At 37.2% G+C, this 269,370-nt stretch overlaps 9 protein-coding genes across 11 annotated transcripts; 7 read left to right on the top strand and 2 right to left on the bottom strand.

The window, feature by feature from the left end:
* Positions 1–15,866: 15,866 nt before the first annotated feature.
* LOC139690915 (pyruvate kinase-like) lies at positions 15,867–26,629 on the top strand. Of its 2 annotated transcripts, none has more exons than XM_071588539.1 (10): positions 15,867–15,999; positions 17,064–17,202; positions 18,729–18,952; positions 19,093–19,279; positions 20,542–20,801; positions 22,355–22,486; positions 22,820–23,065; positions 24,743–24,965; positions 25,231–25,387; positions 26,238–26,629. In XM_071588539.1, the coding sequence occupies exons 2-10, from the start codon at positions 17,064–17,066 to the stop codon at positions 26,254–26,256; spliced, it is 1,587 nt and encodes a 528-aa protein (XP_071444640.1). In that variant the 5' UTR covers positions 15,867–15,999; the 3' UTR covers positions 26,257–26,629. The 2 variants fall into 2 exon arrangements, with proteins under 2 accessions (XP_071444640.1, XP_071444639.1); XM_071588538.1 differs by lacking the exon at positions 15,867–15,999 and adding an exon at positions 16,777–16,946.
* Positions 26,630–28,821: 2,192 nt separating this feature from the next.
* Positions 28,822–30,828, bottom strand: Lamtor2 (Late endosomal/lysosomal adaptor, MAPK and MTOR activator 2). Its single transcript, XM_071587572.1, has 3 exons — positions 30,603–30,828; positions 30,370–30,532; positions 28,822–29,527 (listed from the first exon to the last, which is right to left on the bottom strand). The coding sequence occupies exons 1-3, from the start codon at positions 30,668–30,670 to the stop codon at positions 29,378–29,380; spliced, it is 381 nt and encodes a 126-aa protein (XP_071443673.1). The 5' UTR covers positions 30,671–30,828; the 3' UTR covers positions 28,822–29,377.
* A 68-nt stretch (positions 30,829–30,896) lies between these two features.
* Positions 30,897–47,987, top strand: Dbp73D (putative ATP-dependent RNA helicase Dbp73D). The gene is made up of 11 exons (XM_071587571.1): positions 30,897–31,066; positions 31,143–31,662; positions 32,246–32,399; positions 32,852–32,982; positions 35,789–35,972; positions 37,288–37,521; positions 38,823–39,011; positions 41,083–41,404; positions 42,825–42,990; positions 44,123–44,260; positions 47,870–47,987. The coding sequence occupies exons 1-11, from the start codon at positions 31,044–31,046 to the stop codon at positions 47,957–47,959; spliced, it is 2,151 nt and encodes a 716-aa protein (XP_071443672.1). The 5' UTR covers positions 30,897–31,043; the 3' UTR covers positions 47,960–47,987.
* Positions 47,988–75,258: 27,271 nt separating this feature from the next.
* stet (stem cell tumor) lies at positions 75,259–97,053 on the top strand. 2 transcript variants are annotated; one of them, XM_071587681.1, is made up of 8 exons: positions 75,259–75,368; positions 83,519–83,631; positions 87,121–87,238; positions 88,864–89,006; positions 93,004–93,116; positions 95,052–95,152; positions 96,022–96,076; positions 96,377–97,053. In XM_071587681.1, the coding sequence occupies exons 2-8, from the start codon at positions 83,519–83,521 to the stop codon at positions 96,610–96,612; spliced, it is 879 nt and encodes a 292-aa protein (XP_071443782.1). In that variant the 5' UTR covers positions 75,259–75,368; the 3' UTR covers positions 96,613–97,053. The 2 variants fall into 2 exon arrangements, with proteins under 2 accessions (XP_071443782.1, XP_071443783.1); XM_071587682.1 differs by lacking the exon at positions 75,259–75,368 and adding an exon at positions 82,204–82,235.
* A 3,748-nt stretch (positions 97,054–100,801) lies between these two features.
* LOC139690861 (sodium-independent sulfate anion transporter-like) lies at positions 100,802–120,891 on the top strand. Its single transcript, XM_071588470.1, has 12 exons — positions 100,802–100,857; positions 105,744–105,998; positions 107,872–108,067; positions 109,624–109,844; positions 111,147–111,309; positions 111,547–111,711; positions 113,378–113,539; positions 113,920–114,060; positions 114,171–114,316; positions 115,112–115,312; positions 116,762–116,915; positions 117,509–120,891. The coding sequence occupies exons 2-12, from the start codon at positions 105,762–105,764 to the stop codon at positions 117,604–117,606; spliced, it is 1,884 nt and encodes a 627-aa protein (XP_071444571.1). The 5' UTR covers positions 100,802–100,857; positions 105,744–105,761; the 3' UTR covers positions 117,607–120,891.
* A 1,698-nt stretch (positions 120,892–122,589) lies between these two features.
* Smu1 (Smu1 spliceosomal factor) lies at positions 122,590–142,592 on the top strand. The gene is made up of 11 exons (XM_071588196.1): positions 122,590–122,704; positions 123,231–123,297; positions 123,387–123,530; positions 123,646–123,760; positions 123,850–124,085; positions 125,637–125,819; positions 126,160–126,383; positions 128,250–128,351; positions 130,100–130,298; positions 135,517–135,669; positions 139,913–142,592. Exons 1-11 carry the CDS (start codon positions 122,679–122,681, stop codon positions 140,009–140,011), a joined length of 1,548 nt encoding a protein of 515 aa, XP_071444297.1. The 5' UTR covers positions 122,590–122,678; the 3' UTR covers positions 140,012–142,592.
* A 1,786-nt stretch (positions 142,593–144,378) lies between these two features.
* Positions 144,379–168,422, top strand: gb (solute carrier family 7 member genderblind). The gene is made up of 13 exons (XM_071588401.1): positions 144,379–144,750; positions 144,922–145,074; positions 145,184–145,406; positions 150,086–150,201; positions 155,490–155,615; positions 155,701–155,800; positions 156,907–156,951; positions 158,145–158,268; positions 159,471–159,574; positions 159,700–159,796; positions 162,755–162,904; positions 165,895–166,072; positions 168,104–168,422. The coding sequence occupies exons 2-13, from the start codon at positions 144,933–144,935 to the stop codon at positions 168,154–168,156; spliced, it is 1,458 nt and encodes a 485-aa protein (XP_071444502.1). The 5' UTR covers positions 144,379–144,750; positions 144,922–144,932; the 3' UTR covers positions 168,157–168,422.
* A 16,689-nt stretch (positions 168,423–185,111) lies between these two features.
* Vps60 (vacuolar protein sorting 60) lies at positions 185,112–193,508 on the top strand. Its single transcript, XM_071587811.1, has 5 exons — positions 185,112–185,315; positions 185,409–185,560; positions 187,687–187,852; positions 188,584–188,811; positions 191,274–193,508. Exons 1-5 carry the CDS (start codon positions 185,247–185,249, stop codon positions 191,322–191,324), a joined length of 666 nt encoding a protein of 221 aa, XP_071443912.1. The 5' UTR covers positions 185,112–185,246; the 3' UTR covers positions 191,325–193,508.
* Positions 193,509–196,886: 3,378 nt separating this feature from the next.
* LOC139689993 (uncharacterized) lies at positions 196,887–252,391 on the bottom strand. Its single transcript, XM_071587158.1, has 25 exons — positions 252,143–252,391; positions 242,326–242,373; positions 241,896–242,068; positions 241,571–241,804; positions 239,210–239,436; positions 238,431–238,711; positions 233,558–233,834; positions 232,624–232,789; positions 231,481–231,900; positions 229,946–230,180; positions 228,614–228,985; positions 226,336–227,877; positions 224,184–224,464; positions 223,497–223,718; positions 221,505–222,155; positions 220,005–220,231; positions 219,559–219,742; positions 207,637–218,408; positions 207,061–207,521; positions 204,580–204,721; positions 204,018–204,177; positions 201,904–203,317; positions 200,925–201,294; positions 199,613–200,264; positions 196,887–197,666 (listed from the first exon to the last, which is right to left on the bottom strand). Exons 1-25 carry the CDS (start codon positions 252,225–252,227, stop codon positions 197,592–197,594), a joined length of 19,671 nt encoding a protein of 6,556 aa, XP_071443259.1. The 5' UTR covers positions 252,228–252,391; the 3' UTR covers positions 196,887–197,591.
* Between the last annotated feature and the right edge of the window lie 16,979 nt (positions 252,392–269,370).

The following is a 269,370-nucleotide window of genomic DNA, read 5'->3' on the forward strand; positions in this document are numbered from 1 at the left end:
TTTTTACTTTAGTCAACTAAAGAGCAAGAACCTCGCCTTATTGTCTCATTGAGTTACACTAGAAGGCTTTAGTTTATGTAGGAATTAAGCCCTTCTTTGCTAAAGGAGCGAGATTAATGTATACATTCATGTAATTTGGCTAGCCTCAAGACTTATAAAAGTGTACAGTTTTGCTGAATCCTTCAATTTATTTGTTGGTTTCAGTAGACAGTTCTTTTCAATCCTATGAACTCTGCATAAATCCGAAAACTATGCACAACTTGGGAATCAATTATAAATGTAATATGAATTATTCTAACCAATGGGTTCTCTGAATAGTAGACTTGTTTAATAAGTTTTGAAACATATTTACTTCCATCGGCAGGTCCTGCAAGTGAACTACGAGGAGTCCTAATTGACTTGTAACTTTGAGAAACGGACCCTGATTTTTCCTGTCCCCGAAGTACCGGAGAGAGCTGTCAAGACCATCCTTAGAGGGTGGCCCATCTATTTCCTACTCCTGTGTATGCGCACCCAAGGCCACAGCCCTATATGTGAGCGCCAAGACAATCACAGGTACTGAAATTAATTTTTTCAGTATCCCCGCTGAGACATTTTGATAGTACGTGTATGAAAGAATGAAATGGTTTATCCGAAGATGAACGTGAAAAATTTGCCTTTTTAAACTGGTAAAACATTAATTTTCTTCATATTACCAGTAAAGTGTGATTTATTCAACCATAGTAAATGCTTGATGTGACAAGCCATTATGGTATGAGTAAGCTCAATCTACGTCTGATGAATCAATATCCATTTGAGCGCATAGGTTTTGAAAAATACTTATAGTTAGCATCCGCACAATGATAACTTTGCGTTTAGGGTTAACTGGATCTTTTGTTGTTGAGCTATTTAATTGGGGAAATGCATGAACTCACCTTCTTCATTATTCGATATGTCTGTGACTGATATTGCATAGAAATAGCCTTTCCTAAGCTCACTGACTGCATTTTCATTATGAAATCAATTTTATAATGAGCATTAAATAGCATGACTCGCATATCCTACGTTACGTTCGAAAGTAAAATTTTATGATTGGGCAGAGCGTTCGCTGCTGACTGGATTGATATAAAAGATGTAATGTGATTAATCAATTTCGTTTCCTGCTTCGGACATCGTACAATAACAGGTCCAATGCGGACATTGATGTACGCTTAAATCATGTTTATTCTTTGTTCTCATTTTTGTTCATCCATTATCTAAATTTATATCCTACTATACATCATGCCTTCATCAAATTTGATATCTCACCGCCTTAGCTCAATTTACTAGAGCCTGGCCAGTGGAGGAAGCAGTGGGGACGAGACAATATCCCCCCTTTCCCTTCGAAATACCTTCCACGCTGTATTTCCTATATTCGATTCTAATAATTTCTAAAAAATTGACAAATGCCAAACAACCGAATTAATATGATTTTAAGAAAAATGTCACATAAAAAATATTATAGCTTTCAGTATTTTCCTACGCTCAACATTGTCATCAGCCTCCCCCCCATTCTCCCGGTAAGTCAACCCAGGGTCCACCCCGACGCCACCCAGACGCCACCGCCGACGGTATGGTAAATTGCCGCGGACGCTTGTCATTAATCGGTATGGAAAAAAACTCCATACGTTTTCAGGAACTAACACATTTCCGTAAGACAGAGTCAACAAGCAAGAGTAATCGTAGATTATTGAGGGTTGTTTTTTGAGTCTCTACAACATAGCATGAGAGTGTTTAGTACATTCTGGGGAATTGATGCCTCCAAGTCTATTTGTTGCATAGATGCAGATATGATCTAAATACAACCTTTACCATTCCTTGGTCTGCCAGCATCTTATAATGCCGAGGAAAGCAATGCATAACTCTACGAGCACTCTGAAAATCAATATTCTTCTTTTTGTGCATTGCGTACTGCCACACATGTATTCGTCAATATATTGGAAATTACTATCCTTTCAATTTCCCCCTTAAAATCTGATCTTATGCTTCGGGATTTCATACGTGTCTCTTATGTTCGACATGACGCAGCTTCCGTGGCTCTAAAGCCAAACTATTAACCAAGAAGTAACAATATACAATTGTGCTTTCGTGCAAATATGAGCTTAGCGCAAAATAAAAAAATATAAACGTCTGTTTACGAGAAAAATATAAAATTGGAATTTATAATCTTATTCTAAATTTTCAGGCTATGCTCTCGTATTTGGGGGACGATCGAGCATTTAATTTGGGTTTTCTATGCCCTTACACTTGTACTTATGTCTTTGGCACCCTGTGGAAACTAATCGTAATGCTTATGCATACCATAAGTGATATTCCTTTCGATTTAATGAGATTGTCTAATATAGTGAAGACTAAACTTAATACTGCGCCACTTCTGACCTAAGGAAATAGAGCCATCTATTAATATGATACCTATTCGGCAAAAACGTATTGATTTTCCATGGCCCTTAGCGTGCTTTTTGAGGTAATAATAAATAAATATCGGTCCCAAATGCTTGACAGAAAGTCACGCACAGGCAATGTATTGGTTGTACTATAAGTCCTGTTTTCATTGCATGGTCTTTATTTCCGTAAATAGTGGGAAGTCTAGCAGTCTAGTCTAATCAGTGGGCAGTCCAGTAAACAGTGAGCGGACTAATTTAGAGGAATGATAGTAGACCTTATTGCATGGAATGATTATTTCTTACCAATTAAGCTGCAGTAATATTAGTTATCTGAATCACCTGAATAGCTTCGGAATTAACTTTACGAGTAAGGTCATTGCCGTTTCTTTTTTATGTGTTCCAACGACGAACGTTCTTGACCTAGAGACTCAAAAATACTCGATTACCGACTCAGAAATAAAAAATCCTCTTATTTCTTCCGTCTGCGGATGAGAGAGGGAGGGCTAACAAAACCCAATGCTTCGTTGCAGACTTTAATGTGTATGTGCTCGGCGTACTCATTTGTCTCGCTTAAGTCCCTCATAGACCCAACCTGGACGGAGAGGCCGCAGTCGCCCTCTTTCACACTACCATCGAAACAAAAAGTAGCCCAAATAAAAACTATAGCCGTTATGAAAACCATTAAATCTCCGCTGCATAACGCTTCATCTTCTCATCTTCCTTACAACACAGAACAACAGCCTTTATCCCTCCTACACTTTACCGCGAGTTTCTTGAGTGTCACATTGACATTTTATGCCCTGAGGAACAGCTGCAACTCTCTATTCCGGTTCTTGACTATTATCATCCGGTCTAGCAAGGCCAAGATCTTAAATCTCGTCTATTTTCGGAAGGTCGGTCCTCCAGTGACGATTTAAAGCATAAGTATGGCTACCCGTGAGACTGAGTGAGTTGATTAGGAAGCGCGACTTACCGTAGTAACCTCAAAATTCGTGAATGGATTGAATTCCTACATTTCATGGTTAATCCTAGTGATCAGCAATTTTCAGCCTGGATCGCCGACAAAGTGACCTTATATTTTGCACAACAGGCGCGCTATTTTAGTGAGACATACAGTCCTTGTCACTATATTATATTTGGCGAGAGCTCGCCTGAATTTTCTTGTCGTGCCCCCCATGAACGGGGGTTATAGCACATGCTTTAACTTTAATGGTTTTTCGATATTTTATCATGAGGTATTTTTAATTTATCTTCTATTTTTCGTGTATGACGGAGGATCAACTGCCGGTGGTAGCCATTGTCTCAGAACAACTACCCCGATTTTTTTCCCTAGAGTCGATTGAAACGCCGTTCGACACGTAAAACGCAGTATGAAATAATATGGGCTTCTGCTGAGGGCGCTGATATGAATGCACATGCAAATAACGGTATGTGTCTTATTTCTAAATATCGAATGGCCCAATCTCCTTCCGTCTTCTCTCTGAGCGTCACTTTGTGTACATCGTAGGAAAGGCTGAGCATTTAGCTATTTTTATGCATAGTCGACTAGACGATCAATCGCTTTTTTGCATCGTTGTAACCAGCCTTTCAATACCAGCGTCGTACCTTTCTCCGGGCGCGTCACGAAGCCAACTGACGACTGCGTCTTGCACTTCCTCGTCTGTCTTGAATTTCTGTCCTCCAAGGTGTTTTTTGAGAGCGGGAAACAAGTGGTAGACGCTGGGGGCAACGTCCGGGCTGTAAGGAGGTTGATCGATGATATCTCAGCCGAATTCATTGAGTAGGGTGGTCGTTTGATGTGACACATGTGGACGTGCATTGTCATGATGGAAACACACTCCTTTGGTGAGACACCTTGTTGTAACCGAGGACCTCCGACACAATATTCTGCACGGAGAAGTAGCCACTCTCTTCATTAAAGCCATTCTTTATCTCACGAAAGGTAATTCCCTGGTTATTGCGCATCATCTCGTCAATTGGAGCCACCGTTGATCCCGGCAAACTAGGCCGCCCCGGCCGCTGTTCATCGTGCACGTTTTCCCGGCCATCAAAAAACTCCCTGCACCACGTCCGCATGTTTTTACGTCCATACACTTCTCACTGTTCACTTCGACTAAATGGCGATGAATTTGTATCGGAGAAGTAGTCATCTGTTGGCTTCACGACGCGGCGGGAGAAAGGTACGACGCCGGTATTAAAAAGCTGCTTACAAGGATGCAAAAAGTGGTTGATCATCAAGGCAACTATGTAGAAAAATAGCCTAATGCTCAACCTTTCCAACAATGTACGCAAAGTTGAGAATAAATTTGATTTTTCAGGAAAATAAATAGGAGACCTTACTTTTCGAATCACCCTCGTATATTGGAATGTAAAAAATATACATCTACGAGGTCTGTTCAAAAAGTATCGCGAATTTTGAATTTCCGCGGGTTACATTTATTTGATTTTCGATTTTTGTGTGGCGTTATGTTGGTAATTATGACTCTCCCTCATGCCAAAAGTTCGGCCATTTTGAATGTTCAGTTTATTATTGGCAGCTGTTTTGCTTGGACGTGTTTTAGCTTGTCTTCGATTTTTGCCTGTTCCACAAAATGGATCAAAAGCCCTGTATCAAATTTTGTGTGAAAGACGAAATTAAGCGCTCGGACGCATTCCGAATGTTAACTATGGCTTATGGAGAAGCTACCTTAGACTGAAGCAACGTTTATCGGTGGTATAAAATGCTCTCAGAGTGCCGAGAAGATGTGAACGACGAAGAGCGTGCCGGACTCCCGAGCACGTCAAAACAGACGAAAACATTGACGAAGTGAAGAAAATAGTATTGGCCAATCGTCGAATCACCGTTAGAGAAGTTGCTGAGGACCTAAAAATATCGATTGGCACTTGCCATTCGATTTTTACCAATAATTTGGACATGACACCGGTCGCCGTGAAATTCGTAACAAAATTGCTCAATTTCGACCAAAAACAGCAACGCATTTACATTGCTAATGTGGTGTTGGACTCTGTCCGAGACGACCCAAATTTGCTCCAGGGGGTCATGATGAACTGGTAACGAATCATGGTTTTATGATTATGACGCGGAAGCTAAAGCTCAATCATCCCAATGGAAGCTGCAGCACGAACCAAGACCGAAAACATCGCGTCAAGTTTGGTCGAATGTGAAAGTTTTGCTTACAGTTTTCTTAAATTGCAGGGTCGTGGTGCATCATGAGTCCTTGACACAAGATAGAACGGTAATTAAGTAATATTACCTGCAAGTTATGTGCAATTTGCGCCAAGCAATCTACCACAAACCCGGGCCCGGAGTTGTGGCAGAACAAAAATTGGCATTTGCACCATGACAACGCCTCTACTCACACATCGTTATTTGTGCGCGAATTTTTGGCCAAAAACAACACACGAATGATGCCACAGCCACAGTATCCCCCAGCACTGCCCCCAGTGACTTCTCTTGCTTCCGAAACTGAAGAGGCCCATGAACTGACGACGCTACGCTACGATTGAGGAGATAAAGATTGCATCGAATTAGGAGCTGGACAAGATCACAAAAAATGATTATTTGAAGTGCTTCGAGGATTGGAAAAAATGTTAGCACAATGTATAATATCTAATGGGGATTACTTTGAAAGGGACAAAATAGATATTCATGAATAAATAAATAATTTTTGAAAAAACACAGAAGTCACGATACTTTTTGAACAGACCTCGTATATTATATATATATACACACACACACACAATACACATACATATTTAAGTGCGTAAATAAATGAAACTAAAATGTCAAGTTACTCTACTATAAAACGTGAGGAAACCTTAGAATGAAGATTTATGAATTTGCTCATGACGATCTCAAAATGGGAGGTATGGGAGCCAAATTGTTGGGAAACGAGGAAACTTAGTACTCGGCCAATAAATTTGAGATTAAATCAAGTGAAATGTTAATTTGTTCTCATCGTGTTGTATAACTAACTAAAAAATATATGAAATTAGAAGAACATTCTTTTAATCTTTATGTTTTTCGATTAGTTCTCTTTTTTTGGATAAACGTCACTACTTCATAATATGTGATCACATGTAAAGTCCATCAATCTTTCGAAAAACGAAATGTATCGGGGATTGTGGTTTATTCCGGGAAAACAGTTATGTGTATGCACATGCCAGTGTAGATAATTTTCCAAGAACCGATGAGAGCAAATTCAGCTATGTTAATCTTAAAAAAATCTATAAAAAATTAGTTAACTATATCCTGTAGTCTTCTTACTGTAACGGAACATATTGGTTGTCTCTAGGATTGAAAATTCTTTTTTCCTACTCTTTTAGAGAGTTGAACGACTCCAGCTGCAATTTCCGCACGTGATCATCGTTCCGCAGGAAGGAAGGAGGTGCTGGCGATAAAGACTACTCTTCTACGGCTTGCGCAATATTTATCTATGCTTTGCCAACGCGTGCTGGCTGGTGTGGCAAAAAATTTCGCGTGGTCGAGTCCTCCGTATGCGAGGAGTTTGTTGACTGTTTTATTAAGATATAATTTGTTTGCGCTGTGTTAGTCATTAATATTGTACATGCTCCTGAAGAAGGAATTCTTTTCATCTGATTCTCCTCATTCTTTTCATGACTCCACTCGATCAATCACAACAATGGTCATGAGTAATTTTCATGCCAAAAATAAAAACAGGTGTGTAACTCGCAATCATTCTAAATACGTTTCGATTTCATTTGGTACTGAAAATTAGTACAATACGCTCCTAACAAGTCTAACTAACGCTTCAAGTTTCACTAGCTCATCTCTTAGGTAAAAAGCCTTCAATAAAGAATGATCATACATTTTATTGTATTATTTATTTTGCAAATTGCATATTATATTTTCATTTCAATGTGCTATGTTTATATTATGCCAGTTTCATCGATTTTACCCCAATATTGCGTCAGCGGTAGTCGTTACAAGTTAAATTAAGTTCATTTCGCCTACATCTGCTTCTGATGATGAAAAACGGTTTCCGCGACGGTAATTATTTTCATTGAGGAATAGGAAATAGTCATGTCGGGCTGTCTGAACTATTACTTTTAAGAATAAAACATTTAATTAACAGTTATCGAATTTTCCACTCTAAATATCCTCCTAGTTTGACTGTGGATGCGTGTAGCCTAGGGATATACGTAGTCTTAAGAGGTCGCAGCCAGTGTGAGCAGAGCGTAGGGCTCCTAACTTGAGAGGCCGGACTCATTCCGAGGGATGATTTTGCAACCTCAGTTTCACCCATTGTAGTGAGTTTTCGGTAGCCAAAACTTCGTGGGAAACGCAGGAGATAAAGAGATTCTACTTACTGCCTCCCCGTCACCTGAATGTGCGAATTTCACACGTCGTTGGGCTTAGTATTAGGTGGACCTATCTGCCTTCACCTGTGAAATGAAGATTAGCGATGGTTAGGTTTTTGATAGCTCAAAAAACGAGTGGTTGATTTTTTAAATTTTGTTGAAAGACACCTGACGTGTATAAAGACTTCAAAATGACAAAATAAAGAGAGCAATTCATGAGATAATTGCAAAATATACATGTACTTCTAGTTAAATTTATAATATCATATTTTCACTCAATCAAGTTCGTTTATTCCATGGCCTCCGTTGACTTATCAAACTGAAAGAAATGGAAAGTAATTAGTTTTAAATAAAGGCTCTAACGATGGTATAAAAAGTATTTCTTCCACTTAGACACGTTTACTGTCGGTGTCATAATTAAATGTTACCGCAAAGAAACCAATCTTTAAGCTTTATCTGTATTTACATGATTTCCAGGAAAATCCAAGCGTTTGTGGAATGTTAGTGCAAGCTTCAAGTATTTTTTCTTACCCTTTAGTTTGTAACGTTTTTTCTATTTGTCACACACCCTACTTGTATTCGGATACCTTGTGTTTGCAAAGAAGTGTGAATGGTGCATAGTGAGCACTATGGATAAAAAATTAAAGCAAACAAAAATGAAGGGAATTGGAGATTATTGTGGGCATAGTCAAATATTGTGCAAGTCCTATGATTCATTTTATATTCATTTACTTTTTCTAAATATATGCACTTACCTTTTCCCATGTATTAGAAGTTACATTTTAATAATATTAAATTAGCTTTCATTTGACATTTACCGAATAAAAGTGACGAGTACACGTTATTACTTGGAATTATCGACGAATTTCAGTGAAATAGCAACAATGTAGCTTTTTTAGACAATTTTTGGGGAAATTTTACTGCAGATTTTTTACTCTTACATTTTATTCCGTCCTTTGCAAAGAAATGTTTTAAATACTTCTTTCGACATCATTTCTATGGAGAAGTAAATTTTGGTTGTTGGTATTTGTAAAATTTTATGGGAAATCAGAAATTGTGAAAATTCCTGTAATTCCATTTTTGCCATCCCGCAATTAGTCAGTTCGTAGTCAGCGACAGAGGGTCAACTTCAGTTTCAATCTTGTACAATCTTCCTGTCTTAGTCAAATAGCAATACCATTTTACGTGATCCATAGAACCACAGAAAAGTCCGATTGACTCTGCCAAAAAGCTCTGAGTAGAATCTTTTAGTACTTATAAATCGATTCACTGACCCTCACTCAGTCGAAGGAGTTTTCAATTTATGCCTTCATGAGTCGAGATAAAGGAGAGAGAGAGAGCGTGAAATAAAGCGATCGCAATTGAAAATCGCTGACTAAATGAATTAGCTAATTTAATGATTGAATCACGTTTGGCCTCATCTTAACATTCTCCTGAGAGTGTTGATTGAGTATGTTCGTTCGGATCTTACCTTCCGCATATGCCACGTCTTTCTTTCCGGGTGAAGTCTTATCAGTATTTCCGACAGATTCATTTTCTACACTATCGGCCGATAATGGAAAACCGGACCTGGTGGGAAAGTCGTGAAAAATTCACCTAAAATGTCGGTTAAGTGGTCTTTCGTCGTTCAATTTTTACATTTTCCTTACTTACGATAAAAAATATATGCTTCAAAATGCGATATTGAATGCACACACTCAATTAGAATGATTGTGAAAAGGTCAACATGATTTGTGGAATATTTACATTTTGGTGGGCCTTAAAACCGCATTTTTCCATCGATTTTATGCTTTCACATCTTACGTATTGAATGCATGAAGGTCGTGAATGGCAATTAGTATTATTAAAAAAAATTGGAAAACGAAAGAAATGTATTTGCAATCAAATCGGCGGGATTAGCCTTCCTGAGCTAACTAAACGAGAAAAACCACTAAATTACAGGGAGAAGAACATAACGCGATTTTTCCCCCCGCCTCAAAAAATAAATGGAAAGCTGCCAGCCTACTTCACTATCTGTTCGTAATTGTCCATAGGTTTTATATTTTCCCAGTTTTCGACCATGCGCCTTCAAGCGCCTTTCCATCCACACCTTATTTTCTTTCTTATCTCGATCCTATTTATAGCGCTAGTTCCCAATCCTGTTGGTTTTCGCTCTTTTATTAGTGCTCCCATCATCTCTTCTTTCGCTCAAGCGTGCCAGGATTCGGAATGAGTTACAAGCAGGCCTGCTAAATGTAATATAATTGTAACCAGACATAGATAATAGATTCAAAATGTATTTGTATAGAGTAATATAAAATTGCCCGCCTCGGTGGCGGCAGCCAGATGTCGTGGGTTCGATTCCCACTTGGGTGAATTTTCCTCTAGGACATGGGTGAATTTTCCACTAGGACTGGTTAATTTGTGTTGGTTCATGTTTTTTGCGGTAAACATTTCTCATCTGTTTTCGGATTACATATTAATGAATAACGTTCCCTCAAACATAATTACGTCGGCAAAAAATAATATTACAATTGTCCATCTCATTAGGTGTTCTACAAACGGAAATGCTGTTATCATAGCATATAATGTAAGATATTTATAAGGAATTTAAGAAGGATTAGCATCATTTGTTCCGTAACGAAAAGATAATGCAGAAATTGTTAATAAATTACGTCGTATATTTTTTAGCATATCCCTGGTTCGGCATTTTTTTTATTGGTGAGATTCATATACCAACTTTATGGACCATATTGTAACAAACTACTTTTAATGCTGTTCTATGTTATTACCTTGATACGGCCGTACATTATCATGGAGGATTTCTAACTGCAAACAAACATTACTTAATCAGCATCAATGCATCCATTTTCATCTTTCCCACATTTCAATTGATCAATTCGCAAAATACTGGTGCGCTCTTAGCCGTTTTCCAACAAACTTTGAATGGTCTGTATTCAGTTTATTTTCAAGGTATATTACGTAAATTCAATTTACTATCTTTCTCATGCTTTAATCACTAAAATGCTATATTCAGATTGACTTCAGCAAACAGTCACTAATTTTTTCATTAATTTGTCAATTTTAGTTTTTCTCCGTTTTAGTGAAATTCGACCTTCGAGACTGTCACACTTATTGTTTTGCTTTGGTAAATTTCGCATGAACGCCAGTTTGTAGTTTATTCTTCGAGTTAATATACCTCGTATGCCAACAACCTCAGCCGCTCAGCAAAAAAATTTTAGAGGTTAAATATCATATAATATTGTGTCTTTGTCTTCTTTTAACATTGCTCATTTTCATTTGAAAGTTTGACGGGAAGAAGGAATGGTTCGACAACAAACGATTGTCACACCATCCCCCTCTCCAAATTACCTGGCTTTTCAATCCTTCCAGATTGAATCCATCGCGCAGAAGTCTGGTGTTTTCTGAATATTTAATTCTTTCTCGTCGGAGACCTCGGGCGTTTCGAGGTGTGAACGTGGCATGGCAAAAGCTATATTTACGCGATAACACGGGTAAACTTGGCCGCGAAATACCTCCATCGGTGACGTCCTTTCCCACAGCAGTTGTGCTGTTCATGTACGTAATGGAGTTCACCCCACACTCAACACCCAACTCCGTCAGATGAAGTCATCCATCCCTTTCTCCCATTTCCCAGTGAGAACTCTTAACACCAAATTGAATCAAAAACGTTGTTAATTTTATCTGATAATTCTCAAATTAATACTCATAGAAAGAAAGACTAGATATGTAGTGCAAATATTCGATACTAGTTGTATCGCAAACAACTGGAAATGTAACAAAAATTAAAGCGCACTTGAAGTATTATACTTGGAGTAGCTATTGCGGAAGGGACCAGCAACTGAGGTCATTTGGGCCATCAACTATTGGACGGAAATGTGGAGTGAGGAAGGATTTAATTAGTGGAATTGATTGGAGCAGTGTCTGCTAACTTCTCACACCAAAGTTTTGGGCGAGAATCCCTGCAGTACCCTCGGAGACGATTAAATGCTATCCTTTATATAATTATTCTAATACAACTTGTTCAAACACTTCATGGCATTGCATTCAAGACATTCTTATCTAATAAAGACTTACGTTATTTTGGGTAGTCCCTTACGACTATTTACTTCTACGCATCCCGCGAACTTACCCTTGTTTGGCTTGATTACCTATTTCTTTCTTCATTACTTCGTAACGTCCCCCTACCTTCACGCCGTCTATAAGGCATACTCTTTTCTTTCCTCCACCTCGCTGAGCCAACATTCTTTTATCACAGCCTTCAACATCCCACTACATTTCCGTATTTCTTCCACCCATTTTCAATACCTTTTTAGATACACCCCAACAGATTCCCCTCTTTGACCTACCTCTTAAAAACGTCAGCTGTCTTCATCTCTGTCCAACATAATATTTGCTAAATTTTGCGCCACTTCCACAGTTCAAATACCTTCAATATATGCTCATCCTCATGCACTATAGACCAGGTTTAACATCCATAAAACGCTAAGCCCCACATTGAAGTCTTTACTAATATTTCCTTCACAACTTTACTTAGTATACTGTCGTCAGTTATCTTATTCTCGTAAATGCTTCTTTGGCTAGTGCTATTCTTATCCTGATTACTTCGCCTACGTTCCCATAAAATACTCTCCAATTACATGAAATCCTGTAACTACTCTAGTTTTTTCCATCCTGATTTAATGTTTAACTCACTTTTTCTACTCCTCGATAACCTAAACACTTTTGTTTTATTGTGGTTAATCTTACCTATCGTATTCTTCCTTTGAAACACTCAATAATAACTGCAATCCCTTGGCTGTCTGACTCTATTTCTTGAGCATCTGCAAACCTAATTGACTGAATCATCTCGCCGCCCACCCTTTCCCCTAGGTCAAACCGTTCCCATGCTACCCTAAGCATTTCTTCAGCATTTATTCTGAAAAGTATCGGGATAACGGTCAACCTTATCTCAAACACCAGACTATTACTGCAAATCCCGATTTTCCCTCTGCCATCATTAAACTAATGGTCCATGAGGCCTTAATCGAGAGTTGCGTATCTAAGATCGCTTCCCCTTTTATATGCCGTGATCGAGCCTAATTGCCAATCTGAGTGGAAAAGGCATCGCATTCAAAGACTCCTTTCGTTTGCGCCTTCGGAACGAAGATGCCTATCGAAACTAAGGCTGCCACTTTTATTTTAAAGCCTCTCTTTGTTCACTAAGTCTTCCCCTTTTATCTATTACAAGATTAAATATTAAGGAAATTAATAACATTCACGTGTTTAATCATTAATATACTCATTATATTTTCCACGATCAGTACAATTTATCTCCCTAGCGATATACATTGGATTCGCAAAACCCCACATAATGTTATTCGGAAAGTGATTCTTCAAAAGATATCGGGGATCGGGTTGGTGCGGAGGCTAGCGTACTGACTTCCCACCCTGAGGGCCCAGATTCGAATCCTGGAGGCGACAGATCTTTTTCAGAGGTATCCCAATCCCTACTTGAAGTGCTGTGGATGGTACTTTGAGTAAGTACGCCGTCCGTCAGATAGGGCGTTAAACTACAGACCTCTTGGCGCCTTTCGTAAAGAGTAGGCTAATGCCGACGCCGGGTTTCTCTCCAACTTTCTACCTTTTCCAACCCTATTGGCGCAAATTACCTAAGCTGTCGGTCGCCTCCCCTAAAACTACTACTTCTACACAAAAGATATCGTTTTTCGAAATGTTAATCGACAGAAATGCGTACACTCAGCCAGTCTGGAAGTCCCAAATCTCCGATCCATGGTGAGCTGTCAGGGAAAACAAAAGTTAATTTTCGAGATTTTATTTTGCTTTTTCCCTGTATTCAATGAGAATGCAATCTATTCTTGTAGTAATTGAAAATTGGATAACATTTAAAAATTAAATTGTTAAATGCCCTCGTATTCTAATGTGATGAGCCGGTCATTGATACTCAAGAAAAACTGCTAGTCTGCTAATTTAAAGTTTGAGGGATTATCATATATTTTTACTTATCGCCCCTCTATTCCTTACAACCGCGATGTTTGGTCGAAATCCTCCGACGAATAAAAGGCTTTGTTCCTGCTATATTGCTATACCTGCAAATGAACAAAGAATACGGAGTGTGAAATTGAGACTCATAAATCATCAGCTGTCTTTCAAAGTGGCGAAATGCGGATGAGAAATGACTGTTGGAACATCGGCACGTGCTTGTGACCCTGGGGTTAGGAAATACGCAGCAACAGCAGAACTTCAAGCATATAATTGTTATCATCATAGAGGCAAAAAATATGCGAAGTAATTTAATCTATTTAGAAATATCGAAAGCAATCAATGAAAGCGGATGGAAGACGTGCCACACGCTGGGCAGACTCGGCCATAAGGGAGAATTGGGGGATTGCCCAGCATGCAAACTTCAAGTCCAAGCTCTGTCGATGGACGTTATGTCGCCGTTAAACGGGAGGATGAAAGTGTAAAAAGGCCTTTTTAGACTTACATCAATTTTCATGAATCCTCTGTATCAGCTGCTCACACTTAACTTTCTTCTTCTGCTTTAAAAAAATCTATACCTTCTTGCCGAGGGCCTTTCTTATTGCTCACTTATTGTTATCTTGGCTTATCATCTTGTCTAGTAAGAATTCGTGAGCTTTTCATAGCTAAAAAATTAGGCCTTGACCATTGAATAATTTCGAGGTTAATTTGAATTTTCTCACTATATTTCGAAATATATTGATGCTAACGTAATAAAAGAGAATACTATTAAATTTAAGAATTATGCACTTGTATATTGAAAATTAGTAAAATCGATATTTTGATAGACCCCGACAATTAAATAATGCTTCGCATCGATTTAATCATGATTGAAAATTGGTAAAGGTTGGGTTTTTTTATTGATGACGATACTCATTTAAGATAGCCTGCACCAAATGTTTCTTTAAAATTCTTGTATATCAGCAACGCGGTCACATGGATACCGTAGTATCGTTGAGGAAAGTAAAAATTAAAATAAAATAGGGATAGATCAATTTTCGGATTTGCTGTTTAAAATCAAGTGCGTCTATTACATAGTGCACGTATTATACCTCCCTTTGATTTTCTTTTATAAATACTACTTGCAGATAATATTCTCCGCAGGAGCGGATGCCGGATCGACTTTTGGTGAGGGGGAAGGGAAGGGACCTCTTGACAAATATGCTGACCGGTAGAGACGAGTGACATCTGTAAGATTAGCTGTCAACTTTTTAAATAAATTAATTCATGAACTACGTCATTAATAGCAAGAAACTATGATGCATATAAATGGCCGACTCTAAGTATGGCTCTTTATTTTTTTCCTGAGTTACCTATTCTGTAAAAAAATATTTTTCTCCCACTTCCGGCAATTTTTTTCATTTCTCGACCCCTGGACTTTCTTGCTTTCCATGAATATGTTTGTTAAAATAACTGCAATGTAAAAAATATCATTTACCCAGCACCCAAAACAAAATAGTTTTCAAATGTCATTGCATCTCATCAGTTTTATAAGCGCATTTGGTATCGTTTTATGGGCAAATCTTGAGGAAAGCGCTTGGAAACGTATTAATACCAATCAATCAATATTGGACTACGCTGCCAGTGCTATACCTCATCTAGAATCATATAACTACCTACTTCTTCACACCTTAACTGCGTGGTCTGTAATGAAATATATGGCACCAATGAAGCTTTAGGATAAATTGTTTATATGTAGTGCTTTTTCCACCAAAGGAAATCCAACGCTCCTTTATTTTTGCTGAAAAATATTTCCATATGTTACCCACGGAAATATTTCACTGTTAAAAATCCTAACATGCACTGCATCTGGAGGCCAAGCCGTTCAAAAAAATCATCATTCTGGATTTATATATTAAATGAATGTTTATTCGAGATAAATATAAATCAGTGCCTCTCACTTTGAGGGTCAATGACCTAAAAGATTTTAGACACATAAAAAGAAGTTCCCGTCTTTTCAAATTAATCATCATGCCTAAAAGTAAGCTTTAAACTTAAAAGAGTTAGCTCATGAACTTTACATGTCATTCGCATAACCGCCATGCCTCATTTTCGCTTCTTGCCGCTTGATGTCGTTATTCTCCTTTTCTTCGCTGGTGAAGGTCAAAGAAACCTTATACAAAGACTGATTGGGGTACCGGTGACCGGTGTGACCTTCCGTGCCCTTCCTTATAAATTGGCAGACATCACGCAGGGTATCAGTCCTACCTCGTTATTCCAGAGGAACAGAATTGTTTTTTCCATCCATCACAACGTAAGTGTGGGAATAATGTTTTTCGTGTTTGGTCTTGAATATGTTAAGGGTAAATATCATGAGTTTTATAGAACGCACAGGTATTTTCAAGAGTGCAATGGCTGCATTGCTGTGTAAACGTTTGTATGTTCGTGATGCACTGAAAGGGTTAGGTTAAAATATCCTGGCTTAATTCAACCTCATTTAAACGTATTCGACAGTGTTCAGGAAGTCTGTGTCAAAAATTAGTTTTTTCTTCATGTCTCTAAAATAATTTTCGTTGGGAAAATTATTTTGTCAATTACCATATGTTTAATAGTTAACCGAAAAGTATGTCATTATGTTACATGTTGTAGCTTCAGAGTGGAGATTTCCCGAAAAAGTGAACATCTATGCACGACAACCTATCACCCACTATTTGCGGAATTATCAGAAATTTTGTGTATGCGTTATTCTTTGAGAGGCCGCTACCCAAATATTTCCTTCTAAATACGGTAGGTGAAATGGCATTTCGTTTCAAATGTAAAATATGTCCCTACACTGAAGACGAATCGCAATTTGCTGGAATTAATTAATCATGAGCGACTGCTGTCAGCATAGCGATTAGACCATAGTATCCATGGGGATATTATCGAGAATAAAGGTTTTCTTTTTAGCGCTTCGTAAAGTTTTAAAATCTTACCTGCAGACACTGCCGTTGTTAATGGCCTACTGAACGTAATGAAATCAGTTCTCTATTCCACCGGCGCAGTTTATTTTTAACTATCCTGGGTATTCGTTTGGCAGAGTTGCCTTCACTCAATAGTCAACCGTCCTGAAGTGAACGTTTTGCTCTCCATCTCATTACATATTCAGCGATTTTCAGTCGTATCATAAAGGCCTCATTTGGCCGATTGAACTATGTAAATTCGTTGCAACCAGCCAAAAGAATGGTTTGGTTTACTTGGCTAGATGGGTCTGCTCCTGAGGTGGTTAATAATATTCTCATTAATTAATTCTCGCGAAAAAAGTTTCTTGTATCCAGATGTATCTTTACATTAATGTTTTACGGTATTGGTTAATTTATTGGTCCAAACTTTCTGCAGATGGCTTCTCCAGACAGCAGCGTCCCAAATATGCAGCTACAAGCTGCTGATGCTGCATCACATCTAGAACATATTTGTGCCCTTGATATAGATTCAAAAGCATCTTATGTTCGACTCTCTGGAATCATATGCACAATTGGTGAGTGATGTTGTGAATTGTACTTAATGTTGCACCTGGTTATGTTTGCTGAACTTAGTTTTTAAATGCATCACCAAATTTTACAGCAATGGAATTTCTCTATAATTCTTTCTTTTTCCACTATTGTAAAATATTGTTTGCATGAATGGTTTAAATCATTTAAGGAGTATTACTTTCCTGAATCTTAACACATACTCTGGTGCAGGTTGTGTATCCAGTGTTGGTGTTTATTGTATTAGTAGTTACTTTGTACAGTACTGTGAGAGTTTTCATGTTACTATTCACTCTAAATTTCTATGGAGTGAATAGTAAGCATAAATTTTTGAAAAGTACTGATGTTATATCCAAACTCATAGCCATTAAGTTAAGGTAAAAGTTGAAATGCTTGGATACTACACTTCTTGAAGTTCTTGGTCCCCAGAGAGTAAGGCAACACCTAATACCCTTGCAATTTTTCTTCCTCATGTTTCTCCTCCTGCAAGTTTACCTTAATGGTTCGTTAAATTCTAAATGGATGAGAAAGTGTCTTGTCCAGTTTCCACAGTAGCTTAGTGTTTATCCAGAACTTAATGCATTCCATGTACACACTCAGTTACTGGTCAGAATGACCTATAAATTAGAAGCCCTCTTGAAATAGGCCTGTTATAATCCATATTCTCAGTACTTATTCACAATACTGCAAAACATATGTTTTTTTATTAATCTTAACCATTTTCCTAGTGCCAGACCAATTTACTGGTGTAAATAATATTATATTATGTATCAAATAAAAATGTTTATATTTAATTATAGAATAATTAACCCATATAGTAATAATTGAATTAATTGCATCATAAAGCATTAATATGAAACTGTGTTAAAATGTAAATCCCACTTGTACTTTTTCATGTACATTCTTAAGTTCTGTTTTTCATAGTTACAAAGAAATGGTAAAAACATTGTTATTGCCCATTTTCATAATTTGATTTTAAATGGCATTTAATTCATCTGTTTCAGGCTTAAATGTGTTGAAGTTCATTTTCATGAAATAAGGAACTCACTGGATTTGTCTCCTGAATTTTATTTACAAAAAACTAGTTTTAATACATTAGCAGAATCAGACACCCGATGATGATGATGCTGAAGTGTTGAAACCAGTTGTCCCAAATAAAATTCAGTGGAAAAATACAGTGTGCTTCTTTTTTCGTGCTCATTTTCCATAACTACCTTGATATTGATTGATTAATATTGATCTAATGACTGTAGGGTCCAGGTTGGATTCCCAGAGACCCCTGTGGGCACCAAAGCTGCATCATTTTTTTTTGGTACCAGATCGGGAAACCATAGATAGTACAATGAATGGAACTGACCCCCATACTCTGATGTGTAAATTTTATATACTTTTTGACCTAGTACTAGGTGTTCTCGACCCTCTTCTATCAAACTAACCTTGGAGTTGATGGCTCTGATATAGGTGTTGTCCTAATTTTTGTGCAATCAGTTCAATACCATTGAGTATATGGCACATTGAAAAATTATTTTAATAGGGCCTGCATCACGTGACCCTGCTGTCCTTGAGAAAATGATGGGGATGGGCATGAATATTGCTAGACTGAATTTTTCACATGGATCTCATGAGTATCATGCTGAAACCATCAAGAACATAAGAGAAGCCGTGGCCTCAGTCAGTCAGAAGCTGGGAATTCAATATCCATTAGCAATTGCTCTTGACACCAAGGGACCTGAGATCCGTACAGGATTACTTGAAGGAGTACGTACATTTCTAATGAATACCTTAAGGTTGTTTGGTTGTGTTATGAATTTTTAATATTTTATAAAGAGTCATGTGTCTTATTTTCTTTTTTATCTGGTTGAATAAAGTCTCCAATTATTCTTGCCTTAATATTTTAGGGTGGCTCAGCTGAAGTTGAGTTGGTGAAAGGAAAAAAAATCAAGCTGACCACTGACAAGGCCTTCATGGAAAAGGGGAATGATTCTGTTGTGTTTGTGGATTATGAAAATATTACCAAGGTAGTTGCCATTGGCAATCGAATTTTTGTAGATGATGGCCTAATTTCACTCATTGCTAAGGAAATAGGTATGTTATCTTTTTGTTATAGTATAATTTATTTTTATAATATATTCTGTTTGGTTGTACTTAATATTAGGCTGATGGCCCATGCTTCACTTGGCATTGTTACTGTGTGGTGCTGGTAAGTGGTTAAAATTTGCCAATATGCAGTGCAAGGCATGGAGTTTATCTACATGCAGCCCCTGATGGCAGGAAATAACCATTGTGAAAGTCTGAAGCTCTTAAAATTTTTATTAGACTTTTAATTGGAATGCATGTTAAGGAGAGGATCACCGCTGAACCAGTGCCACACAATGGTATGCTGTATCTTTTAAGAATAAGGCCCTATACCTAGGGCCTTATTCTTAAAAGATAGTCATTATTTTTACTGATTGATTACATAATATTCACCTTAGAGCAGTCTCATCTATCTGCAAGGGTCTAATTTTTTTTCAAATGCATAATCTATTTTACATTTAATATATCTACACAAAATGGAAGAAAAACAGTGATTTCCATTAGTAATGGATATTTCCTCACCGCTTCAGAGATTAAACAGCAAAATTATATAAATAATACCAATAGCAGGGATGCAAAAAGTGTTTGCAAAAACTTCTGCTTACTTTATAAATCTTTGGTGAAAAATCAAAGACTAGAGCTGAAAATTTTGAATTGTGACCAATGTCTTCTAAATTTTGAGGTAACCCACTATTGTTTTCTTTAATTTATAGTACATTGAAAGGACCAACATCTCTTTTTGGCTCAAACTAAGACATTTTTTATTGTTAATTTGAAAGTTCAAATCCAGTGGACTGCTGGGTTTAGGAATTGAGAAGGGTCCAAAAGTATTAGGAGAATTTAAGCTATCTGAGAGCATTGAGAAATGGTTAGGTTCCATAATCCCCTCTAACAATTTTAGACTATGTCAGTGCATCATTGAATGTGGACACTGACTATGATGCCTCGCGCACAACCTTGGATGTGAAATAATATTTTTGTGTGGAAATATTTAGTATTTCTGTTTATCCAAGAACCTATTCCCCCTGAAACTTGGGTTTTAATAGCCATAGCATAATGAATATCATTAGCCCTATCTTTTAAGCTATATTTTATTAGAAGATATTTAACTTTAAAATATAATTTATAATATTTCATATGTGATGTGCCATTTTTTTTTAAATTTTATGCTGTAAGTACCAGAAATTTAAAACAATTTTGGTACATTTAATGATGGTATCATCAAAATAAATTCAGATCTCTTGTAATAATTTAAATTTTAAAATTTCCAGGAAGTGACTTCATCATTTGTGAAATAGAAAATGGAGGGTTATTAGGTAGTCGTAAAGGTGTGAATCTTCCTGGTTTACCTGTGGACTTGCCTGCTGTGTCTGAGAAGGACAAAGCTGACCTACGCTTTGGTGTAGAACAAGGGGTGGATATCATATTTGCATCATTCATACGAAATGCTGCTGCATTAACAGAGATTCGTTCAATTCTTGGAGAAGATGGCAAGAAGATAAGAGTTGTGTCAAAAATTGAAAATCATCAGGTAAATTTTTTTCCTTTAATGATTTGCTTGTATGTATATAATCATCATAATAAGCTGATTTTTATGCCCCAAATATTCAAAGGAATAAGTGTAATGCCAAATTAACTTAACGAAATTGAATTTAAAATAAGAGAAGCAATTTATACGCACAGAAATTATGAGTAAAGGATAATTCCTGCATAGTTGGCCTATCAACTTAAAGCTTAGTAAATGAATCTTTTACAAATAATGAAGTTACAAAAGTACATGGTTTCTATAAAAAGTGTCGGGAAAAGTTGTAGGAAAATAGATTTATTTCAGAAATTGGTATAATGCCTCAAAATATTTCCTAGCACATCCCTTGAGCATCAACACATTTTTGTTGGTGACTTTTTGATGACTCATATGCTCCCTGGTAGGCAGAGTCCGGAAGGTGTTTCAGGGTGCACGTGTAAGTTTCTTTGACAGCACTTATGATGGTGTCCTTTGAGAGAGGATTTCACTTTTGGGAATAGGATATCATCTGCTGGTGCCAAGTCAGGAATGTAAGGGTGTTAGGGAATCGTCATGTTGCCATTGGAGGTCTTCACTAGCATACATTCGACTCTGTTTTTGGTCGTCCATCAAGACTTTCAGGACAAGTTTAGCGCAGACCTTTTGCATCACCAAGTTTTGAGTGAAAATGGTGTCCATTTCATTTTATCATCGCCAATACAATCTGCGATCATTTGCACACTTAACTGACAGTCTGAATTTAGCACTTAATGCACACATCAGGAAAAATTGTTACTGATACTTTTATACAAACCTTGTACTTGATCACCTAGAAATGCTTTCATGCTCACTACCAGCTGTTTTCAATTTTACTTATTCTTATCCTCTTCCCTTGGCATTAGAGATGACATTACCTTTATTAAATGGAGTCCTAATTTATATTTGTCATCTATCTATAATGGACCTCCTATTATCTTATTCCGAATTTCTCTTTCCTTCCCGAGACCCTCACAACTCTAGAGGTGCTGAATCACCTTTACGATTTGATGTATAAATGTCAGAATATTTTGAAGCGTTCACTTTCCAGTGCCTTGTATGAAATATCCTTGAATGTAAATCTTTTATTGGAGATTGCAAGTATCTTTATGCTTCAAATGGAAACATTTCATTTATCTACACTATTAAAGCTGTTCTTTGTCACAAGCAAAGCTCTCCTTATTAAAAAATAATAGCTTTTGAACTTGGAATGATTTGTCATTATGGTGAAAAATGTGACGTGTGGGTTGAGTAAAAGAATATTAAATCTTTGACTCTTGATCTGGTGGCTATTCGAAAGGTTCATGCTAGAGAAAAACACTATATTTGGGTGCAATGAGCAATTCTTAATTTTTTAACTTTGCATGTTAGAAATTTTATGCATGTACATGTATTTCTCTCAAAATTTGAATGGGTGATTACTATGTTTCAGATAAAACAAGTCTCTTTAGTTTCTTCATCCATTTATGTGAAGTTCAGATAACTTTGCATGATTAATTTTAATACAGAATTATGTCGTTCAAAGAAACAATACTTTTTTTTAGGGGGTGAAATACTTAGATGAAATAATAGAAGCTTCTGATGGTATAATGGTTGCACGTGGTGACTTGGGAATTGAAATCCCTCCTGAAAAGGTCTTCCTGGCACAAAAAGCAATGATATCTAAGTGTAATAAAGTAAGTATACTGTGTTATTATGACAACAATTAAGAATACCATGTAGAAGTTTGCTGTTGAAAATTTTGTGTATTCAGTTTTTCACTTAAGGCTTTGAAGCACATGATATTATCAACTCCCTAGTCTTGGTTTATATTGAAGGAGATCCATCCTATGAATAATTTACCTCCAAATCCAATGTAACAGAGAAGCAGCTACACACTCCATAATATGCCAAAACTTGGGCACCCACTCTTATAAAATATTTCTCTTGCTGCTTTTTAAAATAAATATTACCTATTAACTTGCATTAGCATTAAGTTGTTTTCATTTCCTATCTAATTATTTGTATAGGTTGGGAAACCTGTCATCTGTGCGACTCAAATGCTTGAGTCTATGGTAAAGAAACCACGACCAACACGTGCTGAAACTTCTGATGTGGCTAATGCAATACTTGATGGTGCAGATTGCGTCATGCTTTCTGGTGAAACTGCAAAGGGTGATTATCCCTTAGAGTGTGTCCTTACCATGGCTAATATCTGCAAGGAAGCAGAGGCAGCTCTCTGGCACAAACAGCTCTTTGTGGACCTGGCAAGCATGGTGAGTAATAATGCCAAGCAGTTCTTTAATGTGTATAAGTTACATTTATGTATGGGCTTAGTTTTCCTCAAATCGACGCGGAAAACTTTTTAATATTTGACATTTTTTGTTTTCCCCTAAAGACATGAATCAAAACTATGACGTGCTGGATGGTACAATTTAGTCTAGAAAGTTGGGATAATTTAACAAGGAATTTATGTAGTTTAACTTACATTGGAAATGGTTAGTATTCAATAGTAATGCTAAAAATCTTCACTTTATTTATTAAAACTAGGGAATTGTAGTCTAAATATAATCCAATGCTGAATCCAGTTGATAGAACTTCCAAATATTAATCGGTTTCCTTAGCAGTATTTAATTAAACATGCACAGTTGATGTTCAAATTTCCATTATGGTTACTACTGATGTTAATTATTGAATATTGAGTGGTTATATTTACTCATCACTACACGTTGTGTAAACAGACATGGATTTTAAAAATATTGAAATAATATGTTAAAGTCCTCTTTAAGTTTATTATATAAATTTGAATTTCTTATTTTAATTGAGAGGTAGCAAACAAATTTTTACAGAAGCCTAAATGGTGAAAAATGCATAGATGGTAGTAATCAGGGGTGGTGGCCGACAGCACGTCATTTGTACAATTCCGTTGGTTCCACTCCTGATACAGGCATTCCTAATATCAAGTTTGTAGTGATATTTCAGAATAACCTTCAAAATTACTATAATATGAATTACATTGCTCTACTATAACAATGAATTAAAAACAAGTCAATTCCTTAAATTATGTAATCACATGTCATATTGTTGTGTCACATGTATGTATGGTGCACCTGTATTATAAGTATGTACATTGCACAGCTTAACAACTTTTCAAGCAAATCAACGCATTTTATTCGTAAAAGTTGAATAAAGTATCAAACTTACAGATAATAAAATGTGCAATCTTAAAAGTAGTTTACTGTATACTACATTGTTTCACTTTGAATGATGGCTAGCAGCAGTGCACACTTTAAATATGCAATTTGGCTGTTATATAGTTTCTTTGAATGTAACTTCTCCTTGGAGAATTGCAGTTTTGCTATTTGTGTAGACGATGGAGGGTTGGGGTGATATAAACTTCATTTTCATTCATTGTTGGCAAAACAGCAGGTCTAAGATGCAGACAGATGATATTTAGCGTGTTATTTGCACTATACTACTAGTTCTGTCTCTTGTGTTATCTTCAGGTCTCACTCCCATCACAAAGAGTCAAAACCCAGGTCATTTGAGTAAAAATAGAATAGTAGAAATCACAAGTATTAAATAGCATCGCTCTCCAATGTGGAAAGTTTCTACAAGTTAAGCATGAGACTATAAGACCCAAGAGTGATAATTGCATAACCAATGCTCATGGTTCATGTTGTGGTCTCATCTGCCTCGGACATCCGAGCCTTATGTCTTGTCATCTATGGCATAGACGCAACTATATCATTTTACAAACCATGACAGGTTTGCATAAAAGTGAGATAAAAAAATTTTTCTTCCAAAAGCTTAGGTTCAAATCGGAGTTGATGTATTATAAATTGTTTAATGTATTGCTTTACTCCATTTCAAGTAATACACCCTAATTATTAAGTGAATGTTTTCTCTATTTTATAACAGGAAATATTTTACAAAAATGATCTTCTTTTAAGGCTAAACCACCTCTGGATTCAGCACACACTATTGCCATTGCAAGTGTAGAAGCATCCACAAAATGTGTAGCTTCTGCAATTATTGTCATTACCACAAGTGGACGATCTGCACACCTTACCTCCAAATACCGACCAAGATGTCCAATTATTGCTGTCACACGCTATGCCCAAGTGGCTAGACAATGCCATTTGTGGCGTGGAATCCTTCCACTCCATTATACAGGTTTGTCTTAGGTTCTACTGTTGGCATGAAATGATGTAATTGTTTAATAGATTAATATAATCAGCTTGTATTATTTATTCATCATGATTTTGTTTCCCATTTATCCATGATGGAGACCAATAAAACCTGTTTGTATCATTTAAATAAATCTTTAGAAAAACGTTTTTAATTGTCTAATATAAATTTTACTCTGGAGTCTGGACTATGGATTTATGGAGTTAATTTTGTACTTTTGTGTTTAATGTAAACCTTTTACTTTTTGCAGTGGAACCACTCCCTGACTGGCTGAAAGATGTAGATGCACGGGTGCAGTTTGGTATTTCCTTTGGAAAAGGAAGGGGCTTCATCAAGCCTGGGGATGCTGTTGTTGTGGTGACCGGATGGCGCCAGGGTTCTGGGTTCACCAACACAATGCGTGTGGTGTATGTATAGGCACAATGGCCGAAGAATAAATAGTGTGCCCTACCCTTCCTGGTCATAGATGGCCCTCCCTTGATAGAGGAAGTGGTGAGAGGGTGTCTAAGGGTAGCCTCCATTCTGAAATCAGGCAATGCATTGGGAGAAGTGGGTGTTCAAAAGCTTCCTGGATGGTCCTACTTCTAGTCACCATGAAAGTGCTGTTGTTGGTGGGCAGTTCAGTCCATTCACCGTCAGGGGAAGAATCTTTCTTTTGTAACTTCTACTTTTGCACAGATTGTTTTAATACTCCTTTCACTTTGGGAAATGGTGCTGACGTAGTCTTTTTCTGTTCTAGTAAATTATTTTAATTTATTTCTTTGGACCACAGCAGTATTTTTTTATATTTCCTTATGTTCATCTTTAACTAGTCAATCACTTGGTTCCTTTATCTTGTGTCCTACCATTCATTTTTATTCAATCTGCTCGAATCTCACTCAAATGCACCACTTATCATATATTTGAAGCATTTGAAACCCAAATTTCTTTTGTAAGATCTTGGAATACCTTAAAAGTTCAAGCGAACTGTGCTCCAACTTACCTGTTTCATTCATGCTTGAATGAGTAGATAAATATAAATTAAAACTTATGTTGAACAATTTTCCATGCTCTTACCTCATTACAAATTTAATTCAATCCAATTTTTGTGCATTTAGCATTGCTTGTCTTGCTTTAGCATGTCATTAGCTATGAATTTAATGCATGTTTTAGTTTTGAGTGCATTTTTTATTTGGTAAAACATAGCCCCTTCTTATTATATCCTTTTGCACTTGTTTATGGTATTAGTTATATTATCTACCCATTTTCCCTTTTCAGTATTGTTGGTAGCGAGTGAGCAGGGACTACCTGTTGTGACCTGTAAGGAACTGGCTTCTCACAATTGTCAAATAGCTAATCCTTAAATGTATGGTATAGGTAAAGCCTCTTATCAAGAGTAGTGTTGCAGTATTAAAGCTCACATAATGGTTATGGCAAAGCGTATTATATTGTCTCAGTATAGATTCTATATGGAATCATTAAAATTATTTATTGGTGTGTACATTATGAAATCATCTATGTGCACTCAGTCATACATTTTAAAGATGATATTTATGTATTGAAGGAATTACTGTAATTTATTGGCTTCTAAAGCATTTTGAAGTGATATGGAGTGTATACAATCTGAAATTACAAAAAGTTGAATGTTGAATAAAACTGTTGTCTACATACTCAAGTTATTTCAATCTTTTGCTGCATATTTTTCATTCATTCATGCCTATCTGTAATGAAGAAAAGAAAAATTAGTTTTGGGAAGGGAAATAACATTACTGAGCCACTGCTGTGAAGCTGGGGGAAAGAATGATGAGAAGTAACTGCGGAATAACAACTAATTTTTAAAATCTCCAGCCTTTAATAATCTTTTTGTATTTTGAAATCTACTAGGGTTTAAAATGCAGAAAGATTATTGAAATCACTTCAGTCCTTCATGATGAAAAATGTTTTACATTACTATTCTGTTGAGAATTTATTAATGTCATTTCCACTAGTGTTCAAATTGGACTGTAATGTATGTTCCATGAATAGAGATCTAGGTTGTACCACAAGGAAAGATGCAGAAAATTAAATAGCCGTAATGGATCAGTTATCCATGTTTTACTGTCATTCTGGCATGTAAAAATTTGAGATTTCCCAGTAGAGGTGCTTTGATGATAATGTTCCTTGATAATTTTTCTGATTTAGGCAAAATCAATTAACTATGCTATAATTTGACATCTAATTGTGCTTTAAACGACTAATTTGGTATTAATTAAATGACATCAATTCATATAATCATTCACCATTAATTATCGCTGTATACTTTAAATCAAAATATTTTTCAAATTAGATATATATGGAAAATTTGTATGTTAGATATATATGGAAAATTAATTGTATGTTAGGCAAATGTAATAATGGCTTAACATTATTTTTACTATTATTGTGGTTATGCTGAATATCAACACTCAGAGAAGATGGAAAATTTTCCATGTATGTGAGGCAATTTAAACTTGCTTGAAGCATTGTCATTATAAATTAAAACTATAGTAAACAGATAATATTCTTCGTCCCAGATTTGTCAATTTAGGGTGCATAAATAACCAATCATTATTGTAAAAATACTGCTTTAGCATTCACAATGTTATGCATTAGCATGTGGTGGCACAAAGCATAAAACTGTTTTGCTATTTGTTAAATATAGAATTTTAACTGAAATACCTGTGCAATGTACAAGGATTTATAGTGTGTCCTGTGACATTTTTCCAACCATATCAATCTCAATTCCTGGAATTTTCAGTGAAATCTTATAGCATGCGAGTTTTTAATGGAACTTGGGTGCAAAAGTGACTGATTACAACTGTATTTTCCATACCGCTGAAATTCACATGTCTTTCAATTGGTGTGAAAACGAGGAAGGCTGGGAAGGTTCACCCATTGATAGCATTATAGCGATAATCTGAGTATTTCATAATCCTAATTCTTGATACTCTGAAAACTGATTTTGATTTTTTTCACAATGCTTGAAAATGACAAAAAATATTAAAACAAAAGTTCTTCAAGTATAAAATACAAATAGTTGCTCCTTTCATAATGTACAATAGAAACCAGAAGGGTTAAACCCAACTTCTACCTCACATAAGGAGCATTGATATCTTGCTTCATTTCAATAAAAGTTCACCCCACATTTTGTAAATCTTGGAATTCCACTAACTTCCAATGTGACTAGCAATCAATCTTTGTGATTAAAACTTTAAATAACATTTTTTCAGGAAAAAGATTCTTGAATATTTCATCCAAAAATTCATTTGGAGTTAAAAACACTGAATTATATCATTAGCCATTCAATTGAATACAAAATTAGGGAGTCATAGTTTGATACACGTCAATGTCTACAGAAAAGTCAAATCAAGGTTTTAATAGATTTTTCTTCTCTTGCCACACCCTCTACCACACAAAATTCCAGGTATTTCTCTTGACCAGGGTAATTAACGGATTTCATTACCCTCCTGCTTCAAGAAGCACCATCAGTTTGCTATTCCCAACACAAGCTTATGTAACTAAGTTTCCAGAAAGCCATATAGTGTCCTAAAACCGAGAAAGTCCTCTCAACCCACAACGAGGATAATGATTGTTACCCATAGTGGAATGTCTTCTGATGATGTTCTTCTCTGCTGAATAAATTTTATCTCGTGACATAAATATATGCAGTTGATAAAGGCAAGAAGAAATACAAGATTCTAATTTTAAAACAGCACACTGAAGGCTTTGGAACTTCCATTTTGAATGAAGTTTCAGCAAAGTTTTCAGTTCAGTTTTATTGTTTATGAAGAATTATTTCAGAACTATTATTCAGTGCAATCAAAAATAATAAAAAACTTCCCCATAGGTTAAAACATTACTCAGTTTATTGGTCATATAATTAATGATAGGTGCATTATTAATTATTAGCATTGATGAAATGATGAGCTTAACATTTTTTTACACTCTATAACTCTGATCCGCCATAGTTGAAACAGGATTTTTGCTCAGAAAGGAAATATAAAGATTACTTACATTAAGTTTCTTTTTCTTTCAATTTCATGTGTGCCATACACTTGGAGAGTTGTCAACAATGACAGTACTACCACACCACCAAAAAAACTAATTTATAAGAATTTAAAAGATAATCAATAATCGCTACTTTTTAATACCACATGTGGAGAGTAAATTTCAAAATTAACAAATATGTCATAGTTTTTCTGAGAAACTGCTATGATGATCACATAACAACTCAGATGAGTATGATGAAGGACCCAATTCTCAGATTCATCAGAGCCTCCTAAGCAGAAAAATATGTACAAGAAATACACAGAAAAACCTGTACAAGAAATAGCATAAAAAAGTTGAGGAAGATAACTTCATTTTTTCACATTCTTCTAAGTGGTTTGATGCAGAAAATTTCAGTATGAGCTGGCAACTTGCAATAATGGTCCTTCTAAATATTCGGAGAGGGCTTTAGCTTTGGCCCTGAGGAGTCCAAATCCCACAACATCCTTGGCATACAAGCACAGAAGTACATTTGCTACTTGAGTAATGGCCACTTTTCCTTCCTAAAATAAAATGATGCCATATAATAATTACTATAAAAGCAAATCATTTAATTTAAAATTCATTCCTAAGATCACATATTGAATAAAACTGTCGATTAATTTGAAGTCTGTTTTGGAACATTAAACATTCTGTGGGCTGAAGTTAGTTTCTTTCATTTATATACTACACCATATGCTATGCCTGTCCCATTTCCCCTAACTTTTTACAATGGAGTTCGGAAAATGCCAAGAGTTTTTTTTGGAAGGAAAGGAGTGAAGAATTTGAAAAAAGCTTTCTATTATTCTTTTTTCTGACAATTAACAAACTTAAAATTTCTTCCTTAGAATATTATACCTACTTTAGCCACCTAAGAATATAGGAAAACGCTGACATTGCGCATTTAGAAACTGGCACTGGGAGCTAATCAACTCTCATTCAATTTTTGACTTTAGGGTTCTGTTGGCCAAAAAAATAAAAAGAAGTATGCCCTATCCAATTTAGAAATAAGCCCATCTTTTTCATAAGCTGACATAGTTTTCATTTCATAACGCCATTCCGCGTCACATTTACACAGACATTCTTTGAGTTGAGGCGGAATTTGGGTTGCCCAAACTGAGGTGGCAGACGTATCAAAGGCAACATGGCAGTGCCAATTCCACGGCCACTAGGAAAATTTATTTTGGTTTAAGATATTATGAACTAAAGCAGAAGATTCGTTATACTTGTAATGCTTCCTTTTTTCCAGTTTAACATTATACTTACAGGGAACTAGGGGAGTAATAGCGCCAGTGCCCTACTAACATAATATGTTACTCTCGACTACACACCCTAAATTGTATTTAAAAATTATACAGCCTATTACCATACAGTCCATCAAAACGAGCTGCAATTTATCCTCTTTGAATGCATTTCTGCCATTTTTTTCGTAGGCAGACCAAATGTTGCTAGCGATTGCTGCCGTAACTCTTGCATCCTTATCTCCATAGCCGCTGTATGCCAGGAGTGCTCCTTCATGGTTGAGTAGACTGTAATAACATACTTAAGATTAATATTATGATAGCACAAAATGACGCATGTCATAAAAAACTTACGTACAGTGTATTTTCCACACCCCCTGTATTGGCCTGACTCAAGACTTGAGTTAAAGCTTTGGGCTTCAGCATTTTTCTGAACTTTAATTATATAAAGAAACAGAATGCGTGTTGTGAATGAAAGAATTTCCTAATATTCAACAAACTAATGCGAACTTTCCAAAATCCTGTGGGTAGAACTAATGAAATTTAATCGAGCACGAAGGCTTCATATACTTCATGTGTGAGCTACAGCTGTCACGAGATTCAAACAAACGAATGACGAAATTACTAGATTGTTTAGATCGCAATTTTGTGTTTGGACGAAATGGACCGATTTGTCCTGAGAGACGACCTGAAACGAATGGATTCTCCTTTTGGATTTGGGAACGAACTCGTTGGACTACCGGCTCTCTTAAAATGTGTTCGTAGAGAGAGAAGTCAATGTGTTGTATAGTTTGTCGAAATGGAGTTATTTGTCATAAATAGGTAATAATTACTCCTTATTTATTTTTTGTTTTCAATGAATTGCCATGTTTATTGAGTATCTTTTTTATACTTCTAGATATTGGGGGGAGAATAATAATGGGCAGAATGAAACTACTGAGCCTAAATTGAAGATGAAAAAGCTCCTTCAAAGGATAGAAGAAAGGAAAAACTTAAAAGAACACCACAAACATGATGCGGAAATCAAAGAAGAACTTAGTCCCGATGTTAAAATCAAAAGGGTTGAGGAATCATCTAAGCCTCCAAAGAAAAAAGTTAAAAAGAGAAAACTCAGTGAGCATGTTATTGATAATGAATCTAAAATTAAGTGCAAACGGGAGTCGGACGACGAAGAATCTGGTGCTTTGTCTTCGCCAGAAAATTCTGAAGTAAATGAGGCATGTGAACGTGATGAAGAACAATTAGTGGATTCCCATTTTGAGTCCCAGACAGATTGCGTTATCGATTATTCTGTAAATGAAATAGGGCAAGAATCATTAAACGACGAGAAAAGTTTTGGTAAAATGCGTCGGAATAATGTGTCGTCAGTTGAAAATTTCACCGTTATCGGCACAGAGTCCTTTAAAGGCCTAGTAAAGGTAATTATAAAGGTATTCCTTCGAACGTCAAAGATGGGGCTTTGTGATTCTTAAAGTGGTATCGTTATATTTATAATCATAATATTATACGGTTTTTTATTTTAGTGTAACATGTTACTGAGATATATTTCCAGATAGTTTGAGGCAATTTCACGCACGGCAGTAGTGTGTTCACCTCATTTGCCCTTTGGCTGTCAATGTCAATTACGTTAAGTGTGATACGATTATTCATTATATGACTTTGTTCGTCATTTAATTATTAATATAATGTCACGTGAAGTAATTGTGTGTTATCCAATTATCCTGCCTTCACCTGACTGAGTTAACTCCTGGAATCTTAGTTTATCTATTCTGTAATAATATAATAAAACCAATTAAAACTTAAAAGGTAAAATTTAAGGAATTACTTTTTTACCTATTAATAAATTTCTATCTCGTCTTTTGGCGGTTCAACGCTGGTTCTAATATTCAATATCTGATTCAAGATTGCCCTATTTTCCAGGAGGCATTAATATTAGTTGGTGCGAACATTTTTCCCCTCCTTGCAGTTTTGAATTTATATTCTGTGTATTTAATGACACAGGCCAGCCAAAAGTTGCCGCCTTGGCTTCAAAATCCAGTTGCCATCCCCGTGGACTTAGAGAACTTTAAAGATCCGTTAAGTAACTACGAAGGTATGCTGGACCAGAAACTCATTAAGACATTAAGAAAAAATGGAATAACGCACTTCTTTCCAGGTATTTAATGCCACATTTTCTAATGATTTTTACGTAATACTCAGTTAATGAAAAACTAATTACAGTTAAGCAATAATGATATATTTAGTTTAAATTGTAATAGTGTATATTCTGAAAGAGAATTCTTTTTATTTAGAGCAAATATTCGACCTTTTATTGGTGGAAATTTGTTACATTAGTTAGAAATAACCATGCATTATTCATTTATACCAATTTTTCTATTCTCACTGCGGAATTCAATGTTTAAATCTTGATGAATTACTTGAAGTGATATTTATATGTTGAAATCACCAAAACTGTAGTATGAATAGAAAGTATATAGTAATTTTGACCTAGTCTTTATTTACCACGTCCTGTTTAATTATAATTTTATCTAGTGTAGAATTTTCAGAAGAATTCAATCTTAATAGCCGGAAAAATTAATAGTAAGAATGTATTTTTCATCATTTCAGTTCAGGCAAAAGTTATACCATGGCTATTGGAGAATAATTTAAGGTGCCGCTATCATTGGCCGAGAGATTTGTGTGTTTCTGCTCCTACTGGCAGTGGAAAAACTTTGGCTTTTGTATTGCCAGTTGTTCAGGTAATGGGCATAACCATTTATTTCCAGGGAATGAAATAAAAAATTAACAGCAGTTTCTAATGTGGCAGAATGCTTTGTATCATTTCGGCATCTGAATTCCTAGAATATAACCAATGTGACAAAGAAAATGATATCTTGAATTGAACTGACAATGCAAATGGCATAATAATACTCCTGTATTCAAATAATATTTCTTTGAATTCTACTTTGGTATTTACAAAGTGAAACAAAACCAATCCCCTAATTTGCGTATTCAACAATTTTGGGGTTTTACTGAGTTCACTATTTGTTTGTATGGAGGAATTTCTTTTCAACTTTTTAAAATTCAATGTTATATTCAGCATTAAAAATCTTACAGCCATTTCAAGTATTATGCATAGTGTAACTGGTTTTAACATTTAATTATCATCATTGATGCTACCACTTTTGAAATTCACGAGTCCAATTATATACACATACTTGCAAGAAGGTGTGGGTGGGTGCAGGAAAGTTGGAGTGACTGGCTATTGGCTTGTGGCTATTGGTCATGTGGCAGATTTGGGGATTATTTGGTATCTGGGGGATGGGGAGGAGAAAAAAATACACTTGGAGTGCAGAGTTATTAGTAGGGTAGGAAGAGGGAAGTTAGGGTGGCACAATGGAATTGTCATCGACAAACAGCTATCCTCCATTCCCACATCAGCCCACACTGAACATACCCACTGTCTTTCCTTACAACAGTTTATTCTCCTCTTCCCACCTAACCATCAATTCCATAAGGGACAATCAATCTTAACTCCAGATAGCACTCCACCCACCCTCTCCTATAAATGAACTTGGATATATCAAAAACTGCATCTAATGATGACACTTAGGCATCTAAACCAGTTGTAGCATGGTTAAATTCAATGAAATTAATGAGTGCTTTTCCATGATTTCCTACTAGTTAGGGGGATAATCCCAAGAGTACCTGACCTAACCAAGAAAACACAAAAATTTTGGAAAAAAATGCATTTATGTTTCAACATAATCTCCTTTCAGCTCTATACACATTTCCCAGTGATGTTTAATAAGTTCGATACCCTCTTTATAATAAGAACTGCCTTGCTCTTCAAAATAGCCGTTAACTGCCGAGATCACTTCTTCATGGTTAGATAATCTTTGACCACCGAGCCATTTCCTTCAAGTATGTGAACAGAAAATAATCCAAGGGGGATAAATCTGGCGAATAAGGTGCATGAGGTAGCAATAAAAACTTTAATTCATGAATTTCGACATTGTGATAACAGATTTGTGAGCTGGTTGAAACAACACTTTCTTCTTAGCCAAATGCCTAAAATATGTATTTATTTTTCAACACAATCTCCTTACGAATTTATGAGCTGGTGTGTTGTCTTGATGATACAACACTTTCTTCTTAGCCAAATGCTGCTGATTTTGCTTGATTTATTTGCTACAATATTGCAATAAGTTCGCAAAATACTCCCCATTGATAGTTTTTCCTTTTTCAAGTTAGTCAATGAAAATTATCCTATACGCATACCAAAAAACCAATGCCATGACCTTGCCTAGAGATGAAATGGTCTTCACCTTATTTGGAGCCGGTTTTCCCTTCCCTTCAATCCATTGTTTTGGATGTTCTTTTGTCTCGGGTGTGAAGTAATGGACCCATATTTCATCCATGGACATGAAACTGTGTGCAAATTCTTTACTTTTCGCACTTTATTGCTGCGAAACTTTACTAAACACTCAATTGAAACATCTTCACGATATTGGTTTTGCTCGAGTGTGAGCAAACGCGGCACCCATCTTGCACTCAGCTTTCCCATGTCCAAATTTTCAGTTAATATGCGATGTACTTCACTTTTTGAAATGTCTACTATGTCTGCTAGCTCGCGCACTTTCAGTCGACAATCAACCAGTATCACGTTGTAGATTTTCTTCACAGTTTCTGGAGTCATCACCTTATTTGGTTGACCAATGGGATGGTCATCTTGACAGCTCGTACGACCTTCTTTAAACCTTCTTACCCAATATTTTACTGTTGTAAACAAAAGAGCAGACTCACCTAGAGTAGAATCCAGTTCAGCTTTTATATTGGTTGGGCTTTCAAATGAAAGTATTGTATCACATAACGATGACCAATTTTCTCCATTTTCACAAATTCACTGAAAACATTCACTATTGGCGGCTGCCGAACAAATATTAAACAACAGGGTATCTTCAAATGTGAAGTATATGTTCTAAAGATTGCATACTTTCTATTACAATGATTTTTCAAACAACTACCGCCATCTTGAGGTCAGGTTGGGTACTTATGGGACCACCCTCGTATTTATTTTTTATGTGCCTAAGATTCTGCAAAAGTTCATGCTTAACATTAGGAATTGTATTTGACAGTAAGATGTATGTATTAATTGAAAGTATATTTGGTCAAGAAGTAAGTATTTCTAAATCTGTCAAAGCAGGCCTTGTGATCTTAGTATGTTTGCATTCAAAGTTGGGCCCCTTAAATGAACCTACAAGTAATGCTTTTATTCATTCATTCTATGCTCAATAATAAATTGCACTTGCAAGATTTTTTTAAAATGAATCAATCAAAATTAGCTGGGTTTATTTGTTAGCTAGATACATAGTATTTGCATAGTGCTTACATAGTATTTACATGATACAGTTTTTTTCAGATAACAGTTCACTCTAAATTGGTATTTTTGCAATTATCTTTCTCAATGAATTATATTCCTAATTTTTTTCCTGCACTCTTCAAGAAATACAGATACTCTTCTCTGAATATATATTTTCTTTATTCTACTCTCTCTCTCTGTAGGCCTTGATGGATCGACTGATCCCAGAGATTAGGGTGCTTGTTGTACTACCAGTGGTTGAATTGGCCAAACAAGTTGGGAGTGTTTTCCGGCAATATTGTGCTGGGACTGGTTTGCAGGTCACAGTCGCTGTTGGTGGTGGAAAATCCTTTGCTGCTGAACACAGCCTGCTTGTAAACCAAGGAGGTTTGTGAGGAGCTTATTGACAATCATTTGATATACCATGGGTGCTTATTTAAACTAATCAACTTATACATTATATACCTCCTCTACTGATTACAGATATTTGACTTCCAATTTTCTTTTGATTTTTTCCTTATTAGTATTAGACAATTGATGGTTTGTCAGAGGCAAATCATTTTAAGTTCATACATCATGTCTACAACTACCCCATATATTCCTATATTAAAATAAAAAGTTTAAGTAACAGGGGGTGGAATATATTCAACCCAGTCTCTTACTGGGGTCAATGGCAAGACCATCAGAGTAGTGCCTGCAGATTTAAAGGGTCTAGGTGAGGCGTATGTTGATAGGCTCTCACTTCAACTTGTGTTGTCATGATGATTCACCTTCAGTACACTGAAATGGGTTACTTTGTGGCTGAAATACGTGTATTACCAGTCATCTTTCTCATCCCTTTCCGTTTTTACCCTTCACCCCTTTCTTTGATTTGTGATGTTAGCCGACTAACCTCATTTGTACTTTGTTTTGAAAGGTAAACTGTTTACGGCTATTCATTTATTCAATTCATATTCTTGCCATTATTTGTTTTGTTATTCCATTGTATATCTTTGTTAGTTTTCCTAACAACGCTTTATTTGGAAGATTCCGAAATAGCTGTGCTACATCTTATAAAAGATTTAGCATAGGCTAAGCATGTATTAATGTGAATAGGCAGTAACTATTTTATGTAACATCTGAAAAGTGCAGCTTTTTATTTTCTTGCAGATGCTATTTATGGTGATAATCTTTTTTTTAAAGAAAAATGCTTATCTAAAAGTAAATCAAGATATTAAAGGATTTTGACTTAATTAATATGTTGAGGCCAATTGTTCTGCTTTTATTTAAATTCTGGAGGGATGTGACCTTATTTCTTTGCGAAATGAAACTTTGTGGTTTGGATTTTGTGTACAACTTAGCCTTGTTTTTAATTTCTGAATATAGAGAGGTTAATCTGGGATGTTTAAAAAAGAAAAGATATTTTTCTTTTTTATTTTTATTTTTCAAATTGATGTGTGTAAATATCCTGAATCTCCTGTGTAATCATAATCATAAAATTGTTTTTTCTACATTTTTTACAGCTTATCTGGATCACCTAAGAAATCAGGGCAGACTGCTTTCTTTATATAGCATCCAGAATCATCTTTTCTTTAGATTTTATCTGCTTTTATGTATTCTACTTCCATAGTAACTTTGGGAAGTTGATGTGCCACCGTGTATTGTTGAAAATCTTCAGTACGCTGAGGTATTCATTTTGTATTTCTTTCGTTCTTGTTTACAGAGTTATTAGGTTGCCAGACAGATATATTTGTGACAACACCAGGTAGGCTAGTCGCTCACCTTCGGGCAGATTCTAAATTATCTAATGACTCAACCTTGATGTCTTCAGCAACTGGAAAAATATCATTGAAACAGCTTCAGTTCTTAGTGATAGATGAAGCAGACAGAGTAGCTGAAGGAGGTCAGAATGATTGGCTCTCCCATTTAGTACACCATCTTGAGCATAATGGAAGATGTGAGTATCTTATTTTATATCGTATTTTAAGTTAATTTGAAAGCATTGGCTCAAATCAGTAATGCTTGGTAGTATTTTTCATCTCCAAAAATTAAAATAAATTCATTCACTAATGAGTGCCTCATTAATGTGGGTTAATAATTTATCAATTTCACCGTTAGATCTCCCATCTCAAAAGCCAAATTGTACAAATGTAGTGATTTAATTGATTTCTGGTCAATTTTGGTGTAATTGGTTTGGTCAATTTTTCATAACTGTTTCTATTGTCTTTCAAAAAATGGGGATATGAAAGATTAGGTTGTATAGTTCTTAATACAATTCTTGTAACTATTTTGAAAAACTGGAATAGATTTATAGAGATCTTACAGAGTGTATACTTGTAAGAAAAGATGAAAGGAATAAATGTAATAATTTGATTGATGTGTGGTGTATTGTATTACATGTTACAGCTTAATTTTTTTTATTCATCTTTTTTTTTCTTGCTGATTGATGGATGTAAATGAGATGGGGATTCTCTTGTTTTGTTAAAAAGATTTGTGTTTGGAAGTTTCCTTTAAGTTTAAGATCTTCAATTTACTTAGGAATCAAAGCAGACTTGTCCATTATGAGTATTCCAGATGAAATCTCCCGATTTTAACTTGAATTATTCCTCAACTGTCTAATTTTTTAATGGGTTCACCATAGATTCCCTTAATATAGCCTTGGTCGAAGTCTGTATTTTTGTTTCTTTTTTAACCTTATTTACAGTAAAAGAAAGACTGGGTTAGAAGTACTTCTTGGTAGTTTTTCCACCAAACTTGTAACATTTTCAAAAAATATGAATTTCAAGGGCAAGCATCTCAAAGGAGCAACCTGCAACAAATGTTGAAATTTTGCCCTTGGGTAATCTTTGTAGAACTTATAAAACACAAAAACTAATGCAGGGTGGCTCAGGCATACTAGATTAATTTGTTAATAATGGATAGTATAAACATTCTCATTGTTTTTCATGGTATCTTTGACGGTCTATGATACGCATGCCAGTGTGAACCATAAGTTTTAAACTTATATGTATGTCTCATTTTCATATAACATATGTATTTTTAGTTACCCAATTTTACTGCTCTAAACTATAAAAACCGTAATTTCTTATTTTTACTTCATCATTTTGTTTTATCAAAGGTAATGCTAATATTTCTAATTTCTGTGGATAAAATTATTTTCATAATTAATTGTGAGCAATAAAATGGTGAATTCAGATAAAATTGAGAATGTGGTGCGTGGCATGATTTATAGAAATTATCTCTTTCTATTTCTTGCAGTGGTGACAAGATCGCTTCCTCCATCAGTGTCAACTTTCCGGAATTCTTTACTCAATCCTTGCAAACCACCTCAAAAACTCCTCTTTTCGGCTACCTTATCTCATGATCCAGAAAAGCTGTCTGCTCTTTCCTTGTTTCAGCCTAAATTATTTTTGAGTGTATCAACTAAGTCAGAGGAAGGAGATAAATGTAAGTGTTTATCACTACTCAGTTTGTTGATTGAATTGCATTAACTTTGTTTTTCATTTCAAGTTATTCTACCTACTAAAGGGAGTTTTTGGATGGCCCCTAATGCATTATAATCCACTAGAGTAATTACAACGTAACAATTTAAGAGTGTAAATATCATTCCCCTTGACTGGGAATCGAACCCAGATCCCTCGATGTCTGGGCAAAAGCTTTAGCCAGTTAAGCTATCAAGGTGTCCTCTTACACACCAAAATTTAAGGGGATGCCTCAATAACTTAACTGACTAAAGCTTTTGGCCAGACATCAAGGGATCTGGGTTCAAATCCCAGCCAAGGCGAATGATTTTCACACTCTGAAATTGTTGCATTGTAATGCATATTAGCTGATGTCTCCTCAAAAAAAAGTTGCTGTTGCAGCATCACCAGCAGTTTTTTGGAATTTGTACGAGAGTGATCCCAAAAATGAGGTCTCCTACTCTTTTAGAACACAAAAAAAATGTTCATTTTCCACTAATGGAATGCCACCAATTGCATGATTGTTGTTTGGTCTCTGGTGTTGTGGAGTGGAGCACCCAGGTTTCGTCACCTATGACAACATTTTTGACATTCATGGGTACCTCTTCATACACTTATACATCACAATCGGTGATGAATATAAGTCAGTTCAATGCCTTTTGTGTTCATAAATCGAATAACTGTGCAAACTTTGCGCTTAGTGGTAGCCTCAAATGGATGCTCCATTCTTAACGGCTGCCATGCCAAGACGGAGCATCCCAGGGAGGTGCGCATATGCTTTTTTGGGAGTTTGGGAAACAGCAATGACAAAAATATAGCCAACAGCCACACAAATCATTTCTCTCCATTCCCAAGGATTAGTGGACCCTACTTTTAGGATTACTCTCCTACTTATCTTGAGAACTTCCTCTTATTTTTCAATCTTTCTTCAGTTCTTTATACCGTCTACCTGTCTCTATGTTGTCTAAAAAGCCTCTTCCTTCCTTTGCCATGCTTATCATACATTCTCTCTTCTATTATGGATTTCAATATTTCTTCCACATACTTTTACTGCCTTTTTCAGATTTCCCCTGTCAACTTCCTATCTTCACCTACAACATTCAAAATTTATGTTCATTGTTAGTCTTCCTGCCTGTTAAATTTATGTTTTTCTTCCATCCCAGTTATCACATCTCAAAATCCTCTCTATCTTGCCTCAAAGACTGGGTTACAGATCCATTATACTCCATATGTCTTCACCAAAAAGAATTGACATTCCTCTCTAATGCCACGACTGCTCTGACTATTTTCCTAACAAACTGTTGTGTGTCATCCATAATGACAGAATGAACAACTTACCTTTTCACATTGCAATTTTGTAGAAAATATGTTGTTCCTTTTGATATTATGGACAAGTTTTTTGTTATTTCAAACCCTTTCTCTTGCAGAACTTGATTACTTTATTTCTGCAACTATACCAATTTATGATTCCTAAACTGTACCCTCCCATCTCTTTCTTTGCTGCCCATTGCATTCCAATTCCCCGTCAATATTGCTTCCTTTCTGAAATATTGTTTGTGATTTCCTCTAATTTATCATACAGACTGTTGACTTATTCTTCCCAGTGACAGCTTCCGTAACTTTAACATCATTCTAACAATACTAACTGTTGGGTTCATCTTCTAAATCTTATTTTCTAATGGTCTCAGCTTGTATTTGTAAGGATTTCAAGTGATGACTATCGTAGAGGCCCTGCCCTCACTACCATTTGCAAACCCAAGCACAGTGGACTGAGTCTTGTAGTTGCTACTGAATTCATTATCTGTTTGTTACCAGTATATATTCATGGAGAATAATTTTAAAATTTCATAGGATCCATGTGATTTAATGAAGCACATTTCTGTATGAATCTTCTAAATGTTGTAAAAGTCTGTAACAGCTGTTCATCCCAATATTCACGTGCATCATTACTAATGAATAAGCTAAAATATACATTGGTTGTGCCAGGCGTAACCCCCAACTATCAGGGTTGTCACCTGTATATCTAATTACTTTATGTCATTTTTTTAAATTAACAGCAGCCACCTCGGATCAACAGTTAAGCTACACTACACCAAAAGAACTCTCAGAAGAATATGTGGTAGTTGATAATGGTGAATCAGAAAAGCCACTGGTTTTGTTGTGGATTCTTCAGCAGCGGATGGTGCTGTATTCCAATACACCTAGGGTCCTCATCTTTGTAGGAACACGAAAGACTTCCATGCGCCTAGCCTTGCTACTTTCCCTAGTGACATGGGATGGTAACATGAGCACCATCACTTCCTCTCACCTTTCATCTGATTTGTCAGTACAAAGTCGAGAGAAAGTACTTCAGGACTTCATAAAGGGGAGAACAAACATGTGAGTAAATTGATTAAATGTATTTTATTTTCTTATGTTGGGGATTATGGAAGGTTTGCTACAATTCTTGGAAAGTCTTGAATTAGGAGGAGTCCATTTAATAATGTACAGTAGCATATATCCTGAGATTTTTTCTTGGAAGGACACATGAAAACCGACCATAAAATTCATCATCATTTTTATTTAATGGATGCCAAATGCTATTACTTTTATTATTTTTAATCAGATATTTGTAGCCTGTGGCCATGCAAGATGCAATATTCTTTTGGTGTTTCAATGCACCACAGTGGAATGTTATCTTAATCTGAATGTTACTTAAGAGGGTGTGCATTGTCTTGATGAAAGATGACTTTCTTCCTTGCCAAACCTGGCCTTTTTTAATATACCTTTTGCTGTAGTTGGTCCAGAAAGTTAGCATAGAATTGTCCAGTAAATTGTTTGACCAGCGGGAAGATAAGCTATCTGCAGAATCCCTTTCGCACCCCAGCAAACTGAAACATCACCTTTCCAGCCGGCCGCATTGCCTTTGGTTTAGTTGTTGGTGGTGAATGAACATGTTTCCACTGCACTGATTGCTGTTTGGCTTCTGGGGTATAGCAGTGGACCCAAGTTTCATCTGTAGTCACAAACCGGCACAAATCTTGTTTGTTGCTCTTGAAACAGGTCAAACATTGTTAGGATATTTCCATTCCGATATGTTTGTAATCCTGCATCAAGAGTCGCAGAATCCATCTAGCTGATAATTTTATAATATCCAATTCCACTGTTAAAACATGATTTGCTCGCTCAGAGGACCACCCCAAGGCTTCAACAATGTCTTGCACTTTTAGTCGACGATCCTCCATGACCATTGTATGCACTTTTGAAATAATTTCTTTGTAGCACATTTTGGCCGACCACAATGTGGATCATCATCTAGGCTGTCCCAACCAAATTTAAACTTGTTTTCCCTCTTGGCAACAGTTGAATATGAAGGAGCACAGTCCCCCAGTGTGTTCTGAAATTCAGCATGAATTTCCTTCGCTTTCATAACTTTCTTTATGAAGTATTGAATCATTGCTTGAATCTAAATTTGTTTCACCTTCACAAATCACTACACAGGAACAACAACAGAGAGGCATTCACTCTATAGGTCTCTTCCCAGAGCAATAACACATAATGTGTTTAATCAAAAATGATGACCTGTTACTATGTGGGTAACTCTTGGCACTAGTGCTGACTTCAGTCAGTGTTTCCGAGAACGTTTCAAGGTACCCTTGTGTTAGAGCATTGCACTGCAATTTTTCACTTTGCTAAGGAATGGATTAAATATCAATTGAGAAGTTTGTAAATACAAAATGTAGCACTACTAATTATGTCTAATTAATTTGAAATTATTTGATACCCTAGTTGTTAATGTTAAATAAAATTATTCTTCCAGCCTTGTGTGTTCTGATGCTCTTGCCCGAGGAGTTGATGTGCCTTCAGTAGACTTGGTAATCAGTTATGATCCTCCTCGTTTCGCAAAGAACCATATTCATCGAATAGGACGAACAGGAAGAGCAGGACATCTTGGGTGTGCCATTACAATTTTAACTCCAAATCAGGTATGAAAACGTTTTTCATGGTACATTTTTGTCACCTCTACCCAATAAGCAGCAGTCGGTTGATATGTCAGGTCTTACTATATGAGCAAGAAATACCGTTGGTCGATTAATTTGCCACATTTCAACCAAGTTTTATTGCCAAAATGATAATTAATTGAAAAAAATATTCCTTTTTTTATATTAAAGGAACGATCTAAATCAGAATCCTTTTTATGAATTATTTTGTTCTAGTAGAAGTAATTTAAGTAACTCATGGTGAACATTAATGCATGTGATTATATTCCTGAATTATCTTTCAAACCATAGAAGAAATTCGCAATAATTTGATTGCACTTCATTTTTTATCATTTTAAATTCTTTATTGTAAATGTATAATATTTAATTACATCTTATAGATACACCTGGAATGTTAATTCCCCCACAAATATCATATAATGTTAAATGGGTGATTGTTTTGGCTTATAGCCAGTCCTAATTTCAGAAATTGGATGAATATGTTTGAAATTGAATTCATGGTACATTCATTGCATGTATGTGAAATTTAATGCATGCCTTAACATTAACTGTATGTTATCACCAGACAAACATTCAACTTGTAACAATTTTCTTCAATAATCATTCTATCTCATGTGTGGATTTTCTTTTGCATCTAAGTGATGTTAAATATTTAAAATAACTTTTCATAGGTGAAAATAAAATTTTGAGATCTTCATTTTTGTATTTTTAGTGCCATATTTGCAGTGTAAAAGAACATACGAGGGATTAATGAGAATACAGCCTTTTAATTCATTGTAACTCAGGAATGACATTTGGATCTTTTCAAATTGAACCATTGCAATAATGACTTGGAAATGAAAATAATTAATGTCTTTATAATTCTAGCTAATTTCTTTTTCTACTGGTTGAACTTAGGCTTAAAAAATCTTAAATTTCCAACTGTCCTTTTATCAGTCTTGGGTATTGAACTATATTTTTCTTGGTCATATCCATGTTACTTATATTTCTATAATATCCATGATTATTTTCAAATGTTTATTTAAACGATGCATGTATTGGAGTGCACATATGCTGACTTATGTTATAGTTAATACATGTTTTAGAAAAATCCATTAATATATTGTTCCTTTCGCAGCTAACTCCATTTGCTTGCATGGTTTCTGGAGGACCAGCAATGGGAGATAGAAAAAAAATTGAAATTAGTGAAGATTCTTTATCTGACCTGAATGAAAAATTTGTGGCGGCTCTTGCATCTATGGAAGATATTCTTCAGGTAAATTCCTTCATGTCTTCTCAGATTGCTGAACATTTTGATGTTGTACTTCCTTTTTTTGATGAATATTTCTGGTATATTTATATCTTAAGTTCATCAATGATATTTAGTTCCAGTATTCAAGTAGCTGCAGAACTTTTATAATTAAATAGTCATTTGAGTGTCATAATTGGTTGCCATTTTATAAGTCAAATGTATTGAGTGGCATAGAGAATTAATTATTTTACTTGGGTGATTTCAAATCGGTTATTTTACAGATTTATTGCAATATGAGATATTTCACGAACAAATATACGGCACACTGCTCTAGTACTCGACTATTGAGTGAAATAAGGGGGATTGAGATGGTGCATGTATTGGAGTGCACATATGCTGACTTATGTTATAGTTAATACATGTTTTAGATAAATTATGTTTTTCTAACATACTGGCTTCCCACCCAGAGGGCCCGGGTTCAAACCCCGGTGGTGTTGAATATTTTTCAGAGTATCTTGATGCCTACATGAGGTGCTTTGTGGAGGGCACTTTGTGTGAGTACGCTGTCCGTCGGATGGGACATTACACTGCGGACCCCTTGGCACCTTTTGTTAAGAGTAGGCTAATGTCGACGCCAGGTTTCTCTCCACCCTTCATCCTTTCCTGTTCATCCCCTATGGCGCAAATGACCTCAGCTGTTGTTCGGCTCTCGTTAATACTACTACTACTAGAGTGAAATACTGTTTACAAGTAAACACAGCTAAAACCGCAGTTATCAGCAAGCAGGAAGTTTTGATGGGTGACAGTAGAGCTAAGCTGTTTCAATCAAATATTCTCTGAACGACAAAATGTCAGCAAGTTCTTATATATTATTCTCTACAGTCACATTACTTTGTTGCCTGTTCAAGTCATAAAGGATGTTAAATATAAAGTATAATGAAATTACATTCAGGATTGTTATTTACGAAACTAGGAAGCTAAATTTTACTTAAGTGGGATAGCCATTATACGAGGGTAGTTTGAAAGATTCTTGGAATCACCACCAGAGGTCAGGGGCTAGCGTAAAGAGTTTTCCACTTAGTAATAGGTCATCCTGTAGCAGTAAAAATGTAACACATCAGTGCTCTGGAAAGAGATCTATGGTGCGGATGCCTCTTTGTTGGTGTTCCCAATAATGTTATTATTATTAGTAAACATCAAAATACAAATATACTTCATACTTTCAGGCCTTACTTCATGAAATTGATTGATGTCCATATTAAAAGAGTTAATAATTTTCTGTGAAAAATTACAAACATATTCAATATAGATATCAAAATATAAGGTTGGAATAAAATGCAGCTTATTTCTTAATGAAAAACACACTAATGGAATAAGTTATTTGAGAGTAAAAGCAGAGATGTCAGTGGAAAGAAAGAGGTGGAAAAACCATCACTGCCCTGTGTTGTAATTAAATGGTAAATTATGTATTTTATTGCATCTTACAAGGTATGTTTTTTATGTTGAAGTATGGATTCCTGTCGGCGCAACTGTCAACTTTCACATGTAAAATAACCTATTGAAAAAATTAAAGTACAGCGTGTAATAACTTTTAGCATCCAAAAGCCCCAAATAATTAATCAACTTATGCAAAATCTGAAAAGTTTTCAAAGCTGTATGCATGATGCTGAAGTAATTTTAATGAGTCGTGATCTTGGTATGTAAAGGGATAGTAACTAGTTTATAAAGTTTCATACATATGATCAGGAGTGGCAAAAAAGAATAAAGTTACACCAAAGATTCGTTCAATATAGTTCAGTGGCTGAATTACACTTTTTCTGAATGCAAGTATAACCACCCCACTTTAGCTCAGTATATAGATCAAAAAATTTAGGAATGTCAGGTATATGTATGGGACACAGTCTTCCAGGGATTAGAGGGCTGGGCTCGATTCCCAGTGATGCCTCTGGACACCTTCAGCTTCACCCAAGTTGGGTGACTTTGCTGAGAAACCCCAGGTGGCACAGGGAAAGGAATAATCCCCTTTGCCTAGATGTTTGAATTTGACATGACATTGGCCTTGATGTCAGTGAGCTCAACCTTCGCCTATCAAAGCAACCTTAAGGGTTATTCCTGTGGTAGTTTACACACATTTAGGCTCCAAAAATAAGCAATCAAAACTATGAAAACCAGCTGAGAATTCAAGTGATGCTAAGTTCTCACATGATTTCAGTATTTTGTGGGTGATTAGGTGGCACAAAGTTATCAAAATTTGATAATTTATATTTATTCTGTGGAGCTACTCTTGCATGCACTTTGTAGATGCCCAAAATGTTTTTTTAAGAGCCTAATAAGGCATCAACATTATTTTTATTTTGTGTTGTGGTGATATTTTATCATTTTATGATCTTAAAATTGAGTAAATGTTTATAGATAATGTTGATTGTAATTAATTTTTTATAATTGTGCCCACAGAACCTCCCAAGCATTATTGATCATATAAGATATTGTGTAAGCATAAAAATTTTAAGATTATTTCATTTCATACTGTGATATATTTTTCCTTGGGAACTTCATTCACTAATTTTGTGAAGTCTATTGAATTCGTGTTTCAATATATGGAAATCAACTCAAAGAGTACTGAGTTTTTTCGATGCTTAATAATCTCTGCTGTCAACCATTCCAGTTGATATAAGTATCTTTTCGAGAGCTAAACAATCCAGTTAGATGTTTTTGTAAAAATAAAATCATCAAAATTGTAGTAGTTTATTTATTTCTATGAAGATTATGCATTGAAACAGATACTGATGAATGTGGTTTTCCTTTTATTGGACTATGATAGTCTATTTGGAATTTTAAATGTAAGGTGGTTTTGTCATTCAAACTTCTTCCAAAACTGAATTTTCAGAAATAGGAACTATATTAAGTGTACAATATGTATGTTGGATGGCAATAACATGGTATCTATCTTTTGTAACATTTATACGAGGCTATTTTCAAAATGGCTTATGACTTTGATGGGATTTGTTAAGGATGCTTTACTACTTAACAAAATTTCATTTATCAGCGACTTTTTATCAACATGGATCAGCTTTAATGAATATGGATCCTTTCAGTTTAGCTTGACCTTTTTTACCTTTTTCCTGCTACTTATCATTTATGCTGATTGCCGTCAATAAAATGAAGAGGAGTGTTTCCTTGCAGTGCTATGAGCTGTTTAATTTAAGTGCATACAGCTATAGTAAAATTATTTTCTGTCGTTCCGGAAATATTTTTTGTATCGAAGCAGAAGATTTTGTGCTTAAAAACTAGGGATGAAGAAATATCTAATTTGCGGTCCTCCTCAATCCCCTCCTCTTAATCTCTCTCTCTCTTTCTCCCTAACTTATTATTACTCACAGTGGTGGATGTATTGCTTCTTTTTTCCTTTCTTGCTCGACTCAAGTTCTTTCCACCTGTTCATCTGACTCTGTTTTTGTTGCATCTCCCTCCCTACCCTTCCTTTCCTGACCCCACATCATCCACCTCCCTACAAGGAGTGACACCACACCACTAACTATGGGAATGAGCACCAGTCATTTTGTTGTAAATAATACAAGTTTTCAGTATCCAAATTTCATTATCACTTAATTGTTATTTTCCATTTTTCTTCAGAATGAACATCAGAATATTACTGAGACAAAGAAGAAGAGGAAAAGAAAGACAAAGAAGAGCCATCCAAATGAGGACTCAAAGAAAAAGTAACTTTCTTATTGTTAATAATAAAAGTGATTTATTCAAGTTAAAATTGTTTTAATATTCTCCAACGCACTGTCTTTTTTCTGAGGTGGTCGAGGATCTTATTCAAATTATTGCTTTTGTGAAGAGTCCCTTCTTAATTGGCATGCAGCCTTAATGTGGAATTGAACTTGATGTTTGCCCTTTTTTCTCCTATTTCCTTATTGAGTAATGAATGTGGGAAGCATTTTGAAAGTAACAAGTATGCTGATAAATTTTGATTTTATTTTAATCCTTCTTTTAAATTTTTGCTCCAGTAACGTTTAAGATATTCCGAACAAATGAGAATGCCTACTCTTCTAGATATCGAACTTATTCTCAATGCATTGTTAGTTTTGCACATGTTGCTTCAAGTTCAATGAAAGCATTTCTTCTTTTACCACATGGGTGACCTATTATGTATGGTATGGCTCTTCACTTCATGTAATTTTCAAAGAAATTTCTGTAATGTGGTGATGTAGAACGTATATCATCTCAACAATATGACTTACAAAGCACAATCAACCCTAAAAAAGAAATACATAAACGCACTTTTTAAATATTTAAGTAATCAGTGTCATTTTTTCATCAGGGTGAGAGGAATGGCCTCTTGTGTTTAATATGTTTTGGTGTGTCGTAACTTTTTATTTTTGAAAAGTAATTGTTCCATAGCTACCAACTTATTACGCTAAAATGCCCACGACATGGCAAATGTAGAGTCGTCGAGATAGGATTAGGAACGAGTTGGTGTGTCTCATTTGAAGCCCATGTTGACTAATTCCGAAGAAACTGCGGGAGATGCCGCAACAGTAACTTTTAACGGAGTCATCCGCTAATGTGCATTTTAATGCAACAATTTCAGAGCGTAAAAATCATTCGCCTTGACTGGGACTCGAACCCAGATCCCTCAATATCCGGTCGAGTGCTTTAGCCACTTAAGCTACCGAGGCGTCCTCTTAAACTCTGAAATTTTGGGGCTTTTAAAGGAACTAGATGTTATGACGAAATACCGTACATACAATGTCACATGCATTCGTAGTCGTGCGCGAGGCGCCACTGTCCACGAGGTTAAAAGCCAACTTTAAACACGTATGGTGTTTTCCCTTTGACAAATTCCGAAGAAACTGCGGGAGATGCCGCAACAGTAACTTTTAACGGAGTCATCCGCTAATGTGCATTTTAATGCAACAATTTCAGAGCGTAAAAATCATTCGCCTTGACTGGGACTCGAACCCAGATCCCTCAATATCCGGTCGAGTGCTTTAGCCACTTAAGCTACCGAGGCGTCCTCTTAAACTCTGAAATTTTGGGGCTTTTAAAGGAACTAGATGTTATGACGAAATACCGTACATACAATGTCACATGCATTCGTAGTCGTGCGCGAGGCGCCACTGTCCACGAGGTTAAAAGCCAACTTTAAACACGTATGGTGTTTTCCCTTTGACAAATTCCGAAGAAACTGCGGGAGATGCCGCAACAGTAACTTTTAACGGAGTCATCCGCTAATGTGCATTTTAATGCAACAATTTCAGAGCGTAAAAATCATTCGCCTTGACTGGGACTCGAACCCAGATCCCTCAATATCCGGTCGAGTGCTTTAGCCACTTAAGCTACCGAGGCGTCCTCTTAAACTCTGAAATTTTGGGGCTTTTAAAGGAACTAGATGTTATGACGAAATACCGTACATACAATGTCACATGCATTCGTAGTCGTGCGCGAGGCGCCACTGTCCACGAGGTTAAAAGCCAACTTTAAACACGTATGGTGTTTTCCCTTTGACAAATTCCGAAGAAACTGCGGGAGATGCCGCAACAGTAACTTTTAACGGAGTCATCCGCTAATGTGCATTTTAATGCAACAATTTCAGAGCGTAAAAATCATTCGCCTTGACTGGGACTCGAACCCAGATCCCTCAATATCCGGTCGAGTGCTTTAGCCACTTAAGCTACCGAGGCGTCCTCTTAAACTCTGAAATTTTGGGGCTTTTAAAGGAACTAGATGTTATGACGAAATACCGTACATACAATGTCACATGCATTCGTAGTCGTGCGCGAGGCGCCACTGTCCACGAGGTTAAAAGCCAACTTTAAACACGTATGGTGTTTTCCCTTTGACAAATTCCGAAGAAACTGCGGGAGATGCCGCAACAGTAACTTTTAACGGAGTCATCCGCTAATGTGCATTTTAATGCAACAATTTCAGAGCGTAAAAATCATTCGCCTTGACTGGGACTCGAACCCAGATCCCTCAATATCCGGTCGAGTGCTTTAGCCACTTAAGCTACCGAGGCGTCCTCTTAAACTCTGAAATTTTGGGGCTTTTAAAGGAACTAGATGTTATGACGAAATACCGTACATACAATGTCACATGCATTCGTAGTCGTGCGCGAGGCGCCACTGTCCACGAGGTTAAAAGCCAACTTTAAACACGTATGGTGTTTTCCCTTTGACAAATTCCGAAGAAACTGCGGGAGATGCCGCAACAGTAACTTTTAACGGAGTCATCCGCTAATGTGCATTTTAATGCAACAACGTGGACAGTGGCGCCTCGCGCACGACTACGAATGCATGTGACATTGTATGTACGGTATTTCGTCATAACATCTAGTTCCTTTAAAAGCCCCAAAATTTCAGAGTTTAAGAGGACGCCTCGGTAGCTTAAGTGGCTAAAGCACTCGACCGGATATTGAGGGATCTGGGTTCGAGTCCCAGTCAAGGCGAATGATTTTTACGCTCTGAAATTGTTGCATTAAAATGCACATTAGCGGATGACTCCGTTAAAAGTTACTGTTGCGGCATCTCCCGCAGTTTCTTCGGAATTTGTCAAAGGGAAAACACCATACGTGTTTAAAGTTGGCTTTTAACCTCGTGGACAGTGGCGCCTCGCGCACGACTACGAATGCATGTGACATTGTATGTACGGTATTTCGTCATAACATCTAGTTCCTTTAAAAGCCCCAAAATTTCAGAGTTTAAGAGGACGCCTCGGTAGCTTAAGTGGCTAAAGCACTCGACCGGATATTGAGGGATCTGGGTTCGAGTCCCAGTCAAGGCGAATGATTTTTACGCTCTGAAATTGTTGCATTAAAATGCACATTAGCGGATGACTCCGTTAAAAGTTACTGTTGCGGCATCTCCCGCAGTTTCTTCGGAATTTGTCAAAGGGAAAACACCATACGTGTTTAAAGTTGGCTTTTAACCTCGTGGACAGTGGCGCCTCGCGCACGACTACGAATGCATGTGACATTGTATGTACGGTATTTCGTCATAACATCTAGTTCCTTTAAAAGCCCCAAAATTTCAGAGTTTAAGAGGACGCCTCGGTAGCTTAAGTGGCTAAAGCACTCGACCGGATATTGAGGGATCTGGGTTCGAGTCCCAGTCAAGGCGAATGATTTTTACGCTCTGAAATTGTTGCATTAAAATGCACATTAGCGGATGACTCCGTTAAAAGTTACTGTTGCGGCATCTCCCGCAGTTTCTTCGGAATTTGTCAAAGGGAAAACACCATACGTGTTTAAAGTTGGCTTTTAACCTCGTGGACAGTGGCGCCTCGCGCACGACTACGAATGCATGTGACATTGTATGTACGGTATTTCGTCATAACATCTAGTTCCTTTAAAAGCCCCAAAATTTCAGAGTTTAAGAGGACGCCTCGGTAGCTTAAGTGGCTAAAGCACTCGACCGGATATTGAGGGATCTGGGTTCGAGTCCCAGTCAAGGCGAATGATTTTTACGCTCTGAAATTGTTGCATTAAAATGCACATTAGCGGATGACTCCGTTAAAAGTTACTGTTGCGGCATCTCCCGCAGTTTCTTCGGAATTTGTCAAAGGGAAAACACCATACGTGTTTAAAGTTGGCTTTTAACCTCGTGGACAGTGGCGCCTCGCGCACGACTACGAATGCATGTGACATTGTATGTACGGTATTTCGTCATAACATCTAGTTCCTTTAAAAGCCCCAAAATTTCAGAGTTTAAGAGGACGCCTCGGTAGCTTAAGTGGCTAAAGCACTCGACCGGATATTGAGGGATCTGGGTTCGAGTCCCAGTCAAGGCGAATGATTTTTACGCTCTGAAATTGTTGCATTACCCATGTTGACTCTTTGAACGCTGACCCTCGGTGGTCGCGAGCGCAGGCATTTCTTACGAGCAAGTTGAGAGCGATCGATATTTTGCTCGCATCTTGTCGCGACCGTTTACTTCGTGCTTAGCATTCATAAGGGTGCCGAGGTACGGACCTCGTGGCAATTCATTGCTCTCGTCTTTTACAAATCTGAGGAATTCATGCGTTGGACCTAGTTTTTTCACTGGAAGGTATTGCCTTTCTCTCCGAGAAAAAAATCTTGCAGATTTAAATTAGATGCAGTTAGTCGACTAGCATTCTTATGAGTAGTTCGCCGTGTAGAGTGGTTTGCTTGAATTCTTCAAAAGAAATTCACGAGCTGCTGCATGATAAGTCGATAGCAATGCTAAAATTTGCAATGTCGCATTTAGCATTCCGCGCACACCTTTGAAGGCACTTTCCGTCGAATACATTTTTAAACATTGTTTGTATCCGTATTTATCTACTTTTCCTTTTACTACATTCCATTCCTCTTGCATTTAAAGTACAATGTCAGGCGTTCAACCGTGCACGTAAGCTTTTGTAAGTACTTATGTATGTAAGCTATGTAGTAAGTATGACTGAATATTTTCTACATCTAAAATAAGTATTATGTTATCATTATACCGCGGATATTTCGGTTAGAACCTATTCATTTCCAGAGTAGTTCGTGGAAGATACAATGTAGGCAAAACGTTTTTCACGTATAATTAACCCCGAAAACCTACATTTTATAGCACTTAAAAATTCCTATTTCGACGTTAATGCCTTTTGTGCATGAGCATATTTAAAAGGGTATTTTGTAAAGGAATGGACAGTGAAAACAGATTTTAGTACATATTTTTTTACGGCGCGTGGAGTATTTATTCGATGGCTCTCTCTCCACGCCACGGTCACTCTGAGGTGGCGGGCGCCAAGTTCGGAAATGTATCCCCTGCCACCTCGACGGCCGAGGTATTGTTCCCTAAATCAGCATGAAACGCCAATGTAACAATGGGTGAGTGAAATTGTCGTATAGTCTGCATTGTGTGGAAAGAATATTTAATTATAAAACACTTTCATTCATTTAATTATTTGTTGCTTAGGGAATATTTTTAATATTGTTTTGAAAATTAAGTCATTTCTTTCCCTGGCGCCTTGTGTGTGTTCGTGATTTTAAAGTTGATATTTGTCGGAAACGATTCTTCCCTTAATTAAAATATTATTATAAGAAGTATTTTTATATTCTAATTGAGGTAAAGAAAGAGACAATATTAGTCACTTAAAACGCCTTTCAGAACCTAAAAATCCGCTTTCCAATGACCATACCGGCCATTGCATTCATGTATCTTTTTTTTACCATTTTCATTCTGGTCTAGGGCCCGAGTGGCTACATGCATGGAAAGCTAACAGGATTCAATGATTACACTGCCAAGAAAAGATAGGGTATTCGCCTAAATGGATGCAAATGCTAAAAAAATGCAGATGTACATAACTGTGAAACCCCGTTAGTAATTTTTATACGATAAAGAATACAATTTGTCGATAATAATAAATTATGATGTCCATATTAAAATATTTATCGATAAAATATGCCACAATGATGACTATTGAGAAGAACTAGAGTTGACTTATACAGGGTTCGTCCGGAAAATAAGTGTACTGAGCTCAGGAAAAAAAATTTATTACACTTTTACATATCTTAAGCTAATATTCCTCAAAATAGGACCCTTGTGAGTCGATACACTTGTTCCAGTGGCGTTCCCATTCCTGGAAGGCTCCCGCGAAGGCATCATCGGGAACCTCTCGAAGACTCGTCGTCGACCTCTTCTCTGCCCTCCACGAACATCTTGTGCCACCGAAAGATCATGTTTCTGGGCATGGCTGACTCCCCGTAAGCCTGGTTAATCATACCGACAGTTTCGGTAGACGATTTCCCAAGCTTTACCGCAAATTTGATGGAATAACGCTGCTCCAAAAACTTCGGCATCGCGTTCCGTGACGTGGGTCGAAGCGTGGAGGTTCGCGTTAACAGAGCTCCTCACTACACCACAGCTCGGAGCCGACTGCCTTTTTCAGCGTCGCTTGCCAACATACCCCCCTCCAATCGCAGCCCGTCAGAGCGGTGCTGGGCGCGCCTGGAGCGGCGGGAAAAATCAGTACACTTATTCTCCGGACGAACCCTGTATATCATCTGATTTTCCCAAACGGAAAAGGTAAGCAAAACATTTTTAGAGGAGGGGAATCCTTTTCCGAAAAATATTTGACTTGCGGAGGGGCCCGAATATTACCCAACTCTTCCCTTTCCTCTCATCAAATTTGGCACGCGGAAAACGACTACGTGCTGCGTGGAAGATAACTTTTGGTAGTTTGTGAAGTGTTAAGCTTTCGGGAATAAATTCTCAAAATATGTAATCAAGAATTTCTTTGAATACTTGTTATTAAAATTTATGCATTTCGGGACAGCGAAAATAAAAAAAAATGTTTGCCAAAAATGATATTTCCATTTATGCTGTAGTGTTATAAATATGTCCAGTCAAAGATCCGTGGTTCAAGGCAAGCCCCGGTCAAGGAAACCCTTTAACGCCTGTGATCCGCTCGATTCCACCTTCCCTAGCATTCCTGTGTTTGTCTTTTACCTGTGTTCCTATCCCTTTTCCTTATATCTATTTTAATGTTAACATGTATATATATACAGATATATATAATTTACCGGTTAAGGTAGATTTTGGATGAACACAAGCTACCAAGCGGTACATAGACCATTCCCTTGTTCCTCTAACCATATATATAGCTATGCATACGCACTATTAGGGAGAGCACTTCGCCTTTAAGAACTCTAGTTTACTCAGACATGGATTCTAAAAGAATTATAAAAGTTTGGTGTGAAATTATGGACGGGAAACCTTTCGGGGCCATCTCCGGGACTCTAACCCGTATCTTCAGGGGGAAGATAGTACATTAGCCACTGCACCATCCCAAGTACATTCCGTCCTAGGTAATTTAGGTAATTGTATTAATGGGTCTCCCAAAATCATCGGAGGCATGATATGACGGTATCGTGAGGCAATCAATATTCTCAGGCGTCAATTATTTCGACGCCAGAGTGTTGTTTAGGTGCTTTTAGTTGATGGATGCAAATCCTATTACATGGTGGCGAGTTATGCGCACGAAGTAAGTCAAGCCCCGATGAACCTTATCTTGACACGACTTGCGTCCTTATGAAGCCCAAAGGTGTTTGTCTTCCCGAAGTAGGACGAATGAGTCGGTATTTTTCAGCAGGGCGAGAAGTAGTCGGAAGTTAAACTTTCATAAGTCGGTTATTGTGTTGAAATTTTACTTGTACTGCAAAAATATTGTAAAATATACTCTCAGTGACCAAATTTCTATATAGCGTTGGAGTCCCATTAATAGTTTTAGGTTTGGGATAGTCTCCAGTGGCAAGGAATAATTTTGCATAATTTTTATGAAGTAGTTTTGATTCGTCTCCGACGCCGGGTTTCTCTCCTCCCTTCACCCTTTCCTGTCCATCCCCTATGGCGCTAATGACCTTAGCTGTCGGTCGCCTCCCCTAAAAAAAACTACTACTACTATAAAGCCGGGGGGAAACTGTTCTTAGGGTTTTATTTTTACGAACTTCCAATTAATATTTTTTGTAATCGTATAACCGATTAGGTCAGTCACTGACGCACTCGCCGACTAACCCGATGGCGTCTTGTTCGAATGAATTTGAATTGAATGTCGTGGTTGCTATGTAAGGAATATTTTGTCGAAGAGATTACGGCTCGATCTGACCTCAGCAATGTCTATACCTAAACACGTGATTATCACATCCGATAATGTTATTGAAACGGGCTGTTGAAGTGAATGTAGTACTGCGAATGGTACTCGAACGTTTGTGGTTTAGCTATGATTTAGACACAATTCCAATCTTACCACAGGCGTAACCATAACGTAACGGCTTAACCATAGCGTAAAATCTAATCCTGGACCTTGGGACCAAGTATCCACTATTTGTTCCCTAGGTCGAAGTATTCACTATAGTAACTACTAATATAAATATTAATCGCATTCCATTATATATTAAAAGTAGCTTCATTTTATGAGTCACTAACATTTTCAAGTAACATTCAGGGTACAAAATTAACTTAGTATTATGCGCGTTTCTGAATAGATTTCGCTTTAGCAAAGACATAAGTTAACATTGCACGTCAAAAAATTGACTATCAATCTTGCGGTGCCATACAGAAAAAACTGCCCTCCTTCCACAAGATATAATGGGTGGCCCTTCAGGTTTGAATGACTCCCCCGCAATGCGGACAGGCACGTAGCCAGGGATTCTTCCTGTGCGGATTGAACCAGCCCATTCTCGGGATATTACTGGCTTCTTATATGTGGTGTGGGCAAGGCGTCTTCGTGTATTTCTAAGAATACAGAACACAAGAAATCAAAAACATTCTCGATACTTTAAACCGGCGCCAGTCATTTAATACGTGTAAGATTTAATAGCTATTGAAATTAATTAGTCAGAAGATTACTTTGCTGCAGCTCTCCGTACTCGTCTCATCTAAGGCCCTAATAACTTCAAATGTATCGTTATTTTGTTCATTAAATTCCAGATCCGTCTTCCTTTGAATATCTTTCCTCGCATTCTTTCCCTTCTATTATTTTCAGGATTCTAAACGGAAGTATTGGCCCGTTAAGAAGCTTCTTTTTGTTAGATGTGCTGTCGTCTATCCACTTCAGCTTGTCAGGATTACTCCATTGTTCATTCTTACCGTCTATTAAATCTTACTTCTGCAACGCCTCATTGCCATTGCTCCTGATCTTTCTTTCTTGTTTTTTTAAAGACTATTTTTTCTTCTACATGAGTTTCCTAGGTATTTTTAAATGAAGCGCTTCCTCACTTCCAATTTTATACCGTCAGATGCTAAATAATTATTGAATGTATTGAATTTTCATTTAAGTTAATTGGAGGAAAGGATAACTTTTACGGAATGACATCGGTTCTCCTTGCCTCTCCATTTTTGTCTCTGGGTGATACTGTGAAATTCTACTAATGTCGTGCGTATGTTACACGTTTTCAGCGAGTGTCCCTGTCCTCTCCCCTCGTTGACCCTTGGAATCCTGGCTATGTGCCTAATTGCTGTGGATATTAGTGCTCGGCTGCTGGCGAGAAAAAATATCTGAATAGGATAACATCGTATGCAAGAGATTTCTAGCCTCAGCTATGATAAAAGGAGAACCACTAATACATTTGAGCAACCAGTATGCCAGCGTTTTCTATTGATCAGTATCGTCATAAGTAGAACACCGATTGAAGGGTGATTCGGAATGGTCTGTAAGAACCATCTTCTATGCACATATAGGCATATGACATATTTTGTACTCTGTTCTAGGTGAATTAGTTTTTTAAAATTACTTTAATCCTGTCCAGCCTAATATATTTTGGACAGATTTATTTACTTCTTCAGTTATTCATACTGTTTGCGTCCCCGTATATCGCCTTAAAAATCCATTCTCTTCCTCCCTATTCTCCACACACCGAACTTCACCTCCTAACAGTCTTTAGCATTCTACTGCCTTCATCCAACCTTTCTCTCTACGAATTATTCCCTATTATTTTCATTTTTCTCCACCATATACGAACCATTCGTTTGTCTTACCCTGAGTCTTGTTTACTTCATATTTTGAATTGTGATTTATTTGCATGACCGTTGGGATGAGATGAATCATAGATGGATAATGGATGTGTTATTTTACGGCGCGTCAACATTACATTTATTAGCGCCGGGGGACGAATGATGTTGTATCGCATTTTAATTATTCCTCAACGGTGAGTGTTACAACCATTCCCTGGTGAATGTAAGAGCATGCCACCTTTGGGTTAAGTGATGGAGAGGGTATACCCATAAGGTTAATTCGGTCGATGCAATATATATTTTATAGCCACCACAGAGGAATTTCAATCAAAAAATATATTTATATGGAGAAAATCCCCCGTCCCATGCTTGGAAAATCGGGCATCATTCTATAGAATGCAAGTTCCAATTTAATTATCACTGAAAGTATTCCAGAATCCACTGGAATCCGAAGAACTGAGGACGCACGCTCCATATTTTAATGTTTTCATTTCAACATTAAAATCGTTCATTCCCGCCGCGTCTCTCCTGGGGCTCGTTCTCGTGAACTTCGAGTTTCCTGTCAATAATCACCAAAACTCATAATTGTAAGCGCACTCCCACGCACTGGTTTTTTTCTGACACGGCATATTTTTCGAAACTTTTTGTCCCGAAGTTGGATGAGGAAGGGGGACGACGGCTGGAGGAGGAGGACGACGAAATTCACACGCGCCCAGACAGCCCTTGTCTTTCCGAAGCAGTCATGGAGAGACAGTTCGTGGGAGGAGGGGGAAGAAGAAAGAGAGAGGAGGGTGTTGGGAACGAGGGTTGCGTTGATGGGAGGGAGCAGGGGAGCACCAGCGCTTACTCACGGATGCCAACGGCGCATGCTCCACTATCGGTTCCTATACAACCGAGTTCCCCACACACCCCCCTTGTTTCTCCCTCCCTCCCTTGCCCCCCCCCGCGCAACTATCCCATCCCAACCCCTCCCTTTCATTTCATTCTGTCCTCACCCCACCCACCACCTCTACTCCTCCTTCCCCCTCTGCCACGAGCATTTCCCAACTAATCTTTCTCTCTCTTTCTTTTCTCCTCTCCCGTCCGCCTGGCCATCCCCCCCATCTCATCCCCTCTCCCGTTCCCACACCAACACACCCCCCCCACTCTTACCTTACCCCCCTCCACGATTCCACGCACACGAGCAGTCAGTCGCTCGGTCGCTCGCAAGGCTTCTGGTCGCCTCCTCTGTGTTGGCGGGGGGGACATCGTACGTGAGGTCTCAGGCTTCGTAGAGATTTGTCGTGACGGGGAAGTTCGGGGGGACCACTCGCCGTCCGCATCATCACGGAGGGAAGAGGAGGAGGGCGGCTCCTCTCAGAGCACAGGACCCCCCCCACCTGGAGTGGATGTGCGGAAGGAGCGCGAAGGCGAGCTCCGCTTACCCGAGGAGGAATGGCATCCGATGCAAGCGGAAGGTGAGTGAATGAGTGAATGCACTGTGCGGGGCGGCGGAGGAGGAGGGCTCCGTAATGCCCGCCCACGCTCTAGCGTAGCACGCCCATTTCCCACCCGCGCACCCCTCCTTTCCCCTCCCCAAATATTTCTCTCCCCCACGCGATATCTCTCCCTCGCCATCTCCCCTCCGAGCCCCTCATCGACCCCCCCACTATATTCCCTCGGTTCCTTCATGCGTCCCCGCCCCCTCCCATCCCCCCTGTCTTTTCAGCCCTACCAGCGGACGACGCTTCCTTCATTGCCGAGGCTGTTGGTCGATACGGTGGCATTCTCACGAATTCTGCGAGCGTAACATAATATTCCGTCTGCCGCGCGCCTCCGCCGTCTTCCGTGCCGCCGCCTCTGATGGTTTAGGACGGGGGCAGCTGGAATGCGCCCGCCCGACCCGACTTCTTTCATTCAATAATCTCGACTTGTTAAATTAGCTCGGCTCCCTTTAAAAGCTCGTCGTCGCTGTGGGGGCCCTCTCCCGCCTTGCTTCCGTGCTTCTGACAACATGACAGTGAGCCCAGTAGTGTTTTGTGATTGAATGGTTTACTCCAATCTGTGTCAAACAAATGTTTCCAAAATATTTACCAAAATGTGTTGTCTTGTTTCGTGCGAAGGCAGTGCAATAGAGCACTTGTTTCACATCTCATACGATGACAATGCAATAGAGGTCTGCTTACCAAACACATTTACTAGTTGGCTTCAAAATCTTATCGCTGGTTTGGGAGTAATTTTTCAGTTGGAGTCGTTTACTGTAGAATTAGTTTGTTTTTATAAAATGAATTGTCATGCTTAATGACTGCATACTTCGTGCCTACTCTTCTTTAGTTGACTCTCAGTAAATACAGGTACATGTTAAAAGAGGAAAGTGAAGATTTTAGTTTGTATATGCTCTCCTTCCGCAGCCTATTAACAAATGCATATGCGCTCAATTTTTTTAACTGATACATATCTGACCGATTACTCAAGATTTGAAAACGAATTCCAGGAAGGAAAATTATTAGTATATATTCAGATGTCCAAATAATGTATTTCTGATTGTGCCTGATGAGATTGAAGGGTACAGTTCATATATTTGTCTGGAGATAGTATGCTACTTATTACTAAATTAAATCAGCGCCGAGTGTAATGCGTATAATCTGATGATGACAAGTATTAATAAATGCGCGCCTTACATATGAAGGGCAAGAGATATTACAATGAGTGTTATAATTTGATTACTAGTAATTCTTCTTACAATATTTTCGTAATGTTTTCATTCTCAATTGAAGTACTAAGTTGTTCTTTCGATTCTCTAAGACTTTTACATAATCTCTGCAAATAAAAGCGTATCCCTACCCGGTATTTTTTTCCGGACGTGAATTATTATTGATGTGTTTCTTTCGTGCTCATCTGAAACTAGCAATTAAATTGATTTTTTGACATTTTCACTATGGAAACATCCGGCATAATTATTTTCAAGAGTCCAGTTAACTCCAAGCAAACATTTTTTGAATGCTATTAAATATAAATGTAAGAACAATGCATCCAAGGTTTTTTATGTATTTGATCGTGGATATCTGTATTTAATCGTGGTCATTTAGTTTACGTTAATCTATTTCATTAACTTCAAATTTGAAAATCGCCTCATGTTTCGGAACGGAAGTTCTTTCAGGAAAGAGCATGCTTTCTAGGTTCACGTCATCCATTGCGATTTTGTTACTCATTTTTATTTTCTCTCGGGCCTTGCCATACTCTCCTTTCTTATTCAGTTATTCTTTCTCTTTTTTATGATGGAACATATATTTAGGATTATTTTTCACGCAAGCAATGACTATACGACCTACTTGCCATTCAAAATTTAAAGGCGATTTATAGAAAAAAAACATGAGATAAGAACGTCCCAGCGCCAATATTGTAGTTAGCAACCGACCACATGTTCCTGAACTAGTGAGATGGATACGGCTGGATAATTCATATCATCTAGTTGATTGCGTTGCACTTCAACGTGATGTGCATTGCGTAAACAGATGCATTGTGTATATGACATATGCATAAGAGCCTTGGTATTGCTGTCAGTCGAAACGGTTTCCGGAAAATCTCATTGTGATGTGAAATTCAGTTTGCGTTTTTTTAAACGTTTTTTAACTTCAGTCGCAAAAAAACCGTTGCAGGATGACCTTGCATTCAGTTAACAGCTGTGTGATATTCGCGCCCAAAATTGCTTTTTTTACATAAACACTTCCTTTGACATTAATTTCTCGATAGTGTCTCGATATTATTTCCTGTTTAATAGACTAATTTCCTATGCTTTTTCATCTTGCATATGTTACGTTTATGATAACGCGGTACGTTTAAAAAGGTCGGTCAAAATTCAAGAACACGAGTTGCGAATAGGTTTTATCCTGCTTCAACTTCTCTCGTTCCGGGGGAATTGCATTCTTTCGAAGGCTGTCTTTGCTCATTTCTGAGTTAATCTAATGCGTCAAACATATGATGTGCGTATAAATCGTTTGAAAACCATAATTTTAAAAATTAAATGTCTTTAATGTAAATAATGCCTTTTCTAAATTAGTAATAATTTCAAGCGTATAAATCGAAGGAGTGATTTTATCTTATTTATTGTAATATTTTTAGCGGACTGTGCAACTAGATTTTTGTTACAGAAATTATTGAACTCGCTTGTGTGGGGGCGGGGGGTTTTGGTTTCTTGTGATCCACCCAAGGCTATTTTCTGCATATGCCCTCCGGATGCCCTCTGGCCCAGAATTTACGTAGAACTAAGCGTAAGAAGAGCAAGGGTCGCATTTCGCTGGCGTTCAATTAGACACCACTGAATGTGCACATTTCCATGGGTAATGGTAACAATACGCATTTATTATTTCAATATAATCAGCATAAGTTATACCTGGAATTAATCAGGAATAAATGTTTATGTTGAACTTTATTAATTAATAGTAGTAATCAATCTTCTTAGGGAAGGTTTTTCATGCACCCTAAGACCACATGTTCCTGTATTCATAAGCCCTGACTAAAATGATGCCAAAAGTGCTAAAACCCCGTGCTACATTTTACGATAACTCATTCTTTAGCTCTACATTATTTCTACTTCCACACGTCTGTCCAGAACGCCTGTTCTTTTCATCCCTCTATCACGCTTGCCCATAATTCTCCTACCTATTACCATATTAAGCATCTCTTTGCCTCCCAGTATCTCTTGCATCCACTTGTCCTGCCTTCTACGAATTTCCCCAACAGGATTCTCTCGTCCTGTAGAACTTCGTCATGTCGCAGGGTTAATCTCCGCTACCATTTTTAACTAGTTTATTTTTTCCCCTCCTTTAAATTCTAGAGAATTTTGATCTTGTCCTAAGTATTTACTTTCGTATTTAAATCCTCTGAATCTCATGATTATGTGTCGATAATATTTAATGATAGAAAATTCTTGAATTTTCTCTGGAAGGCGATTTTTTGTATTGTCGTTCGTGGAAAGCTTGGCGCTAAACGTTTATAGTCACCGACATGGTGGGAATAGGTTTGTGGACTTACTTTCAATGAAAGGCTTCGAGGGAGTTCGTATATTGTGGCACCTCTCGCTGGGTATGATGAGCTACACTTGAAATCCAAGCAAGATTGCTATTGAAAGCAGTTCACTTTTCAAAGGTATGAGCTCCAAATCCTTATCTTACCCGGGTGAACGCAAAATGTGCTCCACGAGGAAGTATTCTCTATTATGTATATGCAATCTTAGTGAACTGGAATTAATAATCTTGGGCTGGATATAAGTTAATTCATTCAACCGTTACTAGAAATATTCATTATTTCATTCCACTTTTTAAGTGAGCCTTTCTCATAGCAATACTAAAATATGGAGACCGAAGTAGTTTTCTCTACCAGATCACTACGATGTAATTTCCATTTTAGTAGTCACGGTATGCGATGGATGAATACGATCCTAAATTAATTGTTTACTTGAAATATTCCCCGTTGTGGAGGTTTCCGGCATTCCACAAGCATTTAATCCCAACCATGACGGATGTCAAACCTAGGGACCCAGCGTCTGTCTGACTCTTGCGTCTTTTCCTCCCTACCGATCCGAGTTATCCTGCGGAGATGCACCAAGGAGACGTTTATCTCTCGAGAGCATCTCGTAACCTCTCGAGTGCAGCTTGGTTTCTCGACCCATTTTCCGATTTCTTGAAAAAAGTGACCCTTTGACTTAACGTGTCCCATAGTGCAAAACGTCTGTATACTGGAGATGAGTGATGAGGGGTTAGTCGTCGGGGAGGAGGATTCAGTGTGCAGTACGATGCCAATGCGGTAACGAGCCTCACGAATGGAGGGTGAGACATAAGCATCAGCGATTCTTTCCATGTTTCATGTGCATCCATTTGGTTCGGACTGCACCTTAATGTGCCAGAAGGAAGGGCTACCTCTGAAGGTGTATCGAAAAAATCAACTGGCCCGAAAACGTATGGGTATTTCGGATGATGATTTGGAAAGAGAGAAATGGAAAATTGGTACATATGTGAGGAGTAGCGGTAGTTAAAAAAGTCATTACTTTGTTGAAGTTACACACTACTGAGCTCCTAAGCCCTGACTCTTATGACAGGGCTTGAGAGCACCCTGGTGTGTAGTGCGAGGGTCTATCGAAAACCTACTAGAATAGCGCAACACATTTTGTTAAAAAATCTTCGTTACAAAGAATTGAAATTTCATTAATGTGCCTGTGAATTATTTCTATTTTGCACTCGTCCTAATCCCACCCCTTAAGTACTTAGTTGCTTCCTACATTCACAGCGCAACTATAAACTTGCTGGTTGATTAAATTGAGAGAAATATGGAGTGCTTCTTGCGTTTTGAGCAGTCTTTAACGACCATCGCAATAATGTAGGTTTTAAAAATATTTGGGACACAAAATATCTATGTATAGCTCCTGTTTTGAGACAATTTTTTTGTTGTTCCCATTGCTACTCCATGTGTCCGTGTTGATGGTGATCGTTTACTTGTCCAGCGTGTGACCTCCTTTAGTGAATGCGGTTCTCTTCCTTTCGGAAAATAGGAGAACATAGAAAATGTGTGCATCTCTGTGCGGGATATCATTCATCAAATTATAGGTAAAGAAATGTTTCTCTGTAATTCGATTGAGGAATGGAAACCTCTTTCCGGATGTTTCCATATCTCTAGGTAGGACGATTGTGAATCAGCGTTCATTATTGCTTCGTCACGATCAGGAAATGAAACGCAACGCTTTTTGCTATACGCAATTAATAATCCATAAGCTTATGAAAGAATGGATAACCTTTCCTCCTTAACTACCACTCCCTGATGCTGTGTTCCCTGAGGAGTAATCAAAGAGGAATAAATTCGTCGGGTTTAGGGAAGTTAACGTTTCAATGCTAGGTAATTTAAGTAAAAGCACAGTTATGAACGCGAAGGTTTGCTCGATGGGTAAGGGTAGGGACAGTGGCGGATCTAGACACTCTCTAAAGGGAGAGTGCATTTTCAAGTATGAAAAAAATATTATAGCCTCCCTGAGAAGTAAGTTGAATATTATGCTAATTAGAAAATAATCACACTAATTTAGTGATCGCACCACAACTTTAAGAGCAACATCTCAGCAATGTCGATAATTTCATTCTCTGGGACAGTATATATTCAAAATTTATGTCGGGAATATAATAAATATTCGTTTTAAATTTTAGTAATGCCAAAAATATTCTCAATGAGGGCAGCATGTTCTCCTCTAGATACGTCGCTGGGTAGAGCTCACTTCATACAAAAGCCTACAGCGCTCCGAGCACAAAGCCCCATACGGTGTGTGTGAAAGTCACACACTTGTGTAGATGTGTCATTTCCTTTCCGTGTGCCCGGGAAGATCTGGTACCCGAAAATCACACGACATGGCCGAAGCTGATGGGTTCTAAATTTAATTAAAATGTACTACTACATCTTGAACGTTAATCAGCTTCATTAAAGGGATGATTAAAATAACTCGAAAACGTTGACTTAGCGAGAATTGCTCTAAATTCATATTTTCAATTTCGTTTTCTTTGTGGTTTGTAGGTTCTGTTAATTTATTTACAAGTAATGAAAAACAAATACTAAATCATCAACAGTTTTCTTGACGCCTGATTAATAATATTCTTTCTCCTCCCTGAATCTATTATTTCCTGAATCATGAAATTTGTGATACTAGGTTTGGGCCTCTGAAACAACTATTTTACATTTGGATTGATTGTTCTATTTTTGTCATTATTATTACAAGCTGCGAAAATAGTGCCCTTATTATAGGCATGTTACATTGCAAGACAAATTAGGTTTAATTGAGTTGGTATACCATCCATGCTAACGTATAGGAATACATACCTGTCATACGACACGGCATGCATGCTATACGGAATACGTATTAAAAAATGAAATAACTATGGTAGGTTTCCAAAAATGTATCAGCAGTATATTACCTATTTAAGAGCTGCATGAAATAAATTACAAAAGGTATATTTACGCATGGACTTGTAACGTGTACGGAAGTAGTACCCAAAAATAGAAGCAATGGAGATATGGTGCTACTAGAGAACGGTGTAAGTCAATTGAGGGAATCGAATAATGGATGGAGTTTTGTAAGGTTTGGGCAAAGAGAAAATTCTGAGAACTTGAAAAGACGAAAGGGTAAAACTCAAATTTTAAGGCTTGGTAGGTTGCAGAGAACAATTTTAGAAGAGCAAGGAGACTGGAAGAACTGTTGAGAAAGCCTCCGAATGCGATGCATTATGTAAAGTCACAAAATAGGCACAAGTACAATTTGTAATTATGCATATGAAGACCTAGGTAACTGAATGTTAATTATTAATCAAAACCTGTTCAACTCACTGACTGCTGATCATATTAACGGAATTTATTTGGACAAGATTAAAGAGACTTCATGATAGGGTTTTGGAATCATTGATGAAATTAACTTTTCGTGTTTTCGCATTAGCTTAAATTGTAACCTAGCAATCGACTTTTAACTCCGCTTTTAGGTTTTAAGACAAAAACGTACATTTTTATATTTCATGAAATTATATTCTAATCTATCTAATGGAGATCATCAAGAAAATAATTAACTTTTGAAATATATATTTAACGGCCACGTTGGTGGAAAGATTGTATATAATTTCACTTCGTCATTAGCAGATAAAATGCATGTAACATTATGAAGTGCCTACAGGAGATATATTACTTTGCCGAGAGTGTTGCTCTCTAAGTTTAAGAGTATGAGAGAATTGTGTAATAGAAAGTTACGCAACTGAACAACACTTTCTCCGATGCATTACGCGTGGGTGTCTCTTTTCATGCATTTACGTCACGTGCCAGAAGTTAACAGGTCAGGTTAACAGGTATTTTGTAATTTGACTTCTTAACGCGACCTGTTAACTTCTGGCACGTGACGTATATGCATGAAAAGAGACACCCACGCGTAATGCATCGGAGAAAGTATATATAAACCATAAACACAGTAATCAACCCGAAGGTCAGTTTGGTAGGTGATGGTAGAGTTCACCCAGTACTAAGCCCGACGGCGTGTGACATTCACACATCAGGGTAGGGGGACCAGTCCCTGTGCCGGTTATGGTTTCCCAGGAAGATCTGGTACCCGAAAAATCACATAGCCTGGGTGCAGGTGCCCAGAGTGCCTTGCCCGGGAATCGAACCCAGGACCCTCCGGTCAGCAGTCCAAGGCTCTACCCACTAGACTGGCACGATACATATATGCGATATATATATGCGATATATATATGCATATATATATGCATGCACTGGCTATATATATATGGGTCGCGTCAGTCCAGTCCAGTATATATATATATATATATATATATATATATATATATATATATATATATATATATATATATATATATACATATATATACACATTCAAACACGAAATCCCGCCAAACGGCGAATAAATACTCATATATACAGAAACAGATATAAGGAAAAGGGATAGGAACACATATAAAGGACGAACACAATAGAGGTGGGGAAGGCGGAATCGAACGGATCACAAGAGTAAAAATATTTCCTCAACCGGGACTCGAACACCGGATCTTTCCACTTGCCGGGCGGATGCTCTTAACCACTTGAGCTATCGAGGATAGTCAATTTACCCTGAGATCCGTGGGTCTAATATGTCGCCAAGCGCCCCGATTCTTTCAGCCAAGAGATGGCGTCAGGGGGCAGTTTCACCCACCAAAGGAGAAATAGACAATACACAAGGAAAGGAAAGGACAGTGGGTTAGAATTCATACAACATCATACAGGAAAGGAACAGTGCGTTTCGTGGCACGCATAGCCAGAAGAAAGAGATGAGCCACATTGGCCAAATACACATTCAAACACGAAATCCCGCCAAACGGCGAATAAATACTCATATATACAGAAACAGATATAAGGAAAAGGGATAGGAACACATATAAAGGACGAACACAATAGAGGTGGGGAAGGCGGAATCGAACGGATCACAAGAGTAAAAATATTTCCTCAACCGGGACTCGAACACCGGATCTTTCCACTTGCCGGGCGGTTAAGAGCATCCGCCCGGCAAGTGGAAAGATCCGGTGTTCGAGTCCCGGTTGAGGAAATATTTTTACTCTTGTGATCCGTTCGATTCCGCCTTCCCCACCTCTATTGTGTTCGTCCTTTATATGTGTTCCTATCCCTTTTCCTTATATCTGTTTCTGTATATATGAGTATTTATTCGCCGTTTGGCGGGATTTCGTGTTTGAATGTGTATTTGGCCAATGTGGCTCATCTCTTTCTTCTGGCTATGCGTGCCACGAAACGCACTGTTCCTTTCCTGTATGATGTTGTATGAATTCTAACCCACTGTCCTTTCCTTTCCTTGTGTATTGTCTATTTCTCCTTTGGTGGGTGAAACTGCCCCCTGACGCCATCTCTTGGCTGAAAGAATCGGGGCGCTTGGCGACATATTAGACCCACGGATCTCAGGGTAAATTGACTATCCTCGATAGCTCAAGTGGTTAAGAGCATCCGCCCGGCAAGTGGAAAGATCCGGTGTTCGAGTCCCGGTTGAGGAAATATTTTTACTCTTGTGATCCGTTCGATTCCGCCTTCCCCACCTCTATTGTGTTCGTCCTTTATATGTGTTCCTATCCCTTTTCCTTATATCTGTTTCTGTATATATATATATATATATATATATATATATATATATATATACACATAAAATGTATATATTTTACTTATTAATTTTAAACATGTCATGAATACGTTTGTGTAAAAGCATGCGTGTTTTTCAGTTTCTTTTTTATCAATGTGTTACTACTAATCAATTAAATCGACTAATGTTGTTGCAAATTGTATATGGAAATTGAAGTATGTTTAACTTGCTGTCATTGTTCTTCACTGTACTTCTCTGAAAGGGTTCCTAGTGAACTGTGCACCATTTTTATATTTGAAAGCTGGGAGCGGAGTTAATGCGAGTAATTGAATGCTAGTGGACAAGGCTTACTGGCACTTTGTGCAGCAAAAATTGTCCCAGCAATGCTACATTTGTGACTCTAAGTATCTTATCCGTTAGGCTGAGAGAAATGTAAAATTAATTCTATACAAATGTCCATAGTTTATGCTAATTTTTTGATGTAATACTGCTTTAGAAAAAATCACGCATGCTGCGCCTGTATTCTAAGATACATTATTTGTGTTCTAACACATTTTAAAATTCATAAGCAAACTTTCCATTTGTGCAAAGCAAATATCTCAATTGATAATAAAAGTTCTTTCCTGTTAATCTTTAGTGCCCTCTCACACCTGAGCCAGTTTAATTCTATTTTTTTCTTGAACTGCGTAAATGTTGTTAATTATAAGCCTATAAGATTGAACAAACTGGAAACCGTGAAAGCGAACTACATTATAAAGATCTCATTGCTCTCAATGCGTATATCATATACATTTCAGAAACGTCTGTCTAGTCAGAACGGTCAGAAAACGTCAATTTATAAATTAAGTAATAATTCTCTTCTCAACTAGCTAGTCTGTAATTCACTCGCCTCAAACTCCCAGGCCTCACTAACCGATTGATTCTCTTTCAGCAGGTCTCGCGTGAATTGAATTGGAGATCATCATTAGGAGAGGAGGACAAGACAATTGGACGTCGGAGATAATAGGGAGAGTAGGTCGACGGCGACGACGAGAGAGAGTCTTGGTAAAGCGGGGTGAGGGGACGGCGTGGTGGTGGTTCCTCTGCGGCGACCGGCGGCGAGGGGGAGGGAAAAGGCCTGCTGGGGGGCGAGAAGCGGATGATGTGGGGCAGGAGGAGTGAGAGGGAGTTCGGAACGTGGTGCGGGCCAGGGGGGGTAGTGGCGGCGGCACGGTAAGGGGGGGGGGCGCTCAGGAGTGGAGGCGCAGGGACGGACTCGTATCCTTGCTCCTTCCGCTCGGATGCCGACGGCAGTCGGAAGAAGGTGACAATAGGTCCTTCGGCGGGGGCGGAATGACACCGTGTCACGGGTAAGTGGGACTCGGTGGAGCGCGGGAAAGGTGGCGACTGCTGTACTGGCTCCAGTGAGAAGAACGGCGGGGGGAAGAGAGGACGAGGTGAGACGGGAGAGCGGAGGATGGGTAATTTTCCGGCCCCGCGGATGATGGAGTGAAGAGGAGGTGGGTGGAGGGACCTTTTGGAGGAGTAAAGAGATAAGCGGGGGAAAAGGGGAGAGGAGCCCCCGGAGTAGGGAGGGAAAGCGAGGGGAAGCACGCGAGCAGTGTTTATTTTTTTTCGGGAGAGGATTAAGAGCGGAAGGGAAGTTTTAAGACCGGAAAAGGAGAAGGGAGTGGGAGGAGAACGTGTGACTCGTGAAGGGGGCGAAAGAGTCGGCGGGCTGAGGGGCCCTTTGTGGGGGAGGGGAAAATAGGGGAGTGAAAGGGGGTCGGGCAGGGGTTCTGTGGGTTGGTGGTTGCCTGCTTGTGTGTGTGTGTTTGAGCGTATGAGTGAGGGTTGGGAGGTGGGCGAGACAGCGGCGGGGAAAATAGGATATAGGAGGGAGAACAGAGAACCTCTTGAGCGGCGCTCTTGGGTGGCGTGGGTGAGGGGCAATGAGACTCTCATGGCCCATATCCATATATTCGGTGTCCAGGAGACCGTTTCCTTTCGGGGGTGGGAACGTGGGAGAAGCAGACTTGGGCGGAGGCGGGGGGGAGGAGAAGAAGAGGGTGAGAGGAGGGTGTGAGGAGTGCAACGCCGGGAGGGGGAAGCCGGAAGACCGGGGGGAAGAGGAGGAGGACGCGCATTCCGAGTTGGACGAATCCGAACTACGGAGGGAGCTCCTGAGGGACGTAAGTATCGCAGATGACTTTTAAGGGACGCCGATGTGTGTGTCACATGCGCCCTTTGCTGGTTTTCGACCCGTTTTCTTCTGGGTCACAGAAGCGCAACGCTTATGAACAAGGGTCACTGAAGGAACTCCTCAGGTACGAGATTAAAATCAAGATTGTTCGAGCGAATGCTTAGAATGAAAGCGCGGATACAGTACTAGTTCCTCTATTATATGAGATTGGCAATAATAAATTAATAAGGTTGCAGTCCCAGTTGATTTTTATCCAATCTGGAATGTTTACTGCAGTGGCACGTGTTCAAGCGTCGCGATTTCTCCAAACTCTTGCGGTTTTTTTCATGTCCAATCGTCTCAAGAATATCTCGGGCAGTGCCGCGGGCCATGCTGTCTCGAGACGGACGTCATTCTAACTCTCACCCCAATTTTAATTTTTCATCGTGCAAAGTGACTTTTGTTTTTTCCAGCGTCCAGTACGCTTTGTGTATCAATTATTGAATTAGTTGAGTCGAATGAATCTGGATAGAGAATAAGTGGATCTCTAATGAGAGACCTCTTTTATCTCTCCTAATCTTTCGTTAATGAGGTTTGTCATTGTAACCAAGCTCCTAACGGATCTCGAAACTTTCGGACTCGTAGGGAACAGCGAAAAAGATACCTTTTCTCTTCGTTCCAGTTCCCGACCACTGTAAATACTTCGTTGTTCCCCGCAGTGGTTTTAGTTTCGCCCTGTTAATAAAAGAAAAGCTTCGTGAAAAATCAGCGTCCTCCTTAGAAGTGCAAACATCATCGTCGGCTCGAAGGAAACTGGTGTTTTGGGTTCGCATTTAATTTAGTGTCTCATTGATTTCGTCGCTGTAATAGGCTTTACAAATGTGGTCACGAATCCATATTTATTTCTGCCCGTTGATGGTAATGCGTTTTATGTGAAGCACTGGATACCTATACGCTCCATTAGGATCTCTCGACCATTTCAGTTCTCAAAGGTGGTGCTCAAGAATATGGGATAGTGTTGCCGTCCAACGAACACCAGAGGAAAATGTGGATAAGTCCTTTTACGGTTCTAATTGCCTTTATTTGCGATCTCCTGCCTTTCAGCTTGCAGTGCGCACGCTAATTTTTGCGTATAAGAGTGTCCTAAAACCATGTTGAATTCTTCATGGATCAGGATTTCCACCATAACAATCAGTAGCGAGTACCATCCTAGTACCCCTGTTTAAAGTTTTTCGAAAGTTTCCATCGAGAACAACACTTTTACCTCCATTGAAGAATAGAAAGTTTTGCTAGTTTTGAGTATTTTCCCAGTCATCTATTCGTTGAAGAGAGATATCTCGAGTATGTCAAGATGAAATTAGGGAATTGATCTCCAGGGAATGTGGTTTGTGCGGCTTTTATTTGCGTAAATATAAGAAACTATATTTATATTTTAAATTTTCAAATCTGAGCATGTTAGAGAATAGTTATTCGACTTTTCCTAACAATGAATTAAAATACTCATAAATCCTTACAGGAGTGATAAATTAATCCTTTTAAAAGTAACATTATGTTCCATATCAAGTATAATAATAATATGCTTCATTCCTGAAGTATGATTTCACATAAACACGACCCCGTCGGTCAGGTATTAAGATGGACAACCATCATTCTGAACGAGAGAATTAATCCGAGAGTGTCATCGAATGTATATGTTTACTGCTGTATATTGCTTCTATGGAATTTTATTCTATTTCGTAACTTCTTGTGCAGCAACCTTAAAATATCCGAATTTTAAGGGCATATAATTCATATTTTTTAATCACTGTTGGCCTCATAATGCCCTCCTCGAGTGTTTAATGTTTAGCTCTGAAATGAAACCGTTATTTTCCCGCATGCATTAATACGATGGATAATTGCCCCTCATTTCAATTAAGTAAGTCATCCTCCGGGCCGTAAGCACGATGGGCAAATTGACTATCGTTACGCCGGCAATACAAGACCCGTCCCGGTGGCGAAACCTAGACAACTATATTGGAATCATATTCCGAGTAAGGACATTTCCTCCCGTTCATTCTCTCTCCTTGTCATTGATAATTTTCGTAAATGTAAGTGGACTGATTTTCAACTTCTCCTCGAAGCATAAAGTTGGCGTTAATTTCATCCATGTTTTCCAAAATCGAGATAACTTCTTCGACGTCAGCTGTTCCGTCTGAAAATGGATGAATTGGGCTGTCCCTAAGCTGTTAGTTCACCGTCGTTCGTATGATTGGTTGGTGTTTTAATATGGGGAATGAAAGTATGTATGTGTGTGTGTAATGTACATATTATTTATAAATATGTGTATATATATATATATATATATATATATATATATATATAATGCAAATGTATATTTGTGTGCATTCAATTATTTCTTATATTTCTATACACACACACACGCATAAATATATATATATATATATATATATATATATATATATATATATATATTTTTTTTTTTATGTGTTTGTGTGTTTATTATATATATATATATATATATATACATGTGTGTATATATGCACAAAATCTCGTTCCTTAATTGAATACATACTCTCTCGATTCTATTGATATGATTATTTCGTAAAAATCGAAATATAATAAATTTTCGGGTGATATATTCAGTTAATTTCAAATGCGTCAAAATATTTCAGATTTCATATTTTGCTCGCATACTTACTGTCTTGAAACAGAAGTAAAAATGTATATGGCATTCTGTGGATATCAATAATGGCGAAAGATACTAGATATTTCCTACATTTCCATGCTAAACGTCCGCAGGGGCGTCCATGAACGGTGCCATCAGTTCAGTTACAGAAATAAACTGAATATATATATATATATATATATATATAATATATATATATTATATTTATATATATATATATATATATATATATATATATATATATATATATATATATATATATAGTCCTGGGACGGGAAAATTACTGGGCGTGTGTGTGTTGTCTAAAAATATTTTATTGTAATATTCATATTGGTTTCTTCGGACTTAATTTGCGGTGTGTTATAAATTTTCGGTGCCAGATGCTAATTGGATGTCGAATATTCAGTGGAACTTTAAGTTATTAACGCAATGTGTGTTTTAACATAAAATTCTAAAGTGCTCTTTTTATTATTTTCAGAAATGGCGGACGCTCTTTGATAAGGTAAGTTAAGATAGGATAATGCAAGTATATTAATATGAATGTCACTGGTAATTATTATCTCTTGGTCAAAATTATAATAATATTAATCGAAACAAAAATAATTATTATAAAAACAACTAATAAATCCGACATATCGTCTTTTTGTGTATCGAGATTCTGTTGATAAAATTTAACATCCCAAGAAATACATCTGAAACTCTTTGAAATCACTACTTAAAGAATACCTTGAGAATTGTGCCTGATGATTTAAAAAAAAACTGGTACATTTTGCGGATTCTTGTGGGCGTTTCACCTCGGCATTTCATATTGCAATGCTGCCTTGCATTTTTACGACAATTTGTTTATTTCTACTTTTTATGTTTTTTTCTTGTTTAGTAAAATTGCGCTTTATGTTCCCATACTCCCATACCGTATCCATCGGAGGGAACGTGACCCTTTCTTGCAAACAGAGTTTTGACCGTCATTGATTTCGAGTGTATTTCTGCCAATGCACCTTACCTTTTAGCCTTTGTCTCAATTATGAATGGTAGCTCATCCATGCTAAGGATACTGCGAATTTTATTCGTTACATGTGCACAATGTTTTAGTGTAAATATTTTGCGACATTGATTCCCAAATATGTTTAAAGTGGCCATCGCAGAGCATCACACTTTGAAGTCTAAATGGAATATGGTTTCAGAAAAGAGGTAGTGGGATGGGTAAGTGGATCTAATATTGGATTGAAAGAGTCTTCGACATAAGTCAAGGCATATGATCACGTATAAACGTCTTAACATAGTTAAAGTGGGCAGGAAATCAGTATTTGTCGTCCCAACTCGTATGTTTTTTTGGTTGATGTATGTGTGCGGGTATCATTTCTCTGCGGAGTAGATTTGGGTTAAAATAAATTACCAAGTCCCATAGTGAATTCATAACGGGCAGAAGGAAAACACCGAGGTATTTGCAATTTTGGATTCCTTGTATAAGAGAAGATTATTTTAACAGTGGCTAATGTAGTGAGGGCTTAATAAAATATCAAGGTGACTTAACTACCAGTAATTATAGCAATCAGGGGATTCTATAATTTCAATGCGATTTTTTCGCAAGAATGGATTCGCTGAAATTGAGGTTCCTTTGGAAGGCGTAAAGGAGCGATGGGAATTTGTATCTCTCTTTAGATTACTGAGAGTAATCGGGTATTTAAATACGATCCGTTCGCTCAAGTGTGATACGCACATGGTCAAATTCTTCCCTTTAAATGTGCACCTTATTGGATAGTAAAATTGTGCGTATATTTCACGTCTGTCATTTTTATCTTCATTTAGTTCGGAGTACATCATTTATAGTTCCTCAAGGTGATAGAATCACCGAAGAACGAGGCTATAAGTGGTGTCCAAATCTTGTTGTGAGTGATTTCGTATCGATTTGTAATTGAAACAGTTTTTGGCGTCACTTGGTGGAAATTCTTCATATTGAAATTAAATTTAAAATACTTCGCCTTTCCACATATTTCGATTTGTAATTAATAAATGAGCTTCCTTCGTTTCAGTATGACCCCGAGGGGTTCGGGGAAATCCCATGGGAGGACTTCATTGTTGCCCTGCACAGTCAAGAATTCTGCTCGGAAGTGGATGCCCACAAAAGAGAACTTCTCCAAGAGAAAGCCGCAGAACGCAGAACTACGGCCATCACATTCCAAGACTTCGTTAACGTGGTAAGTTAGCAGGGTTTTGCTACTAATTAGTACGTCGAGGCATAAACGAAGAGATGAATGGAATATTTTGGCAAAATAAATAGGTGCTCGAACTTGGACAGAGTGGTAATTGTAACTATAGCTGTATATTGTTTTATATTAACGAACAAACCTTTATTGTCGTATGTGGAAACAGAGCTTTGATGCATTTTTTAGTAAATTTCAAGAAACTGCGAGAGATGCCGCAGCAGTAACGGAGTCATCCGCCAATATGCATTCTAATGCAACAATTTCAGTGTTAAAATCGGAGCGCAAGAGGACACCTCGATAGCTTTACTGGCTGAAGCATTTAGCCGGATATCGAGGGATCTGGGTTCGAATCCCGGTCAAGGCGAATGATTACTCTGAAGTGTTGTATTTTTCAGTATTTTCACATCAAAAAGTTACTAGCATTCGCATTGAAGAAAATTTTATTCAAAACTTGATTGCGCTTGCAATCACGTATATTTTAGAGATAATAGTATTTTGTTCTTTTTTCGTTCTAAACTTGTTCTTTCTATTATTATTAACTAATTAGAATCTATTATCTCAAATTACCCGAATAAATACTTATTTTGCGACTCGGAAAATCTAATATTTCCCAAATGTCTTTTAATTTTAGTATCATTTTTTCGACAGTATTTTACAATTTTTTAAGGAGACGGGGATTGCAGCTCAAATCTGGCAGCAGTGATAAAATATGGATGGCTGCCTGGCACATTACGTGTACAATTAAAACACAGTTAGTTCCTGACGCTGCTGTCGACTTAGGACAAGAACTGTCGGAGCAATTTTAAAAGCTTTAATTAGAGAAGGATTCTTTAAAATAAAAATATATTCATCATGTGGAATCTTAGCCATTTTTTAGTATTTGGTGACATCTCTTTCTCTATGAAAGTATTGACTGGTTAAGTACCGGATCTGCCTGATAGGGCCTAGAAGTAATTATGATACGTAGGTTTTAGTGATCGTGACGCCTGGATGTATATCAAGTTCTTAAGCCGATGTTTATTGGTTACAAATGGTTTTTATCCTCGGAGGTATTCAACCTTGCGATCTTCGAGTTGACAGATGAAAACTAATAACTATGCTTTTCAAGTGCGACATTTACGTCATTCGGAAATATGTAACATGAAGTGTCTATTGAATTACGTGTCAATGTGATGGGTTCCCAAATTTTGTTTGTTATTTCGTAGTTCTTATTTAATACTCAAATACGTATAATGAACAAATGATATCTTTTTTCCACGAGGTATTGAATTATTAAGACGATGATGTAGTACATTAAAACTGGTCTTTTAAGAAATCATTAGTGTTATCATTTGTTCATTATCATGTTCGAATTCAACCATATCACGCCTGAAACTGCGCAATTTGTTCTCAATTACGTACATTCACTCATCACTCTACCTCCAATCCCTCCTCTTTTATGACCCCGCCTTCAAATGATATTGTATTGAGTGAATGGCACTCCCGAGTTACAGAAACTTGCTCTCGAATTTGTTAGCTCAGGTATCATTTCATCGCTCTCATCATTTCCACATTCACCCCTTACTTGCTCGTCGTTTTGTCCATCGATTTGTCTTCATCGTATAAAAGGAGTCCCTTCCACGGAATTAGGAAAATACCGTCCTTTGACACCCACACATTGTCTACATTTGAAATGTTATATGGGATCGTAAATTTTTTTGCTAAAGTTTGCGTAAAGTTTGAAATGTTATGTTGATGTTGCTATGTTAAGTTTGAAAATCAACTTTCACAAGTTCGAATGATTTAAGGCCGCACAAAAAGAACCACCCATAGGACTCAAATCCCCGCTGCGGTAATCGCGGGGAAATAAAAATCGAGTTTGAGTTAAAAAGCGCGTATATATCATTGCATTACAGGATTGCCTTCAATATAAACTCTTTATAAAAATGCTTTTTAGAGTTAAATGTCTAAGGAAAATTTGTTTTTAAGGAACTTAGGTTGGCTTTTGCCTAAATCTCGGTTAATTAGCTTTTTTGGTTCAAGTTAATCGTCCTACTGTACTACCAACAACCTAATTTTTGGTGTCTTGACATCTTTGTTACCCAGTAGTTCGGTTACCTATTTCGAAATACTTGTAGGCTAAATGTGGCATTGCGTTTTGGATCCATAATTTTTTTACGTGAGATCTCTGTAGAAAATTCTTCCTCTTCATTTTACATCATTCTCTTCCGCGGAATCCTTTTCCTTTAATTCGAAACATATTAATGGAATCCGTTCTCCTAATCATTCAGTCCATTGTATTGGTTGCAGTGAAATTTTTCAAAGGAACATTACTTTGCCTTTGCTCAACATATAACGAGCTTTACTCAGTTATGATATCTGAATCCATATTATCTTATGCAAATGTAATTAATGTTAACCTTGCAGAAATAATCCGAGATTTGAATAATTATATATCACTTCTTATGGGTTGCTTTTTCCTAGGCAACTCGTTGCATGAGGATAGGTATGCTAAATTGGCGGACACGTCTGTGAAACTGTGTGGTAATTGTCGGAAGTCATTCCTAATGGTTTACATAAATCCAAGAAATTCATAAAGCAATAGCACCCTTACATGATGCGAATTTTGAGTATCGCCTTCGTGTTAGGGCATGAGTAAGAGATATCTGGACTAGTACTTAAGGTAAGACCGAAAATGTTTAGGGTAGGTGTTCAAAAAGTGTTGATAATCCAACCGAAATTCTCCTTCTACCCTTGTTTGCAAAGGCACTAAGGGTATCGATCTTCATCTTAGCTCGTGAAGCGAAAAATGTGATCTTTTGGGTTCAAAACTCCTGGAATATTATAATCATGAGCTAAAATATCGTAAAAAGTGAACAAAAATAATAAAATATCTTTAATTTTTCTTTAGGTAAGGACGAGGATGGGAATGGATCACAAAAGAGTTTTTCTCCTGCTATATAACGAATAATTTAGAAATTTTTGGCTCATCACGCAAGCCTCATGCTGTTTTGGCGCCGAATAAAATTTCACGCGGAAAATTTGATAAATAATTCATTAGGATGTAGCTTCACGCTCTCAGCATGCAGACCGTACGTTTTCCTCTGCCTCCCTTGAAGAAAGTTAGCGAGCTGATGTTTATTTCCAAATTTTTTTCCGTTCAAAGCGGCTGGATTTAGAAAAAGTCATTTCCAGTAGAAGGGGTTACTGACCTTATCATAAGGGGAAAATGGATACTCCCGATAAAATAAGGAAATATCGACTTACCTTTGTTGCACTTCACTTAATGCTGTCTGTAATTTTCTCTTAAATGCCTAGTCCGCATAATCGGTCCTCGCATCTGTACGAACAATTACAATTAAAGTAGGAATTGATGTGGCTTCACCTTATCAAAGTGCTAGTTTTTCGTTCAAATTGATGTATGTAACTTATATTATATGCGTCGCAAGTTAGTATACGCGGAGGAGGTCCTCATTTTTTGCCGGCATGCGAATAAGTGGCGATTTTTTACTCTTTCCCTTCCAGCTGTAATGAGAGTGTTGGGAAACCCACGACACGCAGGCCTGATCATCGGCAAGGATTTTAAAACCACTCGCCAAATGGTGGGCGATTGAAATAGGCCATGGTTTTGTAGTAAAATAATATTTTTGTTGTCATCGAAAGAAATTGAAGTTATACAAGGTCCGTCCAAAAAGTAGCATGACTTATCTTTTCCCGGATAGACGGAAATATGGATGCCGTGTCATATCCACCAGTAGTGTAAATATGAAACTCCGAAACGCCAAGCTAGAGTTGTACAGGGTACGGTAACATAATTTCCTTTTTTCAGACTCAAAACGCAATCAAAAAAAGAAATGACGTTGCCGCACCTTGTATGATAAAAGATTTGAACGTTCTATTATCCATGAAATCATCAGGAGAGCCGCATGCCTTTGGCGAATAAAATTATCATCCAGCACAAATAGTGATAGTATTGCACGGAGTGAAAACTGAAAAAAAAATTTCGCTTAAAAGCTCTCCGATTTGAGAAATATTCTAAAGGATATAGTCCTTTCTTAAAATGAACTAAATGAAAACGAAATCCGCTGGCATCGCAACGTTTTTTAAGCCAGAATACGTGCGCCAACTGAATGTTAGAAAGATTCCCTTGTGCCATGCCGGCGCAGTAGTGGCACCAATACACTGCATTGGCGCTCTTAAGCCAAATTTGCTCGACGAAGAACCCGATCAATTGATACCCTCAAAAATATGATTAAATTGAACTCATATGATTAAAAAAAACATTTGAATTTTTTTTAAATCGTGTGTTCTGTTCATTATACGAAATGATTAATTTCAATTAAAATCAAATTTATGATGCTTGTAATCACGAAAAGGATTGGATACGTAAAACATTTTATCCGTTGCCATCTTAATACTATCTTCTGATCGCTCCTGTTCATACGCACAAGTTGGACGCCTGATATGAGGTTGATATACCTTGCCCAAAAATGTTGTGGCGAAGTTTGCGCCAGCTAAATTAGTTTGAGAGGGATGATATGCATTCTTTTGCCGGAAAGGTAAATTTATACTATCGTGGTCTTGCACACCGATTTAAAAGTGTGTCATTTTTTTCAATCCGTCGTATCTTAACAAATGTTGATGGAGGAGACTGCATTTAGAGTAGGGATAATCAAACCTCTTGAACCTTTGTGCCGCAAGAGTCTCTACCCCGAAGCTGTAGCATTGCATTTAGGATTGAACCAATAATCTAGATTATTAAGACAGTCATCGACTTAAAACCCCGCGATCCACCAAAAAGGTGTGTGGCAGGGAGGGCAAGTACTACGTGGAAAAGGTGAGTGTTAAGGGAAGATATGGGAGAGAAAAGGAAAAGGGAGAATATTCATTAAAAAACTATCAAATAACGTGCAAACATGTGTACATGCTAAAGGAAGGCCCAATTCAAAACAAGGATTAATTCACCTTACAAACTAGTTACTTTTTATGCGAAAAAAGAGAATAAAAATGAACCAAAGCCATCATGTTCACAGATTGTAACCTATGCCAAGACCGTGATGGCGACCATCCCAATACTACGACACATCCTCACGTGCGGGGGTTGGGTGCATGCATAAGGGGGGAAGGGAAACGTAAAGTTGAAGAGAGAAGTTGAGGGAGGAACTGAAAAGAAGAGAGAAGGAAAAGGAAGAGGAATTAAATGAGTGAAACGAAGACAATTACCTGGCATATTGCCCACCGCGGGCGGATGGGCTGAGGGGGATTGGAGGCCTGTCCCTGAACATCAGAGGCACGGCAATGGTTTGGTTCAGTAAGCCCAAGTCTTTTGGCTCCCACCAGACCAGCCGCGCCCAACACCCCCATTCTCCGCTTCCCCCCTCTACACCTACCAAGTGCTTTATATTACCCGAAAATTTCACTGAAACTGATTATATGTAAAGTTGGAGATGAATTGTAGGGGAGAGAATGTTTAGCAGAATTTGAAGCTGGTAAATTTATATCTTCCTCTTCTAATATGTAATAAAGAGAATTAGGCAATATTAATCTCCCCGCTTCAGTATGACGAAGGCTAAACTATCATTTATCTACCAACATTTGTGTGATTTGTGTACTACCAACTGGGGTAGAGGGAAAAGTATGAATTGTTTACATCTACTGCCACAAAATATATTCGTTTTATTTCATCGTTTGCCGTTTATTTGCTGGAAAGTTTGATTGTAGACAGAGAATTAAGGGATCAAGAAATGATCACCTCAAAATGATGGCGGAAGGGGTTGTTCCCGGTGTCGAGAAATATCTAGGATTCATACCCCAGGAACCTAATTACTGCCCAATGTACTAGTGGTTAGGCACCGACGTCTGATAACATGTTTGATGACCTGGATAAGGCTACCAAGGAACCGCTTCCTATTTAGTTTTCTTTTACTACATAGGCACTAGTGCCGATCTTAAACATTTCAAACGGTTTGCACCATTTAAACAAAAATGCTTCTGCTCAAGGCTCACGACGTTCTGTACACACAAGGATGTACTCAAACTAGATCGGATACTAACGCCAGTTTGATAAAAATGGCTGATGCGCATGTATTAAAATAGGGGTTAATATCGGACCAAGACATACCTTGGGACCAGTATCGAGATACTATTATTGCTCTAGGTACGGCTCATAAATGCTTCATATATGACGCCAAGTCCCCAAACCTTCTCTCGATCACAGCGGTACAATACCATACCACGTTTACTGCAGTTCCCAATTAATTGCGCGAAATGAATTACTTGAAAGTTGACATTTATGTCGGCTTTCGTTGTATTAAGCGTTTTTGGAGAACTCATTAAGTTAAGAAATCCGAGACTCGGAAGCAAACCTCTTCGCGCTTTGACTTGTTATTTGGTACTTACAATTTCTGTCGGTAGTGATGAGATGAGGCAATGCAAGTCTGATTATTACAGCACGACAGCCATTGCCTACCGAAGATTTCTTTAGCTACTCTACCTTGCCTTCCAACGTAGACAACAACATTTGCTTTTCGAGTTAACTTTAGTATTCGATACAAATCATGTTATTCGTGAAGATTTGTTCTGTTAATAGTTCTCTCGGTCATCATGGAATGTTAGGGTCTTGGGTAAGAGTACACGTCACGCCCGGCATATATGTTTTCCAAGATAGAAAGACAGTAACAGTGTATTATTTCAAACACAGAATAATAAACGCAATTTATTTTTATTTTGTGCGGATTGCTTTTTAAGATATTCAAGTGTTTCTATCGAAATAGTTTTATGTGATGACTCATCGCTGAGCATTATTTACCCCTCTACGGATAGCTACTTCACGTGCGCAATGTTTACATCTATGCTGTGCTACGACTTAGTGCATTTTCGGTAAGATACTTGTTCATTCGTCGTTATTATTCAATAGTTTATTCAAAATTGCTAAAAATGTAATGACTAAGAGAAAACTTTGGGTTAACAGTTACCGCTTGCAGCCTCCATGGAAGTAAATTAAATATTGCATATGAGCGTTTGGGGAATCATCGTGAAGGGTTAGATTCGTATTAGGTGTTTTGGAAAAACACGTTATGATAGCTTTGCTTTTTTACAAAGGGAATAAAATGACCGAGTACCTTCTATGAAAGTTATTTTCAGTCAACTGCAGGGATCATACATACTTTACGGTAGAATGCAGCGTACAATAGACTGGCGGTTTTTCCTCCATGGTCTGACAGTGAACAGCAAGAAAGTATAGTCCTAAAAGTCATCAAATTACATTTGTCTTTTGTTGAAACTAAAGAATATTCCTAGTCGTCTTTACGGTTGTTTGAAAGAAACATCTTAGACGCATTGCAAAATGCCTTATTTAAAGCCCGACAACTTAATTGTGCTTGAAGATTTTATTACTTTTTTAAGTGGTAAATATTTTTATTATGTTTGTTGTAATTGATGATTATGAGGAAATTGGCAAAAGAAATTGAAGAAATTTATTTTTTTAAATGATCACTTTGAAATCCAGCATTGCGTTTAAATATAAGCGAGCTAATTATTTTAAATATGAAACTGGCCGTATGCATAGCATATGTAACATAGCTCATTCACCATGTGAGAAGGATTTATCAATTAGAATTCACCTGGTAGTAATTGTCCACTGGAAATTTTTTTTGGAAAGATTCTCAGCTAGCCGAGTGTCGTGTACGGATATTGGGTGTCATACTAAATAGTTTTATCTTTAATGGATCAATTATCGTTAGAAATGGATATTCTTATTTCTGTCGAAATATTGCTTAATGTATTGCAGAGCAATACTATTTCATACTCTTACTATTCATTTGTGGGCACCTTTGTTGTCAAATTCATTAATTGAAAGTTTGGGTCTAAATTCATAAAGCATCACAAATATCGTGATGGAAGCAATAGAATTTCTAATCATGATTAAAATGAAGCATGAATTATTATTGTTTCAGCTTAAACATTAGAAGTGCATAATATTGCATTTACCTCCCTCTGGTCCCCCCATTTTAACTCTTGTTTAATAATAATTATATTTCATTCTATTTGCTCTAGAATCGAGTTATATTAAACGAGAAAACTTTCATTTTAAAATAAGTAAGCTCATATTTAATTAAATCAATCGTATATAAATCAATACAATTCTCATTATATACTTTCAGATGAGTGGCAAAAGGACTCGAAGTTTTAAATGTGCTGTTCATCAACGTGACCGAGAAGTCTGCAGTGAAAACGATTTCCACATTTTGACACGGGAACCACCTCTATTTGAAAGGTAATTTACTGTTTGTTCCATTTAATGGCATTAATATCATATGAAGTAATTTGTATCCCTACTGAAGAAACTGAAAGGGAAGAAAAAATGTTAGCATGAAATTTGTTCAGGACAACATTTCGTTAACATGAACTATTTGGATGAGGTCTCATTTTCTATCTTCATTCATCTTCACCATTTGATATACATTTCGTCTTCCCCAGTTTACATGCAGGTTCATCTTTTTAATCATTTAATAAGACCTTGTGATGTTAGACCCATGAAGGGTGTTGAGTTACCTCATCATCATTAAAAGTTCTCATGGTTAATATAGTTTTTTAATCAATGCACGGAAAAACCTCTACTGCCATTCTGCATGCTTTCCTTATCCTTTCATCTATATAACATGGCTCTTTTTTCTTTCTCTTACCTTGCTTGCCTAAAATCCCTTTTGTCTCAGTCTTCAACATTCTATCATCAATCAAAATGTCTTATCCATTTTTCAGTCTCCTTTGGATTCATCCCCTTACCATATCTATAACTTCTTTGTTTTCCTGCCATCCATTAATGTGCTCCAATTTGTAAAAGCTTCTTTGTCTAGTACAATTATTATTATCTCTAGTACTATAGCCATATTCATCCAAAAATCTTGCTAGATAGGTGAACTGTTTTACCTGGGTATTTTGGCACTTCTATTTTTTTATTGGTGAATGATTAAATTTTATTGGTAAAATTAAATTCTCCATGCCACTGCAATTCATCGTTTGTAAAAAAGAGTCATGAAATTCTTTAAGCATGGTGAAAACTATTGCCACTCCATCTGACTAAGATTTTTTAGGAATGCTGGATCAGTTGTTGATAGTAGACTATTTTACCCAGTTCTATTAGGAGAGAAAGTTGAGAGGAAAGAGGGAATTGGGGCTGGTCCACTATTATTTTAGTTGGTATATTTTCATTTTTAGAAATACTCTATCAACACTAGGAGTGAAGAAATGTGTGGTGGAAAATTAATTTGCCAAACAAAATATTTGTGCCTAAATCCAGGCATAATTGTGAATATTGAAATGAAATTATTAATTTTGTAATTCCTCACACTTTATTTAGAACACTTATTAGGTTTCAACATGGACATCATCATCAGATGGTCCTCAGAGAAGCCAACTTAAAGAATTTACCAAAAGAAAAAATTAAATTTGCCTTTTATAATAATTTATGCCTTAAGAACCTGATCTCACACGCTAAAGGAGTGGGGTGTATGAATTAAAGTTCTCAGAGCGCCCCACTAAATATATTGGGCAAAGAGGACGGAAATGTAAATAAAGAATTAAGGAGCACAAAAAATGTGTAAAGAATAGGAACATAACATCCCTCTTTGCAAAACATCTATCTACATATACATAATACCCCGCAAGCCGCCGCAAGGGCGTGAGGTGGGGGTTGTTAGGTCAGCAACCGTAAAAAGGAACAATACCACATGCCAAACAACAACGTGGATAATTACACTTATAGCAGCGCAAACACTCATGCAACTATCCCTTCATCCAACACTCATGCAAACACATATACCACAAACCAACAAAAAACTGCACCCCAGAATGTAGCACGAAAGCCATCCTACAACACGCAAGCCAGGACAGAACAAGCAAGAATGTGAAGCACTACTACCACATGAACATGCACCACAAAACACTCTTCCCCCGAGGAGACTCTAAAAGGCAGGGAATGCGACCCAACGAATGCAGGTAGCAGGAATTTGCCCTTGCGGAGAGGGACGAGGGATTGAAAGGGAGACTTAAAAACATGAACAGAACACGAATGACGTCATTCCGAAAGAATGGGTTATTATAACAAAACACACAAGGTTAGTGGAAGAGCATGCATTTAAATAGAAGTAATTATTTTTTAGACGCTGAGGGTGGCAAGGGGAATTTTTGCTATCTATAACCATGCAGTTCTATCCCGTATTGTCCGTGGGAAGGAGTCCTTGAGGCAGCTAGTTCTGGCATCTATTTCCTGAATTTTATATGCATGATCGAAGCGACCAATGTATGTAGGAGTACGAAAGGGGATCGAGATGGTGCGGGGGCTAACGTACTGGCTTCCCACCCTGAGGGCGCGGGTTCAAATCCCGGCGGTGTTGAATATTTTTCAGAGGTATCTCGATCCCTACTTGAGGTGCTTTGTGGAGGGCACTTTGAGTGAGTACGCCGTCCGTCGGATGGGACGTTAAGCCACGGACCCCTTGGCGCCTTTCGTAAAGAGTAGGCTAATGCCGACGCCGGGTTTCTCTCCACCCTTCATCCTTTCCTGTCCTTCCCCTATGGCGCAAATGACCTTAGCTGTCGGTCGCCTCCCCTCAAAACTACTACTACTAGGAGTACGAATAATTTGCGAGGCCTCGGTGCTGAAACATGCGGATCTGAATTTATTTAATAATTTCAATCTTGCATTGAATCGTCTCTCTTCTAATGATTCCCTCCCCAACTCCATGAACATTTCAGTGACGCTTTGCGTTTTATCGTAAGAATCTTATAATGTGACCACAAAAGTGACTTAGAGACTAAAATTGTCCATTTAAAAGACACAGGTCATAGACTTGATGCGTTGGAGAATATAGAAATTTTAAAATGTGTCCATTGAAAGGATGAACTTGAAAAAGAAATTTTTATCCATCCCTTCTCCCCTCCTAGGTGTACCAATCTTTCATGTCCAGTACTCCCTGTAGGGGGTATCCTTCTCCCAAACAAACGCCCATAAACAGCCAATGATTGACATCAAAAGCTGTAATCCCCTTTCCCTCCTCTTTACATTTTAACCTTTTTACCCCCTCCAAACTCACTTGCTCTCCCACTCTGGCCAGCCCACATATTCCCACTCTGAAGGTATAAATATGTTGGCTTCCATGAGTTCCACCTGATGATGACGTCCAGCATCGAAACCTAGGTCTTGTTCTAAATTTAGTGTGTCTGAAATTACAAAGTTTATAATTTCATTCCAATATGTTATGTAAATTCCATGAAGTAATGCCGGAGGCAGCAAATAATTGTGGATTTTGTATTAGGAGTACAATGTTATGCAAGCAGGGGTGGATTGATGGAGAGCCAGCATAAAGGCCATTTGGAGGAGGGCTATGTAGACTGTAAAACCGAGAAAGCATAGAAAAATATTACAAATGAAACATTTAATTTTCTGCACTTATCTAATTTTTTTGCATATTCATGAACTTATTTCCTGTATATTATTTTCATACATATTTAATCAGCATTAAATCATTGTTGATTAAAAATATTCTAGTTTTAGTTTAATTTTACCCATCACATTTTTTTATGCCAGCAATTGATTTGGTTCATTCATGGTAGGGAGAGAGATTCAACTCTTGTTTTTCGAAGGACTAGTGTTGGTACATTCTTGTAGCCTATTTACTTGTGTGAAAATGACCATGATCCCAGCTGTTGGTAGAACTCATTAACAATGTGACAGTAATGTTGTTTTATTTTATCCCAATTTCAGGATGGTGAGGGTTATTGCAGACGAGTTTCTGACTGATGAAAGAGACCGCAAGTATTACGCTGACCACTATAAATGCTGCCCACCACCTTTCTTCATCTTCCTCATCACTTTAATTGAAGTGAGTATGCTGAGGTGTAGATAGTTGCATAGATATTTTTTGGAAAACAATCTTAAATTGTATGTTCTATTTTTTTTGTTGGTATATGTGTATATACACAGATATACCAACATATGTTTTTGTATGAATATATGTGTGTATATTATTTTAATTTACATGGGGGTCCCATAAGTTCCTGGTCTGACCTGGAGATGGCGGTAGTTGTTTGAAAAATATCTCTGTATTAGAAAGTATGCAATCTATAAAGCATATGTTTCAAGTTTGAAGATGCTATGCTGTTTAGTTTTTGTTTGACAGCCATCAATAGTGAATGTTTTCAGTGAATTTGTGAAAATTGGTCATCGTTATGTGATACAATACTTTAATTTGAAAGGCCTCAGCCCATCCAATATAATAGCTGAACTGGATTCTATTCTTGATGAGGCTGGTCCTTCGTTTAGAACAGTAAAATATTGGGTTGCAGAGCTTAAATGAGGCCGTACGAGCTTTCAAGATGAGCATCGCATTGGTCGACCAAATGAGGTGACGACTCCAGAAACGGTGAAGAAATCTGTGTGCAAGATGGCTGCCGCATTTGCTCACACTTGAGCAAAACCAGTGTCGTGAAGATGTTTCAATGGAGTGTTTAGTGAAGTTTCGCAATAGAGACAAAGCAGAATTTTTGTGCCGTTTCATAACCATGGATGAAACATGGGTCTGTTACTTCACACCTGAGACAAAAGAACGATCAAAACAATGGATTCAAAAGGGAGAACCAACTCCAAGGAAGGCAGAGACTGGTTCATCGGCAGGCAAGGTCATGGGGTCGCTTTTTTGGGATGCGCGCATGGGATAATTTTCATTGACTTGAAAATTCATCTTGAAAATGAACTATCAACGGCAAGTATTGCAAGCAAGCTTATTGCAACATTTAAGCGAAGAAATCAAGCAAAAGCAGCCGAATTTGGCTAAGAAGAAAGTGTTGTTTCATCAAGACAATGCACCAGCTCACAAATCCGTTAGGAGATTGTGTTGAAAAATAACTACATATTTTTCCAAAATTTTTGTGTTTTCTTTGTTTGGCCAGGTACTTCTGGGATTACCCTCGAAAAAGTGAGCCATTCAAATCTCCTTCGACTCTTTGTCATACATGGCTCTGTGTTGGAAAAGAATTTTGAAATGTTAATTTGAATCTATTTCATTCATAATTTGTTTTTCTTAATAGTGATGAATGGATGTGATTTTCATAGTGCAGTACTTCCTGTAAATGCCGCCAAGAAGCTAATGTTTAGTGTTTACAGCATTGTCTCCACACTTAAATTTTGTTTGATGCTGAATTGAATATTATATATATTCTTACTGGATACTTGATTATTTGTGATCGATAATAATCGGCCAATCATAATAAAAATATAATATCATCCCTATTTTTGCAAATCCATTAAGGGATTTAGATCAATATTTGTTTTTATGTTAAGGATTGATAAAAAAAACAAGTATTAATTCTTCCATTTTTAACTTCTTTCCAAATTGAATTTGAAAAGGATTTGATTATTTTGTCAATAGATACAAGATACTTTCACTGCATTGATTAATGTAATTGATTTTATATGTGATTGAAAATTTCTTCATTAAAATTGCTCCAGGTGCTATGTTTTGCTTACTATGCTGTGTCCATGGGAGAAGTTAGTGCCTCAGGTCCTGTGCCAATTGACAGCCCCTTCATCTACCATCCTGATAAGCGAATTGAAATATGGCGCTTTTTTCTGTACATGGTCCTTCACGCTGGGTAAGCTTAAATTTTAATATTGGTTGTGGGGCTAAATGACCATAATAATTAGGTAAAGATCACCAGTAACTCTACATAACAGATGAACCACTTCTCTATGCCGCTCCCCTCCCTAGCAGTGCAATATCTTGATGAAAATTCAAATTCAAAAATAACAATTGGAGGCTCAGTAAGAGAACATTTTACATTGACCAAAGACCAATGACAAGGATGGTGAATCTTGCCTGACTCATTTTTAAATGCATGTAGTAACAGCTCCAGGATGGGAAGGTTCAGTTCATTGCAGGAGGAAATGCACCGCTGACCACCATAATTAGCTCTCTCCTTTTCCCTACTATGGAAGCATGAGTATTTTAATTTCAGAGGGGGTTTCTTTAGGCTCTCTTGGAGACCAAGGTATGGAAGGATGGGGAAAGTTTTCTAGAGACAGAGATGGGGATTTACCACAGAGGACTACCCCTTGGAATTCATTATAATCAAGGAATGGTATGGTTAGCTAGGTTTGGGAACTTCATTTTCTTTTCCTGCCAAAAAGACCTTTTGCCAAGAATTATAATGATATATGGCTTGACGATATGATAATTAAGGATAGTGACCTTCCATTAACTAATACATTTATGCACTATCCATAGAATGCAGAGCCATTTTCTATGACAAAAAAGCTGCAGTTCCCTAATTCAATCGCAAAGCATGCAACATCTTTTCATTCATTTTATAAAAAAAATCGTTTCTTCGAAAGAAACCAACTGGGAAAATTTTTCCTTTCCTTTGTGTACACCTATCATATTGCTGTAAATACTTGTTGATCAGTTCTTGACAAAGGCAATTAAAATTGTCAGCAGAGCCATCATTATCTCTCTCACGTATCTTTCAAACATTGCAGTATTTTCAAACTACCATTTCATAGCCAAAACAGATTGCAGTTAGATTTTTTAAATAAAATTTTACTGTGTATTCAGGCTATCTCACCATGATTTGTACTGGTTAAACTTCAACTGTGTAAAATATCTCTGTCTTACTTGAAGATGAACCAATAATGAATTGCCTGCTTTTCTTAGACGGTAAAATGATGGAATATTACAATGAGTGGGTAAAGTAAGTACTTAAATATTAAGAGAGGATTAAAATTAGGAAGGAGCTATTCCTTGATTCTACACTACAACAGCTGGTGGGATGAGCTCGGTCCGGCTTCAATGAAATAGTTTTTTATCTACAAGTTTTCCTTTTCTTTACATTGCTTTTTATGATTACCATTGTAAACTTTTAGCTGAAAGGCTGTGTATGCATTCAAATGAAGGGTAAAGATTAAATATGAAATTACCTATTATCCACTTATGGAAATAGCTATGTTGATACTAATCTACCAGCGGTATTTTTTAGAAATTTATCTTCCTATCAATGCAAACGTCCTGGCAGATTTTTGCAGTAGCATCCTCAGCAAATGTATTTATCAAAATATATATCCAATATGATGTATACAAACTGTGAAGATTGCACTTTTGTTTTGATGTCATATTCATGAATCCATGGCCCATCACCTGTTATGATCCTGAACAAGAAGGTTTTATCCTCTTCAGCTTGATGAAACAGTTCCTGGGAGACTTCAACTCGATGTTGTTTCTGGTGTGCTGTCACCCGGCAATGAATTTGGCGGTGACTTGGTGCATCCTCAATTTTTCAGTCAGGATTACATAGCATGAACCTATCAAGATGTTACCCTCTTCTGAATTTTCCCTATGTTGATATTTGAGACGAGACTCTCATGTGGAAATTTGGAATTTCCAGTGAAAATGATATTCATTTTAATTGTATAATCAGTTCACATTTGCTGAGGCCATAATGATTGACTAGGCGAACACTGGAACTATGATTGGACCAACTTCAGATATACTACTGGCAGAGAATGAGATAAAATAGGCAATAATTTCAATTAATCTCAAATGAAAGGAACGAGCTGTTGCATCATAATTTCAATGTCAAAGTTCACCGAATCTTTGTCCCAAGGACATACTTCTTATGATCCTTGCTAGATAGACATGGTACAATATTTGATGAATTATGTCGGAGGGATTATGTAATTAGGGTTTAAAAATCATGGATGGAATTTATGGATTTACTATTTTGAGTAGCTCCATCAACATTTTTGGTGCAACATTAGAATTCTTATGTCTGCCATTCCTAAGCATCGTATCAACTACTAAAAATAATCTTTCCGTAGCATAGGCGTCAGATATGTGTTGTACTTTAAATGCAGGTTATTGATCTATGTTTTGGCATGAGATATTTTTTATATGCCTAGAGGTTTGAGGGGTGTCACTTCTATTATCTTTCAGTTATTTGATGCAAAAAAGCACTGACTCAATTTTTTAAACCATAATAATGTAATTCACCTTTGCAATACAGCCTATCTGAATCTCCCAGGTGAAAAAGTAGATGAAAGAGGAATATTTTTCCTCAAGAGCCTACCACGTGACTCATAGTCAAACAACAAGTCAGTGAATAACTAATTTTTTCTCATGAGATGAATCCCAAATGTTTACATATTCCTAGAAAGAGTGAAAGATTACGAGATGTGGTTTAATATCCCAGTCACCACTACTTTGCAAGAAAAAGTTCACTGCTTATCCTTCCCATGAGGAAAATAAGGGAATTTGGGGGGTGAAAGAAGTGTGTTTAGGTGTTTGTAGTGGGAGAAACGAAATGGTTTACAAGTGAAGTACAAATCCTTAAATGGAGTTGAGTTTTATTAGGGGATTTGAGCTTACCAAAGAAATTGTGGAACAAGTTTTGTTTTCACGGGTGGTACAAGGAAATCACTTCTATTAGGTGATTCTTGAGCTAGAAATCAGTAAAATAAGTGGAAAAGTGGCTGTGAAAATAGATGAAAGTTACAAAATATTTTATAGATGATACCCTAATAAATATAATGTATTTGGTGTAGTGCATCTCTGGCAACATGTTAGTGGCCACATCAGCATTTACATTTACAGCTAGCTACAACCTAACCCTGCTATTTTTTAAAGTATTTAATGAAACTCATTTTTAGTTTGTGTTATATGGAATTTTGCAACTTGGGAAAATTAATATATAGTATAACATCCATAATCATCAAGAATTTTGGATAATCATTTATTCTCTCCAAGTAAATCTCTCTAAGAAAATCAGTACCTGGTATTTATGGTCCTATCTCTGTTAGATCTTCCTTTTTTATTGTTCCCATGTTGAATTAATCATGGAATTTGAAGGAAATTCTAATTTTGGATATGTGACATTTTGCTGGTATGGAATGTAAAAACATTGTTTTCAGATTAAAATCTTTCAAGGATTGGACATAAACTAATTCTAATTATTGTATGTATGCATGAAATTTATAATAAAGTAAGACTTGATAATCAAGTAAATTATCTCTTTCATATCCTATTATCAATATGGTCATTGGTGCTATTGCTAAGCTGTGAGGTGCACTAATCAGTTTTGAAAGCAGGAAAGCCTAGCATGTTGTTTGTTTTAGGTGTTTTAAATGGAAATCTTAATATTTATGCATTTTAATGTTGCAGTTATGATAATATAATATCATTTAGTATTATTTATATTTCTCACAAATGCTTTGTCTTTATGCTTAATTCGTATATTTTTAAGTTCATGGGGTACTATGATTATTGATTTTAGAAAAAATTCCATGCATGTATCTGCAAAATAGTTTTTTTTCGGAATCCAAAGAACTTGGTATAGCACCTAAATTTGAAATAAGGTTCAGGAACACTGGCTAAATTTGTCTTACTTTTTTATCTTTGATGGAGTGTTCTAATTATTTTTATTATTAACAATATAACATCTGGAAATTATGTCCCAGATATTTTTAGTTGGCCTCTTTTATTTTCAATTATTGATGTTTAAGAGTGATGTGAAAAATTCTTCTGTAACTTAAAAACCCAGTTTCTTATCATATGTGTACATATTACTGAATAATCTGACAACACATCTTATTCTTTTCCAGGTGGCTTCATCTACTTTTCAATCTCCTGGTGCAAGTGTTGGTGGGTCTTCCCTTGGAGATGGTACATGGCTCCCTACGTATAGGTGCTGTGTATATGGCTGGTGTTCTTGCCGGTAAGTGAAGCTGTTTCTGTTTTTTTCAAATTTCGTAGACAAATGAAATACTTATTTTTTTAGACATTTTTCAGAGAAATATTTCTTTGAAAAATTCTTGCTGAATTATTTTTTCAACATGTTAAAATTGAATTGAAAATACATATTTTATTGGTCTGTACATATATAAAAAGAAGGGCATGGTAGCTCAGTGGTTAGAGTATTGAACCACTGACCAGAGGGCCCCAGTTTGACTCCTGGTGGGTGCTCCTGGGCCCCCTAAGCTTAAGCTGTGAGATTTTTCATGTACCAGATCTAGCTGGGAAACCAAAGATGGCTCATGAAAAGGAATTGGCCCCCTACTCTTATGGTTGAATTTCACATGCCATTGGGCGTAGTACTTGGTGAGCTATACCATTACCTATCCAAATACCTTTCGCGTTGACAAATTTGGTTTATACTAAAGGAAGTGAAATTCAGAAATCATCATTTTACGGAAGACATCAATTTTCTTGTCGTAATTGCTTTGGCTACCCAGTAATGTTTTGTATAAACTCTTGTCAGTTAAATTTATTAATATCATATGCTCTTTTAATAAAGTTTGTGGTACCTTTTTTAATTAATGTCCTCCTCAAAACCATTATTTTATATTCTTGGGTAAAGTCATGCCGAATCCAAGTTAGACTGACTGACCTTAGTGCCTAATGTCCTGGTGCCCTTAGAATAAACATTGTAGTCCTTCTATGATTATTTGATATTTCAAAACGGAATGGAGTCAGCGGAAGTATCTTTTGAAATGAATGTTATATAGTGAGAGTCATGTAATGAGAGAAAATGCAAACCTTGACTAGCTGCCTGCAAAAACATTTGTAGCTTTTCAATGTGAAGGGAACTTATAAATTGTGTTTATTTGCAATTTAGGATAATCTTGGGTTGGTATGTTTATGCAATTGGTTTATTAGATTGGTTTTTCCATTTTCAACATTCCAAGTTGAAATTAATGAAACTTGTACTAGGATTAATATTTGTAGATGAATGAAGTGGATGCTGGCCCCAATTCAGGTGCCACTTAATGCTTGAAACAGAACATTGAATTCATGAGTAAGGCAATAAAATTGGAAGCGCAATGTTAGAAAGCTGTGTTTTTTAAATTCTGTAATTTTTCACAGATCTCTGGCTAATTAAATGAATTTTATGCATAATGTGATTACAATGCAGGATGTTTATTAATTTAAGATGCTGTCAATCAATTATTGTGGTTTGTGTTGCTTTAAACACCTTTTTCACAAAGAACTTATCTGAAGAATAAATTTCAATATATTTAATAACCTATGACTCCTAATAATTGAGTACGAATAAGGTTGTCTAAAGTTATGGTATGTTGCTTTTTAATTAGGAAGACACACATAATGAAATATCAGAGTCATTTCTAAGATTTCCTTTGAGATTTCTAGCCAATATTTACATAGACTCTCAAGAAAAATGATCATCCAATTTTATGAACTGAAATACTACTGAACTTATATATACTCTAAATTTGGCGTGGAGAAGAAAAATTATGGATCTGGAATGGGTCCTTTATGGGAATTGCTTTTAGAGAAGTAAGTGGGGGATACAAATTATTGTATGTATCTACAAATGATATAGAGTTAATAAAGTTTGCGAAATCTTTTTTATTTTCCAACCAAGATTTTGAAAAGTAAAAAAATCATTTTCATGGTCTTTTTGTGTAAGTGGATTGCGGGATTAAAAAATTAATTTTTGTGAATTCTTCTAAGTTTATTTCATTCATTAAATGAAACCATTTTACAAAGTAATGCCTGATAATGTGGCTTTTGAGAAGTATGTGTAATTCAGCACTTTATTTCACATTTCTGAGACTTCAAATAAATAACTAATGCTCTTGCAATCATCTATTGGCCATATTTAGTTTAAAAAATGCTTTTTTTCATACAGGATCATTAGGGACCTCAGTTTTTGATGGAGATGTATATCTTGTGGGTTCTTCTGGAGGTGTCTATGCTCTTCTTGCTGCACATTTGGCAAACGTTCTTTTGGTGAGTTTTAATCTGGACGATTTAAATATTATCCTCTTAAATAATTGCTGTATCTCTGTTTCTGGAAGGTGTGTGCTTCCAGGCTTGCCGTGAGTCATTATTCTACTAGCACCCAGGGAAGGCATTTTTACGCAAGAAAACCCAACTCCAGTCCAAACAGAATACATGCATTTAAAACCAAAAGTGTTACAATGAATGAAATGAGAAAATGTAATATTGCCAATTGAGGTTTTATCTTTTTACATAATTTTTGTGAATTTCTTAACAAATTTAAACCGCTGTTTCTTGGAGAAGGATACTCCAGACTCACCATCTGCCACATCTTTGACAGGAGAGAGAATTAAGTGAATGCTTTAAAAAATCATGAGTTTCTCCATTTAAACTCTAAAATAAAAATATAATATGGATTTGCAAATGAAGTTTTATCATGAAAGAGTGAATGGATGAATTCTCAAAAAAATAGCCTAGTTCAAAGGTTTGGACTTCCTTCATCTTTGAAATCTTCTGCATTTACAATTCATTTCATTTAATCTTACTTATAAATTGTATTGCATGAACCCATTTTTCATTTTTTAAATAAGCCTGCTTACAGACATTTCTGATTTATACTACTCATGTTTACAAGGTGAGCCATGGTAAGATTCATTAACAACATTTAGATTCAGCTAATTTCAGGTTTCACTCTCTTATGACACAATTGCAATGTAAGAGAATTATTACTTTCCTTTAAAGAACTTTTGATGATGTGATTGACTGACATAGACTCAATTTTAATACATTCATGTATTGTCATATATTCTGGAATAACCTTCATTTATTTTTAATTTACAATGTAAGTAAAAATAATTCAGTTATTCAATTTGTTACAGAATTACAACAGTATGGAGTTTGGAGTTGTGAGACTTATTGGAATCTTTATTGTTGGTAAGTGCCTTACCAATCTCTCTGACTCTGTCATTGAGAGAAAAATGAGATTAATACAATAACAGAATGATATTAAAAATAGAGATTATTTTTTGAAAGATGGGGATGAGTTAAAATTAGTTTGTCTTTATAAAGACAGACATAATGCTTATCATTTTCATGTAATAGGGCCAAAATTTGTTCTTACATAATTATAGATATTTTAGAGTATGATTTTTTCCACTTTCAATGTATAAATTTAATTGAATCCACTGATGATCTGTCTGCCTTTGAAGTAATTCCTGTGTTCTTTTATTATAGCAAGTGCAGATGTTGGTTTTGCGGTTTATGACCGTTACTCTGCTGACCAAATGGGACCTCAGGTGGTAGTTTCATATGTGGCTCACCTGACTGGGGCCCTAGCTGGCCTTACAATTGGCCTTCTAGTCCTCAAGAACTTCGAACAGAAACTTCATGAGCAGCTTATTTGGTGGGCTGCGCTAGGAGTGTATTCTGCTAGCACACTGTTTGCGGTTCTGTATAACCTTGCCCACTGATTGTGCTGATAGGGCCTAAAGGGAAAATGTTGTCTTCCTTACTCTGACTGTCATAGAGACTACAGACATGTATATTGTGTACATATTTATATTTCTTCATCTCCATGAATGGATCATATTGCCTACAGTTAAGTGCTCTTTCGTTTTTGGGCCTGTGAGTGTGATTGATGACTCATTGTTGTTAGGCACCAATTAACCATTGACTGCCAATTTTGTTGATGAGCATGTGATAGATATGTTGCCGAAGCCGCCTTAGATGATTATTATCATGACAATGGTTCAACATTTCCTGCAATATGAACATGCAACAAGAACAAACTATATGTTTTTGGGAAAGTGAAAAACCATTGAAGTCCTACCAAGAAGACAGACTGACCAAGATTACTGTAATAGCTTTAGGTATTTCATATGGGTAATTTATTAAATGAAATTTCTCACTTATGCTTCTTATTTATTTACTCGATATTGGAGATCTAGAGAACTAGAAGAGTGCTATTGTGTATATCTTGGGTCCCTTTCTGCATTTATGTTTCTTCTATTTATTAGCCTTATTCAACTGGAATAACAGTGCAGCAGTATAAACCAGTTTGAAATAATGTGATAGAGGGAAACTGAAGAATTTTAAAATAGAACATCTGAGACATGTTGAATTTTTGGGAGGCAAGAATGAAAAATTTTATGTTTTCTAAATGCATTCAATCTTTGTCTTCCTCAAATGCTTACCAATTTAATTCTTCACAATATTATAAGTTTTCCCATGGTTGTGCTGTAAATTCATCTGAGTTTGTCTTTATGCTAAGTACTGAAGATAGACATTCGAATTTGTGGTCGGTTTTATTCCATTTAAGTCCTATTCTCAATTCCATTACTAATTATTTTTTCTAAAAATTTAAATTTGCTGAAAATGGTAGTTCAGACGGCCCTTAATCAGCATATTAATTTAAATATTGAGAAATTGCAGTATTAAATTAACAGTACTAAGATTAAACATTTTCCATGGAGGAATTTCTGATTAACTCTACGAAAAAATTAGATTGTAAGGAAAATCACATTTATTGTTCTTTTACTATCCCACTACCTTCACTTCATTTTAAAATTGAATATGGATTTGTTAACTTTGAGCTTGTTCTCCTTGTCAGATTAGTTATGATACTTGTGGAATACCATAGTTTCGGAAGGTAACTTCATATTTACAATGAAAATATTGCGGTATTGTTTGTTTTATATGTGTGTACATCTCTTGAGCAGATAGAATGAAATTGTTGGGCTGTCCAGATTATAGGTGAGTGGAATACTTTCATGTATAGTTTAATCATGTTTATGAAAAGTTACTTCAACCTTAAAGCACTCAAAATCAAAACACATACTTTATTCCCAGTGGTTCCAGGATGGCGCAGACTGAAAAAGTCAGGAAATATCCTTGAATTGAAAAAATGTGGACATCTCTAAATGACCTGTGGTCAATGATCAAAATCATGTTAAAGGTATCAGTCATTATTCACTTTACTTAGAAAAAGTAGCACAGTCATTTTAATGGTGCTTTATAAAATGCTGTGCTTTTTGGATTTTTTATTGTCAAGTATATTTTTTTGTGGGTATGTCTTATCTAATTTATTTTAGAGGCACTCAAAATCTATTCTCAACTTATTCTTTACAACCTTGCCCAAGATAGTGAGGTTTAACTGTATGAAATTGAAGGAAAACTAAACTTGGGGAATATATTTTTTCTCCCTGCTTGATGAAAAGGACAGGTAGGGACATTTTGAACCAAATCGCCTATTTTTCATAAATTAGCATTGTAAATAATCATCAAAAAATAAACTAAAATATCAATTATCAGCAGAAGAAGAATTGGAATTCAACCAATTTATCTCAAACTATGTAGGCCTTGCTTTTTCGTAGTAAATCCTTGCATGGCACTGGCTTATCAAATATAAACCCATACATTACATGTTTATAGTAAATGTCAATATCCCAGTATTTAAACTCCCTACAAATTGGCTTTAAGGGAGCAGACATGATAATGTAAATGGTTAATATAGTAAATAGGTGAAGTCTATACTCTTTTCGCAATTAAAAGGATTTTAATTAATTCATGGTGAATCATTGTATATAAATGTTGGGTCAAAAAATCCAGTTGAGCTAAACAATTTTCAAGTTGTAAAACCTAATACTTTGCATTGGAAAAGTCAAACTGCATGACAAGTCAGCTGCAGCTCATCAAGTCTGTTATTTGAATTAAAAATTCAACTTTGTTTCTATTTTTTGGCGGTGAATTTTTAAAGTAATCTGAATAGGTACTATTAAGCCAACATTTTTTTCCTCTTAAAAGCCATATTCACTCCTATTACACTTATTCTCAGCACACAATTTTGTGTTTTTGTTCTGTTGGTATACCATATTTTTGTTGTGTTGGGTAGTGTACTGGTCTTCAAAGCCTATGCGTAGTGTTTGGAAGTGGAAGTGGTTATTAAGGGCTGCCATACTATAATGTTAAACATGGTGCTGTATAACGATTTAACAACTGGGACGAACTGTAGGGTAGTTGTGGTTGTTTTTGCCGTTCTCAGATTTATCGGTTTCCTTTTATCCAAGCTGAAAAGTTCTTATGCTTAAAATTACTTCTTACAGGTTTTCATTACAGCCGTTTTCACGTGACGTATCCGCGCTTTCGATCGCGAAAGGGTCATTGAACCCTGACATCCTCCTCTTCCCTCACGTCTCTGTGACTTCAAATGGCAACCTGTGGTTGCAAAGATATACCTATGCTTTTATTTATCGAATATTTCCTACATCTCTTCCCACAAGGCAGCGATTATAAACCAGGGGAAGCAAGCATGAAAGGCAAATGCTTTTGGTCACGTGAGCATTGCTTCGGAAAAATGCTCACGGCTCGGCATTGGGTTTTCGCAACAATCAATTCGAGGAAAAGATTTGTCGTTTCCGCATTGAATTGTCTCGTCATTTTGCTTTGGTCATGTGCTGAGTTCAGTCTGAGCATAAATATTAGTCGCTATTTTTTTTCCTATTGACGACGTTGAGTACACGACTTTTACGAGTCGTATTTGAAGTATTATGCATTAACCTTCACTGATGAAGTTGTGGAGAAATTGATCATCGGCACCTTAATTACCAACAATATGCTTTGAAACTAATTTGCAACCTTGTGGATTGAATTGTGCCGTATGACGGTTATGTATCTATTTTTGCAGGGCTTCATTAAAAAAATTGATGGTACCAACTCTGATGTATTTGCTTAACAACAATCCGAAGCCCAAGGTTTTTCACCGCCATCCTTCGTTGTTATTAATCGTATCAATGGCTATTGCCGAATACTGGCCATCTAAATAAAAATAGCGACCTATTATTGGCTAGCAAACGGAACAATTAGCGATTTGTACAGGGTCTGTTGACATGTGGAAATGGATGACCCTCTTCCACCCCTACCTAATTTCGAAAATCGCGTGCCCTTGCCATTCCGTTGCCTTCCAAATCTGTGACATCAAAAGAGTGAGCCGCGAACGCGGTGCCTCGCAGTCTACCCACAAGTCCCCAAGGACTCTTTGGTTAGCACCGCTTCAACATTTCGTGACGTACTCCTTTGCAGATGACGCCGTCCAAGGCCAAACCTTCTGGTGACAGGACACCCGGGCTGCCCAAAGGCTGCGATGATACCAGGAGCAGGCCGAATGGGGGTGGGGGAAGGGGAAAGAAAACCAGAGCGGTCAATTGGCGCCCATTCCGCCACCCATTCCTCCATTCACCTTCTCCTCTCTCTACCCCCCCTTGCTCGTTCCCCATTGCACACCCTTCCCACGCGACGATCCTCCCTCCCACGGATGAGCGAGCCACAATGGATATTTTCCTGCGGCCAGCGCCGTAATGAGATGGAATAATGGAATGACCCAAACAGAGCCTTGCATCACGTTCTCGTGGAGGTCTTTTATTTGCCTCCGCGCAATTCAACGCCAATTCTCGCAATTCTTCTCCTTTCTTCCTCCTCTGCCACCCACTCATTAACTTCTCCCCGCTTCCTCCGCCTCCCGCCCCTGTTGCCTTTCTCCCGCTCATCTCGGCCGTCTCCCGGCGCCCTCCCCTCCACCCCGTTCTATCCCATCAAGGAAAGGTATCCCCGCGATCAAGTATATAAGAGGGGAGTCATCCAACTACGAACGTTCATTGCAGAAAAAGAACACTTACCCTTAAGTACTGTTGGTTTTTGTGCCCCGGATTCGTTGCAGAGAGGTGAGTGTCAACGGTACCGAACCGCACCTTGTGATTTCACGTTACTCGATAAAATCATACGTTCTGCAAACTTTTGCCATGGTATAACTATCTGCCTGTGGTACTTATCATCGCTCGTGTATTGAGATGGAATTAAGGTGTACAAATTATAAGTGCGCTAGAAAGAAGAGTTCCTATTTCTCAAAAAATGACGTCTGGAAGGTTCTGAATGGTGTAACAAGTGGTGGGTAGAAGCACAGGTTGACGGGGCAGAAATTGGAATAAACCCCTTTAAATAGGTTATTACAGTGTATTAAAATGAGTGACACGATTGGCAAGAGAAATCTCAAACAAATAGTGGAGAATAAGATAGTTAGGAGTGTTCCTGTGTATAGAACCCAGTGCGTATGCCAAAATAACAATCTTGAAGGAACCTTTGTATTCTATCCAAATTTGTGTTCGTCGTGCATATTTTTTTCTGCAAAACTACAACCCTCCCTGAGAATTTTACTTGGATGTATCATCAATACCGGTAAGGTAACTTGAGATTTGTTTGGTGAGACGCATTCGTGTCAGGCACCATGAGGCCGAATTTCACGGAATTTTAATATCACCAACACTCGACTTTCTGATTTCAATCAATTGGGAATACAAACAGCTTGTTTGTCCGATTACTACCGCTGAAGAAAGTCTAGCTAGCCATGAGAACGTTACGCATATGTAAATGATGTATGATGTATAGAATTCCATGAAATTACACTGTAGAAATATCCACAACCTTAAAAGTTATGCGCAGTTCTAACCATTTTTAATGTTGATTAGATGTCCGTTGATGAGAAAACCATTTTTTGTGGAGTTTTAACTCGTACATTCGTGTTTAAGGTGAACATTTGATAAGATTATGCGTGCCGAAATATGCTGTAGGTTGCGGGTGGAACGGGGGACTTGAATATACCTTGCTGCACATCACACAGAGGAAATTGCGGGCCAAGTTTTGAATCGTCGTTTCCTGATATACCCGAGAAGGAAAATAAATTCACCTGACATTTGATCGACTCCTATTATTCTATATGTATTGCCACAATGGAAAAAAATCTTGGACCTGGCGTGAATAGGTTGGAAACGTCATGGAAAACCCAATAAGCAAACTGCGAGAAAGGGTTATTACTTTGAAATATGAAATTATTCTTGTATTCTCAAATCAATCTGTTGATACTTCATTTGATTTTATTATCCACATTGGAGTTTAAATCATGTAATCAAAATTAATGTGCCAGTCGAATCAAAATATGAAAGAATAGGTGAAATATTATCAGTATTAACGGATGAAGAGGAAATTTGAATACTTTTTTCTGAAATTATTTAATTAAAATAGCATTTAATTGTTCAGAAGGCATTTTGCATCATCAGATAACATCTTCAAGGATAATTAATTCATGGAATGGCTTTGGTGCAGCCTGTATGTTAGGGATATCCTAGAAAATCGAAAATGAACCAGTTGAAATGAATTGGATATATGTCACGTTATTCATCTTTCGAAAATGGTGTGGATTGTAATCTTCAGAAAAGATGAAAACCTGTTGTGAAAATATAAAGCAAAACTAAAAAGTCCGTAAATCCATCCGTCGACAATCGGCCACTTGTGCCCACTGACCTTGGAGCAACGAGCGCGACAGCTAACCGCTTAATGGGCACAATGTTCCTTTGTGTTCCTACATTATATGTTATCTTTCCCTTTATTTTATTTCTTTTTCGCTATAATTCCCCTAGCGCAATTCCTCCCTCATCGCACTTTCTCTGAGAGCACACATGAGAGAACTCCAGTGTTAACTTGGGACGTAAATGAAGAGGGCTCAAAATCCGGATGAATGAAGCAAATCGCGTTACTCCAATTTCATGACTTTAATTTTCTCCAATTTCATGAGTGCAAGTTGTTAAAAATATGATTTTTATATCAATGTATATTTCCTCTTATTACTATTGTTTTTATGTACTTGACGAAGGGTTAAATGAAGAAATGACCTTGTAGTCTCAATTTCGCCCGAATAAAGAAGTTTATATATCTCTCAAGGGCTTCTAGTTATGCTACAGTATTTTTTTGGGCAGCTTAACTGCTTGAAATGGTTGAATTTCGCAGTCGATCTTTTTAGAAGTACCGACTCCCATTTTGCCTGCGTTAAAATGACTAAGGCATTCGGAAATTAAATCAAGGCAAGTTAAACATAGGTGCATCCTCTTGAATAAAATTATGCGTTGAAGTCTGTCAACATTCAGGGTTAGGTCTCTCCGTACCCTGTATTCGTAGAATTAATTTGCCGTAAGTTTATTAAAATGTAAAAGTGAAGATTTTGAAAAATTGTCATGGTTCTCTTTATGCCGTGTAAAAGTTGCCACACAAGGTCAGTTGTATCTAGCATGGTAATTTTTTAAACAGCTCTATTCTAATAATTATTTGATTGCATTTTTGTTTAACTATAATTAATTTTTACAGTGCCTAATCCCGATCCAGTTATTTTCGCATGACAGGTGCTTATGGCGTCTATTTGAAGACGAAGTCCAGCAGCAATTATAGCCTGACGTTTTGCCGTGAATCAATTAGCGAATTTTGAGAAATTAGCAAGTGTGAGGAAAAGTGGAGTCGAACCAGAGTTGGGATCGGTTATTAGCCCCCGGGATGTATTGAGGGGGGGAGGGAATGTGACGTCTACCTTGACGACATGTCCCTGCTAATTTATAAGGTTGTTTGGCTGAATCATTTGATGATTATGTTAAACATCAAAACCTGAACCATTAATTGTCATGTTTTACTCCTAGCATTTAGTAAAGGGTACTCTTTGATTTTTCGTATTGCTGGCTGACGGATTATACCTTCTACGTCACATTAGCTTCCGGATTTAATTTAGCGAAAATAAGAAGCTCATTAAGAGAAACCGGTGAGGCCTTTTCCATTGATAATATTCACGAGATATTTTCACTAAATATTTTCTTTCTTTTCGGGCGGTGCAAATTTGCTGCATTGCTCTTAGATTTCACAATTTTCGTTTTAAAGCTTTGTTTCCAAATGTCTGTGGTTGATGTACCTATCACACCATGGATCATATGGTAAAATTTCGCCCAACTTAGTTAAAATTCTTACATTGAGGATATCGTTATGTGTAAGGTTAAACTACTCAAATGAAAGTTCGCCATTTTGTCTCCGTGGTCCTGCATGCACTGTTGTGTATCATGATTTACCGTTGTGGGTACGCGTACACCCACAGTCCCTCTAAACGGCTACATGTATAGTATATAATTGACTATACGTAGCGAACTATGCGACCGTAAATGTAGCTTATCGCTTCAAATCCTCCATCCCCTCTCATTATCATTCTACTTCTTAGCTTTCAAAAGGAACATACATTTAAATTTAAATTCTTCTACTATACATAAATAAATGATACAACCTCAAGAATCCCTCATACTCTCGTGTCCATGTATGATGATTTCTTGGTCTGTATGATTGATGTTTTCCAGATATGTCCTTAAAACATTTACTACCTTATAGCATTTAAAAATATTCTTAGTTTTTGGCTCAAATTTTTCCAATGGAGTGAAGTTTTATATTCTCTACCATTTCGAATTCATAGTGCGATTAAAGTAAGTGAAGGGCAAATATATCCTGTCTAACTTAAAATGGATTTACATATCCAAGTTTTTCTTCCTTCTGAATTTGTGGTTTCCTCCTAAACAATTTTGGATTTGGTTACATCGTTAAGTAAAATGAGTGAGAAACTTCACGGATGTTGAACTTCACGTGAGTTTCACTGATGCCATCCAAGTTGACAATACCTATGCAAAAAGCGAGACTCGAACCCACGACCTTGGTCTAGCAGGCGAGCGCGTTACACACCTGGGTAACCCAGACGATAAATGATGTTTGGAAAGTTGATCGGCACATTCAAAATCTACAAGAGAGAGTGGTATTTCAAAATAGCCAAGCCATCAGAGTGGTCACGACCGTCTCCAATAATCACTTGCATTTTTACACAAATTTACATTGCCGCCGTTACTTCTCGGTTCTTTTGTCACATCTACATAATTGTAAACTCAAAAAGAGCTCTTATTATTGCGTAGCACATTATGTTACTCATTGTAAATTATATGAAATTGAATGCGTTGTAGTAAATATTTCATCAGGGAAACTCGAAAGCAATAGCTTGTCTCGCTGCAGAGCCCTCGAAATTTAAATCCATGGAAAATCGTGGAGAATCAACCTCTCCGATTCAATGCGACTACGAGGCCATTAAATGGCTTAACATTACTTCATATACGTTTATCATTACTTAAAAAAACAAATGTCAATATCCTATACACTTTCAGGCTTCACTTCGATTTGATAATTAAGTTGATGTCCATTTTAAATGAGTTCATAATTTTCCACAGACTTGCTCTGGAAAATTACAAACTCATAAAATGGACATATATCAATATCTTTTAATATACCGTTTTAGATATTTTTTTCATAGATACAAAACGAAAATCGTCCTCTTTTAAGATAAAAAAATACTAAATTACTCACTCACCTTCCTTCATGCCTTCACGTCGTTGTTTAGAAATGGAAGAAAGAAATATGATTTCCTCGCCTTCGTCGTTTTTGAAGCCAATGATCCGGTATGGTTATCATCCATAGTTTGAAATTTAATAATACATGCTTCAAAAATTAATCAATAAATTCCAAATCAAACTTCTAAAATGCCCGAGATGGAAAATTGTCTTAATTGTGTGCTAAAAATATTTATTCATAAATCTAATAATGGCTATAGCGGTCTTAATGTACTGAATTAATTATTTTTCAGAAAATATTTTTTCCAGTAATTAGTACCTTTTCTCAGTTACATGTATTACTGAATCTTTTAATTTTCTCGCAGGTTAACAGCCGACCTAATATGGTGGGTGCAACGCGGTGGTCCCTCCGAAGGGAATCGGAGGTGGCGTTGGCTTTGAGCCGTCGATGTGCCCTTAAAACCAAGGAATTTGTTCGCCAGAAATTCCCGCCCCTTCGATGGGGAAAGACGTATTCCCCACATGTGGCAGCGTCCGATGCCGTTGCTGGGATAACGGTCGGATTGACTCTCATCCCTCAAGCTATTGCCTATGCAGGTCTTGCCGGATTGGGCCCACAGGTATGAACTTTAATTTTAACCGAAGTTTCAGTTTAGGCATTTTAGATTTTCTAAAAAATTTAGCCTTCATATATTACGGACTACTTAATTTATTTTTTTAATCGGTTGATACGTGTAAGTATCCTCTATAAAGTGGGTATTGGGTTACGGTATGTGGGATTTTGCCAACTGGCTCATCGAGAGCAAAGAGGTTTCTAAATAAAAACGAATTCAGTCTAAATGGGAGAACTTTCAAGGGAAATAATCTACCTGCAATTTCAGTTTCACGGTTGATTTTTATTTCCGCACGTTCTGAAGATAAATATACGGTGTTTTTGTGGAGGCTGGAAGTTAATTTATTTATTTATATTCCGTCAGTTACTTTGTGGCGGTATTTCACCGAATTTTCGACGTTCTCCTTGGGAAGTCGCCGTAGAAAAACTTGGAAGGCTGTAGTGTAGAGTGTGCTGACCTATTTTGGCAAAAATTCAAGGTCAAATATTTTGGTATAATTCCTAATATTCCAGTCACCACTTCAGTGATGTACGCCGAGGGCCTTTACCGCTACACGACTTCTGAAGGATGGAGAATGAAATATTGGAAACACTCTAAACTTTTCATCTAGAGTTTCATTCAATCCGAAATTATTTCTTTCGCCTCGCCTCAATCACCCTCCGACCCAAAGTGCGAACGTACTTCACTGCACAGTGCTTCCCTCATCATTCAGTTATGCGAGTCAATTTTCCCTGTTCTCTCGAGGGAACAGTTATGAATGCATTTAATCTACCCCGGAAGCTACCACAGTTTATGTTAGGACACCAATTGCTTAACGTAAATTGATATTGAATGGCCTCGCTTTTAGTAAATAAAAGTAGGCAGACAAATATGTATTTGGATGGACTCTTCTTGATTTTTTTACAATATTCAAAATTTCACACCTCGCGTTACTGGAATGTTCTATCTGCTCTGCTGAGCAGTTGATTTAAGCCTCCACTTACTACGACTATGACGGCCGGGTTTGGAACCCTGAGCAGAAGGATCTAATTACTAAGTTGGAAATTGTATATAGGATTGTTGTCCGTTTTGTAAAAAATTGTTATGAATCACCTCAATATTATTGAAAACGCCGAATGGAGACCCAAATTTTAGAGATACATGAAAGATTTAGATTACTAGGTAAATAAAAATTGTTAGAAATTAACTCTAATTCGGAGAGAATAATTTGGTCCCCACATTACATTGTTAGGCGGCGACACAGTAAGAAGTTAAGGAAAATTAACTACCGGCCTGATTAGTTAAAGGAATCATTTTCCCAGAATTAGTTCGTGTCCACAGCAGTATAGGCCAACAATTCCAGCAATTTGAACTATGTACATAAAAATAATACCCAATGCCAATAATTACCGATTACATAAGTGGATAGGTGTCTAACATCCCTTGCTAGACCTCCTTTTGGTGACTTTCTGGATGAAATGCAGATGTAGACGGATTTTCTCTTTACAGCGCTCATGCAAAAACTTTCGAATTATCACATTGCAAGTCATTCTCTAAAACTATGAATTAAAACTGTGATCGCAGAGCTTCTGATCAGAGGGTTTGATATCTATTCCCATTGACGCCTTCTTGGGTAACCGCAACTGGAAGAAAGAAAGAAACAGTTTCCTGCGCCATGAATTTCAATTTCGACCCGGGTTGAGAACTACCGTTAACTATTAAATCAGCCTTCGCTTTCAACATTTTGTTTTTTATTTAATTATTGATGTTTCTTGAAAATCTATGACTCACTCTAGTTCACCCTTCGGGGGTGGATTACAATTTATAAGAGTAATTGAAAATATTGACTGTTTTCGAAGAGCATTTCACAATTGTAATATGTGTAAACTTTTTCGAATAGTATGGACTTTACTCTTCCTTCGCTGGAAGCTTCGTCTATATTTTGCTCGGGACTACACCGGAGATTAACATCGGACCTTCCGCCTTGCTGTCGCTTTTGACCTTCAATTACACGCATGACTCCAATCCTGATATGGCTGTGCTGCTCTGCTTCCTTGCTGGGTTAATAGAACTCATATGTGGAATTCTTCAACTCGGTGAGATAACGCTTCACCTTGTATATATTTATAAATTAAATTTATTGGATATTTTACGGATAAATTGATGCAATCGACACTTGTTATTGCATACTATTACAATATGATTAAATCTTGTCAGTTGCTTGGTAACCTATCGACTTTCTTTAACTGTCTAACGAGAGTAATCCATGCGTGGAAAATAAGAAATGGGCCTTGAAAATCAAATAAAATTACATGAAAGTCGTAGAGAATATTGGTTATGTGTTGGCGGAAAAATATTTATAGCAATAAATTCAATAGACATGGTCATCAACTGTTTTAAATTTTAAGTGGGTGGTCAATAAATAAGCCCAAACCATTTAACACTAATGTGATAATCTGTCATTTCCTCTGTACGTGAACTTTTGTAAGTGTAGGGCCAGGGAAGATGGGCACCAAAGGTTGGTGTAAGGCTGAAGCTTAAGTTTCCTCGGAGGTACCAGAAGGTACCCTCTCCCTACTCTCCAGTTCTATAAACTGTGGAATCTACGCATTTATTTTACCCTCCAAAATGAGAAAGTTTTTTAAGTAATGCAGGAAATGGCAATTTTGCAGAAAATATGTAAAATGCTCTGTCAAAATTTACAATATGAGAGAGAAAAATGTTTGATCGAATGTACATAGTTTTGAATACAACTATCTTCCTCATACATTCTCTCACCTCGTGAATTCTCCCTAATCTCATGGCCCCCCTGCCCCTATGTCTTTTCCCCTCTTACCTCTCCCGCTAAATGTACTATATCATCTCTTCTTCTCGAGTCCATAATATCGCCCCTATTTCTGTGATACAATTTAGCCCCCTTCCCGTTTGACAGATTCCGTTTTAAATATGTTCTTTACCAACTGAGGATAAGTGCAAAACGCTAAAACCTGTTGTTTGAGCATATATTATTAATTAACACATGACTAATGATGATTCAATTCCTCCATACACATATCCAGTTTATTAAAACAATACTTACGGTGCCTTTTCCACTGTCTAGAAAAGAGAAAGGGGATGCAGGCGCATAGTAATAATTTGGTTTGCTGCATTTTATTCATCACTTTTACCCATGTACAGGCTTCCCACCGAGAGGGAGAGAAAAATGGTTGATTTTATAAATGCTTTGACTTCAAATTTAAATGATTGGGTCTACTTGATATATATACTTAATCACGTTATTATAGAGCCCAATGACGAATTTATATATTGTTATTACTTGGAAACAGTTCAGACCATGGCTTAAAAATCATTTTATAGTTTGAAATCTAAATATCTTTTTATTTTAATCGCAAAACAAAGTTAATGATGTTTGAATTGAATTTCATTCTTTTTATTTTTCATAACAATAGTAGTTCGACTCAATGAATCAAGATTTTAACTCATCAATTGGTAATTTGGTCACTAATTTGATTTATTAATGAATTACCATCCTAGTGAATTAGTTTTCAAAATCATTGATTGCATTAATACTATATTGAACGAATTAATCGTTTTGAACGCATATATCTAGATTCAATGTATAAATGTTAAATTGACACTTTTCTTAATGTAGGATTTCTGGTGCAGTTTGTGTCGTTGCCCGTTGTATCGGGTTTTACTTCAGCAGCTGCAATAATTATCGCATGCTCGCAAATAAAAGGTTTACTGGGAGTTAAGTACAAAGCAGAGGGCTTCAAAGAAATTTGGATTCAGCTGTATCACCATGTGGGAGAATCACGCCTTTGGGACATCGTTCTTAGCTGTTTCTGCGTTGTGACTTTGTTACTACTGAAGGTAAGAGACATTTTTATGGTGTGAGGTATTAAAAGCTTTAAATGAAGCATTCAAAAATAATAATTAATTTGTTTAGGGAAAATTATAACTATATGCCCAAGTATCAAGATAAATTTATTTATAACTTGTTTTTACGGAAATATTTGAGGCGAAGAATGTTTTTGAAGGGATGTTTTGCAACATTAGATATGAAAGGAAAAAAAACTGGAATCTCTGGCAACTACTCCATGATGAAAATCCGGTGTTACTATTCCATTTCCTAACCTTACAACAAATTACAATAACTTTTCCTCTTACCGGTTTTTATTTTTTTAGATGAAGTTACAAAGTAATGGTTTTGATTTAGAGATTCGCTGAAAAAAATCAGTTTAAGTCTACCAAAACACTAGAAATTTTCCATCGATTACATCAAAGTTCCAAAAAATATTTATTGCATTTCGGGGTTTTGGAAAATTTACGAGCTCGTACAATGACCTAATTTCATACTTGCTGTAAAATGAAGCTATATGGTTTTTCTTAAACTTCATATGCATGAAAGGTATTTTTATAAGTGTTTCATCAACTAATATTTGACATAGGTGACATACATACTGCCTCGGATATTGACAAATTATCTTGGAGAAACGAATTGCCGTTAGACAAATGAAAGGGACAAAACTACTCATGCGATCGGAGAGTGAAACGCTTCTCGCGTTTTATTTCAATTGAAATAATATATTGGCGTATATTGTTAAATGAAACAGTTTTTTGACTAATTAGGTTATGTGTACGCTATCAAGTGTCTGTATCTTCTTTGCTTAATGCAAGTGCGCATTAATTTCTCTATATTTGAATAAATGGTAATTAGTGTGAAGAAATTCTGTCCTAGGGTTTGCAATAGATATGTTATTATACAACAGAAGAGGTGACGAAGACAGATTGTATTGGAGCCCCAACTTGGCAGCAGTAGGGCTGCCGATGCGCCGGCCTAGAACAAATGTATGTGCCCCTTTTAGTTATGCTACACATAGGAACATTAATGGTACACATGTTGCGTAAGCAAAAAAAACAGGCGCTTCTTATGCGTCGCTCCAAAGCTCTCTCGCTTTGCATGATGGGGCCCAACGGTCCATGAGGATTTGATTATAGAGTATACATGTAGTAGATGACCTTTGCCCTGGAAAAATAGATAAGTCGAAGTTGAATTTAACTGGGATTTGTTTACCATTTTTTGTAATATTATCGATGGATAAAAAATAATAAGTCCTTTTTATGACTCCACGCATGATCACAATATTATATGAGATTTCTTTCCCTCCTAAGCGCCTCAAAGAAGTGAAGGTAGATGAAAGCACTCCACGAGGGAGATTTCTCAGCAAATTTTTCTGGTACCTTTCTAATGCAAGGAATGCTTTGGTGGTTGTCGTGTGTGCCGCTGCTGCCAGTGTTTTCCAAGCATATGGTTCCACGCCATTTGTTTTGACAGGTTAGTGAATCATAAGTTATGTTTTATTAAATGTCGTGTAAGTAAGAAAAACCATGATATTTAAAAAAATTGGGAGAAACTGCATGTTTCATAGTTTTATTTTATTACCAAATAATAAGGGTGCAAAAAACTTTTAGAAAGGTATTAAACACAAAATTGTTAAAGATGCTTCCAATTATGTTAATAATTCATAATATTAGAAACATTAAAAACACGTTTTTCTTTCACTTATATTAGGTGAAATTGATGTTGGCGTTCCACCAATTGGTCCACCTCCATTTTCAACACAAATTGGGAATACAACATATGGATTCATTGAAATGTGTCAATATCTTGGCAGTGGCATTCTCGTTACACCCATCATAGGAATAATAGGAAATGTTGCAATTGCAAAGGCTTTTGGTATGTGTTTTTTGAAAGACTTATAAAATTTCACAAGATGCAAGGTATTCACTGAATAAAAAAAAACTCGTCATTTTTTCATACAAAACCTTTATAATACAACTACCGTTTTCGACGCATTTGCAACATAATCAGGTATGATGTCCTCAACTGATGATGTTGCCTATGCATCAAAACCAGTAGTATTATAGTTTTCGTGGGAAAAAATACCAAGATTTTTTATTCAGTGAACATGAATTTTCATGAATGAAGTTGAGCCTGAAACCATCAAGGCCATGCATGATTTTATTTCATGTAGTGTTCACTTTTTTTAAAACATTGATTGCTATTGATTTGCTTCATAATTTGCTCTTTCTGCTACATTTTTATAGTGCATATTTGTTTTTAAGAGTCAATTTTTAAATTATTAATTCATATTTGACTGTTTTGTTAGAATATTATTGGAATAGTGCAAGTAGAAAAATGCTTCAAAAATATTTAAATCAACTTACTTTTACATTTTATTAGTATAGTCTTTCCCTAGTCTTAGTATTTATAACTACTTTCTTTTGAAGGCTCAAAGCATGATTTTATACTATAACTGTAACTTTCTAATGAGGATTCAATGAATTTTTAGTATAGGCAATGACTAATATGAAAATCTCCAATTCTCTGCAAATAAATACATATGAATGTTGAAGTTGGAATAATATTAACATACTTCAATTCATATTGTCAGACTTCTTATTTAATTATACAAATTTAACATTTCATTTAAGCCTTTAAAAATAGAGCTAATCATTAATTTATGAGTTGGCATCACAAAAATTAAATTTAAATAGCAATTATTTTATTCAAATTCAATTGGGATATTCCAGTTTTCTAATACCACTACTGCAAACTATATTAAATATCCATCTTCAAGCAAAGTAACCTAGTAGATGAAGAAAATGATATTTTAGGAATTTGGAACATTGTGGTGACATTCAAAAGTGTGGAGTCAGGTGGCCGTCAATTTAGTGATCTATTTGAACTTTGTAGACAACCCCATGAGTGAGGAGCTAATTAGCAGTGGGGGCCTAATCTTGGCAGTCACAATGGGAAAAATGCCTCATGAAAACCTTAAAGTGTAGTTCTGTTCAAATTTAATAAGTATTTTTCTTCATTAACATAATATGTTGATTAGTCCTGACTCCTTCCTTTAAAATAAAATTGCATAACATTACTACAGTTAGAAAGCAATATTACCTTAGTCTAAATCACTAATATTTAGCACTTGTCTCATTATCAGAGAATGCCAGTTTTCTAAATATTTGAAAATGTTTAATTATTTTTTTATTAGAAAAAGGAGAGGTATTTTAAATGTAATCACAACTTTTAAATTAGTGCATATTACAGAACTTCTTACAGATAATTTGGTGAACTTTCCAAATCCTGAATACAAATACCATAAAATTAAAACCCACTGTATAAATACCTTAACTGGCAATATAGCATAGTAAACATGTAAATAAAATACTTCTTCAATTATATTTTTATTTAATGTAGCATTTCCATTGAAATAATGTTCTTTTGTGAATTTTTATTCTAAATTGTAGCATGGTGTTAGGAATGATCTATGAAAATATCATCAATGTCTTCCCTATACCTATTAACAATTATTAATTTTTGTTGTATACATTTTCAGCTAATGGAAAAGTGGTGGAAGCTACACAAGAGATGGTGGCTTTAGGCTTCTGTAACATTTTTGGGTCCTTCTTCCGCTCTATGCCTGTCAATGGATCGTTTTCCCGAAGTGCTGTGAGTAATGCAAGTGGTGTTCGAACTCCTTTAGCTGGCATCTACACAGGTATTGAACCCAGAATATTCTGTACGTATTACAATTGCAAGCATATATCCCACATAGCAATAGTCTCCAAGTAATAGTTTACGTCCTCTTATTGGTCAGTTCTTGCACCTTATAATTTACTTACATATGAATTTCTTTTTCTATTTTCTATTTGAATTTCATGTCAAAGTATTAACTTTTGAGGAAGATGTGCAAGCAACCACAAATTTAGTCATAGAAAAATATTCTTATGATATTTACTGAGAGCCATTTTAGAAGGAGGAATCACAACATGTCATATAAACCTCAAAACAAACTTTTACATGAAAATGAAATGGAATCATGTCAGGAGATTTATACTCTTTGAGTGTTATTTCATGATTCTGTTCAATTCTTTGCAGGAATAATGGTTCTACTAGCACTGAGCTTTTTGACGCCATATTTCTACTTCATACCTAAGGCTACCTTAGCGTCCGTTATCATCTGTGCTGTGATATTCATGGTAGAAGTGGACAAAGTTAAACCCATGTGGAAGACAAATAGTGAGTTTTCTGCTGCTCCAAATTGATTGAACTTGTTTTTATATTAAATTCTGAGTAACATTAACCTATCACTGTTGTTTTCATATTAACTGTTCACCATTTCTTTCCAGAAAGAGATTTGTTTTCGGCCATTGTAACTTTTGTTGCCTGTCTGCTAATTGGAGTTGAATATGGAATACTGGTTGGCATAGTTGTGGATGTTTCATTTCTTCTTTACACTAATGCCAGACCAAAAGTCTCAATTGACATTATCACCGTGAGTATAAGAAAAACTTGACCTAAAACCTGGAAGATAATTCAATTCAAGTCAAAAATTCCTTTGATAACATTTTTTAACGAAAGATAATTTTTTAGAATGCAGTCAGAGCTTTCCTCACTATATATAGGTAGCATGAACTCAATGATTAAAGTGGAACCTTAAGAGAACAGGGTTGAAAAATAATGTGGGATGCAGATGTTTGAAAAGAGAAACTGAGTATTTAATGACAGATATTCATCCAAGTTTTATCATTAATTGTGTGCACAAGTTGGCATTAATATGGGATGGAATTTTATTATATTGATGCAAATATTTTGTCTGAGAACTTGGAAATATTTTTCATTGCAGCTTTTTTATTTTGCTTGAATTTTTGGGAATAACGACCTCCACGTAAGTCAGAGTATCTAGTTCCTCAAATATACAACTGGTTCTCTAAAAACTTGCTTTCAGATGATCATCAGCCTATCTTTAGATGTGCTAGTAATAACGAAAATTCTTGGAAAAACTTTTTAAATGTGTAATTTTTTATATTTGGATCTCCCACTATCAATATAATTTTGGAAAAATTGATGACAAACATAGGCTACCAATTGTTAATTTGTTGCAATAAATATTCTGTGTGAATGCTCTGCCCCTCTAAAAAGTTGAAAGTGAGTGTTTGCAAGTCTTTCCGGCCATTCATTGCTCATGGTGACTTGGCTGTAATACTGCCACAGGGCAAATGTTTGTGAGTGGGAAACTACCTGGACATACTATGATTAACATCTTTTCTTTTTTATTGACATAATTCAGGACCACCCTGGAGTACCTGATCACATTCTAATAGTGCCAAGTTCAGGTCTCCTCTTCCCTGCCATTGATTTTATTCGTGATGTTGTTTCACGTTCTAATACCAAAGGGAAGAGACCAGTGGCTTCCAGAGTTGATGTACATACACTCCCAATTGTCGTGGATTGTAAACACATTTATTTAGCAGATTACACAGTGAAAGAGGTATGTGAATTCTGTACACAATAAGAAAAACTTTTTTATTACTTAAGTGAATTTTTAAACAAGTTTAATCAATAGTCAATTTAAAATAATGCGGACTCTCTCTTTCATTGGATAGTTAGAAGATGGACATGGTCTAGGAACTAAGTAGCTGCATAAATCTAAATCAGTCTCAAACAAATGAAATACATAATCAAAATAAAATGATAATTCTGCATGGGTATACCCATCTTTTAGTCTCCTTAATTTCCTATAAAACTGACATTTGAGTAAAAGGCTTTGTTTATAATATTTGCTGGAAATAATGATAAGAATAAGTTATCTTCATGCATCCATACCTTTAAAAACCTTTGGTAAATCAGCTTTCTTAGGTTTAGACATGATTAATATATTGTGGTACATTTTTTCTCATTAAAATATGTGCCTGTTCCTATTAATTATTGGTGCTTATAATGAGTCTGTGGAAGATGTTTTTTTACTCATAAAGTCTATTTTATCATTTATATATTCTTTAGATATATGGATTGAAATTATTTGATGTAACTACCTAGAATGCCAAAAATGGCTAAAAAATAACAATAGAGAATGATAAAAATTCTTTTTTATAATAATATTTTAATAAGTTTAGCTTAATCAAATTGGTAGTGTACCATCAATTGGAGGAATGATAATCTCTGTACAATTTGGACAATATTTCCTAACAAGTATAGAATGAATTACAGACTTGTGCTTGCAGAGAGTGCTTTTTCCCACTAAGAGCCTTGTGTGTTCAATGCTTGTGTTGTATTGGATGAAATCATTTGCAAATAATCGATGAATTATTTCTCTTCAATGACTTATAACTGCATGAATACATTTCTCTCCGTGATTTGGATATTGAAATTAAGGGCATAATTTGGAATTATATGCCAGGTATTCAACTTTATTCTTCAATAAAATTCATTCTTTGCATGGCAGAAATAGAAATTGTCAGTATGTCAAGAATCATTATTCGAAGGCCTTAGCTAAAATTGACTATTTCTAGCATATGATTATTATCATTGAAACATTTTTCAACGTTGAATTAATACATATGATTGCATTGAAACCTGTAATCTAAAAAAGATGTGTGACTATCTCGTCAATAAATAATAGAGGTGCTGTGTGTTAAGCTTATCTTTTAGCACAGCTAATTGAAGTTTTATTTCACTGTCTATCACAAAATTAGAAAGAATAGTCTGGCAGTGTATATATCATAAGTAGGTAGGCAAAACTGTAGTCTATTTTACTCTGCTATCTACTGACTCTTGTATCAATTAAAATACACTGACTACAGTACATAATTGCTCAAAACTTCTGTGAAAAACAGAAGTTTTGAGCAATTATAAGAGTATGGCTAGATGTTGAAAATTTGATCTTCAGACTCAGTTTATTAAGTTATTTCTACTGAAAGCTAAAACCTTCTTGTTGCAGGGGATTGAGGCTCTCATTGTCGATTTCAAGAAAAATGGCAGGAGTTTGATATTCCACAATTTAAATCCTTCTGTAATGAAGATCCTTGATAAAATCTCTCTTCCTGAATTTGTCACTTCAACAACAGAGTCTGATTTACACCACATGTTAAGAGGTAAGAATAAACTTTCACTGATAGTAGTATTTATAGCTTTGCTTTGCTTTAAAAAATAGAATATGCCACGTTACAATTTGAAAGGTATTTGAAAGTTGAAAATACGGCTAATACATACTTTTATTTTCACTTATTTATTATATATCATGTATTATGTAAAGTGTGTAGATGAAAAAGAAAGTCGAAGAATGAGCCTGGCTTGAAGCTCACTAAGTTTAAACCAATTAGGTATGCTGAAAAAAATGGCAAAATGGTTAACTTGAGTACTTATATTTTGCAAAACTATTTGAGGATATTGTGAAAACTATCGTTTCTCTCAGCTAATTAATGTTAGTTTTAATATGAAAATGAAAAGATGGTATCATGCAGCTCAGTTATATTTCAGCATGTTACATTTTCAAGAATTTTTTACAACTTTTAATTGTGAAGTTAGAAGTTTTTCTGGGTTGAGTCAATTTTTTCTTAGATTATTAATTATTGTCATACTAAATAAAATATATCTATAGTTCCATTAATGCCCTGAACTAGCTCTGTCCATGGATGATTCACAAATTGATTTACAAGGATGGATGTGATTCAATTTTTCTCCTCAGGTTTTGCTGTTGGCAAGAGAATATCTGTGGATACCAAACTAGAAATGGAAGCAGTAAAACGGCATTCAATATCATCAGTCAAGGACAGTGGGGTTTGATTAATAGTAATGTGCTTGAATCTGATACCACTGAACTAATCACAGTTTCATAAGCAGAGTGGTGGATCATTCATATATTAAACTGTGCATACATAATAATGTATGAAAATATTGTCAGACGTTTACGAGATAGTCTGCGGAAGTAATATCCCCATGGTAGCTACTATACTCCATAATATCCTTGAAGATGCAGTATCTTACCTTCAATGCTTCCCACTGGCCAAGAGGAGAGAATGGTGACTACTCGTTTATTTAAATATTTCAGAAAAGTATCTTTCATACACATCATTTCATTTCAAAATATTTCTTGGTATTGCCTGAGTATATGGTTATTATGAAATTTACTTGCATTCAGTAGAAGTACATTGTGCTTTACATCAGAATTCATTGTTGATAATAGAATTATGAAGAAGACGTTGCTGCCTATGAAATTGTGCATGTACATCAAGATGATGCTTATTAGCTCAGTCAATCCCCACAGTTGTGCAACTAATATGAAAATGAAAAATAATTGGCTCAGTGGCAATTGCTAATTGTGAATGTTTTATTCTTATGTGAGTAAGAATCTTGGCCCATTTTCATCATTTAGATACCTTTACAGACAGCACACAATATGTGACACTTCTATCATTCAACTGGCGTACATCACTTTTATGTCATGTAAAATATGTATAATAGCTGTAAATGCTTTTTTAAATTAATGTGTTTCGCCTAAAATATTCCCCAAATCATTTGGTTAACTACTGTGTTGAATTATCTTATACAACTGTAATACATTGGTTATTCAACTGAGGACAATGAAGTCAGTCAAATATATAACTCTTTTTCTGCATTTCCTGCTTTGTGAAATTAATTATTATCATTTCATTTAGGTTTATACTATACTATACTAATATGCAGAGTTCTTGGAAAGGATATATATCATATCTGTTCTTTGCTGTCAATCGCTTACAGTATTTCAGTAAATTCTATTATAGAAATAATATTAATAAATAATGAAGCATTGATTTAAACAACAACATAAAGACAACGGATGTTTAAATTTGAATGCATAATGCATTAGAACTTATCTTCTGACTGGGTCAGGGTTTTTGAAATTTCAATCCCATTGGTTATCTAATAGAGTAAATCAGGCAGATGTTTTATGTTTAAGGAATATAATAATAAATTCAGGTCAGAATACATGCCAAGTAATTATAAAAAAATTTATCCAAGGTTTAGCCAATGAAAGCTCTTTTCTACAATATTTGAGAAATACAGGAAATGTAAAAATTATTTTTCCATAATTTGGTGGTAGAATATGAGTTCTAATAATATTCTTATCTTACAGTAAATATTTTTATAAATCAAAAGTACCTACTCTAAATGCATTTTAATCAGTTAAACCCTGGCATTGGACATTACTTAAAATCCATTGGGTATTTTTTAAATATTTTATTTTTTGAATGAATATTTATAAGTTAAATGATCATGCAACCTTTTTCTATACCATTTTTCTGGACTTATTTTTTAAAGATAGAGTTCCAACATTGCAAGTTAATTTATTTTTAAATTCATCACAATTATGACATTTGTAAAAATAATCCATAATGGGTTATTTTATTCTGCCATGATTGGCGAGGGACATCCTTTTATACAGAGAAAGAGAGGAAAAATGGGTGAGACTTGCATTAGTAGGGACAATTAAGGGCTTGTTTCTCGTCAATTAAATGATTTTCTTAATCACTACTGGATTTTAATTTTTTACTTATTCCATATTAAGAGTTCCCATTAGGTCAAACCCTGGACAGTTTTGCTTGTGGTCGGTTTTTAAACATTTAAACATATAATAAAAAATAACTGTAATTTCATTTAAATAGATGTTTCATCTTAAATGGACTTTGACTTGTTATTTCAAATGCAAATTTCTAAACTAGTGGAAAGTTTTAGTGAGTAGATCAAAAATATCAAAAATTGTGATTGAAAGTAAGCTCATGAAGTTTTCTCATTTCCCTATCATGCAATGTTTTCCCTGGGGGGAGGGGGGGGAACAGGTGGAAAAGGTTAAAAATGGAAATATCTGGTATCACCTCTGGAATTTCCAGAAAAGACTAAAGAAAATGGTTTCTCTCGTGCCCAGGCCACACTTAACGCAAATCAAATTCTCTGCAAAGATGATACAGGGTGACAGCTCATTAATCGTGCTTATATCAGTTGAAAATAAGGTAAACCATAATATAAACAGCTGCTCTGTGGTATCTCATATTAGGATTTTTGCCAGGGCCTAAAAGTCTTTTGATGTGGGTAGATATAGGGTGCAGCAGCAAAACTAGCTGATTTAAAGGGTATTTGAATTCAAATCACCACTGTATGCTGCCATACCCTGGATATACTTAACATTCTAATGATTACACACTCCCATTTGATATGCTCAGGTATATATTTCTGTGCAATTGAAAATATTTGAGATAGTTATCATTTGGATTCAACACTTGATGTTCACATGCTTAGGTGATGAAAATTTCTGCAATATAGAAGGCTTTGCAGCCACTATCTTGTGTAATTCTTAATAAATCTGATCTCATGCTCCAATATACTTAAGGTTAACTGCAATTTTCTGTATTATATGTAGCCAATTAGTAAATACCTGTAATTTATGTAGTGTGAAAATTCTGTCCTATATCATTTGTACAACCCCCAACTTCTCTGTATAAATGCAATAAATTTAAGTACCCACTTTGATTATATCCAATGTAATATGTTTGGTATGAAATGTTTCGTGTCCTGCCATGATATAGACTGATTTAAACATTGGTGCTTATAGGGACTACCTATTGAGCTTTTAGACTTAAAAGTTATTAGGGGAACATATTGTTACATTTTTGTTTGTTTCTGTTACATCCCTTTCATCAGCAAATATTGCCCAACCATTTTGAATAAAGTTTCTCTTCTGATAATGGAGGAGTTGGAAGGTACTGATTTTTTCTATGGCTTGCAACGGCATATAGGTACTCATCTTGATGTGTATGTATGTTATTTAGGTCTTTGTGGAAAATAATGCAGCAAAATGGATAGCCTTTGGATTGGATCACTTAGTTGGGTCTTCTCTCTAGGATTTTGGGTGCATCAATTCAGAGTGTGGATATAAGTTGGCATACTTTTACTACCTATGTAATTAAATCATATAATTTAATATGTATGCACATAAGGGGTGAAATTTATAATAATTTCAGGAATTTTTTGTTAAATTTTTTTATAATTTAATTGTAATTTTATGATGTGTTTTTTAGAAATAAAAAATCTCTGAAGTTAGATTTTTCTGTTGTTTTCATTTCTCGTGTGACAATGTATGATTTGTACACGAGTACATATGGTAAAAAGATTTCATAATTTTCTTCAAATGCTATGAAAGTCCTTGAATTGCTTTCACCACTATGTAATCCTATTTCTGCCATAACCTTAATCAATTTTATAATTTAATGAAATTGAGTTAATCAGGGTGTGCTGTTGTTTCATTTGGTGCGACTTATATGTAAACTAGGTATATATATATTGACTAATGTGTACTATCATTATGTAAGCGATCAGATATATGCTAATAAATTGTGGATATAATAGGATTCATCTCTTAAGATGTTCGTTTTAGTACACAATAATAGGAATGTACATGTATTTGAATATCACCTCACTATCTCTGTAACCATAAGGGCAGATTCACTATTTGCAAGGTAAATGTACTTGTCTAACTTATCTAGAATAGTAATTCAATTCAATTCAAATTAATCCTATGCAAAGGTAATAATTTTGGCTAATTTTCCAAAATTTGATGATTAAAAACCATTATCCCTATTGGCAAAAATAAAGTTAATTTTTTAATATTTTGGTAAAAGCCTATTGAAATATTAGTCAATCATTTAAACAAAATCCACGTAAGCATTAATTTCAGAAATCATTACCAAAAAGATCCATTATCACAAATATGACCAAGTATATCATACATCTTTGATTGGTTCGTTAAAACATATTTACATCTACTGCTTCAAATACTTTGTCTTTCAGTGAAAATCCACAAAAATGAGTTGATATGCATTAAGATCATTGAGTTGTCCTTCTTAAGGCTCAAAAGTAAACCTTCTGGCTACAGCATTTAGGAAATTTTAATTGCACCATTATTATTTTCACTTTTATTATTATGGTCATTATTTTTGTGAATAATAAAATTTTATATTTGTATACGACTTCTGAAAATCTATCATAAACCAAATAAATGGCATAATAGGTTTTATTTGATGAAATATTTACAATTTGTTAACCCTAAACACTGAGAGGTCATCTTATTTCGTCTAGTTTAGAATATATTTTCCCCTTAATATTAACATGAGGAAAAGGAATGCCCCCCCCCCCTGACATTCATAGAACACTGAATGGTATAAATGTATCAAAACTTTGAATTGTGAAATAACACTTTTAAAATTTTGTAGTACTGATTTGTTTGTAATAGCATCTGCATATAACATCATCTCCAGAGAAGCATCATAAATTACTAAATAGAGGAACTCATTAAGAATAATTGCTATATCTTTCCTCAGCTAAAATAATTGTATCAAAACTGTTTTCTTATTTAGTAGTCATTTCACCGCACACCAATATCCTCATATAACATATTTTCAATCCATCCTAATCTAAACTTACTTAGAGTAACTACTCGGGTCCGAAACTATTTTTGAAAATGAGTCAATTTTTAAATCTTAAAATTTAATGCCAGTCTTTCAGTTCAAGATTAGTATAAGATTTTAAGCAGTTATGTTAGTATTTCAGATTTTTCAATTTTAGACCTTCAAAAATGTATACCACATTTATTTATCATTTTTTTGTGGTTGTCTCAATGACTTTACGTCCAATGCGTTCAAACCTCCCACTACTATTGTCAAATGACAACATGGTTGTCGCTTCTGAAGTTGCCGTTTCGAATGCGCTGGATACGGAGAGGCGTGCTAAGCGCAGTGTGTTTTGACTTCAAAGTTGATGAATTGAGTTGTTTTAGTCGACGATTGATTTATTCATCATTTCATCCAGCTGAGAGTTAGTTCAATATGGCAATAGAAATTGAGTCAGCGGAGTGAGTATTTCAAGATGTTTTTGATTTTAATTGCTATTTGGTTGAAGCAAAATTGTTTGGTGCCTCCTGGATTTCATGGACATTTTCCTGAGGAGAAACTTTTACGGAGAAATTTTATTGCGTTTGCCTAGGGTTGTCTACTTACTTCACGTTAGTCTGCCAATAAATTTGGAGGCTCATAAATTTTATATAACTATGTTTAATGCTCCCATTCCAAGTTTTTTGTTTACCTTTTCGGCCGCGAAAGATGGTGATAATTCTTATTTGTAGACAGAAATTTAGGTTTCAAAGAGCATTTCATGTCAGCCCTCAGTGAACTTGCGAATCTTTGTCGCCTACTCGTACGCTCATAGCCTTGCTAGTCTACCATCAGGCCATCTGTGCCAAAGTTTTCGTTTTCAATCACTATCACTATGATATAACTATTTATCCAGAGCATTTGGTTACACATACAAGTTCAAGCATTGATGCAGAATATTTTGGGCCAGTTTTCCTTCCCAATTTCACCACTATGTTCTTTTTATAGTGTGATTCGACTTATACAGCAATATCTCAAGGAATCGAACTTGCCTAGAACTCTTCAAGTATTGCAGGTAAGTTATGAAAAATATTGCCATAAAATCGGATTATTCGAACTGTTATAGTTCTGTCAATAATAATATTTTAATTCAAATAAAAATAGGAAGAAACTGGAGTATCTCTAAACACTGTTGACAGTGTGGAAGGTTTTGTTGCTGACATAAATAATGGACATTGGGATACTGTCTTGAAAGCCATTCAGTCGTTGAAGCTTCCAGATAAAAAACTAATAGATCTTTACGAGCAGGTATTGAAGCTAAGAAAGCTTGTTAAGGCAATCTTTGGTGCATTTTTGAGTTCATTGCACGTTATAAATTCTTAACCTTGATGGCATACGAGATAATGAAATTTGTTGATTATAGGTAGTGTTGGAGCTTATTGAATTACGAGAACTTGGTGCAGCACGATCACTCCTCAGGCAAACCGACCCCATGATCATGATGAAGCAGCAGGAGCCTGAGCGATATATACATTTAGGTTTGTAAAAATTCTTTAGCAGATTTCGTATTCTGGTTGGATAAAAGTACTAATCATTAATATTTTTTATTTTATAATCATAATTGCAGAGAATTTACTCGCGCGTTCGTACTTTGACCCCCGAGAGGCATACCCTGATGGGAGCACGAAGGAGAAGAGACGGGCAGGAATTGCCCAGGCATTAGCTGGTGAGGTGTCTGTGGTACCATCTTCACGTCTCCTGGCTTTGTTAGGGCAAGCCCTCAAGTGGCAACAGCATCAAGGTTTACTTCCTCCCGGGACTACTATTGATTTATTCAGAGGGAAAGCAGCCATACGAGATCAGGTGATGTTTTTTGAATGCATCACTGTAGAGTCTTATGGATACATACTCTCTCATACAAAAGAATAGTAGCACTAGAGTACACCACCTTGTTTTGTGGAGTGAAATGAGTGGCTGATGTCTCACTGGCCCATTAGTGAGAAGTAATCATAGCCTCAAACATTCTGCTGTGAAAAGAATTGGGATTGTATGTTGAAAAAAATTGTGTATTCCATTTACAGATTCATTTATTTATACTTTAGCTATTGCATTTTAATATGTCTACAAAGCTAAATAGGTTACCTGTAAAATGAGGATCTAATTCATTTAACAATTATTTTCTTTAAGGAAATGTAGCTAAAGGTAAATGGAAAAGGAACATACATTTTAGTTTGTATAAAATTGGCTGATGTGTAGGGAAGGGTGTTAGTGTTGGAAAAATCTGAAAACTCACTGTGTACTACACTATTTTTTCCATGCTTGTTTTCGTATTTCATAAATTAAAGCACAAAGACTATAATTTGAAATTAATATATATCTCTAATGTAAATGAGAATAATGAATGAGCATTCAACTTTTCTTTTGTCCTGTTTGATAGTTCACAGATTGATTCTGTAAACTCCTAGTCACCATACATAGGCTTGCATCGGTGAATTTAATCTGGAAAAAAATTTTAAAGCATGTAATGGGAACTCACAACTTATTTTTACATATTTTCACTAGAATCCCAGGGGCTCTTTATCAGGAATACCTATATTACCCAGTACTGTCGCTTGTATCGTGTGTCAAAGAAGTAAAAATGCAAATGTAACAGGATGACTGCTACATTTCAATTATTTTACTGTTTTGATATGAAGGCATCAAAGGTAACCGTTATAAATTTGTATACTTACTGTCGTGCCGGGGATCAGATGGTGTGGTGGCTAATGTACAGGCTTCCCAATGAGGGCCAGGGTTCAAATCCTGGAGACAACAAATATTTTTCAGTGGTATCCCGATCCCCACTTGAGGTGCTTTGTGGAGAGCACGGGACATTAAACTGAGAACCTCTTGGCGCCTTTCAAAAAAAGTAGGCTGATGCCAACACCAGGTTTCTCTCCACCCTTCCTTTCCCATCCATCCCTAATGGCACAAATAACCTTAGCTGTCTGTCGCCTCCCCAAAAACTGCAACTACTTACTGTCGTGCAGTTGGGCATAAGACATGTAGCCATGGCCCACAATGTTTTAAAAAATGTGCATATAGCAAAACAAAAGCCAATGAATGGTTGATTCTGTTGGTAAAAGGGCAGTAGTATATTATTCTGGAATAGGCGAGTTAATTAGTGAATATGCTGCTGCATATAAGCAGGTAGTCATGTTTTTTTTGTTACAGTATTACTTTTTAGTAGCAGGCTTGAATGCTTGCGAAGGCAATACATTTCTGCATTCAACAACAGCCACATAGCCATATATTTTGCATAAATAAAGTTATGTAGCCATTAAGTGCCATTTCATTACACCCTTGGGTAATATTTTGTGTCATAGATTTTGAAAATTTTATCGTTCTGACATTTTTCCATCATTGGCATTCTAGGAAGAAGAAAAATTTCCCACCCAACTCTCCAAGCAAATTAAATTTGGTACGAAATCACATGTTGAGTGTGCCCGGTTCTCACCTGATGGTCAATATCTTGTCACAGGGAGTGTGGATGGGTTTGTTGAAGTGTGGAATTTTACTACTGGAAAGATTCGTAAGGATCTAAAATATCAAGCTAAGGTTGGTTGTATTTCTAAATTATCCACAGTTCATAATCTCTGTGCATCAGTCTCACTAGTAAATTTTATCCACAATCATTTTTTAAGATAACATCAATGTACATGCATGAATTGATGGATATTCATGGATATATTTTCCTATGAAATTACAGGGATAAGTGTATGCCAAACTATGTCGGCATGAATTTTTACTCGGTTTTTGTCTTTGAGTTTATTGTTCACTTGAATCGTGCCCATTTTTTATGGAAAGTATATTTTACTTTTATGATACTTTAGATAATGTGGTCACTACTCTGTAGTTTTATTAATTTTGACTGATTTTAAGCATTCTCTTTTAATAGGATGAATTCATGATGATGGAAGATGCTGTTTTATGTGTTGCCTTTAGTAGAGATTCAGAAATGCTTGCATCTGGTTCACGAGATGGAAAAGTCAAGATTTGGAAAGTGAACACAGGGCAGTGTTTGAGACGTTTTGAGAAAGCACATGCAAAAGGAGTTACATGTCTTCAGTTTTCACGGGATAATGGCCAAGTTTTAAGTGCATCGTTTGATGCCACCATTAGGTAAGTAGTGACTGCAATCACCTATAAGAAAGGTTGTACTGGATAATTGTGTTTATTGCACACATGCTAGTGAAAATAATAAATGAATATGGCCTTACTAGATAAGACTCCTTTTCCATTTATTCTTATTTCATATATGTTTGATGATTTGACTCATCCATTCTCTCTATGTAACCAAACCATTGCAGCACTCTTCTTTTATACTTGTCTGCTACAGGTGCATCCAAACTTCATTGTAGCCCACTCACACCTCACTCTCTCTCTCTCCAATATTCTCCGAAAGCACTCTTTTTAAGTACCTCATGCCCAGCACATTTACATAGTTTACATTAATGCTTATCCTAGCATGCCCACATTTCTCTTCAATATATAACTGCACTCCTCAGATTATGTTGGCTGGAGTGCATTTTATTGCACTGCCATTGTTGTGGCCTAAGACAAACATTCTTTTTTAAAAAATACTATGTAAGTAGAGTAAAATCTTGTTTTACCTTAAGTTGGCTGAGAGTTATTTCATTTCGTGAAATCAATATTATGTTGATTTTAATTGTAAGCAAATTGAACTAGACTTAAAGGATAGCTCAATCAAAAAAAATATTTTAAAAACTTACAATCCCTTGTAAGTTGCTATCCCAAAAAGTTATGTTTATGAATAATGAGTACTTATTTTATTAAGTACCTCTTAGTATTTTAGGTATTTGACATATCAGCTTCAGTCTTTGAATTTTCAAAGCCACAAAATGTCTGTAAGCTCAGGCCTAAGATTATAGCTTGGCTCTGACATGTTATTTTTGACTACTTTGCCTGGTTCCATCTCATATATGACTCAGCAAAGTGAAGTGGTCACTTGACCAGCTGAAATCTGATGCATTAACCTTCACGAGAGGGTTGATCTTCAGTGTGGGAATGCATGAAATTTATTTGGAAGGCCCAATACTCTTAGGTGCCTGTTCTGTGTCATACCCATCCATCCCCCTGCTGGTCATGTGGTTACATAGCAAAATTTATTGGGAAGAATAAGTTGTGTTCAACATGCATTTCAGCTCTGATCATTCTGGTCATATCTGGCTTTGATATGGCATTCCCTACTGCTCTGCCATCTCTCTGGCTGGCGAGATCTCTTTGTACACTGAAGATTGCCATCTTCTCTTCTTCAATGTACTGTGTCTCAGTCTCAACTCCTCCCTGCTCATGAAGAACTTATTTTGTTCCACAGAGTTTTGCATTCAGAGGAATTCATATTCTTAATAAATAATCCCATTGCAATTTTGTATTTACAAACTTAAAGATGGTTTGATGATATTTTTAGATGAGTTATATGATGGTCACCAATTCACATAATTAAGCTATTACAAAAGAGTTCTTACAGGGACCTTTTACTTCTTTCTCTCTCCTGTAATCACTTTTTACTTCCAAAGTTTTCATTTATCCTTTTCGATATCATAATAACAATTTTCCTCCTTATTTATTCTAATTATTGCTACAAAAAATTTTAATAACCATTTTTATAGAAAAATCAACAACAAAAAAATGGATGAACACGAAAAAAAAAGATCTAAAAAAACGAAAGAAATGTAAAAAAAATAGATTTTAGGTTAAAAGCTTAGGCTACATTATATTTAAATCTTAAACACAGCATGGGTTTCAAGTTATAATCCAATAGTTCACCTGCATTTATTCATATGGGTTGTACCATAAAAATCAGAATCCCCTTTCTTTAAAATGTTCTTGGAAATCATTTTTAAAGTGATGCAACAGAAAATGATTTGTGTCCAGTAAAATGCACATTTCTAAGTTGCAACTCAGTTCCTTCATTTTGGCCTCTATAACTGGTTCATAATTTTTACTTTCTTGTTTCTTTTTCAGAATTCATGGACTCAAATCAGGAAAAACTCTCAAGGAATTCAGAGGACACTCTTCGTTTGTTAATGAGGTTGTATTTACTCCAGATGGCCATGGGATTCTTAGGTAGGCTTTACTTAATAGTGCTGGTGACCAGCCCTTGTGAAATAGATTGTGATTGAAATATTCCTCGCAGTTAAATAGCTCAAGCTCAATGTCATATCTTTTTGCTGATCATACCATAAAACCAATTCCATTCATGTTAATTTTCATAATTTGTCTGCATAGACGGTGAATACAGGCAAAGATGATGGTTAGCTTGTGTGATTTCATTCTAACAATTGAAAATCATTTCCTCCTAGCGACATATGTCATTTCAGTATGACAACAAATTATGCCTACCCCTCTGAATGAATGTCCTGGCTTCCCACCAAGAGGGCCCAGGTTCGAATCCTGGAGGCAACAGATATTTTTCAGTGATATCCGGATCCTTACTTGAGGTGCTTTGTGGAGAGCACTTTGAGTGAGTATGTCTGTCGAATGGGACATTAAACTGTGGACCCCTTGGCACCTTTTGATAAGAGTAGTCTAATACTGATGCCGGGTTTCTCTCCACCATTTCTTTACAAATCCATCCCCTATGGCGCAAATGACCTTAGCTGTTGGTCGTCTCCCCTAAATAAAACTACTACTACATCTAGAAGGCCTTGTCTCCGTGAAACTTAGAACAGTAATGGATAAAGCAGTGCCAAGTACAAGGGGGCTGGAATTAAACTTAGGAAAATGTACAGTGCTGAATTTTCGGACTGAAAGAAAAGAGGAATAAGTCGAAGTAAATATTAGAGGGGTCCGAACATAGCAAATAAGAGCAGGCTAAATACTTGGGTGTTGCACTTACAGTAAACCTTTCATGAAGTACACTCATCAGAAGAATATGCGAGTCAGCCTTAACGAAACTAGGTTCCATTTGACGTGTCGTAAGAAAAAGTCATAAAAGGGTAAAAGACCCTCTAAAACTCTCCCCTAAAACTACTACTAACCATCTGAATGCAAGAATGGCACCTCTCAGATGACTTGCTATGTTGTATGATAACTACGTCAACATATTTTTACAAATCAAAGTAATATTGAAGTTGGCATGCTTATCAAAGAGGTGTTTATATTAAAAGATGAATGGCTACAGCACAGCATTTTTATTTTGCTATTTACAAGATTTCACCTTGTACGAACATCAGCTCATAATGCTGATGCTAATGACCCACTTTCATTTTTGGATGTAACTGTTCTGTGAATAAATATGTTTTTGTTGTCATTTTGCTCTGGTTATGTGCATCTTCGTTGTATGCTGGGGAAGTTGTAATGATAATTCTTACTTCATTCACCCCTGTTTGATGAAGACTTAACATTGGTTAGTGGGCAGAGTAGAAGTTTTAAGGTTTTACTTAAAATCATTCTTTATGTTAGAATTGAATGTACACTGCATAAAAGTGCCGTCCTGGTCAAGCTAAGCAGTGTCAGATAAATTTTTTGTTCTCATTATTATTTCGGTAAGGTCACAGAAGTCCATGAAAATAATTGTGTAACCAAGATAACATTTTAGCCTTTACATTAAATGCTTGTAATTCATAATTTAGTCTTCTCTGATTTTCACCGCTGTACTTTATACAATGTAATCCATATCCCTTAACACACAACTATGTTATTTTACAAACCACAATGCATCTGCTTAGTAGAAAGCCTGAGGAGGCTGTTTTTAATAATTATGTGGTTTTAAAGGTGCAGATTCTTTTTGTTTAAAAAAATATTTTACGTATCACATAAAGTACTAATCCTTACCCATAAGTTTCTAATACCTGTATTACTTCTGCTTGCAGCGCTTCATCTGATGGCACAGTTAGAGCATGGAGCATCAAGTCAACAGAATGTATTGGAACTTTCAAGTCACTTGGTGGAGGTGGCGGTACTGGTACAGATGTCCCTGTCAATGGCATTCATCTTCTCCCCAAGAATCCTGAGCATTTTGTAGTCTGTAACAGAACTAATACTGTGGTCATTATGAATATGCAGGGTCAGGTATGTGTCATCATTCTGTTGTGGTAGCTTGGCTATGTAGTTTCTCTTAGCTATTAGGAAATCTTAACTAGATATATATGGTTAGTACAGCCAGCTTGTAAATAGCAGCCTGAGAACAAGAGTTTTTAGCTCCTCTGTGTAGTACATAAACATTTAGTATTTTATATTTGTAAACTGGCAAAGCAACATACTAATATTTAGCATGTTAACTCAGGATCTGTTAATCTGATTAGAAAGATCATTTAAAATATTATTATTGTGATAAACAATCATTATTATACAACTTTGGTAAAACTGAGCATATTGTATGACTCTTTCAATGATAGTTCTTGTCAAATAATATCCAATTATTATGTTGTACTCACTAATATGCAATATTTATACTGCACTATACTATATTAATCCCTGTACTATATGCCACCCTCGGGTAGTTCAATTAAATTTTACATTTATGTCATTTATTTTAAATATCATTTAATCTTGATTTCTTTCTCTGAATTTAATTTATTGATAAAATCAAAATTAAATCTTATATTAAAATAAACCTGCTAGTAACTTGATTTTTTTATAAATGAAATATCAATATTTGCCCTAAAATAAATAGAAAAACTTAATTTTCAATTAAGCTTTAAACTTGCTTATTCTTATAATTTAATACTTTTGTTACTCATTTCCATTTTTTATGATAATTTGCACTAAGTTCCTCCAACATTTTACCAAAAGGAAATCTACAAGATACCATCAATGTTCATTTTTCAGAGCATTCTCTTTGATGTTCATTCCTCCATTAAAGTATATCCTTTTTGCACTTAGTGCATGTAGTTTTTGCTCAATTAAATGTCATATAATGGATCCTTGTTGATTAATTCCAAAGAAACTGGGGACGATACCGCGACAGTAACTTTTAATGGAGTCATCCGCTAATGTGCATTTCAATGCAACAATTTCAGAGTATAAAAATCAAAATTTCTGAGTTTTAGAGGATGCCTTGATAGCTTAACTGGCTAAAGCACTTGATAGGACATTGAGGGATCCGTGGTTGAATCCCAGTCAAGGTGGATGATTTTTACACTCCGCAATTGTTGCCTTGCTGATTCGCTTATATTATTAATAATTATTATTTTATTTGCCCAAGGATTGGTGTGCAATAACTAAATTAGACACGGCATAAAAAAATAGAAATTCAAAGCATTCATACACGCAGAAGATTAAAAATATGTATAAACCATAAACACAGTAATCAACTTGAAGGTCGTTTTGGAAGGTGATGGTAGAGTTCACCCAGTACTAAGCCCGACAGCATGTGAAATTCACACATCAACTTCCTTCCTCCCCTCATACCATCCAACATCCCTAGCCTATTCCTACCCTTTCCTTGTTTGCCTAACATTCTCCCCTCTATTACAGTCTTCAACATCCCGTTGCCAATCAATATGATTTTCATCCATTTTTCCTGCCTCCTAATGATTTCTCCCAACAATCCCCACTCCTTGCCTACCATACCTAGCACTTCCTCATTTGTTTCCATGCCCTACATAACTGTGCTCCATATCAAAGTTTTGACAAGCCTTATAACATCCTTCCTCAACATCCCTGTCATTAACTCCCTCCTCCTTGTAAAAGCATCTTCGCATAGCACAATTCTTCTCCTTACATCCCTACTTCTGTGACCATGTTGGTCCCAAACACTTCCGAGATATGTTAACTGTTCTACCTGCTCAATTTTTTTCCCTCCTAATTTAGTGTTTAGCTTAGCCTTTTTCTTTATGGTAAATTGCATAACCATCTTTTTTATTTATATCAATTCTCAACCCATATGTATTGCACTGAATTTCCAATTCACTCAGCAATGCTCGCACCCCAAACTAGAGCTTGGTTATCAGCAAACCTAACTGATTTTACGAATTCCCATCCAACTTTTATTCCTACCTCCACTTCTTCCTGTGCCTCTCTCACCATTTCCTCCGCATATATGTTGAACAGCACTGGTGAAAATGGATAACCATGCCTTACACCTCTTTCTAACCCTGCCCATCTTGACTCTCCGTTCCCCACTTGCACCTGAGTGGTCTGAGACATGTACAGGTTGCAGATTACCCTCCTGTCTCTCCAATCAATCCTATTTTCTGCTATATACAAGGTCTGTTCAGAAAGTATCGTGACTTTTGTGTTTTTTCAAAAATTATTTATTTATTCGTGAATATCTATTTTGTCCCCTTCAAAGTGATCCCCATTAGATATTATACACTTGTGCCAACATTTTTTCCAATCCTAGAAGCACTTCAAAAATTCATCTCCTGTGATCTTGTTCAGCTCCTCCTTTGATACAGTCTTTATCTCGTCAGTCGCAGCGTAGCGTTGTCCTTTCATGGGCCTCAGTTTTAGGAGCAAGAAAAAGTCACGGGGGGCCAGGTCTGGGGAATACAGTGGCTGTGGCATCATTAGTGTGTTGTTTTTGGCCAAAAATGTGCACACAAGTAACGATGTGTGAGCAGGGGCGTTGTCATGGTGCAAAAGCCAATTTTTGTTCTTCCGCAAATTCGGGCGTTTGTCACAGATTGCTTCGTGCAAATTGAGCATAACTTGCAGGTAATATTCCTTATTTACCATTCTACCCTATGGAAAGAACTCATGATGTACCACGCCCCAGCATTCGAAGAAAACTGTAAGCAAAACTTTCACATTCAACTGAACTTGGTGCGCTTTTTTTGGTCTTGGCTCGTGCTGCAGCTTCCATTGGGATGATTGAGCTTAAGTTTCCATGTCATAACCATAAACCCATTATTCATCACCGGTTTTACCCTCTGGAGCAAATTTGGGTCATCGCAGACAGAGTCCAACACCTCATTAGCAATGTTAATGCATTGCTGTTTTTGGTCGAAATTGAGCACATTTGTTACGAATTTCACGGCAACCCGTGTCATATCCAAAAGATTAGTAAAAATCAAATGGCTCGAGCCAATCGATATGCTTAGGTCCTCAGCAACTTCTCTAACGGTGATTCGACGATTGGCCAATACTATTTTCGTCACTTCATCAATGCTTTCGTCTGTTGTTAACGTGCTTGGGCATCCGGCACGCTCTTCGTTGCTCACTTCTTCTCGGCCCTCTGAGAACATTATGTTAGCTTCTTCATATGCCACTGTCAACATACGGAATACATCCATGCACTTAATTTCATTTTTCCCGCAAAATTTGATACAGATTCTTTAATCAATTTTTTGGAACAGGCAAAAATCGAAGACAAGCCAAAACACGTCGAAGGAAAACCGCTGTCAACAATTAACTGAACATTCAAAATGGCCTAACTTTTGGCATGAGTGAGAGACATAAGTACTAACATAATGCCACAAAAAAACCAAAAATTAAATATACGTTACCCACGAAAATTGAAAATTCGTGATACTTTTTGAGTGGACCTGGTACTCATTAGTTTTTCCAATTTCACTCTATTAAATGCTTTTTTGAAATCTATGAAACAGAGAAATACGTCTTGATTGTATTCTATATTCCTCTCCATTATTGATCTCATTACTGCAATATCATCACGCATGCCTCTCCTCTTCCTAAACCCAAACATCATCCCCTAAGTAATCATTTGCCCTACTCTCTATCCTTTTGTTGATGATCCTGAGAACAAATTTAGCTGAATGGGAAATCAAACTAATTGTTCTGTAGTCATCACATGATGCAGTTTTTACCTTTTTCGGAATATGAACTAACAGTGATCTCACAAAGTCTTCCTGCCAGATTCATTTCTCATAGATGCTATGAATCAATCCAGTCTCTTCCTACTGCATTTTCCTAAACCTTTTAGTAGTTCCACAGGTATGTTTTCCACCCCCACGGCCTTATTTGATTTCATCTCCCTTAATGCCCTTTCTATCTCATTGTCGAGTATGCCTGGACCTAAGCTATCTTCATCTACATTATATTCTCTTGCTATGTTTAAGCTTTTTGGCCTCAGTTCTTTATCATATGGTTCTTCTATGTATTCCTTCCATCTCTCGTTGATCTTTTCTGTTGTCAACTATTATATTACCCGGCTTATCTCTAACTGTTGACACAGGTCATCCCTTCTATAGTGATTTAATATTGCTTTATAAGCACACCAATTTCTCCCTTCTTCTGCAAAATTTCCTTATCCTTGCACTGAATCTTCTATCATGATAATTTTGCTGTATTTGTTACCCATCTCAAATTATTATTTATCTCTTTGCATTTCCTTTTTCCTATCTCTGTATTAACATTCTTCCATTTTTTTTCTCATCTATCTTTGCAATCATCTCATCCGTGGCCCATGTTTCCTGGTCCTTTTCCCTTAACGATTCCTATATTTTCTCCTGTGGCTTTTGATATCCATTTTTTGATACATTCCCATTTTTCCTCAATAGTACTCAGCTCTCTACACTCATGCATGATTTTCTTTTCATGATACACCTTCCTTGTCAATCTAGCTAATGCTTCTACATTCCATTGGCTAACCTGCCTCTCCTACCATATCTTTTAGAAACAAATTCTTCATTTGATCACAACTGAATAGTTTTTTAGGATTTCTGTTCATATTGCAGAAGGACTTTTTGTACAAAAAGTATATCTTCTTTCTTAATTTTTGAAGTTACATTTTGTACTCAATTCTAAAACAAATGTTACATGCTGGATAAAGGAGGATAAATAATGAAATTTTACTAGCCTACTGTGTTAAATGCAATTCAGTTGAGGTATAGAGACAAAGGGAAGGTGATATTCATAATGTAGGCTATTTTTTATCTATACACTTCTTTCTATTGACTAAGACACGGAGAGGATCATCTAAAGAGGGTTGTAGATCCATTAGGGATGAAAAAAATGAGCAGTGTGATTGGTGGTGTATCGTAAGTGGTGCATTTTATTGATATGGGAAAGTTGTAGGTACTGGGAAAAAATTCATCATCTTATGTATGATCGCATTTTCATTCATTTTCTGTGAACCTTTGAACAGGTTCTACTACTGTAAATGTTACTTTTCTGTACTACTGCACTGTAAATCTACTGTGCATGAAAAATATGGGTTTGAACTTCTGCACTGTATCTTATCTACAGTGACTACAAGCATTGTGAAAGTTTTTCTATGATCTGTTACATATCAACTTAGTATTGAAAACTGAGTGTTTATCACTGTGATTCATTCTGTCTTGGTTTGTTAAGGTTATCTTTTCTCTTTGATTGTGGTCCTCAGATTGTGCGTTCCTTCTCAAGTGGAAAGCGGGAAGGAGGAGACTTTGTGTGTGCCTGCTCGTCACCAAGGGGAGAGTGGATTTACTGTGTTGGTGAGGATTTAGTGTTGTATTGTTTCTCTACTGCGTCTGGAAAACTGGAGAGAACTCTAAATGTAAGTCTTTGTTTTAATATTTAAGTATTTTGTAATATTTAGGAAAAAATGCCAAAACGCAAGGATAATAGTTGAATAAAATAGCCTTAAATTCAGTGTATATTTAATTGAATAACTAAGGTTATTTTTAGTGGGTTTTAATTCAGTAACTATCCAGAAAAATTTAAATACCATGCATATGATTTAATTGGTTGACTTTGAAATCTAAAATTTTGATGTAAACAGAAAATGGTCAACCTATGCACGAAAGAGGTATTTATAGTAATTTAAGAAAATTTTATTTGGGAAGTGAGCATTCCAAAATTTGCTGTCATTTCTTCCATGTAATAATAATTTCATAATTATGGCTTTTCTTACTACGAAAACTATAGCTGCCTGCTTGTTGCAATGCTGTGGTAAATGCAAACAATTGAGTAGTGCTCTTGGCAATGGCAGTAAATTTCGGAACCTACTCAAAATTTCACTATTGATGATACTGGTTGATACTGTTGATACTGTTATATTGTTTGCAACTCGATAATTACTTTTAAAAGTGCTAAATTATATTTCTTTTATTGCTTACTACATGAGAATATCCTTAACAAAATTTCGTAAGTTATAATTAAAATTAACTTGGCAGCATTTAACTAATACAAAAACATAATTTCAACACACAAGATTTGTAAAAAAAACAAATTCATGAAAAAATGCAGTGGTCAACGTGTACACAAGTAACAATGGAAGTTTGGCACTGAATGTAGGCTCCTGAGAACACTTGCCATTAAGTTTTGCGTCTTGGAATTACTTTTTAAATATTGTATTTCATTCAAGTATGAATTTATTAGTTATTAACCTTCATGAATTTATCTTATTTGTATATTTGGTACTAAATGTTGACCATTTTCTTGTTTTTGACTTATAATTGAGTCAACATGCTTGGGTGCTACACATACCAAAGAAAGAGCAGGTGGTAGTGATTAAATAAGATAGAAGCAGCAAAGAAGCTAAAATGAAGTAAAGCAGGGTTGCCCATTACTGCATTTGGTGTTTAATGTCTGCATTCATAAGGCAGTTAATGAGATCTATGAAAAGATAAAGGGTGGTGTACAAATAAATAGAGAAAGAATTGGTATGATGCAACTTCAGAAGACATAGCCGTTCTTACAGAGAAAAAATAAGACCATACAAGGATTCAACTATAAGGAAGGCGATGAAAAATTATAAATTCAAGATAAACAAGATTGAAACTAACAAAATGGTTTCCAGTTGAAGTAGAGAGGATAATCTTCACTCAAAACTGGGGAAAGACATGCTGGAACAAGTGGACAAATTTTTCTAGTTGGGCAGTAGAATCATTACTCACAAAAATGAATGGCATAGAAGGTTTTCTATCAAAAGACAACTACTAGGACCAAATATTGGGGTGCTAAGTACATTTCAATTCTTATGCCTGAAGATATGGGCATTGGTAAATTTTTCGTTAAAACTTATACATGGAGTCTAATTTTCTATGGAGGTGAGACTTGGATGATAGGAGCATTAAAGAAAAGAAGATTGGAGGTGATCAATGTATGAGGGTGGTCTGAAAAATGTCTGACCAGGCAAATAAAAGAGACATTTTTTTGCCACAAATTTATTTTTATTTTCTAACAGTCGCCTTTTAAGTTGATACACTTTTTCCAGCAATTTTCTAACTTTTTTAACCTTTCCAAATGGTAATTGACATCCATCTCTGCAAAATAGGCATTTACCTATATGATGACCTCTTTGTCCAATGAAAATCTCTTGTTGTCCAAGCAAAACTTAAGTTAGGAAACAGGAAAAAGTTGCTGGGGGCCAGATCTGGTAATACAGGGAGTGGCCAACCAATTTGAAGTGGAATTCTTAAATTTTAGCCTTGACTTTACTCTCCCCTTGTGTGATTCTGCTTGCATCTTAGTGTTGGTCATGATCATGTTGTAGTAGTAGTTTTTAGGGGAGGTGACCGACTAAGCTAAGGTCATTTGTGCCATAGGGGATGGACAGGAAAGGATGAAGGGTGGAGAGAAACCCGGCGTCGGCATTAGCCTACTCTTAACAAAAGGCGCCAAGGGGTCCGCAGTTTAACATCCCATCCGACGGACGGCGTACTCACTCAGAGTGCCCTCCACAAAGCACCTCAAGTAGGGATCGAGATACCTCTGAAAAATATTCAACACCGCCGGGATTTGAACCCGTGCCCTCAGGGTGGGAAGCCAGTACATTAGCCCCCGCACCATCTCGATCCCCTTATGATCATGTACTTTTCCAAACTTGTGTTCAGACATTACTGCGATATTCTTGTTTAGAGTTAAATAATATTTTGTGTTTAGTTATAAAAATGTCCCTGAAGAAAAAGCAGCTAGAAAACATTTATAAGAAATTAAATATAACTGTAGAAATGAAAATTAAAATCATTGAAAAGCAAGAATGAGGCATCAGCAAGGCTGATCTAGCACACCCATACAGTGTCAAAATAAATAATTTACACCATCCTCAAAGCAAGACGAGAATATCTGCCCAGTAATTACGTATTCTCAGTGGTGTTGAAAGGTTTCTTCTCATAAGGATAAATGAAAAGCCATATGCAAGGCAACACTATTAATGAGCACATCATCTGTGAAGAGGCAAAAGTGATTGTTACTAACTTCATCAAGAAGACACCAGGATTATCAATGGGCCAAGAAGAAGTATTTGAAGGAACCCATGGATGGCTGGAGAAGTTAAAAAGAAGAAATGACATCCACTTTGTTGTGAAGTATCATCAAGTATTGAGCTCTGACTCAAAACAGTAGAGAACTTCATTAGTGACTTCAAGAAGCACTTAAATTGTGAAGGTTACTTTCTGCAACAGGTTTTAATTCTGAATTCTGGAAATAATGCTGAAGCGAATCTATATGACAGCAGAGTAGATTCCATTGCCTGACCACTGGCCAAAAAAAGACCATCTAACACTATTGTTTTGTGCCAATTCCAGCAGCAATTTAAATATTGAACCATTACTTGTTTACCATTCAGAAACTGCATGAGCCATTAAAAAGTGTAAATTCCAGAAGAGCTGGCTAAATTCGATGTGGAGGTCATGGGAAACTGTTGCATCATATATTCACCCCAATAAGGCAGTGGCTATAGACGCTATAAATGTATTAATGAAAACGCGGAGTTTCATTTTCTCAAAATTTGTAAACATTGGCATACAATAATGTCTCTAGACAGCTTTCTAGTAAAAAAGAATTAGGAGTGCATCATGCATTGAATTCCTATTCCAGGTTGGTTCATTCCATGATAAAACAAAAGATTATTCAAGATCCTAAATAATGTACGCATATATAATTTTCTTTGAATAAACCTTGCACATGTATAATTTTTTCAGAATGGAAGGTTTTATCCTATTTTACATTAATTTATGTGGGAAAAATTATTTCTCTTAATTAGTGTTTCTTTTTACGAGAGAGATTCTGAAATGAATTACGTCCATGCAAGGTTCCACTGTTTACTAACTTCCATAGTTGATGGGAAGAATTACTGAGAAAGACCTAAAATGAACCATTAGAAGCAGGCAACGGAAAATTTTAGTGTAAAGAGCTGTGAGAAAATGTGAAGATTGGAAGGAAACATCTTGGTTTTTTAATAATCCCCAAAATTTTGGAATATAAGAGGATATCTTGGTAGTTTAACTGGCTACCGCACTCCGCTGGGCATGGAAGGATCTGGGATCGAATCCCAGTCAAGGTGAATGATTTGCATACTTTGAACTTGTTGCCCTGGAAACCTGATAGTATAGCGAGCAGCTACAAATCAAACTCTGAATTATTAACCCTAGATGATGATTTATTTCCCTACATTTAACCAGGATCAATAAAAGCTATGTAGATGTAAAGGAGATTTATGTAAAGTGCCCACATGCAGTAATAGATACTTGATGAAGTTCAGTTGTGAATACTCCAGTATTTGGCCCGTTTAGCTAGTTTGTATACAGCTTGACACATTTATTTGATAATGCTGCCTATTGCATGGCACTAGTGTACAAGGCTATGAAGTCATTAACGTTAATAAACAAGTATTGTTTCAAATAGGTTTAAAGCTTCATTTATTCGTATGATATGTTAGCATTAATTTATTAAAATGGCCTAAAATATTAAAATAACTATGTTCTCATCCTTACTTATGAGATTTATTGGATTATTGTTTTAAACTCACTTATGTTACCTTTTAACTTCTAATTTGATGTTAAATTTTGTTTCAGATTCATGAGAAGGATGTAATTGGTTTAGCTCATCACCCTCACCAAAACTTATTGTGCTCCTACAGTGAAGATGGTTTGCTTAGGCTTTGGAAACCATAAGACATTTATTTCCAGTAATCATGACCCTCAAATCGAGTACCATATTACAAGTAATAAAATATCTGTATATTTTATTTTTTTCAAGGTCATATATTGTGAAAACTAATGTGGTTAGTTTTTCATTATTATTATTGACTTTTTTTGTGACTACATATTATATTTGTGTGGCTCAAATATATAATTACTGTGAATTACTCACAGTAAATTTGATGCAGTCATCAATGAGATCATTTTCTTTGAGAAATAGTTCAATCCAAAAAAATGTAAAAACTGTAGTAGCCTTCATCGGTACGACTATTTTTTTCCTTTTAGAACATTTTAATTATTGCGTAAATTTGTGTGCAGTATTTTCTTGTTTTCAAAATTAAATTCCTAATGTTGAGCACATTTAACTCAACATGGATGCATTTAATGATGTATATATAATTTTTAAGTAAATAACTGGATTTTGTGTTACGATATTATTACAATGCACTAATAACTGACCATATATATCTTGTTTTGGATGGAATTTGGAAGTGCTCTCCGCTCTTCTTCTGGAAATATTAACCGGAAGTGGCAAAGAGCAATTCAATTTTAAATTAACATGAATGAAATTTTCTTTTTATTTCATATTTTGGCTTTCAAGAATCATACCCATTCAGAGTTTTAGTCGTTATATACCCCTATCTTCTGGAAATTTGAACTGGAAGTTGCAAAGAGCAATTCAATTTTAAATAAACATGAATAAAAATTTCTTTTTATTTCATATTTTTGCTTTCAAGGATCACACCCATTCAGAGTTTTAGTCATATACCCCTAATGACCTGGGCTTCCTAGACGAGATATTCCCTCATACAGTTGAGCATCTCTGTCAGAACTAGAGCGATAATAATTTTTGTAAACAATGATTGTTATTGAATAACTAACATTCTTGTTATTCAATGATGTTTTCTATCAGGTAGTCAGTACTTTTGTATTGAAGTTTATTAATTTATTTCGTTCTCAAACATAACGATGGAAACCAGTATAGAATAACTTGTTTCTAAAATCACAGACTAATATATTATGTGACTTTTGCAAACGGCACACCTTAAGAGAAAATGTCAATACTTCTATATCATATGACATAAATGATATATTTAAACTGATTAGATAGTTAAAAACTGTATAAGCATGCTTTGCTTAGAATTTCCATCAACATAAGTGTTCACGGAAAATAAAAACCAGGCTCTTTTACCGCACAGCTATAAACTGCCACTTGTATTGCACAACTGTAGGTTTATCGCAGATGATCCTGCTTCCCTATTTGACAAAAGTCTTCACAGCACTAAACCGTGTTGTTTCATGAAATTCTGTTGTCTCTTCTGGTGAACTGTTAATGTTCATTTCTAAATGAAATTGTAATTGCTTATTGTCCCATTTTCGATTCACTTTCAGTGTGAAACAATATTTTTACCTTATGATTCTTATTGTCATACTTGATTAACCATTCGAGATCCAACACAATAAGTCTCACACAAGCACTTCACTGATGTACTAGCACTAAGTTTTTTTTATCACTTCTATATTTCTGGATTTTTTGTTTTGTGCCAGTTCTTCATTCCACTGCTATTAATACTGCTGCTTACATGTGGTAGTGATTAAATTTACTATGTTTTAATGGCTACCCCAAGACATTGAAAGTGGTCACTTAAAAAAGCAAAAGTATCTCTTACAGTCTGGGGTGGTCCTAAAAATTATTTTCATGAAATTTTCACTGAAACTGATTGCTGGCTTCATATGGGAACATTTTTAAGAGTGGTGGGCAGTTAATTTACAGAAAACTGTCCTGATATTTTATGTTTCCTTTCTCAAAGCATGTATTTAAACATGCCTGTCACACTGCCAGGCTATGAGATTTCCTCCCAGAGTACAGATTTCTGGATTAGAGGTGCTGAAGTGTCCATACGTGTATTTTTATGCCCATTGTAAGAATTTTCCAAATGCAAAGCATATTCCAGGTGGTCTGTTTGACTTTAAAATAATTATGTTTACTTGACAAATGTTCATTATTTACTTCCAAATGTGAGAGAAAATAAAAATCTTGGGTTATGCAGCTGTGTTTTATATCAACATTCAATACTGGATCTGTGCAAATCTAATTAAGTGAAATACGTCTCATATTTCTTTCATCATCCTCTTCCAAAATATGGAGAAACCTTTGTATCTCTGGTGGTCATTGTTGCCAGTTTTTGAGTTATCTAATTTTAGATCTTATCAAATTAAAAAATTGTATCTCATTTTGAAAAAAATAATTTCATTCATGATAATTATGGCTAAGATTTTTCGGGTACCAGATCTTTGGGAAACTATAACCGGCACAGGGAAAGGATCTGGCCCCCCTACCCTTATGTGTGAATTTCACATGCCGTAAAGGGCTTGGCACTGGGTGAACTCTACCAGCACCTACCAAACCGGCCTTCAGGTTGATTACTGTGTTTATGGTTTTTTTTAATTACTGCTAAATTACCTGTTGTAATGCATTATTGTCCTTACTCTTTAATTGACTTTGGTTTGTGATGTGCATAACATTGAAATAAAAAGCAGCTTCTTTACTGTCTTTACACTAAATATATTAGCCTCTAAAAATAGTACAATATAGATCTATACTTATATTGTGACTACCATGACGAAGCTTTAGGCAATAAATCCATGCTGGTGATGTGGCAACACAGGTTAGTGCTTGGAATTTCAAGGAAATTTTTGCTGTCATGGCTCCGAGAGCATTGATACCTCTAGCTAACCGACTAAGGGGAACTTTTTATGGAAGATTGGATGTGGGGGATATTTTGGCATGGTGATGACTGACTTCCGGGCGAGGTATAAATGCAAATAAATGGCACAGCATATTCAGTTGTAAGGCCAGGCACTATATTTTGGGTGTAGATAAAGAACTTGTGTTGCAGAATGTTATTTTTGTGTTTTTTTATGCCTGTCTTTTTGGTATTGTGTCAATAAGGCAAAGTGAGAATTAAATTGATTTGTCATGCAGTGAAAGCTTCAAACGCCGAGATATTCTGAACAGAAAATTGTGCAAACAAGGATTTCAGAATATTCTTCTGCAAAGCATGGAAAATAATTTATTCTGTAGGTAAATTGTTATCTATGAATGTATGCTCAACAGGATATTAGTAGGAGACAGATTTGCTTCCGGCTTAGAAAATACAACTGCCCCGCCCGTCTAAAGTGAATTTTACACCCCATAAATAGTGTGAAAATTCGGTCGTTCTTAGCATTAGGTATTGTTTGTTATGACTTTAGGTTTAAGTTGTTGGCATAAGTTAGTTCAAACCGACATTCGGCTTGAATTGGGTGATTGATACACATGTTCCGTTTCGCGAAGAGAGGATTACTCTCACATTTCCATCTTCAGGAGTAATCGAACGACATCCTTTTTTTTTTGTTTAAAGTTTATTTGAGAATAATTGATGCCTGATATCCACCATAAATCAGAACCTGGTAAAATAGTTCTGCTTCCTCTTTTAAATAGTAGTAGTATTTATGGGAGGCGACCAACAGCTGAGGTCATTTGCGCCATAGAGGATGGAAAGGGTGGAGAAAAACCTGGCGTCGACATTAGCCTACTCTAAACGAAAGGCGCCAAGGGGTCCGTAGCTTAACGCCCCATCCGACGGACGGCGTACTCACTCAAAGTGCCCTCCACAAAGCACCTCAAGTAGGGCTCGAGATACCTCTGAAAAATATTCAACACCGCCGGGATTTGAACCCGGGTGGGAAGCCAGTACGGTAGCCACCGCAACATCTCGACCCCTTTTTTAAATATGGCCGTAAGGCATAAGTGCAAATTCTAATTTCGTGCGCACGCTCAGCATAACATAGAGGAAACCGTTGTGGGTGGGAGATCATGAAAAACCACCGGTGACGAAATTTCTAATAATAGAAATGGGCTCGATTTAACCTCATTAAATGAAGTTGTGACACCCAAGACTTAATGTTAAAGTCAGTGATTAGCTTCGAATTATTTCTGCAAATCAAATCGAATAGTTTCTTCGAACCGTGATTAAGCTGAAATTTTAGTACGCTTTCAGCATTAATTGTTTACAATGTCACTTCGAAGAAGTTATCCCTGACTAAGTATTGGAATAAACCAAGGGCTGGTAGGAGATAGAAACATAATCAATAATAAAAAAGATATAATGGCACAGTGCATGACATTGGTCAAAACGCCTTTCCCGTAGAAAGAAGGAATTTTCACAAATCCCATCCAAGAGCATTGAACTAAGTAAATAATTCCTTGGCAGAACCTGCAGTGAAAAAGCAATCCCTTTACGATTCGCGAATGTTTTTCAAAAACGGAAATATGCTTTGCGCACCAAACACGAAATTTAACTAATATTTTCGTACCAAATGATACATCCTCTGTGATACAATTTTAGTTACGATTTTAATTAAAGAGTAATTTATCATTTAATGAGAGAGGTTTTCTTGGCTATGTTTAATATGACTCTGGGCTAACATTACGTGGAAATTTTTGTGTGTGCATACGCTACCTAAGCGTTTATTTCTCTGCACTATTTTGTTAGGAAGAGAATATCGGTGGTTTCACGTGGCTTTGGAACAAACTGAGTAGTCAATGTTTTAGAATAAATAAAAACACATAAACAATTCCCGTGAAAAGTCTGTACCTTTCGATAGTTTCCGTAAAGATAACAAAACACGTGGTCATAGTAATTTCTCCGCCAACAAGTTGTAATAGACTAGGCAAGTTGATTTTTTCTGCCGCATGAATGAATGGTTTCTGTGGGAGATAATTTACGATTATGTGTAATGTATTTCAAAAATTGCCTGATGTCTATTGTTTAATATATTATTATATTCTACATTTTCAACGTAATTTTTTGTTTCATCAGTATTACAATATTTTTCACCTAGGGATAAAATGGGCAGAACGTCTTTGGAAACAGACCTGATGACACCAGAAGGACGGGACGACAATGGTGTTGTAGATAAGGTGAAACTGAAGAAGGAATTAGGTCTCTTAGAAGGCGTAGCTATTATCTTGGGTATTATATTTGGATCAGGTAATGAGTCATCTCGCTTCATAGCGGTGTAGATGCCAATTCTATATAAATGAATAAAATTATTTAAATTCATCGAATGAAAAATGTTGATTTAAAATGTTTGTTTCAGGAATATTTGTGTCGCCAAAAGGTGTTATACAAGAAGTTGGTTCTGTGGGATTCTCATTGGTAGTGTGGACGCTCTGCGGTTTATTATCTACAATAGGGGCCTTGTGCTATGCGGAATTGGGAACCAGTGTGCCTAAGTCTGGTGGAGATTATGCTTACATACATGAAGCTTTTGGATCACTTCCATCATTTCTGTTTTTGTGGGCTGCCAACTTAATATTCATGTAAGAGCTTTTTATTCCCTGCTTGAGATCCATCAGTAATTTATATCATCCATTGCCATCCATATTCTAAATGTGACCATCCTCTGATATCCTTTTAACACTGTCTCCGACCAGTTTATATGGCCATTGTAGTCAGGGCACCATGTAACGTATGCAGATTCCAAATTGCTATGTACCTGAGAACAATGCAAAGCCTTGAGGATTAAGAATTAAAAAAAAATATTTATTGTGTTTCTAATCATAATGCATTGAAGGATTTGAAATTGTCATTATGAGGAAGAAGGGCTTGTACTGATTTAATCTTTACCTCATTCCTAACCAAATAATTGAAACTAGAGAGTAATTTCTAGCAACTTCATAAGGTGTCTAAAACAGTCTTTTAGAATTTTAGGTTAAACAGAAAAGAGAGAGTTAATGACATTCAAAATCAGTCTAAATATCTTAAATGAAAATTAGGAGCATCAAAGATCCCATATGTGAGTCCCAAGGGTGACCAGAGGTAGTTGTTCTTGAGATCTTATAGCTGCAATTGTTGCACTTCTTGATCTGACCGCCAGAATTTTTGAACCATTTCAGTTAATCATCACTAATTCCGTAGCCCTCTATTTTGGTCAGAAGTAATTTCAAATGGACTTAATCAAAAGCCTTCTTCAAATCAAAGTAGAAATTCAGTTCAAGAATAAACACCCATATGAGAAACAATATGGGATAGGTTCTAAGAGATATGTTGTTGTTGCATATATTCCAGAGCAAAAAGTGTTTCTATTGGGTAATATTACTGAGTTGGATATGAGAACAACATAGCTTTCTCAATAAATAGGGAATTAAACGTGCTGTAAAGAGTGACTGAAGAACACACAGCACACTAAATGATGGTTTGCTTTATTTTAATAGAATGGGAAATATTGTCAGGTCTCATACTTGTGTCACTGTATTATTCATAGAGCATAGTACATAATAATGCTGTAGGTAAGGGTAAGATTGGTTAATTTACTATCATGTTTGTAAAATAGGTTACCTATATTTATCTGAACATTGTTTTCATAGGCTCTTGAAACAAAGATAGCAAATGAAGTAAGTATCCCAGCAACATTACTACACCTTTTGTTATCAAAATGAAATGCATTAGGAAAGCTAGTGTGATTCCAATGAGTAATAAGTTCTCACAAAATTGGAAAAATTTAATTCTGTTTCACACAGAGTAGTTCATTGATTTAATTTACAGATTCTAGTTCATATCGAGGAAATTTGTTACACTCAGTTCTTATTCTGGAAGGGGAAAGTTTATCATTGTGTAAACCACTGCCTTAATACATTTTTTACATTTCATTTTTGTCACACTAGTTCCTTTTAGTTTGATGAAGTTCACACAAGATGCCAATAGTGTATAGCATAATATTTTGGGAGATTGCTTGTTGCAAATAATATAATATAATTGTAGTGTTGAAGAATAGCGTCTTGGTTTGAAGGAATGTGCACACAATCAATAATTATTTTCAGTGCACCTCATGCTAATTAAATAAAAATATGCTCATTAATACCCTATTCATACAGGGAAAAGAACTGGCCCCCCCACCCTTATGTGTGAATTTCACGTGCTGTTGGGCTTAGTATGGGGTGAACTTTATCATCACCTACCAAACCAACCTTGGGGTTGATTATTGGGTTGAATATCCTATTCGTTCGCAATTTCATCTGCAAACACAATTACCTGAAACTTTCTAAGGCGTTTGTCACAATGGCATGTAATATATTTTAGCAAATGAGGTTCAGACCCCAGTTGAAATCACTAAGTCATTCTTGCATGAACATAATTGCATCACAGTAAAATCTAGGAACTGTACGTGTCACATGTAATTTTGTACAGACACTATGTTTATTTTGATACATTAACTGAAGCAATTAGTTTGTTGCGTTAGTCCAAAGGTAGAGTGTTGGTCTACTGACTGGAGGGCCCAGGTTTGATTCCTGGGCAAGCCTCTCTGGGCACTCACAGCTTCAACTAAGCTATGTGATTTTTTGGCTACCAGATATTCCTGGGAAACCATAACCAGCACAGGGAAAGGCACTGGCCTCCCTACCCTTATTTGTGAATTTCACATGCTGCTGGGCTTAGTGCTGGGTAAACTCTACCATCCCCTTCAAAACTGACCCTCAGATTGATTACTGTGTTTATGGTTTACTGAAGCAATCATTGCTCCATTGAATGGTTGAATTGTTCTATTTTAGGGGTACCTTTTATATAATTAATTGTAAGGTTATTTTCCTTTTCTCAGTCCTCTATTCAAACTGTTGTGAAGCCAGATTTTGAATCTGAAGAAGTTTGGTCATTCCCTGCAGTAATGCTAGTTGTTAGTTTGTTTTTTGTTCAGAAAAATAATATCTAACCTCAAAGTCATCGAGACCTCACCTTTCCATCTATGGGTTTACTTGAGCCAGATGCCTGGATAATATCAAGTTTCACAAATCACCCAGGCTGCTGTTGTTGCACTTTAACTCTATCATCACCATTAAGATCTTTAGCGACATGCATGCTTTTGCTTCTTCCCTCCATAAAAGTTTTTTTATATCCATTCTTCCTCATTCATTTCTCCAATTGCTTCCTCAATTACATTTACTCTGGTAATATTACCTTTCATCCCAGCATTGGATGTCCTTATCTAAACAGCATCACTCTTAAAGTTTAGAATTATATCTCCTTTTATCCACATTCTTTGAACTCAAAGCCAAGTTATTAGCGGAACAACCGCAGTAGAACGAAACTTTTCTGCTTTGTTAACTCAAGTTCTGTCCTTCACTTCTGGATACTCTGGAGCAAGTCAGTATGGGCTGTTGACTTTGATCAAAACTTACTTCCTTTGGAGGTATAAGGTTGGCTTTTACTTTAACTCAAATAATATTAACAAACACTGCACTAATCACCAATAATAATTATCATTAACACTAGCAGTTAAAGGAAAAGGTTGTTATTATCTTTTCCGAGAAACATTACTTTAAAACAGCGAGAGTGTGGTTTACATAAAATCACAATTTAAAGTAAATTTAAGGATTTTAATTAAGTCCTTTATTAAATTTTTCCTTTTCATAAGTTATACTACTATACTAGTTAAAAACTATGGAATATAAAAATACATTATAAATCTGTAGCCCCTTGATTTGCTTAGTCTTCTAAAATACATGTACAAGTATATATGTATGTTAATTATGTACCCAAAATGCATGTAATTTGCTAATTCTTGACAGTATTCATGTAGACTATTATTGTTCAACCAAGTCAATAATAATGTCTTTAGTTTAAAAACTCCCCTATATGATTACATAAACTTTGGAAGTCCTCTACACCTTGATGCTGATTAGCAGAATTATTCGTAGTAGTAGTTTTGAGGGGAGGCGACCGACAGCTAAGGTCATTTGCGCCATAGGGGAAGGACAGGAAAGGATGAAGGGTGGAGAGAAACCCGGCGTCGGCATTAGCCTACTCTTTACGAAAGGCGCCAAGGGGTCCGCGGCTTAACGTCCCATCCGACGGACGGCGTACTCACTCAAAGTGCCCTCCACAAAGCACCTCAAGTAGGGATCGAGATACCTCTGAAAAATATTCAACACCGCCGGGATATGAACCCGTGCCCTCAGGGTGGGAAGCCAGTACGTTAGCCCCCGCACCATCTCGATCCCCCCAGAATTATTCATCCAACTTATTTACATAATATGAAGTGTGAAAGTATTTCATTTTTTGACTGAAAAAATGAAATGCCTGTGCAGTTGTGAAGTTTCCTGTTGGCTAGCATCAATAACTAACTTGCGTCAAATGGACATGTGTCTGACTGATATTCCATGTCAATGTGACATGGAATATCAGTTGCACTAAAAACCTTTTGTAAAAATACTTTGTTTGTCATTTATATTTGGTAGCAAATATGTGGTAATTTCAAATTATTGTGAAAACTAATTATTACATTTACAATAAAAAGTTGAAGCCTTTTCAGCGGGTTGCGTACATCCAAGGTCGTAACTGTTATTTATTTCCTTTTTCTAGACTAAATGTTCCATGTTTCTTTTGAAATTACTCAGTTTAAAAATTTGAAAAACTGTATTTGCCAAAATTTATTTTCATACTACAGGTTTTATCCGGTACATGTATGCAACATCTTTGTGCCACGTATGTGATGAAACCAATTGTACCCCAATGAAGTGTGCCGAAATCTATGTTTTTCCAAATCCTCAAGATATGATTTTATAGGATTTTGCCTGATTGTATTTAATTGAAAATTTTGATTGTGGGGCACATTATTTGCACTGTTATCCTACTATCATTATTCATTGTAAACAATTTTCAGTAGAATATTTGCGCAGAGTAAAGGTTATTATTGAATAATCATGCCATAACATCAAAGAGAAAAGTCGAGACTTAAAACGAAAAGTATGTTAAATGTGATTTTATGCTAACAAAAGGTTTGCAGATGAAATGTAAATGATTTTTATCTCCTCTATATTCTGTGGCTTGGGTTACTCAATGAGGAAAACTGCAGTTCTTTTTAAAAAGATTAATAATAGTGCAATTGAATTATTATGTGTTTTATATTTTAAAATTCAACTTAGAAGTTGAGCAAATTATTTTTAAGTCCTTTGCCAATGCAATGTGTTGCACTAACTGGTGATGTTTTTTGACTCTTCTCCAGACCAACAACAAATGCTATTATGGGCTTAACATTTGCAAGCTATGTTATTCAGCCTTTTTTTCCTAATTGTGCTCTACCAGATGATGCTACCAGGATCATTGCTGCTCTTGCAATATGTAAGTGTTTTCCTATCCCTTTTTGCTATTGTTCTTTGTGCTTCTAGTGATTAAGTTGGGTTGTTATGCAAGTGATGCATTCTGCTACAGTGGTGTTGTAGCTATTTTGGAAAAACGCAAGTAGATTTTTTTAATAACAAATTCGTATGGGTTGTTTGTTTGAGGTGAATATTTTTAGTAATGAAGTTGGAATGCGCTTGCCTTGAAATAAATTTTTTGTTATACAGTCAGCCCTTGCTAATCTGGGTATTGGTAGATTGAAAAATCCAGATTACATGTACTGAACTATATGGACACGAAAACGGCATGAAAAAGTCTGCATGAAATTTAATTCAGTGAATTTACAGCAATTTATTTGTGCATTAAAACGTTTTTTTTAAAGCCTGTGTAGATCGGAGTTCAATAAGCTGATGAATCCCTCCAAATAGGGCTCATTAAGGAAGTCTAATTTCTCATGACACCATGTTGTTTAAAGAGTTTTGGATTTGTAAGACAATAATTATGCATATTTGGCAGTTCATCTAAATTCCAGTTTATCTAAGTAGTTACCCAGCAGTAGTGAATCTACCCTAAGGCAGGCATGGATTACAGCCCAAGTATGGTGGACTTGCAAGTTTATTGTAGGACCTCTCAGTAGTCGTTTTCCTTAATTATTCATTGAAAACATGTTCATGATGCATTTACATTTTTGCGTACCATGTTTTAAAAGGTTTTTGGAATCACAATCAGCACTGTTGCAATGAGTTTCCCGCATAGTAATAGGTAATTCTTTATGAGTAAACACATAATGCATCGACGTTCTGGGAAACAATCTGTGGTGTGGACTCCTCTCTGTTGTTGTGATGTGTGAAGATAGAAAAAATTGAGATTTGAGCATTGATTAAATACTTCATGAAGAAAGGTATGGAAGCATAGGAAATTCATGCAGACTTTCAGAACACTCTGGATGACTCAGCTCCTTCATATTCAACTGTGGACAAGTTTAAGTTTGAGCTGGATGGTTTAGATGGTGATTCCCATAGTGGTCTGCCAAAATGTTCCTCTACCCCAGAAATTATTGCAAAGTGCGTAAAATGGTCATGGAAGATTGCCAACTAAAAGTATGAGAAATCACTGAAGCCTTAAGGTTGTCATCTGAATGGGCATATCATATTTTAAAAGTGGAATGGGATATTAGAAAATTATCTGCTAGATGGGTGCCGTTACTCTTGATACAGGATCACAAACTCATCAGAATGGAAATTACCAAACAATGTTTGACCCATTTTAAGAGCAACCAACAAGATTTTCTGTGCCAGTTAGTGACCACAGATGAAACTTGGGTCCACTACTATACCCCAGTGACAAAACAGTTGTCAAAGACCACCAAAGAAAACAAAGGTTATACAGTCGGTTGAAAAGGTGCAAGCTTCAGTTTTCTGGGATGCAAAAGAGAATCTGCTGATAGATTATCTTCTCACTGGTCAAACATTTAGTGGACAATGCTATGCTAACTTTCTGGACCAATTACAGCTAAAGATACATGAAAATTGGCCAGGTTTGGCAAGTAAGAAAGTCATCTTTCATCAAGGCAATACACGTTCACACTCAAGTGTTGTTGCCATGGCCAAAATACATGAACTGGCCAAGGTCATGGCATGGAACCAAGATATGAATTGTTGCCACACTCACCTTATTCACCTGATTTGACTCAATCACATTTCCATCTCTTCTCTAAGCTTAAAATTTTCCTTGGTGAACAGAGATTATCTTCAAAAAAGAACTAACAACCGAAGTAGATAGGTATTTTGCAGGCATGATGGAATCTAATTTTTGAGATGGAATCAAGACATTGGAACATTGCTGGACCTAGTGCATCAGTGTACAGGGAGACTACATTGAAAAATAAAAAAACTTTTATTGAGTTAAGTCATGTATTTTCATTCCATTTGGAGAACTTTTCAAATTATCCTCATACATAAATTTTAATTATGTATGCTTGCTCTTTCTGCAAATTTTGTTTTAAAGTGGATATTTTTATGGGTTGATTTAAAATGAAATAGCTTAAACTGCTTTTCATGTTAATATATTAGTAGCCTTCAATTTTATAAATGTTTTGCCCCAACTTTGTATTTCCAAATCTATTGCATCAAGGGGAGTCATGGTAGTCCAATGTCTAGAACACTTGGCTACTGATCCAATGCCCTGTGATTTCATTACATGTGATGCCTCTGGGCACCCTCAGCTTCATTCAAGCTGTGTAAATAATTGGGGACCAGATCTTCCTGGAAAACTATAGGTGGTACAGGGAAAGGAACTGGCCTCCCTGTATGAATTTCATGCACCTTTGGGCTTAAATGAGCTCCTTCCTCAACTATCAAACCTACCTTCAGGTTGATAACTCTGGTTGGTTTGCATTAAGCCTCAGATTGGCAAGGGTATGGTTTGATTTGAGAACTCAAATTTCTGTATTTTGTGTCCCATACGTGTCCATTAGATGACTAGTGCATAGCATTTTCTATGAATTTGCCAACACTACAACTGTGTGTGTCTATTTGTCTTTTTTTCTTTTACTGCATTTTTTTATTTTAATTTTTGACATTTTTATCTGCTTGTATCTTGCATTTAACATGTAATTTTCTTTTGTAGATTTACCTTTCCTTCCAATCTCTGTGCAGAAATCCTACAATTTGCATAATTTTCAAAATAAATTCAAATCATTGGCAATCTTCTTGGTTATTAGTGTAAAATTTTGTCTACTTGAATCTTAGAAATGCATCCAGCTCTGATGCAGGCACTTGAAAAACAATGAATGAAGGATTGATATAGGCTTGTGCAGGTAATAAAATATGCCTAAGTGTTTTGATACTAATTTAAAAATTATTCCATAAAAGCATCATCATTTGCAAGATTGAACTTTGTGTACAGATATGGCATTTCACAAAATTAATTTCTTGAAACATTGAGATGAATAATTTAGAACTTTGTGGCAAACTCGGGGAATGTTATGTGTTTGGGCATGCTTTATATATTATATGCATGTTTGTAATTGATGATTTAAGTAAAGCTAGTTCAATTTGTGCCCCTAGAAATAGGTCTTTGTGCACCAATTAATGTACCTCTGCAAGGTATACATGTTGCTAGATTAAAATTCCTAAGTTGATACTCTGCATTATCTTAGTATAATGATTTGATCAATATAAATCCATCACAATGTCACTAATTTTTTATAATATAATACTATAAAATTTCAGTTAAAACAATTATATAGCATATCACTATTTATATCATAAATCTGCCATGTACTAATATAATGTGTACATTCTAAGAAGAGTTTATTTACCAAAAATGAAGGGCTGGTTGTTACACAAAGCATATTTCAAAATCTCATTTAAATACATAGAAATGCTCCGGGGAAAATTATACACTTTTCAAAAACTTGTAGTATACCTGTATAAAATATATAAGCCCATTTTGTAAATCCTACTAATGTAAAGGGAGATAGAAAGGGGTGTGTAGTATTACAGCTGATCCTGTAGTAAAAAAATAGATGATTTTTAGGCCAAATTAAACAAAGCTATGCTATGAAAAGAAAGATATTATGAATTGAAAGAATCCTGTAGATTAACCAAACACCAGATTTTAAAAGATGCTAGTTCTAATGAAAATACATTGATTGTGATATAATCAAATTCTGTAGTCATTACATGCACAGTTGGGACCAAAAATAGTACACTGGGGTATTGAATTATTACCTAAATATTTAAAAAAACAGTTGATAATAATTATAAAAAGTTCTCTGCAAAAGGCCCATTTGGAAAGGAAATTCTGAATTCCTAAACTAGGTAGTAGTAGCTGAGGTATGCAGATCCCTCCATGGAAAGAGACCCATTTTGCATGAAAGTATACTAGATCTTTAGTTGGTTAGGAGCCAACCATTGGGATTATTGATCAGGGGCAGGGACTCTAGATGCGATAAGTGAATGGCCATGTGGACTAGCATAATATTAAGTTTCTCTGATTAATACCTCTAACAGTCGCATGTCCTGCTCTCTCCCAATTCTCTTTTTTCTTCTTACATGACTCATTTCCCCATACTCCCTTGTTCATGTATGTGCATCTAGCTTCGAATTTGTCTACAGCTAGATCAGTGCAATTGAATGAAGATATTTGGACAAATTATCTCTAAATAAATGCATAGTATAATATGTGCCCATATCAAAATCATAGGACTCCTCAGCCTACATTTTTGGTCCTTTTTTAGGTTCATGTATTACCTAAAGAATAATTTAGTTGCCTCTGGTCTGGTTAAATTTCATCAAATTTAAGGTGAATCTTGAACAAATTGAGCAATGAACAATTGAATGAATTTATATACCTTAAGAAGTGAAATGAGCTAATGAGTGGCATGTATTTATGCCATTGTCTTCAAAAAAATGTATAAGTATAAGTCTGATAACGTGATTGAGAACATTGATCTCTGATATGAATAATTTGTAAGCCCTCCCAAAAATTTTTCGTAACTTTTTGCTTTAGTGGATCCATTAATGACATCAATTAATTTTTTTAAAATGCTTATTTGGGTGCTTCTGTATTACTCTTAGCGTAATGTATGAGTATTTGTGCATGAATTGTGTATTCATTATTTTGCCTGCATTTTCCTCATTTATGGGATACATTAAAGGTTCTCAGCATAAATGTTCAAGATAATCCTTCAGATATTCATAAGCATGATGCTACTTATAGCATAGTATAGTTTACAACTTTTCACTGAAGAGGTATGCAAATTTGAGTTAGCATGCTGTAATTTGATATTTTAAATATTTAATACCCACTGAAATAACTATGTGGGAACTCTGATTTTCCACCTTTTAAAATACATATGTGCATTATTTTAAGAGAAGTTAATCTTTTGTGGCCTGTGCTTGGCAGACCTTTATTACCAATGAAGATAATTCCAGAATTTGAATAAACATTTCCACTATCATGTACATAATGAATCAATTAGATGCTTATTTTCAGAAATTCCTAAACTCTCTTGGACACTAACCTGCATGTATTTCAATATTTGCACTAACTAGCCCCCGCCTATGACATAAATGCTTTGAATGGGAGCATGTGAAAAATTATTAGTATTAAGAAAATTTTGTGTAATTTCAATTAAATTTCAATGAATATTACTTCATATGTAAAAAATTGATCCTGATTCTTGCCTTTTAAGTTGCCCAGTCATTAGTGTGATCTGTGGAGAAATAAAACTGCCCATAATTAATATGCATTGTGTTATATGTTTCATTATAATTTTACAGGTTTTCTAACTTTCATAAACTGCTATGATGTGAGAGTAACTACTAAAGTGCAAGATGTATTCATGTTTGGCAAAATCGCTGCATTAGTGATTATTGTTATTGCAGGATTGGCGTATATGTTTTTGGGTAAGGATTTTGAAAAATTGCTGATATTAGGTACTCTTTTCATTGTTATATTATTTGGTGATTACTACTTGATGTTACTTTTTAGGAAACACTGCAAATTTTGATGGACTATTTGATGGGACCACTTCAGATCCTGGAAAAATTGCTGTCTCATTTTATTCAGGAATATTTTCTTATGCTGGATGGTAATTCTTTTATTTAATATTAAATTTTTTTCTAGCAATTCATTTGGATATTATTTTAATTCTTCATAGAAATAATATTTATATTAAAAAGTTTATAATTGTATAGTTGTATGTTTATAGTTGTAAAACTAGTTTGCATATGGAAATGAGATACTGTAATAAGTTGGTTGGTTTAGAAGCCTTATTAATCAAAATTATAAAAATAATAGTTGTATAGTTTTATTTGGGAGTATTTTTACTAAGTTTGGTATGTAGGCATGTATCTTTATGAAGTATTCAATGATACTTTATAAAGATACAGTTAACAAAATATGTATGTACTAAACTTATCATTTAACACTTCCAAATAAAAATTAGAAAATATTTTTTTAACTGGTCATGGCGGCTTCTAAACCAACTGCATTATTACAGTGTCTTATAACAAAATGGTTGTACACACCTTGAGGATCAATGAAGTAGTTAGAAACTTAATAGAAGGCAAGATTTCATGAGAAAGACCGAGTGATGAGCGCATAGGACAAATTAATGAGGATATAAATCAGAGAAACTCTCAGGGGGTGAGGGAATTAACACTGAATAGAGGGCTGCAGTAGATCAGTTTTAGGATTGAAATACTGATGATGATGATATCTATATTCAAACTAGTTTTTTTATTACAATTATATTATTGTTATAAATTATGAAATAATAACAGTGTGAGGCTAAAAAGTCCTTTTTCCATTCCCACTTCAAGTGGGATGGCTTTGTTGTGTTGTCTATTTATTTGCTCTTCATAGAACCTGGCTGAGTTTGGGTATTACTTTTAAATTTTTATTTTATGCCATCTGGTCACTCTAATAGCCACAATATTCTTCATGGTCACCATAGATGTTGTTATTCAGGTCCAGATGAAACTATGTTGAAGGTAAAATCTAGTCTTGAAACTGAAAACAAGCATTTAGAATGAAGACAGCATCTAGGCCACTAGCATTTTGTAATTTATTTTGTTTACTCCCTATCTTTCCTGTTGGTCCAAAATAGTGCAGTATGTAATAGTGTTACTACTATTGCAAACTGAGGTTATTTGAAATTTATGCATGCTAATTTTATATTGTAATTTTTTTCAGGAACTATTTGAATTTTATGACCGAAGAATTACGAGATCCTTACAAGTAAGTATTAATAGCAAGTTTCTCCCATTTCATAAATTATTTACCATTGTCTATGTGTAATTTACTTATTCAACAAGCCCTTTATTCGAAAGCCACTGTAAAGATGGATATGTGAAACATGAAAAACTACCAGCCTAGCTGTACTACAAGAATCGATAAAGGAGTTAAAATATGGGAAAATTTTCAAAGTCAGATAATTTTTCAGAATTATAGCATAGTGTTGCTACTGTCTCACTTGCAGAAATACCTTACAATGTCATTATACATTTGAATTTGATGATAATGCATTATAAAAATTGATAACTTTTTGATGGGACTGATTATTTGGGTGTAGAGTGCTCTATATTCCTACCATGTTGAATGTTAATCAGTCTTGGTCGAAAAAGGTTGATGTCTTCCATCATGTGGAGTTTCAAAATCATGTTTAGATAAGTCAACACTGAGAGGTGATGCTGTGCAGGGAAACTGCAACCTGCCATTGCAATTTGGACTAATCTTTAATGCATGGGTGAGCCATTGCACGTGTGGTACTCAACCCATGGACTCTTTTATTGATATAAAAAATTATAAATACTATTTTTAATTAGCAACTTCTCTTTTTCATTGTAATGAACCAAAACTTAAATTTTGTATTTATTGTAATTAAAATGTGTGTTTCTCAGTTACTATATGTGACTGCTAATGTAATATAATAATATTCTCAAAATAATTCCTATTAAAACTTTCTTGATGTGGCCTTAAGCTCTTTAATTAGGTTGTGCAGTCAATTTTTAAACAATGATCGTGCATCTCAACATCAATTATCATATCCAATAAGATTTTCTAAGACTTGAGGAAAGATTTTACAACAATATGCAAAAAGAATACCCTTAACTTTTTTATAAGAACATTTAAATACTGATATAAATCTACAAATTGAAAATCAAAAGTCCATTCTCTTCTGTTACATTTGGTATACATGACAAGTTGATACTCATTTGGGCATAATTATTTCACCAACTCGACCTTGGTTGGATATTTGTAAAAATAAGTATTGATTCTCCCATAAAAGACCAAAGCTAACATTTATTGGCATTCATAAATTCTCATTCCAAAGAAGTAGGATAAGTTGTTTCATATTTTCCATTATTTTAATGACATGAGGTTAATTACTAGTATTTTGCATGTTATTTATATATAATTTTGCTTTTTAGGAATCTGCCAAGGGCAATTTACATATCCTTACCATTAGTAACAATAATATATGTTTTGGCTAATGTTGCATATTTAGCTGTGCTGTCTCCAACTGAAATGATTGCATCTAATGCCATTGCTGTTGTAAGTATTAATACTTTGATTCATGTTTCTTATATCTTAAATATTATTGTATTTAATATTAGGTTAACCATTAATTTGAAAAAAGTATAAATATAACATTCATTGATAGTGGTATTTATTATTGGTGTTGGTATCATTGTTTTTAGTATGATTAGTGGGCTCATCTAGGTATCACTAGTCTTGTCTCATAATGCATGCATACAGTTGAGCTGGGTTGAATCCCGCTGGAACCTTAATTCTGAGGAATTGAAAAAACTAACTCTCCCAATTGCTTTGGTGCTTTTCATTGATGATGGTCAATGCTCCAAAATTTTTTTGTTGTTGCAAGATTTTTCCCATTTGCACATGGATAAATTAACTTCCCATTATATTTACACTATCCAAATCTGATTTGATCTCTGCCATAAAGGAGAATACATATATGAGGATTCCTATATGAATTATAATGAAAGATAACTGCCACTAAGGGGTAATCATAAAAGCAAATGTATATTAAAACCTATCAAAATCATTCTTATCAAAGAATTTGTAAACCCAATCATTTTATTTTATAGTATCAAATAGAAAATTGTATTCTATCCGAGTTACAAACTTCTTCCAGTAGCTGAAGTATTAAGATTCAAATGTTTAATGTATGTATCATTGTGTACCTACTGTTAGTTCTTGTTAGCATGACCATTGACATTATACAAGAAGGGTAATAAATTCCAGAAATGGGGAAGTTGAGGGATACATGCGAGCTAGATGCTATGCACAGTAAATGCATAGTGATTCTGGCAATTCCAAGTTATTAGAATACTGCCCTTCATGGGGAGGGAGAGATCTTTACAGTCACACAAGCCAATGTAAATAAGCTCACCCTTTTGAAAAAAGAAAAGCAAGCAGGTCTTCCCTGCATTCTCCTTCTCCGTATACATGTTCCCATATCAGATTGCTGTTTGCACATATCTTGACTCTGAAGGAGCTTAACTTTCCATATTATGTATCTGAGAAGGACTAGATCTATCTGCACAGTAAGCTACTGAGTGACAAGCTGCTTATTGTGAGCAGCCTGTACTTAAAGCATCCCTTTCAGTGATTTCAATATTATTATGCAATGCTTTGTTGATAAATAAAAATTTATTTTCTTTCTTCACTCTCCTTGATGTTTTTGTTTAATAAAATTTGGCATGCTGAATGCAACTTGCACATCATAAAAAAAGACATTTGGAAACAAAGTACTTGGTGTGATGTCATGGATAATGCCCCTGTTTGTTGCCATGTCTGCATTTGGAGGTCTTAGTGTTCACATCATGACATCTTCCAGGTAATTATGCATGTTGTTTACCTCATAAGAATCTTAGGCATCCATTTGTATTATTGCAGATGCAAAAACTATTGCTAAAGTTACCACTCTGTTTTTTAAACCATGTATGTACTTTATTCTTCCAGATTGTGCTTTGTAGGTGCTAGACAGGGTCAGTTTCCTGCAATGCTTTCCTTTATTAATGTTAACCGCCTGACCCCCACTCCATCTTTAGTTTTTCTGGTGAGTATGTCAGTGATAAGAAAAGCTAACATCCTGCGTAATGCAGTACATTATGATTTTATATTAGTATCTCGTTTTCATTAAAAAGGTTCCATGTGGATCAAATATTAGTATATGAAATTGTGATTACCTTAATTTAAGCCAAGTGATTTGGTTTAAAGATGGTATGAATAAATTATTCCATTGATTGAATACAACTCCAAACCAAATTGTTAGGGATGGATGAAATCACCTTCATTGTTGTATTATTCAACTTCATTTTTCATGCTTCTCATACCCTACAAAGGAAGTATCATTATTACTCAGTTACTTCCAAACATTTTTTTATTAAAAAAGTTATGGATGTGGGTTTTTCTAAGAAAAGGCCTATAATTTCATGAAAACTTCTTTCTCACAACAGACTTCGCTATCATGTTCCATATATCGAAAGTTTGTCTATGTGATAGACTTTCATACCTTGAATGTACAGGATTTTTTAATGAAACAAGGTTAAAATGAACCAAAATCCAAATATAGCTTGTGTTGACCATGAAATCCACTACATCATCATAGTTTGGTTGATCATTGATAAGAGGGTGATGATCTCAGGATCCGATGCTGAAGATTTTTCCAGGGAGCATTTTTGGCATGTTAAAATGATTGCTTAAAATCATGGTCATGTCATTGTATCTATCGGCACGTATACATTCATGCTAGCCAAAGTTATTGAGATCCACAGTATCACTAGATTCATTCAAGGGAATGATGGGAATGCCATCCCATGACTACCGAAGATGAAATAAAATCCCAGATCAGGCGGAGTTTATAGCTTTAGAAAATGACCATGGACATTTTTATGGAGTGTAGATTGGAAATTTTTCAAAGATTTCAAGTTTTGTCAGCAACCTGGTGAACTGGGCTTATGTTTTTTTTTAAAGGGCTATATGTAAAAATCCTAATGGGAATTTTAGGATGATTTAAGATTTTGTTAAAAAGTTTCTCAACAAAATAAACATAAATTCATAAAAAAAATCATTTCTCTTCCATGAATATTCTGGGGGTGAGATCAAATATGGGTTCTTGTGTTTGGAGTGGTATATTTGATGGAAATTTTTAGAGTAAAATGACTTTTCATTATTTTATAGTGGGTATAACATAGTAATTTTACCTATGTATGAGGTCAGTTGTAGTAGGTATTCATTCTCAATCATGGGCAGCTGTTGTTATTTTACTGTACATAGTTTCTAACTCTTCAATGTTATAAATATTCTTTTTTATCTCGAATATCGGCATATGGTGCCTTGCAGTGCATAAGAATGTGAACATAGTTCAACCGCGTTTATATCCTGCATGTAGAGCATACTTGTGGTTTGTTCCAAAGTTATACCATACCATTTGACTTCAAATTATTGATCACGCAATTTCTCTGTGTGATTATGTAATTATGAATCTTTATTGATGTGCATGCATGGAAATTAGGATGCTGAAAAAGTTCAGGATGTCCACCAACTAGGAAATCGAAAGCTCAAGGAATTTGATGGATGTGCATGAAAAAATCTATATTTGATGCATTTTTCAAAAGAAAGTTTCCTGCCTGTCATTTAGATGCACTCAAGAGATACTACTAATATGCACCTATGTAGTTATCTTTGGTTTTCCTTGCAGCACTTAACCAACTTTTCTCTGCAGTGTTGTAGATTTTGCGTCGAGATTACATTACTTGAGGGAGTGGTTCATGCCTCATGTGAAAAAAGGGCCGAAATATATTGTTTCCTGGTATGTTATGTTTTAACAGTTTTATTTTTTATTCACTCTGGTTCTTGTAAGTTGGTGATTTTTTATTGAAAGATATATTTCATTCTGTTTCTTGGCCGTCAAGTTGTCACAAAATGGTATTCTGTCCTTGAATCATTTTCAGGTTGCCTGTTGATTGAAGATGATGATTAATTTTTAATGTGGCTGAATTAATTTTTCCCTGGCACTGGCACTATTCTTTTTGAGGTGTCATTTTAGTGATCCAGTGCATCCCTATGTTTTCAGATTATTGGTACTAGGTATATTCTTCTGTATACACAATTTAGGACCATAGTCGTAAAAATTTGTAAATAACTAACCAAAAAAGCAATTTTCATTTAGTAATATGAGACCTGACCAGCATAAGTTAATTCAGGAATTACTTTGTGACATGTTCTTATCACATGGCCCATGTATCATTGCATATAGATGCTTACAATACAATAATTATTTTTATGGAGATTTAATTTCAAATGTCAGTCCATTTGAAATGCAGTATTATTTTCACAATCAATGTTACAGGCAATGTGCTCATATAAACTTTTCAAGCAGAAATTATCAAAAATAAAACATCCCTAACATACGTTTTAAAAATTTCAAGATTAAATTCATCTTAATCATAAAATAGAAAGGGAGGCCATAATCATACTTAGGCCATAATTGCTTCACAAATGGGTTCAATTTTGAATGCCTTTTTAGCATATTATTATGTCATTTCCACAATAGTTTCCTCTCTTTTTTCAAAGAAACTGCGGGAGATGCGGCAACAGTACCTTTTAACGGAGTCATCCGCTAATGTGCATTTCAATGCAACAATTTCAGAGTGTAAAAATCATTTGCCTTGACTGGGATTGTTGCATAGTTTCCTCTGTGTGGAGGAGGTTGATTTTAAGCTTGCTCAGACCAACCCCAGCAATGGGAGAAAGGGAGTCAAGATCGCATTCAACAGGAGAGCATGAAGTGTGTTACAGAATACCAGCTTGTTTTGTCATGACATTTCAGAAGAGGAGATGGACCTTGGTCTCTTTGGAGGACCGTTTTAGAATGCAGCTCTAAGAACATGCTATGAATATTAGGTTATTTTAAACTAGTAGGCTTTTTAGTGTAGATTAATCTGAGCTGCAGTAGCTGTGTTTGATTTTACGGTAAATGTTATCAATAAAAATGAAATTGTTTATTTTTCAGAACATTTTATCTTTGGTAATGCTCAGTACCAGTGACATTTACGTTTTAATAACATACTGCAGTATGGTGGAGTCATTGTTTATCACCCTGTCTGTGGGAGGTTTGCTTTGGATGAGGTGGAAGCAGCCAAATATGACAAGGCCTATTAAGGTATGCTGCTGTTCTTTGTTTGCATCACTTCAATCCTTGATAACCAGTCAAAATCTGAAGCCAATGATTGTGAAGTGAGGAGATTTGAGTAGATTGATAGGAGAAACGTAGTGCTAAAAAGGGTAATGGTGACTCAATTGCTGACAGCCAGAGTAGGGATGTGGTATAAAGGTTGTTTAATGTTGAGGGTACGAGAGTATGTGAGGGACAAAAGGAGCTTAGGAGAAGAATCAAAGGGATAGGGGAAAGGAAGAGTATAATAGGAAGTCACATTGCCCTTTAGATGCCAAATAAATGTTCATCAGGCCCTGCACAAGTATGATGACAAAATGATTGCACAACTGATAGTGGAGTAATGAAGCAATGAGTTATCATTCACTTTTTTGTCCCCCTCCCTCCTTCATTCTACTCCTTTCTCCGCACTTCAAACTCCATATCCTCACTTCAAAATTGATGGCCTTTGCAACCTCCCTGTTTAATCTCAAGTTATAATTTTAGTGATATAATATACATTATGCATTTTTTTAGGAGCTCACCAATAATATTAAACTTTGCTACCATCTAATTTTCAATATGAAATTAAATGTAGTTCTATTTCAGTCTTATTTTTGTTTTTTTTTGTTTCTCTTGAAAAATTATCTACAAATCATTGCTGTAATACAGCTAGTCTGGAAACGAAATCATGAGTGAAGATTAAGTAGGTGGGCATGCAACAATTGTAATTCGAGAGAAAAAATATTGTACCAAATTTTCATGTTATGCAAGGGTAATCCCAGAAGTACCCAACCCAACAAAGAAAACACAAATATTTTGGAAAAAAATGTGTTTATTTTACAACGTAACCTCCTTTCATCTCTATACACTTTTCCCGACGATGTTCACCAAGTTCGAAGCCCCTTTTATAATAACTGTCTAGCTCCTCATAATAGCCATTAACTGCCGACATTACTTCTTCACAGTTGGAAAATCTTTGACCACGGATCTATTTTTTCAAGTTTGTGAACAGAAAATAATCCAAGGGGGCTAAATCTGGTGAATAGGGTGCATGAGGTAGCAATTTAAACTTTAATTCATGAAATTAGCCATTGCAATAACGGATTTCTGAGCTGGTGCATTGTCTTGATGAAACATTACTTCCTTCTTAGCCAAATGTGGCTGCTTTTGCTCGATTTCTTCGCTCAAACATTGCAATAAGTTCACAGAATACTTGCTGTTGATAGTTTTTCCTTTTTCAAGATAGTCAATGAAAATCATCCCATGCTCATCCCAAAAAACTGATGCCATGGCCTTGCCCGGAGATGGAAGTCTTTTCCTTCTTTGGAGCTGGTTCTCCCTCAATCCATTGTTTTGAATGTTCTTTTGTCTCGAGTGTGAAGTAATGGATCCATGTTTCATCCACGGTTATGAAACAGCACAAAAATTCTGCTTTGTTACGGGGAAACTTTGCTAAACACTCAATTGAAACTATCTTCACACCACTGGTTTTGCTCGAGAATCAGCAAATGTGGCACCCATCTTGCACACAGATTTCTCATGCCCCAAATTTCAGTAAATATGAGATGTACCGCACATTTTGAAATGGCCATTATGTCTGCTAGCTCGTGCACTTTCAGTCGACAATCATCCAGTACCACTTTGTGGATTTTCTTCACTGTTTCTGGAGTCGTCACCTCATTTGGTTGACCAATGCGATGCTCGTCTTTGCAGCTCGTATAGCCTCATTTAAACTCTGCTACCCAATATTTTATTGTTGTAAATGAATGAGCAGAATCACCCAGAATAGAATCCAGTTCAGCTTTTATATTGGTTGGGCTGAGGCCTTTCCAGTAAAAGTATTGTATCACATTACGATGACCAATTTTCTCCATTTACACAAGTTCAATAAAAACGTTCACTATTGACGGCTGCCAATCAAATACTAAACAATGGAGCTTCTTCAAACCTGAAACATGCTTTATAGATTCCTTACTTCCTTATACAGTGATATTTTTCAAACAACTACTGCCATCTCTAGGTCAGGCCATGTACCTCTGGGCCTTCCCATGTATGTGTGAAAAATTGAGATGTTAATATGAATGATGAAGATGGCACATGAGTAAGATGAGAAATAAAGCCAAAAAGTGTTCATTTTTTAACTAAATGTATGCCCTATAAAAATCTGTTCAACTGACCTTCTGGTTGATAATTGTGGTTTTTTCACACCTTTTGGAAAGCATAAGTTTAATTTTTTGTTAAAGTAGAACATTCCCAGGTTTTGGTTCCATAATTTGGTTGAGTTTAAAGGGAATAAAAGTCATAGAAAGGTCCTTTTTTAAATCCAGCAATATGAATTCTTTTTTGGTTGATACAGATTTTCACATAATTCATATTTTACAGGATTTTTACTAAATAAGTATTTTATGCCAAGTACTGGGTAAAAATATATTTTGAACTGTCCTGTGTCATGATTAGGAAATAATATTCAATAAAATAGATTACTTCTTAAAACGCTAGCATTTATTTTATGAATTTTAACTTATGCATTAGCAAATTTTGAATTTTTATTGCTTACTGGCTAAGATAACTATTCCTTTATCATGCTAACTTTTTTGCATTCTTTTTAGTATATTTTTGAATAACTGGCAGTTTTAGTTATGGCAGCATTATGCTTAAACGTTTTTTTGGTTTCTAAAGATCTTAGATTGATCATACACATAACATTGTGAGACAGAAAAATATTAATGAAAAGACTTAAGGGAGCCAGAGAAATTTGAAAATTACATGAAAATGATAATTGGAAAATAAAGGAAACTGTAGGATCAATGAATAGGAAAAGCCAAATAGCTGGTAGTCATATTGCTTTAAATGTACTGTAATGAAATTTTCAGTTCCACTCTGTCACTCCATTGTTCTCATTTTAGTATCAAATTTTGAAATATATTTTGGTACATGTAGAAAATATTATTTAGTGAAATCTAAATGAATTCATTTTATATTATTTTGTTTTGCAGATATCAATAATCCTCCCATTTATTTTTGTCCTTGTGTGTGCTTTCCTTGTTGCAATGCCAATTTATGAGCGACCATTTGAGGCTGCAATGGGGCTGATAATCACTCTTTCGGGAATCCCATTTTATTATGCTGGTATTCGCTGGAAGAGCAAGCCTAAATGGTTCCTGAAGGGTCTTGGTAAGTTAATTAAGGTTAATGTCATAACTGAATACATATGCTATTGAGCTCTCCTACTTGGTGGCGTTACTTTACTTAGCTTTGCCTGTATACATGGAAAATTTGAAGAAAATCTTTAAGAAAAATGGGTATTGTGTTCCTTGCCCTATTTGGCATCCTTTCATTGTTATTGAAATGTGATATGATTTTAAATAATTGTTTGGTAAAGGTTTTTTCATGGAATCTCTCATTAATTTTAGATACACTAGCTTGAAATGGCACCAAATGAAGGGCAGTTTGAGTTGTTGGAATACTCCAACAGTGGGAAGTACCTGTTTAGATATTTTTTGTGTGCACCCAAAGAATAGTAAGAATAGCACTCAGAAAGTTTTCCGTGAAGTATATTGTTGTGAATTATGTATGTACATTCTAAATTTTACTACCGTAATTCACTTTTCAGCAAAATTAATACAGGGATTGATTGGCTGCACTGAAAACTAGGGTGCTAACTTATAATATGTAAATATTGTTGTGTGTATACTGATGGGAAATGTGCATTGGTTTTAAATAATTTCAACGATAAAATATTCTTTCATCCTTGCTTAATTTAAATGGTTTGTATTGTAACATGGTCCTCTTGTCTGTTAATCTTTCCCGTTTTGTGTGGAATGAGGTAATGCCGGCCTACTTCAGCAAATCCTCTTAATGCTAAGACATACATGTACATTATTGCTTGTCCTCTTGCTCAACATTATGGTTGTGAGAAATTTGTTGAAAATCCTTTTCAACATATTTGTTTATAAGGGGAATCTTATTCCTCTGAAATGGTTGCCATTGTGTCAGCCATGTGATTTTTAACATTTAGTAGACTTATAGTGTTATTAGTAGTATTATATTAGCCATCTTCAAAGGGAAACTGCATTATAATGATCTATCAGTGCTATCACCAGTCTCATGGACATGATTGAATTTCATGATTTGATCTGCAACCAGTTATCTCCGTATTATTTTAAATCGATGCTTTACCTTAGTATTTTTTTCATGTTATTGTAGACTAGGGATTTTTTTCCATGTGATGCAGGTGAGTGAAGAAGGTGGTAAAAAGCAAATATAGCTATGGGGGCAGAGTTTTGCAAAATGATCAAAATTGTTTCATTGCAATTTTGGTACATATCTTCCTAAAATGTTAGGATGAAAATGAAATGCATTAATTTGTAAGAAAAAATTAAATGAAAAAATTTGCAAAAATATTTTTAAAATGCAATGATATGAGCCCAAAATTTATCAACTGACAAAAGAAAGGAAAAAATGATGCCAAAACTGGTTATATTAAAGTGTGGTAACAAAATAAGCCACAGCGAAAACAACAAAGCTGAATAAAGATCAGGGTTAGGGATTGAACCAGCAATCTCATGGTCAAAGTCGAAGAATGCTACCACAGCATCAGAGAGGACATAGACATTTTTTGCTACTTTTGAAAGTAATTGTCATGTGAACTGTTGCCCCTCTATACCCAAAAGGTTTTTTTTTGTATTTGGAGATTTTGGGGGACCTTAATGTCACATTTCAGCAAAATTGGACATCCATGGTGTATGAGGTTCTGGCCAAGTGAAATTATTTCTTTTATTATTTCCTTGAATTCAATGATTTGAGATTGTTGAATGCATTTCAATTTTTTTATTTGTCGCAAAAGTTGAATTCCATTTATGTTTAATGTGGGTGTTATTCTTTTTTACCAAATGTTTATGCAGTTGATTTCATAATGATGATGGTTTCTCTTCTGGTTAGTTTGCTATTTTTTGGGAAACTTCTTAATGTTATTGTAAATTATTCTAAAATCTAGTCCCATCATTATTTGTCTTTCCTTAGTAAATCAAGGTAAACATCAGAAATGCAATTTAAAAAAGCTTAGTAGAAAGATCTGCTATGAAATGATAACTACCAGTGGGAGTGGTATTAAGCTCCAGAATAGCCGAAATATTCTTTAAGAACAATCTTATCTAATTTGAACGTTTGCTTATTCCATCCTGATTCTTTTATCTCCTTTTGCAGGGGAAATGACCAGTGGTGTTCAGAAATTGTTTTTATCTGCTAAAGAAGATTAAACATTGGAAGGAACTTTGCTGCATAATGGTGCAAAGCATTGGAAATATTGCCGAATGCTTGCCAAAGGAAAAATTCACATGCCCTGAAGGCATTTTTTTAGTGAATGAAATGAATTTTTGCTCGCATCCTGGAGAATTTATCTCAATGCAGGCATGTGGGCAAGTGTATTTTTTGAAGTCTGATATTTGCAGTATTTAATGGATTGATAACCAACAATTTTTAATTTCTTTTTGTAAATTTCTGACTTGGCTCAAAAATATGATCTCAAAGAAGAGGTTTAGGTGTTTGTTTTATTTGGATTGGCGGTAATGAAGTAAAACTATCTGAAATTATGAAACACTGCTTTATCTTGCCATACTGTCTAATTGTATGAACTTAAGTATTTGATTTTTTTGAATCAAAGGTATTAAGAAACTTGTGAATACTTGATATTTACAATTCTGACCCCTTATCAACTTTTTGTTGAAAAAATGATTGTCTATATTCTTTTTTATTTATTTGTAAAAGAATCTCTTGTTAGGCTAGAAAGTTGCCAAAGAGTGTTTGTATACATTTATACTATTTTTTTGAACTTGGCACAGCCTGTTGTGGAACTCATTTAAATACTGATTTGTGAAGGCCATCTAAATTTTTAACAAAATTTATGCTGCAATATCAGGAGAACCCATTCTTGACAACTGAAAAAATCCTTTAATATGCATACATACAATAAGTTCGCTTATTTTGTAGGAGTTGCATGCTACCTGTAATTACAAAGGAAATAAACCAAATTTCCTCTATAATTTGACTCTTACTGCATGTCATGCATAATTTGTAACTATCACTACATTCTTTTAATTATTTCACTGTGAAAGATGTGTTATGAGTTTGTGCAATCGAGAGTTAAGGAATTGAATTTATAGCTACATTAGGGAAGAATAATGGTTGCTATATACTTAGTGACATTATGATATGTCCTTAAGTATAGTGTGCCATGGCATGTTGTGGCACCATCATTTTTACAAATCAAAGTTTTGAAACTATCTCGTCAACAAATGTGTGTTGATTTGTCATAGTTTGGGATATGTTGGATCTGTATTTAAACTCATGTTTATTCACCCCTGCCCCATGCAGTTTCATTTGAAATTACGTACGGCATGTAGTAAATATTATCATATACTTACATATTGTGGAAAAGCTATTATTATTATGGCAGTCCTGTATTTGAAATACAACGACATTACAACACCAAATATCTAAATTGCCGTTACCATTTTCAATTGGGCCGATTATTTATTAGTCTCAACAAGACTGATACCCTCTTCCTATCCATTGCAGTTCCCTTCTCTCCCATATAATGCTAGCAACTAATGACATTTTACTCACAAGAGAAAACATTTCTGCCTCGTTCATTTAATAAGTGTATAATTAACCTCAAGAAGAAGTCTCAATAAAGAATTTTTCTAATTATGCCTGTGTTAATACCCAAGTGAGTGGCTCTATATGCTGCTTCAACTGATTCATTTCTATTTACTTCAGAATGATTTAAGAAAGTTTGAGTCTGTGAGGAAAATAGCCACAATGTTTAAATTCAACTATTCCAATGTGTAAAAATCAATTGCCTTGACAGGGATTCGAATTTAGAGCCTTCTAAATATGACTGAGTGTTTAAGTCAATTAAGCTGCCAGGGTATCCTGCCACATTCTGAAATGAGGAGGGATCCAGGTTCAAATCCTAGTCAAGGTAAACGATTTTTACTCTTTGGAATTGTTACATTTTAATGCACATTAGTGGTTGATTCTGTTAAAGTTACTGTCGTGGCATATCCCACAGTTCTTCGAATTATTCAAAATGTCATTTGGTAGAAAATTCATCTAAGGTTTATCACATAAGGATGATATAGTGCATTAAAATATAGATAGAGGTTAGTTGCTGTAAATACTTGAGAATTGGGAAGAAATGGGTGGTGAACTTGAATTGGTAGTTTGCTGTGGGAGGATATGGTCATGATAGAGCAGGGCTGGAATGATTAGCACCTCTGAAGCGCAATCTCACAGTATACCTAATACCACTCTGTTAAGCCAGAATTACATGTTCTTATCTGATTTCAGGGGGGAGAAAGCTGATGCTGGTAGATAGCATCATTAAGACTTGTGTGTGCCTTAAAGCAATGACTTGCTGGACTTGTATGAATTCTAGAGAAATGAAATTGTTATGAATTTTGTGACTGTTGTGTGTCTATAAACTGTCACTGATAATTTATCTTGATTGTGATGAGGTTTAGGAACTGCAAGTAATTGGTTAGCTGTAATTTAAATCATGTACAATTTGTGGAAGGGTAAATAGAATGAAGTATTTGAATGAGGAAACGCTGAGGAAAGCACTGAATAAATTACTGTAAGTTACAAGGTTAACTTTTCTCTTTCTAGTGAAAATTAAGTAATAATACCCTGAAAAATTGCATGGTTCTATCATTTTTTTTAAATATGCCATTTCCACATCCTCAGTTACTGTGGATAATCAATGCTCTGCTGTAAAATAAAACCTTAATTTTACACTTCCTTATTTTGTTATTTTAGTAGAATCATTCCTTCCCAACTAATTTTCTTTCCTAGCCAAAACAATATCTAGAGGTAAATGAAAATTATCCTGGCAAAATGTGGTGTTTTCGAAATTATGTAAAACAAGTATTTCTCCCTGGGATGAAAATTCTAAGAGCTATTAAAATTATTAATATAGAAATTATGGCACTGTATTAAGATTCTAATCTTTTGGGGCCATGATTATGATGTATTTTATATTTATCAACTTTTATTGGGGTCAGTTTGAGACTATATGCCTAGTCTCTTCTTCCACCTAACCCATAAACATAAAAAAATAATTACAAACACCCTGTCCTATGTGGAGGTAACTCACCTAGGCAGGAATCAAACCTGCTACCACTGGCTTGGCAGGCAAGAACATCATCCCACCAACACCAGGGCCCATGGTTTTGTAATTTTTTTAATGGTGCAGTGGAAGAACTTTGGCATCTATACCAATTGTAGTACATTGAAAGTAGCAGGAGATTAGAATTAGATTAGGTGATTAAATTTTATTTCCAAAAGAGGTAATGATGTTTTTCATGGATGAAATCAGGAATTTACATAATCAGGAAGGGTGGGAGAGATCGGTTTGTCTGTATATGTTCAAGGAAATTATGTAAGCTCTACAGTGATTCTTGTTCACCAGGGTGTTCAATTCAGTGAGTGCTTATTAGAGGATTTATTGGGCTTTCTCTAGTCTCAAATGAATCTTCATAATCTGGTGAAAATGGGAAAAGAGCAAAGGACAAAGAATTCCTTATGATACAAACAATATCAGTTCTTAAAAGATAGGTTGCACATGTTAAATGCATTCTCTATGAGCAACAACCAACTGATTGCTTAGGAATTGAAGTACTCTTCTGTACCACATTTTTTATGCATTAATTTTCAGATTTTTCTTTTTGATTTTTTTGTGGCTTTGAGTTTTCTTGCATATTATGATGTGAAAAACTCTTAATTATCCATTCTTTGGATGAGCATGATTTAAAATAGGACTGCATGGCATGTCTTTGTGATTTTTATTTTAAAATATTTAAATATATTTAACTTTATAAATAAACTTGATTTAAATATAACTGTAAAAGATGTTAATCCTTTGTTAAATATGTTCATTATTTATTATTCTTACATTAGCCTGTCTGTCCATTCCACTGTAAATGACATCTTATTATTCAACAGCAGGTTTTAAATAATGTCCCAAGGATAAAAGTAAAAACCTGTAATATTGCTGCTTCAAGGTTAGGTTGCAGTCATAGCAATTTGGTAGTTTTAATCTCGTAGCTTCAGGAGGTCAAAGAAGCTGGCAAAAACAATTATTCCTTAGGATTAGTTCTAATATTCTGAGGGAGTCAATTCAGTACAAGAATTCTTTTAAGCCGTAAAGAGGTCAGGAGGTGTTGATAGAGCTTAAAATGTGCATTATTATATATCTCTTAAGTTCTTGCCTATTTCCTTTAACTATCCTCTTCAAGCAAAATATGTTTCCAGTCACACAGTTGATTTAAGACCATCTCCCTGTTGGTATTTTTGCTTAAAAATGGAGATAGTTTTATAGAAATCAGGAAAAAAAACATTAAACAATCAGCATAATCTCATTCACATTTTTGGCCATTGACTAGGATTCCATTTTTTTCTGAAACAGCGGAGCAACATATTTTGAGTAGTTTCGGGTGTGGTTTGGTGGAATTTGAGCATGGTGAAGAAGAAAGAACTACAGTAGCAGTATTTTAGCAGTGAAAAATTACTACCATTCATTCTTTACAACAGTTTTTGTCATATTTTCTCGAATTTTCAAATTTTAAAGCAATTTTAAGTTTTTTTTTATATTTGCCGGATAGTTCGAGAGTAATTTCTAACATCTTTCAATAATTGTTCAGATGGCTTACTTGTTACAAGTTTGGAATCCAAAAATATGTTGTTGAAATATCAACTGCTACAGTTTCCATATCGGAAATATTCTACATCGGAGGAGCAGAGATTTTGTTATTTTGGTCTCAGAAGTGTGATTTAGAGATTAAATAATAATATTCATAAATCCTTTATAACTTCAAATGCTCCTTAGTACTGTTATCTTTGATTGGGGATTCACGACTTAATTGGCATGTGTATCTCTCAGACAGGCATTAACTTGGTGGTATTGAGGTCTGCTGGCAAGTTGATGAAAAGAGGTAACAGTTGTTCAGCAGAATCTTGTAGTGTTATTTCCTGGGATGGGAAAGCACAGCATTACTGTTGTTTAAATTTTATTAGCAAAAAATAATAACATACTGATTATTTTTGTGAATAATTTTGGGGGTACTCGATTTTCGACTGACATTTACCAACATAACAGGGCTTTGCATTAATGGATATAAGTACTAGGCTCTATGGGAGCCATGTTTTTTTAGTGGATAATGGGTTCATTTCAAAGTTTATCATCATTAGCAGAAGTATTGCTTGTAGGCATACACTTGACGATTCTGCTGTCTTCGTGTTCAATAATGATAGTAATTCAACCAGTGCTCAGTTTTTATACAATCTTTCCGCAAATCTTGGTCTACACTTTACTTCTTCTCTCTCAGTTAATTGTACTATCTAATGAAATTATTTTTGATTTGATTTATTTGTATTCAGTTTTAAAAAATTATTTTTGCTCATTATCAACCTATTGTTGATTAATTACAAGAATTGCAAGGTATTATAAGCATTCTCATTTTCTAGAGTTCTGTTTAAATTTTTTATATGTCATGCAATAAAATTGACTTCTGCTTCATGTACTTGAAGTTACAGTAGGTAGTTTTTAAAATTTGATCTGCGGACAAAATAACCTTTTGCTGAATCTAGAATTTTAAATTTTTAGCAAGAACAGAGCTCATTAAGAATGCTTTTACTTTCACGGAGAGGTTCTTGGTTTTTAAAGTGACTTCACCTTGATAATCAAGTACCATTACAAGTAGATTACAGTCATACTTGAGGAAGTTGGCTTTTAATGTAGTTACATTACGTTTATATCCCATTTTCTGACCGGACATCAAGGTCAAATTTATGAAAAATTAGCTTACATAAACTTATTAAATGTCACACTTTTCTGGGAATTTCCAGGTTGGCTGAGGGTGTACAATATTGTGTCCAGATTAGGACAAGGTTACACTCTGAGTATAAGTGCTCAATTATCAGTGTCCAAATGATTGTTTAGATTTGCAATGAATTCAGGCTGTGGTAGCATTTTGAAATATGTAGTAGAAAATCATGTTTTCAAATACAATTGCATCAAATTTTAATTTTGTTATATTTTCCATCAACTACAGTAAATATAGTACAAGTGAAATATTGGTACATATCAAAATTTGTTATAAAAATTAATTCTGAGGGCTTGAGAGGAAAGAAGTTATATATGCCTGTCTTTATATTTTTTGCCCGTTCAGGCTTTATGTGCAACCCAGAAATCGAATTGCAACTCAATTGTTGTGTAACCTTACTTTCTGTAATGATTATTTTTGTTAGTTAAACTGCATTATTTATTGCACCTACATTTTGTAAATTTAGAATCTATATTTTTATCCAACTTAATATATGCTATTTTATTTTCACTCTTAAGTATTATTAGTGTTTACCAATAGATCTTAATTACGATAAGTAAACCCTTTATTGTTAATTCTGTAGCCGCTTGAATTGAATTTTTATAGTCTTAACTTTTTTGAAGAGGGTCTTGTTTCTTGCAGTGGGCTCTGAATTTAAACAGTTTGCCATGAAATATGCCAATAGGTTGCAAATTAGGACTGTTGTGAGGTAACCTACAGGGTCCGTACAAAAAGTATCGTGCCTGGTTCGCTGTAGCCTCAAGGGTGGATGGGGGTCCGACCAGTCGGCTTGGTAGAGGGGTCCCCCACCACTCAGGAGCACTGTAGTTCAGTCGCCTCCGGGCATGCGTTGAGACAGGAGGTGGATTTTTGTGACGTGTGACTGTTTGTGGTGTCGTAGCGCCAGCCAGGAGCGCACCGTCGAGCAACACTACGCTGTGAAGTTTTGCATTAAACTCGAGAAATCCACGTTGGAGACCCTTGAACTCATTAAACATGCTTATGGGGATGATGCCTTAAGCTGCACAAGAGTTTTTGAGTGGCACAAAATGTTTAAGGAATGCCGGGAGCTCGTCGAAGACGAGCACCCCGTTGGATGCCTGATGGCCGCTTGAACCAATGCTCAGGTGGCCAAAGTGAATAAAGTTTTGGACTCTGAGAGAGATGTAACCATCGCCCTTATCAGTGAGGAGACGGGCCTTTCAGTCGGAACTGTCTACACCATTGTAAGTGAGGATCTTGTGATGAGGAAACTGCGCGAAGCTGGTGCGGAGAGTCTTGAGAGAAAGACAAAAAATGTCACAGGTGGAAGTTTTGCCAAAAAATTTGGACTGCATCCAGGAAGATGAAGATTTTCTCAACAACATTATTACCTCAAAGGATATCGATTCGATTTCATAGAGGTGTTTCAAGCGGCGACGACAAAAGCTCTCAACAGTATTCCGGAAACCGACTTCCAGTAGGCTTTTGACGAGTGGCAGACACGCTGAACTAAATGTATCAATACAGGAGGAATTTATTTGAAGATTATTAAGTAATTGTAATGATAACTCCAATACATTTTTATTTTTGGATCCAGTCCCGATACTTATTGTACGGACCGTGTGTATGTTGACAGTGAGCCAATGGCCAACAACCCTGAACTCAGGTGACAGTCCCTCAGTTTTAGCACTTGGCATAAAATTCTGAACCTCAACTATAAATTGTGGCAAACTATACCAATATTTTAAAAGCTCCCCTTGAATTATTTAAATTGGCCCCGATGTTTTGCAGATAACCTAAATTTTTGTTGCCTGACCCCTGATTGTCACTATGAGGCCCTGAAATGTGGGAAATTGTTTCAATATTTCACAGGCAATGATAAATTGTGGTAACTTATCCTGATTGTTGGTAGCTGGGCCATCAATTTTGGAAATCAGACAAAATGTTTAGGCAAATTACTCTGACTTTTGCAACAAAACAATTGGCATTATTCATGTATAGCTCATGAAATGTTGAATGATATTAGTCTTACAGTGGGTCAAGTTAGTCCAGGGGGTAGAGCATTGGATTACTGACTACAGGGTCCCAGGTTCGATTCCCAGGCAAGTCCATGGGTACCTGCAGCTCCACCTAAGCTATGTGATTTTTCGGGAACCAGATCTTCCTGGGAAACCATAACTGGCACAGGGAAAGGAACTGGCCCCCTTACCCAGATGTATGAATTTCACACGCCGTCGGGCTAAGTACTGGGTGAACTCTATTCCATCACTTACCAAACCGACCTTCGAGTTGAGTTTTGTGTTTATGGTTATTAGACTTACAGCATTATTCAAAAAGTATAAACTAGCCCTTAAGTTTGGAAACCCTGTATAATTTCTTAAAGCTGACTGAATCATGCCAAAAATGTGACCTTCAGCATACTAAACTCAGTAAAAGTATTTATCTTTGGTTTGAGTTATCTTGGACTGATGATGCTGAAAGTATGGGTGCAGTATTCTAAAATTATGCTAAGTACTCCCATCTAGCTGATATCTCTGAGAAGCATGTTAGACATTGGATCAGCATAATTCGAAATATATCAACTATTTATGGTCTCTTGGTGAGTGCCTTAAAAGTGCCGTGAATTTTGTTGCTTTACACATGAAAAATGAGCGACTCGCGCTAATCATCTAATATTAAACTAAACTTAATCTAAAACTTGCAATAATGGCATGAAATGATAGAAACCAACAGTAACTTCATGTAGATGTCATATACTACCTTCGTTATCATCCATATTTCGTTCTGAAGATATACTCAATTCCCACTTTCCTTTATAGATCATTTAATAAGCATCCATACTTACATGGCTTACACTTCGGACTCTAAACCTTCAGTTCCTTCCTTCCTATGTTTTGATATTTTTTGCAGGGTTGCAAAATTGCACTTGTCCTAATTTCTCTTCTCAAAATGCAACATATGCGTACAAATTCTTTTCTACAAACTAGGATTTTAGTTGTCTCTTATGTTTAATTATTTGTGAGATCTCTGAAATACATAAAAGCTCATTGTTTTCAGTGACCCCCTTCAAGTCTTACGGATTATCTGGTATTATTTGGGAGTCACCTGCCAACTGAATATGTTGATTACTTCCCTTTTCACTTTAATTCATTCCATGCTGATTGGTTTTGCTTCTATTATTGCCTTTTAAGTAAATGTTATACAATGATAGTGAGAGTCCTTGTCTAAGTTCTTAATTTATTTTATCTCATTTTTCTTGCCATCTTTGATTCTCCTTATGGAATTGTGGTTCTTTATTAGTTGAATCATCCTTGGTTAGTCATTGTAAACCTTCATTATTGTCACTTGCATGAAAGAATGTGGATAATAATTGTGTTTACTTTCCCAAGGATTATTTAACTATTAATTGTAATAGGTATAAGAGATTGAAACCTTGCATGTCATGATTAGAAGCTATTTCATCTTTTGTATTAGTTTTTATTCTTGCTTGTTGAAAGTGAATTAACAACGAAGGATTTTGGAAACTCTCAGATATTTTACTTCTGTTATAATAAATGTTTTTTGCTGCCAAGGCCAGAATAATTTTTTCTGAGTGTTTGGGCAGTGGGGAAATAAATGTAATATAACTGGATTCACAGTGCTTTTGACCTGAATATTAATTTGTATAATTAAAAATTTGTAACATTCATATTAATGTATGTACGTACGAGTTGCAATTTACTTGAAAATCAAGAGCATCTTTAGCTTAATTAATTAATTAATTCATTAATTAAAGGTTAATTAAGATTACACAAAACTATTTAAATGTCTTGAAGTAATTGATTTTAAGTAAAATTCAGTTGTGGAAGAGTTATTAACCTTAATTATATAAAAGTACTTCATGGGAATGAGAGTTACGGGTCAATCTGCAATGAGAAAATGCACATTTATGTATTCCAATTTGTTATTATTGCATTTTTATTAACTTTACACACCTTGAGTATTTGGAATGTGGCATATTTTAATCATTCTCTTTTTGGGGATATAATGTCCTCGAATGGGGATGTGATAGTCCAGTGGGTTAAGTGCTGGGCTATTGACTAGATAGCCCAGATTCAATTCTTGATGCCTGTAGGCAACCTCAGCTTCACCCAAGCTTTTCTGGTGACCAGATCTTCCTGGGTAACTATAGGTGGCACTGGGAAAGGATGTGGCCCCCCTTCCCTGATGTGTGAATTTCTCATGGCAATGTGCTTGCTACCGGGTGAGCTATATCCTCACCTAATGAAGCAATTTTTGGGTTGATTACTGGGATTTGGAATATCATCCAAAACTTCCTAAAATGAAAATAATAGGTTTACTCTAAGAGGTCATTCTTTTCTCAAACTGTATTTTTTGGTAATGTAGAACTCAGTATAGAGTCTGTTTTAGTCTAGTTTCTATCGAATAGTCAGTACTCCAGATTTGATAACTATTTTATAATGACTACAGGTAAATAAAAGAAGTGACTACCACCAACCACAGTTATCAACTCTTTAGTTGGTGTGATACCATGTTATTACATGCCATAAGAATGAACCATTTCATGTAAAATTCAAATTTTATTGAGAACTGTTTAAAATGTAAATCGCATGAATTTGGACCACTTATCGTATTGATTGAAATTCATTGCTATTTCTATTCATGGGAGTGTCAATCAGATGGCAAGTATATGTTTTGGATCATTTATTATATTTATGTACTTTTTCAAGATCCAAGGAGAAAAATCCCAATGTGCTCATTAGAGGAATGGCAGGAAAAAATTGAAAGTTAGATTTCCTGGAGTTTTGGAGGAGGGTAAATTTTATGTACCAAGAAATGCTTTTTATAGGTGTATGCCATGCATGGAATGTTTGATTTGACTTTAAGTGGGCTATAAATATTATCCCCTTAATCGGCATCTGAAAGCAGCTGTTGTAACTAAGAAACGTCTTTGAAATGATTTTTGCATTGGTTGATTATATACCAAGTGAACTAGGTAATTGGAATCTCCTGTCATAATAATGAAATTTAAAAAAAATCTCTTGTCATTGTTTTGTATACATGTAATTGGTATGCTATTGGATAGCATCAGCATTAGCTGCTGTTCGAAAAAGAGATTATAATTCTATTGAATGTTGAATGGATTTTGTATTGAAAAAAGAAGCATAGTAAAAATCTAAATGTTGTGATGAGTTTGTGTTGATTTGAAATATTGGTACTTCGGTAATTTTCTATGAAGTGTGCTGTAATGTGATAAAATGTTTGAAGTCAGTGTTATCTGTCAAAATAAAATGTCTCTGTGCCAACTTGTTGAAGATAATAAAAGTGTGTTGATGCTCAATATTCAGATGAGGGTTTTAATATTAGTTAAGGTTTGTGAAGTGTTATAAAACTGTTGCAAATATTAGAATATGCATAAATTACTCCAAATACTTCATTTTTAACTATTATGAAGAATGTTTAATATGATATCAATCATCATTCTTCTGAAAATTCTGTTTAATCACATAAATAATGCATTTGCTTGTAACTTGTTTGCAAATGCCTCAGCATTGCATGAGTCCAGTTATGCAATCACTATAAAACTGTGTGGTGTGGCTCATAAAAATGTGGTGAAATGGGATTTTGAAGAAGAAAATAGGATATCTGATATATTTAGTTTTTTAAATCTTAAGTTGAAAATTAATATTTTCATATTGCTTTGATTTCATTAAGCCAGCCAAATTTTGATGAAGATGTAGGAATGCCTCACAAATGTGGTTTCACACTAAGCCATGCCTTCTTTTGGGAATTGACCTACTTGTAAGCAGTGTATCATTTTTTTATTGCATTCACTGGTCTACATGAAATGAAGTGTGTTTACGCTTCATCAGGAGTCATGTGGAATTGGGGCCAGCTAAGAAATTGCAACTGATAAGATAAATTAATGTTAGATGGTAAAACTCAAAAATTTTGGGTGCATATTGTTAATCCTCCTTAATTTCGCCATTATATTTGATTTACAGACAGTTTATTTTTAGTACTTGATTTAGTTAAGTTCATAATAAAAAATGTTTACATGATGAAAAAATTAGGTAAAATGACAGCAGCATAGCTTGTCGTGAAGAAGGTGGCTACTCTGAAATAAACAGTGATGCCTGTAAGTAATTTTGTATGGATGGCTAGGAAGCAGTAGCTTGGGAAAGTCAGAACAAGTCCAGGATAACGTGGAAAATCGAAGAAATTGTAAATTCAGCCCGATCTTTGGGTTGATTTCTGTGTTTATGGTTGTATTTATATCTTGAAGGAAAGTCTCTTGGTCGTGAGCAATAATTTTAATGGAGAAGCAAGATGGTGCTAGCTAACAAAAACACAGATAAACGCATACAAATGAAACTTAAATTTATTCCCAATTTTTGGTGGCCAAACCACCTTCCTCTGGGGAAAGAAGGAAGTTAGGTTTCAAGAGGAGCGGGCACAGGATGTAAGGGGAAGGTTTGGAAGTGTGATATTGATGTGGAAGGTTTTCGGAGCAGAAGGGGGATGAAATATCTGGAGATGGGGGTAATTATTGTCTGATATTGAGCCCTGGCTCATTCCAGGAATCGAGGAGCCAGATATATGCCTGTTCTATTGTAATGAGTGAAGTGTGGTAGGGATGCTAGAATGGAGACACTATAGCATTTATCAAAGGGGGCATTATGTTTAGAGACGTGCTTTAAGATTGGTAGCATCCCAATCTGGAAAGAATGATCGCAAAAGGCACGATGATTATTGATCCAAATATTTAGGTGTGTGGTACACTCCAATATAGAAAGCAGGGCATAGTTGGCATTTCATAAGGTAAACTACATTACTGGAGGTCAACAAGAAGTTAAGAAATGGTGGGAGAGGGTTAAAAAATGGGTGGGAGAGGGATGGAATTCAGGTTTTGAAAATAGGACATGTTTTGCATCTTGGTGTATTACAGGGCATGGGAGTGGCTTTGGGACAGAAGATTAAATGAGTGGATTGATTGATTTGAGGAGATCTCATTAGCGGGGTGTTTGAAAGTAACAGAGAGACATTTGGGAAAAAGGTTGGTGGTGGAGTTGTAGTTCTTATGGATAGGGTAGAGGCTTTTTGGATGGATCTCAGAGACTATGCCAAGGAAGTAGGTGGTATACATTGAAAGGAGGTTTGGGAGTGTAAGCATGTATTCAGGTTCTTCTGTTTAGGAGGGATTCAGGATAACCTCTTTGGAGGAGGTAATGGTGTAGGTTTGATAGGAATTTATCCTGGGAGTTGGGATGATTGCAGATTCCATCTCCTTGTATGGAAAGGAAGTAAGGAATGGAGCGTTTAGTGTGATACAGGTGGCAACTGTTGCAGTGTAAGTATTCTTGTTTGTTGGTCGTTGTATATGTATAGAAGTGCGGAATATTTTGTTTATTGATGATATGTTCACATCTAGGAAGGTGATTTGGGAGGAGGAAACAGTAGAATTGAAGAAGAAAGAGGATGACGCATTGAGGTCTGAAATGAAGGTTTCAATGGATTCAGTACCATGTGCCCAGAGAAGGAAAATATCATCAATATATCTGAGCCACAGTAGAGGTTTAATGGGTTGTATTAGCAGGAATTCTTTCTTTGCGAGACAAAGAAAGAGGTTTGAATAAGAAGGGCTAAACCTGTTATTTATGGAACAACCCTTGATCTGTAAGTAGAATTTATTGCTAATGGAGAAGGAATTATTGGTGAGAATGAAATCAGAAAGGCTAAGGAGAAATTGATTGCAAGATATGTGTGGCTTAAGGCATTGGGAAAAGTAGTATTGGAAAGCGGAGAGATCTGAGTGGGGAATGGATGTATAAAGGGAAATAACATCGATGGTGGCCATGGTAATACTGTTATCTGGACGGAGGGAGGTTTATTTTAACCTTTCCACGAAGTAGTATGAATCTTAACTGAATGACGGTAGGAAGTGGACTATTTGCTGGAGGTAGTGGTCTACAAAAGCAGAGATTCTTTCCATTGGGGAGTAATGGGAGGATAAAACAGATGCCCTGGATTGTTAGGTTTATTGGTCTTCAGGAGGATATAGAAATGAGGGGTGCATTTAAAGTCCTTCAAGGAGCCCCCTTGTGCATCCACACAATGCTGCCAGTGGGTTTTCCGCGTCTCTTACTCCCTCTGGAAGGCAGCGCCTGGAGTGCTACTAAGCTCCTTGCCTGTTGTAGGGCTTCCACCAAGCCATAGTGATGTCCTTTCATAACAGATTTGAGGTGGGAAAGAGGAAGAAGTCTGGTGGTACTGAAAAAAATTTTGATCCTCACTCGCATGGTTAAGAAGCTCTTGACAGATCCACATGCACATTTCCTTTTGTTTGTCCAAGAATACTCGCAGCTCTAACTTTGCACATACTTTCTCATGCCCATATTTTTGGTCACAAGTCGATGCACAATACTTTTAGGAATGTCAAGTTCATCAGAAACCATGCAAGATTTTCGTCACTCTTTGAGGTTGAAGGGCATCCTGAATGTTTGGCGTCTTCAACATCTTCTTTACCCTCCTGAGACAACTTGTGCCACTCAAAAACACTCAATCATCCCATAGCGTTATCACCATAAGCTGCATTGAGCATTTCATGAGTTTCTTCCCCGATTTTGTTCAGTTTCATGCAAACTTTGATGGCGTAGGGTTGTTTGAATAACCTGTTCATGACTGAGAGTAGCGAGTTAACATTATAAAGGTTTTGCAAATGAGCGATTTACACTTGGCAAAGGCTGGGAGCCACCTGCCACTGGCCCACAACCTTTCTTGAGACTCTCCTCCCTCGAACCCAGGTAGATAAACGGGCACCTGTCCGTCTTTTGGGAAAAAATAAGTCATTCTACTTTTGGGACAGGCCTTGTGTGTATGGGTATATATAATATACTCTTATATGTAGCTTGCGGTAGTCCAGGGGTAGAGCATTGGACTATTGACTGGAGGGTGCTGGTTCGATTCCCTGGCAAAACTCTCCGGGCACCCCCAGCTCTACCCAAGCTATGTGGTTTTTTGGTTACCAGATCTTCCTGGGAAACTGCAGGAGACACAGGGAAAAGAACTGGCTCCCCTATCCTGATGCATGAATTTCACAAACCGTTGGGCTTAGTACTGGGTGAACTCTGGCCTTGAGGTTGATTTATGTATAAATGTTTTCTGCTTGATTTTACTGATTGGACCGAATGCAATACATAATCATGTATTTTATGATTACTTCTTTTCATATGAACAGCAGCTATTCCTGATCCACTTGACTTGCCAGAAATCATGTTATCTTAGGCTTTCAAAGTTCTATTTTGGCCTTAAGTATAATGTATAAAGCAAGTGTTAGGTGCCTACATTTTGCATGCAGTGCAGCTGTAGAGCTTAAAATTATTTTTATTTCATGGTTAAAGGAACCAGTTTCTTAACATTTCCCATTTTTAGGTGACACTGAAAGCTTTGTCAAAGCAGCTGTTATGGGGATAAAGGAGAAATATGTTTTAAAAGTCTTAATAGAGATCTACTGCTCTTTTCCTCATATTTACCTCCAACTTTTATAAAAATGAATGCTGTACAATGCTGGCTAGTAGTATAATTCCCTACACAAGTTTGCTAATCAGTTACAAAGCCTGTCTTGGGACACAAATAACATGTGTAGTCAATGGAAGACCTTGTATAAGCAGCTACAAAGCTCTATAAGTACCAGCAAAAGTTATGTAGATGGCCCCACAGCTGTGTAGTCACCTGTACCTCCTAAATAGGATGTGTAGGAATTCCCTTAGGACATTACATATGTTATTCAATCCCAGTAACCTGCCTTATGCTTTGAAGATGGATTGTATGCTGATACATTCCCTACAGTACAACACCATGGAAGAATATTCTTTCATGGCTACAATCAATATCTCCTCATAACCATTGTCTAATAAATGGAAGTATTGCTTTCATAAGTCCATGGTGCGTTTTTCCAAGAGCCTTCATCTGCCGACCTTGCACCTAAGGCATCTGGTGTTGAGGTGGAAAAATACGGTACAGGTGAAAAGACAAAGCCAAACTTTTGCCAATGTGATAGGCCCACTTTGGAAGATAGTTCCCGAAATGGTAGTTTATGTGTTCATATCATCATAGTGAAAGTGCCTACACAAGATGTGCCTATTAGCTGCACACCCTGTGTCGCCGATAGGCATTTACTCTTGAGTGTCCCTTCCTGGAGAAGGGAACCTCTTTGGCCAATAACTTTCTTTAGACTGTGCTTTGGTGGTCTCATGGTAATGGGCCATTCCTATATCCGTACCGCAACGTACCTTTATCATAGATGATAAATTATCACACCTTTTATTATTTCATCACTCTGATAATAAGTCAATCAAGCCTAAAATTCGTAAATGAAATAATGATGGCATTTATTTATTTAGACCGGTTAATCTATTAAATCAATGAAAATATGTTTTTAAAAATTATTGAAACATCCCACATACTGCATTATAGTTCCGAGATGCTTTCAAGCTGTACTACTAAACACTACCGACAAATATGAAGGAAATTGTCTCTATCATATGAGGCGCTGGTATTCTCTTCATGCGGTTTACCATATATTTACCCAACCCTTTATTCAAACGGAAAACGCTTTCAAAATAGGATGTTAAGTTGCAGCACCCAGTATAATGTCGGGGATATGCAGGGAAAACCATTGGTTTCCGCGTAACTGCACATTTTTAGGGTCGAGTGGCATCCAAAGGGCACCTCTCAAAGTAGATATGCATTTTCCAGGAGATTTAATACCCAACGATGGAATTTAAAAAAAAGAGAAAGAACTTTGAAATTTTTCTTCGGAAATAATTAAAACAATTCCATTTTTACAGATTTTCTGTACTTAGGTAGAATTCCGTTATTTTCAGCCTATGATGATAATAGCCGTAGAACCCTCTCGTAGCTGAAACGTATCGGCGTAATGGACCTTTCAATTGAGACACTTCAAGTCTGAAGGGGCTATATATACTTTAAGGTTATTAAAGATACAGTGTTTGCCAATGCCTATTGCTTCTTTAAAATTGATTTTCTTAGTAAACCTTCGGTAATTAATTCGCGTAAAGTATTATTATAACAACTTCCATATTAATTTACATTATTATTTATTTTCATTATAAAACTTTTTACGTATTAGGTCAGGTACACATATAATTTGACACATTACTTATGCTTGGTACTGTAAATAAAAGAAAAGCATTTAGGCATTTCACCTTTGAAAACTCAACAAAATTCACTGTATTCATCAATTATAGTAATTAATACCGACGTCTAAAAACGCCGCCTTTCGTGACTCACGATCTTATGATTTTGCTGTAGATGGCGGGTCAGTGCATGAAATAATTGCACTGCTCTACCAGTCTTTATTTTCGTCGTTGTGAGAGGAATTTCCGCTGGTCCTAGAGCAGTGGTGTACGAACGAGTCAGCAGGTAGTGGATACACAACAGATTGATTATTATTAGCAGAGATGAATCGACTGTTCGGAAAAGCGAAACCCAAGGAGCCCCCTCCGAATATGACAGATGTCATTGCAGGAGTAAGAATTTCAAAATTGTTTTTATTATGTTCGTATACACTATTGACACTACCTCTTTTACCATTACATAATCATATTCTTTGTTCGAAACAGGTGGATAGTCGTGCGGAATCTATTGACAAAAAAATTGCTAGACTGGACGCAGAACTAAAAAAATATAAAGATCAAATGAAAAAGATGAGGGAAGGACCAGCCAAAAACTCTGTTAAACAAAAGGCATTAAGGGTTCTGAAACAGAGGAAAATGTAAGTTTATCATTATGACTGTAAATAATCCGAAGTTTCTGTTTGCGCCAGTTTTCCTTCACATTCACCAAAAGATGCATTATTATTTAGTTATATTTAAAATGTTTGCGACAAATTGTCTGCAACTACTTTTCACTTTAACGCCTGGACTTGATATTAGACTTTTGAATAAAGTGGAAATCGTATGAAGTGTCTAACCCACTCACCTTTAAACTCCTGACACTCTACATACCTGACGAATGAGCTTGGTGCATTTTTCCTCTGTGTCACATACTGTTGGCAAGTACTGTTGGTATCCATGAACTTATTGATATTGGATGCAAACTTAAAACTTGAGAAACTAGTGGATATATACAGATTCCGGTTCTGTACGCCAGCGATGCAATATTGCTGGCTGACAGTTCGCATAGTAGCGATTATGTTACAAACGATCATTTTCACCGTCCACCAAATCACTCCTGAATCTACGAAATTGATATACTAATTGCTCTAGGTAACATTAGATAGAATTAGCAGATGGAATGAACTTCAGAGTAAATTTGTCCAAAACGAAAGTACTTAGTCATTGTCGATGAATGGAATGGGAATGATTTTATACCAGGATCTCCTGTCATCTACATGTGAACGTCATCAGAACTTGCAAGTCCACTTTTTCCCCCCATAACATGGGACTCTTATTGTATAATAACCTTCCTCTGGTTATCAAGAGCATAGAAACAATGTCCACCTTTAAATTCAAAGTGAGGGACTTTTTCATGCTACACTTATTCTACACTATTGATGAGTTTCTGAATATGTAACAATGTATTGTATTTTATGTTCAGATCTTTGACATATATCGTGGAACACGAATGTACCCAGATCCTCAGGCAAATAAATAAATAAACAGCAGGGCAAATGGCAAAATAATTGAACTCGTAGGATAATGTGTATTTCATGGCTGAACTCTTTTGAAAGATGGTAGTGATGAGATGGAAATTCGTAGGGTGTTATTGACATGGCCTATCCTGAAAGGGAAGAGTTTGAAAGGAATGTTTGAAATTAAGTCAAGTGCCACCATATATAGTTTATGGGAAGAGCCACAATGCCATAAAATCATTGCTGATATTATGGAAGGTAGTTTTAATTATTTAAATTGAATTATTAGGGTCGTCAATTGTTTTACATACAATATTATGGATACAAGGGGATCGGAATGTTGCGGTGGCTAGCATACTGGCTCTCCACCCTGATGGGCCGGGTTCGAATCACTGCAGCGACAGATATTTTTCTGTGGTATCCCGATCCCTACTTGAGTTGCTTTGTGGAGGGCACTTTGAGTGAGTTCGCCGTCCGTCGGATGGGACATTAAGCTGCGGACCCCTTGGCATCTATAGTTGGCTAATGCCGACGCCGGGTTTCTCTTCCCCCTTCATCCTTTCCTGTCCATCCCAAATGGCACAAATGAGCTGTCGGTCGCCTGCCCTAAATAATACTACTATCGTTTCAAAGAATCATCTGATGTGACACGATACGATTCTATGCTATTGGATAGGTTATCTTAGAAAACTGCAAAATAATTTAGATTCAAGGAAAATTAATTTTTTAGTCAAAACATAGCCTAAAATGTGTTTTAGGATTATGTTGTTTGTAACTTGAAACCATTTATATCAGTTCTCTTTGTATGTATAAAAAATAAAACCGGACCATGATTGACCGGTTAAATCATTTGAATTTGTCTCTAAAAGGTTTTTCTCAAAATATTATGTACCAATTTCATTTAGAGGATGTGAAAACCTTATTAAATTTATGGTTATCAAATTATTTAATAGATATCTAATCCTGTAAAGATTATAGCTGATCGTCATTGGGGTAATTTTATTCACCCCAAAAGTTCCTTCAAGTGATCCTCCTTGCACAATGATGCCATTGACTCTTTTTAACCTTATGTGTAAGACTAGCCAAAAATGTAATAATATACTAATTTTTTATATCTACCATTTTTGTGTGAATCAAAGGAATATTTAAGCATTTTTGCATTTTTTTTACGTTATCATTATTTGTTGAGGCCTTTTGAATATTTCACTCGGGGTTTGCTCCAAACCATACACTTTGAAACTGAAAATGTGCCTTAAATAACATTACAGGTATGAACAGCAAGGAGATAGCCTTAGGCAGCAAGCTTTCAATATGGAGCAAGCTAACTATGCCTGTCAGTCATTGAAGGATACGCACACTACAGTTCAAGCCATGAAATTGGGAGTTAAACAAATGCAAAAAGAGTTCAAGAAGATAAACATTGATGAAATAGAGGTATGAGTGTGAAACATTTTTTACCTATTTAAAATCTAAAAATTAGTATATTGATATTAAGACACAGCTGCAGTAATAATTTTCCTCAAATATTTATCGGTACAACGAATTTCACTGTTTTATATATCATTAGGTGCACAGTAAAACTGTACTCATAGGTATACCTAAAATTGGGGTTGAGGTATTTCACATAGCTTAGACATTTGGTAGATACATTGATGACAGTTGAGAAGACCAGTAATGGCTGGGAGGAAGTGTGTTGTCATGGCTGGGGGTTGGACATTATTACTCCGAGAGGCCATAGGGGGTAGATTGACTGGTAATTATGGGGGCTCATCAGTAGGGGTGTGTTGGAATGTCAGTGGATGGGAGGTGGAGGAGAGGTTGCTGTTTTCACAACCATAGTTTTGTTGGAAATAGTGGGGAATGTTGAGAGACTGATATTAGGATCTTCAGAAGATATTACTATTTCCTTCTGTTTTGAGTGCACCCATGTATAAACCTTTTGGTCATTTCTGTAGGATTTGAGGTATGGAAACCTCAAATGCTAGGTTGGAGTATGTATCCAAACTGTTTGTACCTGATGATGCTTTAACATGATGAAATGCATCATACTGATAAACATCTGTGGAAAAGTATTATTGGGTCTGTGTTTTAATGTGAATATTAGAAACTTTCATGAAATGAAGCCTAAAGTAGTTTATTTTATGAATTCATATTAATGTTCTCAGGATATTCAAGATGATATGGCAGACATGCTTGACCAAGCGGATGAAGTCCAAGAAGCATTGGGAAGGAGCTATGGGATGCCAGAGATAGATGATGATGAGCTTGAAGCTGAGTTGGATGCTCTGGGTGATGAGATAGCTCTGGATGATGATGCCAGCTATCTAGATGATGCAGTGAAGGCTCCCAATGCCCCAACCAAGGAACCAGGCAGTGACAGTATCACAAATAAGGTAATTAATTTGTATATTGTATATCTAATTCTGTTAATTAGTGGTAATTTTATCATGAGTTTTAATTAACTATTTATTGTGAATTTTTCTTTATATTTGGCCCATTATTACATTCCCCTTTTTTGTCACTAAGGTATATTGTGTTTTATAATATCAAGGATGATTTAATTCTGTCAAACTACCCTTTTATCTATGTAAAAATGTCTTTCATGCTTAGTTATGTAATTGGTTTCTGATAATACATAATTCCAGTATGGGCATTGCAAAATTTTGGAGAATCTTATGCAATAGTCACTTTTTAGTGGAAGAGTTGATTATCCAAAAACATTTTTACCTGTGGTTGCTTTTCTTCATTACCATCTTTAAAATACATATTCCTCATTCCCATTGACTAAAGTGCTATGCATTTAAATAAATGTATAAATGGCTCAAGGAATTAAATAATTAATAACTAAGAATAATTACTTAGCAACAGTATAGATACCAGCGCAAATAATAACGAATAATATGGTGAATCTCATTTTCTTATATCATAATATAGAGTCAAGATTTTTTAGTAGGCCACATGAAAGCATATATGATTATTTAATTTGTGCCATCCTTACTAATGCATCTTACGTCTCTTATATATTAGAAACATTCATAAGAATTCTGTGTAAATACTCTCGTTTTATTCTCCCTGATGTTTTTTCTTGTGTAAAAAAATGTGAAAAAAGAATATTTTATATAAATGTATGATAATCATAATTGGCGTGTAGTTTAAAAAAAATTCATTCATCAATTTGTAGTCCATATCTGGGAATCAGTTATAGTGTGTGCATGTTTGCTAAGTGCTGGTGACATTTTTTGCCAACTATCCTTAAAAATCTTACTACTGTGCTACTCTAGATCAACTACTCCAATTGTATGTTGAATGGAAAGAGTGATAAGGGGCACCCCTATCTAACTACTCTTCATAACATGGCCCATTCTGTCTCTCCAACCACCAATCACACCTGAGCAGTCTGTGACCTGAACAGGTTGTGGGTGTCTCCTATTCCACCAGTTTACTCATTTGCTGCAATAAATTCATTAAATCTACTCAATTTACTATATCAAATATCTTTTGAAAATCTACAAAACAGGCAAATACCTGATTGTATCCTATGCTCCTCTCTAAAAGTGACCTCATTACTGCCATGGCATCGTGCATTCTCTCCCCTTCCTGAACTCAATTTGGTTATCTCCTAAGTAATCATTTTCCCTGCTCTAGGCCATTATTGATGGTCCTGAGAACCACTTTGGCTGTGTGAAAAATCAAACTTTTTGTTCTGTTGTTTGCACATGATCTTTTTTAGTATGCGCATAACCTTTAACTTTTTTGGAATAGGAACTAACACTGATGTGACCAAGCCAAATTCCTCCCTCATAAATGCTATGGAAAATTGTATAAAAACCCTTCTTGCTACATTTTCCTAATTTTTTAAGTAGTTCTGTGGGAATGTTGGCAACCCCTATAGTGTATCTTGCTATCAAGCAAGTCTGGACTTAAGCTATCCTCATCTGTATTGTATTCTTTTTCTATGTCTAACCTTGCTGGCTTAATGTTTTTACTGGGCAGTTTTCTATAGTTCTTTCCATCCATCTAGTATCTTTTCTGGTTCAGCTAATATTTTTCCTGTCTTATATTTGATTGTTTGCAATGATTTTCTCTGCTTACTTCCTTACAGGGTTTTAAACTTGCTGTATAGTGCAGCAATTTAGCCTTTTCATGTCCTTACGCTGCCCTCCACCATGCTTCTTCCTCTATTTGTTACCCACCTTAGTTTATTATTTAACTCGTGATCTTTTTATGATTTATGAAGTTTCTTGTTGAAGAAATCTTCAAAAAACTATGGCATATTATTTTGTGCATGAATTAATTCATAAAAAGTATTCGATTCATTTAATTGTGACTTGAACTTCTTTTTGAAGTTCAATCTTTTGACAGAGTTCTCTATTAAAACCACTGGTAAATGTCCAGGGGTTATTTCAAGATATCTATTTGTAAATTAAAATTTTTTCATGGACATTGTTTTTATCTCATTATTGAATGTCTTCTCATTGCCTCATCAGTTATCATTATAGAGTTTGGTGGAAATGCTTGTGCAAACTTGTTTTAAGTCAAGAATTTTACCCCTTGACAATTATTGTATGACTATTGCTTTTGTTTCGAGTCCCTGCCATGAATTTTCATTGCTTAGAAGTGCAAAAATCTTTTAATTTTATTTGAAAGTTCCATGTAGATGTTGGTTTACCTTACGAAATGATCTTGCAATACTTGTACAGAAGGCATAATATAGCAATTGAAAGTTTTCCAAAATAAGATAATATTGCCTTAAACTTTGTCACTTAGAGATGTTGTGTGTGTTCATGATGTATTTGATACTATGAATTATTTGTGACGATTTGAGTGGATAATTTACCTCTTACCCTCTTTTCAGGATGGTGTTCTAGTCGATGAATTTGGCTTACCTCAGATTCCTGCATCTTAACTTCCATCATTAGGTTGTGTGAGAATGTACATAATTTAAATTGCTAAATGTTTTATTTACTTATGACAACTTCAGCACATTGCATCTAATATGAGCCCAGTGTAAAAAGTATACTCTTCCTCAAGATGTTTTGTAGTTAACTTTTAAAAATCTTGAATCCTAGTTGCTTTTGGAGGTGTGTAAAAAGTTAAAATTGCATCTTTGGAAAGATTGGTGTATGTACATGTTTTAGCACCTAATTGAATTTCAGTGCTAATGTGTTCTTTGGTATCCGATTAAATTTTAGTGCCTTTCAGTAAGTGCTTGCGTATTGCTTATGGTATTGTGTGCCACCATAATCATATACAGGATCTAGTATTAACATTTTTCCACTTTTTGTACTAAGTGTATACTTAACCATAGTAAAATAGTTACAAAATTTTACTTGTGAATATATTTCTGTTATGAAAGATGAGGAATCATTTTTTTATGTAGATACACCATGTCTCATAGTTGGAAATTTAATTCTTCTTGAGACATTTTCGATTGAATTTATCCTTCATTTTTTTCATTTCCCTGATCTTCAGTGAAATTTCATTAATTTAATAAATTCAAGAGTGAAATTATGCTTTATAATAGTTCTCTGAAAGTATAGCAATTCAATTGAAATTTGCCCTTCGCCTTACTCTGTTCATGAAATATTTTATTTAAATTGAAAATTGCAATTAGAGGCTTGGAGTTAGAGGATGAATTTTCTGTCTTTATAGTCAGGTTTTGATACTTGAATCATTTGGGAAATGTAAACCACCAAGTGTACTTGCTTGATTAACTATGCTCTATTGCACCTTGTTTGAAGTGCCTGCATGCCTGTGCCTGGTATATCATATGTATAGGCTTGTCATTGCTCGGTGTCAGGTTATTTATCAGGAAGAGTATGTGACCTTATTCTGTCCACTGTTGCCGAAAAACCTGGAAATTTCTCTATACTTTTATGTTAGAATAAACATTTAAAAGAGGCCTTGAGGTTAGAGCATTTGGCTGCTGACCAGAAGTTCCTGGGTACCAACTTGGTTGTCCCAGCACACCCCCAGGTAAACTCAAGTTGCATGATTTTCTGTGTACCATATATTTCTGGGAAACAGTATGTAGCATTGGGAAAGGACTTGACCCTCCTTACCCTGAATGTATTTCTTGTGCCATGGGGATTATTTATCAGGTGAGCTCTATCCTCTCTTGTAAAACTGACCTTTGGGTTGAAGGCTGTGGTTTTGTTACTTAACCACCTACACTAGGTTATTAGTGGAATATTTCCTTTCTTTTTAACGAAAATTTTGGTGAAGAGTTATCTATTTTGACTATTATTTTGGGATATGAAATTGGTTTAGGATCCAAAATCCAATTAGATGGAAAATAACTCCCATGTGGATATTTTGCCTCCTAGTGAAGTATCAATATTTGAAAACATAGTTATGGTCTAATCATCATCTGAAAAATTACACGTTTTGAGTACATGATTTTGGCTAGTCATCTGTTCCCAGAATTTTTAAAAAATAAAACCACCTTGTAGCCATGGTAAGAAGGAAAACAACTGCTATTAATGGGTTTGCCCTTGCTATCAATGTTTTCACCTATGCCATCTCTGGCAACACGATTTTAATTGTGCTTTGCAATAGAAAATTTATTATTTTGAATATTGAAAAGTAAATGAATCAAGAATGGCTGTCAATTAAAGAAGAAAATGGGGTATGATTTGTAGAATATTTTAATCTTCTAATTTCATTAAGGCTTATTTATGACACCATTGACAACTGGGAATACATAATAGCGAATTGCACGGGGAGTCTCCCCAAAATGTATTTAATCCACAAGACACTGGAAGTTGAAATTTTGTTTTATACATGTATGTTAATTAAGTGATTGTAATTTGCTTTTTATCAAATACATACAAGTTAACTTCATGAACCATGAAAACGATTTATATTATTTGTTTCCCGTAATAGTAAAATTTTGAATAAGAAATTTCTTGGAGAGTTGTTAAATGATTGTTAATTTCTGTTCCCCTTATTACATACTTATAGTTGATGAAGTTTATTCATTTTTTACTAATCCTTATTTTATGCTAATGTTTTTTGACTTGATGTTATCTTCTTCACTGAATTAAGCATATGGTTCATAATAAAAATGTCCATGCACTTTTTTTTTAATAAAACATGCCCTTCTTAATTATTTATCTCATGCATTAAACCCAAAGTATGAAATCAGGTGAATATAAGGAGAGCACTCAAGTTCGCATCATATTTTGGGAATAAAGCATGTTACATTTGTTGTATATATCTTTGTGTTCACATTTAATTTTCAGCGATTGAATTGGCTGTCTGATTGATTTAGCAATTATAATGTGGAAATTGTCACACTTTTATAAGTTGTATGGCATCATATAAGTTAATTTCCGGTCTTGTTTGGATTAAGAATCACATGGATGGAGTCATTGATTTTCTATGCACGAATTCCTATGGTCACCTTCCACCGTCTACTTTTTATTTACATATTTTTATAGTTGTTATTTAACCCTCAATTTAGTATGTTGTGGGAACTGAGGGAAATAAGCAGGATAAAATTTGTTCTGAGAGAAGTTTGTAATAGTATTTAGAGGAAGTCACCTTTTAGGGATTCTCGGCGAATACCATTATAAATTAATTGAATTTAATCTTTAGTGGGTCAAGGTACGTTGAAGAAGTCAATATACTCGTATGGAGTGGACCTCAAGCACAAAATGCAGACCCCAAGTCCCAATCAGGTCCATCAAGTTATGATTTGATGGACAGAGTTATTAAAATTGTGAGTTTTAAGGCCACTTCACCTATCCTGTGCTCTCATTACAAGGCCTGTCAAAAACGTATCAAATGCTGATTTTTCTCATAATCAGTAGTGATGCTAGGGTAGTGCCCCTGTGCAGTGGAAGGAAAAAGCTGAGAATGCAAGGTTGAATTTTTCCTCCACCTTTGAGAGACCCCAGTCATTACCTGCTGGCTACCAAGTGAGGTGCTGTATACTTGGTCATAACTGTTTGATTTCTCTCAAGATGACCTGAGGGATTCAGGATGCTTCTTCTATTGCAACAACAATTCTTTAGCTGGGCTGCCCAGAATGATCCACCTACACACTGGCCATTTAAAGAAGACATGACAATTGAAACCGTCATAAAGTATATTTCAAGCAAAATACCAGGCAAATACTTTGAGATTGAGCAGCTGAAGGTATCTAAAGGCCTACCTCTCCTTTCGCATATCTGTTGGCGAAGACTAAAAAGAATTAGTGGAAAGTCCCGGTTTTTGGCCGGAACGTGTGGGCCCATAGGTATTTTTTCCTAAGGCTTGTCTTGTCTCCTTGAAAGGTTAGACAGAAATAGTCCGCTGTTTACAATTACGCAAGTTAATATACAGTACTTAAGGTACAAAATAAACCTGTTGGAAGTGGCTATCAATGAGGGCGAATCAGGCATTTCGTGTATTACATAAAATTGGTTAAAAACTGAAGAATTTCGGGTAATCTCTCTCAAATTATTCTTTAGTGTCTTCATTCTACCATATGATGTATTAAAATGGTGGTGTGGCCATATTTGTGCACAGTAATTGGTATTATTATATCATTTGATGTGCCAGTTAAGGAAGAAAACACCTTTGAGTGTGCTGTGTGCTTCCATGAAACACCAGTGGGGTTGCTTGTGCTCATTTCCCTTTATTGCTCAGCAACTGGGGATTTTCATGTATTTATTTAAGAACTGGACCAATTCATTTGCTCCTTATATGAAAACAAGTGGATACTTGAGGTGAATGATGACCTCAATTGTACGCTCTTAGTAGACTCTCCTCACAGATCCAAATAACTGAAGTTGTTCAACACTTATGGAATGAAATGTCATAATAGTAATCCTATCAGAGTCACTCCCTCATCTGTCACCCTAATAGATCATGCTGTGACTAATCTCTACTAAGTAAAAATTGCAACAACCATTTGTGAATTTGGAATATCAGACCATAGTATGGTTAAAATAAGTATTGACTCTAACCTACCAATCGAGAGTCTAAATCATAAAACTTACCCTAAGTGATCATTTTCAATATGCAGCATCTTCTGCTTCTTCTATAGTTGCAAAACTGGAATGGACTCTAAGACTGTAGATGAAGGTTTTAATTACTTTTGTACAATTTTTAGCTACTATTCTGACTTGAAATAATAAATCGGATGTTACCCCATAAAAGAAAACTTAAGCCATTGTTAACTGATGAAATCAGTTACTAGTCAGCTATCCTTCAAAACATCCTCAAAAATCTCCAGTAAAACTTCTAACAATGATGAACCAAGGTTACTCAATGAAGAATTTCAAAAGTACTACTGTAAGTTGATTTCTACTACTAAAAGATCTTGTAATGAGTTGAGTATAATTAATTTAATTCTAATAACAAGTCCAAAACTGCATGGGAAATAATTAATGATTCCAGAGATAAGAAAAATCTGCAACCCACTCTCCCGAAACTTAGTAACTCTGAATGTAAAACTGGAATGAGCTACTCATCTCTGGCTAATAAATTTAACAGACACTGCATAGCCTTCCCAACTGCCTTTTAAGCTAATTTAAATTTTGCTAATGCACCATCATCAATGTTTGTCAAGCCCTGTTCTGAAACTAATTTAAAAACTATTGTAACCACACTCTGAAACAAATCCAGTGCTGGCCATGATGAAATTCCTGGTAAAGTTAATCATTGTTTTGAAGCTATAAAACCACCCCTATTAATTTTAATCAATGAGTCTTTGATGCAAGGGATTTTACCATCCCAATTAAATGAATCAAAATAAGTGCCTATGTACAAAAACTGTGGCTGTGTTAATGATTTAAACGGCTACGGGCCAATAGCCATCCAAAATAAATTTGATAAAATACTTGAAAAGGCTCTTTATGTACATATTGTGACATCTCGAAAAAATTCTTGCTTTTCAGTTCTCAGCAATATTCATAAATGTACATATATTAGGTTGCACAGCTGTGTCAGAATCTTTTTTCCTGGATTTCTTTTAGTTCCGAGTGTGTATCGTCGATTCCTGGTGCCTTTCAATGCAACAATTCCAGAGAGTAAAAATCATTTGCCATGACCAGGATTTGAACCCGGATCCCTCAATGTCCATCGCAACATCTTGTTCCTTTACAACCCCCAAAATTTTAGAATTTAAGAGGATGCCTCGATAGCTTAACTAGCTGAAGCACATGGCCGGAATACCTAATTATATTACTTAAATATTATTTAATTACTCAGTGAAGGTGGTTAGCTTGCTATGAAGTGGAGTAGATGAGGTCTTATGATTCAATCAAAATTAAGCAAAGTAGGTATTCTTTGTTTTCCAGGAGAACAAGATGTGGCACCAATAATTTTCATAGCCACTTCTCTATATGAGGCAATGATATATCATTGGTACTAATATTTATTTTACTTGGAAATTGGTATTGTGTTGCAAAAAGCATATTTAAGACTTCTAGAATGTAATAAAAACTTTATTGTTTAGAAAGTAATATGGAGAGCCTGTTCATTGCTTTACTCGTAACCGTAACTAAAGTCATTGGAAAATGTCATGTAAGTGTGGGATTTATTGTTTAATTAATTGTGGATTCTGCATTTATTTTTGTCACTCAGGTGGTTGCATGGCATGCCTGTTTATCTAGGAGCAGTGTCAATTCTGCTTCATGTTCAAGTTAATATTTCTGAGTGTAGAATTATTTTATAATTTTAGGTGCAAATAGTTATTTAGAAGTAAATTATTTAGTTAATGTTAATGAATAATTCATATCAGTTTTCCATAGTGAATTAAGATACATTAAATAATTCCATATTTTATTTAACACTAGTGAACAAATAAAAACAACACAAACAGTTTTGAAATAAATAGTCCAACTACTACAAGAAGAATGGCTTGGATGGATTGCTTAGAAGTAAAAAAAAGTTCTGTCCTATTTTAATAACTTTTAAATGAAAATAAAAATTTTTAGAAACATGGTGATTTCATATTTAAGTAATGAACTTTTTTTACAAGGAATTTAACAAATTGGCCTAAATTCATGAATAATAAATTCCTGGTCAAACTTACCATTTGATCAATAATGGTAGTAATGGGACACACTAGATACAATTAAGTGAAATGGGAACATGAGTTGATGATATCAAAATGACTTGATGATTCAATGAGCAAATATTTTCAGTATTCACAAAATTAAATTTCAAATAGAGAATAATATCAGCCCAGGGTGGCAAGGCTCTTGTCTGTCTCTTCTTGATCGTGTTCATCCTCGTACATTGGAGTATCCCAATTCTAAGGAAGGAGAGGTGAAGGAAAAATTCAAAATTATTATTATTTCCAGTCAAATTTTTATGGCATGGAACTGTCTCAGTATTTAATCCAATAATGTTAATGGGATTTATTCAGACCTTATTCAAGGCATGAGGAAATGGCATTTCAATGTAGACAATAATATGAGGAGAAAAATATAAAAAGTAGGTACATATTTCTCTATTTTAAGGGTGTCTGTGGTATATGCTACACAAAACATCACCTTAGGTAATATGCATTTATTGTTGTGAAAAAAAAGTGACTCAAAATCAGAGTTTTTTTTGAAGCAAAATGATAATGTATGCATATTATTTGAAAGAAAAATAAGGAAATCACATTTTTTTGTGTTAATCCACCATTTTAGTGGCCCTGCATTTCTATGTTGCATTCCACGGCGTATGAAAATGAATGTGCAAAGTTTTATAACATACCCCCCACCAGAGTAACCTGTATATTACCACAAAGAAACATTAAAATAAAGTACAAACCGGCAGTAAATGGAAGTCATAAAAATAATAAGATGACTTTTTGGATAAACTGTTTGAAGAGTTCACATGAAAACTGGGGTCATCATGGTGGGTAGTCAAAGAACTGGATTTCTTCGGTGAACATCTTTATATTCATTGGTATTTCTCCTCCAATTTACATCATGCGGGTTGTATAGAAGTGTCAGAACGTTATTACCCAAATTTTTTTATTTGTTCATAAGGTGTAGTGTTTATTCCTGGTGCCTTGTTTGCCTATTAGTTCATTGCAGAGTTAATACCCGAGTAATACCTGATGATGAGGTTAAAAAAGAAACTTAACACTTCCACAATAAAGATTTAATATTTCACGACCATGATTTCGATGCTGCACATCATCATCAGGTAACATACTGACTGATGAGTCTGGTTTTGCAAGGTAAATTAATAAGGCAATTAAATTTCATATTGAGTGCTCATTAATTTTGCAAGCATAATTTTGAAACATATTTATCCAGTCATTATCAACTCAGAACATGGAAATATTTTTCTTCTTTGGAGTTAATGTTTAATGGAAAAGATGTCCATACTGACATATACCAAAATACATGCTTGATTGAAAGACACTTTTAGGGCAAAATGAGATTTCTGTAGGAACTTAAGTTTCTTTATATTGGATTAACTTACCAAAATTGTAGGCAATTATATATTTGTAGATTGTGACTGACTTTATTTAATGTTTAGGTGTTACTCTCACTAATGACCTCTCCTAGGTGAAATATTTTGGGGGAATATGTGGACAAGCTAACAAAAAATTAGGATTTATTAGAAGAGTATTGTGTAACTGTGATAAAAATGTTTTAACAAATGCTATCTTTCACTTGTTAGGCCTAATATGGAATAGGATCCTAGTCCTTATTTAGAGCAGTGTACAGGGATGATGAATGAAGTTGGATTGATCGCTGAATTGGATCGCATGCAGGGTATAGGAGCTAGATTTGTAAAACATTATTAAGACCAACTGAGGAGTGTATCAAAGTTATTATAGGATCTAGGTTGGGAATAACTCACGGATTGAAAGCTAAATTACAGATTAAATCTCTTGCATAAATTGGAAGGATGTCTATTTAGCAATTATGTTGAAAATTATTATTAGCTCACCTTACTATAGTAGGAGAGATCATGTCATTGAAATTTGAGAGATTACGTGTACTACAGATAGATTTAAGATGTTATCTTTCTCATGAATGACAAGGGATCAGAATAACATCATCCAACTGCGTGAGGAGGGAATGTTGAATTGGGTCAATGTTAATCAGGTATATTTGTATAACCACCCCCAACCAGGCACCCTAGCGCTGGCTTAAAGGGTACTATGGAAAAATTAATTAAATTAAAGTTGTTCAGTCATTGCTTGGGTGGTGGATGTAGTCAGTGCCTAAAAGTAGAAAGTGAAATTCTTACCTTGAAGATTTGTTCCATGGACGGGAAGAGACACCGCTGGCAGGCCACTCTACCAACTCCCTCCCTGTCAGCTACACAGTCGCACTTCTGACAACTTGATGGTGAAGCTGTAAGTGCCACCCTCCGGACGAATATGTCCAGGGAAAGTTTCTGCTGTCTCTTCCTCCTAACTTCCTCCGCGGAGGATTCTTTTTCCGATTGTGTGGTTTGTGTCCGCGGGGTGGGACCGCCGAGGACGCTACCGACGTCAAAGCGTGTACCATTCGTTTCCACTGCCAGAGGAGAGCATAGGTCCTTGGGAATGATTAGTTGCCTCATGAGATCGCTGCTAGGTACTAGGGTGCGCACGTTGCGCACTGTGAACGCCCCGCGGGAATCGAAGCCTAAGACCACTTGCAGTGTTGAGCTTTGTTGGCGGTGAGTCCTCAGGATGGTGGGAGCGAGAACATGGAGGGTTAGATCTCCTTCGAGGAGCATACCGACGGCATCGGCGTAGGCGGCATCCGTCGCATCCTTGCAGTCGCCGCACATGATAAGCACTACAGTTTTGGAGACTCCATCTCTGAAGGGTAACCTTGCTGCGTACCACAGGGCTTCCATTGGAGTGGTACGTCCACCGGGACCGGTGCCTTCCCTGCCGTCAAACTGCATGCTGGAAAATACGTATAAATACATTCTTCACAACCGTGCGAAGGATAAATATCATGAGATGGGCGTGCTGCCGGCAGGAGAATCGTTCTCACATAAATATCGTAGGTCAGTTTTAGTTTTATTTTAATCAATTATAATTCAGTTTCTTTGACTTAATGGTAAAACCATTTAGGTACTTGTGCGTCGAAGTTATAGAAACCGACGATACAAAAGTTATAGTTTACGTATCAAGGAAAGCCAAGAATTGTATGTGGCTTCGTAACGCACACTTCCATCGTTCATAATTTTGTGTAATGCTAGATTACTTGAATGAAAAGCCCTTTAGGTCTCATTAAACCTGTCTTTCCGCTTCATTAAATCCCAATGACTGATTGAAATATTCGCCTCTTAGCGAGTCTCTGGTGAAAAAAGAATGACATGGATGCCATCATCATTACAGTACTCTGTATTAGATGGAAATCGTGGATATTATATGACTGCGAACAATTTCTGCGTGAATGTTCTCAAGGAATTACCTTTAAAACTACACCCCATAACTAACATATAGTTGAAAATTTTGGTTGTCAAAAGCAATGGAATTAAATATGAACTCTGTAAAGGCGTTTATCGTTTAGTTCCTCGGCTTAATCTTGTGTTTGAAGTTAGATTGTAAGAAACTTACTTGTGGAAGGCCTTCTCAAAGTGCCTCTTGTTGCTCCATATCTTTCCATCCACTGTATGCGTATGAGGGCCGCCGAAAACACGTGATGCCATCATGCCTCCCTCACCCCTGTGCCTTCTGGTGCTGCTGTATCCTCCGTTGAAACCGACAAGCGCGAAGCGATTGTCACGGAGACCTCGAGCGCGCATTGCGGTATCCAGCTTGATCGCCAAGTTCGCAATATTCGACTCGTTCAGACAAGGGCGCTGCTCAACCAAGAAAACAACATCTCCGCTATGGGGTGCAGGAGATCCTCTTTCAGACCCTTCCCCACCGTAGATCTTCGTCTCTCCGGCACTCATAACACTTCCATTCGATAAGTAACATCTTACTGGGAGATAATTAAAATAGAAGGATTAGTCAGTAATGGGTGCAGAAAAGTGTATCTTAGGCATTCTATAATATGGTTTTCACAGGAGATTTTCCTTTTTTGGAGTCTAAAGTTACCTGATTATTGGTATTGAGCCAAATAACTTTCTGGTAATTTGTGCAGCACGAGGGAGTTTTTAATCCTCCGTAGTAAATGAATATTTAGTTAAAAATTGTTATAGCTGATATGTGTTATTCTTCCCAGGATTCAAGGCTATACAATTCCATATAAGCAAGTAGTATACAATTCCAGCAAGTAGTATACAATTCCATAAAATTTCGCGATTCGTTTTTTAGCTTTCAAATTTGTTGATCGACGCATTAATACGACATTTTTTTCCCAAACAACGTAGGGAATCGTCAAATGACACCACAAGCCAACGGAAAACAAGGTTCAGAAGGTAGCACGATCAGTGAATAGAATCAGAGCAATAGATGCGTCATAACGGTGTGACAGAGATACGAAATTAAATATGGACGGAAGGCCATTTTAGCAGTGAGACTGATTAGACAGATTTTATTCAGACTGGCAGAGACTGATTATAACCTCTATACCGCGGTTACTACTCACCACAGGACTGAGGCACCCAGAGGTCCATGCCCGCATTGCGACACTGGGCTACGTAGGCTGCCGCGGACGCGCACGCCGCAGTCTCCCACCCAGATGGACTATTCGAAGCCGCTGCGACGTCTACCTCACAGAGGCGACCATATGGCGCTGGATCCACCCTCGAGAAGCACGGCTGCAGGGGGGACAGGATGTCCGTCTCACGATCGAAGAGGGCATCACACGGTTCAGTGGCCGCAGGAAGCGGCGAGGGCGACGGTTGTGTCGTGGACATTTGTGCCCTCGCCCCACCAACGCTTCCTCCCTCTCCGCTACAGTTACCAACTCGCCACGACTCGGCAAACTCCTTCTCCTGCCCCTTTGCGAACACCATCCGGCCGTCTGGCGTCTCGAAGTCGTCGCTGGGTTCGTTGTTGTAAGTCCCCAGCAATCCTGCCGTCCGAGAGAAGAACCAACCAGAGATCCTCACGGTACACACGTTGTGGAAGGGATTGCAGTCGAGAACCATGGACGCGGAGGAGGAGTGGAGGGCGTCGAGGGCCGGGGCGACTCCGCTGAGGGCCCCGCGGGCCGGACGCCCGATCTCCAACACCACCCTCTCCCCTTCCTTTCCTACGGTTGCTGAACCGATCTCTATCGGGAGCTCCACTCGGCGCCCGTTGACCGAAACTCTGCCGTCTGCAGCCACGTCTATGCGACTTTCCTCCACTTTCCCCCCTCGCCCCTTTCCGTGAGTTTCTGCCGGAACGAGGACGCTCACCGACCTCCTATGTCCCTTGCTGTCGTAATTGGCCAGCAACGAGAAGGTGCCGCTTTCGAGGTCCCCAGCCAGGAGGTAGCTGCAATTCATGGCTGAAAAGCTGTAGTCCCTGCCGTCGAAGGTCACGAGGTGGGAATCTCCGGCCACGAGAGCGGAAGCGGGGAAGGGTGGTAGGGCCAGGGCAGCCAAGGCGGCAGCGGCGTTCAACTCCCCGTCTGTAGCCTCGGTAAGGGCGGCAGCAGACGAGGCGTCCAGCAAAGCGTCCGCGAGAACCGTCCGTATCCGGGTGAATGCGGTCGAGCCTGGCCTGTTAGGCCCAGAAGATGTATCTTCGGGTCGTAGGGATTTGCCGGACTCTTTTGGACGTTCCCACATCTGCCTGAAGTGTGGCACGGAGTCGAAGGAGTCCCAGTCGAACGGCAGCTTGACGTTGTATTCGAAATACCCAGCTTCCAGCACGTAGGAGCGGTCGGTTCCGCGGATGTGAGTATCCCCGTTTACGTCCCTTGGGCCATTGGTGCCACTGTTCGGGTCTCGACTCGCTTCTGTAATCTGACTGGCGAGATCGGCTCCCGCTCGGGCCACGTCTAAGATGAAATTACTGACCACTTGCTTGAAGTAGTCTCCGAGTTCAAGGTAGTGCCATGTCCATACGGCCTGCGAGAGAGAACCTTAGATCGTTGGATTTTGCTACGATTTGATGATGCTATGTTGGATTACAAGTGTGGCTGAGATTGGAGCATTCATCATGCGTTTATTTAGGCCATTTTGAAGCTAATATCTCCATAAGGGCAGTGATTTCTGACTTCCCGAAGAATCTCTGTGAACCGCGAGAGGTATGTGTAGGCACGTTGCTCCATGCGTAGCCACCCTTGGAAACCACTTAGAATCAATGTGAGGGGAATTAAAACGTTGTAAGGATGATGTAATCTATAATATTTACCCAATTATTTCACCAAATATTTTGCCTTTAGATGAAAAATGACTATTTTGTAGTTTTACAAGTGTTAATATAAAGTGGTCATCAGAGAAGTTCATTCTCAACAGTTCGGTAACTTGTTCAACAGCATAATTCAGTATTTAGGTTTTGTCGTTAATGTATAATATTAGTCATCAAGTATTAATTTAAAGAATGTTTTTTTGTAAATATTTAACATGCTAGAATTGAATTAAATTTAGAGCTGCATTGAGTACAAAGAAAGGTTCAGCATGTTCCAAAAGAAATGCCAAGTATGCAATAATTTACCTGGGTGGAAGTTATTGAATACAATATGACATGCCTGCATAATTGTTTTTGAGAAGTTATGTAGATGAATTATAATTTTGTACATGATGAATACTACCAATGTATACTAACCTTTCTGTGAATGAATTTTACTGTTCCGGTGAATTCGACGACTGGCGGCAGTTGCATAAATTGATCGTATCTTCCAATTAATTCATTGTATTTTTCCATCACTACCTCTCGATATTCTCCAAGACCATTCCGGAAGTCTTCCTTGATGATATCCCAATTTCTGTAGAATATTATTACTCATTTGATGGACATTTTCAATGTAACTTAGTAATTATTTAGAAATAATTTTGTAACAGTAAATGTGGCTGAAAACCCCCGGGTGAAACCATATTGAAGCAATAAGTAACCCGTCACTTTAAATTTCTCCAAGGTTGGAGTTAAAAGTGAAATTATTAAATATAGATAGATCATAATTGTTAATTCTAATTACAATTTAATACAAGGTAAACTTGGAACAATATGGATTATTTTTAAATGACGAATATCACATAAAAGGTTCCGTGGAATACTACTGCAGCTTTAGAGTTACGCAAGCATTAATAATTGGATGATTTCAATTTTAACTGATCAAATATCTTGAATTAAACACCATTACCAGTTTTTAGAGAAAAGATAGTTTTACCTTTTGAAGTATGCCTTGATTTTTGCAGATGTCTTATCCCATTCTAGGTGTCTCACTTTAAAAGTATAGTAGTCCACCAGCTCTCCAAGTTCCATTATCTCTCGTACATTGGCTAAGTTCTCTACTATACTAATGTAGATATCTATATCCAAGAGAAATTCGAATGTTAATACAATGGATTATTTTGGGACAATTTAGCTAAGAAATTAACGCAATTATTGCAATGCTAACTGACGGTAATATTTATCAAATTAATTTTTTTTATAAGGAGACACTCTGAAATTTAAAAAAGTGAATTCTCAGCTATATTTGGGGATTATCAAACTATAATTAGCCAGTCAACCAAAAGATTACTATAATTAAGAGCACGTTTAAAACTCAGCTTGGTAGGTATGGGGTAAGAATTAATGCCAGCCAAACTAAGGTTATAAGGTTTTCGAGAAAGAGAAAGGCTAAGTTAAATAAGAGAAGGTTTAGATTTCCACGGCACAGAAACTTCGTCGCTTAGGCTAGAGGCTATGGATACGTTAAATACTTTCAGTTTATGGGTGGGTATAAAAATGGAAAGAGTAAAATTGGCGGAAAGGAGAACAAACGAGGAAGTAGTAGGCATAGTATGGGAAGAAAGATAGCTGTTGAGAGAAATTAAAAAGAAGCTGGAAAGATGAATGCAGATCATTTTGATTGGCTGTGGGATGTTAAATGCTGTGATAGAGGAAGGAAAAAGGATTGGCAGGTTGAACGGAATGAAATAAGGCAGAAAGCATGTGGAGTTAAAGAAGGGTTTATTTCAGTCCAGGGTATCGTACCCTAGCACAGCTTGGCAAAAAAATGTCATCTGACTTTCTCATATTTCGACGATCTAACTGGCTAATTTTTATAAAAGCAAGGGTGCGAGGCGCCACTTTCTGAAAATGGTTTATGTTGCAATGATTAAATAAAAAACACTGCTTAATTTTATCACCGTTTCACTGTACCGATCGTGGTTTGGACACGTCATTTTTTAAAATTAGTTCCCGTGTGCTGAGTCTTATATACAGGTATACAGTATGCCTCGAGGAATGGCGACAAGACTCCTCGAAGCTCATTAAATGTAAATTAAGCACGAATTAGGCATTTGAACAACCCGGCAGGAAAAACACTTAAGGATTAAAAATATCTATCAAATAAAAAATATATTTGATTTAACTCCGGCTTTGTCAGATCTCGATAAAAAGCTTCATATTAGGTCATACAGGTGGACCAGTAGACTAATCGGAGGCCAAAAGATATTCGTTTAAGAGTCCATTGGTGTGGATTTAAATTTTATGTCAAAATACCTTATTTTTCATTAGTTTCTGTTGCATTGCTTTCTTCAAGCTCTTTCGGAGTGTTTATGGCAGGATGAATATACTCTTGAGACAATTCACTTCTTTCAGCTTTACTTTTCAGTGCGGGTAAATGATGAATTTGGGGCTCACATACCGAAGTCAGCGTAATGATTGAACGTAGAAGATTAATAATACCTTATTTAGGATTGTTCGTTCGCAGGTTTCCGCGGCGATGAGGAGGTGATTTCCACATTTTTCGGGCTGCGTCCGCGTATGTCGTTTAAATGCACAACAGTTTCGCCAGCTATCCTGCTGGCGAAACTGCTGTGCATTTAAACGACATACGCGGACGCAGCCCGAAAAATGTGGAAATCACTTATTTAGGATTACTTACATCAGAATCCCTTACGCCCTTATGTATAAAGTTGCTAAAACCCTGAAATCGGAGAGGCTTAGCTCCTTAGTCTATTTGGACATTGATTACCCACGCAAAGATTTGTTTTAAATGCAGTGATCTTTTATTTGAAGGAGATTAATGGCTGTAATACGTAATTCGTAAAGTAAAGAAGATAGTCATTCGATATTACAGTGTAAATCCTACGGAAATATTTCTTAACAACCGCTGAATTTTCTCTGTCAAAATAAAAGAAATTTTCAAATTATTTTTTACTCAGTAGAGAAGGTAAAGGTTTATAAACTACAAGAAATAACCGACACCATCTCTATCCCCTAAGTTCGTATGATATTATATGCAGTTGTGGCCGAAATTATGCTTGGTAAGAAAGACAGTCATCTCCCGAAGAGTAACGGTCATTAAATAATGGAACTAATCAACGAAAACCTGAAGCCATCGCCAGATAATCTGTCTCTGATCGTGAGGTTAGTTGGGTCTTTGAAAAGTCACGGGTTTCAGTTGATACTACCGTCCGGGTGTCACACGCGGCAGGATACAAAATTATTTTAAATTTTTAAATCATTAATATGATCCGAAAATATTGAATATCTATGATTTAAAATGTTATGAAAGCCTTCACTCCAAGAATATGGCTCACATAGCTGCTCTAATTTTCATCATAGGCAATCACCAAATTCGACTACTGTTCTCTAAGAACACACTATGTAACTATCGGTCAATTATGTATCATAGGTGGAAAAATGGGTGACATCCTACCGTCAGCTATTTGGCGCACTTCATCGACGATCTCCTTGAATCTGATGATGTAGCTGTGGAAGATGATGATGGCAGGTCGCATCCTCTCCGCCTCTGCGGCCGCCCAGTCCCACACGGCCTGCCTGGCCATCGCCCGTCTCTCCTCCACCCACTCCATTGCGCTCTCCACCACACTCTCGGCCCAGTCAGCCAGCCGCCGGGCGGCCCCTCTGACCGCCACCCCAACCCTCCGGGCTGTCATGGCCACTCTCCCTGCGGCATCCCCGAGGCGCCTTGCCGCCTCCGCAGGATCCGGCAACGCCGATGACAACGCGGATCCCGTGGCCTCTATGGCGTCGCCCACTAGTCTCGACGCCGAAGATAAGATGGCGGACGTCGCCTTTCGGAGGACAACATAAGCTTCCATGAGGGCTTCTTTGAAAAATCTGCTGACGCATGACGTGGCCACGTTGACCCTTTCCCTGATAAAAATACATTATCCATTCCGATTAATAACATTAAAAGAAATTTTATCTTTTCAATTACTTCAATGAGAGATAGGTAAAGGCAATTTGCATCTATTACCAAAATACTTACATAGTAGAAACAACGAAGTGGTCAATGTCCTGGATAAAGAAATCATTTTTGGCATACATCTTCGACATCATTTCCTCCAAGCTTCTGAAATCTTCCACGAGCGCGTTCACCTCATTCCTGGAATAAGTTGAAAGGCCCTCGACTTCATCTTCAATGGACAAATACCAGAATCTCAACTTGTGGGTTGTCCCTTCTCCGAGGAAGCCGGCCGCTGCTTCTCCAGCCACGGCGGCCCAAGCATGTCCCACATCGGAATACGCCTCTCGTATCCATCCGCCCATTGTGCCGGTGGCCGCGCCCAGTGTGGCTGGCACGTTCGGGGTCCTCAGCCCGCCTCTCTGTTCCCACAAAAACCTCGTCGACAGCACCCGACTGGAATTCAAGCTGACCGTCGTTCCAGAAAGCACGGTTTCCACCGACGGCGCTACCGAGATGGTGGACGGTGGGGCGTCGTCGTCGACGTCGCGCCGTGAAAGCCTCACCGTGACCGATTTTATAGGACCCGAACCCGCCTGCTCCGTCGACCCAAAGTAGACTCTGTACCTTCTCCTTCCGTGGTCGGCCTCGAAAGAGGCAGACGGCATATCCCGATCCACCAGCAGTCTCAACATCAGCGGAGGCTTTCGATTAACCTTTGTTTCCAGACGAAGTCCGATATTTTCCAAGGTGGCTCTGACTGACAGTGAATTCTCGTTCGTGTCGGCCTTCAGCTGCAAGCTGCGACGGATCGTATGAGCTTTTGCCGTTAGGACTATCGTTCTTTCCCGTCCCCGGGCATCTACGTACTTTGTCACCAGTTGTCCACCTGCTTTGTCCGAACCTGCAGCACCTTGGGCGCCGACGCGTATGTCTAGCCCGGAACTCTGGTGTCGCATAGCGACTAAAAGGGAAATTGTGTTCGCTCGGCCGTCAACAACTTTGAGACCCTCCAATCTCACCCTAGAGACAAAGAGATCTGCCTCATCAGGAGAATACTCCAACTCGAGCCTTCCCCAAAATGGTAACTGTAGCGTAGAGCAATAAATTCGGAGGACTATATCTCTTCTAAGAGCCGGATGAGTTGTGGTAACTACTGCTTTCACATTCCCGTCCTCGTTATTCCTTACGATCTTCATGCCGACAGAAATCGCTTTGCTGGAATTACGAGCTGCATCCCAATAAAACGTGGCATTTGAATGTGACGCATTAGTCGCTGCTATGAATCCATTACTAGCTTCCAGTTTGAAGGATCTCACAGGAAGGTCTACTTCGAGAAGCATCTTGATTTCATCATCCGTCCGTAAATTTAAGTTGAACCCGAGTGACTGTTCCCTGTGCCATCTTAATCTCGTGGAACAGTGAAATTTACTTGGGGCCGTCTTCCAAGCCCAATCGACTCCCAGAATACGATTGGGTAATTCCATTCTCGCGGTTATTTCCTTCGTCCCGTTGAAAGTGAAATTTATCCCGACACAGTGTCCATAGCACATTCTGGCAACCCCAGCCATTTCCGTGATGCTCTGGAAATCTAATTCATAGCGCATTGATACCGGAAGGGTCCACAGTGTTCGGATGAATGCCCCTCCTGAGAAGGTCCTGTATGAAGTGTCTGCAGCTAATGCTATGAATTCCTGACCATTATACGATATTTCTATTTTCACTGATGGGCCTTTATTTCCTTGAATGCTCCAGTCGGCCCCACCAAGAAAATGCATGTCTCGTAAACTTTCCCATTTGGATTTTAAATCTAGACCTAGAGATAATCCACCGCATAAAAATCTTCCATATCCGGATATCTCACCCAATCTGGCACCATTCACATGGACAACTACGCCGCCCTCTAGTACAATGTTCGAAGCATCGTTAGCAAATGTGCCGTCAACTTTTATCGCTATTCCTTGATTTTCCTTACGTGCATAGAGTTCACCTTTGTATCCGTCATCGGTAATTACACTCTTGAGCTTTAACGATACATTTTTCAAGATATCGAAGGGAGTCTTCATCGATAGGCCTACGCGGAATGCGTCCCATCCCTCGATCTCGCGCTCAAAGTCGATCGATACTGTTTTATTCTGTGGCCAGTGTAGCTCAAGGTTACCAAGTTGTTGGCCAAGATCCATAAAAGCTTGGTATTTCTCATCGTCAGGCATTATCATTTGACCTGAGAATACAAATCCATCCTCAAATTTGTTTTTTCCAAACACAAATTCCATCTCTCCATACTTTTTCCCTGCCCATACTAGTAAGGCAGTAGCTTCAGCGTTTGATTCCTCTTTGTTAACCTTGCCATACGTTTTTATTTCATAATAAATGGGTTCCTCACTGCTATTGCTATCGATGCTTAGTTGTACTTGGGCATTTATGTAACCCAAGGTATTCTGAACCTCATAGTCGAAAATCCCCAAGAAACTATTATTACCGGGAGACATATTTAATTCAAGCATATATTGTTTCATCGGACTATTCTGAGCGTAAGGATACGGCAATTTCAACGTAGCGATAGCTATATGTTGCTTTTGATTTCCATCATATCTTCCTTTTGTGCTTATTGTTGTTTCGATCAACAGATGACCATTGTTGGTAAACCATGACGAAGCTGTGAAATTAGCCCATTCCAAAAATGCATACGGCGTTTGGATACAAACTTGTCCTCTCATTTCATCTTTGTTTATCGTAGCATTTATTTTCATGGGGTTGGGAGAAGTTCTTTTCAAAAAGTCTGAATTCACTTCAACTTGCATGGTTATTGGGAATGCTTTCAGTAATACATTCGCTTTATGCGAACTATTCTTATATCTGACCGAAGCCAATCCGTCGAGCAAACCCTCGCCTAATACAATTGAAGCATCGGTTTCCACCAAGATATTGGAATATTTAATTATTTTCCCCTTGAGAAACTTCCGTCCTTCGATTTCTCCTGTTTCTAAGTGTATGCTGTTGATTCCACTCTTTGTTTCACATATGAGCTCGGTCTTTAAAGCGTCGATGTCGTTGGAATAGAGTACGGAAGTATTGACCCCACCTGTTGGCAGCCAGGAGGATGACAACGCAATACTACCAGCGTAGCGACCCACCGTTTTCAATTCAATTCTACCACTGTGTTCTTCTCCTTTCCACATACAACTGAACGTGATGATTGACTGCTGTGAAGCGTCCCAGCTGCCTCCGACAAATCCACTTACTCTCAGTTTTCCTATTTTCTTGTCTTTCCGTAAGTAAATGTCTATATCTCGATCTCCCCATGAAGTGGATTGCAATTTCCCATTTAATATTACGTGCTCGAACATTTCCATTGAGAGTTGTAGAGTGTGCTTTGAATTGCCATAGGAAAGTTCGGAATCTAGGTCGTATTTCCTGTTTTCTTTGCTCAACATACATTTAATTGAGACTTTAGAATCAAACATAGGGGGAGCGAGCAAGTTTGCTACTATACCTTTCCCATTGAAACCAATATCGATGAGTCCTTCTGTTTTTCCAAACCTATATGTTGAAAAGAACACAATATCCTTCGGGAAAGCCGCTGTTAGAGTTATTTCAGCATCTGGAATTTCTAGACTCGGAGCTGTCAATGATACGTTTCCTGTGATTTCTTTACTTTGTTTATCCAAGTGATAAGATAATTTCAGTGTGTTTTCCTTGAAATATCCGGATGCAAACAAGCTGTTATTTCCATAACTCCCACTTACTCCCCCGCTGTAATTAATGGCTGGAGTAAGCAAGCTAAATGACCCTTTTACTCGGTAGTCTACGAGTGCATATGCTAAGCTTGTTCCATAGGTGGCGTTTGAAAAAGATGCTTTCACTTCCACGGTGACATCCCTCCAGTCGGGACGATCGCGCTGCAAGCTGCATTCGAACGACATGGGTGAAACTTTACCAAGCAAAGGCAGGTCTGCCTCTAGATTGAGCACGTTTAGCCCCAGCAAATCCTTTCGGACCTCTGCCCCCACGTGAATGTATCTTTTGTCTGTAGTAGCTCTCAGTTGTCCCGTCAGCCCTTTGTCACTTTCCATCTTCATGGACAGTGTTCCACTGAGCCGAGGCAATGCCTCAAATGGTGTCGTCATATTAAGCATCCCAACAAGTTTTTCTGACCCTTCTTTCAAAAGAGAGAAAAACATGTTCATGTGGGAGAACTGGTGATATGGTGTGGTCAGGCTGAAACCTCCTTCAACCCTGCAATCGTCCGGCGTCAGTGAACCGCCCTTAGTAAATGCGTCGATGGCCATTCTTTTTCCGTTTAACTCCAACTCTCCATTGAAGCCGTAGTCTTCGGGTTGAGATCTTATCTTTCCTTTCAGCTTCATCTTCTGACCCTCTCCCCAAACAGCATCACTGATTACATCATAAGCGTCTTCCACTCTCCTTCCTGAAACGTCAACCGTCACCATGAACGGTGTCTCTAATCTAATTTTCAGCAACTCTTTGGGCCGCACTATTGCCGAAGCATGGAATCGCGCCTGAGTATTGCTTTCAGGCACCGAAATAGCAGCATTAAAGTCTGCTTCATAACGGTTAAGATCTAATAGACCGTCGAAGGAAGCCGTGAAATCATTGTCTGCTGCCATGGTGGCGTTTATTTCATAGCGAGGGTCATTGATTTTTGCCATGGCCTCCACTTCTATCCTTTTCAAGGGGTCCCATGGTGTTCGAAGGGCAAACTTTCCCCTTGCCAACCCCGTTGATTCCACGTATGCTCGGTTAGCAGTTATTTCCACTCTTCCACTGTCCCATTCTGCTCGGAGTGCAGCATCTCTCTCGTCGTCCTTTCCGCCCAATTCCACCTCCACCTTCAACTTCTTTAGGCCAACGAAACTCGTCACGAGCGAAAGAGACCCCCTGGCAGCACTCGGATCCAAACTTCCGGTAGCCTTGGCATCTATTTTGTGAGCTTCTCCGTAAATCGCCAGGAGGTGGGCTTCCTTCAAGTCATTTCTGATATCATATCCAGACTCAAAAACAGCTGATCCTCCTTTAAGTGAGATTTTCGAGTACGACCCCGGTTGGTGTTGCATTGTCCCTTCCACATTTGCTAAGGCGACCCCCCCTCGCAGTAATGTAGCCTCCATTTCAAAAGAATCCCCCTTTTTGTTAGCAACGTTGCCTCTGGCGGACCACATTCCATTTTCCCCCGGGGTTTCTAGGTTCACTTCAAAATGGGTTTTCCCAGATTCATTGGGAGTTAGAGTAGCAATAAGCTTAACCTTCCTCTCTACTGTCATCCCTGACTGCAAGATTGCTTGCAAATGCATCCCGTTTCCTTCATCTTTAGCTCCCTCCAATGACCAGGATACTAAAACTGGCGATACCCATCCGGACAAGTTTACTCCCAAGCTTACTTTTTCTGGCGGTTTCCACTCGATTTGAAAATTCATATTACCACCATCTCCCCATTTGACATCTAAAACTCCTATTAAGTCCATTGTGTCATGCATTGTCAACGTCCCGACAACAGACCACTTATTTGAGCCATGCACATTGGCCAGAAGTCTGATTTCATAAGGTTTGTTAGCTTCTGACTTCACGGATGCGGTCATTTCCCCTTTGGTCCCCTGACCTAATTCATATTCCAAAAGAACTTCTTTATAAGAGCTATTGAAAACCCGACTTCCTCTTAACTTCAGTCTGTTATAACCTTGCACTGGCGTTTTCATTTCGAAATCAAATTCATTCTTGTCGACCATTCCCGTGATGGAGTAACTCGTTGCTCCATAACGATAGGTGGCTGTTACACTTTTTGGCGATAGATCTAAAAATTCATAATTCAAACTGAAAAATAAATCTTCCGTGAACGGAGTTGTAAATTCTAGATTAGAGATAGCTTTAAAGGCAGCAACTTCTAACTTTCCTTTAAGTCTCATCATTTCTTCTTCCGTATCTCCCCAGCGAAGCGAAGATTCTGCTGTTGCTCCTATGTCCTCGTATTCCAAATCGACCGAGAGTGTAACTGTTTTTCCATCACGCCATTGAGAACCTTTGGCCTTCATTTCCCCTGAAAATCCTCCTTTTGGGGCTTCGACATTTAAATCGACTTGTAACACTTTCCCCAACTCTGCCCACGTCGTATCCACCCTACCCAGGAATTCTCTACTTTCTGGCAGTAACTCCCATCTTACAGAAAGACCGTAATTTTTATCTCCTGGCATATTTATAATAGCTTCAGTTTCTAGATTAGATATGTCATGATTGTGTTTAAGGACAAAGTGAACACTTTTGCTTTCACCTAAATTAACGCTAGCTTCTGTAGCACTGGCTACATTTGCTACTACCTCTTTTTTCCACTTCGCCTCTACTAGTTCGTAACCCTTGATGTTGGAAACAAATTTTATTTTTCCATTGTAGTTCGTAGGTACGATAATGAATATGGTTCCTTCTACCTCTCCGACTCTTATTCGGGTTTCACTATTGCGCCACTCATTGAAAACTGCCACCCCATCGATCTCCTGAGAAGTGATTGGTGGAGCACTCAATTTAACCCGGAAGGTGTCATCTTTGTAAACCCCCGAGCCAGAAAAGAACGTGCGACCTTCAGCTTCCGAATGGGCTTTGATGTATGCTCCTTCAGGATGGTCGCCCATGAAGTCGTATCCAAATTTGATGATGATTGTTTCATAGCCAGGATTAATCGTGTTTAATGTTATTTCTGTGTCAACTGCTCTCTCCTTAGTTCGTAAATGCCCTTCAACTCCCAGCATTACCTCGTCGTATAGAAGTGTTTTTATTTCAACCTCCAAATTCCATGTGCTTACGTTTTCCTCCTCATAGAAAAATCTTGTGACCGATCCCAATTCTTCAAACCCTTCAATGGGAGTCGTAAGATTGGTTGTTACTCGGAAGAGCCCTGGAATCTTTTCTAACTCATTATGTGAAACATAAATTTCCTCCCCTCGGCGGGCTGTTATTGCAATACTGTACAGGTCATCAAAGTTCCATTGGGCTGTTCCTTCGAGATCTTCAAAGCCTTCAAATACTGTGCGTGCTTGCGCCTCCAGACTCCCATTGCCACTGTAGTCTGCAGTGAGATAAAGATTTTCTAGAAAGGTGACGAAGGGAGTGGAAATGTCTATTTTCATCATTGATCCCTGATCCGGATTATTTATGCTTAGAGCCACATCTGCGGAGGTTGACTTTGGCGTCCTAAAACCTTCAATGTGTAAGGTTATAGTTGAATTTAGTGAGTACACCCTTCCAACTTGTCTATTCCACAGGACACTCGTGTCTATCCTACCCTCGTATCCAGGAAGGGTGGAATTAATTTCCATTTGGAACTTGAATTCTCTACCGCGATCAAGAGCTGCTGATGCAAATAGCAAGGTATTCCTATTCTTGCTAAGAGTGACGTGTCCGCTTTTATCACCTTCTCGTTTCCCTTTGATTAAATACGAGACAGAGGGCATTGTGAACATAGCAAATGCATTCTCTCTTTCCACGCGGGCCTTTGCCTGTAAATTTTCATATCCTTGGAACGGGGTTTTTGCATTTAGTTCCAAACTCTTTTCCGTCGTAGCCATGTCATAGATTCCATCCACGGAAAACTCAGTTGGAACTGGTGTAGCAAAATTCCAACGTGCAGTTGCGGACGCGCGTCCTGCCCTTCTCGAAAGCCTTCCCGTCACCCTTCCGGAAATAAAGGTGCTCATTTGATTTTTCTGCGCTTCAAATCCAACTTTCATTTCTTTTCCTGGGGGAAAATCGTAGCTTGCTTGGAATCGAATTTCCTCCCATTGGCGTATTGGCGTTTCCACGTCAACTGACACACTGGCTGAATGGTTTCCCAAATTTTCGAGTTTCCCGGAGAATTTGTATTTGTCATCTTCCTTGGTTATTGACATCGTAGCGGCAGTTTTATTGACCAAGTCCCTTTCCAGCGTTAACGATAACCTTCTATAGCCCTTTATTGGCGTGGATACGACTGCGGTGACTCCTCGATCAATGGCCGAGATGGACACGGTATACGCGGGTATTTGATTTCCTATATTAATTCGTAGGTCTCCTCTTTTCGTACTTTGATACTCCGCTTCGAGACCAAACGTCCCAATGTTCCCTGGTAAATGCGGAGATGATATTAATAACCTTCCTTCATATTTTTTAACCTTTTCTTCTATTTTTCCGGAAAAAATGACGGAGGATGTTCCTCCCATCGTTATCAAATGAGCTTTCGCGTCTAATTGACCTCGTATACTGGCATCATAGTACGCGGACGCATCGACTTTTTCAAATCCTCGAAGAGGTGTAAGAATTACAAGGTTTCCTTGCATGGAGGAAGTTGTTGGCGAAGCTAATGCACCTAGCATCGATGTTTGCGCTCCATTAACATCCAAGAGAAGGCTGAGGTCAGTTTTCCGTAAATTTGAGTCCACAGCATAGTGAGATTTAGTATCAAGGTTTTCATATCCCTTGAAGGGCGTTTTTATATTTAGTGATGCATTGAAGTATCCCGCTCCTGTTTCGACATTTCCGCTTATTCGGTGAACGAATGCCACTCTCTGGTATTCAAGAATGAAGTAGGTCCTAGGGGAATTACTGAAAATTGCTTCCGCCTTCATGTATTCATAGCCGACAAATGGTAGACGCATCATGGCTTGGATTTCAGTTAAATATTCATCCATGTGCAATTTACCTGTAAGTTGTGACTTGATGGCATTTCGGTCCAAGATAGCTTCAATGTGATGGTCCCCGTTGATTTTATCATATGCTATAACGAAGGATACTTTTTCCATACCCTGTACTTGACTTTTCAAGTCTATACTGAGTTTAGCTGAGTCCTGACTCCTTTCAGTTGAGCCGGAAAGAACAAGGTAATCTGTTCCATTTTTCGTAACAGTTAAATTTGCCGTCACTCCGTTTGTTAAATCAATTTCAACTGCCATTGATCTTTTAATTGGAGCTTCAAAAACCGTGCTGGCGCTGTACTTCCATCGGTCTAATTTAATCTTGGCCAAAATATCTAGTTTTGATTTTATTATCTCATTATCTTTCTCTGTCCGCATAATTAGTTTGAAATACTTTTCAACAGCTAGGAAGTCAAAATCTAAACTCAATACAGTGAATTCTTCAACTCCTGCGGGAGATATCTTGAGATTTGCATTGGCTGCTAGGTGTTTTGGAAAGTGAAACGAAGCAATAGCCTCAGCCCGTTCATTGTTATCCATGGACGCAAAAAGGTGCATGATTTTTTTCTCCTCTACGAAGTTGTAGCTCATACCGAAAGACATCGTTTTGCAGCCATCCATCGTGACTTCCGAAGTTATACTGGTTAGTGGACCTCCTCTTTCCATACGAGCGATGATGGTAAGATTTTTCTGTTCCTCGCCGTAGGTTATAATGATTTTAGGCTGGAGAATAGTTATGCCTTCTTCAGTTGTTTTACTGTTGGGTATTTCCAAATTCAGAGACATTGGATACGTCCATGGTAGAGAGGTATTCATATTTCCAATTACAGCGATGTCCTCTGGATGGTTCTTTCCTCCCCAAGCAAGATTAAGATCAAAAGTTATGGGTTGTTCCAATCCCCTCATATATGTGTGAGAGAAGTGGTTGAAGGAATTTCCGTCGAAGCCATTGATGAGGGTAACGTTAACAACTGGTAACTGAACATGACCTTCCCATCCTCTATAGCACTCTAGTCTGCTCTCCCAGTTAAGAAGGTCCTTCGCGGTTAAAGAGTGCTTTCCGCTTATTCCCGGCGCCGCTAATGACGTCTCAAAGTTTCCTTTTCCTGTCCGGGCAAAGTCGACTACGAAGCGCAGTCGGCCCAACCGAAGACGGGGACTGGTCACCGTCACGCTTCCATGAAGGACACGCGGTCGCCAAGTTTGACCTCTTACTGCGGGGCCTTCTTCGTCTCGGGCTTCTAGAAGCAGAGAACTAGTTTCACCGTTGAAAGTCACTTCGACCATGCTGCGGACACCATTCGGACCAAGCCGGTGTTCTAGCTTCGTTGATCCGATCGTGCCGCTGACACCTCCAGAGATTCTGACCACGAAATCGTTCCTGGAACGCAGGGCCGCTTCCACATCCAACTCGGTCACAGTGTTACCCCCGTATTTGATTTCCAGTTGCTCGCGGAGCCCCTCTCCGTTGCGGAAGTTGTGTCTCAAGGATGCCTCGATGGCAGAAAACCAAGGTGCCTCCAGATTGACGTCTACGTTCGCCACTCCAGCTACCATGAAGATACCCGACACGGATGCGACAGCTGACCTCTTACCGTCCAGGTACAACTCCGATGACATAACCGATCGACCACCCGAGTCCCCGGAGGAGTACGAGAAGATGGCACTGGTGTTTTCATATTCCCCGATTCTGGAACTCAGGTTGAAATATCCCCTGCCGGATTTGAGACCCGAAAGAGCGAATCCCAGGTCAACTTCATTGCTCTTCGTGTCGTAGGGACGTCTCCAGGAGATCGATGTGGTCAAGTCCGCCTCTCTGTCACCGCGGCGCACAAAATTGAATTTGGTGCCGAATTGCCGGAGGTGGGATCCCGCGGAGCGGAGGATCGCCCCGCCCGAAAGCAGCATGTCCCTCTCTGTCTCTTCGAGCATCCATGCAAGATTAGTGTAGAAGGCCTCGGCACCATTCCAGACAATTTGGGCTGTTGTGTTGGTTGCCAAGGGCGATGGGGATGCCCGATGCAAAATGGAAATTTGAGCTTCTCGAATGGATTCCATGGTGCTCCTCACGTGCAGTTCCAGGTCAGCGTTACTTTCCCACGGCGATGCACCGTCTTTTGGCAGCACCATTGTCAGTTCAGAAGCAAGATTTGAGACTTCCTTCCTCCAGTTCGCATCGAGCTAAAGATTTAAATCGTTTGTTAGTTGAATTCGTAAGGTCATAATCCAATGGCATATCCTATAAGAATTAAAACAATCGCTCACTTTGTACTCATTTTGTTTACTATTTTTGCAAATGGACACTGAAAAGCTATCATTTTATAGGCATTCGAAATAAAATGTAATGTACCGAAACTGAACATAATTAGTGTCACCAGTTGAATGAAAAAAAGACATTGAGACAGTCCAGTTACGTTACTTTTTCAAAATTATTTTCAACAAAACGTATAAATTTAAGGTTACTAAAGATTGTATTTAGGTATACGAGTTCATAACTTTCCTGCATTGATTTTTTTAGGCCATTGCCAAGAGAAAAGTTTCGAAAACAACAAAATTTACGTGAGAAATAGGTAAATTAACACACAAATGAAAATCTATAAAATATTGATGCATGTGATAGTATAACCGAGTGTGCGCTGAGAAAACTTTGTAAAACGTGCAATAATGACACCGAAGTGAAAAAAATTGACTAAAATCGTCAGTGCTCAGTCGACTGACTAACATATCGCCTATTGAAATCGTGTCTTTACTCTTAAATCCTGCAAAATGTCACAGATATTTGATAATAAGCATAACAGTATCCTTATTTTAGCCTCTGCAATCCATTTATAATTTTTGTATTGAAATACCTGTAAATAACTGCATTTGACTTCAATACATGAAATATTGGTCCATTCATGTTTTTTAAACGATTTTTCTTATTCACCAAATAGCATCTAATTATCCCAAGGGATGAATTTTGTTCTGTGAGAGAGTAGATTTGTAAAAAAAGGAATATTGCATGCAATCATCAGCCATAGTAGCATTGTACAAATTCACTTGAAGTATGTAAGCATACACATGGGTGTAGATTCATCGTACAAAACTAATACAACCGGCTTGACAGCATAAACGTTGGATTCAAATACCGATGGAGTGGAAAGATATTTTTGTTGCAAAAATGTTGCAATTAATTACCTGGATCATTGTTTGTAGCCTGTGGGAAAATGGAATTAATACATGCTACAACAGTGAACGGTAGTTCTTAATTTTATAGTTGACTGAGTGAATTCACTCGCATCGATTTAACCGCTAAAAAGATTGTTATGTTAAATTGATCGAGTTGACTAACCGTTCCATGGAACCTTATTCCGTCCCACGTATACACGGCTGAAGCTGATTGTCTTTCGATGCCTTGAAATGGAGTCTGCAAGCTCAGGCTGAATTTAGCCCCTCCTTCTTTCCTCTCGGTGTGCAGCGCCATAGAGATCGCCCTCTCTGGATCCCAAGATAAGTCTGCTGTCACCTCGTCGGGCCTGAGTGGGAATCGTTAATGTTTTTAGCTTCCTCTAAAAGACTATTTTTGACTGTACTTAACAATAATTCCGGATTTCAAAAAAACAAATGAAAATAACATCCTTTTTTTCATCATGTTTTTCGATTTTCTCTGCAGATATTCAATTGAAAGTTATTGCATTGGCTAATCATATTGTCTAACTTTCTGTTTTAATTAGTAAATATTTTATGACAGCTGAAATACTTCAATTTAAATCCACTCCTCAAAAGGTATGCTCTTACATTATTCGGCCTTGTCCTCTGATTATCCTTCCAGGGAATTCCAACCATATCGACCCCAATAATCCATGATTAACTTTCTCTGGAATCCTATCTCCCTGACTCCTTGCCCTTAGTTTGCTTGTGACTCCCAGAAATTCGACTGTGGCTCCCGTAAACAATCGCAGGTTATTCTCCTTGTCCCAGAAGAGGTCCACTTCCAAACCGTTGAGCCCCTCCCCGAGATGCAACTGAAATGGCAAATTATTGAAATAATATTATAAGCACTTACGAGCACTGTTTTAAGTGTACTAAAATACATTTGAAAGTATGGGGAAACTCATTCAGTAGCTACATTAATGTCTTTCAAAAAATAAATAATATAGCAAATGAATAGTCCGTTATGTGATATATTTGAGTGCACTTTCTACTGAATCGATGAGCACTGAAAAGATATTATTGTGGCCGTTGTGCCCCTCGAAGATCGCTGGAATCGGATCGAATTCATTTAAACGAGGAAGTACATTATACCACTCATCATAGGACTGTGGAGTGTCCATTGAGGGGGAAGACTCGGAGGTAAAAAGGGAGGTAAAAGAAGAAGGAAATATACTGACATTACAAAGTCTTTTCAATTTGTTTGAGGGATGATTGAATGTATCTATGGGAACACGCTTTCAATTCATCCAGTTTGTATCGGTGGGAGTTTGAATATTTTGGAATAAAATAACTGCCCGCCTGCTTAGCCAAATGTCTAGTCGTGCCTATGAGCGTGGGTGTTGCGTGAACACCGCTGATCTGCCCCCTCAGGAAATGCAATGACAAACGAAGGATTAATTATAAGCGGAGCAATGAGCCACCAAAATTGGCAGATAGGGATATAACTCTTGTAACAGTGATACTAGTGAGTGGGACGTGCATAGAGATTCGATTTTATAATGCACTATTTTGTGACACCTGTCAGAAATTGAATGGTAAAAGAAATAAATAATGTTTTGAGGAGGTATCAGCACCATACATTACTTTTGTATGTGTTTTCACTCTATAAAGAAAGAGATTTTTTCGTGCGTTATTCCAGTTTCATGATTCTCAACAATCGAGGAAACAACCAATACCAGCTTGGGTTTATTCGCCTCAGTGACCCACCTCAACAATTTTAAAAGGAAGCACAATGCCTATTCGGTCAGTAATTTACTGTGATAAATTCATTAATTATTTATTAACGCGCAGGAAAATTTAAATATTCATGAAGTATGGACATTTTATGCCTCCAAAACTCATATATTTAAATAAAGGTAAGATAAACTTTGAAAAGCAGTGAACAAAATAATGAGTATGTTGGTGTATTCAAGGGAAAGATGGCGTTTTATTAGACGATTCTAAAAAGCATAAAATTGGAAATAAACTGATATAGACCAAATTTATTGGCTAAATAGATGATGTTATTCGATGATATTTCGTGCCCCATTTGAGTGAAAATTAATCGCGTTTATTCACGGAAATTATAATGAAAAAGTCGCGCACCTTTGTGTCCAGTGACATCCTCCTTCCAAGGCCCAATTCCATATAAAGGTTCTTCGTCGAGGAGTCATCCGTCAACACCACCTTCCCGTCATACTTCTTGCCCATGCTCAGCTCTGCCCAACCGGTTACCGTGTGCTCTGCCGGCCCCGTTCTGGCGTAATGGGCCTCCATCTTGTACTTCCTTGGCTTCTCGGTGGACGCTATGATGCTCGCCCTTCGGTCCGCCTGGGTCACACGCAGGGCGAAGTCCACGGAAGGCTCCTCTGTCGTCCTGTCGATCTGCTCCCTGCCGTGGACCACCCACACCTTCCCCTCCAGCCTCCGGTCGGAGTTGCTCCTGTTCCCTCGGTCCGTGTACATGCCCGAAGCCACTGCGGCACCCGTAATCGATGCCCACCACCACTCCATGCTCCCGGACAACTCGTACGTCCGCCGGCGGACATCGTCCACGGCGGCTCGTAAGGCGAAGACCCGCTGCCCCGGGCTCTGGCTCTTCTGGCCCACGTGGAGGGTCCTCGGGAAGCGGATCTCAGACTCGATGGCATATCTGGCAGTGGGGTGAGTGCGGGCCGTGGCGTTGAGGACAGCGGCGAATTCATGGTTCAACCCCATCCGCAGGATGGCGTGCTGCATTAGTGCTTTCTCTGTTAACTGAGAAAGTGTATCATTGAGTACTCGAACTATTTGTTTCAGTGAGCTAACATTAATTTCGGACACTTCTGTGTTTGACATTAGTTTTTGGAACAAACGAATCACTAAATCTTAGGAAGAATGCAATTGTTCGCGAATTATAATGTTTTATTTCTGGCTACGAGAAACTGTCTTCAGCCCAGCGAATCGGTAGTCAAAAGAGGAGTTCACTGCGCTAATGTCACTAATGTAATGTTAAAAAAGCTAGACATTTGATGTATGGATTACCGGGAGGAGTAATGATGAAAAAACGAGTCCAAAAATATGCACAATTATTTTAACGACTTTACTTCCGCTTAATCACGAAAAAAGATTCATGGTATAGATCTATGATTATGAGCTATGATCTATGATCTTATGCTGCTATCACATATTACTTAAAATTAGGCTAAAATTCTGTCCTTGTAACTTCCAAGTAACGAAACCAGGCTCTTGACGTGTTATATGAGTCAACTAGACTACGGAATTATTCATTCCCCTTATTTATACAAATTCTTGAAGTGATTTTATGGAAACATTAAATTATTCGTAGCGACTAAGAGAGCAAGAATTATTGCTATTAATTAGAATTATTACCAGTGTATTAATAGTAAAACTTCTCAAAAGAAACACGGCAAACAATAATCTGATAAAATGCCTCCAATAGTAGTAGTTTAAGGGGAGGCGACCGACAGCTGAGGTCATTTGTGCTATGGGGATGGATGGAAAAGGAGGAAGGGTGAAGAGAAACCCGGCTTTGATATTAGCCTACTCTTAACGAAAGGCGCCAAATAGTCCGCTGTTTAAGGTCCCATCCGACGTACGGCGTACTCACACTAAGTGCCCTACATCTTTACTTTTAGTAGGTATCGGGATACCACTGAAAAATATCTGCCGCCTCTGGGATTCAAACCCGGGCCCTCTGGTTGGGAAGCCAGTACGTTAGTCACCGCGCGATCCCGATCCTCAAATACCTCCAATATACCATATTTTGCGAGGTTGAGGTCACATTCAAATGGATATGGACGAGGGTGAGGCCTAGTGAAATATAAACGGGTTTTGATTGGAATAGGATTAAGAGAGAGAACACATGATAAAGGAAAGTTATTCCAAGAAGTGGAGATGATATATTATTGTGGGCTCTCCGTCTGCATCGTTATCCTAATTTTAATTCTTGTAGTGAAATATTACAACGTGACATGATAAACACATTGAAACCATATAGATGAAATAAAATGTGGCTAAATAAGAAAACAACTCATCTGGATCGTTTTTAATTTAAATATTCCGTAGGATTTACCACTTAATGGCGGGGGAACTTACCTGATGCTTTAGACTAATGTCATAATGTAGCTTTTTTGCCCGGCATGCTAAAAAGAACCGGAACGCCAAATGGTCCATTCCCCTGAGCACGAGTAAGGGTCTCGTCTCCCAACGGGGCCCGTCCTTGCCAAGGGTCAGTCTTCCTCGTCCCTCGAAGTACGGACCCTCACTAACCGAGGAATCCCAGGTTGCATCTATTTCATAATTTGGAAACTGCGTTGACTGCAGTCGGGAGAAAAAACTCATAAATAATTCTTACATTCCCTTGAAGAATTCTAATTAGGTGTAGAATTTCAATTTGTGTGTAGATTAACTATCATCAAAAGAAAAGAATCTTAAAACCTTTATTCGTTCATTAAATTTCCATAAATTGCTTTGAAATCAATAAAAATTATTTTTTCCTCATACGGATTCAAATATTAATGCTAATATTTCTAGAAATAAAATATTATCTTCAGCATTAACTAGTGGTAAGTTAAGACTCATGTAAATAACTTTCATACCAACTTGAAGTTATTAACAGGATATGTTGGTAAATTTTTTCAGATGCAGCTCGCCGTAGATTTGCTAAATTTAATGGTACATCCACCAAACTTTTGTGAGGACTGGTGAGAAAATACTCGTGGAAGATTATGTACAGCCTAGAAGAATTAATAGTTTCAAGAGATACCAGAGGTTTTCACTCACGAGAACAGTCAAGTAGGCGCTGTCTTTTGCCAGGGCTCCCTTCGCATTACGCAGGTACCGTGCCGAGACCTCAAATAATTGCTCTTTCTCTCCCCTGATGGAATACTTGAAGGTGGCCTTTGCATTTACAAATTTTCCAGCGTCTCTGTCCGCATCGGAAATCCCTTTCTTCTTTGGACCACCTACTGTCCTCTTGAAGTTGCCCTGTACCGTGCCCTCAATGAGGGCGGATTTCACGGAGCCGGTTAAGTCATATCGCCCACCGTCACTCGTCAAGTCACCTGTGGAAAGAGCACGGTCTGAATTAATATATAGACCCAAAAATGACGTCCCTGGAAATGACGTCCGCGGAAATTAAGCAATCAAAACATACATGGTCATCAGCTTTTTAATTAATATAATGATAATCACAAAACTGAATCCTCAAACTAATTTAAAATTACAAATATCGTATGCGAAGTTAGTTCGATATATCCAGGGTGGCACATAAAGAACCTTTAATTTAGCTTTTATCGAACTATTAAATTAAAAGTTTGAAAAATCTACAAATGTTTTTTACATTGGCCCGTAACCAACTTGCTTTTTGAAATAGTTCACTCGTGCAAAAATATTGAATTGCTCCTTTCAACCTTGGCTAATGTTAGGTGAAGAAAAGTCTGTTTTTCCATTAATCAACAGGAAATTGTCAAAGCATATATCCAGTTAGATTTTGTGACCAAGGCGCAGATTTTTCTGGAGATACACTCCTAATACTATAATAAGCTGCCTTGGTACGTAAGAGATTGTTCGTATTTCTTTAAATTGATGGAGTGAGTGGGCTTTCCAGGTGAGACAACATGTGTAAGGGCAAGAGGATTGTAATAGTTCGGTGCCACATAATAATTATTGCGATTTATTCTCACTTTAAAAGTTAGTTTTTAAGTGGTGTGACTTTAAAAAAATGTGATTCACTATGTGCGACCAGAGGGAGGTTGGTTATTATGTGGCCCAAAATCGTTTAGCGTAATTCATGCTTGATCCCTAATGAAGTTGAGGATAACCTCGTTGTTAGGCAACGGTAATAATCACTAATGCATGGCGGGTTGCGTGAACTTGTAGATCTGCAAAAAATGCTTGAAAAAGAAATAACATTGCGATAGTGTGTGGAAGATTTTAGATGCGTAAATTCATCTTATGTATAATTAAACATATGGCCAAGAAATTTGGTGAGTAAATGATGCATGCGAATTCATTCAAGAAACTGTGAAGCGAGATTTAAGTAAATGTTGATTTTAAAAAAAGAACACTCGAAGTGTTCCACAGAAAATTTCTGTATAATAGCTAGTGATCATTTCAAATGCATATTGAAAACGCTAACGAAGTGAAGCCTTAGCTAGGTGAGTTTATTTCCTTGATGTTTCTCATGAGAATAGGTATTCTTTTCCTGTGGTCATTCTTCATAGATAGATTATCCTTGCGGAATACGTCATATTTCTTTAATTACTAAGCGTGAAAATCATTGTATTGAACTCCTTAATCTCTATATACTTATTACCCTCAGTGCAAAGCGGAGCGCTAAATTGGAATACCTCATGAAAGTTCGGATAACATCAATGTTATTAAACTTAATTGTTTAAGTAATTGGTTTAAATGATTAATTTTAAGAAACGTATGGACATAAATAAGTATTGCAAATAAATATGAATGAATTGTAATAGCACATATTTACTAGTCTTTTGTGTAATATTTAAGTGAGTAGGTACAATATAGTTATATATATATATATATGGAATTTTAGTATTTTATGGCCTCAAAGATTATTTTATTTAAATTATCAATATTTATTTTGTACATTCGAATAGATAAGGGAATATATTTAAGCTTTAGTGAGGCAAACAAAAAATGTTGATGCAGTAATTTTAGTTTATTTAGCTTAACATGTTGTTAAGCCTAATATTCCAGCATCGGTATTTTGGCTGATTTATCCCTCTGGAATTCTACATTTCGAACATGTTGACCTGTACTTATATGAGTAGTTAGAGAAACTCTTATGTCTTTTACCTTAGAGGTCCCCGAGGGCCCCGAGGTTGCATGCACTCTTTAGCTGGGTCGCTAGAAAGGGAACTCGGTCAGTTAAAAATCAATTATCCCATCGCCGTCTTTAAGTGAATACCTGATATAGTGACGGGCTCCCGTATGAGGTCTCCGGCTAAGAGCAGGTCCCCGCTGTATTTGCTACCGTGGACATAGTCCACCCTCCCGTGAAGGTCGATGAGCGTCCTCCCTCTAAAAGACACCGTCACACTGGGCTCATACCGCCCGGAGGACGTTGCCGACGCCCCGATCCCCTCGCTGCCCGGTCTCCGCAGCACGGACCTCAACTCCGCTTGAGCAGTCACCACTTCCTCGCCGCCGAGGGTAGCTGTAACGCCCACCCCTCTCGCTGACGCCGTGTTCTCCAGCCCCGCCACCACCTCCAACGTGCGCGTCCACGGCGTCTCAACACTCGCCTGCACCAGGGACGCTCCGCTCACTCCCCCCTCCATTGTGAGCGCCCCTCTGATCTTCCGGTTTACCTGAGACCCCGGCGTGTCGAAGTACAGCAGCAAGTTCCTCACTATCTTGAACCTCTTCCCACCTGTTCGCATATCCTCGAGATACTCGTCGTCCGTCATCGGGATCCTTCCCTCTCCTCTCTCCTCCTCCCTCGCCTCATCCGTGTACTCGTACTTTATCTCGTAGCGGTCGAAGGTGTCCGTTTTCTTGAGCACGACGGAAATGAGGGCTGGCCCGGTGAGGGGAAAGCGCGGTGAGGTGCTGTCGCCCGTGGCGTTCGGATAGGACGCCTTGGCGCACACCTCGCACCCAATCGCCTTAGACACGGTCTTGGGAGTGCACGACTCCGCCTCCTCCCGGCCCTCCGCGCGCCCCGAAAGCGGCCGCATCTCGCCCGCCTCCCGCCCCAGCGCAAACACCTCGGAACGCACCGCCACTACCTCTTCTCCTCCGTCTCTGGGCGCCGTGAACGACGCCTCCGCCAGTTTCCCCCGGCGGTACCTCAGCCTGCCCTCGGCTCGGGTGTTGGTGCGGAGGGAGGCGTCGAGCCGGAGACCGCTCCTGCTCACGTCCGAGGCCGTGACGAGCATGGTTCCTGTGACCATGACGGCGGCGGAGGGTGCCAGGACCCCCTCAGCCTCGAAGCTCCCCTCGGCGCGCCCCGTCATGTCCAAGCGCCCCCGTACGGAGAGCGCGACGGAGGCGGTACCGTTGGCGACGAGGGTGAGGGGAAGGCCGGCGGCCGTGGGGACGACAAGAGCCGCGTCGAGGAAGGCCAGGGATCGGGAGAACTCGAGTTCCCGCTGTTGGGCGAGGGCCGCAGCCAGCTGGGCCATGGGGTCACTCAGCATGCCCCTCATCCGTCCAGTGGCGGCATCGACGGTTCCCACCCTCGAGGTGACGGAGGCGAGCATCTCGCCGAGGCCTCGGAATCGACCGTAATAGAGTTCGTTTCCGAAGATACGGACGTATCCCGATCCTCTGGGTTCCGTTGGCTGGTCCATCGGCTTCCTACGGAGGAAGGCTTCGTTGAAACGCCGGGCCGAGTCGACTTCTTCCTGCTTCTTTGGTTTGGCTCTTCGACTCACTACGCTATCGTCTGAAGAGGAACCTGCTCCTCCCCCTGGACCAAACATGGACTCGACTAGCGGTTCCAATCCTAGGGCGATAGAAAAACAAAATTGGTGGAGCATTTGAATCAGTGAAATACAGCGAAGCTCATCACAAAAAAAAGTTTTCGAAGGTAATAGACACAATGTGGACAATTAGCCGTTGAAAGGAATATTATGCCATCTTTCCAACAATTGAGTAAGCATATTTATCCGTAGGACGTTTTATCGAAAAGCATGGTATCATATTATTGATTGAATTATGGTTTATACAATTTATTGACGGAGTAACGTATTGGCATATCTGAAAACAAGCGATAAACTTTGGATCAATTTTTCAATAGCCCTGTGAAAAAATAATTCTTATCGCCGAAATAAATTTAAAGCCTTTGCCAAACATTTAAGATTTTCCGGAAATTTTAATATAATCCATGCCTTTAGGTGTTTGGAAATTATTACAATTTTTATTAATAGAATAATTGAACGTTTGCTTTGATGCGATTCCAAAAGAGAGAAAATTGTCTCATGGAGCTGTAAATCGCGGTAAAATAAAGAAAATCTTTGTAAAGTGATGGACTTCACACCTTGAAAATATTTTCGCGGAAAAGGTTTACTTAATTCATTCTTGTAGTTGCCCCAAAAATAAATGAAAATTCCCCCATTCGGCCCAAAATTATGCATTCACTCGAGAAATTACTTTTAGTTGCATTTGAAATTATTAGCAACAGCACGAAAGATAAACAAATTTCTGAAAGCATTCCGTTGGCATTGCGAGACAGAACTCACCCTCAGCACGTGCTCCGACGTCCAATAGGTCAACTTCAGCCCCGAAAAGGCGTACTGTCAGATTTAAAGACGCGCTTCGAGGAATGTACGATTCGGGCGAAAGGATGACGGTGGCCTCGGCATCCGCTCCAGCTCCGAGGGCGGATATCCCGCCTCCCCCGAAGGCGCTGTGCCAATCGCCGGAACCGGGGGGCTCCACGGCGTCCCCCGTCGAGATTCGGTAATGCTTGGAGAAGCGCCTCACGTCCGAGCGGAATTTTCTCCTCAGCATTTTGGACATCAGGATTTCGGAGAGTGAGACGGAATAGGGCTCCGATGACGTGGAAGGGTTGGAGCGTAGGTTGGTCAGATGTGTCCATACAAAGGACCCCACTGAAATATGAAATTAATTTGAAATATAAAATAATCAGACGTCACTTGATGGAAATGATTTTACGTTAATATTGATAAATGTAAAATAACTGGGTAAATTCTCATTTTTGTGGTTTAACCTACCATGGTTTCGGTACCGCACGCCATTATAATGGTCTTTCATCGTGACAATGGATCACAATTCCGAAAGCATCATCGTTCAAATAAAAGGTGTAAAAATTTACCTTACGATTTTAAGAAGTAGTAGTTATTAGGGTTGGCGAACGACAGCTGAGGTCATTTTATGTAACTCGTAATTAACAATTCACTGTTTTATGTAGCCCATGCATTAAGTTTGGTTTGATCAACAACCTCACCCACCTCTTGGCTAATACTAATATCAGTATGAACTCTGGGTGCTGCGGGACCTGAGAATATTTGTAAATCTTTTCTGAGGATATGTGCGGAAGGACAGTGCGGTATAGTTCGGAAGGAAAGTGGTCAATTGTCAAAAAGTTTGATAGGGAAACATAGAGCGCATTTCATTCAGACCTTACAAAGTAATCAATACAATGCAATAATTTCGACGTGGAAAAATTATTCAACGCCTCGAACCCGTCGCATCGGATCCCTCGATACCTAACCGAGTGCTTTAGCCAGTTAGCCTACCGATGCGTCCTCTTACACTCCGGAATTTTGATGATTTAAAAAGAACAAGATATTATAACGAAATACCGTACATACATTGTCACAGTTATTTAAATTTGTCAAATGAAAATACATCAAATAATATTTTATACCAAAAAATAAATATCAGGTAAACCATAGACATTGTCGTCAATAGATGTTAAAAATTACGATATTACCTTTATTTAATCAGTAAATCTTCAAATGTAGGGACTTATATTCAGTATTTTATGCGAAATAAGTCTAAATCTGGATAAATGAGATTGGGATGATACTGAGCTATTCCTTTCTTACCTTGGTTAGCTTCCTCGTGGTTCAGCGTCTCCTCAACACGTTTGATAACCTCTATCGAAGCACATTGCATGCTGGCCACGTACGCTGCGATACGGATTTCAGTCTCCCTAGGTCCGGCACTGACGTTGGCGTAAGTCTCAACCAATTGATCCCTGAGCGAGGTCGCTGAATGACAGGGTACCCTTCGCAGGACATCAACTGCAGCCAAGCGCAGGTCGCTCGGGACATTTGGATCCTTAATTTGCAAGGAGAAATAATAGGGATTCAATGCGTGAGTTTTTCTTTTGTTACTGCAACTGACATGCAAACTCAAGAGATGTGTGCGCTCCATCGTCTATTTCTATACAATATCCTGCAAACAATCGCAATGGCATGTAGCAGAGATTGTTAGGAAACAAGCTTTTAATGAATCAATATTCATTCATATGTAAATATACTCTTTCATAAACATAAAAACTCGCACAGTTGCAAGCCTATGTGTATACATCATGCAGCCAGGGGGGGGGGGTTCAAGTACAGTTTTGAATTAATAAAATACTATTGATTGCGTCTGATTTTGTCATGCTTGAGGATTATGTAAGAGTAAAATGAGTACTTGAATCTGTCATTCCTGGTATTTTAACTCCTTTGTTTCATCCCGGTAGTCCAATCTGCTGATATGACGGGGGGTCATAATACTTCTCTGGGTGTCGTCAGTAAACTCGGCCCCCTTGTACTTGGTACTGCTTTATCCATTACTGTTCTAAGTTTCACGGAGACAAGGCCTTCTAGTTGGAGTAGTAGTTTTATTTAGGGGAGGCGACCGACAGCTACGGTCATTTGCGCCATTAGGGATGGAAAGGAAAGGATGAAGGGTGGAGAGGATCTCGGCGTTGACATCAGCCTACTCTTAACGAAAGGCGCCAAGGAGTCCGCAGTTTAACGTCCCATCCGACGGACGGTGCACTCACTCAAAGTGCCCTCCACAAAGCACCTCAAGTAGGGATCGAGATACCACTGAAAAATATTCAACGCCGCCATAATTCAAACTCGGGCGCTCTGGGTGGGAAGCCAGTGCTATATCCACCGCACCATCTCGATCCCCGTCCTTTAGTTATGAGCATTGTTGTGGTTTAAGCATGTTTTTTTTGGTACCGATGATTTCAAATGATGTTGAAAATGAGATACAAGATTCCGAATGTCCAAATAAGAAAATGAATTTTGATTTGAAAACACATTACAATCTTCTTGACTGCTTTTGCTTGCAAATTCCAAGCTCAGTAGTAAATTTTGGCCAATGTTCTCGTATCCGGCCATCCTTCAGGAAACTTACCGATAATAAACTCATCAGTGTACGTCATGACATTGTCATTCATTGCCCTGCTATGAAATCCCAGCCATTTCGAACAAATAATTTTGGTTTAGAGAAGACATTAAGCAGAACCTGAGGGTGTGTCATAGGAATAAGAAGGGAAGGGGCGAATTAAACTCCGTATCAGAAAGTGTAGGTAGGCACCTTAATTTTTGTACCGTAGCACCTTATGACTCTTGCGTACCTTGTAGCACCGTGCGATTGAGTCCATCGCTTCGGCTGAGGGCGCCACTCCCGCGTTGCCCATCCCTTTAAGGGCCAGGTACGCCTCGGAGATTTTCTTCTCCACCTTGATGATACCGCCACCGAACCGGCAACCCTCCTTCCCCAGCATGTCCTCCAGCCGTGCGATCACCTTATTCACCTCTGGTTTGTCCCTGCAAGTGGACGCTAAGGGGGTCGTGGATGCTTCGCCGAAAGTTGTCCTCTCCTCCTCAGATGACGACGATGACGAGTCGTTCTCTTCCGAAGAGCTGTTAGAAGGATTGGGCGCCGTCGAGAGGGGTGTGATGACGCTGTCCCCGCCGCCGTAGCGACAGTAGCTGTGCACGAGGGCGGTGACCCCAAGGACGGAGCTGGGCAGAGGATTGCCTTCCAAGAGGGGCTGTAAAATATTAGGGAAAATATTACACAACGGTATTTGAGTCAAACGTTCAGACTGAAGAGATCAAAAACTCACTAAGGCAAATTTTTGTTACGGATGCGATTTGTTTCCTTGAGGAATGTTATGTGGGTGTCAAAATCTCGACCGGGATGTAAAAATTGCGAAAGAAAAAAACCATCAAATACTGTTTTTCTAAGACTATTAATGCAAAAATTGGTTTAATTTTATTTCTCTTAGTATTTGACGATAATTTACATGTACATTGCCATATGGCCTAAAGAACTGCAATGGAGCTCTCTGGTCGGAGACATTCTAAAGATAACCGAAGAAGTAAACACCGCAACTCCATGAATAAATTGTGGAATGCATAAAAATGATTTTCATACTTTAGATTTTTGCTGGTTCTAATCAGTACGCTTACAATAAAGTGGATTGAGTACATTGTATTTAATTACTAAAAAATTAATTTAATTGTTGAATCGAGTGAGAGCGAAAATGAAAAGAAATTGTTCACTGATAAAAGACTGGTTAGAAATTAAATTATAATGTAGGCGACGGAAACTCTCTTAATAGAAATTTAATTAATTATCTGAGGATCCTTAAGTTTTTATCAATGTTTATTCATTTATTTGAGTTGAGTCACACTTGAGTCGCCTTGTAAACGTTGATTTTTTTCTGCTATTGTCGGACATTTCGCTCTACTTCTAACGAAACATGACTCACCGTCACCGCAGCAATCATGAGAGGGGTGGGTCTTTTGAGGAAGGCGACGCCACCCATCCACGAGTCCATTTCGGTTTCGGATACGTCTCCAGAGCGGTAGAGATCCCGGAAGGCAGACATACTGGCGGCCGTCGCAACAACTGGCATAGCATCTAGAAGGAACTTCCTGTTAAAAGGAAAGAAAGGCATTCGGAATCTCTGATATTTTACCATTTATCCATTCCATAGTTTCAATCGTTTTTGTAGAAGGAATGAGTAACACTCACATATCATAAATGTCATTTGGTTTCATTAGATATTCTACGAATGAATAAGCTAAATATCATACGGGCAATTACAAATCATCTTACATAAGTTCAGTTGTAAAAATTCACATCTGTTCAAATTAAATATTCTGAGAGAATGAATTAACGGGAACGACAGAAATTTATTACACAGGTGCTATTTGTGCTGAGTTTTGGACTTTATTTTAAAATTCACGTATTGGTCCTCAACATATATGATTCAATAGATAAGGAGAATAGAGAAATTATTCATAATCATGGTCGATGTCACACTCGAGCTTTATTTATGTATTTACGATAGGAATGAAACCAATCCGCAGACAATGAAAGAACTGAAGCACATTATTTCTACAAGTAGAACATTATTTCGGAGGTACATTATTTAATTTACCTGTAATTAAAAAATAATTTCCGAAATCTCTTACTTGGCGACTAGTCTTAAATTCAGTACATTCTCAACAGTTGTTCATGCAATTTTTGGAGTTGGATGACAGTCATTAATTTGTGAGTGAAAAAACACATACATGTGTGTGGGACATATTATTATTATGCCCGTGAGCCTTTTTGCCTGGTGCTAGGGCTGAATATGATTTTGATAGTATGTGTGTGTGTGCGCGCGCGTGTGATGGGCTAGCTGGCCATGTCCTCACCTTGATCGCCCGGTGGCGGCTACCTTGAAGAGGGCCATTAGGTCGCCTTGCGAGAGGCGTCGGAGGGCGGCGATGAGGGCTGCGAATGACGTCGGAGCCTCCGCCGTCACTCCGTTCGCCGTGGCCGCTTCAACGGCCTCTAACGTCCTCACGGCAGCCTGGACCGCATCCTCGCCACCCACGTGCTCGGACGGGGTGCCCATGAAGTTGTCCGCCGAATGGTCAAAGAGAAGGGTGGAGTAGGTGTAGGGTACAACGGCACCCTTCTTGGAGAGTCCTGTTTGGCAAAATATGCGTGTAAATTATTTCATTCATTGAAGCCGCTATGCAATCATCACTTTGTGTCCGCAGTGACGTAAGCTAATTTACTGTTTGTTAATTAAGGAAATAGATATATTAAAGAGGGCTGTAGGATATACTATATTGTTTTCCAGCGATTTTTGTGATTTTTTAAAGAATGCTTGGCGAAGCTCAGGTCACATTAATTTACTGCAATCGACTGTTATGCTATAATATGTGAACGCAATTGGTATTAGGGTATGGAATTAAATTGAAGGACGTATTTTAGGATAAAACCATTATAAAATATACTTAAACAATCATCGGTGTAAGTTTAGCATTAATGTTGGGATTAGTGTTGAGAAAATAATGTTATAATTGAAAGTTGAATGACATGATTTCATTTTTTACCATCCTTTTATTGCAGATGTTGTTTTGTTTTCACAATCCTTATGTTGCTTAGGTGCAGCCCTGCTCTCCACCTATTTGTGACATGATGGCATCCTTCCCCGTAAAATATTCCAGAGGTAAAATAGTCCCCCAATCGGATCTCCGGGTAGGGACTACTGGGAAGGGTACATCGGTCAGGAAAGACAGATGCAGGATAGGGACATGGAATGTAAGATCATTAGGGTTGAGAGGAAAGCTGGAGAACGCCAATATAGAAATAGAGAGGCTGGGTATAGACACCCTGGGAGTTTGCGAGATAAATTGGACCGGAGAAGACGACTACTGGAGTGACTGACATCGAGCGGGAGACGACCGAAGGATCGCAGGCGTCACACTGAAGATAGAATGTGACAAAAGAGCAAAGGCAATATTGCCGTGCAACGAAAGAATTTTGATGGTGAAGCTGGAAGGAGAGCCCATGGGCACAGCAATCGTGCAAGTATACATGCCGACGTCTAGCCATACAGAAGAAGAAACAGAAGAAGTGTACGAGAGAATGGAAGAAGTCTTCGGACAGGTGAAGGGGAAGAATATCTCATCATAATGGGACACTGGAACTGCAATCGTAGGAGAAGGAAAAGAAGAACGAAGCGTCGGCAATTACGGGTGGGGGAAACGGGACGCCAAATGAGAAAGTATAGTCGAGTTCTGCAATGAAAAGAATATGGCATTAGCTAACACCCTCTTCGAACAACAACGACGAAGGAGGTACACATGGAACATGCCTCGGGATATTGCAAGATACCAAATATACTACATACTAGTAAGAAGGAGATGCAAGAACCAGGTGAAGCAGTGCAAGATATACCCCGGTTCAGACGTACGAGAATCGTAAATAGCGATCACAACCTAGTAATCATCGAGAGTCAACTTCGCTACACGAAAATTAAGAAGACCATACAAGAGCCAAGGTGAGACTAAAAATTGCTGGCGGAAAAAGACAACAGAGAAAGATTTGCCACGGCCATTAACAGTAAACTAGGTGATGAAGGACAAAGGAGCACCGAAGAGAGATGGGATGTACTGAAGAGAGCAATCGGAGCAGTTGCAGCAGAGCAACTGGTGAGAAGGAGAGCTGGCACGAAGAAACCATGGATCACGACAGAGATAAGGGAACTAAAAGAAGAAAGAAAAAAATACAAGAACGCCAGGAATGATGCAGAGAAAAGGCTCTACAAGACGTTTAAGAACCAAGTCAACCGAGAATGCAAAAAGGCTAGGGAGTATTAGATAGAAGGATGATGCAAGGAAATCAACGAAAATATGAATTAGGGGAATGCTGAAACAGCATACAAGCTGGTGAATAAACATTTCGGAGAAAGAAGTATGAAAAGCAACAACATCAGGGATGTAAACGGTGATACCCTGATAGAAGATGAAGAAATTAGCAATAGATGAAAGCAATATGTCGAAGAACTCGACCAAGGTCCAAGGCCGCTGGAAGAAAACCTGATGAAGGATGAGGGTGAAACGAATGACGAAAACCAGGGCCTATACCTACTGAGGAGCGAATTCGATAGAACAGTAAAATACCTTAAGAAAAACAAAGTTCCTGAAGAATTTAAAATTGATGGAGATATCATCAAGGAACTCGGAAGCAAAGCCAGAGACCATCTGTACGGAATAATCAAAGATGTCTACAAAGATAGCTACGGAAGATTTCATGAAGACTGTCAAAGGAGTGTGACGAGGACAGAGGAATGTGAGGAACAACCGAACCTTGAGTCTTGTGCCACATGCATCAAAAATACTTACGCAAATAATAAGTCGAAGGATGGAAAGGAAAACTCAAGAGAACCTATCGGAAAACCAATTTGACATTAGGAATAACAGATGATTGAGGGAAGCCATACACAGTCTGAGAATCATGGTAGAGAAAACAATACAAGTGAACAAGAAACTGTATTTGGTGTTCTTAGCCTTGGAGAAAGCCTTCAACAATGCGGATTGGAACAAGATGTTTGGTCTGCTGGAAAAACTCGGAATAGATTACAACGACAGAAGAATAATCTATCAGCGATACAAGAAGCAAGTAGCGGCAATGCGAATGAGAGATGGAAGCCCAAATAAATAGAGGCTAAAATTAACAAAGGAGTTAAACCAGGATGCAACCTCTCACCTGCATTGTTCATCATGTACCTGGAGGAGGCAATAAGAGAAGCACAAGGCTTTAAATTAAATGGAATTAGGATTAATGGTGAAGAGATAAACATGCTACGGTTCGCCGACGATATTGCAATTATAGCAAAAAACCAGGAGGGTCTTCAAAGGTCACTAAACGTGTTGGATCAAGTTCTACAAAGATACAACATGAACATAAACAAGACGAAGACCAAAATCCTAGTATGTGGAAGAGAGAAGGGGAATACTGTAGTCAAACTGAAAGCAAACATATTAGAGCTAGTGGATTCCTTCACCTGTCTCGGAAGTACCATCACATGGGACGGATGAAGTACTAGAAATGTCAAGCAAAGTATAGTTCAAGCTGAGATAGCATTCACGATGAAAAGACAGCTGCTGTGTTCAAAGAAGATAGAACTTAAAACGAGGAAACAATACGTGAAAACATTCGTATGGAGCGTGGCAATCTATGGATCAGAAGCATGTACCATCGGGAGAGTAGACCAGAAACGACTAGAAGCATTCGAAACCTGGTGCTGGAGGAGGATGCTTAAGATCAAATGGGCGGATAAAATAAGAAATGACGAAGTGTACAGAAGAATAGACGAAGAACGGACCTTCGGGAACACCATGGAGAAAAGAAGAACCAGATGGATCGGCCACACTCTGAGCCACAATGGATTCGTGAAGAATATAATAGAAGGAAAAATAGAGGGAAGCCACGAGATAAATACATGGGACATATAAAGTAGGGAGTACATTGCAAAAAATACCAGGAAGTAAGCCAATTAGCATCAGATAGGGTAGGATGGAGGGCTTCAGTTAACCAATCTTAGGATTGAACGACCAATGATGACATCATTTTGTAATAATTAGAAATTAGTAAATATTCCTATTATGAAATTTACTTGGGGCATAAGAAATTTCCAAAGGTTATCATGGTAACCAGTGGAATATAAACGAAGTTTACTTAATTTTTAGCTTAAAAAATTTACTATATTCTTCGTTTTATTATTTAATCGAGAATGCTTTCTTTCTATTGTTATCCAAGGGAGATATTAACTAAAATTTGGAGGCCGATGCTGTAGTCTTCTATTATATAACTGGACAAAATTTATGTAAAAAATGTACTGTGGATGCATTGCATTAAAAATTTCGGGTTGCATCAATAAACATGGTTAATGAGTTCAATTCAAGGAAATATTCTACGTCCTACTAACTTGCATTGTTTTTGTTATTATTTAAAGTATTATGCAAATATTCCTGAGACAGTTTTATTTGCAGTTAACTGCAAGGTTAAATAATTTAATAATTCCTAAGTTTCCGGACGAATAACTTTAGTTTGTAACATATTAACTTAATAAGCATAAGATTGGTACATGTATACGCAGTTTAATCTTGGGAAAAACTTATTTAGCAGTTATTCCTTAACTTTTGGAAACGTCTTCCGTCACTAAGAGTTTGAACCAGGAATTAAAGAAAAGGAAATTAATTAGGATAAGTTTCACCCTTTCACCTATTAAAATGTTGTTAATTAGTATTGAATAATCAATGGTTAAAGCCTTTGGGCGTTCCTCCGCGTCCGGGTGTCTCTTGGCGACAACAGTTTCTCCAGCCATGCTGCTGGCGTCTTTAGCTCAGAACTGACGATGCGTCGATTTTGTCCGTCTTACGTAGGGGACTGGGAACCCTAGATTGGCTCTGATTGGTCGAGCCGGGCGTCAATATGGGTGTCAATGCTGAATACCCTTCTCCAGAAGCATGGCTGGGGAAACTGCTGTCGCCTAGAGACCCCTTGACGCGGAGGAACGCCCGAAAGCCTTAACCATTGTGAATAAACGCAGCGGAAACCCCTTAATTGAAAATTAATTTTTCCGCAATGACTAACGAGTCTCAAATTACGCTTCTCTTATGAAGTTGTGCGTGATATCTCACACGAAAGGGAAAAAAGAAATGTATTCGATTCAGGGAACGATGATTTGAAAAAATCACAATCTGCGGGGATAAGCATACAGAAACTCACCCCTGGCCATGGCTTGGCTCGCTTTGTTCCTCGATGGCGCGGCTGCTTCCTTGTTCTTGAGGATAAGGCGAGTGGTGACGTTAGTTGTGGCGCCGCTGCCGTGGTAAGAGAATGGCTCGAACAGATGCTTCTCTCGGCACTCGGAGCGCAGGAGGATTCCACCGACCTTGGCAGCGGTGAACTCCTCGTTGTCCTCCTCGTTCTCTTCGCTGCTGGAAGAGTGGCGGCGGGGCTCGCTCTTGGGTTCTTCACTCACGCTCTGCTCGCACTCGTGGGTGCTCCTGCCGAGGAATTGACCACAGAGATTGGAAAAAATGCTTTCGAAGAATAAATAGTGAGGAAACCTAATAAACCTAATAAACCCACTTGTGGAAAATGTCAATATCAATGAGTTAAAGATATCTAAAACATATTATAATAACATGAATAGACCATTTAAATGGCCAATGGCCGTTTCGGTGAATAATAATGAGTAATGGCAATTGGTTATCATAATGCTCAATAGATGAAATATCTAAATGAGTTAATGGCGACGTTGATCGATTTTTTCTACCGTTTCCTGTGAGAGTAATGTGATTGAGGAACGAAATATTCACGACTGACATTAGGCAATCGCTGCGAGAGATTCCATCGAAAATTATTTTTCAAGTTATTTGAGAAGCTAATAGATAAATGTACCTGATCTATAATATCTTGCAAAAAAAATATCATCCAAAACCGCTGATCTCTTTCCTTTGATTGTGAAACAGGAAATCCAGAGTCAGGAATTTGCCACGTACCTCAGCATATGACGTGCTTTGCTTCTTCCAGTGGGGTTGGCTTGGAGCGATAAGAAATATGATGTCCTCTCTGAGCAGGATGTGAGATCCTTGGTCCTGCGGATGGTGGTCATCGGGGTCGCACCCTTAACCCTTCTACCCCTCCCCCCGCCGCCCCAAAGCTCCTCCTCCCACCACATGTCTGCAAAAGCGGTGTATCTCGTCTCGCAGCTCCCAGCTATGTCCGTCTACAACGAAAGTTTAGGTTTTAATCACGAATGATATGGTTAGCTATGCAGCTTGAGCTAAGAGCTATGCGCGTTGGATTAAGATCCTGAATCTTCCAATAATCTCGGAACTTAATCCTTAGGATCTTATATGACATTTTCTACAAGCCGATACCAATATAGAGCAAATACAAGTCAATATTTTTAATTAAATGGACACTTAAGGTTTACATATCTCGCATGCATATCTATTCATCTCTCTGTTATATTTATGGGGTTAACATAAGTTTTTCGGAATCTTGGTACTGCGTGATTTGAAATCCACGTCGCATTAGAACCGATGGTAATGGAACATGGTCAATAATGTTATTTAACTCAAATTTGCTACGTAATGGTGATTAGTATGGTAATTTTGTAATAATTCTATGCATGCCATAGTATTAAAAGGTACATTTGGTGATTAGAGGTATTAGCCACGTCGTTTTATAGACTATTTGGAACAGAAAATAATTAAGTTATTTTTACCTGATATAGTCCTTCCAAATGAATTAATTATAAATACTCCTTTGAGCAATTCAATTTCTCCATATTTTTATCACGAAGCTAAAATATAGTTGAGCAATGCTATTATATATGTAAAAGCATTTGATAGAGTGAATAGGAAAAACTAATGATTATATTGCAGAAAATAGGAATAGATTGTAGGGAAAGGAGGCTAATACGCCACCTGTACATGTATCAGACTGCTCAGATGCGTGTGGGGAACGGAGAGTCCGAATGGGCAGTGTTAGGAAGAGGTGTGAGGAAGGGTTGCCCATTGTGAGCGTTGCTATTCAACCTGTGTGTAGAGGAAATGATTAAAGAGGCATGGGAAGAACGGGAGGTAGGAATGAAAGTGGGCGGGGAATTCGTAAAATCAGTTAGGTTTGCTGATGATCAAGCTTTAGTTTGTCAGTCAGCCAAGGGGTTGCAAGCATTGCTGAGTGAATTGGAAATTCAGTGTGACAGGTATGAGATGAGAATCAACATTAATAAAACAAAGGTAATGCGATTTTCTAGAAAGAAAAAGGCCAAGCTTAACATTAAAGTAGGAGGGCAAAAACTAGAGCAGATAGAACAGTTTACGTATCTCGGAAGTGTTTTGGATCAACACGGTTGAAGTAGTAGGGACGTAAGGAGAAGAATTGCGCTAGGCAAAGAGGCTCTCACAAGGATGAGGGAGTTCATGACAGGGACTTTGAGTAAGGATATTAAGAAGAGACTCGTAAGAACTTTGATATAGAGCGTAGCTATGTACGGCGCGGAAACGTGGTCATTGAAGCAGGAGGATAGACGTAGACTGGAGGCTTTTGAAAGGTGGGTGTGGAGAAGAATGGAGAAGGTGAAATGGACTGAAAGGAAAATAAATGGGGACGTACTAGGTATGGTGGGCGAGGAGAGGGGTTTGTTGGGAGAAATCCTAAGGAGGCAGAAAAAATGGATGAAGGGTGTATTGACCGGCAGCGGGATGTTGAAGACTATGATATAGGGGAGAATGTTAGCCAAATGAGGAAGGGCCTCTCTTTCCCTCCCTTCCTTCCCTCCGCAGTATCTACCGCAGTTCTTTGACTTTAGAAAGAATATAATGGTGAGATTGCAAATTTGGCATTCCACATTTAGATAGAGTTTTTCCTGAATTGTATTGAATAAAGTTATGCTCCTTCTATGATAATTTGGTTACGATTAGGGAAATATCTCATTATTTAGGTTTCTCATATTTACTTTGCTGAATAATACGTCTGAAGTGTTATATGGGTTTGACACCCTAATATACTGGAGTAAGGAGTCTCTCAAGGAACGATCACTAATGCGGCCCTTAAATTATTCTGTATATCCGTATTAAAACGCTAAGGAATCTGGTAGACGTCTGAATTCAAGCTTAAAGTTGACACATTCCTAGTGTCGATCTTCTAGCGTTTATACAATAGCTAGCCTCATACGAGACTTTCACCCTTGACCATTAAATTATCTGGAAGGAGTAGCATTCCTGTCAGACAAACAAGACTCATGAGATCTCTTTTTGTACAGGGATGGATCTTAGTGCGTTATCGAATACCGCAATGGACGGTGCAACTATTTTCTCATGTTACTGGAAATCAATCACAGAGGAACTCACCTCATATACAGTTTGCGACACTTTCAGATCGTCCATGGAATTCTGAATACTCGACAGCAGACCCCGTTTGAAGTTCATCACCCACGGCAACTCTCCTGGGAGTGAGCAGAGCTCCTCAACTTTCCCGTGTTGAAGTGAGAAACGTAATGGGTTCTTCTGCAGGGCTGCAGCGAATTCTTCCGTATCCCCGTATGTCCCTAAATTCTCAGGATCCAAAAGCTTTACGTCTTTCAGCTGTTGACAAAATGGAAAAACGTTTACTCTTGGTTACTTAGAAACCGAGGGCTATTTATAACTTTGGGCTCCATGGGGTTTGATTACTCACTGTGAGAGTCAGGTCACAGGGAGAGTCAAGTGCGGCCAAAACAGCCTTTGCTCTTATCATCATCTGTGATGGCTGGTCTCCGGGGCCAGTGGCCCCTTCAATTGAGGAAGATACATCCACTTCGTAGTCATAATGATAAATCGTTCCCGGATCATAGTTAAACTTTGATGTTCCTGAAATATTTCATGGATTTTATGATACAGAGAAAATATTGTTTAGAAATATTTGAATCAGATTAGAATCGAGTCGAGCCGAAATAATAAATTGAAAGAAAACAGTATTGGTGCTCAAGGAGGATAGTCGATATCCGAAAGTAATGACGCACTTCACTAGTATGTTAAATATACAAGTACAGAGAATAAATATTCATGCTAAGTGCGCATAACTTCTTTCATATGCTGGGCATTTGCTAACAAAAATACATTAATACCTTTACAATATCCTGCGCACTGGTTCATGGCCTTTTGCACCGTGTATCCTAAAAGTAAAAGATAAAAAAAACATTTGATAAATTTTTTGTTCAGGTAAAACGGATTGTTTTATAATGACTGAGTAGCTTTCATTCAGAATAATGAGAGCAATTTTGCAGTTTTCCATTTTGTCAAATGGAAAATCCACGGTTCACCACTTAACATATACAATAGTTTGTACTTTGAAACCATGTTTCGAACATGCCAGTATATAAGCATACTTGTATATTCCGACAGCTATTTTTCTCCTTGGCTATTCGACGACCTTAGTACATGGATTTGGTATAGCTTTAAAGAGATAAGCGGAATAGAGAGACAAATTTCATTGACGATTTTCGTATAGTAAATACGAATGCTCTTCAATTGTCACTTAATAAAAAATCACTCGCATGAATTCAACAGGAGAAGTCTCGATTAAAGGTGGAAGCTTATTTGATTGTTTGAGCAAAAAAAATTCGATACCACACTCAAAGATATAGAATAATGAAATCATCAATAATTATAGTAGTTGTAGAAATAGAGTGAAAGATTTTATTTTTCATTTCTGCCTCAATTTAGAGAATTATGTTAGTCTTTAATATGCCTTATTATTTTTATACCTTATTATGCCTTACTATTAATTCGTATATGAAGAGATTTAACTTATTGAAAAATAAATAGGGGCATTCCAAGGATGTTCTATAAACATTAAATGGGGAAATGGATGAAACATTCGTGTCGACATTTAGAAACTATAAGTAATTCCTACCTGATTTATATTTCATGACGGTCCATTATATTATTTGTAGAAATGTCTACTATTACATGTATGTGATGACTAATGTTAATAATATTCCAGAACAAGGATCAATTGTATCTCAAGAAGTAATTAATTTAAATTAAGAAACATTTTTATGTGTTTATAAATTCTTTACTTTGATTGCCGAATGGGTGATGTCGATATTTTACTCGTAGTTTCAATCAGAGGTAAAGAGAACAATTTGGGTCACACGTCCACAGTTTCAAAGAAAATAATTTCTTTTATCTTCGTTAGGAAGTATTGTCTACAAGAACAAAATTGGATATACGTACAAAAATAAGTCAGAAATAACAATGTTGGTATTAGCGATGGAGATTTGGGCAGAGGTCCTAATCTGTTCCAACTTTCAACGATTATATCAATTTTTGAATTAAAAAAAATTATTTTACAAAACTAACAGGTGTTGGTGCGGCATTTGACTGGTTTGTATTTGAAGTGTAAATGTAACTGTGAAATGGTTGTGTTCACTGGTATATACTATTTTTTGTAACTTGATATTTAAAATAAGCATTCTTATGCTAATCTTTACAAAATGGAATTTCCCGCAAATAAAAAACAATATGGATATTTATATTTTAGTTAGTATCAAAGATGTGGCAATCATCCACTCTTATCTTATTTACTCCTTTTAATTAACTATGTATTCATAGTATCCTGCAAGCCACCACTAGAGTGTGTGGCGGGGCGACAATACGAGACTACTTTTTACAAAAAGTACCCCCCTCCCTAAATGGGTCGGAATTTGATCCCATATTGTTCTTGGTAAAAATGGCATCTTAAATATATCTATTTTGTACTTATTCTCTCTAATTTTATATAAATGACCCCTCCTACTGTAATGCGATAGGGCTGATGATACATTTTCAACATTATTGCTAAAGAGGACCTCCTTCCAGTTTATACAATTCATCAAGTTACCCATGAGGGTTACATAAATGTGCTTTTAATTTCCTCATTTAATACATTTCATTAACTCTACGACATACATAGCATAAATTATTTACCAAAATAAGTTATTAAGCCAGGCATGACAAAATTTTTTATACCACTAGAAATATTTTTGTTTTCAATCCACCCCTTTGCATTTGTATTGGTTCATTCCATTACTTCTCATTGTATGCATATTTTAAAACCAAACGTAAATTTTGAAACTTTTTTCAATGAGACTTTAAATGCTGTAACTGACTGACGGGCTATAACTCATAAACGGGAATGGAAAAATACTTTTCCATAACCTCTGAGATTTATGGATGCATTAGGTTTGGCCTCATTTTTATGCAATTAACGAATTGAACTGTAGGCTTAATTAAATATAACAGGGAGAACCTCCCAGACTGGCCGACGAGTCGTTATGCTCTTAAGTTATCTAATCTTTCCCGGGTTCTTTGGAAGCATTTAAATAAAATAGAATGGATTATATTTTTCTGCAACCTACCATTTATAAAAAGCCCTTACATACAGACAGATAGGGAGATTATAAATTAGATCAATAAAGTTTGGAAAGTCTCAAAAAATTTGAGTGACCTCATAAGGAAATCTAAGTGAATCTGATTTTCCTCAACAAAAAATATCAACAAATATTTTCCGTAGGACAACACGATGATGATAAAATCCTGCATATATTATTTTTCAACAATATAGAAACAATTTTAATGACCTAATCAGAGAGATTAGAACTATTGTTGTAAGGCTGAAAAGTCCTAACACAAAGGAGAATTGTTTTTCACAGACAATTACAAGAAAATGCCAACTCAAAATCATAGCCTCCTGGTAAAGCTTCTTGTTTTGCAGGAGCATAGAAATTTTCTGATTCCGGATTCCAATTTGAAAACACATCGGTAGGATTAGTCTTCTTAGAGCGCGATTAATTTTTTTTCCCCAAGTTTAAATAGTTAACTGCACCGGGAAATGTGAATTGAGACTTAGTTGTTTTATCCTCCCAGTCATTCATGCAAATGGTCAGCCTGAAAATTTGTATCTAAAAATAATATTTTGAAAGCTTTCGCGCACCAAACTCAGTAAAAGAAGACAAAAATACCCAATCTATGACTAAAAAACTAAAAAATATAGGTGAAACAATTTTTAATCACTAGTTTAATCGAAAGTTATAGAAGTCAAGTTTTTAAAGGATCTCGGAGTAAGAACGAAAATGCCAGTACACATTTACTTCAGCGACAATATATAAGATACAATAAGATTAAATTGAAGATAAGTGCTTTATTACTTGGGATTATGTACATTGAAATGATTTATGATAATTTTTAGGAAAGTAAAAATTCAAGAATGCTGAAAGTCCAGGAAATGCAAGGAAAGTAAAAATCAATCTATTGTATCATGAAAATGTAATACTAATATTTTTAAGCGTGTCATGACAACCGAGATGAGGGGAACTTGATCAAATCCAAAGGGCAGGGCTTGGATTAAAACTTCTCGAAAGTTATCCTATTTAGTTATGTTGGATTGCCATATTCGTGAAATTAAGAGTTAATTATAAAATACGATAGAATAGTATTAATCGATCCGTATATGGGTCTTCCAATATTTTACGACCTTAAAAAATATAAGATATAGCAGGAAGTTCCTAAATTATGATGGTTAATAAATATTGTGGATGAGAATTAGAGGATATTTTACGTCCAGTGATTATTAAACATAGAACGCGTAGCAGAATATTCAGTCGAAGTAGTGGCCATTGGAAACAAAACGTGGAGAAGAAAACCTTGGAAAAAATTAGTACGTCGTGAGATGATTTCCAGATATTTGCGACTTAAATTAGCGGCATGGGTGACATTCCATCGATTTCAAGCTTTACGTTTTATCACTGCTATAGCAATGGATTTAATACCGGCACCTGTTGGCGTATTGGGGAAATAAGGAATTAGGAATTCCGTAACTTTTAACAGTAAAGTGATGGATTCGGATAATGATCTAACGGGAGAAATGTTCTATGCATTACACGAGTCTGATTACGTATCTTCTGAGAGACTTGAACCGAGGTTTTAATAATTTCAGAAAAGAATTCTTAATGGTGATAGGTAAACAAATCGTACGCAAAAGAGATAAAATACGATGGACGTTAATGCGTCATCATTATTTCAAACAGAAACATTTGAATAAAATTGCACGATTAATTTCGTGCAGTCGTCTTTATGAAATCAGAAATTAATATGGAATATAGATGATTTTAAAATGAGTGATGAGATACATACGCATGTTGGCTATTTAATAATGTTGTTTTACGATTGTTACAAAACATAGCAACGGCCACATGACTGGTAAATATGAATGTGGAAATCAACTTCACGGGCGCAAATACCTACGCGGATTGAGACTTTGCCGGTACTAATTAAGTGATCCGCGGCGGAATCGGCATACATTGATAAGACATCTCTTTTCAGACAAGCTATCTGCCGTTCGGTTTAAGGAGCCTTCAATCTGCAGATTTTTTCCTGAAAACAGAAAACTGTTCCGATGGCCAGCCCTGATTTGATCTGGCAGATGTGGCGCAGGTCACTTATCAGGTAGTAAGTTATTTGGCGTTTAAAAATGTCACATGCAGTGCAAATTTGAAGGGTGGGGCAATTAATTTCACTGTGCTACGTGCGAATTTCTTAGACATCGTGGTACTCAGTAAATTTTACGACTTGGAATGTTTCGGGACATTGTCCTGCAGTGGATTCATGCCTCTTAGGTCGATATTGGAATGTTCTGAGCACTCTCACGCCGCTGTATATATATTTTATCATTTAATACTTAGTTTTCATTCATCGTCACTAATTTATAAATTTAGTATGATTTAACTTTTCCATTTGAATTTATGAAGTTTCGTTTAAGAATGACGAGGGTAATTTAAAAAATTGTCCGAATTGAATAGAAATAAACGGCTTATCTCAGTGAAACTTTTTTTTATTTTTCAATGTAGTCTCTCTGTACACTAATGCACTTGATCCAGCGATGTTTTAATGTCTTGATGCCATCTCGAAAATTATATTCCTTCAGGCCTGCAAAATATCCGTCTACTTCGGCTGTTAGTTCTTTGTTTGAAGGGAATCTCTGTACACTGGGGAAACTTTTGAGCTCGGGGGGAAGAGATGGAATTCTGATGGAGCCAAATCAGGCGAATAAGGCGGGTGTGGTAACAATTCGTATCTTAGTTCACTTATTTTGGCCACGACAACGAGCGTGAGCGTGTTTTGTCTTGATGAAAGATGACTTTCTTACTCGCCAAACCTGTCCTTTTTTCGTGTATCTTTTGCCGTAGTTGATCCAGAAAGTTAGCGTAGTATTTTCCAGTAATTGTTTAACCAGTGGGAATATAATATAATCGGTAGAATCCCTTTTTTATTCCAAAAAACGGATGTGGTGATTAATCAACATGTTTCTACTGTTTTGAATTCTGTATTGTCTCTGTAGTAGTGGACTCAATTTTTATCTGTGGTCACAAACCGGCGCAGAAAATCTGGTTGGTTGCTCTTAAAATGGGTCAAACATTGATCGGAAATTTCCATTCTGTATGCGTTTGTGATCTTGCGTCAAGATCACAAACGACACCCATATAATAGATATTTTTCTCATATCCAATTTCACTTTTAAATGTGAAATACTCGTTCAGGTGACATCCCTAAGGCTTTAGCGATTTCTCGCATTTTCAGTCCGCGATCCTCCATGAACATTTTATGCACTTTTGCCATAATTTCTGTGCTAGTGGCACGTTTTGGAAGACCACTACGCGGATCATCATCTAAGCTGTCCTGTCCAACCTTCTCGTTTGTCCACTTGGCTACAGTGAAATATGAAGGAGCAGAGTCTGAATGTCCGAAAGTCGGCATCACTGCTCGAATCTCAATTATTTCCATCTTCACAAATCACCAGACGGGAAGAACAACAGAGAGGTGTCCGACTCACAGATCTCTTCCCAGAGAACCGTAAGCGTTACGTGTTTATCCATAAAATATTACCTATTACAACGCAGGAAACTCGTTGCTCTAGCGCTGGCATCTGGTAGTGATTCCGAGAACCTTTCAAACTACCCTTGTGTGATACAAATAAATTTAAGCTATAAAGTTGATGTAAAATACTAATTATTATGTGACCTAAAACGTTTGCACAAAAGTTATTTAAATTTTAATAAATTTCAGTAAATAATTTCGACGCAAAAATAATATGCTGACCAAAATTAGAAAGTGATTTAATAATAACATAATTATATGCTTACTTGATCTCTGCTGGCATTTTATAACCCTTTTTACCCTGAAATACCTGAGGGATACAGGTTATGGTTGTTATTATGACCTGATTGAATATTTGTTAAAAACGGAGGCTCAGTTAGCAATCCTGTTTACTTGACCTGCCGGCCATACTGAAATGATTATCCTTAACCCCTTGGATCCATCTTTGCATGACCCAATCTCTGAATACGGAAGTGATAAGGATTGTATCATCAGATGGTAGATTATACAGAAGATAAAGTAGCAGTGATAGTCTGACTGATGACGTGCCCCACTATCAACCTCCTTTCAACGACAAACCCTTCTTCTCTTATCATGCCACAAACTCATCTACAAATATCCTTCCATATCGATGTGACTATACGCTTGAAATTGTGGCGTAGGAGTATGCCACCAGCGTTACACATCCGCAAATTTCTCAGTGGCCACCCATTTAGAATTCATTCTTTTAGATCAATATTGGTCAATCTTAAAATGTTATCACCAACGGAGTCATTAAATTACTATTCACTTCGACCTTGCAAAATATAGTATTGCTATGCTATCTTAATTTGCGATTGTTCTTCGAATTACTTCAATTTTATCGTTATTTGGAATGATAATACGAGGGTTACTGTTTATATTTTCAGCCTAATAATGAAAAGACAATAATTTATTGTTGAAAATGGCATTATTTATTTTTCTAAGTGTTCTCTATGATACTCAATACACTTTTCCTTGCGCTCAAACCAATTTTCGTAACACTTTTTCCACTCCGATTGAGGTACCTCCAAGACATGGTTTTTGAATGCATCAACGGCTACTTCAGGCGCCGAAAAACTTATTTTCTAACTTTGGCATCTACGTTAAATTCCAAACATACATATGCACAAGTTTGCTACCTCATGTGCTCTGGATCTGATCTGGATCTGTGCAATGGATCTGATACTTCCTGTCCAGTCTTTGGGGAACACTTCGAGTGAAGTACACAATCTGCTGGATCCGAAACTAGTCCATGCGTTCGGTTGGTCGTCTTTTCACAAAGACTATTTATTGCTGGGATTCTTATGCCACCTTCTCTTCATCTTAGATAGCCTTGATTTCCTGTATATCGTAATTGTTAAAAATTGTCAGTATACCTTCTTATACGTGCATACATATCCTAATCGTTCGGTGGTCTACGGGATTTCCGGGTAATACGAACTTCGAGGAGAAGAAACTGATGCAATATGTATTGTCCTGAAATGATTTGACCGTAATATAGCGATGCAGTATGATCCGCGTCGCCACGCCACCTTAAAAGCATAACGACTACTCATAATGATCCCGAAAATTGTATGATTTAGTGAAATATTATGCAGCATCTACTTTTTGACTTGTTGGGTGTGCCTTGAATCAAGTTTATTATGCATTTCTGAAGAAGAATAGAATAATCAGGACCAGAATGGAAGGGCCATTAGATAGACTTAATGCTACATTGGCTATGAATTACTTTTTATATTCATTTTATCAAAATATTCAATACGCTATGCATGAATGAATTAATGTTTCAAAGAAGCTAATTTAACAAATATTCAGCTTTGAAAAAATTGGAATGGTACGCTATAATTGCTATCTGGTCATTAATTCACACAATGGATGCTAAAAAAATTGGGGTTCAAGTTTTCAAGTGCCCTTTGATCTTTTATCACCACTTGCAAGGCCGTTTAAGGTTTATGTGATATGGTATTCTTACTGATAGATCTCGCTGCGCATTTCCGCCTTCCGCCTCATTGATTAGGATTGATTGGGTTCATACTACGCCATTGGAATATTTTGCAAAAAACATCGGCGGAGTCGCCTTTACTTAGTCATTTCTTTTCAGCGCAGTTTTAAAAAGGTGTCCAGAAAAGTCTCTGTTAAGCTTCGTCTACTGTCGAGGAAAATCACTTTGGCAATTTCTATAATGGTACTCTACATTAGGATAAAAAAATGTAACTTGTGGAGTAACTAATATATAAATTTGAGAAGTTTACTATTAACTAATGCAATGTCGCAGCCATTTGCAAAATCACATACTCTCGAATGCTGACCGTAGGCTACCGTAAATTCGAAATGTTTTTCGGTACTTCTTTCCTAAAACTGAATTTGTTTTTCTGGACAATAAAATATCCGTGGAGGAACAGGCGGTTCCAAATAAGAGTGGAATTGAGTTCTGAAGTTTCATTTATCAAAAAGTATTTTGATTTGACGTTTCTGAGAAGGTGATGCCAATTTCACAAACGATTTTTTTCTTTTGATAGTGAAAAAAATTGGTGGTGCAGTAAATTTATTCTAACTCCTTAGTGCTTGTGGTGTAAGATGCATATTATTTCAATAGTATTGTATGAACTCACTTCTTCAGCAACTGTATGATTTAGTTTACATACACAGTTAACAGTTCTTAGACTGGCTTGATAGTTGAAGATAGATCTCTCCTAATGCAAAGCCCAACGACTAGTTAAAATCACAAATCCGGGTAGCTGGGCTGGTTCCTTTCGTTATACCGCCTGTGAGATTCCCCAGGAAGATCCTGAGCCCAAAGAATCACATAGCTTGGAAAAGGCTTGGATTGATTTCCGAAGATCATCATTATATTCACCTGTGTTGGGAGCTAAACATTCAGAGTGAACGCTATCTTCTGTATACAATCCACCTGTGAAAGCTTATTCTGATTGATTTAAGCTTCATCACGATGATTTCTACTCTAGTTATTTTGTTCCTCGGCAGAGGAGGATCGATAAATTTCCTCAGAAGAGGGAAAGGAGGAGTGGGAGGAATGGCGCATGTTTGGATACGCACGTGTGAGCAGCAGTTAAATACTGACCTTTTGTCATCTGTGAATATGACAGTCATCATTCCTTATTTTTTAATATATAGATGATTTTCTAAGGCACGATAATTCGTATGTTACTAGCATGACGGTCCTCATGCGATGTGCTCATTTGCTTGAATGGGCTTCCCAAGGATTTTACTGACACCGTCTCGACCATGGGCAGTAAAAGTTTTTTAAATTTCTTTAAGGAAGAATAAATTCTATTTTACTGAGTTTCTTTGCGGTTATTGAGGTTTGACATAAAATGTGTCTACTCTGCTTCCGCACCAGGATAGTGTTACCAGGGAAAAAGAATGAAAAAGTTAAATTAATCGGTTGTTTTTATTATAACTCATGGTTACCTGAATATATGAATTATATGAATAATTTTTATTAGAGAAATGAATAAAATTTACTTACTACGTATCCTAGGTTTTACAATTAGCTGCATAATTTTCATGCTGTTATTTGAATTACTAAACTGAAATTAATTCACCCCTTCCAAATACATTAATTAACCATGAACTAATCATTTCAAAAAATTGTTGTCAACTAATGTGGTTCATATCTCCTCGATTGGCTGTGAATGAGTCAAAGTTATTCATAGCATACAATCCCTGAGAAATATGAATTCTTTGCGCGTATTATCGATAAATAACTAACGCCTGCTCCATCGGCAACGATTCGCCTAATCCAATGCGAAATTGAAAATTTTGTATCATTATTCATTCACAAGGACAACGAAGATTTTTTACCGTCAAAACAATCGCTAGGGAGGCCAAATGTAAAATTCACTTCCCCTCCCCTTCCCTATCCTTACTTTCCGCATACATTTTCTATTCAAATTGATGAACCAAATATGTGACGAAATTACCAGTAAAGTGATACTCATGCATTTCACTTGTGTAAAGAAAGGAAAAGGAAAAAAAATCACTTACCCCCGTTAACTCCCGTCCCTAGGGTGACCAAAGCCAGTAGCACCAGGCTCATCCGGGTCCTCCCGGCTGGTCCCGGGCTTTCCATGATAGAGCACTATTTTCCACCCAATTAATTGTGTCTGTAATCCGTTGAGTCACACGAGAAACAAGTCCGTCGTTACACTTTTACCCAATCCCTTTCATCCCAGTCCTCTCCCTCGGGGAAAACCCAGGGGGTTTCGAGCGCGGTGGCACTGCGCAGGAAGACGAAGGCACAAGAGCACGTCGAGGTGGCTGCTCGGGTGCGGCAAAGACGCAATTGTGACGAGTCGGAAGGTCGACGAAGTGGACCAGACGGGCGCCCAACGCTCCTGTCTCCAGCGGGAGTGAATGACTGTGGTGTCTATATAGAGGGGTGCCCCTTGAGGTGGCGCTCTTCTTCTCTCATTGCGACTCCCTCGTCTCCTCCCCCGCTCCTCCTCCCTCCCCTATCTCCCGATCAGCGACGATCTCTTCTCGCTCTCCCCCTGCCCCTCTCGACCAGGCGGTCGCTTCTTGACGTCCTTGCCGGTCGCTTGCTTCCCTGAGGTCCACGCGTAGACGCTGACTCCCTTCCCCTCGCCTAGAGGGGCTACCTCTCTTTCATCCGGCGTCGCTGTAGCTGGCCGTCGGCAATCACTGCACGAACAAAACGTTACATCTCCGCATTAGTGAGTGTGAATGGAGAGGAGTACGTAGTGCACTCCTCAGTGTCGACGGGAGAGCCCTTTTCGAATCGTCTTTTCAAATTTACTTGTCCGGCAATCGAGATCATGGCATTTTTCCATTTTACTCTCGATTTACTTTTGGGTAATGTGGACCTGCGCGTAAACCACGATTAAAATAATAGAGCTACCTTGGAGCGTAGTAGTAAAATTGGTTTTGTCGATTTTTTCGAAAGTAAAGTCGAGTTAGTAGTCCGCCTAGTCCTCGATGACTAGCAACATCGACAAGGATATTACACAACTGCCCGAAGTTTCCAGTCGATAAAACTCCTGTCGATCATTAAAAGAGATGTGATTTAATTTTTACTTATTTATACCTGTATGTACCCCTTGAGATTAAAATTGAACACAAAAGAAAGAGAAAGTAGGTCGGAATGCCACTTTAAGGGTGAGGATTTTATTTCGTCATGCTTACTGCTTATACCCTTCACATAAAACCGCATACATATTATGAATATGCATTCCCTCTTGATTCAGTTAGTCTGCTCAGAAAGAAAAGAGCTCTCCTTTAGACACCAGATTCTTCTTTTTTATTTTTTTAAACATTGAGTTTAAATTTGTAATACTTAAAGCATAAAATAATTTGGGAGAATTACACAGAATTTCTATGAATATTTACAATTACATAGCTGTGCTTACTAACGCCCCACAATTTTGCACTTTGATCCCTCTTTCATATTTCATTGTGACTTGATTTAGTGATAAAATACATTTTGCCCCTCCAAGAATTTTTCAAGTATTTGTGGTTGAAGTGTTAGTTTAGGATGCCACTGATATAGAGAGAGTTCAAAAACAGCTGCTTTCTATAGGAAGAAGATCAAACGATTCTCGAGCAAAAGCCGCACAAGACCATCTTCATCCTCACCTCCAGTACTGCTGTCTCTTCCAAACCCCCTGCTCTCGTGGCATTTGCGGCAGATGCTTTTCAATAAAAAGTATTATACTATTTCTATAAACATATTTAATCAAATTCTGTCGGAGAAAACTGATATAATTGAAAAAGGAATCATTGAATTGAAATTCAGTTAAAAGTTACTGTGTTACTTTAATGCCATCTCGTAGAGCTTCGTAAAAAGCTGAAATTCACTGATCACTAACTGGTGAATTAGTAACCTGCCTTCCGCCAAGCATCGACGCTGTGATAGCTGGAATTCGGTCAGTCTAAGCTTGTCTTAATTACGGGTATCCCTTCATGCCTATAAGATTCAAAACGGCATCTGATAAAAGAAATTTTGTAGAAGACGAAGATGAAAAGAATTTGCTGAAGGTTGTTATTTCGAAAATGAAATTTGAATAAAATATATCTAGACTTGGTTTGTCATTTTTCGGGTGCTTTCTTTACTTCCTTATTTTTGATCGGATTTGTTTAGTCCGATATTCTGGTATTTCTTTGACGGTTTTAAAGGCTTCCGAAAATTTTATAAATTTCTCCTAAAATGCGATAATTCACATTTGTATGGAAGGGGCAGATTTTCATTATCATTAATTGCCTTTGACGAATTCCCCTTACCACTTTCCATATGTAATAACGATCCGTTGGTCCTTGTACGATCCCTAGGGATATTTTGATATTATTTATCGTTTACTATCATAAAATATAGTTTCATGCAAAATGAAAGTTACTCGGGGCAAAAATGGCTCAGGAGCCCAGAGCAAATCTTGATATATGGAAGGAAGAAAACATATATGGAACGTGCGCAAAATTTCTTGGGAATGAAATCATGAGTATGGATCAAAGTTCTTGAAAAAATTGAGATTGGTCTCAAATATCAAAAAACGAATCATCTTTACGCGATTGAGTCTATTAATAAATAATATTTTACCATAAAACCTGGCACAGGTGGGCCAAGCACGTACGCAAATCTACTGTTTTTATTTACTTCTCGACTATACCAAAGTGGTCCCAGATGTACCCGACACAACAAAGAAAACAAAAAAGTTTGGAAAAAAATTTAATTATTTTTCAACATAATCTAAGCTCTATACACTTTTCCCAGCGATGTTCAATAGGCTCGATACCCTTTTTATAATAAGAACTGTCTTGCTCCTCAAAATAGCCATTAACTGCCAACATCACTTCCTCATGGTTGGAAAATCTTTGACCACCGAACCATTTTTTCAAGTTTGCGAACAGAAAATAATTCGAAGGGGTTAAATTTGGAGAACTGGGTGCATGAGGTAGCAATTCAAATTTTAATTCATGAATTTTTGCCGTTGCAATAGCGGATTTGTGAGCTGATGCATTGTCTTGATAAAACAATACTTTCATCTCAGCCAAATTCCATCGCTTTTGCTTGATTTCTTTGCTCAAACATTGCAATAAGTTCAATTAATACTCGCTGTTGATGGTTTTTCCTTTTTCAAGATAGTAAATGAAAATTATCCCACGGGCATCTAAAAAACTGATGCCATTACCTTGCCTGCAGATGAATCGGCCTTTGCCTTCTTTGGAGCCGGTTCTCCCTTTTGAATCCATTGTTAAATTGCTCTTTATCTCTGATATGAAGTAATGGACCCATGTTTCATCCATGGTTATGAAAAGGCACAAAAATTTTGCTTTGTTGCCGTGAAACTTTGCTAAACACTCAATTGAAACATCTTCACGACACTGGTTTTGTTCGAGTTTCAGCAAACCCGGCACCCATATTGCACACAGCTTTCTCATCCAAATTTTCACTTAATATGTGATGTACCATGCTTTTTGAAATGCCTGCTAGCTCATGCACTTTCAGTCGATGATCGACCAGTATCAATCTGTGGATTTTCCTAACTGTTTCAGGAGTTGTCACCTCATTTGGTCGACCAATGTAACGCTCGTCTTGACAGCTGGCACGGCCTCGGTTAAACTCTGCCACCCATATTTTATTGTTGTAAACGAATGAGCAGACTCACCCAGAGTGAAAATCCAGTTCAGCTTTTATATTGATTGGGCTGAGGCCTTTCAAATAAAATTATTGTATCACATAACGATGACCAATTTTCTCCATTTTCACAAGTTCAATGAAAACGTTCACTATTGATGGCTGCCAAACAGATAATAAACAGCGTGGTGTCTTCAAACTTCAAACATATGCTTTATAGATTGCATACTTTCTAATATAGTTACATTTTTCAAACAACAACCACCATCTCTAGATCAGGCCGGGTACTTATGGTACTGCCCTCGTATTTTCGAAGATGCTTTTAGCTAATGCATTATTTATTTCATTTCAAACCCTGCAGTAGCAGTCAATGTGTTCGATCAAAAAGAAAGGTTCTACTTTTTTAATATAATTAGATTCCTACATATTAATAAATGGGCTGAGTATCTATAATCAAATACCACTAAGTAAATGAGAGAGATAGTTGAGACCCATACTTTGTGGAAATCCAATTATAAAGCACGAGGAAAGAATCAAAATCTGCGTTTCCACGGGAAATTTGCTGTAGAAACGCGAAGTTTTCCATTCTTTCATCGTGCTTTGCTACATTGATTATCCCACTATAATTTAAATTCGCCGATCATAGTTTCAATAATTTATATCGCCATTATGGTAATTAATGCTGTGGTCATATAATAGAGCATGCTTGGAGGGGAAGAAAGAAATAAGGATGATTAGATAGAAGGATTCATATTTTTGCCGCTATGAAGTCTTTTGCTGCGGCTTTAGATGTAGATGCACCTAAATGATGTAGGAATAACCGCATACTTAAGTAAATATTCATTAAATTAGATGTCGAGACTCGCTACTCGATTTTAATTGATAGTTTAAAGAATAACTTTTCCTTCACACTATGTAAATTTTCATGCTATAATTTTAAGTCAACGACTAAAAGCCATTCGCTGAGCGAAAGTCATCATAGCGGGGAGAAATATAGGAAGCTTCCTACCTACACATTCTTCCTTCTCCCCTCCTCCCATTATGGTATAAAATATTCTTGCAACCACACTAGTTATCACCTTGATGATAACACTAGTTGTCAGTGAATTAAGATTATATTGTGACAATTAATATTGTAGTGTTTTATTCTGGATGTCACGAATTTTCACCGGGGGACGCCTAAATATTCACCTTTAATAAGTCATTCGCAAATCTGATGGATTATTTTGGAGAATAATTCTTGACGAAACGGATCAGTTTGCCGTTGTACCAGCTGACGCATTTTCGCATGCTGAGCAGAGTGATTTCAGTTTTGACTGTCCTACGATGACAGAAAATTGATTATTAATTGTACGTAACAAAAGTTTTGAATAGGTATTAAAGGTGATACTTCAGCAGATGTCAAAACTTACCGGAAAATAACTTAGAAAAAAGATGAATGCGACACAGCGTCATTAATCCTTCGACGGAGTCCGATACGGCGACCTATGGGTCAACCGTGGTGTGTGTGCTTCACAGCAAGATCCGGGTCGCCAGTTTAAAGTTACATTCAACCGTATATTTTTGATGCTGGCCAACAGTTAAGCGTATTTGATTCCTCCGGATAAGCGCCTAATTAATAGTGGAACAATCGACGGGATTCGTGCAAGCTTTGCAGGAGGAACTGATCGAAGGTTGTGGCTGCTCTGAGACCAAAGTTTTGGAGGCTTACCGTGCCATAGGCAGAAAACACATTCCGTTTTTTAAGCCCCGAGACTCGGGTTTCATTCCTTACGGGAAGAGGTCCGGGTGGAAGAGCTTAGACCATTGATGTACGTAGTAGATTGCGTATGAGCATAGAAGATATTGAGCCATTGTGATAGGGAAACTGGACTGGAGTGCAGAGTCCAAGCGTGTGGAAGAGGGAGGTTGCGTGAAGGAGGGATGGCGGCGAGACTTGGAGCGGGCGAGGTCAGACGGCAGGGGTCGACTTTTGTGCCAATGGAGGAGCGAGGCCGGGAAGGAAAGAGGCGAAACGGATGCGAGTCCGTCGGGACAATGATGAGGATGACGGGAGGAAACTCTTGTGCTTATGAAACAAGAACTCGAGGAAAACCACATTTTCTCAACTAAATAAGCCGCGCGTAATAAACATAATGTTTTGTAGCATGTAATTGCCGAGCGCTATACAAGATCCAGCAGAAATACTAGTAGAAATATGCGTATGAATTCAAAACAAAATCCGATATAATGAGAGTCTCGAGATATAGGAGGGCAGCTAAATAAATGTATAGGAAGAGTATAGATATACGGGAATTATGGTGATTGAACCAATTGCTTGTTTGAGCTGCTTAAGTCTTCAAATCAGGCAGGACTTTATGAAAACAATATTCTGAGCTATGCAAGATGATTTTTCTACTTCATTATTGATATAAAGAATGGAGATCCGATTCCCGGAAATATTAATGGAGATTTAAATAAAATAATATGGAAGACTGAGTAGAAATAGAGTGTAGCATTGTACCGTTGAGCAAGCGGACGAATCTAGATTGGAAATTTTTGTTGCCCGGGTATGACAAATTTTGGAAAAATTGAGTCTGTCAGAGAATAAGGGAAATAAAGAAGCCTAGGAAAGAGTTGGGGAAGAGAGAGCTTTGACTATGAAAGAATTCTATGGAGGTATAATGAACATTAAAGAGTCAGAAAAAAATGCTCATGGAAGAGGGAAAAAAAATGGGAATCGATATTTCGGACGACGTGAGGGGAAGCAGTGATTACTGTCATATGGAGGATTAGATCAGAAAAACGAGCGGATAAAAGTTGTTTATGTTTTCCCGGAAAAAACTTAGGATGCATTATTTTTTTAGGAATCCTCCAATTTTATTAATACTCGGACAACTCATGTTTTCTGATTTGAATCCGCTATTTTATTAAACACTAACATTCTTCCTATATGTATATTTTTGCCAATTATTGGCGTTATGCAGAGAAAACTTTTGTGTTTGTAAATATTGTGCTCCGGACATTTTCAGTGATAGAACTTTTGAAGGTAGATGTGGGTCATGGAAGCCCAAGGGTTGAACTACTGACCGTAGGGTACGGGTTCGATTCCCGGGCAAGCCTCTCTCGAGCTCCATCAGCTAGACCCAAGCTGTATGGTTTTTCGGGTATCAGATCTTCCTGGGAAATCATAACTGGCACAGGGAAAGGAAATGGCCCCCCTACCCCTAATGTGTGAATTTCACACATCAGGGTAGGCGGGCCATCACCTGCCAAACCGACTTGATGTTTATGTACTCTTATTAAAATTGTTAGTTCAAAGGAATTGCAAGTCTCTGAGTTTCAAAATCATGTTATTTAATTGATTTAATATAATAATATAATATTAATTTGATTTGATATAATATTTCCTGGGTTTAATTGATACAATAGAACGATTTGTGTGAAGGCTTTTTCCAATTATTTGATGGAAATATTTTGTTGTTTTCATAGAATTTTATCCTTTTTTACCCTTTTCCTACAGCCAACTCTAACAGAAGTACCGAAGTCCCTCCGTATTATTTCTTCCGAGAGCCGGAACAATATTCAAAAGTTAGTATCCAATGGCCATCAACGAAAAGCTACTAAGGCCAACGTAGCCATGCATTGAATAACACTTTACACATCCAGATGAAAGAAACACCATAACGCTTATAAGACATGGATTATTAGTTCCAAAACCGACAGCAACCTGTATCGTGCTTTAGTTCCCTAAACAATGAGCCACCTTCAGGCGCCCAACTGTCAAGAAATGGTTAAGAGGATAATCAAAGGCAAGCCAAGCGATTGCATGATTTTACGATCATGGAAAATGGATTCCAAAGTACCCCTTTCTTTATCTATGAAAATTATGACTACATGATCATACTTTTTTCATGATTTGTTTAGTTTAAAAGTAATTATTTAAAGTAAGTATGCCATTTGTATCTTTGCTTAAATTGCGTAACTGAAAAACCTGAGTTCGGTAGTTGGCCATAGTTGATTTTTCATGAATTTTCACGGATTTCACAATCGTGTCTATGAGGATATGTGATAGCTGGAGATATATCAATGAATATATGAGTGATTTCCGCCATCCCCGAGGTTTAACTCAGACGGGTGAAAGAACCACGGAAAACTATTGAACATAATTGAAATTGGTTGTAATCAATAACATACCATTTTTAGACATTTGAGCAGTCCTATTAAATGCTATATAAAATTCCGTGTTTCTCGACATTCTTAAATTACATATAAGAAGCACACATAGTAAGTTTACTTCTTGGCCTTTGGTAGTGGTTGACTTTCATTTCGGAACATGTATGAAATAAAATCAGGATGGTATTTCGCACATTTCGGCTTGCGACGAAAAATACTGCGCGTGTAAAACCGATCACTGAATCAGTAGCTAAGGATAGGCGAAATCATTCAGAATTAAACAGTATAACAAGTTTCCTTGTATATTTCCTGGTCTTTCAATTAAAAAAATCATTTTTTGTAGTATTTTGACGACGTACAGTGCGTGTAACTTGTTCATTAGAAGAGAATCGATGCAGAAAATCTTCAAGCCACATTTACCCTTTAACTTATTGTAAACTTAATTGTAGGAATATTTAAATTTGACTTAAATAAATTCGTTTTTAGGCTTAATTGGTGGGAAAATACTAAATGGGTAATTTTCGATTATGAAGAGTTTTTATCTCATATTCATCCAACTTAAACTGTACGCTATTAGAATTGAACTTGGCTATTTTTCTTCTTTTTGAATAAAAAACATATGCTTGTCAAATTGCTGCGGCAAAAAGAACTGGAGTAATTTTAAACCCGAAGTGTCGAATGCTCAATCCTAAGGTTTGGAGTCAGGGATTTCTAGGGATCAATGAAATTCCGGTCTTGCAGTTGTTGGATCGCCGGCTAAGTTCAATTGAATGACCTTCCTCTTTATGTCTTTCTTTCTTAACAGTCTTACTTACTCTCTCTGCGCTCTAAATCTCAATTGCTTTCGTGAGCTTCACGCATCACCTGTGCAAGGATTTTCACAGACCATCTATTTCTACATTCAATCACTGCTGCCTGTCTCCACTACAAGCCCAGCCTTGATTTAACGACCCTCGTTTCCGCTCGTAAACACGATCAAAAACTTCCTATTTGAGAATAACTGTTCATTAACTGCTATTCACATTCATCATAAATATGCTGGAAAAATATTATTTTTAACATGAATGCATATAATAAACCGATCCTGTTAAAAATACTCGAATTATGGTGACTTTAGATTAGTGGGGTTGTAGCCCCTAATTATCAAAATCCCGGGTGACTCTTTGCTTACTGGATCTACCTATAGTAAGAAATGTAATCATTTCATTGTGATATTACGTGAAGTACTCATTGGTGTGCTAATCTGAGATTATGAATAAACATTGAAACCCATTTATTTATTGTAAACACCGAAGAAGCAAATGTACACGCCAGCCCAAAACGTCCCACTCCCTTTTACTGATGTGATAATTTCAGAGGTTTGTTCAAGTCAAATATAAATATTGTAGTCCTCTAAATCTGTGAACTAATCTGAGTTTATGATTCTTGGACTGGGCGGTACGACAAATATTAAATAAACTGAGAGAGTTTTTTTCGGATTCGGAAGCGTAATTACAAAAGTTTGTGTGAAATCTTTGCAGCTTTACATAACTTACGAAACTGTTGCTAAAATTTCATTAGCGAGCGTAGGAGACCGATTTGGTTTCCAGAAGATTTAGTAAGGAGGAATGTTTGAGAAATAACTTGAATTTCCGGCGCAAAGGTCGTCCGTCTTCTTGTGGACTTCGGTGTGTGTGCGTCAATAAAGGAGCCGACGCTTGAGAATGGCGCTCTTAAGATTGCACTACGACTTCCCTCACTTATTTCAACTTTTGAAACCTATCGATGGTTATCTCATGATAACATAAGTCTTCGTCATAGGAAGATGAATTTACTAGATCATTAGAAACGACTGGAAAACATCACTTCTCGACTCCAGAGCGGCAAGCACGAGAGTGTTACACTGAGGCTTACGTTCTGAAGGAGGAACGATATCGAGAGCTGTGAAACTCCACGATGACGTTATATTTGAAAGTGTATTTCGTACTTCTTCTAGACCGTTTTAATCATTTGACGTGTGAAAATGGACTTCGAACCACTAGATATTTTGCTGTAATTTCTTTAAGAAAAATTCATTACTATTCTAATGCTTATAGGTACGATGTGGTAGCTGTAGACGTGGGTCTCCGGTCCAAATCTTCGTCGGCATACGGTTCAGGGTGTCTCTCAGGGTGTTTCTTTTGTCTCTCACAAGATGCTCGACCATTGTTCTCTAATTTGCCCCTTCTCCAAAAATCTTGCAACCCGCATGCTCTTCAAGCCCCCTTCCAAGTCCTTAATCCATCTCTTCCACGGACTTCCCTTCTCCTTTTACCCCCCCTCCCCGCCAAATGTAGCTAACTCCAAGCGATCTAGACAAGCCAGCCGTCGGGACTTCACGCTGCCTTCGCCTCTGAGAATTATTTCTGTTTTTCTAATATTTCTTATTCTGCTTGTTTCTTCCTATCTCACACGAGGCCATAAATCCGCCGTCATACTTTCCGTTTAAATAGACGCGAAGAATTTTATCAGGCCATTGGGATAGCTCACACTTCTGATTCGTGAGTCACCACCCGATACAGGGTCCTTACAATATGTATCGGTACTGGTTCCAAAAATCAAAATTTATTGCATTTATCATTACAATTACTTAATAATCTTCAAAATACATTCCTGCATCGATACACTTAGTTCAGCGCGTCTGCCACTCGTCAAAAGCCCGCTGGAAGTCGGTTTCCGGGATATTGTGGAGAGCCTTTGCCGTCGCCGCTTGAGCCGCCTTGATGGAGTCGAACCGATATCCTTTGAGCTTCTTTTGAGCTATCCTTTGAGGTAATAACGTTGTCGAGAAAATCTTCATCTTCCTGGACGCAGTCCAAAATTTCTTGCGAAATTTCCACCGGCGACAGTTTTTGTTCCTCGCTCAAGACTTTCGGCACCAGCTTGGCGCACACTTTCCTCATCGCAAGATCCTGTTACAATGGTGTGGACGGTTCAGACTGAAAGGCCGTCTTCTCACTGATAAGGGCGATAGTTAAAACGCCTGTCCAAAACTTTTTTCATTTTGACCACCTGAGCATCGGTTCGAGCGGTTGTCGGGCGTCCGACGCGGTGCTCGTCTTTGACGAGCTCCCGGCCTTCCTTAAACATTTCGTGCCACTCAAAAAGTCTTGTGCGGCTTGAGGCATCATCCCCATAAGCCTGTTTAATAAGTTCAAGGGCCTCCAGCGCGGGTTTCCCGAGTTTAACGCAAAACTTCACAGCGTAGCTCGACGGTGCGCTCCATGCTGGCGTGACGACACCACAAACAATCACACGTCACAAAAATCCACCTCCTGTCTCAACGCATGCCCGGAGCCGACTGAACTAAAGTTCGCCTTAGTGGTGGGGGACCCCTCTACCGAGCCGACCGGTCGGACCTCCATCCACCGCTCCGTTGAGGCTACAGCGAACCTGTCACGATACTTATTGTACGGACCCTGTATTAGCAGTGGAAGCACTATTCCCAGTCAAAACTGGACGAAGTCCCAGCTTACAGTGGGTTGTATAGAGTTAACTGTGCTTCTAAATTGTCAGGAAGCAATCGACAGCATAGGAAAAGTAAAATATTCCTTCTTCAAAGTGCACTAGTGCTGTCCTATGTCTCCTATCACCTTACAAATGATAAATTTAAGTTTTACGACAATTGTGAGGAGAGGATTGACTCAACAGGCTTTGGCGCACCATAACTCTTTTGATTTTGCGTCCTTTGATCCCACGCAGCCTCAAATGAGTATTCACCGGAAAGCCAGAAGAATTCCTTCCGCCTCCGGGAAAAATTTTCCCAAGTGCTCCTTTTAGTTATACCCCAAACACGGATTTAACGTTTTCGGTGGCAAAACGTAGCATAAGCACTAAGATTGCTTTACCTTCATCCTCATTTATTCAGTTCTTATTCCATCATCTCCTGACAGCTTTCCTGTTCTACACCTATTTTAATTTGTACTGCACACTCATACTTGTCTCTCGGCCTTCCTGGCGGAATATTCCCTTCAGTTGTCCCTTCTATTATGTTTCTAACTAATACATTGTGTCTAAATGTGTTTGAGTCCAATTGATCTAGTTTTTCTTTGCCGTAGAGTTCTCCATATGGCCCTTTCCTCCTTTGTCTTTCTGTACACTTCTTCATTCCTCACTTTGTATGTCCATTTAATCTTCATCATTCTCCTCCAGCACCATTTTTCAAAGGCTCATATTCTTCGCCTGTCCACTTTTCGAATGCTCCATGTCTATGACCTACTGAGTGTCCAGCATATTTTGACAAATTACTTCCTTGTCTGCAACCTCAGGTTCTTTGAACATGGTGGTTGCCATTTTTTCGTGAACGACTTCTTTGTTTGTGCTAAATTTTGCTTGATGTTGGTTTGACTTCTTCCATCGCAAGTTATACTGCTACCCAGGAAGATTTGGAATTCCACTTGCTCTAGTTTCACTCTTATACTGCATTTAGTAATGCATTTTAATTGTACTAAAATATATTGTGATAACATTTAGCCTTGTAAATGCTACCAAAATTAATTTATTCAGTATCAATACCCAATTTTTCCCTCCATATTTGAAGTTGGAACTTCCACGGCATTAACCTATAGCTTTACCCACCAAGCTTTTACACTGCATTTTTAAATATGATTTTATTTTTCACAGAATTATTTCAATAAAATCAAAAATAAAAATAATAGTTATTCAAAGAAAATGTATTTTAGTCACTCAAATGTAGGCATCAAAATGAAAACTTGTTTTTGTCAAGACAAATCTTAGGGGAATTTCATCTGGGTCCAAACTCTTCACGACTGATAAAGTTCTCAACTCATCTAACTGATTATACTATATACCATTGCGAAACGATTAATCACATGCGTCGTACATATTGAAAGATGTTTGTCCAGTCGTGGGGGATGAGTAATCGGAGCTGCTTACTTTTAAGGGGCCAAGGTATCGCGTGCCCTCGAAATTATTTAGTTTTTGTGTGAACAGAAATAAATCAGGTGCAAATATTGACGTTATATTTCCCAGAATTGATGCTATTATTTAACTATTCTGCGGAAACTTGCAGAAAACCTTCAGACATTTAAAGGGTGGTGAGTCCGTAAGTAGAATTCACGCCTGGGTGCATCTATGAGCTAATATTTTATTGCTACTCTGCTCTGCACTGATGGTATTTATTCAATATTAAAATATCATATAAATATCTTTCTAAATACACATGAGGGGAGATTACCCAAAAAAAATACCTTACTCAATGAAATAATACCTCCATGTACCGTTCGGAAATTTCACAGGTTCAATCACCCTTCAACTTTCGAAATATATGACAACTTTTTCTGTGTCCTTACAACTTTCTCACAGGAGATATACAGATATTTATTCATTCATTGCATCTACTCACTTTTGACCTCAAAAAATCCAATATAAATGAATTATTTATCATAATATACGTACTTTTTTCAATATGGGCACTATCCAGCTTCTAGGGCCATAAACCATAATTTCTCAAGTCCCGATTGCAACAGCCAGCACATAAAATGTAAATTAGGACGCACATTCATGCAAAAATGGATAAACTAAGAAATGAAGGTAATTTTATCATGAAGGTGACTTCATACACGATTGAGCTAAAAATAGAAATCCTCTGTAATGAATATACATTTGTTTTTTCTAAAATATTAGATGGCAACAGTCTAGTTTTGTTGTAATTTCTTCGCTTGGAAACATGCCATGGGAAGTTTTTCTTCGTGATTATTGTCGTGAATTCTATTTACATTCGTGACCTAGATTCCATGTTTTCCCCCACGCCGTCCCCTTTCCTGCCCATTCCCCAGTCGAGCATGCTCTGGGAGGAATATGGCACCCTGGGGTGGAGGAGGAGCATTTATCGGGTCAACCATCAACTTTGAATTTGCATTACCTCGCCTTTCAATTCGGTTCTCATTATTCGGATTTTTATCTCCAAAGGTCACCCATTTTCGCTCACTGATGTTCTTCATGGAATTTCATTTTTTGTAACTGTGCCATTATTCTTGGTTGGTTTTTATCGATTTCTCGTTTTTTCCCACAGCTCTTTGGATTTATTGGATCTTTTGAACTTCAGGGTCTCTAAATATAGTACTCTGGCGCAGTAGTTAACTCCACTCAATCGCTTAGAAAAATAGTAGGTAAGGGCGTGAACGTAGTTAGATAGTCTTATCCTCATGCTCTGTGTCTGTATTATCCTTACGCTTGAGTGAGTGTGTGTGAATATATGTGTACATATATATATATATATATTAATATATATATATATATATATATATATATATATATATATAATGTATGTATATATGTATATATATATATGTATATATATATATATGTATATATATAAGTATATATATATATAATATTTATTATTATTAGGTAATCTACCCGTTAAGGTAGGTTTTTGGATGGACAAAGCTACTAATTAAATAATTTGTGACTCCTAGCAAAACACAACATCCTACTCTACATCAGGTCCCTCTTCATCTCTGAGTACTTTCTTCCTCCCTTCATCCCGTCCAACATCCCTATCCTGTTCCTTCCCTTTCCTCGTTTGCCCAACATTCTCCCCTCTATCACAGTCTTCAACATCCCACTGCCGGTCAATACCCCCTTCATCCACTTTTCCTGCTGCCTCCATAGGATTTCTCCCCTTGGGAGAAATCCTATATATATAATATATATATATATATAATATATATATATATATATATATATATATATATATATATATATATATATATATATATATGTATGTATATATATACACATTAAGGGTGGTTTATGAAGAGAGATGGACGGGAGAAATGCATAATCATTCAATACAAAGGTAAGAACCCTCAGCCTCAGAGATACTGGGTGGAAGGGGGAGGAGCGTATCAGAGTGTAGGTGAGTCAGTATTAACGTGACTGAAATTCATCTGCATGGCTATCTCTTTACCAATATTATATTATTTGAATCGTTGGTTAACATCACTTCACGACCAATAGCTCGCCTACATTATTTACATTAAATTTCTGTTTAAAATACGGTTGATGATGATGAATATTTGTTGCGTGAATATTCAAGTAAGCATATGCGTGTGTTAAACTTCAAGTGCATGCTAGGGACTCCACTAATTTACTTTTTAACTGCAGTTTTAGAAGGATAGACAATGCATGTAGTAAATGTTCACTCGTTATTCGAATGATTTATGCGCCAATTTCAGTATATCCGTGTCTCTCGTGGGCCCTGATCTAGATTTCATGGGGTAGATTTATGAGTCGCGCTCACTTGCAACGGCGAGTTTGATAGCGTCATAACTAATATTCTCCGTCGCCTATTTGCGAAACAGGAGGAGGCTCTGTGAACATCGAAAATTAAAGCACTTAACTTTCCTACGGAAATGGAGCCACTTGGCCAGAATCTTTCAATGCTCTTAAAAGTCACTCAACCTCTCCCAATTCCAAGCGTTCGTATTTTTCTCCCCTTCCAAATACTATCCTTTTTTTTGTCTCATGACCATATACGGTGACACCCCTAACACCCAAGCAGTATTAATAATTTGAGAACCCTTTTAACCATATACAGACTCTTATTTCATTCCCCATCCAAGTACTTCTTCAATTATTTTTTGGCAATCAATTGGATGGTTCTGATGCATAAAGAATTGAAGTACGCTCTCAAAAACCTACTTCAGAACTCCCCCTCATTTCCTGCAAGTCTCCGGAAGCCTCAGAAGGACGCAGTATGTACAAGAGTCGCGCAAAATTGAGTTTCAACGAAGCTTATTTTTTAAAAGCTCTTTCAGTATGAATTAGTTCCAAATCCTGTTGATCACAGGTTTATGGTATATATGTATATACGAGGGGGAGACATTTTTTCTGAGGTCGGAAACTTTTCAGACCACCCTCGTATGCTTATGCACGCGTGTGTGTGTGAGTGTGTGTGCATATGTATGTACAGGTATATATATATATATATTATATATATATATATATAACACTTACCTGAAAGACAGAACTCTTATATACGAGGGTCATCCGGAAAGTAGTACCCGTTCGTGCCGCATGAAGTGCTGACGACGCGAGTAGCCGCTGGACGAGGTCAGATAGCTTCAGTGGCTTGTCTGCCTTCTCTGAGCCAAGTTGCGTGACGCTAGCATTGCCTGTGTTGTTTCTGTGATTGTTTACAATGTTTAAAAAAATTGAGAACGCCGCCAGTTGTGAAGTGAGGGCAGTGATTAAATTCCTCAATGCAAGAAACGTTCGCCCATGTGATATTCATCGCCAATTAAAGGAGGTGTATGGAGACAATGTAATGGACGAGTCGTCTGTTCGGCGGTCGTGTCGCAACTTCAACATGGGGAGGGGGAACACACACGACGATGAGCGTTCGGAGAGACCGTCTGTCATTACAGACCAACTGGTGAGCTCAGTTGACGAATTCGTGAGGAACGATCGGCGCGTCACAATTGATGACATCTGTGAGCATTTTCCCAATGTTTCTCGAACAATTGTTCATGAAATTGTTAAACACCATCTGCATTATGCAAAAATTTGTGCAAGATGGGTCCCTCGCGTATCTCAATGAGCTGGCGGCGAAGGACTATGCAGCAGGAATACAGAAACTTGTCACACGTTATGACAAATGCCTTAATTTGCTTGGAGATTATGTTGAGAAGTAATTTAAAGTATCCTCTTTCAAATAAAATTTTTTATGTTTGTTAATATTTACTTTTGTGTCTTTATTTCACGAACGGGTACTACTTTCCGGATGACCCTCGTACATACACACGCATATATGTGCGTATATCCCTCTTCCTTGCTTCCACGAGGAGGAGGGAGTTAATTTCCATTGTACGGCCCCAAAAAATTGCTCGTTGAAGGAATACGATAGGCTTAGATTGGAGGCTTTTGAGATGCGGACGAAGAAAAAGATGGAAAAAATAAAACGAATCGAAAAGAAAATAAACAAAAAGGTTTTAGGCAGGTTGGAAGCTGGTAGGAGAGGAGAGAGGATTGTTGAGAGGAATCGGAAGGAGGCAGGAAAGATGGATGCAGAGCATTTTAATTAGGAATGGGATGGTGAAGACTGTGATAGAGGGGAAGAATGTTAGTCAAACGAAATAAGGGGTGGAAAAAAAGATAGGCATGTTGGACCGAATGAAGGGAAGTAAAGTGTATGTGGAATTAAAAAAGTTTAATGTTGTATGGGGTATCAGGCCGTGTTTTGTTAGACGGAGATAAGAAATTTAGCGGTGTTAAGTTTGTCGATCCAAAACCTACCTTAAACGGCAGACTACCAAATAATACACAAATATAACATCTTTTGTCACAGTAATGTGATACACGGAATTCGGACAAAAAAGAAGAGTATATCGTTTTAGACTTGGTAGGTCCCAGTTATCCTCGCCACCTTCCTGTGAGAGAAATACAAAAAATGAGTCTTTTCTTTGGCGTGAATCCTTTTTTTCGT

This window comes from Hetaerina americana, unplaced genomic scaffold (assembly GCF_022747635.1).
Source record: "Hetaerina americana unplaced genomic scaffold, ioHetAmer1.1.p SCAF_3, whole genome shotgun sequence".
Classification (NCBI taxonomy): domain Eukaryota; kingdom Metazoa; phylum Arthropoda; class Insecta; order Odonata; family Calopterygidae; genus Hetaerina; species Hetaerina americana.

Excerpts from the sequence above, each read along its gene's own strand:
- LOC139690915 (XM_071588538.1), top strand. The coding sequence starts at position 16,908 with ATGGTTTGGTTTACTTGGCTAGATGGGTCTGCTCCTGAG. Across the intron at positions 18,953-19,092 it reads GTACAGGATTACTTGAAGGA|GGTGGCTCAGCTGAAGTTGA; the intron begins GTACGTACATTT and ends TTAATATTTTAG. Across the intron at positions 22,487-22,819 it reads TGATATCTAAGTGTAATAAA|GTTGGGAAACCTGTCATCTG; the intron begins GTAAGTATACTG and ends TTATTTGTATAG.
- Lamtor2 (XM_071587572.1), bottom strand. The coding sequence starts at position 30,670 with ATGCTGAAGCCCAAAGCTTTAACTCAAGTCTTGAGTCAGGCCAATACA. Across the intron at positions 30,533-30,602 it reads GGGGGTGTGGAAAATACACT|TCTACTCAACCATGAAGGAG; the intron begins GTACGTAAGTTT and ends ATGTTATTACAG. Across the intron at positions 29,528-30,369 it reads TCGTTTTGATGGACTGTATG|GAAGGAAAAGTGGCCATTAC; the intron begins GTAATAGGCTGT and ends ATTTTATTTTAG.
- LOC139689993 (XM_071587158.1), bottom strand. The coding sequence starts at position 252,227 with ATGGAAAGCCCGGGACCAGCCGGGAGGACCCGGATGAGCCTGGTGCTA. Across the intron at positions 242,374-252,142 it reads AGGGACGGGAGTTAACGGGG|GATACACGGTGCAAAAGGCC; the intron begins GTAAGTGATTTT and ends TTTTACTTTTAG. Across the intron at positions 228,986-229,945 it reads CCACGAGGAAGCTAACCAAG|TGGGGTCCTTTGTATGGACA; the intron begins GTAAGAAAGGAA and ends TTCATATTTCAG.
- Smu1 (XM_071588196.1), top strand. The coding sequence starts at position 122,679 with ATGGCAATAGAAATTGAGTCAGCGGA. Across the intron at positions 123,298-123,386 it reads GAACTCTTCAAGTATTGCAG|GAAGAAACTGGAGTATCTCT; the intron begins GTAAGTTATGAA and ends AAATAAAAATAG. Across the intron at positions 123,761-123,849 it reads TGAGCGATATATACATTTAG|AGAATTTACTCGCGCGTTCG; the intron begins GTTTGTAAAAAT and ends TCATAATTGCAG.
- Vps60 (XM_071587811.1), top strand. The coding sequence starts at position 185,247 with ATGAATCGACTGTTCGGAAAAGCGAAACCCAAGGAGCCCCCTCCGAAT. Across the intron at positions 185,316-185,408 it reads TGACAGATGTCATTGCAGGA|GTGGATAGTCGTGCGGAATC; the intron begins GTAAGAATTTCA and ends TGTTCGAAACAG. Across the intron at positions 185,561-187,686 it reads GTTCTGAAACAGAGGAAAAT|GTATGAACAGCAAGGAGATA; the intron begins GTAAGTTTATCA and ends ATAACATTACAG.
- Dbp73D (XM_071587571.1), top strand. The coding sequence starts at position 31,044 with ATGGAGTTATTTGTCATAAATAG. Across the intron at positions 31,067-31,142 it reads GAGTTATTTGTCATAAATAG|ATATTGGGGGGAGAATAATA; the intron begins GTAATAATTACT and ends TTATACTTCTAG. Across the intron at positions 32,983-35,788 it reads TTGTATTGCCAGTTGTTCAG|GCCTTGATGGATCGACTGAT; the intron begins GTAATGGGCATA and ends CTCTCTCTGTAG.
- stet (XM_071587681.1), top strand. The coding sequence starts at position 83,519 with ATGAGTGGCAAAAGGACTCGAAGTTTTAAATGTGCTGTTCATCAACGT. Across the intron at positions 87,239-88,863 it reads TCCTCATCACTTTAATTGAA|GTGCTATGTTTTGCTTACTA; the intron begins GTGAGTATGCTG and ends AAATTGCTCCAG. Across the intron at positions 95,153-96,021 it reads ATTTGGCAAACGTTCTTTTG|AATTACAACAGTATGGAGTT; the intron begins GTGAGTTTTAAT and ends AATTTGTTACAG.
- gb (XM_071588401.1), top strand. The coding sequence starts at position 144,933 with ATGGGCAGAACGTCTTTGGAAACAGACCTGATGACACCAGAAGGACGG. Across the intron at positions 145,075-145,183 it reads GGGTATTATATTTGGATCAG|GAATATTTGTGTCGCCAAAA; the intron begins GTAATGAGTCAT and ends TGTTTGTTTCAG. Across the intron at positions 156,952-158,144 it reads GAATTACGAGATCCTTACAA|GAATCTGCCAAGGGCAATTT; the intron begins GTAAGTATTAAT and ends TTTGCTTTTTAG.
- LOC139690861 (XM_071588470.1), top strand. The coding sequence starts at position 105,762 with ATGGTGGGTGCAACGCGGTGGTCCCTCCGAAGGGAATCGGAGGTGGCG. Across the intron at positions 105,999-107,871 it reads TTGCCGGATTGGGCCCACAG|TATGGACTTTACTCTTCCTT; the intron begins GTATGAACTTTA and ends TTTTTCGAATAG. Across the intron at positions 116,916-117,508 it reads TTTACACCACATGTTAAGAG|GTTTTGCTGTTGGCAAGAGA; the intron begins GTAAGAATAAAC and ends TTTTCTCCTCAG.